Consider the following 232,699-nt stretch of genomic DNA (forward strand, 5'->3'; position numbering starts at 1 on the left):
AGTGACTCGCCCCCACCATGCCCCACACACAAAAGAGCTGAAAAGGCAACAGCTAGCCAGCACTTTTGCGGTGGAGAGGGGGTGGCGGGTGTGGCAAAGTGGCCGAGAGCAGGGGCCGTTGAGGGAGTATAAAGAGCAAGACATTTGCTGAAATAAAATTTCAATTTGCTTGAATTTCATTTGTGTGTAGGTGTGCCTGTGTGTCTGTGTGTGCCTGTGTGCCTGAGTGTGTGTGGGGGTGTATAGGTGTGTCTCTGTGTGTGCGCCTGCTTTATCGCCTTGGCAGTTAACGTCAGCTTGGTTTACCGTTATGCTTGGCTGCGTGCGCCGCCAGCAGCAGCAACTCGAAGTAACCGGAACGACAACAAGGAGGCAGCAGGACGATCGAGGGCAAGCTGGAGCACAAGTTGGAGGACAAAGCAACTTTAGCTCGCAGGACAACGCCAAATATTTGTTGTGCGTGCGTCTGTCTCTGTAGGTGTGTGTGTATATATATACATGTGTGTCTATATTTGTTTGTTTGTCTGTGTGCCGATTCTCACGGGCTTCCCACTGTCTGCGTGTCCTGCATTCTGGCCATTCACGCTGCTCGCTGCTCGCTGCCGGCTGCTGGCTCTGCGTATTCCCGCTGGTGACGTTTGTTGATGGTTTCCAGGTGAATGCACGAATTGCGTTTTCGTATTGAATAATAAATGAATGTCGGATTGTTTTTTGCCGCTGCTTGGCCTCAAGTCTCTCAACTACCTCAGCTTACTTTACTCTCTCCCTCTCACTCTCTCACTCTGGCTCACGCTGTCTCTATCTACTGCTTTACTGCAATAATTCCAGCTGTTCGCTGATTGCCTGGCCGTTGGACATTAAATGTGTATTGCTTATTTCTTAAGTGCCAATGGTTTGTTTATTAAAGCACCTCCCAGGCAGCTCCCCTCCTCGCAATCTTCGCAATCCTCGCACTCCGCTGGGCCAATGTCGCCACAGGGAATTGTTTGTGCCCGGTTTTTGCCGCACGGCCAAGTAATTAAAGCGAATGATATGTGCAGGAGGCAAATGGGGCAGTAGTTGCCGCTGCTGTGAGGAGACATTGGAGGAGGCGTTGGCACTCGGCGCTGTGCGTTGATAGATTAACTCAATGAATTTGCTGGCAGCGACGCTTGGTGACTTAATTACCCGCCCCATCATCATCAGCAGCTCCGCCAGCTGCTGTGGCTGCTGCTTCTTGATGATTCAACAACACATTTTGATAGCACTCGCGGTAGCTCATTACGCAACACTCCCCGCTATTATGTCTCTGTTTGCGCGTGTCTATGTATGTATGTATGTGTGTGTGTGTGTGTGTGAGGTCGATAACTCTTTGAGTTTGCTTTTCAGCTGCTGCTTAATTAATATATTTTAGATACTATACAAATCTATTAAGCAGCTTAAATGCCACTTACTGCTTTGGTTGCGCAACAATTTGGTTAATTGCTGTGGTATGCGGCCCTAGGTATGAAATGAGAAATTGACTTTGTGGCTTATGAATAGTTTAAAGGTTTATTGGCAAATAGAATTACAGTGCTTACTTCTCATTACTTTGATGTAATTGAGGTAAGAATCAACTATCATTGCATGGCTTATATAAAATAGATTCCCTACAAATTTAACTTTAAAATGTAATATCTAATTCTATATATCCTTAAATCTATGATCTATTCATATTTATACATCCTTATTTATATGTAGTCTATTCCATGTGCTAAACATAGTTTTGGCAAATCCTTGCAGCTTAAGCCATCTTATTAACATTAAATAACTATTTATTAACATTTACATGTTAACTCCATGTTAAGATGCTTACCAAAAACACACAAAACTTATTTTGCTAGATAGCTTATTTATTTTTCAGAAATTTAATATAAATAATTTACATTTTTGTGAATAATAACAATTAAATAGTTAACTAAAATTACATAAATGTAAATATGCTATAAATATGTAAATATTTGGCAGATTTATGAATCAGTTTTTAATTATGTTGCCGGTAATAATATGTTAATATATATGTGTATGTGTATATGTATATATTCAGTGTATATTAATTTATTTAAGCGCATTTATTAATATATGCGCTGCACCTGCGGTATTTTTTAATTATAAATTACATAAATACTTGCGTCGAGTGTTGCAATTGCTGTTGTCGTCGGTGTTGCTGTTGTTGTTGTCCCTTTCCCTTGTTGTTGCTGCAAAGCAATTAATTAAATTTTTGGTAAATGCATTTAATGCAAATGTTTCAACTGCTCAGCACGTTAAATACTAAATTCATTCCAGACATTCCATATATATGGGATATATACATACTTATATGTATGTTTGTGTGTGTGTGTTTTGTGTTTCTATATGTTCAATTTGTAATTCACACTGCTTCACACACACACACACACACACACTTACACAGTTTGCATTTGCTTTTCACAATTTTCACATTTTGCATTGTGTGCATTGGCCTGCAGCTAATTTGTAAATGTTTTTCAGCATTTTCCTTTTTATTTTTTTATTTTGTGCCCTTAGGGCCTGCAATGTTGTTTGTATTTGAACATTAACAAATTTTTTTATTGATTTTTTTCATAGATGATTTTTATGCCAAGTCAGTTTTATTCACGCCTGTCTGCATTGTCACGAATATATTCATTTACAGTTTATTTATTGATAGCATCTGCAGCGCACTGGGTTGATCGTTGTCGTTGTCGCATGTATTTAGTTGACTTGGTGATACGAGCCCTTATCAGTTCTCCGTCCAGTTGTATAGATATGCACACGGGGCGCGAGAATGATAAGGGTACGAATGCACCGGCCAATGCCCAACGGCAGATTGGCCATTTATACACACACACACATGCACACGCACATGTGCTGTAACTGATACTCACCATTATTTGGCTTTTAGCTGCCAATCAATCATATCGCAGCTGCACAGTGAGAAAACTACAAAGGCTACAAAACAAATAAAACTTTGTCAAATGTTGAATGTTAAACTGTGAACTGTATTTGGCGCTGTGAGCCGGTGTGACATAACGACAGCTGGACAATGCAAATAAGTTGTACAAAAAACCAAATGGAAAAAAGAATGAAAACGAAAACAAAAGCAGCTAGAAGAAGCAGCGCTAGTGGACATAAAAATATTCAGCAGGCAAACAGTAATTTGCAAATGAAAGCCGCAACAGTGAAATAAAGAAAGAAACAATAGCAAGCAACAGCAGCAGCAGCAGTAGCACTCAGCTCATATGCATACTGCATTTGCATACATACATATACATATGCTCGTATGTGGATATGTACATACATATACATACATACATATTAAACAAAAGCACATGCACTCACGCACGCACACACATAAATAATTCAGCAATCAAACATGAGACAGCGTCTAGCTCGAGTTGCTCTCGCTCCAAAATAAAATGAATTTATTAAAATAAAAATATACAACCAAAATTGTTGCCTACTTTTGTGCGCTGCTTTTAAATGCCCAACAAACGAATTAGAAAACAATAAAAAGTGGACGAAACTCGTTTAGCGATTGCCAAACAAATTAAAACGAGAAAGGAGCGCATTTTTGTTGAAGTGTATTTGCTGCATAGCCGCACTAATTGATTTTTGGTCATATGCAGTTTATAGCCAACGAGCCCTCAAGTTTAGGCGCTTTACAAATAGCTTTTCAAATAGCCAAACGAGTCGAGAGGCGAACGCTGAGCTGAAGTGGCGGCTTTTGGTTCAGTTTCCAATTGAATTCGAGAACTGTTTTGATTGAAATAACTAGCGAGTGGCTAGAGATGAGTGCGTGAGAGCTGCGAATGGAATGGAAAGGAAGCAAAAGCGTGCGTGATAAATGAGTTTTAGAGATGAGATGCTAAAGGAGAAAATTAAGGTAGGTATATTGTGTATTATGCAAAAGTGAGAAATATTTTTAATCAATGAAATTTAATTTATATGTTAAATAAAAATTATATTTATTATTTAATCATATATATTTAAAAAAAAAAATAATATAAATATATAAATTTATCATAATCATGCAGCTGTTTTCTAAGATTGCGTTTGTATTATTTTGTATTAATTATTATTTGTATGATGATTTTTGGAAAATTTAGTCTCAGATTTGCGGGCTACTTTTATATTATCTCTTTGTCAATAGGTCATTGATATGCAGTTGATTAGCTATATAACATTTTTATTTATTTATTATTATTTTACTTTTTTCAAAATGTATTTTTTTTTTTTTATTTTATTTTATTTTGTTATTATATTTATATTAAGCTATTTTATTTTGAAAAATCGAGTAAGCATTCATTTCTTTATCCATTTTCATTTTAGAAAGCTATATATTCAAATTTTATTTTTTTTTTTTTAATAAAATCTCTCTGATCAAAAACCTCTCAAACCTCTATGCTTCTATTCAAATTCATAGCTCATACTAGCTCTCCCACACTCGTGTCACGCACGCACTCATCTCTAGTTGCTGCCAGTTAGGATTAGTTGGTTTAGACAACAAAAAATAGCTGCCCTTTGGCTTTGCCCAAAAAGTTTACCCAAAAAAAAAACTGCTCAACTCTGTGTGTCTGATTATGTGCTGGCCATTTTCGCAAATCGGCGAAGAATTCATGCGAAAATCAAATGCAGAATGCGTAAATCTGCAAAACGGAAGCCGAATGCAATTCACGAATTTAGCAGACAGCAGTGTGCTTAGTCTTAAATGGAGCAGCAGCAGCAGCAGCGGCAGGAGAAATTAGCTGGGCAGTATCGTGCATAGAGGCCAGGGGTAAACAGTTGCCAGTGTTGCCACCTAGCCAGAAAATGTAGCTGCGTTATGAATTTTTGAAATGAATTTCGCTGCTGTTAGTGCTGCTGCTGCCGGCGCTGTTGTTGTTGTTATCGTTCTCGTTGTCGTCGTTGTCGTTGTCGTTGCTGTTGTTGTGTAATAAATCAAAACTATGCAACAAAACGCGCCACAAGGCATGCCAAAGGACTTATCTGTGGACCGTATATAAAACGTTAAAAACGTTGGCCAAGCCAAAAGCTCTGGCCAGGCCAGCTGGTACACCTAGCCACAAAACCGACCAACAACGAGCTGCCCAGTCGCTGCCCTTTTGGCTGATGCTGCCGCTGTTGCTGCTGCTGCTGCTGCTACTTTAGCTGCTTCTTCTTTATATGTCTCATTTTTTTTTTTTTTACTGTTGCACTTTTACGGTTATAAATTTTAACACACAAGAGCCAGCAGCAGCAGCACAGGGCGAGGTGGAGCGGTAGCAGAAGCGTGAGCTGGAGATTGGGGGCACATAAAACCGGACACATGCTTTTAATCTTCGGCACAAACATGCTCACTGCTCGCTGATGCATGGCAACTCTGGCAGCAGCAGCAGCAGCCCGCTCCCCTTCCCCACTCCACTAAAGTGCAGATCTCCACACAGTGTCTCCACACGGTTGTTGATGGCGAATGGCTTATGGGGCTGCCTCGACTGTTGCCATGCATAAAATCTTCCGCCGGAAGTTAAAGAGCTCACTCAAATCTCTGTGGCGAGCGCGTTGCTTTAAATGCCGACACCCTAAAAGTATGCACCATTATTTTCGTGCCACTTTTATTTTTCAATTAGATTTTGCTAGTTTCGTCTCGCTTATCGGGGCTGGCCTTTATGCGCCTTTTTATGTGGCAATGACATTTAGCAGTACCACGACTTGCTTTTTATTTCCCCTCTCTCTCTCTCTCTCTCTTTTTGGCTATTGTTGTTTGCATTTGTTGGCCAAGCGGCGCTCTTTCGGCTAACCAATAATGGCTATGGCAATTGGCCATGCCACAGGCCGTAGGCCGTTTCATGTTGGCCTGTCGCGCGCTATCGCCAACAGCCACGCATTTCACTGTATGTGTGTGTGTGTTTGGTCTTTGCAGCGTCTGGGCCACGTTATCAGCGAGGCAGCTGGCGCAGGTGCTTTAAATTTACCAGCATGTTGACCCAACTCACACACACACATACTCACATACACACATACACAGCGACAAATGGGCGTGCCTGCGGGGCGTGTGACAAAAAGGCACAGTTATGCAGTGGCAGTGGCAGTGGCAGGAGCAAGGAGCGGGCGGCGGCGGGGATAGTGGTATCCTGTGGGTAACTGTGGCTTAGTTTGCATATTAGTTGAGAGAGTGAGTGAGAGAGAGAGCAAATCGATGCGTTGTTGTTGGTCTTTGTGAAAAACGAGGCATTTAGCGCCGAGCGTTATGAATATTGAAACAATTTTGCGCTTGCCATTTTGAATTTTGAATAGATTTTTGTGGCATGCCCTGGGCGGTGACAGCAGCAGCACCATCATCATCATCATCATCGTCATCTTCATAATGCTCATCAACTTTAGCTCTTGCTTTGTTGCTGCACAAGTTGCGCAAAGCCTCTGCCACAACTTGCCGCAGGCTGTGGCAAGCCAAATGAAGCGCACCGCCAAGATGTTGACTGTGGCAAGTTGACAAAGTACTGACTGCCTCATTCTTCGACCCCATACACCCCTCTCTCTCACTCTATCTATCCCTCTCTTTCGCCCTCTGTCTGTCTTTGCTTTACTTTTTAATAGCACACTTTGCAGCACTCGCTTTAAATATGTTCGAAAAGTTGATGAAATGCGCGCGTAATAAATAAAGCGCAAAATATGCTCGCAAATCATGTGGCAGGCATCCGGGCAGGCAATCCAGACCAAACTGCTTAAATTGTTGTTATGAGCGCGCTCAAGTTAATACAAAAATGTATTTTTGTTTACATTAATTATGTGCATATTTCTTTGATTAATTTCATTTAATTTGTGTTTTTGATGTAAACTAAGAGAGAGAGAGAGAGAGTGAGAGAGGGAAAGTGAGAAGAGAGAAAGAGAGATTGAGAAAGCGAGAGAGGGAGAGAGAGCAAGCGAGAGAGGGAGAGAGAGAAAACCTGGAATACTTGAGATTGTTCATTAAAAGGCAACAACATGATTTCATTAAGTCAGCGAATACTTAGACTGGAATTATTTCTAGTTAATGCATTATAATTAAAATACCTCAAGAGCCAGAGCTTTAAGGATTCTCTCTTGCAATATGCCAGCTGCTATATCAAGTCAAGTCTTCCATATATGTATGATATCTTAAAGGCTAAAGATTAAATGTGACATTTATTCACATCTGCCCTCAGCCTATATATAGGCGTAGCAAGTCGAAAAAAACAAAATAAATAAAAATTTCAAAGTTATTGAGAAAGGCTTTTCCCGCAGATAATTCTATAAAGTTGTATACGGATATTTTGATCTCTAAATACACTCTTTTTCTTAGATTGAACGAGCATAAGACAGTCAGTAACACCTGCCAGCAGTATTCACATTTATTTCACATCATTAGCACAAATAAGAGAACACATTTAAAAAAAAAAAAAAAAAAAACAACAAATAATTGAAAACAATATTTCCGTTCAGGCCAAACCTAAGAGCAAAAAGTTAGAATAATATACAAACTTTGTTGATGCACACACTTTGTCTCTCTCTCTCTCTCTCTATCTCGCTCTTGCTATATTTTGGCAAATGTTCAAAATGGTGCGTCAGTCAGTCAGGCTGGCGAATCTATTAATGAATCTATAAGCAACTGGGTGAAATATGCACACAGGAACAAGAGAATATATATATATATAAATAAAAGCAAAGAAATTGTAAAATTGCAAAGCAACAGCTGATTGGCTGTGTCCTTTCTAGTCTTCTTCTTCTCGCATTTTATTTCTGTGTAAATTTGTTTGACAAGCGCTCAGGCATTAGGCAAAAAAAAAAAAAAAAAAAGGAAAAAAAAATAAAATATGACAAAATCAATTTAGCAAGCCAAAGCTTAGCCGTTGTTGGTTTTATTGCTATTGACAACGTTGCCAAGTGCTGAGGCCAAATGGACACGGCCTGTTGACATCTGTCTGCAGCTTCATTTGCATATGATAGCGTGTGTGTGCGTGTGTGTGTGCGTGCGTGTGTGTGTATTGCTTAGCAAAATGTAAATGCAAGGCTGCAATTCAAATGAATTTCGCATGTAAAATGTGCCAAAGAGTGAAAATCAAAACAATCAAGTGAAACATTTGACAGAGGGCAAGCGAACCGAGTACACACACACACACACACACACAGTGAGAGAGACAAACCCACACACACACACTCGCACGCACACAGAATAGAAAGAAAGAAACGCAATGTTAAATGTCATAAATATAAAATCGAATTCAAATTGAAAGCAGATCGAGCATTAGATGTGAGTCGTGTATGTGTGTGTGTTTGAGTGTGTTTGTGTGTGTGAATGTATGTTTGGTTAGTATTTGCATTTAATTAGCAAAAAACCAATGCAGAGATTGGCATTGTTGATTTGGCCAAAATACACACACACACGCACACACCTACTCGCATTTGTTTGGCTATAACTGTTTGCAATTTTGCAATTACGCAAAACGTTTATAAATTATGCAATTGCCATGACCACGCCCACTTGAGCCCATCAACAATTTGTTTAATGAAGCTCAACACAAAACCACAAAATCAAATCAGCGGAAGTTGTTGCACAGTTGTTCAGTTGTTTGGTTGTTCAGTTGTTGTTTGGCCAACAATTTCTGAAATATTCATGTAATTAACATTAAAATCATAATTCATAAATGTGACTAACGGAAATTCACAATTGTTTGATGCCAAATGCAAACGTTAAGCTGTCCAAAAAACACAAACACACACACACAAAATTATGCATAAATATCGAAATGCAATACTATTTGCGGTTAAATTGAGTGAAGAAGTGCAAGGAGTAGAGGGGCAGCAGGGTTGGGGGAAGCGTGGTATTGCTCTTTGTATAATTAGCTAAGCTAAGCGAATTCTCTATGAAGTGTCATCCAACTGTTGCCTGCAACAATTTGTGTTTGTTTATTCGAACAACTTTGTGTGTTGTTTGTGTATTTTGAAACTGATTTAGCAGTGTTTGCATTTTTAGGTTTTTTTTTTTTTTTTTTTTGACTCAACGAGGATCAGTTGACAGCAATTGGAGCCGGAAAACGGGCAGCAAATGAGTTAGAGCTAAAGAATGTGGCCTAGATATTATTTAATGCATTATAAACTCTATTGAACTGCAGTTGCTGTAGGAAATTGTCTGTTAAGCAAAATCTTGGATAAACTAATGCAAAAAAATATATATATAAACCAAATCTTCTACTAGCATTGAGTGTAAATGATATTATACCATAATTACACCATTAAATCATTTTTATGCCAGATTAACTAACTTTGTGAATATATTCGAAGGAATATTTGAAGAAATTGCAGCAAGATCTGTCTACAGCAAGCCCAGTTCATTTCGGGATCTATGTATAACTGAGCTCAACATATTTCTGCTGAAATATTTCATAAATAAACATTAAAGGGCATGCCAAAGATTAAAAAGTAACGGTTCATTGGTATTTCCCTTGAGCGCTGATAAAACGGAATAATATATACGTAAATCCAAATGCACATGGCCGCACAGTTTGACAATCACTGGGAGTTATCTTAAGAGCAAAGCAATTACAACTGCATTTGCCGCCAGATAAGCAAATTCTGTTGGGTAACTGTATGTGAGTGTGTGAGTGAGTGAGTGTGTGTGTGTGTGTGTGTGTGTGTGCGCGCGTGTGTATAAGTGATTTGTGTGCTGAGTGTATTTTAGGCTGCTTATCTTTGTTGAGAATACACCCACACCAACACACACTCACACACACACACACACACACTGGCATATGCAAATAGCAATTGTGAGTGGAACATAAATAGAACTCGGTTCATAGAACTTATTGAAGGGAAGTCGTGCGCGCAGCTAAGCAAAGATTACAGCCGACTCTGATAAGTGGGGCTGGAGCTGGAACTGGGGCTGGGGCTGGGGCTGGGGCGGCGGCGAGACGAGAGAGCCACTGCGCTCCTAGGACCAGACAATTCACATGCATAATTGATATCGAAGCGAGAGATGAGACTGCCAGACTGTAGACAGAACGAATGGGATATACAGAGGATAGTATATGTGTATACATATATATAGCATTGCATAGGCAGCAGCCAATCAATTGGAAATGTTTTAATGGCCGCAATTGAGTTGCTGTTGTTGGGCAAAAACGTCAGACTAAGACGCTAATTAATCATAGAGACTGTGACAGAGCCGCAACAACAACAACAGCAACGACAACAACTGCGCCCAGGCAAAGTCAACTTAATTGATGGGCCAATGCCAATGCCTGCGAAATGGCCAAGAAAATCCACCACCGAACAGCAGCCTAAGCTTGGCCAGGACGCAAGCAACCGCAGGCACAATTACATGTGTGCCATGCCACCACAACAACAACAACTACAACTACAACTAGCTAGCTGACCCGCCCTTGGCAAGGGGATTGCGGGTTTCGTTTCGATTGCAGCCAAAATTTGCCGTGTGATTTGCATGAGTAATTTGACAGATTACCTCGCCTACTACACACAGAGATTGAGGACACATGCCACATGAAGTGGCAAGCGAACAATCAGACAAAAAAAAAAAAAAAAATAAAAATACAAATTGCTGTATTGCAACCCTAGAAAATAGATTTAATGAGTTGGACAATTCCATGTAAAGCGAGCATTGATTAAGTGCAACTGAAAAGAATTGTTGAAATTAAAGATATGCTTGAACTATTTGATGTATATACATATGTATATAATATAATATATATCATTGAGTTGAAATTATGAAGAGAATATAAAATATATTTTATGTAAAAATGATTTTTTAATTTCAAGTTGCTGTTCTCTTTTAATATTGAAAATATTATTTAATTTGTATATATTATCTTAATTTTCACATATTTTAATTATTTAAAAAAAAATTTTTTTTTATTTATTTAAGCTAAATGTTTCCCATAACTTTTCATCTTTAAACATTTATTTATTTATAAATTTTAAAAAATTTTAATTTACATACTTTTTTTGTTATTTTTCTATTTTTTATTTATTTATATTTTTTTATTCTTTTTCTCAGTGAATTTATTTGTATTATTATTTTCTTTATTTATTTTTTATTATTTTTCTTTTTGTTTATTTTTTTATTTATTTATTTATTTCTTTTTTTATTTATTAATTTTTTTACATAAAGCTGATTGTTTATTTCTGAGTTCTTTTTCTCCGTTTCCCAATTTATTCTTCTTTTTGTAACGGTCTTTTAATCCATCAACATTATAGTAGATTTATATTTTCCGTTTCCCTTCGACTAAAAGACAAATCAATAGGTCCACACGCTTGATCGATTCATATTGATTCAATGTGATTTCTCCTTTTGTGTTTGTTTTATGTTTGGCCTAACTGAAAAACCTCTTGGACAAGCGCCAAGGCAAACGCAGCAACACCAACACCAACAACAACAACAACAATAGCGTTAGTAGAAAAATAAACTGTTTTGGGGCGCCTCGTTTGCAGGCAATTGCAGCAGTGATAGCTAAAAGTTGTTGCTGGCTGCCGGCCCTCCCCTCCGGCAACTCCTCTAGACTCTATGTGGAAGCTATTTACCATATGCCATATAGGGCAGAGGGCAGAGGGCAGGGGCATATGCAAAGAGAAACGGACTGTGCTTAACTGTCCACTTCCTGAGGCCCGCATGACGGAAGCCGTTGAAGTGGGCACTGAGTAGAGGGCTGGACGGAAGGGCGACAGGGGGCGGCATGTGGGGCAAATGTGATGACAGCGACGGCGCGACGTCGTCGCCAACAATTTTGAGCGATAAGCGACAACAAACAGCAACAAAAACGCGACGCACATTTGAATTTCAATTAGAATTTTAATAATCGAAGCTGACTGAGTGTGTAAGTGTGTATGTGTGTGAGTGTGTGTATATACATTTCGCTTCCGTTTAAATTTTTTATTTATTTGAAACGCTTTCTGTGGGCATTTATCAAAAATGTTGATGGACACGCCGCATGCCACATGCCACATGCCTCAAACCACATGCGTTCAGCTGGAGCTTCAAAATGCAAGCATACATAAATACAATTAGACAATGCGCGCAGCGGGCCAAATGGGGCATAGCGGGGGGCTGGGAGGCGTGGCTCGCCAGGTAGCTGACACAAAATTAGCACAAGGACAAAAGCATAAATGGAGGAATTCCAGGCAACTCGCCTCGACTCTACCATGCGGCGCAAATCCCGCAAGGATTAAGTAAGCAGGACCAGAAAAAAACGAATATATATATATATATATATATGAATATATATATGTGCATATTCCAGGAGAAGGAAGGACAACAGCAGCGAAATGTTGCTAATTTTTTTTCCGCCATTCTAATATAATGAAAAAATCATATGCATGTATGAGAGTGTGTGTGTGTAAATTTAGCGACAAGGCTGCTGACAACAGCAGCAACAACAAACAGACAACAAAAATCCCAAAAGGCAAACAATTCAACAAAAGAGCGCGAGCTAGAGGGGGCGTTGCCACAGCGAGCTGAGAGGTAGGCGGCAGCCAGCTGGACAATTTCATTTGGCAAGGTAGCTGTCAAAGCTGTAGAGAGAGAGAGAGGGGAATGGGTTTGGTGTTGGGGATGGGGGCAGGGCAGCTGCACAGCGAATTGAGCTTGCAAATGTCAAGGGGTCTGCAGCTGAGGGGTTTGTCAGAGTAGGCAGCAGCAAAAGAGGGGGCGCACTGCGTATGTATATATATATATATATATATATATATATATATATATGTATATATATATATGTGTGTGTGTGCGTGTGTGGAGGCACACATTGCGAAAGAGTCGCATATTCAACAGGAAAATCCCTTAATTGGAATAAATTAACTGTTATTGCTACGGCATGCCACGCCGACAAGCGCAACAACAGTCGCACGCACACACACACACATATACACACACACAATCCCACGGCGGGCATTATATAGACATATAAATATAAATGTATCTACATATATGTACATATGCAGCTGCAGATACAGATACAGATTGTACACATGTATTTGCTTACTCTCTCTCCCTCTCTCTTTCTCTCACTGTATATTTGTATGTGTGTGTACAAGTCGCTATCATTTCCCACTGGAGCAGTGTTTATTCTATATAGCGAACACACAAACCCATATACATACAAACATATATACATATGTATATTTATGTATATATTTACATATACATATCATATGTATACACATGCATATATATTTATATACATGCACATGTATTTGTGTTCCGTTAATTTTTGCGCGCCGCACAACACGAAATTTAATAATATGATAAAAGTGAAATTTATGACACATACGAGAGAACAGCACGATTCACAAATAAATATAAAAAAAAAAAAAGCTAATAATATAATTTTTTTCTTTTTTGAACTACATCTAGCGAAAGGACAACTGACATAAAAAACCCTTTAATAGTGCGAGAGCCTCACTGAAAACTCACTTTAGCCTAGTCAAAAATATTCACAAAAATCATCTTCTGTTCACCTTCTCAACTCAAGCCTACCCCACAGCTTATTTGCTTAAAGGGTATTCAGTACTTGCTGCCTGTGGTATCTGTGGCAAGGGGCAGTTCAAAGTTGATGCAACGCAATTTGCAGCTCGCTGCCCTGGCCTAATGAACACGACCCGAATATCCTGTTTGGCCAGCGACTCCTGTGCTGCTCCTGTGCAAAGGATGCCTTTTTTTCCACATTTCGTTTAATTTTAGTTTTCTCTTTTTTTTTAAGCTTCCTTCTTTTTTTCAAACAACAAAGTTTCCACAGAAAATCGCCTGGAGGTGTGTGGCAGCTAAAGCAAAGAGTTCACATTATGCAACATAGTTTTCCTAGCATAATATTTTGTCCTAATTAGAACAAGTAATAAAGAAAGGACTACTAGAGAAGAGCTCCTAACCACGAATAGTGCTTTTATGTTTTTTTTTCTTCTTTTCTGTATTTCTATTGTATTCCGTTTTCCAGGAAATGATTTATGTGGGCTTCAGGGTTGGGGTTGGGTACTTGGAGGGCTTCTATGACAGACCGTTTTGATTTGGTTTTTAGCTATCTTTTACTTCTATTGCTAGAGGACTTTGCTTATAGCTGAAAGACAATGCTCAATGAAGCACTTATGAATAGATCGGAATGAGTTTCTAATAAAACTGTTCTCTAATCTACATAAAATTGAGTGAAACATACAAGCGTGTGTCTTTGTGTGTGTGTGCGTATATGTACATATTTAAATGTGTTTGTAGCATTCTTCTTATCAGCTCATGGTAGCGGAGTGCGATAAGCATATGTATTTATGGTATTACTCGACCAAATAAGTGGGTATATATACGTGTGTGTGTAAATGTATGCATAATGAGTAGGGGCTCCATATGTCATATACACACACATACATTACGTGTACTTTAATGATGGCCATGTGGCATAGGCGTAATGCCAAAAAGGAGCATAGACCATCTAAATGAGAATGAGCTATGGATACACTTAAAGACATATATCATAGCTATACAGTTATGGAAAGCCGAAAACTTACCCGCCAATGAAATTCCAATTTGCGTGCCACAATTTGTTGTTGTTTGGGGCTTCACTCGGCGTCTCTTCCGGCGCTGTTGATTTGTTTGCCTTGGAAGCATTTCAATTAAGAGTCTCGGGGCGCTTAATTGTTATGTGCGGATACTTATAGATGATAGTTTATTATATCATTTTTTTTTTTTTTTGTCGTTTTTTTTCGTGTTTTTTTGTGGGGCGGCAACGAGTTGTTTTTCATTTAGCCCGATTGAGGGCAATTATGTGTCCAATGATAACGCGTGTCGCACGGCCATAGCTGTTAAATGAATAGAGCACAGAATTCTCGTTCTAAGACACTTGATAAAGCATACAAGCTGTTATATATGTATTGAAATATACATATATGTATATACATATGTACATGTGTATATGAATTCGTAAAGTTTATCAGCACAGCCAGCACACAGACACACATACAGATCCTTGAGCAGCCGCGAGCAACACCGTCGCTCCGTACGCCAACGCTGACGCACAACAACTGAACAGGAAAGAAAGAACGAAAAAAAAAACACAGCAACACAGTTGAAGAGCTCAATTGAAATTGAATTCAGCTTTGAAACGAACGAAATGCTACGAAATGAAGTGAAACGCAAACAAATTGACTTTGACACGCCGCACTTTGTATACTCTGCCAGCTAGCAGCGAGCATTATGACAGCTAAATTATTTAATTGCGTAAATGTGTGTCAAACGGCCGCCCGCTGGGCTTGGCGCACTGTTAGTGTATTAGAACAAAGAGAAATAACGAAGGAGAGCGAGAGAGTAAGTGAGAGTGCCAGAACGCGTTTCGTTTCCATGCTGTGCCTATGCGCTCTCCGTCTTATCAGTGAGCGGCGCTGACGCTGACGCCGATCGCTTGTTGCTTTGTGTGCGTGTGGAAAAGAGATGGCACTGCCAAGCAACGCAAACCCAAGACCAAACACATTTAATCAACATTTAATTTTATCGCGCATTAGAGAGCATGTACACATTTCTGCAGCCTTTGTGGCTGTGTCTGTGTGGGTATTTTTTTAGTTGAGCATAAAAAACGTTTGTGTTTTAAAGCAAACACACCAAATTGAAGACAAGAGGCAGCAGCGCAACATTTGCAAAACACATGTCAACGGCAGTGTTGCCGAAACTTTTTCAGCAAAAGTAGCAAAACCGAAGGCTGAAAGTAGCTAAAAGTAGCCAACTTTCTTCTAAAATAGCTGAAAAAGTAGCAAAAAAGAAAACAGTGCCGTATTTTTTCATAAAAAGTCAACTTTATTAATTTAATTATTATAATATCTCATCTATGACCACCAACTTGTCATTTTCACCATTGTCGCTTTTATAATTTGCCTTTTTAAGGTAGTTGGGTGGAACGCTATACTCATAGTAAAAAAAAAAATAATTCTAGATAAAAAAAGTTATCGGATGAGTTATCGAAAAAATATGATGCATGCCAAATTTCAGCTGCGATGATTCCTTCTGCCCGTTACATACTTTTTCACAAAACCATTCCCATTTTCAATGGGTTCAGGGTATAAAAACTGATAAGAAATGAATTTCGCATAACATTTTAGAAAGCTTACCTATTATATATATATATATTTGAAAATAGCCAGATTTGTAGCTAATAGCTGTTTGAAAATTTGTGTAGCAATCGGACTCAAGAAGTAGCCAGATCTAGCTACAAAATAGCTGATTCGGCAACACCGGTCAACGGCATGTTTCCTTTGACGCTGGCCATGGACAAATTTGCCCAGCCAAGCAAAAGAGAGCGCACGCAAGTGGGAGCGAGATAGGTAGCACCGAAGAGAGCGCCGTGTCCTTGATCTGCATTGCAGTGAGCAGCGAGTGACGAGCACTGATTGGCCATCGATGCAGCCAAATTAGAAAATAGAAACAGAAAACAAACAAAATCGAGCAACTCTTTAGCTAAATGCACAAACGCATGAGCAAAAGGCAAGAGAACGCTGAATATTTTCCTGCATGTAAATAAACATATGCAAATCTGAATGTGTGACGTATGAATTTTGATGTCACACACATGCACACCCGTCTCCTACAGCCACAATACAAAGTATGTGTATTTTCTTTTAAGGCACAGACAGCCAGATAAACACACACAAGCACACACACTCACACACTTAGAGATTGCCCATTGCCATATGCAAAGTCTTGGAATATTTTTTGCTCTTTGAGCTCTTGTCATCGTCGTTCTCCTTTTCGTTCTCGGTATTTGTTGTTGTTGCTGCTTTAAACGCGCCAGCGTCATCAAGTTTTATGAGCAATTACAACATCTGTTGAATATCGCAAAAGAGACGCACACACACACAGAGAATCACACACACGCACACACACACACACCCTCTCGTACACAGACGACAGAAAAATGAGAGCATCTTCATAGAAATCGCACATTTTTCTGTCTTTCGCTTGTCTTCCTCTTCTCGGCGTTTTTTTTTTGTTCATTCACTAGGCAACACAAAGCGCCAAACAGATAAAATAGAAGACAAGCAGTGGAAAGAGGCTAGGGGGGATGGCGGCACACGGCATGTTAGGGCAGATGAGGGTACAATGTGAAATGCGAAATGCTCAAGTCTAAGGGCAGTCGAACAGCAACAACAACAACAACAACAACAATGACAATAACAATAGGCACTTGGCATTGAACTTAGGCGCAGCTCTTTTGTATGTCCTCTCTCTCTCTCTCTCTATCACTCTCATTGCTGATATACCCTTTCACTCTTACCCACTGGGGCTACTCCTGATTCTTGATTGAGCTATTGAATTAACATTTGCAATGATTTACCAAACAACATTTGATAATGATGCCAAAAAAAAAGGAAGGCGAAATAAGAAGAAGCAGAGCAAGTAGATGGAAAAAAGTACACACAAGAATGTGGGCGTGACATTAAATCATTGGGGCTGGCTGACACACAGCAGCGTGTCGAATTTAAGCATACAGATATAGATATAGATATATATATGCATGTGTATGTATGTATCTTGATTTCAATGGGGAATATCAATTTCAATATAAATGTCTTGATTGAAGATGGTTTTCCATGTTGAAATATATCTATCAAAGCAGCCAAACTGTTTGCGGTGACGATATACATATAATATAATAAAAAGTGAAGCTTAAAATGAATCGGAGCATATTTAAGACTTTTGATGGAGCCTTTTCTATCAATCATAAATTATTTGCAGCTCTAAGCAGTCTCAATTTCTCTGGCTGCATTTCATCGTTAAGAAAGAAAGAAACAGCTTCATTGTCTATATTTGGGCAGGCTTAAATTTTGGCTAGACATATAATTTGGCTAGACATACATATATATTTTATGTAAATATTTCGAAGATGAATTTAATTTAAACATTTTAAGGAAACTGTTGAAAGAAAACGAATCAAACTTAAGACTTACTTGATAAAAGTAAATTCTTTCAAATTTTAAACATAGACAGAACACATAATATTTTAATTTGTTTAGACTAAAGACTAAAATATATGATAAAAAAAATTCCAAAAAATTTAAAGAAATTTATACTACATGAAGAAAAGTTTAAATATGTATATATAAGAAAAGAAAAATAAATATTTTTATATAAAAATATAAAAATTTAGGTAAATTAAATTGAAACTAAGAGTAAACATGGATAAATTTATCTATAAGCTGCAGTAGCTTGCAGATATTTAATAGAGCTGGATCTATATGCCATATCGTAATATGCTATATAGTATTTTTACAATTTTTCAGTATTCTCTCAAAAACTCTCGGCAACCATTGCCAGCTTTTACTGTACTTTATGCACATGGTTAGCCAGCTGTGGCTCATGCCATAATGTTAATGAATTTTAATTTTAAAATACCAATCTTTCACAATGCTCAACGGTCGACACCTGGACGCATATTTCAGAGCTCCGCCCCTTATTTGATTACACTTAAGCTGAATCAAGCTCACAATCAATCAGAAATACAAATACGAAATGCGAATTCTCGAAATGCGTGTACAATGAGGGCGAAAATCTGTCAAAAAGTGGTAAATGAAACTCTTCAGATGTCACTGAGCCATAAAATTATGCGATAATTAATTCCTCATAAAAAAAAAAAAAAAACGAACAGGAGAGCAACAGCAAATAGCGAAAGAGTGAGCCAGAGAGAGAGTGTGTGTGAGAGAGAGACAGACAAAAGGTAGATATAAGAAGAGCGGGTAGCGAGGCGTAAATTCTCAGTCGAGTGCATTGTTTGTGCGAGTCCTTAGCGCAGTTCGAACCCCGGTATGCTTCCGCAATTATGATTGTCCTTCGCCAGTCGCCTGGCCTGGATTCCTTATTTCGGGGCTCATTTGGCTGGGCATTTGAGCACATTTTTTCACATTTTTTCCACAATTTTTGTGTTTTTTTTGTTTTTTAATGCCTTTCTGTGGTCTTGTCTTTGGCTGGTCTTAATTAAAATGCTGTACAAATTGCAAGGGGTAAGGACTGGCGGAAGGGTAGGGCTAGTGGATATTTAAAGCATTGCTGACTACGAGTGCGAGTGCGACTGCGACAACCCCTAGCTAAAGGTTTTCATTTTTTTTTCTTCTTCCTCCTCATCTTCCTTTCTGTGCCTGGCTAAAACAAAGAGCACACAGATTTCAATTGTTTGTCGGGCATTGTTGAGCGTGTTTCGAGTATATCTGGAAGCATGCGACGAGTATAAGTTCCATTGTCCTGACAAAAATGAAAAGCGCATTGAATGCATGCAAAAGCTGACGGCGAAGCCGAAGCTGAAGCTGAAGCCGAGGCTGATGCTGCTGAAGTTGTAGCTGGGGCCGCAGGCATAGCAAAAGCCAAAGTGCTGAACCCAAAAGCTGAAGCACATGTGCTCTCTTTTAGCCAAGTACTTTGCCACCGACTTTTATGCGGGGGGCGGCTAATTTGCCGGCTATGGGGGCGCACTTCAGCTGACAAGCAGTTACTTTAACTTGAGCCAGCTTAAGACGAGCCGACCGGGTAGCAGGGCGGGGGAAGATAGCCTCAGGTGGCAGCACTTTGTCGCGCACTTTACTGTAAAACTTCCGTTAATTAACGTTAATTTACATGCAGGCCCGGAAGAGAATCTGAAGGCAAAAACAACTAAAAAATATACAAATTCAATGAAAATGCATCCAAAAAAAACTTTTGCCGGACAAATGCAGTTGCACAACTCTGGTTGCCTGACTTGACTGCAAGTTGCTAGACTTGCCAGATCTATGGCTCTATTGTTGCCCCACACAAAGGGTGTACGTGCATTCATATATGGCATAACGACGCCATTTTGAAATTTCTTTCTTATTTTTTATTTTTTTAAATTTTATTTTGAGTTCAGTTTTTGCTTGTTTATTTTGTGTGGCTGTGGGTTTTTTTTTAAGAGAACTTTTAACGCTGACTTTGGTACTGGCAAATTGTTGTAACAATGTGAATGGCTAAAAGTATGCAAAGACCGACTACGAAATACTCTAACATTAAGTTTGATATATGAAATTCAGGAATGCATATTAATTTATTATGATTTTTTGAGAGAAATTTTATGTATTTTTAATACACATATATTTTTTCATTATATATTATATAAGTTTGAAATTTGTTGGGAATTTATTTATTTATTTTAAATTATTTATTTATTTTATTAATTTTTTTATTTTTATTTTTTTTTTAAGTTGTTTTATATATTTTTCACTATATTATATTATTATTTTCTGTCTTTAGTTTTTGTATATATTTATACTTATATTTTCTCAATATACAGCTTGCCCTGATCATGCACACATCAGGATATATTTCTACTTTAGTATATAAATAAATCATAAGTACTCTTTTAATTCACCCATAAGCCAAAGAGTATTTCAATTTCAACACGCTTTGTTAGGGTATCCGGCAAAGCTGTCAAGTCATGTGCAGCTTGTGTGCTTTAAGCTGCATTCAAAGCCGGAGATTAAAAAATTACCCAATGTTGACAAAAGCCAAGGGAATACAAACGTGTGTGTGTGAGAGAGAGAGAGAAAAGAGTATTGCTATATATATGTATGTATGTATGCGTGTGTGGGTGTGTATGCTCACTTTTATGTTTGTTTGGCTGCTGCTGATGCTGCTGCTACGGCTGATGCTGTTCAATATGCGCAGCATGTTTCTGATGGAAATATGATTAAAGTCAAGGCGAAAACAAGCAGCAGCAGGAGCAGGAGCAGCCGCAGCAGCAGAAGCGACCAGGACCTGAACGCAGAACGTGCTGCTGCTGCTGACCAAATATAGCGCAGCAGCGACGGACCAATGTGCAGACATTATGCAAAGGCACGTGAAAAGTTGTTTGATGATTGTGCAGAGAGCGAGAAATCAACTGGAAAAAATACAAAAAAGCAAAAAGAAAGTCACAGATGAGAAATAACAGGCTAAGCATCTGGAGCTGCAGCTCCAGCTGCAGCACCAATTTCATGGACGTGCACTGTAACTGAGTGTTGGTAAACGCCATAAAGAAAATCAAACTAAAGCAGAGCAGGAAGAATAGTTGAGCTAAAGTTGTAAAAAGTCTTTGCTTTCTTTTTTTTTTTGCTCGTGCTCGAATTTATTTTAGATTATGAATTTTGTTTAATATGCCAATAGTTGGCTGTACAAAAGGATACATTACAGGGCATGCTCTCTCTCCTCTCTCTCTCTCTCTCTGTCTTCTATTCTTTCCTTCACATACGTGCATTGCGGGGCGTGCAACTTTGTGGTCTTTTAAAAGATTGTTTGCATTATTTGTGGCTGCTTGCCAGAGCCACCAACAAGGTGCTTCACCCTTTCCCCGCCATCCCACCACCCTTCTCCCTCGTCAATTTCCCCACCCCGTTGGCCAAAAACATTTTCTGAGCTGTTAACAAAGTGAAACCGCACAGTTTGTTTCGCTAAAGTTTTGCAGAGCGAGAGAGAGCGCGCAGAAAACGATAACGGTATTTAGTTTGCATGAGCATCGGTTTTTAGGGTTTTTCGGTTTTCGGTTTCAGTTGGGTTTTTGTGGGCGCTTTGCCTATTGTTGCTCTTGTTGTTGCTCTAAAGGATTAGCAACAGCAACAGGAGCAATAGCAGTAGCCGCACCAGCAGCAGAGGAAGCCAAAGCAGCGGCAGCCCTGTGATTATGCGTATGCCTGTTAAGCCTGAAGCTTAGAAAAGTTTTCCATATTTTTGATGGGTTTATAAAACAACAAGTACCAAAAACAAAATACGAAAAATATATATACTATATATTAGTTGGAGCAAAATACATATATAGAGACACTCAAGCCATGCACAGCTTCAAGAAGAAATATGTGCAAATTGATATGTATGTATATGCAATTTAATTGCAACGAGAAACAGAATTTTCTTTTGATTTTATTTGAGCCAATTTGAAGATTGAGTGTGGAATTAGTTTTATGCACAGCGGTGGAGCTAGGGAAACTTTCTATTTTATATAAACTGTAAATATAGGAAACTTCTTGCAAATATTTTACCAAGTGCTGTAGCTAAGGTCGGCTTTACATCATATATGATGTAAGCTGGTAATTGTAGTAGTAGTAGGTAACAGTAGTAGGTAGTAGTAGTAGTAATAGTAGTAGGTAGTAGTAGTAGTAATAGTAGTAGTAGTAATAGTAGTAGTAGTAATAGTAGTAGGTAGTAGTAGTAGTAATAGTAGTAGGTAGTAGTAGTAGTAATAGTAGTAGGTAGTAATAGTAGTAATAGTAGTAGGTAGTAGTAGTAGTAATAGTAGTAGGTAGCAGTAGTAGTAGTAGTAAATAATAGTAGTAGTAGTAATAGTTGTAGGTAGTAGTAGTAGTAGTAGTAAATAATAGTACTAGTTATAATAGTAGGTAGGTAGGTAATAGTAGTAGTAGTAATAATAGTAGTAATAGTAGTAGTAGTAATAATAGTAGTAATAGTAGTAGTAGTAATAATAGTAGTAATAGTAGTAGTAGTAATAATAGTAGTAATAGTAGTAGTAGTAATAGTAGTAGTTACTAATATTAGTAACGTAGTTCAAGTTGTTTACATCTGCAACTAGTTTAATGAATTCTTCTACACATTTAGCTTATCAAAAAACTCTCTAAATTCTCTACGTATTTCTTTGTATTTTTTCCTACAATATTTATTGAATTTCCATTAAATCCTATCCAAATATCAGACCCAAGACGCACTTATGCTAGGTCTTAAGAACTGTTCGCAATTTATGTTTAGTGCAGTCAACAATTACAGTTAGTCACAGTTACATTAACTGTGACTGAAGGTATTAGGGTCGAAAAAAAAAAACAACACTCAACTACACACTTACACACACACACACACTTTGAGGCACAACTAGAAGTCAAGTCAATTTTGTTGATGCGTGAAGCGATTTATGTTTAGTTCACGCATTTGCAGTGTTCATTTGCTGTTGTTGTTGTTGCGTCAGGATGTTGTTGTTGTTGTTGCTGTCGTTTTTGGCGGCTGCTGTAACGAGCAGCTAAATCGATTGTAACTAATTTGCGGCAGTCACGAGGCAAGCACTGATTTAGAAAATGCCAACGACTTGCCAAGGACGAGAACAAGGAGTTGCCCTGATAGCAGCCGAGGCAATCGAGTCGGGCATGGACCCAGACCCGGACCCGGGTAGAGCAATTCAAGCAGCGCAGGCAATGAAACGCGACACATTCCGTATTATTAAAATATTAAAGACAATTCAATAGGAAAATTGGCAGGCGAATAGACAGGCAGACAGACAGAAACAGCAAAAGCGGGAGCGAGCGAGCGAGAGAGTGAGAGGGCGAGTGAACTAGCTATGCTGTCAATGCATATATGTATGTGTATATATAGTAATTGAAATAAATGAGAACAGTTATATGTATGCATGCGCTCACAGCGAGTGAGTGAGAGCGTAAGAGTTGGCCAGAGTGAGATGGCGTAAGCGAGTGAGTTGAGGGGCTTGTTTAATAAATGATTTCCGCTGTATTTTCCAAGCCTCCCCCTGCCCAGCTACTGCTGCTGCTACTCTATAACAAATGCAGCGTGGGCCTGCCTCCATAGAGCTCTAGAGCTATGCGTCTCTATGTGTATCTAAGGGCTTCTGTATCTGTATCTGTATCTGCATGCGTCATGCGTTCAGATTAGACTCGTTGTTCGTGACTGCCAACAATTGGCAAACGCACACACAAACACACGCATGCACACACACATAGAATCACTCACACACTCGTTCGCTAACCAAATCAGTGCGTGTAGTATCTTTGTATCTGTAGCTATGCACAGATGTATCTATATAGCTGCGACAATGAGCACACATTGTTGCTGGTTTGGGTAGCATATTTCTCTCTTCTTCTTCTCCTTTTTTTTTGTGTGTGTTGTTTGTGCGGGTGCATGTCTTCTCATTTCATTATCGAAAATATGCAAAGCGACGCCAAATGCCTGCAAATGATAATGAGGGCTTATCGCAGAGCCCACCCTTCGCAGCGGAAGTGAGGCCTGAAACGCAGTCCACATTATCTCTAAACTAAAAAAAAAAAAACAGAAAAAACACTAAAAAGTGAAGAGAAGCTAAGTAGACGGAGAAGCAGAAGGAAGGAAAGGCAGGCCAAAAAGTAAATAAAAATAAAAATCAATCAACAAGTGGCCCAACAGTGGGACCCAACGCACCCAAGGGCAGGGCACGGCAGGCGGGCAGCCAGACCAACACAGAGGGAGAGCGGACAGAGGGGGCGTGGCTGGTTTTGTTGCCAGCTGCCAATTCGCAAGTGTCGTCTATTTGTTGCGCAAATAACAAACATTGACGTTGTGTAGGAGCAGCCAATTGGCTCAGGGCCTTTGGCTAGAAGAAGCACAGGGCACGCAGGACACGCAGGACACACAGGCTATACAGAATGCTTGCAGTAACTGTGCTTAAATAATTGATTTAATTAACATTAATGCTAATCATATACACACATCTATGTATATGGCACATAGTAGCAATATAATAATATATATATATATATATACAAAAGATATGATATGAACATAAGCAGCCATAAGCAGCCGTTAGGCACGCACACACACACGCACATGTAATAAAATAATCATAAATATATAATGATGATTTACCCAGGCAGCAGCCTGGCTGAGTGGATCTGCTGCTGTTTGCCAGGGCCATGCAAATACGCATGCTTTAAGTGCACGAACGGCATTTTAGCCTGGCTAAATTGTAATGAAGCAAACGCAACCACGCCCACTAGCTCCCACTCCCCACACACACACACACAGAGAGATATGCAAAAGATAGCATCGAAGCTGAGAGCAAATAAATTGCTATACAATTTTACCCAAAAGTCGCATCCAAAAACCAAACAGCACGCCAGAGGGTAGTCAGTGGGGGCTGGAGGGGGTGGGCCATGTATGGCTACGCCTACAGCACAGTTACGTTAGCTGCAGGGGTTGCGGTGTTGGAATGTGTGTCTGCTGGGGAATAGGTAGCCAGGCAGAGGCGGGGCGGGGAGCTGCAAACAGACTGTCGTCATGTCAAGCAATTCAATTCAATTTGGTTTCTCACGCGTTTGTTTGCCAGTTCATGGCAACGTCTTCCACTGCGTCCCCCTTGGCCTACGTCATTGACTGCCCTGATTTGTGTCTGTGTGTATGAGTATGCATGTATGTGTGGGTGTCTGTGTTTATTTTTATTTTTATTTAATTCATTGGCTTTCAAAGTTTTGTAGCTGAACCGTTTTTTTTTTTTTTTTTGCTTTTATTCTGGCTGTAAATAACAATTTACGATTTACAATTTACCATTTTACAATTTTACAATTTACAACTTGGCAACAATTTACAGTGGCTGCTGCAAAAGTTCGCACAACTCGCATACATAACAATTTGCAGGCGCATTAAAAAGTTGCCAGATTAATATTTAAACGGGCGAAAACTTATGCACACATATGGCAGCACGAGCACACACACACAGCCACACACAGTGAAAGACACAGACGCAAATACGCACAGCGAAAATTAAGCATAAAAGTATGCAACACAAAACTGCACACAAGAGCATCACACGCATACACACGCACACACATGCACACTCACTCACACACACGCACTGTCATTTCGTTTCATTTTCCACTCATTCCTATAAAGAAATCTTGACACTTCTACTTACTTGCGTAGTCATCTCGCATGTTAGCCGCTGCAGTCGCTGGCTGTCGCCGCGCCGTTCTGGTTGTGGGCTGGCGCTGTCAGCGCATTTGAAAATTTCCGCCGTCTGCTTCGGTGGCCGCTGGTTAGCGGCTTTAAAAGTGGCGACATCAACTGTCCATACGTCATCAACATCAACATCAACGTCAACTTTAAACAGCGCTCTACCGGGCCGCACAAAATGCCGACGGCTGTTGCTCGCTTCTGCTGTTCCTTTATTCATCCACACTCACACACATATTTCTTGCACTCAACTCCCTCTCTCTCTCTCTCTCTCTTTCTAGCTCGTATTGATTGCTTGTCGGCGGCACTCACGCATACACAGGCACAGGCACACTCACATACTCTTCTGACACGCATAAGTAACTGCTAACACAATTTGTAGTCTATGGGTTAACTGTATAACTGTATAACTGTTAAAGCCAACAGCCTTTGTTGCCATCTATTTGCCGCGCCAAAGAACTGGACACGAGCGAGGTCTGCAGCCAAATGAATCTGAAATAATGAAACTGAGTGAATTTCGCTCGAAAGATGCTGCGAACACGAGCCAACAAAGCACGACACGACCCGAAACGACACGAGCGCCCAGACCCGAACCAAAACCCCACCAAGCGAACACGACAAAGCTGCTGTCCAAAAGCTTCGACTCGACTCGGCTTTTGTCGCACTTGCAGCAGGAGAGAGCGCAACGAGTGGCTTGCGCAAGCCGAGGGGAAATGGGCAACGGCCAAAGAGCATCAGCATCGCTGTGAGAGGGGCAATGTAAACAAGGCAACATTGGGATGCTGTGGCTTTTAATTAGCCACCGTTTGCATATTTCAGCAGCTAAGAGAGCTTGCATTAAGAGAACAGCAGGCAGACAGACAGATAGAACGGGAGAGAGAGCGAAAGAAAGAGAGAGCTTTGCCAAAACCAACTATGTGTGGGTGAGTGTAATAACAAATGCTGCTGATAAGGCTACTGACCTCTGTGCCAGTGTGTGCAGTGGCGTCGTTTGCGCAAGGGGTTGCTGCTGCAGCTGGCTTAGCTTAGCCTGCCACACACACACACACACACACACACACACACATACACTGAGGCAGACACTCACAAATCAGGTTGGCAGCTCGGCTGGCATAACTAAATGCCAATTAAATGCTTTCGAGTGTTTTCTAAACAAGTTGAATTTACACAAATTTCAAATTTACCGCAACTTGCGCTGCTTTTAATTAAATTAATGCATTGCCTACTACAATCCAACTCTCGTCCTTCCCTCACCCTCTCTCACCGTCTCCTCTCACAGTGCTGGCCGTGCTGCCCACTTAATTGTTGGCATTTTTCTTGTGCTGTCTGGACAAACAGCTGTGCCATCAAGCGCATAGATTACACAACAAACAAAAGCCGCTCAGAGACAAAAGGCAGCAGCAAAGCAAGCTGAGCGAGCGTCCAGCGAAGGACTCTAGCAACGCCGCAGACCCTTGTCCGACTTCGCCTGGTGAAATCCGAGCAGCTTTAATTTGGCCACGTCAAACGCTGAATGAAGGCAAATTTGTCCAGCAGCAACAACAACACATCTACAGATTTGAACATCCTACATTTAGGCGCACATATTAATAACATAAAAAAAGGAAGACAAATGCAGAGAAGACAACAAAACAAAAATAATAATATAGAGTAAGCATAAAGCAAGTCAAAGTTGACTTTCGGACCTCGTTTGGCTCTCGGAAGCACCAACTAATTGCCGCATGGCCTTGATGGCCCAAAGTCTTGCCAACATTGCGTGCCATGAAACGTGTGTATTGTGCTTCAGAGAAATGCTTATTTATTTTTTATTATTTTTTTATTAAAAAAAAAAAAAATAAATAAAAAAATGTTAATTTTTGTATAATGTAATTTTTTAAATTTTTTTAAATTTTGTTTAAATTTTTTTTTTTTTTTTTTTTTTTTTAGTCTTTCTATAAGTTATATTTCAACAAGAAAATTTAATGTCCATATAAAAAAAAAATAAAAAATAAAAATAAATTATAACCCACAATTTAGACGCTTTGTCGAAATTGCAGCGAAAGTGAATTTGGGAACATATTTTCAATGCGTTTTTTGATTCATGTTGTTGAACAGCTTGTTGTCCATTTAAAGCATTAAAGTCTTTCACGCAATTTATAAAACGCTTAGCAGCTGTTTATCCAAACTAGGAAAATGCGATTTTGCGTTTAAGATTAAGGACTTAAGAGACAAAGAGATAATTGCATTTAGGTGAATCTGAACTATGTTTAGGGCATATATTAATCAAATTATCAGCACTTTAGTAAAGCCGATTTTGAGGATTAGACTTCAGACTTAGCTAACAAAAAGTTTCGGAATCAAACAGAAGTAGTTGTTTAGTAGCCAGAAACTTTGGCCAGAAAGAAAATCAAGGCAGAAGGAAAAGGTAAACTGTGTTAAGAGCACATCAAATGTTGCGCAAGAAAGAACAATAATTCAAACGCATAATTTAATCAATTACCAAGCAGAAAAAGAATGTATACATCCATATATATGTATGTATATATTTTTCTTGGTTTTTCCTCAGCACCAAAAAAAAAGTGTAGAAGAGGAAGAAAATGAAGCGCCAGTTCAATCTCAGTTCGACAGCATCAAGTTTCGCACAGTTTCTCAGCTTTGCAGTGCACGTAGTTTATGTTTTTTCGCTCGCTTTCCCTCGCTTTCATATGCGACACAGACACACACAGTCACACACACATACACCGATGGAAATAGAGCTTCGGAATGATTAATGACCATTTTGCGTTACGTTTTTCCATTGTTGTTGTTGATGGGAACTTGGCTTGTCAACAGAGCGTCGCACAGTTGTCGATGGCAGAGCGCTACGTAGATGAGAAATCGTCAGCAGAAGATGAGACGAAGATGATGAAGAAGACGAAGAAGAAGATGTAGAAGTAGTAGTGGAAGCGGCAGTAGTCGAAGAGGTAGAGCACAAAGTAAAACTAAGTAAAAGCCAAAAGTTTGCCTGCAAATGAAATTTGATTTCAGCGCCAAGGGCTCGGCACGAGCAACAACTCGAGTTACACGAATTCCTGCATCCTGCATCCTGCATCCCTTCAGACATCCTGCAGCCTGTTCGACAGCAGGCGCCGCAAGTTGATTGACTAACCTTCGCATTGGCAACTCATCGGCAGTCAGGCTGCACAAAGAGCATGCGACAACAGGCAGCGCAATTTCCCTCACGGATTATCCAGTGTGGAAAAGCGAATCGAGAACAAAAATAAAAAGTAAAGCGATGAAATAAAAGCTGAAACAGCAAAACTGCAAAAAATTGACTGGCAAAGTGTTGATGATGTTTGATACTGATTGCTTTAGCAGATCTCTATGATAAGGCAGAAGCTGAGGCCATTACCGATGCTGTGCAACACTGCAGCCGTGTGGGACGCTTGGCAACACTGCCAGCCACACGAGAAAGTCAGAGGTTTGTCGACCAAAACTTTGTTGGGGCAATTTTGATGTGGTTTGCCCACATGTTTTCTCTCGCTCTCCTCTCTCTCTCCCGCTCTCACTGTAAAGTGGCCTGATCCTTTCTAGTCCTGGGGTCCTTTACAGTTAAACGAGCCGTCGCAGCGACCAAATGACAAATGAAAAATGAAAATGCTTTTCAGGCATATTAAAAAGGATTTGCCGTACGCCAGATAAATGTGCCTAGGCGCAACGCATTACTTAAATTAATTTTCACACAGAAACAGAGAAAGAGACAGAGAGTGAGTGTGAGGGAGACAGAAAAGGGACAACTGCTAGAGGAAAGCGGCAACTTTTTAAATATTTAAATGAGTCGAGCAGCAATACAAAAGATGAAAACAAATAGATGGCCAACACGTCGAACGACGCATTAAACATGCGCAAATATTTGCGCTGAGCTGTGCCAAAAAGGATATGCAGTGTACACCTGGCGCAGCAAGGATAACGCGCATATTATGTCAAAAGCTGTGCAAATATAAACAAACAAAAGCAAAAGTGTAAAAAAAAAATAAGAGAAACAACAAACGAACTTACCCAGTTACTTCTTTTATTTTCGCTTCTCTCTTCTTCCATTTTTTTTTTTTTTGTATTATTATTTTTATTTTAATTAGCAAGGACCTCGACGCTAGCCAGTTGCGCATTTGCTGTAATGTACATGGAAAAGGATAAAATATTTGCGATTAGCTTTTGACAACGTTTGTTTGAGTGTGTGCATAAAGAGGTGTTTATGTGTGTCGGTGTGTGAGTGTGCTTTAAAGTGTGCCAAACAGGTTGCGCCTGGCTGCGCTTTAAAGTGGGCATAGAAGCTGAGTTGGGGTTGAGTGAGGTGTGGGCGTGGCTGCTCTGCCGTTGACAAAAATCTTTTGTGGTTGCCTCTAATTAAAAAGCGACGCGCTTTGGTGAGTAAGCAAGAGAGAGAGAGAGAGAGAGAGAGAGAGAGGGAGAGAGAGAGAGGGAGCGAGAAAGGCAGATTGTGTGGGCTGCAGCAGCAGGCGCAGCAGTCTTTGCCTTGCCTCAATGAAGCGTACTATAGAAAAAAGCAACAGCAAAAACTATTGCATACTTTTGCGCGCAGCGCATATTTCGCCACGGCATAATTAATTAAAAATATCTGACATGCAATAATAAATTTTCGCCCAGTCCACGTGTATGTGTGTGTGTGTGTGCCTCTGTGTCTATGTATTTCTGCATCTACCTTGCAACCAATCTGTGCCACTCGCTCACTTAGTCTCTCCGTCGCTTCTAGTTCGTGTTAAATGCCCCAAAGTGCAAAAGTTTTAAATAAATGAATATGGGTGTATGTGTCTTTGTGTGTGTGTGTGTGTGAAAGCCAAGGCAAAAACATAACTGACATCATTAGCAAACTTTAATACACTTTGCGCCCAGCGGCAGGCACTCAGGCAAAAATAAATAAACCAAACGAAATGAAACCGAACTAAAACCAAATGAAATGAAATAAAAGGAAAAATGTGTGCTTAAACAATATACAATGAAACAATATATACATGTACATATATATATATATATAAATATATGCATATGTATATATATGCTCTCTAGATGCAGGCGAATGTTTGCCATACAGCAAACTTCTGGCTAAACAGCATTTTGCAACACTGCTCATTCACAAGTTTCTATTAACAAAGTTTGCAAAATTCTATTAAAATTTTGTTCGTCTTGTTAAAAAGTACGAATGTATTGGCTTTAATATTTGACATTGTATTTGAGCATTTGTCAACACTAATAAAGCTAACTTCAAGCTGCTCATCTAAATTAAATTTTTAGCAAATTAGTAGCTAGGTAACTTTTAACTATATATAGTCTCTTACAGTTTGTTAAACTTTATTCGAGCTCCTTACTCAGTTCATTTAAATTATATATTTAATGACATTAACCAACACTAAATTAAGCTAAATTATTTACATAGTGCATATAAAGTTCATATAAAATTAGCTAGCAATTACTTTTATCAAAATGTTTACCCAACACTCACATTTTTCTTAGCTCTATAGAGTCTTTTGCAACACTAACAACACACTTGATAGTCACTTTTTTGCCCATATTAATTTAATTTAATTTTTATTTTCATGTGCAAAAATTGATGTGGAAAACAATTTAAACTTTGCACATTTGTTTCAAATATGCAGTCCGCTCTGCGCCCAACTCAAAAGTGGGCTTATGCAAAAGCAAAGCCGGAGCATTGGCCAAGTGGCTTAGATTTGAATGCCACAAGCAGAGATAGATAGAGAGAAAGAGAGAGAGAGAGAGAGAGCGAGCCACAAACAAGTCGAGTTCGAGCTGGAGTCGAGTCCATGACAAAGTTTGTGCGCCAGTTGAAGGTGGCAAGAACTATGTGGGATTAGACAATTTGTATGCCAAGCGCTGTGGGTCGCGGCATGTGGTTGTGTGGTTATAACTCCAAGCGAACCACCACCAACACCAACAGCCAGTCAGCTATCCAGCCATCCAGCCAACCAACCAACAGCACCACCGTCCGCATTAAGCCACAACTGATGTTTACATTTTTAACTAAGGCAAGGCAAGCCAAGGCAAAAGTTTGTCCTGACGCAGAGACAAGGTCCTGTGCCTGTGCCTTTTTCACGTTTCGGCATAAAATTTAATGCATATAATATTGGCTAATGATGTTTACAATGCGCGCGGGCTTAGGCGGGCATTAAAATTGTCGAGCCAGTGCCACTCGTGCCACCTGCTGCTGGTGCTGCTGCTGTTGCTGCTGCTGCGCCCAGACTTTTCTACCTCAGCCACAAAAAAAAGCTCACTGAGTCATTTCTCGATTTCCCTGGGCTGATGCTGATGTAACCGAGTTGGCAATTAAGACAACTGTATGCTCAATATGCCAGAGCCCAGTTGTTAGTTAATTGAAAGCGACGACCAGCCGAGGGCAAACAATTTATAAAAACAGTGCTGTGTAACATTAAACTGCTGAGCAGTGTTGTGTAACTGCTTGGCATGTTTAGTTTTATACACTTGATGACTGCAGAGACTCAATTTGCGAACTAATGCGATGAGAATTCTGTGTAGTGTTGTATAACTACACATTTTTTCATTAAATTGGTTCATACCAATGTTGTTTAACGTCTGACAATATTCGTGTAGGCTTATCAATTCAACTACTTGTGCTTGAGGAGCCTTTTACAAGTTAGTTCAGTTGCTACAGCTCACAAAAGTGTCATTAGCATGATTTTTGGGCACTTGCAGTGTTGGCAAACGCGTAAATTAGCTTTTTGCCGTTCACTGCGTTGCACTGGGCAAACAAGCGAAACAATTTCAAACTCATTAAAAATTGATTGACATACACACGCACCCACACACACACACACACACACACACACCGTGGGAGTGAGAGAGAGTTGTTTGAGCTGCAGTTACAACACCTAGGCAATGAAATCTGTTGTGGGCGAAATTCTAATTGGATATTTTATGGCCAACACTTTTGACGACTCGGCAGGCAACAAAACTGTGTGTCCCAATGGGAGCAATTCCGCTGCATGTTGAATGACGTTCCAGGTTGATTTTGTAACAACATCAACAGCAACAACAACAACACCAACCATCACAAACAACAGCTCACATATGTCAACATCAACATGGTAACTCCCTTCGAAAAGGACAACGGCACATAATTAAATGACACCAAGGACCTTTCTGCTGCAACCCCTTCACACACACGCACACACACACACACATAGTTGATGAGCCGTTGTCAGCTAATGAGCCTGAATGAATACTCACCGTATGTGTGTGTGTGTATATGTAACTGGGTTAATGTGCAACTACAATGCCCAGGCACAATTTTCATAAATACATAAATACACAATGCCCTTGATATGCTGCTATTTTGTCAACATATTGTTGGCTCACAAATTGCAATTAATAAACCAATCAGCTGCGCTGAAGAATTTGCCACTGATGAGGCACCAAATTTGGATTTCCCAGACAACATCTGGCTGACCCTAATGACAGGAAATTGTGCGGTCACAAAACTCAACCAGATGCAATTGCAGCCGCAAAAACAAATCATGATAACCACAAAAGCCATCAAGCAATCGCACACACGGAGTGTGAGAGAGAGAGAGAGAGAGAGAGAGAGAGAGAGAGAGAGAGAGAGAGAGAGAGAGAGAGAGAGAGAGAGAGAGACAGATAGTGAGCAAGTCCCGTTTAATTTGGGCTAAAATCACAAGCTGTTGGCTACACAATTTGCATAATTGAATATTAAAATAAAGTGCAATAAACAAACATTTATGTAGGCAACTTCAGCTAACTGAAGTTTTGTGCTAAACAAAATAAAATTATATCAAAAGCTTCTCTCTGATATGTGTTGATGTCCAAGTTGGCAGTTCAATTAAATGAAGCACAAAATCATAAAGACAAACTTGATAGAATTTAGTTTTGGCAATCGCAAAAGCCAATTAACTTGATACAACTTTATTGCATACCACGATTGGCTTATTTTTAGACATTTGCCAACACTGATCCTAAAATAATAGAATTATTATTATTTGCATGCAATAAACATTTTGAACCATAAAATTTAGAAATATTTATGGCCAGTTATTGCCAATTGTTTGGATTGTTGCCAAGTCAGCTAAGACTTTTATTTGTTTTGCAGCACTAGAAGATGAGCCAGATAGTACTAAATCTCGTAAATGCATGATTTATATATTTTAGTAAATAATATTCTATAAGAAGAGTGATTATATTGATCTTATAGTATTTTTTAGTTCTTATAAAATGTGGTCATAATTAATATTCATATTTTGCAACACTAGATTGATAGTATTGTACAGCACTACTCAAATTTGCTAATATTTCCACATTATGTAAGCAATAATTATTAAATTAGGCTTTCCCTACTTTTATTTTATAAATATTTAAAAAAAAAATAATGTTATGTAAGCAATAATTATTAAATCAGGCTTTCTCTACTTTTATTTCATAAATATTAAAAAAAATTAATTTTCAATTTGATCATTTACCAACACTGATAAGCAATGCCCTCATCTGCAGATATATCACAATACTTAACGTCCATATCTCAACTAGGTTTTTTTTTTTCAACATATCCCATGCTTTTTCCCTTCTCTGTTCTTTTTTTCTCCCCTTCTTTCAGTCCGTCACGCTGGCCACAACTCGTCAAGATTAATCTGATGCCCAAGTGGCACTTGCAGCCAGTGTCATTTGGGTGCTTTATCGAATGTGCAGCAATTAATGCATGCTTCAAGTGAAAGAGATTCATCTCGCAAGTGAAGCCATGTTGAAGCCAGACAATTGCAACATCCATCTTCTGCAGGCATTTGTCTCTTTCACGCACACACACACACACACATGCGACAAGGATATAGGATATGGGTCGATGGAGAGATGGGGAGATGGACACGGTCAGGACATGGACATGCATATGGCGGTTGGCCTTTTGTCACTGCGTGAAAGACAACAAACACATTTACTAAATTAAAATTGAATTTATAGCGCACTAAATGCAGCGCCTGCATATATATCCTGCGCACAAATTGCCCTTTGTGTGTCTGTTTGTGTGTGAGTGTGTGTGTGTCCTGGCTGCCAGCCACGCCCCCTTGGCCCGGTTTGTTTGTGCGCGTTTGGTTAGTTTGCTTAATCTTTGACAAGCAGCCCAAAGGTCGTCGCCTCGCATCCAGCCCAGGCAATCAGTGCGACTGCAGCAAGGACACAATCACACACACTCCCACTCACACATATATCACGCCCGTGTGTGGGTGTATGCGTGTGCATTTGCAGTTGGGCGTCTGTTTGACTAATTAATTATATCATTAAAATGCGCACAGCACAATTTTGCACCTTTTTTGTTGTGTACGAGGGCGGGGGGAGAGGCTTTGTGGCGCGCTACTTGCATAAAAAATGCAAAAGAATTTATCAGCCGCATGTTTCGTATCTTGGCCAAAAGCGTTGCCAAAAACGAGCGCCAGCCAAGAAAATAAATTGGTAATTTGATGCGGCAGCAGGCGACGGCTGAGGCTCGTTTAATGAAAGCAGCCTGGTGCCACGCCCCCCCTGCTTAGGCGGGGCACATGTAAACTGGCAATTGGGCAAATCTCTTGGCTGGCAAAACAACGGGGCCACAAAAGTTGTTGCCGTAACGGTGACATAATGAATAGGATTTTGCCTCTTTGCGGGCACAATAACAACAAGGAGGGGGCGGCGGCGGGGGCGCACTGCAATTTGAGGGCAAGGATATGCAAAGGATATGCAAGCCATGAAACAGATGTTGCAGCTCTGTTGAAAAGCAGCCAATTTGGTGCACACACAGCAAAACGACGACGACGACGACGACGATGGCAACGGCGGCGACGATAGACATGGCAAAGTGACAAAAATTTAATATGGAACCGCACAGCCACCACCACACACACACAGACACACTCACATGCACACTGAGTCGCACACGAGCAAAAGAAATGCGCGCAAAATAAACGGCAAAATAATCGCGCACAATGCATTGGCAATGAGCCAAGGCAAGGGGCTATACGAGTGTGTATGTATGTGTGTGTGTGTGTGTGTGTGCATACATCAGTGTATGTGTGTATGTGTGTATGTGTGGGGACAAAGTTTGTGCTTGCTATCGATGAAATTGTGGACACTGAACAGTGGACGATGGCAGAGCTAAAGTGAGCGACTCGCAATAGTTGGAGAAGGCGAAGGCAGCGCGATAAAGCGAACGTGGCAGGTGGGCAGCTCTGTGGGCGTGTCTGGTGGCTGGCAGGTGCCACGTTGCACTTGTAAAAATTAATCAGCCATGCGACCGAGCAAACAAAATGCATTTATTGCCAATATTGTGCTGCAATTGCAGAACAATTTTAAAGTCCTTTAAAAGGACACACATACCTACTCACACTCACACACTCGGAAGGTAAAAAAAACACTTTCAATTACAGGGTGTCAAAGATCGAGAGCAAACACAAATAAAAGGGGGCGTGCAGCTAGTTGCAAGCCCTGCAAACATTTCAATTTGCCTGGCGACAGGCGCCGCACAAAAGCCAAACAACAAACCCCGAAAAGCGCATGAAAGCCCCGCTCCGGAAAAAAGTGCGAGCAGAGCAACGCAATGGAGCGTGGGGCAGAGGGGTGGCGGGGAATGTCGAAAAAGCTGCAACGAAAATGCTCCACAAATCGGACAAATGGCGCACACAAAAACGCCGTTTCATATCCGGTGCGAGGCGGAAGTGGGCATGGTCACGGGGCACCAGGCAACGAGCACCGGGCCCAGCTACTTCTCTTTGCCATCGAAAGCCTGACTCTGTCATGGCCAATGGGATTAGAAACATCCCAGTGTCCCAGCTGTCGCAGCTTCTCAGCTTCACAATGCTCTGCAGCTCTCGGCTCTCCACATACTCTCAGTGTCCGCTTCGAAGGACTTGGCGCAACTCTCACGCGACGCTCAACTATCGCATATGACATAAATATTTAATAAATATTTATGTGTATACATACACATATACAGAAATATTTATATGTGACATTTATGAACAATACAATTGCAGTTTTATTTGTATTAAATATAGATTTAATTTTGCCTCTCTTTTTTTTACAATCATATAAACGGATTTTTTAAAGGTAATATTTATTTATCACATAATGCGAAATATCTGCTTATTTTAATATTAAACTGAGCAATTTATAAACTTTAGCAGGTCATAAAAAATGTATCAAATGCTGAAATATCAAATTTAATAAATTCAATTTTCATTTTAAATTGCAAATAAAAATTCACATTTAATTAAATGTAAAACAAACATTTTGCCTGTGATAAAAAATGTATTAAATTTGCCACATTTGAGGATTATTATACTATGAAATAACTATAATTGATATGTAATTGACCATAAAAATATGGCAATACAATCAATATACTACTATTCATTTATTGACGTTTGTAATTATAAACTAATTGATTTTATCTTTCTATATCTCTCTCATATTATGTTCCTTCTTTTTTCTATTTCTGTCTCTCAAGCTTCTTAATGTTTTCTTTATCTCTCGGTTTCCCTCGCTAACACTCATTTGAACCTTTTGTCTCGCTCCCTCTCTTTTCTTTTCTCTCTCTCTCTCTTTCTGTCTCTAAGCGGTTTTATCTTTGCCCTTATTTCTGATAGTCTATCAACATTTCATTCTGCTTTCATCTCTGTCTCTCTCTCTCTCTCTCTCTCTCTCTCTCTCTGTCTTTCTTTCAAACAGCTTTAATTTAGCATACAATTTCTTCTTTTGTGTTAACCAAATCACGCGCTCATCTTTATGGCAGTTGATTTGACTTTTGTTGAGTTTTGGCTAGCTGCTTGGCATGCTAAGCGCCAATATTTGGTTATATGCTCAGGTGTTCGTATCGTGCTATCAAAATCTATGCAACCAGCACAAATACTGCACACACAGTCGAGCAATAACAACACTAAAAGAAAACAACAATAACAACAAAACTGAAACAATAGCAACAACAATGCGGGCTGCCACAGCCCAGAGACTGAGCAAAGCTATCAAAATAACAAAATCGAAAAGCGTTCACCGCACTTTTGCTATATTGTTTTGTTTTGGGCCATGTGGTTGTGGCTTGTGTAGCTGTAGCACTAACTGCAGCACCAACTGTGTGACGAGGCCGATATTATGGCCACATAGTCAACAAACAACAGCCTGCAAACATGGCACAACAAATAGTATGACTACAACAACAACAACAACAGCAGCAGCAGCAACATGCATATGAAGAACGCGGCTCAAAATCAAATACATTTTGCGGCTTCGATGGGGATTTCGACTGTTCGCCCGTTCGCCTGTTCGCCTTTACCAACACTCATTTAATTGCAAATGTTGTGCCGTTTAAAGCTGTGCGCAGTCAGCTTTTTTTGCTCCGTCCGTTTCTGGCTGGTCGAGTTTTTTGATTTACTACCGAAAATAAATATATGAATAACGGCCGAGTGCGATATGTGTTTTCATGTTATATACCCTGTTACCCTGTAATTGATAGCGCGATGAGAACGAAAGGGAGAGAGAGATAGAGGGCATATGAGTGACGAGCAATGTGGAATATAATTTGGTATTCTATTAATATATAACATATTGGAGTGCGTATATTTCTGGCGGTCCATCTGTCTGCAGTAATTTTAAATATATACTACTATTTCTAACGGACGCATCATATCGGGAAATACTAGAACTTTCTCAATTAAAAAAAAATACAAAAAAAAACTAGACTCTTCTAGTTTTGCTCAACTTGAACTCTTTTATAAGTGGAACAGCAAAACATGAAGACTCTAATTATAAACTAAGCATTGGATAAACCATGTGTTCTTCTATAGACTCCATAGACACTCCCACCCGTTCAGCTAAATCGAATAACATTAATTTCATAATGAAAATATTTTTACCTAAAATATATATATAAAAATAATTTTTATTAATTCCCTCTAATTTAGTAAAATTTTGGTCTAATTATCAAACCAAGAACAAAGTTAAATATTATTAACTAAAAACTCAAAGGAATACAAAATTTCCAACTAAAGTCTATCATGGGAAAAAGAGCAAACATATTATCTTCCATTCTCTCTCCCCACTCTTCAATAATAGTTATCTAAAAAAAGTTCATGAGCTCCCACTCACTACACAGAGCTCATTCTTATCTCAGAACCAATTCAAGTTCCCCTTTCCCTCCCCCCCCTTTGACTTACTACTCACTTCCAATTCAACAACAACAGGGCATCTGTTGGCTTAACATCATGCTCAATGCCATCTGAGCTTCTTGTTCTGTCGATTATTGTTTAGTTTTGTTTCGTTTTATTTGGCATATTGAAACAATATTTTATAAAAATTTCTTGCGCAGCTGGCGTATCGCAATTTTGATGGATTTATTCATGCAGAAAATTGCATTAAAATTCACGTTTGCGTATCGGCCAATGCGTTTTTGGCGTTTATGGCCAACATAACATAACAATGGCTATAAAAACCCACAAAAACGATGCAATTAAACAAGACCAAAAAAAATATATATATGTGAAAAGGGTACGAAATGCAGCTGAGGCGTTAATTCGATTGTGGTCATGCATATATGTGGATAAAATATACATGAAATTCATATAAAATATAAATGCAGGCAGCACACACACACACACACAGGCACCCAAAGTAAGCTGGCGCCCTCTGTGGGCAGGTGCCAGAGGCTTGTGCAAACATTTTAATTAGCAACTAGAAGAAGTTTTAATTGAATCGAGATGCAGCCAAAGATATATGCTTGTTACGATTATACGGGTTTATTGGACATAGCCCAAACACATTGAGAAAAAAAAGGAAACAAAGGGCACAAAATTTCAGCAGACAAATTATTGGCGACAAAGAGAACACGTGCACATATATACGTATATATATATATCTAACTGTATATATATATATAATTATAAATGTAGTTATTGGTTGACTTGCATGCCACAAACGGCTACCAGTAGATCAGCAGCAAATAGAATGGCCCCAAGCTGAACAGCATTAGAGCCAGCAGCAGGACAAAGGTCAAACGCCAGCTCTGCAGAGTATTACGTGGTTGGTAATCATTGAGCTAGACAACAACATGAATGACTTTAACTTACGCCCTTGCTGACCGTGCTGTGCTGCAACGCATTGGGGCATGCCTCGAGACTGCGACGACAGAGCGGACAACGTTTCGCCTGCCAGTTGCGTGCCTCACGATAGAGCGACAAGCAGCTGCGACAAAAATAATGTTTACAATGCAGCTGTACAGGATCGTGAATGGGATCGAGGCAAAAGGCGCACAGATCATCCAAGTCCATGTTGTTGTTGTTGTGGCTGTTGCTGTAGTCCGTTCGCTGTTTCATGTTAATTTATAATTTTATGTAAATTTCGAGTGTGTTGAAAAAATGGATGTATAAATATATTATGTCTGTGTGACAAATAAATACTAAATATGAGACATTAAAAAAAAATAATAATAATAACAAATTCAAACTATATATATTCCCGTCTCATTCTCTAGTTTATGCTTGGCCCCTTAACAATTTTAATTAAAAATAAAATCCTAATGCCATAAATTGTGCACACCCACACACCCGCACACACACATACACCTTGTCGCTAAACGATGTCGTTGTCCTCGAGAAACTTGCAATAAAATTTAATTATATCAACGCCGGCTTAACTCAAGCGGCAAGCATCGAATGCAATTAGTAGTAGCCTTGTACAACTCAATTAGACAGTTCCCGAGGTGGTCGGGGCGCTGAGTCTTTCGCTTAGCCTGGGCTAAGACTAAGGCGAGACGGCGCTGTGTAAAAAGACAGCGCTTTGCACTTTGGGAGACAGCGAACCGCAGTGCAGACGCGTTATAAATCGAACTTAACAACTACTTGTGTTTTTTTCTTCTTCTTCTTCTTCTTTTTTTCGTGTTTTGGGACGTAGGCGTGGACGTGGGTGGGGGCGGGGGCGGGGCAGTGACAGTAAAGGACAAGCATTTTAATTAAGTTCAAATTGTGTAAGTCTGTCTGGCAGGCGCTAAAAGTCGCATCATTTCTTACACACACACACATAGTGAGAGAGAGAGACGCACACACACATACGCCTCGTTAACAAGGCTGACAAATTGAATCTGTGACGTCAGCTGTCTGCTGCTTTGTAATTTTCACAGGATACTCTCTCGCTCTATCCACTTATTATTAGCGCCTCAAACTGGCCAATTAGGTTGGGCCATGCACCACTTGATTTGCATTCGCAACTTGATTATAAAAGTTGCAACAGCAAACCACCCAAGCCACCCAAACCACCCACTCAATTCAACTTGATTGTTTATTGTTTGGCTTGAGTAAACATTTCTTTTTCATTGGATTTTCCATTTATTTTTTCTATTTTTGTAATTGTTGATTGGCTGCAAAAGTTTTGCGCCTTTTGTTGTTGCTGAAAAATGTTCAAGTTAAATTAATTTTGAGCCGAGTTGCTTTAATTATGCTGCTAAATGGCCAAGCAAATTGTTCAAAAACACATTTCACGCGCTCTTAGCGCTCGTTTTCCACTTCTCACGATTTACAAGCAGCAGCTCTCTCGAATTCTCAATTCTCAATTCGCAGTTGTCAGTTTTGGCTTCTGCTTGGTTCAACTTTGCACACAGCTCAAAAGATAAACAACATCAATCTGTAAGTTTGCCGCTGCCAAAAAGTTAAGCCTGCACAAACTTTGTATAGATAGATATGTATACTATGTATATATATATATATGTATATATATATAATCGAGTTCAGGTTAACTATGCCCAAAGTGTTTTTCAATTATTTACTTTTGGAATTAGCCCAGTCAACAAAGTCTAACAGTCTATCAAAAATCTTTCAAGCTGACTGCAATGTAGATTGTTAAAATTTGCTAATTGGGATTATTTTTTTTGTAAGACATGACGTATACTTAATATAATAGAGTTGTTAGTTTACTATATTCATTTTGAATGCTGGCTTGTCTACATTACAATAATCTTTATATACTGTGAGTCTAATGACTTTGTAATCTCTTTTGAGCCGCATTCTAAGCCCACTCTCCAATTGAATTTTCAGTACTTTAGCTCGCAATAATCGTCATTATTTACTTAATATCAATTTGCCTAATAACTCATTAACCCACACAGCTTTAGTTGTTTGCATAAAAATAAGCTCTTGATTTCATTTTATATAGGATTAAAACATTTAAGCAGCTGCTTATAGCCTGATACCCAATTTATGTTATTTAGTTGTGCATAAATTAAATATTTAATAGACATTTGAGAGCTAATAAGTGGAAAAACATTATTTAATGCAGATGCTAACTGATTAAAATATGGTCAATCATTAGCTTTTTGTTTAAATATTTATATTTATATGTTTTGCTAACTAACTAAATTAATACCGATTAATATATATATAATATATAAGACTTTAGAACTATTTATATATAAAAATAGCTTTCCTTTTATCTATCTATTTAAATCTTCTCCATCTACTTGAACAAACACTGATTTGTCTGATTATTAGCAATTCATCTACTTATATTATCTACCTCTATTATCAATATAATAACAACAAACTCAATTCCATATAAATTTTCAACTTTTTCAATAATATTTTACGTTAATCTGCCAGCTTAAAGATCCGCTCTTAAGGCTATAGTAAATGTCATGTAGTACGTTACATTCCGACATTTCCGGCTGCGCTGCGGGCACGCTAGATGGCGCTGCTGTGCCGCTAATGAGCTTTGTAACCGGACACGCTGGCGTTGTCCTCATTTATGCTAAGCTTTTGGTGCATTTATACCAAACAGTAGCAGCTAGGATAACAAGGATGCCAAGAACAACAACAACAATAGAGGCAACAACATCTAGAGTCGACCGCAACTGTATCGTGTGCTTAATGGGTTAACGTGACGCTAAATGAATCATGCCCAGCAGCTAGCGGCATTAGTGGGTTAATATTTCAAAGCGGAACGAATGCGGGGAGCAGGTGGGGTGGCGCCGAGGCCGGAAGTGGAAATGGAAACAGCAACGGAAGGGGAAAAGGGAGCTACAGCAGCAGTAACAGCAACAGCGGCAGCAGCAGCAGGCAAAGGAAACTGCCAGCGGATGCGCCTGGCCAGATTTTGTAGCGCACAAATTCTATGCAAAAGACAATGTTATCATTTACAGGGTGTCTAATTAAATGAGTGAAGCTGACTGTGGCCGAGCAGGAGGCGGGCGCCGTTAACAAGCTCTAGCTGTAGTTGTAGCTGTAATACTTCATTTCTATTTCCATTTAAGTTTATTTAGTAATTAGCCTAAACCCAGTTACTGTGCAGCTGATTTGCTGATGCTAAATGCATAACTAATTAGCAAAAGCAAAATTCGTGCAAATTATGTGCAAATTATATGAGAAATGTTGTTAATGTTCACTCTGATGCCTGAAGGCCTTTCACTGCCAGTACGTACTGTACGAGTATGCGGAATGGCCCTAGAAAGTCCACTTTATGCTGGCATTGAGTGGGTTGCTCTGACGGCCCGCACAGCGGCTCACAAGCATCGCATCACATGAAAGATGAAGAACGAGAAGAAGAAGAAGCAAAGCAGAAGCAGAAGCAGAAGCTTTTGCTAAATGCAGACAATGGCATAAAAGGCGCCCGTCTTTCGACATGTGCGGAGCAGGGCCTTCACCCACTTTCCACTTTCCACAGCTGCAGTTCACTTGAATGCACTCTCAAAACAGAACAGGGTGTGGGTGCGAGTGTGTATGTGGGTGTGTGTATGGGCGTGGCAGCTGTGGCACGTGTGCTCAAGGTGTATGTGCGCGCGAGTGCAGTTGTAATTCAGCTAAATGCACTCAGCCAGGGCAACGGGGTCCATTGTGCTGCTGCCTGCTGGCTTCTCTATGTTGCATGTTGAGCGTTGCACGTTGCGGTTGCACCTTGTAATTGAAAAGTAGGTTGTACATTTGGCAGCATTGTCTAGCAATGTCTGCCTGTGCACATCGACCCACATTTCGTTGTCGTTGTTGTTGCTGTTGTTGTTGTTGGCCATAAATCAGGACTGTGCAGCACTTCTTTGCAACTAATTTGTCAGCTGATTCGCCGGTGTGGCAAGCACACACACTCAAGCACATCTGCATTAATAGCCTAAGCAATTTGTTTAGACCATAATAAATTAAACCAACATTTTTGCTTGGCTGCCGTTGCCTACAACAAGTTTGCATTGCGCACTCGAGCGTAAAGCCTGTGATATCCTTAGAGTTTGACAATTGAATTTCAACATTTCACTGCCTCTCTCCCCTCTCCCTCACGCTTTCTCTCTGTCTCAAATACATTTTGCCAATAGGCACATAAAAGATTTGTTGACAACGGCAACAGCATCCGGCAGCAGCCAGCCCAAAAAGGATGCGCCAGGCGAAACTATGCAAATGACATGGCTGGGCCAAAAACTTTGAGCTGTCCCCGCAAGGACAACGCAACAGCAGCAGCAGCAGCAGCACCGTTCGTTGCCTGAAACTTTACATTAGATTTTTTGTCTCTCTTACTCCGATTTATTTATTTTTTTATTCAAACAATATCTGAATAATTTCATCCCAATGTCCTATTATGCAAAGTAAAACGATTTGCGATTGCTTTAAATGATAAGCAATATGTTCGATGCTCTGGCGGCAAATTTGCCGAAATTTTCCCATACACAAACGGGAAAATCACGAATGTCAAAGCAAAAGGCATTGAACTGTGTGAGCAGAGTTTGTAAGCTATTAAATTAGCTATGAATAAATAGCTTGTTTACATTCTGATAAATTGTTTGGCATCCTAACAGTTCATTTAAACAATTTCGACAATCTGGCAACGCCCACAAATATATACTTTGCACACTTCAGTTAACTAACTGAACGTCTAACATCTAAATTTAGATTTAAATGCCTGAAGGGAGATTCTTACTACATTTACAAATATCTTCCTGTTTCTTGTTTAGTCAGCTGGAGACTCAATTTGTTTAACTTTATGTTAAATTTTACAATGAATTTTGCATCCTTATCTTATATATATGAATAGCTCAAGGTGTATATAAATACACTTGATATTTATTATAAAATTAAAATTTATATTAAAATTAAAAAAAAATTAAATACTTGACAAGTTTTACTTTCAAAGCCTATTTATTCTCTCGCTAAATTTTCCGTTAAAAAAAAAAACTGTTGTTAACCACTATTCTTCCTAGTTTATGTAAATATATTTCAAATTATTTGCAAACAAAGAGAAATTATATAATTTCTGTTTTACATTTTCAATTTCAAGCAATTCTTTTTCCTGATTGTTTTCTAAAATTATGAATTTCCAGTTGTATTTTCGTTTTGTTTTTCAATTTCATAAAGCTTTTCGAGTTGACGACGCCTCACTTAAAACTCAAAACTTAAATCATAAAACAAAAAGTCCGAAACTGACTGAAAACACTTTTGTAGCAACAGCAGCGGCAGCCGCCGCATTCAAGGCGCCAGGATAGTCGCGACGAAAGGACACGAAATTCTCTCCGTCTTCTCCATTTGCCGTTTGCCCTTGCTGAGGCAAGCTATTCAGCCAGAGTTCTATGCATTAATTCCTACCTTTTATAATGCAAAAATGAAAGAAATAAGGTGCACTTACGAATATACCCGAAAAAAAAACACAAAAACAACAAAAAATTTTTAGTAAAAAGCTGACAAGGACCCCAAGCTAAAGGAGACACAGATGAAAGACAGAGAGAGCAGGCGAGCTACAGCATAAAGCAAAGCAAATTCCAAGCATGCCGCAACAACTACGTTGAGTACTCGCACTCAACAAGCTCCACGACGTCAACGACGACGACGACGCCGTCAAGAGCAGCAAACCCGAAAAAAAAAAACAAAAATTATACGAAAATGTAGTATAGTGTAGTGTATAGTGTACAGCGCTTTTGAGGCTCGTCTCGGCACAAGAAACAACAACGACAACAGCAACAACAAAAACAAAAGCTGCAACATTTTGTTAAAGTTGCGCAACAACATTTTTTGGGCGTTTTTGCAGCTTCGACTAATTGTGGCAAATGTGGGCGTGGCAGCTCTATATAAGTTGAAGCGCATGCAGCGTGAATTACTTAACTTTGCTTACAGTTGCTTATAAAATGGAGTGGCGCTCGCTTGCTAGCTGCCACTGTCGAGGCTGCCACTGGCCAAGTAGCAGTTGCGAATACAATTGCCATTGCACTTGAGCGGTAAGCCAAGTTTACTTTATTATGGTGCGCTGCCAGGGAGAAGGATATTTAAGAGGGAATGTTAGCTACTCCTGCTACCGCTGCTGCTACACCTGCTGCTGCTGCTACTTGGCTTGCATATAAAACCTTTGCAACGGCAGCTGGCAGCCCAACGTTCTTCTGCTGGCTTATTCGCTTTGATAATGCCAAAGTTCTGCAGCTCTTCCTGTTGCCTGCGTGCACAAAATAAAGTAAATTGAAAATAAATAAAGGTAAATGATGTGCTAATAAGTAAGCTTTGTTACTTAGCTTTAAGACGCTGCTCTGCTGTTTTGATAAAGCGTGAAGTGTCTGCCTTGGATATGCTGCACTATGTTCACACGTTCCACTACACCCCACCGACTCAATTGTGAACTGCATTCCGAGTCGTATATTTGCAATCATAACACACACTGACAGCCAGCTCCATCATCGTGGCCTTAAGAGCGCTGCAGTGAAATGCAATTTATATTGCCAACATGGCAGGACACTCCACGACTGAGTGCCATAAGCAAAGCAAACAACTCAACGGCATACAAAGAGAGAGAGGAAGAGGGAGAGAGAGAGAGAGGCAAATAGACTGAGTGTGAGGCAATGGGATTGCCTTGAGCTATACTCCACATAAATGCAAAATTAGTTTAATCTCTTATCAGGCAAAAGCTCAATTTATGGCCGCACTTTGCATTTTGATGCCATTTAAATTATTGTGCATCAATATCTAATATATTAATGCCTATATATTAGGCATGTGCAAAGCACATCACATAACTGCCAATTGATTTACCGCCATCAATGACATTTATATGTATGTATATGTGCAAGCATTTCCAAAGGCTCTAATTGAATTGAATTTGGCATCCTTTGACTACTGTGGGCTATACAGATAAATATATGTATATGCATGTAATAGCATATAATACAAATATATATTTAGAAACAGCTGTAGAGCTTAAGAGTAGAAATGATATCAGATTATTATCTTTCTATCTATCTATCATCTATACTATCTTACAGTTAGAGTAGCTAGCAGTGCTATACATAATTTCTTATAAAATATTTAAAGCTAATAAACTTTTTAACATTAATACAAATATTCATTTTAAATGTCATTATTAGTCAAGCCTTAACCAGGATTTATTTAATCTTGATTGTGTTTGCTTGAACATAAATCAAAGCCTAATCAACCCTATAAAAACGCCGCCCAGACACATCTGGCTGGCTATGAAGGCTTGCCCAAAAGGTATATCAGCAGATTAAAAACTCAATGTAAATTACGCAATTACAACAGGACAATGAAGGGCTTGAAGCCCATTGGAATAAGTACACATTATTCTACAATTTGTAAAAGCGCAAGTATTAATAAAATGCCACAAAAATCTTAAGCAAAGCTAAGCAAAAAATTGTATTTATAAGTTAGTTAAATAAATATAAATTATTTGTATAGGATAAGCTTTATTTATTATTATTATACATACAATATACATAATATATAATATATTAATATATAATTAAGTTAAGATTTAGCTCACCTTGCAAGACTATAAAGAAAATACTAACAACTAAGGAAGATCACATGATTTCTAACTAAAATTGGAATTACCTTAAAACTAGAGGCACATAAGAGTCATGCAAATTTCACCTTTAACAAAACTCTAATAAAGCATTCGCTGCACAAATGGCTAAGAGCCCTGAGCAACATCTGGTACAGTTTCTGGCCTGTCCCGCGATATGTGGCATGCTGCATATATTGTGCCCCTTTTATTTTCTGCCTAGACACACAGATGACGCACCTTTGCGCATTCAATTTCTGCTGACGTATGCTAAATTAATATATATTGTAGACCTTTTTTGTGGCTTATTGTATGCATAATTCTTACTTCCTCTTCACACACACGCATATATTGATATATAAATATTGATGTAACTTTTCATGGTCCAGTCAAATTTGATCGTTTACTTATGTCGATTGCCGTTTCATGCAATTTAAGCGGACCAACAGCTGATGCGTTGCCAAAGCTTTCAATTCTATAGCTTTGTTAGGCTATAATAACCTCAATTTAGCGTGAATTCGTCTGGCTTCAATCCAATATATATATACAAATATATATATTTGTATATATGTTACAACCTTATCGCTCAAGTCAACTCGAGTCTCATCTCATTTCTGCTTCGCCTCGTATACAAATTGCCAAACTTTGTGTGTTGGCCCAAGAAATGTCAAATGCAAAGCCAAAAGCCAAGCCAAAAACCACTTTATGCTAAGTCGCTTATTCCGCTGACTCCCTCTATATCTATGTGTGAGTGTGTGTGAGATTGTATGTGTGTTTGCGCCTGCAAGTATGCTATGCAAAGCCAGCGACTGACTAACGAAATAAATTGCTGTATCAGCTCAGAAAAGTAGTTGCTATACACACAAGCATACACTCACACATACGCACACGTGTGGAACGGTAAGGGTAATATAAACAAGAAAAAAACATATGTCTGGCGGCATAAAAAATGCTCTATACCCTGTATAATCCCATCTCAGAGAGATCAAGCAGACATCTAAAATTCCAGAAACTGAGAGAAATTATTGTATGGCAATGCAAAATCGGATTGTCAAGCCACACTTGGCACTAAAATATTGATAAAGCACTGTTATTAAAAATATGTTAAAACAAAGATTACTTCAGGCAACAATAGAAAGCCTTGCTGAAAGAGCTATTAACTGTAATTATAGGTAATATGAATATTTTCATGAGAATTTTAAAAAATATTTGGCTATAATTAACATAGTCTTGTCCGGGTAATGTAAATTAAGATATGCAGAGTAGACTCCTGTTAGCAATTGTAAGCCTAGTAACTAACAAAGCTTCGATTAACATTAACATTATTTCATTAACATTTAAGCAAATTGGCTCTTAGATCATATTTAGGTAGCACTGTTGAAATAGTTAACATAACATAGATAACGTAGACAAAGCTAATGCACAAAATAATATACTAGAAATTACTGAAAATACATATATTAGAATAGAGAGCGGCTTAACAGTAGTCATTAATATTAACAGGAATGAGAACCAAAATGTTAACAATATTACCAAAATAAACATTTAGAGTAACATATTCCAATAAGAGCCACCCAATAGATGGCAATAGATTAACAGTTCAATTTACTCTTCTCCACTATAAAGTATTCCCAGAACAACCAAAACTAGCTCCAATAGAGCTCAAATTGTTACCAATTTTGTTATCATTTACTCAAGCTAATTTAACATTTTTATTATACTTGCCGATCTCTGTTAAGTATCTCTGTTACCGATCGCATTCCGATAATAGCTGGCTTTTGCCAAAGAGCTTGAGATAGTGGAAATTTTCTGTGGCAGGGCATTTAAGCGATGTTGGCAGCAACCGCAGAGGTTGCCACATGGTGTGCGGTTTGTTTGGCTGCCACCTGGTCACGAACATGAAGAAGAAGAGAGGCATGCAGCAGAGGCAGCAGAGACAGCAGCAGGCAGCAGGAATCAGGCAGCTAGCTCGGGCTGTGGCTGGCTGCCACGTTACGTTGCAGTTAATATTTTCTGCTACTCTGCGCTGCACTGCATAATTTATGCAGACCTGCGTTGCTTGAGTATGTGTGCCTGCATGTGTGCATGCATGTGTGTGCAGTTGTGGCATGCTTAAAGAGAATGAAGCAGCAAATGAATTTACAAAGCGCAAATCTCAGCGGATAGCCATGTCAGCTCTGGTTGACATGGACTCTCTCTAACAGCAAATTCTCCAAATTCCACATACACATGACCAAGCACACATTCACACACAGGGTGCACTTTTTGCATGTTCCATTTGCCACTTGTTTCAGCAGTGCAAATTTGCGCTGAGTTGGCATGTTTGGTCAGTGCAAAGTGTTTGCTGAGGACGCGCATTTTAAATACTTCTAATTCGCAATTGCATTAAGTCTAATTGCTGTAGCAAATACGCACACACACACACACACACATACACTCACACACACTCGCACATCCTTGCACGCACGTACACCTCTGATTTACCTGACATTTTCAACTGCCAAGTCAAACAATTCTTTGTGGCTTTCGCTTCAAGTGAATATGCGCCCATTGATGGCAAAACCAAAGAGGCTAAAGGACTCGCTTGCAGACATATCCTTGCAGAAATTGTGGCAATTATGCCAAAAAGTTTGCGCACTCGTTTCAAGTCTCGCTCTATCTGTGTGTGAGTCTGTGTGAGCCTCTGTGTGTGTGTGTGTGTGCGAGCACTGAAGGCAACACACGAATAATTAACAAAATTTGCACTTTATCGCTGCCCGTGCAGGACCAGCCAAGCGCCCAGGACGAAGGCAAACTTTAACGAGCGCCAGCAGCTAACACCACAGGCTGCTCCTTTTGCTCGAGTTTCGCATGGTGCTATTTTTTTCTCTCATATTTTTTTTTTTTTGTTTTTGCTAGGTAGTTGAATGCTCTAAAATAGGATGCATGAGGTATATGATTGTTTGTGTATGTAGTGTAGAAAAATAGGGCGGGTCATTATATAGGAAATACTCTTAATTATAATGATAAGAATAACAAACGAACAAATATTAAATCAATAAAATTTAAAAAAATATATATTATACTAACAAATAAGTATTTCTAGTATTAATCCCATAAAAGTGATCTTAATTTACCCTATTCTTCTTATTTTTACAAATTCGTAAGGCTAAAATCTAATATCAATATGATTCATATACATATTTTTCCATGTTTCTCTATAGAAACTACTCCATTTTCTGTTTAAAAATCTTTTTCCTCTTACTTTAAACAATCAAACCTAAAATTACTAGCGAGTAGAACCCCTATATCTCATAACTACTATAAACTATACACAGCAAACCAAGAACTATATGCTTTTAACGTATTTATTCTTCAGCAACTGAACGCCTTTCATGACAATTCTAATCAAGATCGGCTTAAGTCTCATATCTCTTACAGAGAAGTAAGTGTATTTAAGTTTCGTTTGCTCCTGTTTTTTTTTTTTTTTTTTTTTTTTTTTCTGTGTTCAGCATTGCTGTGCTGTTTATTTTTGCCGCTTGGCATGTGACGGAAGCTGATTTGAGACCAAACACAGTAACACATTTAGCCAGTGGGAGTGGCATATATACAGCTATACACCCACACACACATACATACATGTGTGGGTGTTTGTGTGCATGTGTGGCATATGCGGAAGCAGTGCAACGGCATTTGGCATAAAGGGAAATCGGAAAATAAACGAAAATGTCAGCGGAAAATGCAGCCGGCGAAGAAGACTTTACAGTTGAGGCTGAGTTGGCCAAAAGGCGCCAAATCAACATCCACAGAGCGCGCGTTGAGGCTTATGGCAGTCAAGTGTGGATGGCTGCCTCTATGTGTGTGTGTGTGTGTGTGTAGATGTGTATGTATGTGTGTGTGAGTCAGTGAGGGGTTTAGAGCAGCAGTACTTAGAAGCAGTGCTTGCTGTTTTTGTTAGCAATGCTGCTGGCTGCTGCTGGCATTTCGCTCTGTGAGTGAGTGCTATATATGCGTGTGTGTGTGTGTGTGTGGTATGTATTTCATGCAAGTGTGTGCGTGTGTATTTGTGTGGCATTAGTTCGACCGCTGCGCAGCTTGGCAACTAAAATGCAATTAAGCCAAGCTGAAACAAGGCTTTTTGCTGCAGCTGCGTTAAAGCCTCGACTTTGAGCTTTGTAATGTACACTCGCACATATGCACACACATACAGAGACACACATACATATGCATGTATATTGGTAGCACGCGAGACGTTACATTACTAAGCGCTTTTTGCAATTATTCACATTTTCCTTTTAATTGGAATTTAAAGCGCTGCAATGGAATTTTTAACGGATTTTACTTGCCTGTCTCCTGTCCCTCTGTCTTTATAGTTCGTTACGATTTTGGGGTATATTAGCGTATTGCACAGCTAAATGAAGCTAAACTTGAAGAATCCTTATATAGTAGATATTGTATTATACAGAATAGGGAAACCTCTTTGCTTGGCCGAGAATTAGACAGTAAATCATATTCACAAAATTTCGTTAGGGTTTTTGTTAGTCTACCACTTACTAGCGGTAGTTTACTTTTGATCTATAGGTATTATGTGTAGCTCCAGCAGAAATCTAGGTTTAGTTGCAGATCTTCCAAAACATTCCATTGAAATCCTTGCGAATTTTTCTCATCTTATCTAACTACTCTATTTCTCACTTTAGGATATATACACCTCTTTATTACTCATTCTGTGCTCTCTCTCTCTCTCTCTCCCATTTCTCTGCTTTCTGATCAACTCTTTAATTACATTTTGCTGTTGCACATTTGCCGCTCAACGCAGACTAGCAAATAAAATTTAAATGGCCTCATTTTGGTTGTTCTGCTTTTATTTAATTAAACGCACAAGCCATATAAGTTACATACACAAACTGGCACTCGCCCACACACACTAACAGTGTGTGAATATTCATGAATATACGGTTGAATGTGATGCCTGGCACTCTCGCTCGTTCAAGCCAATGCCAACAAATGAGCCGTCAACATTTGAAATATACAAAGTATTGTTAATTTGCTTTCGATTGCATTGTTTATATTGACACGCCCACTGCCCACTCACCTTTGCCCGTTCAATTTGATGGACGTTTTTGTTTGTTTTTGCTGCTGCTGCAGCTGCTGTTAAGTTTTTAATGCAATTATCAACTTGCATTGAAAGCGCTTTCTTTAATTGAATGTGAGCTTACAAAAGTTTTGCGACACTTTTTCATTCGAATTTAATTTAGTTGTTCAACATATTTTAGTGCTTGCTTGCAGAAAAATATTGTAAATATACATTAATATATATGTATATATTATAAACATTTAAGCAATTATATTTGAGAATTTTGAGTTAAGATCTTTAGTATTTTTCTAGCTAGGGTATCAAAATATCTAATACAAGATGAAATATTATCTGAGATTGAAATTTTTTATTCAAACCTGAGGTTGAATCTTATATTTTATTCGACAATATTTTTTTTATTTATATATATATTTTTTTAGCTATGATTTTCTTACTAGAAAATTTTTTAAAATTGCCTTATATATTCAGAAGATCCAACATATTTCAGTGAATATAAATTTGTACACATTTTTTACCTTGCTTGTTTTAAAAATCAAGACCAAATGCTAGCGATCTGTGACTTAATCCCGTTTATATATTCAGTTTGCTTAAAAGTAGATATGAATAAAATAGATTTAAAGCAGGAATAAATAGTTGTCAAATTATTTTTCCCCGGGCTTCATTTATTTTGCTACATTCATTTGTTAAGAGTTTCGTGATGATCAATTTTTTGACTATCCTATATCCTGCTAAAAATAATTTATAATAAATTGTGTTATACGATTTATGACCTCGAGCCTGTCAGCTTGAATTCAGCTGATCAAATGAAAACATGACAAGGATGCAATGCAAATACTGAAATTCCAGTCATATTGTTAGTTGCTTTTAACGCTTTGCTAAATAAAGCTGAAATGTAATGTGCATGTGTGTGAGTGCGTGTGTGTGACTGTGTCTGTGTGCGTATTTGTAATTGCAATTTGCATGGAAATATATAATTAATGCCATGTTTTACGAGCTGATGATATTATGTAATGAATTTCAACAAAATTTATTTGCTTACCTCCTGCTCTTCAGAAATGGGCTTCGTCCTCGGCCGATGGGCGGTAATTTCAATAACAAAAATTTCATATAATTTAACGAGAATTTACATGTATTCTTTTTTTAATGATTAAATGATTTTCAATTGAATTTTTTTCCCATAGTTTTCATATGTTGTTTTCAGTTTTCATTTTTTTTTTTTTATTTGCTTTTGCTCGCGCATAATTAACAAAGCTGTTCAATTGCATTCAAATGTCATTTTAATTATATTTTTGTTGCTCTTTTATTGTTTTATAAATATTTGTTTATGCTGTCGCTGCTGCTGCTGTTGCTGCTGTTGCTGCGTGTAGGTGGTTCAGGTTACATTTTACCTGTTAATTGCCCGTGTTAAAGGTGTGCAAATAAATTAAGTGTATTTACAACAGAAAAGGGAAACCCGTGTAAAACACACGTCCAAATAAATAATAAATAATTGTTAACCCATAAATTATGTTAATTACTTTAGTTTGTGTTTAAAAAAATATTACCAAATGAAAAACACTATTTAGAATTTATGCAAAATTTATCAATTTCTCACATACTGGATTTTACTTTAATGCGTTTTTTTATTATCTTTCTTTATTTCAAATATGCTTTAAAAATTGTTTATAAATTCAACAGTTTTGTTTTTTCTCACTTTGATAGTTTTTTAAGTAAATTTTCGCACTTGTGTTTCAAAATTCTTCGTCTCGTGAACAGCAACAAATTGTGTTAGTGTCTGTGCGTGTCGCTCTGTGTGCGTATGAGTGTGCGTGTACGTGTGTGTGTGTTTCTTAACGAACTTTGCATTTGCTTCACTGAATGCGCTCCACACACATACACATACACTTAGAGTTAGACAGTGTTAGAGAGTGACAGAAAGAGAGACAGTGAGATAGAGTTAGATAGTTAGAGTTAGACTAAGTTGACAGTGGAGACAGCGCACACAGGACACAGGACACACACTGGACGCAATGATTTCAACTTATGAGCAACGAAATGCGTTGCGGGCGTTTTTATACCGACGTCGTCGCATCCAGCACGATGAATTTTCCGGGTGGGGATATGCAAAAGGAAAAAGCGGCGAAAACGCAAGACGCACGCAAAAAGGAAAACTCCGCAAATGAAAAGAGTGCGCGAAAGCTGAAGAGCACAAAGACGACAGCGCGCCATCCACCCACCCAACAGCCCCCTCACAAACAAACAAACACACACACACACACAAACAGTCACACACTTACGCGCGCATACACAGATGCAGAGATAAGCCCGGCAGCGCAGCTGGCAGCAACATCAAGGGGAAATATATTTTTGACTGCCTTTGCAGCTGCAGCATCAGCAGTCGCAACAGCAACAGCAGCAGCGCAGCCTGCGCACGCATCGCAGTCGCTGAGTCGCAAGAGTAAAGACATTTTCGAGCTTTACTCCTGTCCCAAAAAGCTTCACTTGCCGTTGCCGTTATTGTGCACTCGTTTCGTTTCGTACTTCGGCTGCGCTCGTGTGCGCTTCGTTAGCGCTCGGGTGCCTGACGCACTTCGTGTGCCGTTCATTCGCTTCAATTCGCCGCGCGTTCATTTCTATGCCGGATGCGGCGACATTTCTCCTGCGCTGCTTCTAGTAATGATGCTGCTGCTGCTGCCTCTGCGCTGCCGCTGCGCTTCTACTATTGCTGCTGCTGCTGCTGCTACCGCTTTTAGGTGCCGCTTTGCTGATATTTTCGCTTCGTTTCTTTTTCTCGCTTTACTTTGCTGCCTCGCTTTTCGTATGCAGTTATTATTATGCGCTGACTTGGCTACTGCTAGCCCCCCCTCTCCCATTTACAATGCCTCTGCTATCGCTCTGCCTTCACTCGTCGCTAATTTACAGTTTCATTTAGCTAGGGTCAGACTATAAATAGTCGCCGGCAGACATTGGCTGCCATTTGGCTTTCCATTTCGCAGACACGTGCGCCGCACACACAGTGAGTTAGCCCACCTCAACCCGTCCCCCGCTCTACACCCTCTTTGCCATTTTTTCACGCTCCAGCAGCAAATCAAACACGAAAATCAAATTTGTAAACAGCGCTCAAAAGTGGCGCCATTTGACGAAAACATACACCGAAAATAGAAGCAGAAAAAAAAGAACGTAAATGCAAATTTGTACCTGATGTGCATTTGGCTGTTGTTGATGTTGTTGATATTGTTGCTGTGGCTGCTGCTGCTGTTGTTGTTGTTACTGCTGCTGTTGTTGTTGCTGTGGTTGTTGCCATTAATATAAACCGCTAAGCGGGCAATTTTTGTATTCTTTTTTTCTGTCATCGCGGCACGCCCCAAAGTCGCGCCTCAAGTGGCGTCAACTCAAGTGCGCGTCTGCCGCGTCATCATTTTACAAGTCAACCAATGAACATTGCCAAAGACTCCCCACCCATCCAACCACGCCTCCTCCCATACGGCCTGCTTTGCATATGAAAGGCAAACTGCTGAAATCAAAATCACTTAAAGTCTGCCACCGCGCACATTGTCGATAAGCGAGGCGTATAGCGCCAACTGTGCTCCTCTGCATCTCCCCCACCCTCACCAGCTGCCTCTCCTTCTACTTTTCCCTCCACTCCCCCTACCCGTTTCAATCCTCCACTTCCATTGGCTGGCTGAGCAGCCCACAACAAAAGCAGTTTGATACAATTTTGTCGTTGTGCAGTTTTTTCTTTACAGCTGCGCCTAACAGCATGCAGCAAATTATTTGCCAGCCATTCAATTAGCTATTAAAAAAGCACACAACACACACACCCATACACCCATACACCCACACACTCGCCTGCACTGTAATCATTCTGTTGTTGTTGATTTCTAATTTTGATCTGTCAAACGCAAGGCCAAAGATCGATGGCCCCGATAAAAAAGCCACCAAAACAGCCAAATATAAGAAATGCATGTAACTTGCTGGCTCTCTCTACTACAACTCTCTCTCTCTCTGTCTCACTCGCTCGCTTTTTGGCATTTGCCATTCATGTGGAAAATTTCGTCTAGTGCTTTGTGCACGAATTTTATGTTTTTATAAACTGGCCCCAGTCCGAAATTCACTTGCAGGCCATAACTTGGCTCTCTATTAACTTGCAACACGTGAAAATCGCAGCAGCCGCAGCGGCAGCAACTGACCACCTACACAACACAAACACACACACACACAGATACATATACACATTCACATAACTGCTGTTCGCTGTTGATGATGACGTTGAAAGCCCGAACAAATGAGGCGCACATCGCATGTCGAATGATGCTCAACGGCAAGTAAGAATACACACACACACACACACACTCACACTTATACAATATACATAAATAAATATAATATGTATTTTATAAATATATATCTCGGTGTGTGTGTATTTATCTGCTCAAGGCAGCTGATATGAGAGCTTGTTAAGCGCAAACCACGCGCTGGACTTACATTTGACTTAACAAAGTAAAGCTATTTAACAAGTAAGAAAGCTCCAGTCGAGACTGCTCGACTACGAGATACCCTGAACCCTCCAAGCTGATATTCTAATCATTCTGCACTTCTTTTATGCACACATACATACACATGCATCCACACGCACGCATAAGCCTGCGCTCTGCTAACTGCGCAGTAAGCAGCGACTGCGCTTGGGCTGCGCTGCAGTGTGGGCAATATTATGAGAATTTATTTGTTAAATAATTTCTTTTGTAGACATACGATCTTAATGAAACTTTTAGAGCGTAATCATATGGTGAATATGTGTGTATATTCCAAAGCCCAAGTCTCTAGTATTTAAAATACGCTTTTTACAAAAGTGAGGGTGAGGGGGTGAATTTAAGAGTGGGGGGTAAATTTTAACAAAAACCGAAATTGTATAAATTGCATATAAGCATACATTAAAAATTTGGAGACTCTAGCAATAAAGGTGTAGAAGATATAATTTTATAACTGGTTTTCGATAAGGTTTTTTATCGATTAAAAAAGATCGGGATGAGTTAGCGATTTTTAATGATAAACTTGATATGCGCGCTGTAATTACGGACATTTTAAAAAAAATTTGAAGTCTCTAGCTCTTATATCTTCTGAAATCGACGCGTTCATACATACGGACGGACGGACGGACGGACGGACGGACGGACGGACGGACGGACGGACAGACAGACGGACAGGGCCAAATCGACTCAGCTCGTCGCCCTGATCAAGAATATATATACTTTGTGGGGTCTGCCACGCCTCCTTCTGCCTGTTACATACTTTTAACAAAACCATTATACCCTGATTTCCCATTTTCAATGGGTTCAGGGTATAAAAAGATGGATATCAGATATGAGGGATTGGAGAAATGGGAGCAGAGAGTGAGAAAGTAACGGTAGAAGAGAGTGAAAAAATATTATATACAAAGAATGAAAATGATAGGGATAGAGAGAGAAAAAAAATAAACATTTGTTTGTGATTGAAAAATATTATAAACAGAGAGAGCGTGAGATAAAGAAAGGGAGAGAGAGAGTAAAAAACAACTTTTGTTGTAATTGAAAACATTAATATGCAATTAAATCTTAATTGAATTAAAGACACCTCAACCTAATCAATTTATTAAACTATGATTACAAGAAATGAATAATTAACGTTGACAAGCTTAATTGCTTAATGCTATGCAAATAGAATAGAATAGTAATCTAAAGCCACAAATCATTCATTAGAGTCAACAAATGTAATGAAATAATGCAATAAAATTAGACATATTTCAATAATTATTTATCAATGAAATATGAAAATAATAGATTTTCAGAATAACAGTTTAGAGTAATATAGAAGCCAAAATACAAGCAGCAAGTCTGAGGGATATTTGATTTACCCTTTGTAGGCATTAAATGAATTAGTCAAATAATTAACCACCTATAATTTATGCATACAATCTCACAGGTTCAATATTTATATACACCTCCCACTCAATGCTCATTTTACATTAAAATATTTTATCCAAAACCTTTCTCAAAATTCCATTTGTAAGTGATGCACGAGTTGCTCCATTCCAAATAGACAAAACAGATTGAAAATCATTGTTAATGGTTGGCCTAAAAGCCGAACAAAAAGAATCCGACCAAAACAAAAACAAAAAAGCAGATCATCATCATCCTTCAACAGATGCCAATGCACAAGGAAATTAATTTATTTCGGCACTCTTCTCCTCCGTTCTCTCTCTCTCGCTCTCTCTCTCTCTCTCTCTCCGTGTGTAAAAGACGCCAATGGCTACATTTTGGGATGCATCAAAAAATCGCAAATTCAATTTGTTTGACACAATCTAAACCAATATTTTAGCAGCATTCGGACTGCAGCAGCAGCAGCAGCAGCAGCAACAGCAGCAGCAGCAAAGCGAAGCGTGACTCGTTGCGGCAGTGGAATGCAGCTGGCGTAGCAGATTTGGCGGCATCGGCAAATTATGACCACCAAAATAAACGAGTTACGCAACAGTCGAGACAGCAGCTGTGGCAACATCAAGGAGAGCAGCTCTGAGTGAAGCTCTTACTGCTTGCGGTGCAAGAGGATGGGCGGTTCGGGAGACGGAGCGAGCGAAGCTCATGGCCATTGCCAGTGGCTGACAGCAGAAACCAAAAATTTTGATTTATGGCTGGGGCATAAACTGCATTTGACGCGAATGCTGGCTGCTGCACTAGCACTGGCCACACTGCGACTGGCTGCGGCAGTCGAGTGTGCCAGCGTGTGGCAAGGTGGCGCGCAACGTGCGCCATGCCACATGATATGGCTACATATATAATCAAATAGCGGTAGCAACAAATACGGATGCGAGTGCAAGCGCGACTGCGAGTGCGAGTGCGAGTTAAGCTTGCCAGCCAGCCATGTGAACGGTGACATGGCAGCTCGACACACAAAAAAAAAAAAAAAAAAAAACCAAGAACAACAACAACAATAATAACACAAACACACACATACACATACACAACAAACAACACGCAACAAAATTGCAGTGCAAATGCCATTTTTGGGCTGCGATTTTTATTTCGGAAGTGCGAACGCAATATTGTGAATGTGTTACACACACACACCCGCTCACACACCCTCTAACACTCACACACACACAGCCTTATAGACACACGCACTTTATAGCTGTACTAAAGGGGGCGTCTATGGGCTGTTGGCAAGTAATGATGATTAAGCATTGTAATGAAATTGCAAATTGGCGCCGCGCAATGCCAAACTTGGCATGAATTAAGTGTGTGTGTGTGTGTGTGTGCGAGTAACTGTGTGTGAGTGTATGTGGGGCTGTGTGGCTTTGATTTTGCCCGGATTTCATTACCAAAGGCGTCAAGTGTGCATGTGTGTGTGTGTGTGTGTGTTAGCGTAATTGTATTGTAGTTGAGTGCCAACAGCGAAATAAACCTCTAATAAGCCAAATGACGTGCATTTGTCATGATGTGTGTGAGTACACACACACACTCCCACAATATGTGTATATCTGCGTGTGTGTGCACATTATTTTGAGCGCCTGTTAATTAAATTGTAGTTTCATCGATTTCTACAAATCGTTCAAAAAAACAACAACAAATATGCTTAAAATGCCATTCGAGATATACACAAAAATAAATTATAAAATTTGTAAATTTAAAGGAATTTATCAGCAGCAAATTGTTTTACATTACTTCTGAATAAAATTAATTTATATTTCATTTATGTAGATATTTAACAATTTTACTATTTTATTAATTATTGCTTTAAAAATATTTTTAAAATATTTTGAATTATGATATATAAGATTTAATTTTAATAAAACAAATTTCAAGATATTTTTTCACCAAAAAAACATATTCAATTTTGATCAATCGTTATAGAAATAAAAAAGAGTTAAAGCCTGTAATGGTATTTATTTTAAGTTTAAAACGAGAATTTTAATCCAGTTCTAATTAAAAGAATTTTTAGCTATTTCAAGTATATAATCAAAATTATATATCTATTTTTTCTTTAAAAATTAGCAAAGTTTTCAGCAAATAAATAAAGCTAAAAACTAATCTGATTAAGTTCAGCATAACATGAATTTCTTTCCCAAATCTATGTTGCATTTTTTATTAATATTGAACAGAGCTCATACCATTCACATATGCAAAATGAATTTAGAGACCCAAAAATGAGGAAATTATAATGAAAATGTAAATTCTATTTAACTGTGTGCTTTAAGCCAGCTGCACATTAGCTCTAGAGTTAGAATGCCACCCTAATACTTCCCTTTGCTACACTCTTCTATTCATCCCTGCCTCCTCACTCGGCATATCGTGCTCTCCAATGTCATCTAGAAATTGCTGCCCCATTTCGGTGCAGCCAAACGCAAACAATGGGCGCGCGCCTAATGGCCGTCATTTAATTTGGCTAAAAATTTTTACTAATTCCGACTGCTGCCTGCCTGTTGACGTTTCTTCTTCTTCTGCAGAATTTTATTTTATATTTTACTTTTTTTTTTTTTTTGCACAATGAATTTATACGACATTAGAGTAGATTTATAAAAAAAAAAAAAAAAAAAAAAAAAACGAATGAAAAAGCGAACAACAAAAGCCAAACAATGCAAAGCAGTAAGGAGAGGTGAAGCTTGCATCGTAATAAAAAAAATATGATTTGAAATGGAAGCTGAGCTCAGGCAGCTGCAGCGGAAGGGCAAAGGCAAACAAACTGTCAAAAAATACAAAAAATAAAAATAAAACACCAACACAAAAAAGTTACATAATCAAAGTAATGACGGCTAGAAGGAGATGGGAATAGCATGAGAGGGCGGGGGAGCTGCTGGCAGTTCTCTACTAAGCCCAAGATATAGACAATAACAATAAAAATAACAAAAATAAATAAAGGCAATGACAAAGGTAAATTTCGTGGCGGAATGGTCGCTGCTTGCAGGCTAATCTCTCAAGTGGCAAGTGCATTCAAATGCGAAAGTCCTCACATATATAGATGGTAAGGGGGCAAGGTGGAGGGCTTACTAATAGCGGGGCAACAGATATGTCTACTTTTGCCTTGATTTTTATTTTATTTTTATTTTTTTCTGCTGCTGCAGCAAAATTTTCAATGGCAAGCGACTGTGGCACAAATAGTGGGGCATCCACGACGACGGCTTAACACATGCACTTGAAATTTAATATCGCAGGCCCAGCCGAACTGTCTGACTGTCTGTCTGGCTGTTTCTCTGTCTGTCGACTCTCGACTTAGCTGCATTTTATTATAGCATACTTTCCAGCCTGATATATCCCGCTAGCCCCGCCCTCCCTTCCACTCGTTCTCAGCCCACTGTCTCCCTCATTCGACCCGGCCTGCGCCTGCAGCATAATCCCTCATATTTATTTTTGCAAAATTATTTGCTTTGTCTGATTGCGGATTTGCAGCTGCAACGTTTGCACAGTTACTTTGCCAGTAGCTGAGCATAGGGGCAGCCACGCCCAGTTCTTGTGTGGCAGCAGAATGAATGAATGAATGAATCTGCTCTGCCCCTCATCCCACAGCTGCCTTTAAGTTTCAGCTCCAGCTACTCATTTAATATGAAAGCAAATTGCATAAAATCACACCTGCAAGCCAACTTAGCAGCAATCAGTCCATCTCTCTCTCTCTCTCTCTCTCTCTCTTAGTAGTTGTTGCCTGGCAGCCAATCCTTGACGCTTAGTCCTGGCCAAACAACTGTTGGCAACAGACCAAAGCAAAGCTTTTGCGACACACTCGCAGGGCAGGACATTGGACAACACAGCATCGCGTGCAAATATCGACTGCACACACACACACACACACTAACACATATGCATGCGCACAAACAACATGCTGCCCATCTGCAGTTGCCATGGCGGCCATAAAAACACCTTTACGGCTAGTCTCCCATCTCGGCTGCTGGCGCGTGTTTGGAACCTCATCTTCGACTGCAGCATGCTGAAAATCCACTGCAACTCGTAGCAATTGGCACTGCGCTGCCACATGCCACATGCCACACTCGACTCATGCCAGACGCCATGTGCCGACTGTCGACTTCGACTGGGATCAGCGTTGCATGTTTATGTTGTCATCTTCTATTTTATGCCGCACACAAATAAAGTCGCGTAATGCTCCACTCACTAATTTAGTTCGACGGCCATGCAAAATCGCATAAAAACTAACAACAAATTGCAAATGAAGGGATAAAAGCCTTAAAGGTCATGCAGACAAAATATATGTATGTATGGATATACTTATCTATGGATGTACATATATAATATGACTATATGAAAGACTATATTGTAAGAAAGCAAGAGAGCAAGACTTTCAGCTAAGCCTTTCGTCAAACTCATTTCTAGCATTTTTTTCCCAGTATATCTAGCAGAATTTTTAAGTCTATGTTGAGCTTAATTTCTAGCATCATTTCTAACTTTAATCTAGCGTTAATTGTTTAATCGCGCTGCGCCTCGTAAATAGCGGCAAATGTTCAATTAAAAAGGCACAAAAACCAGCACAATTTAGATGGTGCAGCACCACAGCAACCACAGAGGCGCAGCCAGCATGCACTTTAATATCAAGTGCGGCGTGTTGCAGTTGCAAATGCAACACAGCCTCGCACTGAACGTATGTGTGTGTTCGTGTGTGTGTGGCAATGCGTGTGTAGCTGTCAGAGCCACGCCTTGTCGCAGTTGGCACCATGCAAAACGCCCACGCTGCATTTGCAGTTGCTGCTGCTGCTACTGCTGCAATTGCAGTTACATCTACAGCTGCTGTTGCTGTTGCTGCTGCTGCTGCTCCTGCTGCTGCTGTTGTTGTTGTCAACGCTTCGATTTTGCAGTTGTAGACAATAAATTTGTGCCCGCTTATTGTCAACTAAAATCAAAAACATAATTCAGAGACGCACAGAGACCACAATAAGTCTGCCTCAGTATGCGTGCGCGTGTGTGTGTGTGTGTGTGTGTGTGTGTGTGTGTGAGTGTGCTTGTGTGTTTGTGTGTGTTGCATAACAACGTCCTCGCCGCTTGGCATGAAATTAACACAAAATGCCAAAACAACGGCAACAGCAGCACACACACACATACGCACTTTGGGGGCGTGGCATAGAGACGGCTGTCTGGCTGCTGCTGCTATGCAGGATTACCAAGTTTCAGTGTTTACGCTGGCATTTAATGCATTTGCAGTCCGGCCACAAATCGACAAATCCATCTAAACATGCACATGCACATGCCCAGGCGACACACACACACACACACACACTCGCAGTCATAGCAGCAGCAGCGCTGTGCATGCAAATGACTTCCGGCATTTGTCAGTTGTTTGTTTAAAGCAAATAACTACAGCCAGCAATGGGTAGAGAGACGGGATATAAAAGGCATGTAGCTAAGCACTTAGGCTTAGCTATGGTTGCGTGCCGTGCTTTCTTTCGTGACACGAACAATTACGAGTATTAAATCATTTTGCAGAAATTATGCAACAGCTGTTTGGAAAATTGTTAGAAAAAGCAATACTAGAATCAAATTTTCCTAATTGAAATAAAAGCCATAAAAAAAAACACAATAAATAAATGTCATTGAAAAAATAAAATCGATTAAAATATAAAAAATTTTAAACAAATATTTATCATTTAAAATTTTTTTTTTTGTATATATTATATAATACATTATTTTATTTTATATTATTTTATTTTTTATTAAAAATTTTGTTATATATTATATAATTTGATATTATATTATTTTATATTATATGTATTATAAATGAAAAACACATTAAGTAAAAAATACTTTTTTTTCAGTTAGCAAATATATAAGGTACAAAATGGTTTCTTTTTTTTTTTTAAGAAAAAGATAATTATTTAACAGTATATTACCTGCTAGCATAAGAATAACATTATGAAAATATGAACTATGAGCGTGCATTACACAGTCGAGTTGGACGCGATACACATGTTCCTTCTTCATTTCTCTTACATTGGATATGGGATACAAAATGTAAACTATCTAACATGCCCATCCCTAGGCCTACACGCTGACAATTCGAGTCTTAAATTTTAACACAATTGCCAAAATCATTTGGTGACACGCCTACGCCTACAACAACACAACAGCCGACCCCTTTCCGAGTCAAAATGAGCCACATGACAGCCACTAATCTGCACTTGTATTGACATTATATGGACATTTGTAATTTCCGGTGTTGCCATTTTTATGCGCCCATAAAACCCAAAACTTGCAACAATGCCGCACACAATGAGCCAAACGGCAGCGGCCAGGCCAGGCCAGCCCAGAACTTGACCATATTTTCATATACATATCTATACGTTTTTTTCTTGTCAAGAATCCTTTTTTGCTCCATCTTTGTCTCTCTTTCGTAGATTGACAGGATATGCGCCGAAAAGAAAACACAAAGGCCTGACAAAAAGTTTGCCAAAGGCGAGCCAGCCTCGTTAACTATTAAAAAGGCAACCAAATGTATGACACACACACACACACGCACATTCACATACAATAGCTGCCACACACACACACACACAAAGCAATTCAATTGTGTTTACGAGCGCGCATAAAAAAAAACTTTGAATTTTTATTCGCAACATGAATACGTAAATATTGTTGTTGTCGTCGTCTTCTAATGAGGCAGCAGCAAGCAGCAGCAGCCCTTTCAGCCAAAGGGTTGACAGCTCACACATACACACACACACGTGCACACCCACACACACGTCTAGGCTTATTGACTATTAAGTTCATAAAATACGCTTTCGACTAATTTTGAGCCAGCTGCAAATACTTTGACACATATGAATTTATAGAAGTCACACACAACACCTACACACACACACACACGTACACATATGCATATGTGTATAGAGTCATAAAGCAATTAACCAAATTGCTGTTTATTGGCTAGCAGGCAACAGCTGGCGGCAGGTGGCAAGTCGCAAGTTGCAAATCTAATTGCCAATTGCAGCAAACACTCATACATACACACACACATAGACACTCACACACTCATACTCAGCTCGTTTATGCTTAATCAAATGCGGCCTTAATTAAAGCACCTGAATATTGCCCAACTTCGATATTCGGCTAATACGTTGCCTTTTCTACAGAGGTTAGGGCAGAGTGTGCGACCCGCATTTGCCTCTGGCAGACAAATAGCACACACACACACACATATGCAGAGAGAAACATTTTTAGTAAAGTGAAAAGTCAATATTGTGGCTGGAGCTGTAAAATATTAAATGTCTCTGGCAAAAACCTAAAATCGAAGACCGAAATTGAAACGTGAACCGGCCGCAGCTATTTGCATGCAATTTGTTGCAAAATACAAAATAATCAAAGCAATGTGCATGCAAGCATGCAACCAAGCAGTTGCAGAAGCAGAGCCAGAAGCTGCAGCAGCTGAAGCAGCAACAACAACTAAGGGTGGCACCTAGCCGGCCACTTAGCAAACATCAACACCTGTTTAGGGCAGCAAACAGTTGGAGAGAGAGAGAGAGACATACACAGAGAAATGGGGAGAGAGCTGCAAATTGGCTTGTGGCAAGTTGTACTGCAAGCAGCTAGAACCAGCAACAACCCGTAACAACATCTAATCAATTTTCCACAATTGGTTGTAGCAAATGGAGCAAAGGCTGACCGCAGGGCCAATTGTAGCTACCAACCGGCCCCTCCGTCGCCTCCCTTTCCACTCCTTTACAGCTTCTTCTTCCCTTACATTCTTTTACCACATTTAGCTAAACAAATTTCTGTTCTGTTCTTAACTTCATTATGAGATTTGCCAAGGATTTGTTTGCATACAGGCAGCCATGCATTGTGCAGCTGAAATATCTGCAACTTTTCCTCTTTCTCTTACTATCCCTAGGTTTACCTCCATCTGTCTCTCCCTCTCTTTATCTGCCTCTGATTCTCTGTCTCCTCCGTATATCTCATTCTATAATTGCAATACCGGAAATATTATTAATTCAAAATGTCACTCAATTTATGCGCTTATTATCTTTGCTATAATTATCCTTGTTGCTGTTGCTGTTGTCTGTTGCATTTTCCGCTCTGTTTCCATATGCATATTGCCTAATTTGGCATTTCCAGCAAAATTGTTGTAGCCATTAACCTGAATTGGGCATGAATATATGTGTATATATGTATGTACGTGCATATATCTATTATATTCATTCGAGCCTAAGCACTCAAAAGTATGCCACGCTAAATTGTGCATTGGTAATTGTGAACGAATGAGAAATACTCTTCAAATATGTAATGTATGTATATATTCCGTTTGATATATTTTATTGAAGTATTAAATAAATTGTTTCCTAACTTTTAAGACATTTTGAATACATTTTTAAAGTTATATAATAGAAAATAATTTCATTATGTTAGTTTTTTTTTTTTTTTTTTTTAATTTAAAAATATTTAATTTTTAAATAATTCAGCAGCCCAAAAAATAATTTTTGATTTTTCAATCAGACAGATTTAATTTAATATAAAATAAAAATATTAGAATATTGATTTTATTTATTTCATTGCATTTAAATATTTCATCAATCAATACAAAAAAAAAAAAAAAGGTTTCATATTTTTTCTTTAATTAGTGCAAGAGCAAAAAAATAAATAAAAAATAAAATAAAACACTATCAATTATAATAATTATTTCATTTAAATAATTAACAATATTATTTAAATGATAATTTCATAAGCTATTACTGTTGCTTTTTTGTTCATATATAATAAAAGTTAATTAATTACAAAAAACCACAAAGACACAATATTTAAATCAATTTTTCAAAAAAAAAAAAAAAAAGATTAAATGGAAATCAAGTAGAGGGAAAAACAGTGAAATATGAAATATGAAAATCATTGAAATGCACTTTTAAAAAATAATATATTAACCTAGTTGTATTTGACAGCAGCATAAATAATTTTGTGGCATGAAAACTCGAATTTCATTTTTTATATAGCTTATGGAGTACATATGCATCAATATTATTTGCACATATGTTGCATCAATTTGTGGAGAGTACAGCATAAGACAGGCAACAGCAGTAGCAGCTGCTGCATTTGCGTTTAGCCTAATTAAAATTGTACGCCACGTGTGGCACGTATTTGCTTTGTTATATGTTTTTTATGTCAGCTAATGACAAATATTAAAAAAAAATTACTTGACGATAAAAATGATAGGCGCACAGCCTCTTTGAGCTTGGTTGACCTTTAATTATTTGATGGTACATACACATGCACACACACACAGACACATGCACACACACGCATGCTGAACTTGCAACAGTCGTTATACTTTTGGGGCCAGGCACTTTCGCTTATTGAAAAACATTGAAAACTGCAAGTCGAGACATGGCAGACATGAATGTTTATTGATCGCCCAGGTAGATGCTTTTAAGGCCATCATAAAAATAATAATGATGCCAAGGCATGGCATGCGATGGTGGTTGAGGTGGTGCTGATGGTGTTAGTGGTGTTTTGGTGGTGCTTGGTGGCGCCACAGCCAAGTGTAGGCAGCTGCACATGGAAATAAATATTTATATGCGCGCCATCTATAAATTGAAAGACCAGAAGAAGAAAAAACCTATACAAGGTAAAGGGTTGTGCGCTAATGCCAATTCCAGGCGACAGGTGAAACGACACAAGAAAAACAGCAAGCAGCAAGCTGTAGTGGTGGCAGGAGTTGGCAGCTCTGTGGCTGGGGCAGGGGCAGGGGCAGCACCAGCAGGACTTATGAGCTTTGGTGCACAGCATTTGGACTTGGACATTTTTACGATGTGATTTCACATAACCACAGCAGACGTGCAGACAACAGCGAGACAGAGACAGAGAGAGTGGGAGAGAGAGAGAGCGCGAGAGTTGCAGACGCTTTGGTGATAAACATCGAAATTGCTGCTTGACTCTATGTGTGTGTGTGTGAGAGAGGGAGAATATAGCTCACGTGTGTGTGTGTGTGCGTGCGTATGCTATGTGGCAGCCTGTGTGGCAGCAGCAAGAGCTTCCCAAATTTATTACACTCCAGCGGCACAAGCGAATTCTAATAAGCGAAATGCGAGGTTGAGCGAGGTTGAGCCCGCGCTAATGTCCTGCAGCGAAATCAAACGGAATTACAGGCCGCATTACGCATACGCCCACTCACAAATATACATGTAACATATACAAATATATATACATATGCATGGGTATGTGTGCTTGTGTTAGTGTGTGTGTGTGTGTGTGTAGCATCGTTGTACAAAAGGGTTGACTATCATTTGTATGATATGATTTGATACATACACTCTATATACTTATTTTAGTTTGATTTCAATGTCTACGCGTGCATGACACGAAACCATTCATTTGCAGGAGAAAGGACATGAAATCAGATAGGGATAGACGCACAGTTGAGCGAATATCAAATACACTAACAAGTTGGATTGAGAAAAAAATGAGCAAAATATGCGAATATTAATGGAATATAATGCATGAAAAATACTAAATACTAAAATATGTTTATAATATTTAATATAATTTTTCTTGGGGATTACTTTGAAGAGGTCACAATTAAAAGTGATTTAAAAAAAAATAAATAAATAAAAATAAAAATAAATAAAACATCCACACATCAAATTATAGATAATGTTTTATAAAATTATATAAAGTTGTTGCTTATGCAAATAATAATAAATTATAGTCCGCTGTAGCCAGTATTTAATTTTTATGTTAAGTCTCAGTCTTAGATTATTCAAGATTAGATTCTTCTAATAAAAGCTAAATATATTTATACATTTGCCTTCAAGCATTACACAAGTAATGACAATTTCATTGAACTCGTTTAGCTAGCGTATATAAAAAGTCCAAATTGGGCATAGAGTGAACGTTATCCATATGTCTTGAAGGATGGTTGCTGCCAGCACTTGGGGATGAGTCGCTGTGGATTGTCGCACTTGAGTTGATTTAATTCAATTCATGGACAGACAATGATTGCGTCAATTGCCGCATGTTTATCATTGTGACAGTTTTGCAACGAAAGAAGAAAAAAGACGTTGGTAAACCAAAAGTTGGCACAAGCAAAAACTGGGCCATAGCCAAAACCCCTTTATCTAGCTCTCTCTCTCCCTCTCTCTCTCTGTCTCTCTGTCTGAGTGTGTGTGTGTGTAATGAGGGGGCGGTTAGCGGAAATTGTATATAAGCATTTTAGTTTGGCGATTGTCTGCCCTGTCTGCCGTCTGCCGAAAGTGTCTACAAATTGAGCGCATTATTTGCAGCCCAGTTGCTCCTTTGGCCAAAGGGTTGGCAATTCGGTCTGGCTCTTGGCCTTGTTTACATAATGGCCAGCGGTGTCAGTGTCACAGCATATAAACCTCTATCTATCTCTATGCTTCTCGCTCTTTTTTTTTTCTTTTTTCTTCTTCTTTTTGGCTGGCCACAACTGTGCCAATTAGTTTTTAGAGGGCAGATCGCATACACACATTGACAGTGGAGTGGGCCCCGGGAGTGCAATAGTTGAGCGCAGGGTTTTCAATTACACATTATGGCCGTGGTAGCCGTAAAAGACTTGGCCCAAACCACAAACAGAAATTGGATTTGCGACTCTTCTCTTATTTTTACTTCGCTTTTATGTGCAACAGACCAAGCCTCAAACCCTCTCAAAGCTCAGCTCGTTCAGTTTTATGAACTTATAAACAAGCGACAGGTTGGATGGGAGGTAGGTTGGGCGTGGCTGCAACCCTTTTTTGCTGTCAGCTGTTACTGTTGCTGCTGCTGCTTCAGCGGACTCTCTAGCTGCTTATTATGTGGATTATTAGAGGGATTTACTTGGCTGGCAAGTATTGCACTGCTACCAAAATAACATGCCGTAGATGTGTGTTTCTCATGTGTCTGCCTGGGTGTTTGAGTGTGTGTGTGTGTGTGTGTGTGTGTAGCATCAATGACATAAATAAAAAGATTTGCCAAGGATTTGCCACTGGGTAACCACACCAAACACACAAAAAAAAAACGAAGCAAACCCAACAAGCAACAGCTTCCGCCTCTTCCAAAAGGTGCCGTCAAAATGTGCCGTAAAAATACAGAGTGTCCCGCCCACTTCAGCCCTCTGTCCGCACTTAGCTTGTTGCTTGTTTTAAAGGGTTCAGCACACTCTCACTCACCCGCACACACACCAGCACAGTTGTGTGATTTACGCTGACACTAAAAGCTCAGCCAGGTCAATGCTTGTCTCTGGCTCTGGCCATAAATTGATAAACAGCTAATCGCGTATGCCAAAGTATAACAGAACAGAAATCATACAGACAAACGGCATAAACATTCATTCATTTTTACTGATAACAGCACTTCAAATTACCGCCAGTCATCTACAGTTTTTGAGCTGCGCGTAAACAATGACGTGTCGTAGACTTTCACTTCAAATCATGTGTTCCCTAGTTAATCATCGAATTAATATACAACATTCGCTATATGTACTTGTAGATGCCCTGTAATTTATTTTTATAACTAACTTTGAATATTTTAAAAAATATTCATATGACGAAATCATAATAGCCTCATTATAGGAAATTACTTAAAGAGGAAATACAAATACGCGTTAGAGGATATTTACATACCTTCTTATACTTCCACTGGAAGTGGATTTCAACTCATTTATTAGATTCGTGTCTTTGCTAAACTAACACGCTCACCCAAACCACAGAAACAAAGAGCACGCAACGATTTAGCATTCTCACGCTCTATTCCACTTCCCATGTACGCTTCTTGCAATGGGATCAAACGCATATTACCCTTCCTACTCTCACTCACATCCTACCAAATAGGCGCTTTATGCTGTGCCTACAACCAGCAACGGTATCTATACGAATGAGCTGTCAAAAGAGAGATATTCCATTCGCCTTTACATTGGCACTCATAAAAAAATGTGAAGTCTGCCAATGCAAATTTGCGAAGTAGAATTTGAGGTGTGGGAAAAAAAAAGAACTACATAAAAGAAAGAAGAAAAAAGTCAAAGCTTATTGCGTACTATAATAGCAACTGCAAATAGATAATTAAATATGCAAATATGTAGATAACATATACACACATACATATGTATGTATGTACATATGTACATAAATATTTCTAGAAACGTAAAGAAAAGTAGTACTCTTACCTTTCCAAGCATGTTGAAATTAGATTATTATATTTATGTATGTATGTTGTATGCACAATTTTTATTAATTCACAGAAAAAAAAAGAAAAAAAATAATTCTATATATACACAAAAAATTCTATTAATACAAAAAAAAAAAATAATAATGATAATAATGATGATTATTAAAATATTTGCAATAGACAACTAACTATTAAATCAGTAACGAAGAATAAAAACGAATAGCGAACACGTGTGAATTACACGGCCGACCAACAGAACTGACGTTCACTGACTAATTGTTCTTTCTGTATTTGAGCTAGCTCTTCCTTTCCAATAAAACTCTTTTCCTTCATACCATTTCCAATATGCGAAAAGTAAATGAGAACCTTATTAGCGCTCTCCCTCGAACTCACACCATACACGATGCTCCCTCTCTGTTGCGACAGCCTGCTAGCGACACATTGTAACGGAATCATCAAGAATTCCACACTCACACTAACAACAAGCATTGCAGGCAAACGACAAATTGTAACGGGATCAGTTAGAATGAGTAAATTATCTTCCACACGGACAATATCCACAATCCACGCTCTGGTTTGTTGACTTACCAATCCCCTACTCTCATGCATTGCATTAATTAACGAACGGGTTTTTATTATGTTATTTGTTATCAGCAAAAAAAAAATAAATAAATGATTTAATTAATAAATAATCACTGCATTCGATTAAATGTGTAATTATATATATATTATAATCTTTATTCCCATGTCATTTGAATACAATGTTTCAAGCTGATTAAACCAGTTGCTGGGCAGTGTCAGAGGTGTGGGGCGTAGGGGTCCGAGTCAGGCACAGAGAGGGTAACTATGTACATATGTACATATGCATATTGTTAATTATTCACATGCTTACTGATAAGGCGACAAATAACGGCTATTTATTGTAATGACCCAAATCATTCTTGAGCACACGCCAACGCGAATAGGCAATGTCCCAGTCTAGAAATGCGCCCACAATATGCCGAATATTTTGCTCGGTATCATCGTAGCCCGTCCGGCCGTGCACCATGCGCACATTATCAAAGGTAAGAACATCACCTGGCGTTGTCTTAAACGTGCATGCCTGCTCGTTGGCCAGCCGCATAAACAATGCCATGGCCTCGTACCAGGGACGCACCTGCTCGGCGGGCACACTGAAATGGCTGTCCCGCTGCGGAATGCTCAGGTTGATGCGCACGTAACGGCCATTGGCATCCAAGCTGGCAAAGAGAGAGAGAGAGAGAGAGAGAAAGAGAGAGTGATTAAAATAAGAGACTTATCAAAGCTTTGGCTCACTCACTTGATAACTGGCGCCCGCCAGATGTTGTGGAATCTCAGGTTCTTCTCGCTGCCAATGTCCGCCCAGTCGACGGGCGTCTCGCTGAGCACCTTGAAGGCGCCCGGATATCGCTGACGCAGCAGATCCGCCACATGGAAAGCATCGCTCAGCAGATTCCAGCCGCCAGGTGAGTCTGACTGCTGCAGCGTGTGGAGCAGAGTGATGCTCGGCTTGTACTCAAAGTACGGCATGTCTGTGTGCAGCGGCAGCGGTGCGGCCAGGTAAGCATAGTTGCTGGCACCTGGCTGCGCCTTCACGCTCCACTCATCGCCGTAGGTGGTGCTGCGCATGAAGCCCACGCGATTGCACAGATTGCGCAGCACATTCGAGTCCAGCGGCGCCTGCTTGACCAGCGCCAGTCCGTAGACGGCCAGCTGGTGCAGCCACTGCAGCAGCGCCTCATCATTGTGCAGCAGCTCGTCGTAGAGAAACTCACGCTGTATGCGCTGGAACTCCGTGCCGCTCCAGAGCCGCTGTTCCGGCCGATAGCAATCGCGCAAATAACGCGCGCGATTCGCAGGCGAGAAATCGCGCTCCTTCAGCCAGCTCAAGGCGAAGCTGGACTTGTGGCCATCGCTCCAACTGATCTGCAGGCTCTGGCGCTCCGCACACCAGCTGAGCTGCTGCAGCCGCACCGAGGGATCCAAATAGTTCCAGCCCTGCGGCAGGCGACTGCGCGTCTGTTGCATGTAGCACGTGCTGCACTGACAATTGTCGCGCAGCCAAATCTCCGGAAACTGCAAACCGGACGAGTCCGGCTGGAGGCGCAGCAGCACCAGCTGCTGTTGCACATCTCGGCTGACCTGGACACAGGAGGAGCTGAAGCCTGAACTGGAGCTGGTGCTGGAACAGTTGCTGTTTCTGTTGCTGTAGCTTGAGCTGTTGCTGGTCAACATCTTTAGTGATCGGGCAGCGCGCTGCGAATGAGCTGAGTTACGGCGGGAGCAGCAGCAGCAGCAGCCGAAGCAGAGGCAGAGGCCGAGGCAGCGGCAGCATCAGCTCATCGCCCATGGTTGGCTACAATGGACACGTGGCCCTCTGGCAGCATTGAGAGCACTATTGAGAGATTATTGGTCGAGCCGGCTCGCCTGATGCCAGCTCGAAGTCGAGCACTTATCAATCCTTTGTGATAGCAGCCGGCCGGGCCTTGTTTGCTGGCTCAGCAATTAATCAGAGGGGTAACGCTCTTTTTTTTTTTGTTTAAAGACTCGCTGTGAATCTTTAAGCTCTCGCACACAGCCAAGCACTCACTCACACACACACACACACACACACACACTCACACATGCAAGTCGAGCAATCTATGCAAAATTAAAAATGCAAAATTAATTTTTTGCACAAAATTGCGCACGCCTGCAAAATTCTGCATAATTGTTTGTCATCAGCAGCCCCCGTCTCCCTCTCTCCCTCTCTATATCGCAGAGCAGGCTGACTGACTCTCAGCCTACCTCTCTCCCACTCTCTCTCCCCCTTTCCAGCTCTTGCTGCCTTGCACTTCATTGAAATGCCGTCAATCATTGTTAGGCACATTGATCACTTCATGCATGTTGCCACATCCATCTTGCCCCATGTTGCCTGATTGCAATATCCCACTTCAGATACAACACAATAACCAGGCAACACACACACACATACATACATACATACATACATACATATATAAATTTATATATATAGAACAACAACTGCAAGTCTATAGCGCGATTTTTAATTATCACTTTCCCATTTCACATACACACACATATACACACATACACACACATATACAACTGCATTTGTATCTGCATCTATCTATCGCTTGGGTATCAAGCGCCTTTTTCCATTTCCATTTTCATTCAGCTCGCTTTCACGCCTGGAACAAAGAAACACAATCCGTGAATGCTCAGCTTTTAGCTTTGCCAAGTGTATTTACACTCACCAACAAAATTAAAGTCGAGTACTTCAATTAAGTCAACTCATTCGACTATTCGAATATAATATATAGAATATCGAATATAGAATATCGAATATCGAATATCGAATATCGAATATAGAATATAGAATATAGAATATAGAATATAGAATATAGAATATAGAATATAGAATATAGAATATAGAATATAGAATATAGAATATAGAATATAGAATATAGAATATAGAATATAGAATATAGAATATAGAATAAAGAATATAGAATATAGAATATAGAATATAGAATATAGAATATAGAATATAATATGGAGAGGTGTAATAATACTCATTATAATTATAATATGAATTCTCAATTCCATAGCATAATTTCTGGAGCAAACAAAATTTCACTCTGATTGAAAAGAAAGTGTATTCAGCAGTCGTTATGCCTGGCATGCTCTACTACTAGGAAAAGCTGTTCATTTCGCTGGGCCATTTCATAATTCTATGGAATATTTTATGCATTATATATATCTGAAGAGATGAGAGTGGGACGGGAGACGGATAGGCAGCCAGCAAGATGGAGATGGAGGCGCCATGCCGCTGGCAATGCGCAGCAACCCAAAGCCAGAAACTTTATTGTTTTCAATTAAAAACATTTTACATGCAAAAACATGCGCATCTATGTAAACGAGTGCCTCGATCCATTCATAGGACTTGACAAACAAACAGCAACAATAACAGCAACAACAACAGCAACAACAACAACAACAGAAACAAACAACAAACAAATAACGAAAAATCATCAAGAACAACGCACAATTGCAATGAAGTGAAATGTAATGAGGTGTAATGAAAATGCATTCAAGTGTTGCGCCTGACAGTTTTCCACCTGCACTTAACAATAATCGTAATCAACAGCAACAATTACAACAGCAACAACAACAACAACAACTGCAGCTTACATCTGCTGTCATATAACAAGTTATCCATGGAGATATCAATTTCATTCAGCTTCTACTTCAATGCAATCTCTGCTAATGAATTTGCAAGCTGTTTATATAACGCAAACTCAAAGTATATGAATATATATATATAAATATTAATATAAATATATCTATGTATGTTTAGTATATTCACTTCCATTAAATGCCTTTGCTAATTGGGTTATATTAGGCTTAAAACAACTCAGCTTTGCTTGTGATGGTGAAACACTTACTCAAATTGCATTACGTGTCCAGGTGTAGTCGAAGTTCTGCAAAAATAACATCTTGTTTAGAGCTTTAGCTTGTTAGACCTTTAATATACTTCTATTCTCCACCTGCATACATATATCTATAAAATTCTATATCTATAAGTTCCATATCTTTAAAGTTCTATACATACTATATATACATTATGGAAAGGCCAAGAATTTCATGTTTCCATAATCTTCTTAAATCTAGCAACTTCGAGTTCCACTGGAGTTTATCGAGCTCTAATAGACTAGCAACTCAAGCTTTCACTCTGAGTGATTCATGACCAATTTTTTTTGTATGACTAGGATATTATACAGAAAATATTTTATATAGAAAAAGTCATTTTGTGATCATAGTTTTCATTCGTTAGTTCTGTACCTCTTCACCTCCTGAGCTATTTAAATCCTTGGTTTTTTGCTTCTTTCTTTTTAATAAACCCTTCATAATCATACTAAAGCCTGAAGGATTTTTTTGTATATTTCATTAAATTATATTGTTAATATGCTTAAAAAAAAAAAAAAAAAATAAAAATAAAAAATAAAAAATAAAGTCTTATACACCCACTCATTCCCAGCTACCACTTACAGGGTATATATTTAATGCATATATATGGTAATAGCCACAACATTTGCCAGTAAATTGTTTGACATTTATGTTTACCAAATCGCACTCGAGTGGCAAATAATTCTCGACTCAAATAAATGCAAATCCAATCAAATCAAAGTAAATCAAACCCAACCAAATCAAATCGAAACGCATCGAAACGCTCTAACTGTAAAGCAACCTCAGCTGTTGACATTTTGTGAACGCACCAGGTTTTTTTCAGGGGGTGGGGGGCGGTAGCGGGGGGTCCTTTTATATACAAAATTATTAATGAACTCCAAAGCGCAGCTAAGCGGAAATGCGGTCCATCAGCCAAGCAGAAAGTGTCCAAGTATGAGTCGGTGTGTGTGTGTGCGGGTGTATGTGTGTGTGTGTGTGCTCCTTGGTGTTGGGTATAACAATGTTGGCTAACGGTGTGCACAATGGGCGTGCTTTAGGCCTAATTAGCCTCGTGGGCAGCATCAAAACGGGCCCAAAATCCAACAAACAGGCAAACAGGCGTCATGAGAAGCGCAGAGAAAGGCCGAATGCTTCGGCCTCTATAAATAACAAAGGCAGAACGCATAATTAGGCAAATGCTGCTGCTCCAGCTTCAGCTGCTGTTGTTGTTGTTGTTGTTGTTTGGCACACTTGAAATAGCGCAAATTGGCGGCTTTTGTGGTCCCGTGAACCACGCCCACACTTGAGCCACAGCCGCTGCGACTGCACTTCCGCTGCGACCGGAAGGCAAGAGCCAGCGGCAAAAAAAAAAAAAAAAAAATGAAAAAAAAAGCAAAAGTGCCCGCTGTCAAAATCCTTAAGTGGCAAACGGTCCGGCGCCAAGATGCGGCTGCACACACACACACACACATACATACACACCCACAGTGGGACACATAAATAAATGCGCCAAACAAATCCGTAAATATGATTAAGTGTCAAATTTATTTACTGCTCCCAGGTTGACTTTAAAAAAGAAATACGTACAAATGCAAAACTCCTTTTTGGGCAAAGCCCAGCGGGCCAGCGGCTTATGCCACCAGCTGCCACCAGCGCCACGCCCCATGCCCCTTAGCATCCGTCCGCCGCCTTGAGGCTTAATATGTGGCACTGTTGTCGCTGGCAGGGCAACTCGATTACAATTACGTGCGCTAATTGCACTTTAAACGCGTCCAAGCTTGTCAACGGGCAACGCTTCACATCCGTCGTGCCGCTCGCTTCTCGCACTTGCGGCGCCCGCACAATTTTGCAGGCACTTTTCACAGTTTTGCCTCTTATTTTCCATTCGCCTTCGCCTGCTTTTTTATGGCATTTCCTGCAGCAGCGACTTACAACTACATAAATTTGCAAACATCATGTTCCACATACATATATATACATATATATGTATATATATAATTTGTTAGGTTTGCAGCCAGGTGGCTCGTGGCAGGTGGCAGGTGGCAGGTGGCTGGTGGCAACACTACTTGTATTATAATAGCCTGCCACACGGCTTTCCACTAGACGTCGCCGCCCGGCCGTAATTCAAAGTGACGCTAAATTTAGTTTAATACACATGAAAACCCACTGTGGAATAGAACATTTTCAGACTTCAGCTTGCGGCGAAATGAAATGAAAGCTCATTTTTGTATAATTTAGCAGTTTTTTTTTAGCGTTTGTTGTGCTGTGATTCGCAGCTAGTTTAAGGCCAAAATAGCCAGATAATAAGCTTATTAAATACGAAGTGTTTGAAATAACAAAGGAATGTTGTATTAGGAGGCTTAGATCAGGTTATAGTAATTCAAAAATGAAAGAAGAACAATGGTAAATAATAATAAATTAATAATTATAATTTAAAGTAAATAATAAACTACAAGAAATAATACTGTATAATAATTAGTTATTTATAATATATTTCAAAAATTTAGTTCACCCATTTAATAAATTTGGTCATTACGAACACAGCGTAGTATTTGAAATAATTAATTCTTTTATTATTTTTTATTTGATGGTATTTTTTTTAAGTAAGTAAAATAATATATATAAAAAATAAATAAATAAATAAAATATATATTTTTTTAATTTATATAAAATATAAATTACAATTATAATAAATGATTAATGAAATAATTTAGCAGGACAACTTTAAAATAATTATAAAATAATAAAAATAATTATAATATTACACAAATATTACGAGTAATTATAATAAAACAAATATTTAAAATATCACGAATACAAAATTTGTATACACATATATATATATATTTACATATAAACATATATTTTTGTATACAAATAAATAATTAAAAATAAATCCAATAAAAATTAGTAAATTATAATAAAATATTAATGATAGTTATTATTACTAAAAATAACAATAATAAAATTAAAATAATATGTTTTCCCCATTTTTGCAAATATATATAGTGTGTATTTTCCGTATGAATTATAATAAATAAATTTTTGTACCTCTATTGAATAATACATAAATGTAATATGATCGCTGACAGAAAATGAAATATAATTTAAATGAAATATAACATAACATTAACATACAGAAAATATCAAATAAAAAATATATCAAATGATTAAATTTTTGTTTTATTTACAAACGGTTTCATTCCCATCTAAATAAAAATATTTCACTCAAACATCGCCTGAGCTGCTCACACGAACTCCAATCTAGTTATTGTCCAACTTAGTTATCCAACTCTGCTCAGATTACCCTCTAGTAGCTCTACAAATTTCCGCTCTTGGCCACTTCAAACAAAACTAAAAAAAAAAAAAAAAAATTAAAGTGCCAACTTTACACAATAGATCTTGCACCACTGTGCATGTGCAATATAAATACCTCAACTGCCACGCCTCGCATGTGGCCCCAGCAAGTGGCCCCTATAATGGCTCAAGGCGTAAGTCCATAGCCCTACGCTCTATGTTCACCTGTCCGCGTGTGCCTATACGCCTGACTGCCAACCCCAGGCGGTGCTCTAGCTCTTCACCTCTTCAGCTGCCCCGCCCGTCCACCCGTCCACCTGTCCCCATGTCCTCGTCCACACATTTTGCTCTTTTGCTCATTTACACCTTTTATTACGTATGCGTGCGTCGTTGGCGGCAGCAAAAGTTTGCAGTTTAGTTTGCCATTAACGTGGCCATAAGCGTTGGCCACACGCCCGGCCAACTCGAGCCAAGCTGAGCTGCCTGCCAGCTATTCATATGCAAAACAGTGCCATGCGAGGGTGGTCACAAGGCTTTGCCCTGTCTAGATAACAATTTGTTGGCAAAGTTTTCAAACAGCTCAACTTGAATCAGAGTCATGCATTTATGGCTCAATGCATTGCATTGTGTGTGCATGTGTGTGTGTGTGTGTGTGTGTTTGTGTGTGTGCGTGCTGTCAAAACCGAGCTGTGTTTCTTAGCTAGCTAGCTTGCGGGCAAAACTTTTTAATGCGAAAAGTGCAAAGAAAGTGCAGACACACACACACACACACATACACACGCACACACACATACTTATGTCATTTGGCTGGCTCGCTGAAATGTCAGTGCATTTTAATTTACTGCATACCTTGAGGCGACTCGAGCTGGGGCTTGCCCGCTATGGCAGCAAGTGGCAAAGTCCAATGCACGCTGACTTGTTGCCTCGCAGACACACACACACACACACACACACACACACACACACACATAAATAGACATTTTGCATTTTACTGCAAATTAAAGGATTTCTTGTGCCTTCTGCCAAGCTGACAACTTAAGATACTTAGGCATAAAAAGCCTGTCATACCATGTCTGCCAGCCCAGCGCGACATATGTGTGCGTGTGCCTGTGTGTGTGTGTGCGTAAAGAGAATTAAGTGCGCTGCGCTTTGTTGAGAATCAGTCGAAACAAAGCCAAGAGCTGCTGCGGGCACAGCGACTGCTCCCCCTCTTACCCCCCTGCCACCCACGAGCTGCCACAGCGGGGTCGTTTGTCGTGCGTCGTCGTCAATGCCACGCCCACACTCCAAAGCCAAGTATATATACATATTTGTTAGACAGTGCCAACACCTTTTTCGCCTGCGTCCATTTTATTATTATTTGTCTTGATTATTATTTTCCATTTGAGGCAAAATTAAAATACAACAAAAATTCTGTTTTATATGTATATAAAAATTACAAAAAAAAAAAGCAAAGAAAATAAAAGCAACAACAAATGCAAGCTCCATTCAGCCGCAAAGCTGCCACAAACAACAACAAAAGTTGGAGGGGGGCGGGCGGTCGGCTGGCGCCTTAGTGCGCTTGAATAATGTGAAACTGAAAACTTTTCATCAAAAATCAGCCAAGGGCTAAACTGGACGTGAAAACAGGCAGTCAGCTCAGCTAAGCCAGCCAGCCAGCCAGCCAGCCAGCCAGTCGGACATTCAGCTGGCCCCCACAACCTCATAGTCTACTCCTTCCCCTCAACGTCTTGGCAGCTAGAAAAAAAAATGCAAATAGAAGAAGCAGAAACTCTGACAGGCTGCTATGAAAAGCTACGCTTTGGTGTGACAAATCAAAGACTAAAACAGGCGCTTTGGTTAGAGAGCACAAAACAACGCACGGTTCGTCGACGTCGACTCCTGCCCGACTCGTAAATCTGCCCAAGTCCAATAAGAAATGCCATTGCAGTAATATGAGCTGTGGCTGCATGCATCCCAGACTGGGCAACTGGGCAGGCAGTCGAAAATATAAAAGGCCTCTTGACAACGGAAACGGCTGGCATTTCACTCTGCCAGCATGAGGCAGTCTAATCTGACTGACTTAAATGGACTGATTGAGTGAATGAGTAATTAAGTGACTAACTGCATTTTTGTTTAATTTAAAAAAAAAAAATTTTTTTTTTATTCTGACTTGAAGAATTTTTTGTTTAATTTTTAAAAAACATTATTATTATGAATTGAAGAATCTATACGTCAATATTATACTGTCAAAGCATATTTAGTTTAATTTAAAGCCAATCCCCTTTATTTAGAGATAATTTTGGGTTGACATAGCGATTAATGATTAATAACAGAAATCGATTGAATTGGCAAGCTGGAAGAAACAACGTACAACATATGTGCATATGTATATAACATACTTACATACATATAAAACATAGATAATTACTATATAAAGACATAAAGATACTATTTAATTACTTCACAATTAAATCAATTTTTTTTGTTTCATTTATTTATTAATTTTCGGCATACAACAGTGTTAAATCAAAACTTTGTAAAAAAAAAAAGATTCTCAATTAGCAAATTATAAATAAGTCTTAGTTGAAAAACTGCAGCTAACCTCTGTTAAAAATTTGTAGTATAATTATATCTATAGAATTGTTGCAAAATGTGCAAGGGTACTAAAGCAAAAAAAAAAAAAAAAAAAAAAAAAAAAAAAAAAAAAAAAAAAATAAATAAATAAATAAAATAAAATAAATAATAATAATAATAATAATATATTTATTTATATTTATATATAATAATAATAAATAAATAAAAAAATAAATAGTAATAAAAATAAATCAAAATAATTATCTACCACATGACTAGGAAAATAAAGTAAGCTCAGTTAAAAAATATATATCAGTTTTTATAATAGAGTATAGTATAGCAGAGTAGATTATATATAGTAGTCTTTCTCTATGTATGTATATCTCTCTCAACTTTCTGTATGAATGATCAATTCGTATTATGTATATCATAGAATTAAGTATAGTAAATATAGTAGGCTTTCTCTATGTAGATCCCTCTATACTTTATACATCATAGCATAACATAGAGTATAGTAGAGTACATACATAGTAATCATTCTCTTCATATATCTCTCTCAACTTTCATTCGACATCGTCAATTCGCACTCACCTGATCTTAAGTGCAAGCAAGTTTAAATATATGAAATACTTGTTCACAATTTACATATAAAATTATTAAATATACCTAAATTTTATTAAATTCCATTTGGTCTAAAATCTCCATAAAATCATGCATTTGTTATCCATATAAAAAATATATTCAAAATAATGTTTAGCTAACACACGAATTGTTTTCATGGATTCTCTTAATAGCTTATACAATTTAAATGCAAATTAAATATATTTCTCTCTCTCTCTCTCTCTCTCTCTCTCCCCCTCATTCATGGTTGACTGCCTCTACTCCAGTCTGAAAAAAATTTCCATTAATAACACGTAATTATTACAGATTTGATGTTTATTTATGTAACTTTTTCTAGCTTATGAATATGAATAGTAATTTTTTGAGGTCTTTAAAAAAATATCTCTCACTTTATGCATTTGCAGTTACAAGTAGCAAAAAAAAAAAAAAAAAAAAAAAAAAAAAAAAATTAGAAAAAACAAACAAACAACAACAACATGATGCTGCATACCTTTTTGAATGGGACTCGTCTCTAATCAGAGCGCGCGCCTGCAAACAATGGGAAGCAGCAGCAATCCACCCGCACCGCCCGCACCTCCCGTTGCACCACTCAACCACCGCAGCCCACACTCTTCAGCAGTGCGAGCTGCCACCACTGTGCCGTTGCTTTTAGGGTTGTGCGGGCGGCATTGTAATGAAAAAGGGGGACAACAGTGGCAGGAGTCGAATGCTGTTGCAGGGTGCAGATTGCGGGCTCCTGCTCCTGTTCCTGCTCCTGCTGCTGCTCCTGCTGCTGCTGCTCCTGCTTGTTGCTTTTGGCATTGTTCCTGCAGTTGCACATGCGATGCTTTATATATATACATATATATTTTTGCCATATATTTTACTCAGCACAAATTTATTTGCGGCTGCAATTCCAATGCCTGCCACCCCCCAGCCCCCTGCCGGCAGCACCCTTAGCTGCATTTGTTATTGTTGCGGCTGTAGCTTTGGTTAATGCTTTGCATTTTGTGGCCACAGCGTGGCAAAAATAAAAACAAAACGCAAAATAAAAAAAAAGGATGCACCTCGCTATTGTTGTTGTTGCCTAGTGCTCGGCCTTTAAGTGAATCCTTGAGCAATTTGTCAGCGGCTTTAAAGAGCTGGCACGCCCACTTGCCAGCCGCCTGCTGCCTGCTGCCAGCATGTTAATTGTTTTTGTAAAGTTTTTAATAACTGCAGGCAGGCAGGCAGGCAGGCAGTCAGGCAGGCTCCAGGACGAGCTGCCAGTCAACAGTTTGGCCTGCCATCAGTCTCATTATTTATTTGTAATTTAATAAACCAAACGACGCTCAGTGGTGCGAGTGGTGTCAAGCGTGCGCCGTGACAACCCCTTTCCGTAGCTGCCCTCCAGCCAGAGCACTTCAAAACCTTAACCCGCCCCCCCTCCTTGGCACGACCCAATGATTACATTTGCTTGGCAGCAATTGATTTTATGTGAAAACTTTAGATTTTTATGACTTTTTTGGCTGCCCCAGGAGCAAAAGCTGATTTCTAAATATATATACATATATATATATATATATGCATATAAGTATATATGTATATATTCAGTAGTCAGCTGGAATTTATTTGCCCTTGCGCATATTTTAATGAGGCATTAAAGCGTGATGCTGATTCCAACCAGCCAACACACACACACTGGTGTAATTTATGAGCAACTAAATATTTGCACAGGCTGCGAGTGGGGTGTTGGTTGCTCTGTGGGCGTGGCAGCACCCTGCCCCCAACCCTTGGCTGGCCAAATGTTTGCCTGCGTTTGCCGTTTTTAACACTCGATTACTTTAAATGCTTTTGCTGCTTGCTCCGCATTTGACTTTGCCTGTCAATATTTGCCTTTGGCTTAACTAGAACACACACACACACACACACTCGCACTCGCACTCGCTCTCCTTGCTCTAGCTCTACATATAAAATTTGCTTGGCTAGCATCAGCATATTTTAGCTGGCACTTTGTTTGCCCAGCTACCCCATTGGACTTATGTAATGAGTATTTGGTTACACAAATCTACCGTCATCCCCCACACCCCCTTCGCCACTTCCCCCGTACATCACTCTATCTACCAGCTAGCAGCTGACAGCTGACCCCGCACACAGCTTATTGAAATTCTGCTTAAATTACTGAGCAAATGGCTCATTTATCAAGTGGCATTCGCTGCTGTTCAATCCATTGACAACTTGGCCAACAACCCAATTATGCGCTTACAGCGCGACCTGTCACACGCTGACAACAACAATGGCACACACACACAGAGAGAGAGAGAGAGATTCGGTTGTGTCTCGTGTGGCATCACATGCAGATTAGCCGCATGTTGTCCCGTCTCGTCCATTGGAAATTGAATTAAAAATGATTTAAGGCAATTTACGTTTGAAAGTTAACCAAGCCCCAACAAGCGTTGCCTGTCGCACACTCTCTCTTCCCCGCCCTCTCTCTCTCTCTCTCTCTCTCTCCCACGCTCCTCTGCTCTGCATTTTGGACACGTCACTTTCAACGCCGGCGGGCGCATAAATTAAAATGTTTGCGTCATGAGGCAGCGAGTGTTGATTGCGTTGCTGCAACATGAGCCACTGCATCATGCATCAGCCAAACTCTGCACCGCACTCTCTTTCCCTCTCTCTCCCTTCCTCTCTGTCTCACTCGTGCGCACTCTTTCGCTCTTTTGCTGTTCTGTTTGGAATTTCGGTATTTTCGCTTATTATGCGCATATTTTTGATTCGATTAACTCGCTAACTGTTTGCAGCACTGAATTCCTTCTTTTTTTTTGGATTGGCAACTATCAGCTTGATTTCAGTTTAATGAATAATAATTATTATTTGAAATTGTGAAATATTTTAATAATTTTATAATATTTATTTAGAGCAAATCAGACAATGTTGAGATTTGAATTTTCAATTAAACTTTTTGACATAAGCCAAAAAAAAAAAAAATAATAAAATAAAATAAATAAAATAAAATAAAATAAATAAATACACTGAGAAAATAAACTAGTGCTGATATATATATTTTGTATTCTTCTTATTATTATTATTAATATTATGTATTTTTATTAATATATGTAATTCAAGATATATTTATTTAATTTTTATTTATATGGGACGGATATTTTATATATTCATATTATATTAGATTAGATACGGTGTATTAAATATATTGTTCAAAATGCATTATGCAGATGCTAAAAAAATATATTTTAATTGAAAACAAATTTAAAACATTTCCAACTATTTAGACATAATCTAATTTACTTTTAAATAATTTTTTAACTGCATTTAATTAATTAACTTACTTATAAACAATTTCAAAACACTTAGAACTATCGACACTACACATAGTATATAATAGAACTTGAATCAACAAGTTGTGCATCCCGCTTGCACTTATCTAGCTAATCCGATTCACTATTTTGCATGCAACACACGCGCCTGCCTCAAGACCAAGTTTCGAGTCTAGACTAAGTTCAATTGGTGATGCGCAGCTGCAATGGCCACAAATATTAATTCGGATGATAAACGTATAGTAATTGTGCCCCAACTCCAACTCTGATTCCATCTCAGTATTTATCTCTGCCTTAATCGCAGTCTGTTTGTTAAAAATAAATCGCAGCCTCTTGCTCCTCTGCGCTGATCCTAGGTGGGATGTCATATATTTACTGTTGTATGCATTGTGCGTTTAATGTCACTTGATTTACATTGGTCTGAGCAGCACAAACAACAAACATATAAAAACAAAAACAAACACCTATGAAAACAAAAGAAAAGCGCAAAATAGCAAATTGAAAAGCGCAAAATAGCAAATTGAATTTGCGCCACTTTGCGTTAAAATTATAAAAAGCGGTAAAAGGGAAAAAGGCGAGAAAATGTACAAGGAAATCAGGTGGAAGGAATTGGTTGTAACTGCTAGATACTCTGTTATTGACGGGTAAGAATATATTTGAATGATAAAAAGATAATGAATAAGAAGTAGATGATGGTAGATAAAAGCTCAACTATTCCTTAGATATAAAAATATATCTAATTATTATCATTAGATCTGAATGTTAAACAAATTTTTTAATAAATTTAATGCTGCTTGGAAATATTTGAGCTATATCTTAATTTATATATTTTTAAGAAGCATTAAAATTATCTGCATATTTTTTTCTAGACTCTTGCTTCCATTTTGTGTCATTTGAGTTTTATTATAAAATTTGTTTAAAATTCCCTGATAATTCGCTTAATTATAATATATATTTATTCTGTCTGATAAAATATTAATTTATTCTTTAGTACTTTATTTTATTGTGCTATATTTCCCTTGATTTTTGTTTGTTTTTGTTTTTTTTTTTACATTTATAAAAATTAGCAAAAAGTTTGAATTTTAATTTATTTTTAAACATTACATTATATAAGAGAAAATTTTCTGAGAAGAAATTTTTTATAAGGACTGCGGATACTAAGAAAAGGGGAATTCTATATTCTATATTATTATACAATACACAACTATACACAACTCTCTACAGACTGAACATAGAACCTTTATCCAAACAGCATTAGCAAAGGCAACCGGCGTAACTAATATACTCCTTCAAACAGCCAAAGACAGCGCATTTTAAATGAGTCGCACCAAGTGCTCGACACAATATGCAAATAATCTAAAAATTTATAGGCTTTTGTTGGACTCCCACAGCGATTGCTGCGGCTGCTGCGGCTGCTGCTGCGATTGTTGCTGATGGTGCTGGTAGAGCTACCTCTACTCTAGTCTCTGGCTGGGCATCAGCTGTTGTGGCCTTAAGTTTGAGTGGCATGCGGGTAAGCTTAAGGCTTATTATCATTTTATGAACTGAACTTCGTTTCGGATTGGCCAAGGTTTTGCATCTTCTTCTTCTTATATTTCCCTGGCTTAAGGCTATATACGCGATTGTCGGGCTGTGTCGGGTGTCTTACGCATGATTGATGCGTTGCATGTGTAGATATCAGAGCGGCGAGCCCAGAGACAAAGGCAAATTTGACATTTCTTCAAATCGAATTGTGGGCTAAAGTTCAAGGCGTGGCATTTTGATAGAGGGTAGCAGCCAGTAGCAAAGAGGGTTGCCTGGCTAAATGAACAGCTTCTATGCATGTGGCTAAAAATCCATTAAAACACTTGAGATATGCTGGCAGACGCGACGCGAACGCGACTGCAAATGCTCTCCAAAAAGAACAACAACGAAATGCATTTCCGTTTAAAGTAAAGGCTGCTGTTGCTGCTGTTGCTGCTCTTGCTGTAGCTGCTGCTGCTTTGAAGGCTGCCAACACTCAGACACAACAGCACTTTCCACCCATACCCGAAAAATAAGGAGAGGAAGAATAAACCTCCATAAAGAGGGGCACATTAAATGTTATTGATATTGCAATTTTTTAGCATTTTTTGTAATTACAGCAACAAGAGAAAAAAGGACGGTAAAAAGAATCTGCTTGCCGGCTATATCAAACAGCCATCAATTGTCTGGCCCAAAACCTTGAGGCTGCAGAGCAGCAACTGGCTACGGCTGCCAGGCGGATAACTGTCTAAATGACACTTAAGCATGTGTTTAAACATGCCAAGCACTTGCCTCACTCAAACTATGCAACAAGCATGTGTGTGTGTGTGTGTGTGTGTATGCGGCAGCAACAGGGTTGACAGCATCACCAAAGTTCAGGGCTTGATGCTGCTGTCGATGCGCTGATAAGTCTTTACTCTCTAGCCCCTACAAACACACACACACACACACACACAAGCCATCGTACATACATGTGTTTGCCGCATCTTGCATCGTCTCGAGTTCAGTGCGAAGACAAGTGCCAATGTTGCCAATGTTGTTGGGTAAACTCATAATTGGAATTAATTATGCATTCGCACTTTGCGGACAACTTTTCGAGTGGTTTGAGTGGTTACTAGGCTAAGTGTCTCTCTCTCTCTCTCTCTCTCTCTCTCTCTCTCTCTCTCTCTCTCTCTCTCTGTGTGTGTGTGCTCCGCTTTAATTGTCCTGGTGTGGGTCGCTCCATGCCCAACTAGAGATAGCAGCCACAAGCAGTTTTAGCCAGCAAGGGTTAAGTGCAAATTGCAGTTATCGTAAGTATTGCCCAACACTGGCTACAGCCAGGCAACGCCTCACAGATCAGCTACCCAAATGATATGGCTGAACATCAAAGTGGAACGAAGATTATCAGCAAAAGTTTAATCGCAATCTAAGCTTCAAGCTTAAGTCTTTTTTCCATGAGTTTTGCACAATTGTCGAGCTGTTAAAAACATCTGCAAATTAAAGTTTTTACTTTGATTGACTGAATATTTTTTATATTTATTACCAATAAGAGTTTTAATAGATTTTCATAATGATACGATACGATTTTTCTATGCAATTTTAGATTCATTCGGGGCTTGTCCAGACGGCGAATTTTTCAAAGGCGTTAAAAATATAATAATAAACATGATTAAAAAGAAAATACATTTTTTTCCGAGCTGGAAGTCTATGTTAATAGGTATATTATTACAATTAGTAGCAAGGTATTATTACATTTAATATTTTTGTATAATATATATTTTATTTTTGTATTTATTATTTTGTAATTAATTTATGTAATTATTTATTATGTAATTAAACAAAAATAAATAAATATTTTTGATGTTTGTATTTATTATTATATTTTATGTATTTATTTATTTTTTTCTTTGTAACTTTCTATGGTAAAAATAAATAATTTTAATTCAAGTTCTTTTCAAATTAAATTCTATTTAATTCCAATAAATTCCTTTCTTTAAGCAATTTTAAAGTTTTCTCATTCTCTATTAAATTTTAATAAATGCCAATATGAAAATGTTTTTTTTTTTTTATTCTTTAAGAAGTTCAAAAGCTTTCTCACAATCCTATTTAATGAAAAACCAATTAAATAATCCAATTAAAAATATTAAAAAAATACCATTTCCACATAGATTCAATGCGTATAATAAACAAATCAAATATTAAAAAAATATACATATATTACATTTAAATGAAATATATGCATATACTCAACTGTAACTGATATTTAGCACGAATTTTCTCTTATATTTAAATGAAAAGCGTTTCAAAAGCCAACTTATTCAATTAGTTGGCAGCATTTTGTGAGCTCAACCAGCACATTTATCTTGCGCTTTTATTTTCCCAGATTTTTCTTACTTTTTTTTGCGTTTGTTTGTGCCATTTGGCATATTCTAAGCTGTGTAATTTGTAGCTGCTTTATGGCCAGGTACTTGGACTTGAGCACTGCCCACACCTGAGTCCAATAAGAATAGAGGAAGTCCCACTCTCTTCCCATTCAATGTGAATATATGAGTGTGGGAGTAGCCCTATTGTTTGGCTGCTTTGTTCTGGATTCTTGTAAAATGTTTGAGGCTTTATTAAGCAGCCGCTTACATATGTTGCACAATATGACAAGCTACATAGAGACAGAGTGAAAGAGAGAGAGAGAGGTACATAGAAGTAAAGACAGTTTACAGTGAATAGAAATTAATTAAATTTCGACTACAACATGACAATGCGCAATGACAATGACAATGGCAGTTGGCGATAAGAGTGATAAGCGCTAATAAAATGCAATTACCCCAATTGCAAATGCAATGCCAAGAATATCGCAATGCCTGCCGGCAGTTTTAGCTATCTCAGCTTCTGCTTCTCTCTCTCCCTCACATCGTTTCCCCCATTCTCCTCATCTATTATAGTTGTAGCTGAATGCCCCCAATGGGCATTGCGTGCTGTCAGTTATTTCAACGCTCCATTTCATTTGTTTTGACAAGCCAAAGACTTAAATCACAAATGACTTATGGAACGGAAAGAAGAGTGGAGCCGGGGGGAAAAAAGCAAGAAAATGAAAATGGAATTGGAAAAGCGCGAAGAAAAATGACAAAAGCCGCAGCCGCGAAATGAGTGAAATGCCAAAAGCTGGACAATGCCAAACTCTCGCTTCAAACATGCTCCAACGCCAATCCGCAGTCCAAGTCGCCGTCTGAGTCTGAGTCCGAGTTGCCCTGTCGTGGGTGGCGGCGCGTGTCATGAGCAAACAAGATAATATTACAGTCAGTCAACGCAAATTGAGCAGCTTGACGCTGGGCATGAGAAACGCATTCCCTATATATAACCGTGTATACCCAGTTGAGGGAATGACAGTCAGAAATAGTTGCTTAAAAAGCAGTTTCTAGTCAAGTGAAACAAGTGAAGTGGAAACTTTAATATTTGTCGAAAATATTCAACTAGAACACCTGAGTATATTTTAGATATTAAATATTTTGTATTATTTATTATTATTTATAATAGACTATATATTATTATCATTTATAATATTATTAATTCATTTATTTTATTAATGCAGTAGAATCCGATTATAACGATGCTCAAGGAACGTCGTAATATCCGGAAGACGCTTTAATCATCCAAATTTGCTCATATAACATTGCTTTGGGACCTTGAGTCGAGTAAAAACCGGTTTCTACTATATTGTAAGAAATCCAATATATATTTATATATTATTATTATTTTTTTTTTTAATATATTTTTTTACAGTCTGAAGATTCTGTACAATAGTTTGATTACTAGAACGAGAATTGGAATTAATATTTAGTATAAGCAGCAGTCTCTAAGTTATTCTGTAGTCTATATATGTAGCATATACAAGCTTATATAGCGATAAGATGTCTATAACATCTAGATATAAGCTGCCTGAAATTTGATACATTATTTTTTATTTTTATTATTTATTTTTCTTTGAATTTTACTTATTCTTAGCTTATTTGTTAGTATTATCTAATTTAGTATTATTTATTTTTATAAAATTTTACATTTCCAATAACCACAAAATTATTATTAATTTCTAGGATATCTTGCAGTCAACCGCCCGCATTCGAATCACTCAATTTAGTGTTGCCTTTGTGGCACTAAATGCAAATGAAAGCGTCTCAACTTACGCGTTGACTGGGCGCCGTCGCCAAATGTGCTGGCCAAAAGGCAGGAACGGGAACGGGAACGGGAACAGGAGGCGGCTGCAGGGATAGCTGCAGAGACGGCTGCTTCCTGGAAGGAAAGCGGCTCTCCAACTGTCCAACTAGCTAGCTGGCCCAAAATGGAAAAGTGCTGCCGCATTCACAACGAACCAAATGATTGATCGCTGGCATCAATTTACAAGCTTATTGCGTTAGCTTGCGGCTTCGACAAGTTTCACTTAAGGCAAAAACTTAAAGACAAATCTTAACTTGGCTTAAGATTCGCTCCGACTATTTTCATTTCCTCGTCTCGGCGGCGCGCGCTTTTGCATTTGGTTAGGAACGTTTATGAAAATGTCTGGTACATGTTTCGCCTGCGCAAACAGAATGCGAGTGCTGCAATAAAATTCCATTACAGCCGCTTGACTTAAAAACTTGGCCCAAAAAAAAAAAAAAAAAAAAAAAAAAAAAAAAAAACAAGAAACGAACGTGGAGTGAAGCAAAATATTCGCCAAAGGAGAGTGTATTAAAAGCCAGCCAGCTTCGCGCAATGTGAATGCACAGATACACATGCATAAGTATGTGTGTGTGTGTGTGTGTGTGTGTGTGTGTGTGTTGGCTTTTTGCATATTTTATGAAACTTGGCGAACATTTAACACCCCCCGGCCAACGCTGCGTATGTGCAACGTACTCACCATAAACGCTGCAAACTCATTACTTGAATTTATTTTGCACTTAAACAAAATGTTTCATTTGCCACGAGCTGTGGCAGCCAGCCAGCCAGCCAGCTGCCCGTTTGGGGCTGCAGCCACATAAACTGTAACCGGTTGCAACACTTTAGGCGCTGCATCGGCCATGTCGGGCAGCCGGCTGGCAGCAGCAGCAGCAGCAGCTGCATCCTTCCAAATGCTGGCGATTGCTGCTGGCATGGTGCTTGATAAGATGCAGCTGCTGCTGCAGCCTGGTGGCGCCATCGCCCGCAGCCTTGAAGCTGGGGCACAACACGTTCGGCTTGTGCACAAAGCTGCAGCGCTCGCAAATATTTGCGGTGGCCCGCAACACCTCAGGATTGTGCATGCAGGCAGCCAGGACATCGTCCGGCAAGCCGAGATCAGCCCGACTCGATGATGGCTCGCTCTCCGGCAGCGGCGTCAATTCGGCGCCGCACTTAATGCACACATCCAGCTTGGCCTCCGACGGGCACTCGCATGGCGTGCACTCCTCGTCCGCCTGGCGCTGCCGGCAGGTGCGACGCGGCTCGTAGAACAAGCGCGTGATGCACGACGATGGACGCTTCTTCTCCGGCTTCGCGGTTGCTGCCTGGACGGCCCTGGCCTTCTTCGGCTCTTGCATCTGCTGCTGCACCTGCTGAATGGCATCCGACGCTTGCTCCATGGCTGCCAGGTGCTCAAAGTACTTGGAGTGTGCGCTCAAGATGCTCTGGATAACAAGTACCGAATAGCGATCATCCATGCGCTTCAGGTCCCGATATATATTTGATTCCGCCGAGACTCGATCGTTTTCCATCGATGAATAGGACATGGCGCTCTTCCGTTCGTTGGGTGCCTGCGAATAGGACGTGCGCTCCAGCTCATCCTGCGAATCGCTGTCCCTCCTCTCGCGCATATCCAATTTGTATGCCTTGGACTTCCCTTTGGTCTTTGCTCCATTTTGTATCGCTTCGTTGACAATTTCGCTAATGAATTTCAAATACTGAGAGCGCATCATTTGATAAATCACCGGCTGGGGTATTTGAACGTTTTTCAAATTCTCATACAGATCGTATAGGGTTTTCCACATATCATGATTTCGCACCGCATGGATGATCGCATTGCGATCGACCATTGCATCTAGTAAACTGGGCGCTGTGATTGTGTCCTTGAGAATATTTTGCACTTCAACTATCTTTCCATTATTATGCAGGGCCATTTTGGCCATTAGCTCGTGGCCAACAGTTGGCCGCTTGGACGATACGTGGAATGAAACGCCACGAGTCAGCTCGTCATTGTATGATTCGGACTTGTGCATATCGGACACTGATTTGTTGCGCAACAACACGGCAACATCTTTCGGCTGACCCTCCTCTTTGAGGCCCTCGAATATTATTTTCAGTGCACTCTTCTCCTTCTCCAATTGATCTGCAAACTTCTTCTCTGCCACCAAATCGACTGGCTGACTGCTTGTCTTTGGGGGCAACTGTGGTGCCTCTGCCTCCAGCAATTCATTGAGCTCCTCATCGGATTGCTCTCCGGGCTTCCCATCGCGCATTTTCTGCTGCAGTTTTCGTAGCTGCTGCAGATGGTGTATGTACTGATTCTGTGGCAGTTGCTGTTTGACTTGTTCCTGTAGCTGTCGCAGCTGGCGTTGTTGATGGCTGGACAGGTGCTTCAGTTTTTGTAGCGCTTTTATATGCTGCACTTGTTGCAGATATGTTTGCTGTTTTCTCAGCTGTAGCTCGGATTCTGTTAACTCTGCCACCTGTTGATCTTCGTTAGGTTGACGGCTCTTTCGTTTATTGATATATTCGATTAGCGATTTGTTTTCCCTTTGACTTTGACGGGATTGAGATGATTTGTTGCTTGAACTGTCTTCATTTCGCTTCGTTTTCAGCTTTCCATTCACATATTCGATACCCTGATATAAGTCCTTAAATTCATCAAGACGCAATTGTTGTGCACTTAGTGCGATCGACTCGGTTTCATTTTCATTTTCAAGCTCCCCAGATAGTTTTCTCTCCTTTATCGAATACTTCCTCTTTGTCGATTTTCTTAAGGTTGCAGAAGAAAGTGTTTTTCTTGCTTTTATATTTTCCCCTACACCCGGGGTTAACTTTGGGAACTCTTCCTGAATGGGAACTCGATTGTGTCGCCGATAGCTTGGTCGCTTATATATAACCTTCGGTAAAAATCTTCTATCTATCACATCGTCTTCTTTATATCTGGGTTCCAGTTGCTTTCCTTTTTTACCTCTATTGAATTCACTGACATCTTTCGGAATTTCACTTTCGTTTTCGATTGCATTGTCTTGCTCCATTTTGAGATTCTGTTCATTGGCTTTTATTAACATGTCCATCATTTCCTTCGTCTTTTGATCTTTGTTGACCTTTATTTTTTTTTGCATTCCGATAATACTATTTACACTCGATTCAATTTTCTGGAGTGTTTTGTATGCCAATTCTTTACCAAATTTAGATTGCATTTTCTTTGAATTTAACGCATTTTCTTGCTCATCTGTTAACTGAATATCGTCGACTATGTTTTGCTTTTTCAGCTGATGACGTTTCTTTTTCTTCACATGCTTCCGCAAGAGCTCTGACGTCAGAAATGCAGATACATTACTTAAATTATCATCGTCTTGGCGTATTTGCTTTTGCTTACGATCCTTTAGATACCTTTCAATGCAACTCAATTCCGACAGCAATCCCTTAAAAAGTTCTGGATCAATCTCTACATCAGCATCCCCATTTATATGGCGCATATTGCTCTGCTTGCGAAGTCTGCGCAGACTATTGGCAATAATCCACTTGCGTCTTGGATGCATTCTCAATCGATTGCGCAGAATTCGCAAACTCTCATTTACTCCATCGTCCTGAGCGCGCAATTCTCTGATTTTCTTCTGCTGAAATTTGTTCTTCTTTTTCCACTTGTTCAGCGAACTTTGGTAAATGAACAACAGCCGGGCGACCTGTGCCTTCGCCTGTGCCCTGGATGACAATTTCCGCCTCTTCGAATAGTCGGCTAAGAGTTGATTGACAGCTCCGGCCATCTGCTTACGTATTTGACGTAACGCCTTCAAGCGCTTACGTGCCAGCAATTTGTACTTCTGAAGCTCCTTGTCCTTGTGATGAATCTGCTTCTTGATGTGCATCAGCTGCACCCAGCGTTTCGCCAGCAGAGACATTTTCGAATGCTTTGAGTGACTTCGCTTACAATTAATGTTTACCAAATTTTATTTCAGTTCCAGCTTAATAATTTCGTGCTTATGCATTAATTTAAATACAATTCAGAGTTTGTTTGAAATAAATTTATGTAATTAAAAGAAAATGTGTATAAAATTTGATTAAAATATCACAAGTAAATTGGGCTATATAATAAATAACTTAACTATGTTTATTCTTATAGCTAACAGTATTTTAGTTCTTCATTTTGAACTCATTCTTAGGTATTCAACATAATTAATTATCGAGTTTGATCGACGTTTGAGTCATTGGGTCAAGCTGATAGCGGTACTTTTGCTATACTCTTCTGGCTAGGTAAATCACCGACTCAAGCAAACGGGTATTCCGGGTAACAGTGAAAGGCAGCTACGCTTATCGCCTTATCAGCAAAGGCGACACTCGAAAAGTTCACACAATGTAAATCACATGCGAGAGGGAAGCACAATTGCAGCATCAATCATCGCATCTCATCTCATCTCGCTACGCCAGCTAACTATATAACGTATATAAAAGCCAGGTGAGGTCCACAATCAACAGCAGCAGCTTGAAGCAATCAAGACACAGGCAATCGCAACCACAACAATTAAACATGAGCCAAATGTTCGGAATCTGTCTCATTCTCAGCCTGGGACTGTTGGGCGTTTATGCCGCTGCTTTGCCACAGCAGCCGCATGTCCAGCGTCTGGTCTACTATCCCCCACCGCCGACTCCTGCTCCGATTTTGCGTGCACGTCGACAGGTGCTGGGCGGTTCGCTGGCTTCAAATCCCTCTGGCGGCGCCGATGCACGCCTGGATCTGAGCAAGGCCATAGGCACGCCGGAACACAATGTAATCGGACAGGTATTTGCCGCGGGCAACACACAAACCGGCGGACCCGTCACCAAGCCCGTGACAAGCGGCGCCTCCTTGGCCTACAACAAGTATGTTCATCAATTAACCACGGGCTGCCGCCCAAGTCTAATCCTTGCACAATCTCTGTCACAGCAACGGCCTCGGCTTGGACCTGACCAAGACCCACACTCCCGGCGTACGTGACAGCTTCCAGCAAACGGCCACGGCGAATCTATTCAACAATGGCGTTCACAATTTGGACGCGAAGGCTTTTGCCTCCCAGAACCAATTGGCCAACGGCCTTAAGTTCGATCGCAATGGCGCTGGCCTGGACTACTCTCACATCAGTGGACATGGCGCCAGTCTGACGCACAGCAACATTCCCGGCTTGGGCAAGCAGCTGGAGTTGGGCGGACGCGCGAATCTCTGGCAGTCGCAGGACCGCAACACACGCCTCGATCTCAGCAGCACAGCCTCCAAGTGGATGAGCGGACCGCTGAGTGGCCAAAGAGACTTTGGAGCCAACTTGGGTCTCTCGCATTACTTTGGCTAGGCAGAACTGATAGGGAATTTATCATATAATTATATGAAATCTCACTATATTTATTTTACCTTTGATTTTCTTGTATATAATTTGATTGTATATAATTTGATTGGAAAAACCATTTTTATTTTATTTTTATAAATAAAAATTTTATATTAAAAATATTTAATAATAATATATATGAAAACTTGTTTTGCATATATTTTAATTTAATTTTTCTTTTAATTTTTTTAAATTAATTTTTTTAATATTTAAAAAATTGTATTTTTTAAGTAAAATTCAGTTTATTCAATTTCCTTAAACATAATTTAATTTAATTTAAAAACAAAATCTAATAATGTCACAATAAAGGAAAAGCAACATATATTTCATTTCAGCTCCCTCTCAAAGACCTATAAAATCCCTTGCCTGCTGCTCGCCCACCTCCTTGAAGATCTCTGCTGTCTTGAACAGCTTGATGAAGCGCGGCGTGAACTCTTGGTGTATTGTCTCCGCCCCCTCGGTAACGATGGCCTTGTGCAGCAGTCCGTCCAGCTGTGCATCGCGCTGCTTCCGCTCCAGCGCATCGGACATTTTGCGCAGATAGATGAGATCCAGGAGCAGCTCATCCCGCACATCGGCCGCCTGCCTCTGCTGCTCGAGAGGCAGTTCCTCGAACTCTCGCAGCAGCTTCTTGACAATACGTGACTTTTGCTCAATGTTAGCCGGCTCCAAAATTTGGTCCGCCTGCTCGTTGCTTTGGGCAAGCAATCGCAGATTCGCCTCACGTTTATCGCGCGTCTTTTGCTGCTCGGCCATATTTTTCATGATCAGATTGTAGAACTCCACCAGATCGGGTCGCAATGGCATACAATTCTTCATTTGCATTTGCTTATCAATCAGATCGCTAATCGTCTCCATAGTGCGACGCACCATATACTCCGTCTCCTGCAGCTGCTTCTCATTCTGATTGTTGCGTATCTGATAGAAATTCTTGGCTGCCTTCCCAGCGCATTTACGATTCTTGGCCAGCACTGCGACCAATGCATCCATGCTCGGATCATTGCTCACCATATTGAAAACAGTATGAACTATATCATCGGATAGCTTGCCAGAGACGAGCTTGCCATAGTGCTCATTATGCGGCTCATTCATATCTACGTGTATGTCCGAAGAGTTGCTCGAAGAGCTCAAAGTGGAGTTCGAATTGCTGAAGATGGTGTGAAAACGTTACTCCCTCCATCTATGCATCTGTATCTATTTATCGGTATCTATGTACCTGTATATATGTATCTGCATCTATGTATATGAGTATATGTATCTGTAGCTATGTATCTATATCTATTTATCTGTATCTATGTATCTAACTATGTACCTGTATCTATGTATCCGTATCTATGTATCCGTATCTATGTATCCGTATCTATGTATCCGTATCTATGTATCCGTATCTATGAATCTGTATCTATGTATCTGTATCTATGTATCTGTATCTATTTATCTGTATCTATGTATCTGTATCTGAGTATCTGTATCTGAGTATCTATATCTGAGTATCTGTATCTGAGTATCTGTATCTGTATCTGAGTATGTATCTGTATCTGTATCTGTATCTGTATCTGTATCTGTATCTGTATCTGTATCTGTATCTGTATCTGTATCTGTATCTGTATCTGTATCTGTATCTGTATCTGTATCTGTATCTGCATCTGTATCTGTATCTGTATCTGTATCTGTATCTGTATCTGTATCTGTATCTGTATGTATATCTGTATTTCTATCTATATATCTACCTGTATCTGTATCTGTATCTATATCTGTATGTGTATCTGTATATGTCTGTAACTCTCGATATCTCTCTCTCTCCCTCTCTCTCTTTCTCTCTGCTTCTATCTCTCTATTTCTCTCTCTCTATTTCCTCCTCTTCTTTTCTACTTACTTCTTAGCATTATCATCTTTTGCATCTCCTTTTTTTGCCTTTTTGCCCTTCTTCTTTGCTTTCTTTTTGTGTCGATCCTGACGTCGCTGCTTGGCGTCTTCGTTCCGATCCATGGCCTCGCGTGAATAACGCTCGTCTCTATCCAAGTTCCCGTAGTCCTCGTCCACAAGTGAGGATGAAATAATACGCGAACCGCTCGGCTGCACACTGATCGTACCATTGCTAATGAATTGATTCGTCTTCGGATCTGTGCACACATTCGCATTCAGCGACACATTCAGCTTAACGGCATCAGGTCTATTGCAAATATTATTATTATCGACTGCGACATCGGGTGCTGCAGTGCTTGACTGAGTGCGCGAAGTTGTGCTCTCTGTTGGAATAGGAACACAATCGGGATTCATGGTGCTGCCAGCAGCAGCAGAAGCAGGAGGAGCTGCTGTTGTTGTTGCCGCGGTTGTCGCCGCTGCTGCCGCAGCTGCTGCAGCTGTTGTTGTTGTTGTTGCCGCCGTTGTAGCTGTCGTTGTTGTTGTTGTTGACTCTGTTGTTGTTGTTGTCTCTGCTGTTGGTTCGGTTGTTACTTTGCTGGTTGGCACACACGGATCATTCATAATATTCAGCTTGTTGGCCCTATTAGCGGACATTCCAAAGTGACGATGCGCACCATACAAAGGCTTCAAATGATTAGATTCTAAATTTGTCTGATGCGATTGCTGCTGCTGCTGATGCAACTGCGACTGTTGCTGCTGCAACTGTGATATCTGCTGCTGTTGCAGTTGCTGTTGCTGCTGTTGCGGTTTCTGCAGCTTCGCCAGCTCATGGAACAGATGCGTAAAATTCAGATTCGACTTCAAGTTGTTAGTCAGCAGCTGATTATGGAATTGTTGGGGCTGCTGCGGCTGTTGTCGCTGCACCACTTGCGGCTGGCACTGCTGCAACTGTTGCAGCTGCTGTGGATACAAGTGCTGCGGCTGCTGAGGCGGCATATATGATTGGAAGGGTTGCATATACTGGTAGGGCTGTGGATTGTTACGCTGACTCATCATGGGCACCTGGTAGCGCGAATTGGTGAAAATATTGGTGTCAACTGCGCCCGAATCCTGCGTCAGGTCATCGCCTTTGAAACTGGACAGTCGGGATCTATCATAGGACAGATCATCATCATCATTGTCCTCCGCAATTTTAGCTGAATCCAGATACAGATCGTTGCCCAAGTTCCCATAATGCAAACGATTGCCATTGTGGTCCTCGAAGGCATCTAATGCTTTCGATGGACTATCCATTATATTTAGCAATGGCTGTAATTCCAGTTTCGGTTGGATTAGCGGAGAATACTCCGAATCTGATTGGGATTGGGATTGTGAGTCCGACTCCGACTGCGATGGCGACCTGAAGAGCTCTGAACGAGAATCGAACATATTTCGTGCATCTGCATGGGAAGTCTCTTCTAATTGTATATCGGAATCTCGCTCTGATTTTTGATATCTCTTGGAAATCGTATGGGGCTCTAGCTGTGAATCCGACTGAATCTCTGATAAGCCCTCCGACTGTGCTTCGGATTCTAGCTCTAGCGTTGAATCATGATTTCTTTTAGCTCTCAACTGGCTGTCTAGCTGTGAGTCCGACTGTGCCTCCATTTCGGAGTAGCGCTGGGATCTTTTCTCTCTTTCCGATAGAGTCTTCACCTCTGGATCAGATTGTGAATAAGCCTCGGCAGAATCCATTTCGGAGTAGCGCTTGGATCTTTGCTCTCTTTCTAACTTAGCCTCTGACAGAGTCTTCAACTCTGAATCGGATTGTGAATCCGATTCCACTGCCTCTGATTGAAGCTCCAGCTTGAATCCTAGCCGATCATCTGAGTCATCGGACTTTGCTTGTGTCTCTGTCTGATCTTTTGACTGTACCTCCGATTGCAGAACGGATTGTGATTGCTCTTCACCTTGTGCACTTGCCTCTGGCATTGCCTGTGGCTCCGTCTCCACTGAGCGCTTGCAGCGTCGCTTGCTACCGTTGCGATTGGGCTTTTGACGTAGCCCACGTTGCCTATTCCTCCGCTTAGTATTGCGTTTATCTCGCTCCTTCTCATGCTGCGAGATCTTGTTGGCCAGCAGCTTGATCACAGCATCTGGATGAGTCTTGCACATGCCATGCAGCTCAGACAACTCTTCACGCTTGGTCTTTGTCTTCAGAGAGTTCTCTTCATTCCGCATGATTTCTTTGTCCTTCTCATCCACAGACTTCACCTTGGACAGCATCTGTGAGTGCGCCTCGTTGATTTCAGTCTGTTTGGCATTCTCATTGACAGCTTGCGACGGTTGAGCATCCACTGAGGCATCGACCTGCTCCTGATGCGTGGACTGCCTATTGGTTTGAACAGCTTCGGCCTGGAGTGCTGCGGCTTGAGCTTCTTGATTTGGTTTGAGCTGAGCTGCGCCTTGGCTCTCCACTTTTGCCTCAGTTGCCTTCAGCTTGGCCTCCACTTTATCAGCTATGGCAGGCTCCGGTGCCGAGAGTCTGGCCATTATGGCCTCTGCCTCTGGCAGCTTATCGTTGCCTTTGCCTTTGGCCCCGCCCAAGGCCGCTTCCGTTTGCTCCATGCTCGACTCGCTCTCAGCTTCTGCGAACTTGAGCTCGCCTTTTTCTTGCGTCTCCGGCTGCCGCTTGTAGCGTTCGCCCTCCCGTCCCAAATTCAGTTTGGTATTCGCATGCGCATAGTCCCGCAGATTGGGCAAGACGCGCTGCCTTGACGCCATAAACTGATCAAAGTGGGGCATGCGATAGTCGTAGCTCTGCGGCGTGTCCAACAGGTGCATACTGGAGACATCCAAATTGGAGCTCGCTCTGCTATCAGCACCAAGGCCGCGAATGGAACTCTCCTCGATGGAGCTGAGCGATTCATATGGCAAGTGCATGACACCCGCTTGCTCCTCGTTCTCCTGCTGCTCCTGCTTGCGTTCCTTCTCCCGTTCGCGCTCCATCCTCAGCTCACGCTGCATGATTATATCGTTCACATAGTTGGCACGCAGCGTATCAGAGAGCGAATTGCTGGGCAGCGATGGTCCCATGCCCTTTAGCATCAGCCTGTTGCTCGTCTTCAGTTTGATCTCGTTCATGGGATTGAAACCGTTATTGGAGCTGCGCTTCTTCAGCCCAGGGGGATAGCGCATCTTGTTGGCTTGCTCGGCCGCCTCCTGCTCGATTTTGGACAGCTTATAGTTCGCCTCGTGTGACAGATTATTGGGATTGAGGCGTGGAAATTGTAGGCGAGCCAGCGTCTGCTCATAGACTCCATTTGGCACAATATCATTGCCATAGTCTCTGAGGCCCTGCTCTAGGTCCGGCTTGGGATCCTTTTTAATGTCCCGACTTTGCTGGAGCTCATGATTGTTCAGTTGCTGTTGCATGTGGCGCAGCTTGATGTCCAGCTCGGTGGCGCCACCGCTAAGAAAATCGAATTGTGGCTTATTCGGCAAATGGCTGACGGGCAGATTCTCATCCGTTAGCTCCTTGTACTTCTTCTTCACCTTGCCCACTTCGGTTTGATCGAAGCCCTTGCTATACGAGCTAATATGATCAATGGACTTGGCCTTGCCTGTGGCGCGCTGGTATTTGTCAGCAGGCTCTGCTTTCACCTCTGCAGCATCATCTGCTGCTGCTGCACCTTTGTCAGCTGCTGCTGCTGCTGTTGCACCTTCTGCTGCTGCTGCGCCTTTATCCGCTGCTGCTGCACTTAGTGGAGCTGCTGGCTGCTCCTGCGCCAAGCTTGCCTCAAAGTCACTAAGCCAATCATCCGCCGTCTCTGGCTGCGCCTTACTACTATCCTTCTGCTCAGCTGCGTCCTTATTGCCTGCCTGAGCAAAGCTCGCCAGCAATTCATCGATGCTATTGCGCCGATGTCGATACAGGTCAGCGTTCTGCACCTGTCCATAGCTCGAGTGTATTTCTTGCAGCTGATCGCGTGCCTCATTTACGGCATCATGAAAATTGCTCAGCTCCTCGCTGCCTGAGTCCGCCGCAAACTGCTTCGGTGGCTCCGTATGGGAGCTGCCTGTCAGCACCATCAGCGTCCACCAGAGCTGCAGAAAGATCATCGTGTTGTGCTGTGCCAGTCGAGCTATAATTAACTTACAAAATATACATATATATAAAGGAATATGTATATATATATATTTAGATATACATGAATACTATTCAATTGAAAAGTTTTGCGCCAACTGCCTGCGATTGAGTTTTCATTAACTTGGCAACAGGTTGTCTGTCGTGTGTGGAGCGGTCAGGGGGTGTGGCGGCTGCGGGGGGAGGCATAACTTTTTGACAGCCGCTGATAAGAGCCCAAAGAGTCGTGCATCGTGTGTCGAGAGAGTGGAGCAGGATTCATGCCGCATTGTGGCAAGTTTTTTGCACGGCGGCAGCTTCCGACAGCCGCTGCCAGCTGTTTAACATGAAATGCTCTTTGTTGCCAATATACAGCACACACACATACAGGCACACACATGGCCACGCCCACATACATGGCAGGCGCATTGTTAACTGCGTTTCCCCATGTAAATCACATTTTTGTTTTATGCCAAAACTTTTGCAAATCAGCAAAAAGGGTGCGGGGGGGGGGGGTGGGAGAGGGCGAGGTGGGTTGCGGGCGGGCAACGTGGCGTATGCGCAACGACAATAACATTTCCTATTTCCGCCTGGGCTGTCTGTCTCTCTGTCTGTCTGTCTGAGTGTGTGTGGCTGCACTCCCACACACACACACACACACTCGCACACACATGCTCTGTCAATGCCAAAGTCAGCACAATGCGCGCCTCGAAATAATTGAATATTATCAAATGTGCTGGCAACAGCAGCAGCAGCAGCAGCAACAACAACAATGAGTGAGTGAACCACAGTTAAAACTAATATAATTAGCGGGGCGCACGTTTGATTAAAAGTTTTTGCGGCCTGACTGAAGCACCAATCCATAAAACAAAGCTAACCCAAATTAAATAGATTGTTCGCACTTACAGTAAATATACCCTAAAGAGAAACTCAATTAAATAGTGCTTCATGCATACAAAAAGCCAAAAAAGTTTTGAGTAATATATGAGAGATGTTAATTTTGATGGACGATTTATGATATAGCATCGGGGGAGCATTAAGGGAGTAGCTAATCCCAATGTAAGTTGCTAAGGGTGGATGTAGTTGCCTAAACAGCATCTGTCATACAAAGCCTCAGATCATAATAACAATGCAAGATCAGCAATGCTACAGATAAGCCAATAATTATTTAATTTGATTTAATTTTTTAGCATTTATCGAGCTTTATTATAATTTAAATAAATTAAAATTTATCAATTTAATCTATAACAAACAAATAATCTAATATTGACCTAATCTAATATTTTTTTTTATCGACATAATATTTACAGTAATACTATGTTCGTAATTTTTGTGGACATTTACGATTTAATTTTTTCATTATTGATTTATTTATTTTTCTTATTTATTTATTTTTTATATTACATTGTAATATTTTTTTTTTTTTTTTTTTATACATGCTGATTAAGTTAAAAATAGTTATAAGCAACTATTCAGAATAATTACTATTAATAAATTCAAATTAAGTTTTAATCATTTCACAACTTCCATTATATTCCCGCTTTACAACCTTGGCTTTTGTTTCAGTCTCTTCAAATTAAGCGCTTCATTAATAATATGCTAACTGCAATGCATTCATCAGGCAGCTCTCTCTCTCCCCCTCTCTTTCTCTCTCTCGCCCTCTCTCTGACTTCTAAGCAAATTCTTTAATTTACACGTGCCACAACGTGGCATGCCTCAAACACATTCTCTTCTTTCTTTTTGCTTTGTGTTTTTTATTCATTTCATTTCGTTGCATTATTTGTTTGCCCATTGTCTTGGCTTAAAGCTGGAAGTGTTCATTTGTGGAGCTGGTCTGCCGTTTCCACATCAACGACTCGGCCAACAATTTTTTGAGCAAATGGTACAGCAATTTTTACTTATGCCTCAATACTTTTGCCTTGTCCACGAGGCGTCGGCGGTGCGGCGTGGCGTTGGTTGGTTGGCCGGGCGACATGACAAAATGAAAAAGGATACTTGGATACAGGATACTTCATGCCGGACTGCTGGCAGCAGTGGCAACGGCAGCGTGGCAGCGTGGCAGCGTGCATCAAAAAACATGACATGGCACGAGCCATTTCGTTTGTTTTTCTATTCTTACTTCAGCAGCGAACTCACTCTGCTATCTATCTCTATCTCACTCTCATTCTGCTATCTGTGGCAGGTTTTTCTTTTTTTTTTTTTTGGGGCTGCGTCCAAAACATATTTTTTCTATATTCTTGCAAGCTTTGAGTAAAATATTATGTTACAGCAAAACAAAACTTTTGTGTTGCATTTTCAGCTGCGGGCGTTGAGAAAAATCCCAAAAAAAAAAAAATATCGAGGAAAAAAAATGTGTAAAAAATTGTAAACTTAGTTAAATGCATTGGCAAAGTGTTGTGCTTATGCATATTCAAAATGCTTTGGGGCCCACTGCGAACCGCACACAAGCAATTCATTAAGCGCAATAGAAAATGGAAAATGGAAAATTTTACACTGGCTGCGGCGACTGGAGCAGCAGAGGATGGGGTCAGCGCTTCGGACAGTTTACGAGCCGCAGACGCAGACAAAAACGGTCCAAAATGTCGATGGGTTGCATATTTACTACTTAGAAATGTTTCATTTTATTGGTCTCGAAATGAACAAATGGAGCACACCACACAAGCCAGCACACACACACACAGCCACACACACACACTTGCATATGTGCTGTTGACTCCAAAAAATTTTGCATAATTTATGAGCGCAGCGCAAACGGCGGCAACACACGAAAGGACCTCAGCCATACACACACACATCTACTCTTTCAGTGTCTCTCTTTCTCTGCCTCGCTGTCCCTTTCACTCCCTCACCAACTGATTTAAATGCAATTGCATTGAAGTATGTTGTCAGTTGAAGGCTGCCATGTGGATGCGGCTCACGTGCTGCACAACAGGGAAATTGTTGCATATAGCAAAAGAAAAAATATATCAAAAAGAAAAGCTGAAAAATAAATATAAAGAAAAGCTGCTTCTGCTGCTGCTGCTGCTGCTGCTTCTACTATTGTAGCTGCCCATTTCGGCCATACAATACCTATCGACGTCTTTGGCAATTTCTTTTCATTTGCCAAGGTGTTGAGACGTATGTGCTACGTGGGCAGGTCAAGCAACTGCCCCACCCGCCGCCCACTCCTGTTCGCAGGTGTCGTCCACGATTTGCCACCGAGGCAGACCAGTTTTGTCTGCCTGCCAACCTGCCTGCCTTTGTCGACAAACAACCGACAAATTTAGTGTCTTTTGTGCATTCTTAAAATTGAACAAATTTATGTGACACGCTGCGCCAATTGATCAAATTAAATAAACATGAGAACTAGCAAGAAGTATCTGCATTCGGTCGAGAATTGAGAATTGAGCAGAGAGCATGGAACAGTTGAGAATTCAGAGCTGAGAGCTGCAGTGCTACAAAGACACAAAGAAAAACTAAATTTGAATTTACATTCATGTTTCAAGAAATTGTTGAATAAAATATTGAAATAATTTTTAGTAAAATATATTTAACCTCTTTTTATTTTATTTTTTTTTTATATCTTTTACATTATTTATTTTGAATTTTTTTCTTGCGTCTGATATAAGTATTTCTTCATTTATGTTCACAATATTCTCTCACAATATATTGCTTTCTTCCCAATTGTCGCCTGGCAAACGCTTACGACTATTTAAAGTGCTTGGGAATTAATGTGTTTTCGCTCCAATTAGGAATACTTAAGCAGGTCGGCAATCAATTTGTGCCGCAATGGCTGGCTAATTTGCGATAATTAACTAAATGCCAAGCAGCACGTGCCGCCAAGTTCATCCAAATCCCATAAAGCAATCACATGCACTTGCACAACTATTAAAACTCCCAAGCCAAATGTGAGCTGAATTTCCGTCTATATATATATTTTTTTCGCCTGAATTCTTATGCCTGTGTTTTTACTTCTTCTTCTTTTTTATTTGGACTGCTGTCCGGGCCATTACGACTTGCTACATTTCCTTTTGCGACTTCTTTTGGATCCCCATCGCTCCCTCTGTCTCTCCTCTCTCTTTCTCTCCTCAGCTCTCTTGTCGCGTTTTCTGGCAATTTTCCATATGCAACACGCAACAGACGTTTTTATGTTTTCTCTGTGCGGCATCGTACACATAAAAAATAAACGAGCCAAAAGGACCAGAACGGAACGACAAGCCCAGCTTTAGTTAGAGTAGAAAATAATAAAAAAAAAGAAGAAAAACAGAAAAAAATTGGAGAAGCAGTGGAAGTCAAAAGAGTGGAAGTCAATTATCGAATTAATTTAGTTGCCACTGACCTGGCCAAAAGTGGGAGCCATCATAAATGTAAATGGGTTTAGAGCAATGTCAGCTGCCCCAAATGGAATTCAAATTGTTTTAATTTTTTTTTTTTTTCAATTTTGGCTCTGCGAACAGCAGGCAGGCAGCCAGCCTGATTGCACAATTTGCAATTAATTAAATTATTGCGCAAATGACATTTTTGCCGGCTGACGCGCCACTCATGCAACAGTCTGTGCACACACACACACACACACTCATACAGCAATTTAATAAACACGATATCCTGCACGGCGTCTGCAACGACGGACCCGGCCTGGTCATGTAATTGATGCGTTAATCCGCATATTGACAGCGGTTATTGCGGTGGCTTTGCCAGCAAATATGCCCAGCGTTCTCCCAGGGGAAGAAGGGCCACAGATAATACCCTCTCTCTACCCACCTCTCCCTGCCTCCTCTCTTTCTCACTCTCTCGGGCTGCCCCTTTCGGGACTGCTCACTGATATGCCGCATTTATGGCCTTTTAAAAGGATTTGCACACTGCATTTTGTACTCGCCCGTGCACGGAAGCTAAGTAATTTAATTACATTGCGGCGATAAAATTGATATCAATATATGGCTTATACCATGCTACGCTGTGCAAGTGATTTTATTGACATTGCATTTTACATGCTGTGTGGCAGGAGATGCATTTTGCAGCTAGATAATTGCATAAGCTGAGAATTTATTTAATTATATTTAGTCAAATATATTTCTATTTGCATTTCAATAAACTTCCTTTTAGATCTTCAATAAAATCAAAACAACAAACTGTGAATATAACTAGATTGAAATATATTACAAACATACAAACATACATGTGGGCATATGTATGTATATATATCTACATACATATATTCATAAGAGAGCACATACCTTGAACAAGCAGCAACTTTATTTCTGTCTCATTCACTCTCACTCCAACACTTTTCCATTGGAAGTGGATTGCATTTGCAGTTTCGGCTCCCACAAAAGACAAATAAATAAATGGAACAATATGAAAAAATGTACACTCAACTTTTTATTTACAAATGAAGTATATACTAATTGTACATAAGACACTGGATAAACACGCACATTAGAAATTAATTGCTTAAACTTAAACTTTTGACGATCTGCAGCGCAGCAGCTCACTGAGTAATTATTCCTACATGTGTTGCTTCTGCTCTAAGCACTTACTCACACCAATACAACAAAGAGAACTTGGACTCCTTCGCTACATACCATTTCCAAATGCGCCATTTGCCTAAGCGCTCTCATTTGGCTACTCAACTCAACGTAATAGCTCTATCTCACTTCTACGTATGCCATTTGCAATGCTCGCTCACTGTTGTGCCTGCAGCCTACAAAAGAAGGGCAGCAAATCAACGGGATCAATGAGAGTAAGCAGTCAACAGTGATGGCATAAATAATTGACCGCTCTTCAGCTACGTAATTAACCGCTACCAGTGTTATCTCTTATAAAAGTCTTTGTGTGGATTGTTACTTTATTTATAGTACCTTTTTAATGCATTTTCGTGTAAGTAAATATAGTTATTCGAATTCAATTGCCTCTACATACTTTTAGGCAGCAGCTAAAAAGGCTTGCTTATAGCTATATTTGGCTAAATTTGCATTCAGCTTGGGTAAAGCTGTGCCAGCAAACGCGCAACAGTTGAGTGCACAAGTGGAAGAATGTGTGAGAGTGTATGTGTGAATGTGAGTAGCTGTGCAGTTGCGCGCACTATTTTTCAATTTATTACGCTCACATAACAAAACTTTATTGCTAAGCTTTCGCAGTGACTGCTATAGCTACAGCTGCTTTTCCAGTACCGCCAGCTCCCCTCCCAGTTCCAGCTGCCTTTCTTGGCCCCGTATCAGTGCCTGCCAACTAACTGTTCAATACTCATGGGGAATTTACCAATGTGACGTGCCAATGTGTGCGTGCTGAAGGAAAATTAGTCCAAACACGAGCAGGCAACAGTCCCGCCCCGCCTGCATCCCTCACTACTCACCACTCATTGCTGCTGCTACTGCTGCACCACAGGTGGGTATCAGGTGCTTTGGGCTTTGTTAACGGATTTATGCGGCAATCATAAAACTTGCCAACTAACCAGCAAGAAATGTCGCGCAAACCAAATTGATTTATGTGTGCAGGAGCAACAACAACAAGCGCAACAATCGAACGGATATAATACACGCCCACAGGCCCATGCCTAGTCAGCCACATCTTAGCCAAGCTAACAGGCAGGCGAAACTTTTAATTTACCAAATGTACTTTGTCTAACTTGATGATTTCAATACGCACATAAAGAACGCCCAAGCCAGCAAGTGCTAAAGAGTCAGAGCTGACTGGAAAGGAGTAGAAGAGTGAGTGAAAAAGAGATGAAGAGAGGCTGGTTGGCTGGCTGGCAGTGTTGGAAAAGTTGCAATTTAATGGCAGGGCAAACGTAAAAACGGCAAAATTATGACCAAAATGAGAATTTAATCGAAATACGTGAGCGGAAAAATGAAAATTTGACTGCAACTGGGGAACGTCTGAGGCAAACGGTGAACGTCGGGCCAAGTTGCAACCGGCATAAAATGCCAAGTGCAAGCTCATGCAATTTTTATCATGGCCACAAAAGCAAACACAGACGCAACACGGCAGCAGCACTCTTCTACCTGGTCACACCGCCTCGCCTCAGCTCACCTCCGCAGCTTCGCACCTCACTTCACTTCATCCTCATCCTCATCGAGTTCTACCTTTATGCGTTACCTTGACGCTCGCGTGCGCGTTGAGCAGCTGAGGCAATTGCACAAATTAATGCCACTGGGCGCTGACTGTTGCTTTCTGCTGCTCGCATTTGCCAGCTATCCAGCTACAGCTTGCATCTTCCATCTTCTCATCTGCCATCCAGCCATGCTCGACCATCTTCATCTCACGTCTCCCAGACAGACAGACAATTCTCAAATGAGTCAACAAGCACTAAAATTGTTTATTTTATTATCCAAGTAATATTTTGAGCACGGCAAGTGGTTCCGACTTATCTAGGGGACTGTTGGGAAAAAACTCTGGGTAGAGTCATGATTATTTACTACGGGTGTCAGTAAAGTTCTGTCTAAGAATTTTATTAATTTTATGTCTTAAGTGAAGATGATTTATCATTATTAATTATTTATATAAATTATTTATACATTTTTTATATTTATATTATAAAAATGCACAAATAAATTATCTTAAATATAATAGAATTGCCAAAATATTATTTATAAATTTAAAAAATATATATTACATTTATAAAATAAATACATATTTTTATTGCCTAAAGTTGAATAGTTATGTAATAAAATAAATTCTAAAAAATAACATATAGGAAAAAAAATTATTTTTTTTTAGCTTACAAATTTTTCCTTGTGGTTTCAATAATTTGAATTTTTAATGATAAAAAAAATCAAACCAATAAAAAATAAAGTTCACATAAATATTTGTAATCGTTTTATTCGACCGAATTTCCGTTGATGTGGCAACACCAGTCACTCGTATGACCAACTTTTAAGAGCTTGGCTAAAAGAGCATAAGCCGCGCTATGCGAATTTATGCGAAAAGCAACTCGATTACTGCTGATCGAGCGTCACCGTCTGCGTCGGCGTCTGCGTCTGCGTCTACGTCTGCGAGCCACGAGTCACGTCACGTTCCCGGTATAAAACCAAATGCGGCGCGCTTAATGCAATCAGTCGCAAGCCGCAAGTCATCAAGTGAAGAGCCCCAACAACAAGTGAACGAAAGCTGCACAACAAGTGCTCAGAGTGCCACTACAACGACTATATAAAGACATCCATCAAGCTATCCATCTACGCGTGTGCAAAGTGCAAAAGTGTTGCAAGTCCAAGCAGAATGCATCGTACCTCAACTCAAATGAAGTTCGCCGGAGGAGCTCTGTCGCTGCTCCTGCTCCTGCTGGTATTCGCTGCCTGCTGCCAGGCACGGCCCATGGATCTGTACGATGATGTTAGCGATTTCTTTGATGCCATCTCGTTGGACGATGTCGCCAATACGGGCCGCAATACGCATCCGGAACAGTTCTGCATGATGCCCGCTCGCAAGGGTGTTTGCCGTGCTCTGATACCACGCTGGCGCTACGATCCGGAGCAGAAGAAGTGTGTGGAGTTCAAGTTCGGTGGCTGCGATGGCAACGAGAACAACTTCCCCAGCTACAAGACCTGCATGGCCACCTGTGAGGGCATGTAGACCGAGACTGGAGGAGCAAGTGAAGAAGTACGGCTGATCGGTATTTCAGTATCCGGTTGGCAGGCGTTGCCAAAGGCGCTTCCCTTTGCTTTTCGTTCTCGAATCAAAGGCAGCATTTAATTTAATACACACGCACACACATAAACATCCCATTAAGCAACTTTCCTTCAATATTTCTCTTTTATATTTATACATTTTCTTCAACTTTTTTTTTGTTGCTTTAAAATATGTTTGTATTGTAAGTCACTTCATTCATCATTTCGAAATTTCAGTTTTAAGCCAAAATTAATTGTAAACCACAGCGAGTGTTCAACACTTTGCTCTAGCTCTTAAGATATTGTGATAAATATTCATGATGAAATAAAGAATAAAACCAAACCTTAGATTTCAACTGTCATTTCTTTTTTTTTTTTGATATCTTTCTTCTATCTGAGATAAAGCTGATCTTTAACTGTTATATTTACTGGCTATGATCTGCATTGGGACTCGGTTGCATTTCTAGATAAAATATGCAGCTTTGCATTGTGCTATACAGATCTATCATTTGTTATACTTTGTAAATTTTATCTGTATTAGTGAGTTATAGGCATGTTCATGAACTGTTCTACATTCGTTGATAGCATGATCAGTCGAATATACTCATCTGTTATAATTGCCAGCTTTGACATGTAGTAATGTGTTATATGCAGATATCGATTTGTTATACATTCAAGGGCTTATGTATACATTTCTTGTGTTATACAAATCGTTCACATATATCGCTATTTTTCACCTGTATTATTGTCTTATATGTATGTATAGAGCTTTCTAAAAGTGCTCTACAAATCATTCATCTGTTATAATTGCTTTCTTTCGTCTGTATCATAATGTATGCAGGTAATGATCTGTTATACATTTGTTGATAATATATAAAGTCTTCAAATGTGTTATACATATAATTCAATCAATCCATTCCATCTGATCTGATGTATTATCGTTAAAGGCATTTGCAATCCCTTTAAAGTGCTAAATATACATAGATTTTGTTGCTGACATAAGATCTCACCATAAAACTGTATTTAATCTTTTTTATGTGTAATATGTATGTTATATGACTGATATGTGAACTCCTTTATATTACTATTATAATATTGATTAAATATGCTTTAAATCTGTTATATTTGCTATAGACCTATATTTCTATTAAAAGTAAATCCCATAATCTTAAAGCAACTACAACAATTATTTGTAAAAAATCCATAAATTAACAGATCAAGCAGAGATTGCTTAATTTTTTGCAGAATTTTCCAGCAACAGAAGTTTCGAGTACAAAAATTGAATGCAGACAGAGATTAAGCAATTGAGGCCGAGTAAATGGCTTAAACTAGATACGTTCTCAGTTTACGTGTTAGACATCAAGTATATGATTTCCCTTCAAACTTGTTTACTTAGGGATTTTACAATCAATTCTATTCGAAATGATTTTTGATAAGCTCTTTGTAAGCCAAAGATAATTAACAAAGGCAAATGCCAAACAATTGTCATTGATTCATTTCTAGCTTAGCCTAAGGCTATCTCTGTAGATATAAATTCGCATTGCAACTTTCATAGATTTCACTTGGAAGTGGCCCAACTGAGCTGGCTTCGAGTAATTTCTCATAACGCGACCCATTCATGCGAATATTGTTGTTGAACCAAAAAACAAGAAAAATGAAGATAAATAAACAATAATAATAAATGAGCAGAAATGACATGTAGAAGATTAGATACCCTAAGAGATAGTGGGATTGCGCAGACTAACATATATAAAAAACATACTTTTATGATATAATTTTTCTCAATTAGAGTCAGATAAGGAAAATATTAAAGACATAAATATAACTGCCTAAAAACTATCTGCAGCTATATGAATTATATATAGATATAAGATATATTGGTCGAAACTCTAAAACTTCAGCCTATCCAATATTAGGCACAGCCAGTGCAAAGTTTCAACACAAAAGTTTTAATTATTCAGAGATCTGTTTGTATGGAAAACGGATAGACAAACAGAGTTGGCTTTCAAGACTTGGCTATGAAGACAGATTACTAATTTAAGCATATATCTATGAAGTCAGGTCTCTAATATAAACATGTATACAGTCTAAGGTCAATGACGTCATCTTTATATGCATTCCACAATTCGCAATGAAATTAACATACTCCAAACAAGAGTATTTAACAAACAAACAAACAACAAATGAGAGTAAACAAACCAGATCAGTATATGCAAAGGTCATGCTACTGATGATGAAAATAATGATCACGACGATGATGACTGGATCAAATCAATGGATGTCTAGTTGGGTCTAGGCAAACCACTACGTAGAAACGCCAGAGAGTGGAGACATCATAATAGAGTAAGCCGTGGGCAGGTGAACAAACAATAAACAATTGAAAGGTGCGAATTTATGTTAAATCGATTGCCAATAAACCTAATTAATCCATGTCAACGTAGCCACAGTCTTTGAAGCGAATCCGAAAGCGAGGGCAACAACGAGAGCCGCGATTTGTAAGACCTGGCTGCGGGCCTTACTGTCACATATATCTATATATATATGTATATATACATATATACATATATATCAATGTATCATTATATGTATTAATGTTGATATTTATAGTTTTTTTACAACTGCTGGATCATTGACCCGTTGATGACTGCCGCAGAGCTAGTAACAGCTAAAAGCAAGTCAAGATAGGAAGCCAAGCTATAAAAACTATATTTAGCTCTCTTTTGTGAGTGCTGCGCCTTTCTTTGAATGAATCGAATAGGTTGAGACAGGTTAATTGAATGTTAAATCTCAGATTTGCCATATAACAGCTCCATTAAGCTCTATAAATTGTAAAGTCTGACTAAAATGCTGCCCACTTCAAAACTGATCAGGCCAATTAGTCCAAATTATAGGTAATTTTATATTTTATATTTACTTATAAATTTCCAACATTTACTGAAGACATTCTCATATAACAATATTGAAGAGAACCCAGTTTAATATGTTCCTAGCGTAGAGCTTAAATCAAACGATCTAGCAAATTCTATAGCGCGGAAATTTAAATTTCCGCAAATCGCGGATAATGAATATCAAATTAAATCTACAAGAATGTATGCTAAATATACAAAAATGTTATTTGACATTCGTTATCAATTTAGAAAATATTTCAATATACTGTCAATTTAGAGGGCTGCTAATATGCGTTGTATAACAGGTTTAAATAGCTATTAGCTCTTTGCTAACTAATGTTACTACTAGTCTGCGCATACGTATATGTATACATTCCCTAAGTATACAAAGATTAGTTATAATTTTTGTAAAGCTGTCAATGTAGAAATCATTCAACAGGATAACTATTTGCTTGATAAAATTCCCACTAGCTTACGCATAAAAATCCCAATTGTTGAGTGTGCCACATAAAATTCCCACTTAAGTGCGCATAAAAAGGCCAAAAATGACGTAGGTAGCGTACTTGAGCAGCCATAACTATGACACAGGGCTGGCATATTTAAAAAGAGTAACTCTATATATACTATGAATATCCCTTTCTATTCTGCTCTACCCTATACATATATCTTATGCCCAAAGTGAATTTTCTCATTAATAAAACATAAAAATAATCTCTTCTCTTAAATCCAAAGTCAATTTCCCATTATTATGCTTAAGAAGAAAGTCTAAACTGCTCAAAATGCGAGCCTATGCATATTCATTATGCTAACACACACCCACAGGCATATTCGCATTCATTTTCGAACACATCAACACTCACACTCTTGCAGCTATTATGCTCTTGTTTTCTTGTATTTGTTTTGCCAATATTTATGTCATAATATTGTTGTTGGTTTTATTAATTCACAATGCTGCGGATTTTGCACAATAATTTGTAATTTAGTGCCGCCAAAAAGCAAAGCGGGAATGAGTGATGGAGCGAGGGGCGTGACGAGGGGGCATACCTCTGTTGGAGTAAAACATATTTGGCGTGCTCACGTTTAATACTCAGTTCAGTTCAGTCGCGCCAGCTCGTATTCAATCAAGCTCAACTCAGACTCAATAAACGGATTTTTGTTTTGTTTTGTTTGTTTCCATTTCGTTTTTCGTTGATTTTTTTGTTGGTTGCGCAGGCGCAACGATTTTCGCAATTTTTGTTTTTGGGTTGCGAACTTTGCTAAGCTTCTAGAAACTTCTGATGAGGCAAGAATTGCCCATTAAAATTGGCTCAAACTAAACTCAATGCGTCGGCGAATGCGGGCGAAGTCAATAAACTGTTTTAACCTGCATAAAAGCAACTAATAAACAACTAACAATTGCGGCACGCAAGGAAATTTGAAAAATTTAGCAAAAAATTCATTAAAATGCACTAAGCGCGCCGCCAGCCTATGAAAATGCACAATAACAAATTTTCCGCCTTGCATGAATGGCAAATAAATAGTGTTTAATGTTGTTTTTTTTTTTTTTTGCTTTTCTTTTTATGTTGTTGCTGTTGAAATTTATTTATTAAAGGCACGTAGCGCATACAAAAAAATTGCAAATAAAATTAAAAATAAACAAATACAGCTAAAGTCAACGGAATACAATGCGCCCCGCCTCCGATGCGGGTTTGTGTCCAGGTTAAAGCGATGCAAAGTCAACGAACTTTATGCGCAGCCAGCAAAAGTACCTTATAAAAATACCCTAGTTTCGATTGCTGATAACGGCCGTTGAATGAGCTGCTTGTGAGAGGGGGAAATTATTGTCAAAGGGGAATATTTTGTGCAGCGTTGTATTGAGTTAAATTTTTACTTAAATTTGCAAATGCCTGTGTTTTTATATCTATATTTTAAATACTACATTTGACTTCATTAGCAACTTAATAGAGTATTTACGCAGCAGTTGCAATGTAAGAAAAAGGTACATGAAAATAAACATGACGAATGCATTACTATTGCTCATGTCGTTACAGCTGATAATGCAAATAGGCATAATGAAAAGCGTAAATGGATATAGACATTATTGGAAGTAATTTCCTGTCTACTTAAGTAGTCATAAAGTACATAATTAGATAAGCCTCCAACGTACTTTTGCCGTGATAAAAAAACCCAGCAGGGGAATTCATTTTGAAACGTCGGGAATTTATCATCTAGAAAGGGTCAATAAAAACTTATCTTAAAGCTCGTGCAACTCATCAACTTTAGTAAGTGTTTAATTTATCGTTTTTTACCAATTGCTAAATACATATATTTATTATAACTAACATACACAATGTAAATATATATATATGTATTTATATATATTTTTATATATACTTTTGTTTTTATAGTTCTGTTTATATCTTTGATTATTAGAAGAATCGATTGATAGGCATTCGGAGCTTAACTTTTCAACTATGATTCTTAGCAGTAGCAAAAAATATGTTTTATATTCTCTCATACATTTTCATCTTAATCAACTTGAAATTTTTACTCTGCTGCCTAGTTCTAGAATTTAACATTAGGTTCTTGATTTTAATCAGTGTTTAGTTCAACGTCAACGTTTCGTTATAATTTGTTTGGCTTCAATTCTAAATGGATCAGGCAAATATACTCCATTTTCCATATAAATATTTATATATATAGTAGGATCAAAAGTCTAAGGAAGCAAAGAAATTGTGCTTGAGCTAAGCAAATTAAAGCGAAACACTGTTAATATTGTAGGGCAGCTAAAAGTGTTCAGAGGGCAGAGAAGGGGTTATGTGGTTAATATTAGCAGGCTATATCCGTGGTGACGCTCTTAATGCTCTCGGAGCTAAAGTGAACGCAGCCGTATTTGCAGACCAACGTCCAGACATATGGAATGAAGAACTCCTCGGGCGCATCCTCCTCAACATATTTAAATTTAAGGTCCGGGAATTTCTAAAAGTGAATATATACACATATAATATAGAGCTGGGTATAGATTGAATTGAACCTACCCTCAGGCGATCGCTGGACCATTGGCTAGCGCCTTTCGATATGACCTCAAGCACCTCATTGACGCCCAGCTCGCCGCGCTGCTCCTGCACGCGCTGCAAACGTGATGAAAAGAAGCCAACGACCTAGAAGAGGCAAAGGCATCAATAATATAGAATACAATTCTATACTAATATAACTATATTGGACATATACCATATCGATGTTCTGTATGACATCCTGGAACGCATGATGACTGCGGAAGCCCTCAAAGACGCTGCGCTTGTAGAGCAGCGTATAGACCAAGTTGGGACAGTAGACCAGCTGATTAGTAAGGCAGGAGTTTAAGATTTCCAGCACCATGCGCAACACCTCCTCCAGCACACTCAAATCCTGCATCATGTCCTCGGGCGTTGTCGATACATTCACAAAGACCGCACTATCCGCCGGCTCCTTGAGCTGGGCATCCAGGCGCGAATGCTTGCGAGCGAGCGTCTCGAACAGCGATACCAAACGCTGCGCCACATACGGATGCAGAGCACGAAAATGTCCCGACATGTTGGCCAGAGCAGCCAGGCAATTGGTGTGCAAATACTTGTCCCGCATCTTCAGCATATTGTACTGAATGGTCCGGATGACGATCAGGATGAGAATACCGCCCAACGATATTTCCGATATCGTGCGCTCCGTATACCAACTGATGTTCTTCAGCATCTACAGAGCAGAGGGGGGATTAGTGAGAGCCGTGGATAGAGAGAGATGATCTCAGAGACACTTACAATTGTGTGCACATTCTTGTTGAAGCTCTCGTCCTCGCTGAGAATGAGCAGCACGATGAGCGACATGTAGATGTGGTGTGAGTTGCTGTCGGGCGCATTGTATAGCGTTTGCAGTATGGGTATGACCAATAGTTCCAGATCCTGCTGTTGCATGACGAAGCGATAGAAGCGTTCGTTGCGATGCAGCAGCAAATAGAGCAACAACGTCGCCTGGTCAATGGTCACAATGCGGCACAGGGTCTCATAGACGGCCGAGAAGTCAATTTGAAAGGATACGGTGCCCTGTTTTGGGGAGTCCTTGGAGTCCGCACAGCCAAAGAGGCTCGTGCGATAGGCATTATCCTGCGCCGTGCAATGATTCGTCAATATCAATATGAGCAGGAGACTCTGATTGGCCAGCGGATAATGCGTGCGAAATTGCTGCGACAGCTCCTCGCCGGTGGCATTGCTCGTCTTGAGGACATCCTGTTGCTTGCGAAACGTGAAGATGGAGAGCAGCGACTCGGCGATGCCAAGGACGAATGAGCCCGCCGACGTGGAGCCAAACATGGTGTGCGGCACCTCGATCATTCGTGCCACAAAATGCAGCAACGCCGACATCAGGACATTCGCATGCTGGCACTTGTAGATGGTGCGAAAGACAATGGATTTATCTGTGGGCTGGGCAAACAGATGGACGGCGAGCAGCGTGATCAACGTATTGACCGCCTCCAGGTGCAAATGGTAGGTGAACTCCTTGACGGGTATGACCACGATCAGATTGACCAGCGCATCGATAAACGTCTCGAACTTCGCACCATCCACAATGACAGCTGCGAGCGGCGCCTGTTCCGTGGCCTCGATGGCAATGCTGGCCACCTGCTGCTGCTGCTGTTGCTGTTGCTCCTCGGCCGCCTTAACCAACTCAGCATTTGGCAGTGCCTCAAAGTGCTGCAACAGCTGAAACTCCGAGCCCGTCTCATTGATGTACTTGATCAGAGTGCGGATGATGAAGAGCGCATTGAACGTCTGCCACACATGCATGTTGCTCTCCTGGTCGGAGAGGGAGAGCAGCTCGGTGGCCTTCTCCAAGAAGACGGTGATCAGCGAGCCGAAGTTGCCCGTCTTCAGATTATTGCCTATAAACGATTGACATAGCGTCTCCAGGCGCGAGTCCAGGCTCAATTGATCCTGGCTGCAAGGCAACAAAATTGAGCATCATAAATTGAAGTCGCTGACGTGTTGATCCGCTCACCTGTTCTCTGGTATTACGATATTATAATTGAGCAGTCCGTTCCAGAAGGCCTCATCGTCGTGCGCTATATGCTGCCGTCCCACAAATCGCTGAAGCCATTCATTTGCGGCCAAGTCGGCATTTCTGCTGACGTTTATGCCCATCTTTTTGGTTGTTGCTGCTGCTGCTGCTGCCGCTGCTGCGATTGCTACTGCTGCTGCTGCTGCTCTCCTGTTAGCTAGTTATTGTTTAGCACATTTGTTGCCACACGCCGGGGCTAAGAGCCGTTTTTACAATTTTACAAATAACAACAATTCTGCGTGTTGGCACTGAGGCACGTCACCCATTTATTTGTATGTGTTTTTTTTTTCTCATATGTTTTTGATGTGCTAGAAATCGCGTGCTTTGCAACACTGCGCGTAGCAAGTGCTGGCTGGTTCCGGAGCAATTTGAAATAAACGTTAAGCGAAATTTATTGAATTAAAATCTTAATCATTTGGAAGGAAAATAAAGACTCATAATATTAAATTTAATTTTACCTAATCCATGTTATAGTCTCTTGCATACAAAATAAAATATATTTATCAACAAGTAGCGGTGGTTCATTATCACAAAAACCGAACTAGTTGCACACGGTACTCACTTTGGCATTTGACGTTGCACAACACTTTTCCTTCTGCGTGACGTATATTTTGCTCAGTTTGAGTTCATTTTCAAATTTTTTGAAAACTTCATTTCGCTGACTGATGTTTGTGCGATTCAATGACTGAACATTGTGCGATTCTAAAGAGGAAAACCCGTTACTTTTCATTTCCAAAGGATGCAAGCCTCTGTGAGAAATGGATAAAATTCTGACGGCGTACAAATAAAATAAATGTCAAGCGGGAAATGATTTGTCTGGAAGCCAGGACGAACGACAGCCTGGAAAGCGAAGAATGTGGCGCAACATAAACAAATTGTTAATGCACTCATAACGGAATACGATAAGCAGCAAGCAGAGCAAGGCGAACAGCTGAAGCTGAATGAGGCGGGCGATGGATAATGGAAGTGGTCCAGTGGTGGTCGATGCAGATGCATATCTCACAGCTTGCCGCTGCGAAGGATGCGACAACAATTGAGAGGCTGCAGAAGCAGCTGACCAATCGCAATGAAAGGTACAACGAATTGTACGCTAACCTAAGCAGAATCTTCTCGAAGGTGCAGCTACAGAAGTTGCAAAGCGGCAAACGTGTGGTGTGGCAGCAGCGGGATCTGCGCGACTTCTGTGGGCTGTATGTCACCAGTCCAAGTGTCTACAATATGCTGCTCAAGAGAGCCTATCCACTGCCATCTGAGAGAAAGTTGCAGCTGGGGGAGGCAACAAAGCGCTGCCAGGAAGTCGACGATGATTCAGAGAGCTGCAGCAATCGGTTTCAAATTGAAGGCGAACAGGACGAAGCGCAACAGGTCACAAAGCAGCAGCAGGAGCAGGAGCGTTGCAGGTTACTAGAAGCTATATAAATAACGCATGTAGATCATAGTTATATTAACTACTTTTTAGACTGTGTTTACAACATCGAAGAGCTTTAATTATTTAACACCTAGGCTGCAAAATCAATATAAATTAGTTTCATATAAGTATAGCTATTATAAGAGAATTTTTGTTGAGTATTGCAATTTATTGCCTATGATGTAATAATAATAATATAATATACATAGACAAGTATACATTATAAATTAGGAATGTAACGGATTTAAGAAAATTTTCTGATAGTTTAGATTAGCCATAATTCTAGGGAAATTGTTGATTATATTGGGAACTTGTTAAATTCCCAGTGATTGATTATATTGGGAATTTGTGACCAATGATAGCTTTATATAGTATATAGAACAGGAAGCATTATCGCTTGGCAATATTTATAAGAGAATTCTTACTGCAAATGCTGAGCAATCAAAGTACGACATTTCAAACCTGATGATATGTAAATGCAAATTTTGTAAGATAATGCAATAACATGGATTATATTATAGATCATATTGTAGAACGCATATTAGCTTAGCTAAGCTGATAAGAAATTTGTTAAATATAAGGAACAGTTAGTGGACTTTACTATATACTATATAGCATGGGAAGTAGATGAGATTAGCTATATCTTTAGAGAAATGTTGATAAAACATGATGAAAATATGAAACTTCGTAATATTATAGGACAAATGAGAGAATATTGCTGTTATATGATATAATTGTTTGGAAATAATAAAAACATTGAATTTTGATAATAATGCATTTATTTGAAATATTAAATTGAACTAAAGCTAAAATAATAGTTGTATACTGCGCCGCGCTCCAGCAGCCCATATAATTTGGCAATTGAATTTCCCGCCGCATCAATTGTTATTTTGTTTCTCTTTGTTTCCGTTATCTTTTTTCACTTAGTCGTTTTCATAGTTGTTACAATTTAGATAATGCATAACTAAAAGATTATGTATATATATATATATATAAATATAGGTTCATATTGCGACTTGTTAACACATACTTTTATACAGACTATAGGTAATCAAAAAATAAACAGTTAAAATGACTGTCGATGATGAGACGGGCTCAGCTATTGAACTGCAACACTCACAAGCATCAACATCGTGATCATTATGATCATCATTATTAGTAGACAATTAACTATCACAAATTTTATTAAATTTTTGTCTCTCAGTGAGTGTGTACGCTTCTCTCTGTCTGTCTGTGTGTGGTGTGTGTGTGTGTGCGAACAAGAAAATATATACATATACTAATCGCTGCATTTCAAAATATATCATTTGTACATATACATGTATATGGATGCACATATATATAACTGCCTAGTTTTTAACACACAAAATGTTTGCTTCTGCTCTTTTTAACTAAACACTCGAGCAGATTAGCCATGTCGCTGTGTGAATGTGTGTGCGTGTGTGTGAACGTGAATGTGTTTATGGCTGATGACTTAAACTTAAGAAATATACACTATGGATAAGCATGAGAACTTAGCATGGTTTTCTGGATGATGATTTGCTGAACATGGCTGAAGGACTCCAACTCCGACTCTGGCTCGCATCCAAAATTAACGTTCGCTTGCAGCAGTTGGCTCCATTTCTGGGCTTAGAGTTTGCGCATAGCATTGGACTTGTTGTGCTTCTTGGCCAACAACTGCTTCAGGCTGAACGAGGACAGCGCAATGCCAAACAGGGCCAACATCGTGGCTGATCGGGTCACCACACGATTGGGCGCCGACGAGCTGGTGGTGAACGCATGGCTGCTATGCGTCGAGGCCTGTGCGGAGAGCGGCGGTGCCTGAAACGAGATAGATAAAACGTAATCACAAATTAGAGGAAATCCAACTTGAAACCGGTACGATAAACAGGTATGTGCATAGCTTATCAGTTTTATTTTGTTTGCTTGGCTTCGCTATATTTAGATACGTCAAACGTTAGCCAAATTGGCCAAATGCCCAAAGAGAAAGAATTCCGTTGACGGTTTCTACTACGCAGCATTTTTGTATTTCAATTGCAGTTGGCAACAGAAAGAGGCGTTGTCTGGGTGGGCGTGCCAGACAAGTTCAAATGCCCCAAAAAAAAAAATCCACGGCACTGGCGAATTCCCACGTTCATTGAACTGATTAACGAATTATCGTGTAATCGCAATGTGGTTGAACTTGTAACACCTGCCCGACTTATTCTACGTGTACAGTTATCTGTATAATTTATGTATATTTATACGTATAGAACAGCCCCCAGCAACGTCTCTGATGTAATTGTCGCTTTATGGCTGTTGCTATTGTAACAATTAGTTGGGTGTTTGCATTCTCAATGTTAGTTTCAAAGACGCAAAAAGCTGGAGACTCGTGGCAGGTGACGTCAGCAAGCGGCACAGTGGTCAAAGGCTGAATGAATAGGAGTTGAATTTAAAATTGGTTTAGATTAGTTAGCTAAATTGATGAGTTTTTTTTTAGGACAAATGCCAGGAGATATAAAATTTTCTATTTGTAATAATACTGAAATTTATTTGCTTGTTCTTAATGTTTTTTCATATTATATTTTTCAGATATATTTTAAAATATATTTCTTATTTTTTTTTTTTATATTCAAAATTTTTTTTTAATTTTTCAAAATATAATCCATTTTTAAAGTTATTAAAAATATTTCGATTTTTTCATTTATAATTGGACGAATTTAAATATTTATTTTTTTTTTTTTAATTGAAATTATATTTTATATAAGGAAACATTTTTTCTTGTTTGTTTTTTTTCGTTTTTTTTTATATATATATTTGAAAAATATATATTTTGTTTCGATATTTTTATTTTTAATTTAAAACATACTTTTAGTATTTAAAAACTATTTTTATTGTAGTTTTTTTATATTTGTTCATGTTTCCTTTTTTATGGGAAATTTTATTATTATTTGATTTATTTATTTATTATTATCACATTTCTTTAAATTATCTCAGATTTTTGCTTATCCGATTATTTAAAGTTTTACTCATTCAATAGCCTTTGTACCACTGTTCATTTCATTCATCTGTTAGCGGCTGCGCTTCGCATCGAATTGCATCTCGTGGCGCACTTGCTCTGACCCGCTTGCCTCCTTTCTCTGCTTCTTTCTTAATCTGTAATTTCTCGCGGCGCTATCGCCCGATTTGGCGACCATTGCTCAACATGCGGTGGACGCGTGCCGAGCATAAATAAAACGGTGACCGTCAATAGTCTTGAATGTTTATATATAAATGGGAATTGTTTGCATACACTCACACACACACTCTCTCATATTATTGTAAATTCAGTTTGCGAATATTTCCAAAAATCATTTTGGTTTGTTTATGTTATTCGCTTCCTTCTGCTGTCCATTTGCATAGATATTCGCTTCCTGCTCCAGTTCCGGTTCCGGTTCACTTTAAGCTTTGCCCTACTTTTGCTTGCTGATGCGTTCCAGCGTCTGCTTGATATCTTGAGTGCTGAATCGGGGGCTGCCTCCACCGCTTGAACTTTCGGGGCGGGGGAGTTGTCTGGTGCGTTTAGTCCGTGCACCTTGCACTGGTTGCGCTTTTAGGGCATTCAGGAACTGGCTAGCGGCTGTACTTGATGATGCATTTGTTGTGGGTGCGGTCGGTGGCATTGGCTTCGAATGCAACTCTGAGCGCGGCAGTGTGGATGCTTTTCTAGGCGGTGTCTGAAAGGTACTCGCCTTGGGCAACTCCTTTTCGAGTGGGATCATAGGTGTTGGCAACTCCTTTTCGAGTGGGATCATAGGTGTGGGCAACTCCTTTTCCAGTGGGATCTTGGGTGTGGGCAACTCCTGCGAAATGGAAGTGGCAAAATTTCCAGCCTTGGTACTCAATTGGAATGGAGGAGCATTCACAGGCTCGAGATTAAATGCAGTTTGCTCAGGTTGCTGCTCAAATTCACCAAATATATTCGGCATAGATATTACTGGGGCAGTTGTTGTTGCAGGCGGATGAGATTCTTCCAAAAGATCCATAATAGCATTGCTGCTCGATGGGACATTTGGTGTTAAGCTGGAGTCGCACTTGGAATTATTTGCCTTCGTCGAAGCCTCGGCTATCTCTGTACTTGGGGTCAGATTTTCCAGCAGCTGCTTAATAAATTCATCGTCATCCAAATTTAGCGAGTGCTTCGGTGACCGGATGGTCTCCTGCTCATCATCGGAAGAGGAAGAGGAGGAAACGGCATCGGTATGCGGCCAAAGGCAGCGACGCGATTCGCACTTGAGCAACTGCTCATTAAGATTTATATAAAAATAGCGCAACTTGTGGTTTACGCCTCTGCTGGAGCATTCCACACATGCATCACCCGGTTGCAGTCTCTCCATAGTGCATGTACGTGTGCGTGTATGTGTGTATGGGACTTTAGAGACCGTGTTTTGGGAAATTTTATTTACGCGTCATTTCCCTAAGAATTTGCATATATTTTTGTTTGCACTTGCCAATACTTTGCGTTCACATTAATTCGCTATTTTGCGTATGCTCACCTGTCCGAAGGTTAAACGAAATGCATATAATCCGATACTAGTTGTTTTCATGGTCCGTACAATCAATTATTATCTGCAACATAAATAAAAATTTCAGTTTTGAGCAGAGGCCTGCTTACATAATACAAAATTGATTTTTCACTCTTTTTTTTTTATTTCCCTGCTTCATTGTGTTGGAAAATGTCAGTGTGAAAGTTGTCGACACTTGCTAATCGCTTACATGATGTGTGTGTGTGTGAGTTCAGTGAAGGCGCGCTGCTTTTTTCGACGTCTCCTCTATTATGCAGTTCCGAGCGTTCTGCGTTGCGTTTATTATTTAATTGTATTAATAAATAAAAAGCAAACAAAATTCTCTAGCGAGCACGCCACACCATCTGACAGGGCTGCTAATGAAAAGAACTAGGGCTGGGCTCGTGCCCATGTGAGTTAAAAACTTATGCACGAGTAAGCACGAGTCGGCACGACTTGACACATTGTTCTCCCAAACATCCTAAAAAACGATTTTTCTAGAATTATTTGAAATATAAATAACACAAATTTATTTAATTTAAACGTATTGCAATATATTTGTCAACACGATAATATTATTTATCACGCTACCATCGCTAACAAGAACCTGCTGCACACGCGTTTTCATTTCAAGATCAGGTAGCCCGGTAACTTTGTTTACATTTTGTATCGAATCCTTATGCGATATGGCAGCCCTATGATTTAATTTCATTTCTACAGTTTTCTCAGATTAGAGTAGTCTTCGCACGTAGGAAAAACAGATTATATAAATTATTTAAAATCTATGTTTCGTTCTCAGTATTTCACTTATCCAATTGCGTTGTAAGCGGCACTTATATCACATCAAAATTATGAAGAAAATTCAGAACTTTACCAACACTGTCTTATTTTTTTACAGTCGGTAACTCGTTGCAAATCCATTTCATAATACGAGCGTGTGTGTGTTCTTCAAGTCTTGCATTGTTCAACAATTACAAATCAAGATGGTTCTTTCCGATGGAGCTAAGGAGCGTCTTGGAGTCGTTGTCGATATCATTCAAACCACATTCCACTGGGGATTTGTCCCAATGGTCCTGTATTTAGGTAAATAGTGCTGAGAGCACGTGCACCAGCGGCGGCAGCATGTTTATTGATTTTATCGTACTGACAACAATGTTTTCTTTTCTATATTGTGCATATAAAGGATTTTCGAAGGGTGCGGAGCCTGGAATGCCACCTTTATCCCTCCTAAGCCTTTTGTGGCAATAAATATTTTCATCAATCGTTTGCAATGACAACGGCAGTGTTCTCATCGTTAAATTGACAACATGTTTTCGTTAATTAATTGGCAGTTCAACAGTTATAGGACCTGTAAGAAACGCAGGAGGAAATAAATTTCTGTTAAACACTTTTAACAAATGCTATATATAAATATATATATTTATTCACACATATGTATGTGCATATTTAAATAAATTTAATCAGATCAAAATATGTTAATTTTTCGTTATTTGTGGTGACACTGGTTGTGCTGCAGATGGCAACGCTATGTTGTTATGGGGACTGGTATTTTTTTCCATTCAAAGAAAGTATTTTTCCAATTCAAGCAGTTGGTCACACTGTCCACATCGTTCGCAAAAGCACTCGCACACAGACGAGTTTTCCGCTGATTTCGTTCAACCAAATTGCATATATAACAAATAAATAATACAATTTAAGGCAAACAAAAACCTCCACAATACAATTCCAAGTGCTGGCCACAAGTGTAAATAGGTTGTAATTAAAAACTAAGCGGCTACCGTGCCAAACTCACGTGATGAAAATACGGCTGAAAACTTCAACGTAAAAAGTGGGAGGGGATATGTGAATTTTTCTAATTGGGATTTGCAAGAAGTGAACGAATTGTGTCAGATTAATCGCAACGCATTTAACTGTGTGTGTTTTAACCAAATATGCTAAATTTGGCAAAAGTAAATACGAATAGGTGCTCTACAAACAAAATAGTGGCAACTCACTGAAACGAATGCACAAACAAAATGTAAGCTCGCTGCGGGCGCAAGCAGAGCGCGAGGCCGACTTCGAGTCCCCCTCCAAAAAAACGTCCCACGCCCACCGCCCCCAACCGTGTCCTATGCAATAAATGCGCAATACAAAGCAAATTAGTTGTCGGCGTTGCCGTATCCTTTGCATAGTTTTGTTTGTGTCGTCAAGGAGTGAAAAATAAGTTTCGTTGCCTCTTTTGCTCCCCACACAGACTTTGAGCCGTGTGCTTGTGTGCGTGTGTGTGTCTGTTTGTGTGCGCGCGCGGAAAACAAAAGAAAAGCACAAACAAGAAAACAATAACAAGCGCATTTATCATAAAGCAAATACAAAACAAATATGTGGCCAAAACTGCTTTGCCTATTGGCGCTGCTCAACGCCAGCTGCGGTAAGTTGCAGGATATTCTTCTTTGGCCCTTTCAGACATACATAACGTTTTCTTATTGGAGTTGCGAAACTAACCTAAATTCATACTCTCTCTTTCGCTCTGCAGCTTCGCCCATTGAGATCGTTATAAATACCACAAATGAAGCTGGCGGTGGCAAAGCTGACCACAAATTGTTGCCAGCAGCAGCAGCGACAACAACAACAACAACGACGGCGAGAACAACAACAGCAACAACAAGAAATGAAACAGCTGGCGCTTATCTAACCAAATCGTCGCTGCCTTACGCTGATAACAGCGGCCATGGCAACAACAACAACAACAATAACAACAGCAGCTTAGTGCCCCTACAATTGCACGCAACAGACGCTGCCGTCGCGGCTTCCCCTCAGCTGCGCCAGTCGGCGCCCACATTCCCGCCGTTGCAGAACAAGAAACACGAGAGTAAGTCCAATAAGAAGCAGCCAACGGCCCTCGCGTGACTTTAACACCTCAAAAAGCAGCTCGAGCGAGTTGAAAGCCCGCCAAGCGTTTGTCTGTCCGTTCGTCTGTCTGTCTCTATGTCTGTCGCTGTCTCTGACGTGTCTCGCCTTGTGACGTCAGCGTCAGCGTCGATGTCAATGCGCCGACTGCTGCAGACAAAGCGCTCAAGTGCCCTCCTTCCACTCTCCCTCTCCCTCTCCTACTCTGTGTCTGCTGCTCTGCCTCCCCCACACGAGCCGACTGCAGTCTCCCACCCCCGCAACTTGAACTGCAGCAATGCAACTGCAACTGCAGCACCAGCAGTTAAACAAAACTGGCGCGCAACGCCGGCAGCGACGTCGACTTCGTCTGGGTTCTTTATGCTTTCCGCTTTGCACTTGTCTTCTCGGCGCGTCGCGGCTTGTCGTTGTTTTTGTTGTTGTTTTTCTTTTTTTTTATGCTAAATGCCTTTTGTTTTTCTTTTCATTTTGTAATCTGAGTGCGCCTACTCCGACGGCGGCACTTCAGGCCCTGTTTGGCCAGAGCAACGAGCGTGCAATGGGTAGCGGGTAGCGGGGAATGCTAAGCCATGTCTGCGATCGCTTAAGAAAATCAATACGAGACCGAATTATGATTAATGAATCTTTAAACGGGCAGCTAGCAGCGGGCTGCTAATTGGACAGAAAGCGACGTTTGGCTCACGAGTTGATGGCTAAGAGCTGTTGTTGCCGATTGGAATTATATGTTTATGGGAGGGAAATTAAGGGGAATTTGGTTGACCGAGTTTGGGAATAATGAATGGAAGGATCAACAGAGAGAAGGGATTTATAATTTAATGAAGGAAATTAAGGGGAATTTAATTTACCGAGTTTGGGATCTATAATCGAGAGAGTGTTGATGACTAATCGGATTATAATTTATGCGCATAAAATAAAGGGAAATTTAAATAAGAGTTTGTAATAGAGAATGTTCGATTGCTTGTAAACTGGAATATTTATTAATTTGTATATATATATATATATATATATATATATATATATATATATATATATATATATATATATATATATATATATATATATATTTTTTTTTTTTTTTTGCGTTGCAAAATAAATTGATATAGGTACATTTATAAAATATGTTGGTCTTAATTCTATGCGATGTTTGTATAAATATAGAAATTTAAGCATAGTCAAACTGAAAAGAAATATGTAGTGGGATTCTTTGATTTGTTGAATTTCTATTACCCTAATATGGGAAGTTTTTAGCTAAGTAGCTGATAGAGACATGCAAATTAATTTTGAATGAATTCTCATTGGAATCTTCCATTGTAGTCAATTTATATTAAATTTCCCTTTATTTATGTAACGTTACAGAGGCGATCAAATGCCATTGCGATATCTGCAAAGAGACCAATCATATCTGCGAAACGGATGGCTATTGTTTTACGTCTGTGGAGAAGGACACCGACAGCAAGATAATCTTCAGTTTTCGGTAAGTTTTTCTTTTGCTGCCATTGCTCAAAGGCAACAACAACAACAACAGCACAGGAGAAATTCTGAATGTCTGTGTGTGTTGCATAAATTCGTTGTGTAGCTGCCTCAACATGTCGCAGAGCTTCCCGCCGGGCCGTTTCATTTGGTGCAACGAGGGCCGACGAGGCGGGCCAACGGCTCGGCCAGCCGCACGTCGGGGCGGCCATGCGTGCTGCAATGATCGTGACTTTTGCAATCTGAAACTGCGACCGATTATCAAGCAGCAAAGTGCCACACCTGGTGGACGCCAGGAGTCGGTGGCGGCGTCGGTTAGCCCATCGGTTAGCTACGAAGGTGCGCTATGCTGTGTGCACGTGTTCTAACTCCCTACCACCTGCCACTTGCCTCCGTTTCATATCCTCTCTAACAGTCAAAAAAAAAAAAAAAAAAAAAAAAAAACCGCACGTCGTTCAAGTTGCTTTGTTCCAGTTGGTTCGTTTCTTTGAACTAGCTCGTTACTCTACTATATATATAATGCTCGTGTTGAGTTTGACTTGTTAGTGAATCATAACCGAAAAATATTAATGCAGCGCACACTACTAAAAAAAAAAAAAAAAAACAAACAAACAAGCAGCAAGAGGAACATCAGCAAGCTCAAAGACGGATTTAATATAAGAGCGAATGAGCTGTACCCAAGAGCGGAACCAAGAATTGAACTTGTGGTTCTGGTCTTGGCTAAATGTACAAGGGCTTTCGCTTAATTAAATCCTTTACTAATTAATACATTTTTTTGTTGTTTTTGTTGTGTCTCTTTTTTTTTGCTACTAACCAGACTGATTTTTAATTAGCAACTGGGCTCAAAGACATGAGTAGCAACAAAAGAAAGCAAAAACAAAAAGAACAACAAAAATTGAGTATTACTAATTCATTTGCTGTCTCTTTCTCTCTCTCTCCCTCTGTTGCTCTGTTCACCTGCTCGCTCGTGTACACCGAACAACAAAAACCAATATCATGAAGAAGCGCCAAATAAAATCACTTAAAAAATGCCAAAAATGAAATGATATCAAAACAAAACACGCCACGCGCGCGTTCTCTGCTCTCTGCGCTCTACTCTCTCTCACTCTCTCTCTCTCTTACTTTCTCTCTGTTTGTTTCGTCACGTTCGTTTTGCTCGCTCGCCTGGCGCTCTCTTTCTCTCTTACTCTTGCTCTTTAATACAACTAAAAAATACAAAACATATTTACCAAATAACTGTATATTGGTCTACTATTGCTGTACAGTTGCATCGATAAGCGTTACGAGCTGAATCGCGAGCCGTTGGAATGCCTTTCCAGTCGCACAAAATACAATTCGTATAGAATTAAATGTTGTAATATGGATTTCTGCAATAAAGATGAGCTTATGAAGAGGATATTTGAAACAGGTACAGCAAACAGAAACGAAAATAAACAAAAAAGCAAAACAAACAATAAATATACATATATAAATAACCAGAAACAAAAGCAAACAAAATACACACAAAAATAAACACTATTTTTCTACCTCTCTCTCTTTCTCTCTCTCTGTTTATGAAAAGCTTTTTGGTTTGCACTTCTTTTGTACTTTGCGTTAATTATGCACAAAAACAACAACACTATAATTTCTGTATGCACTCAAATAATCGAATAAATAATAATAGTTTTTATATTAATAATTTTATTTCGATTTGCACAGCAATTTAGTAGGCGGCTTATAATTGATTATAAATAGTTTGTTTTTCTATTTCTTCTATATTTTTAAGCAAATATTTAAATTTTCTATTTGCACTTTGTTCGCTTTTTGGTCGTCCCCAGATTAGTAAATTTTTTTTGTCTTTTTTTGCACGGCTTTTCTACTATTATCTATTGTACCTCTCGCTCTTTCTCTCTATTTCTGACTATCTTAACGGCACACCAAACACTACAACAGCAACAAGAACTACACGTATATATATATACATACATAAGCCAAACAAATATAAAGAGATTTAGTTTTTTCAATCAACTTTGCATGCTAAATAATTTCGCATACTTTTCGATTGTAGTTGCTTTTAAGAAGAAATATGTAGCTATTTTAGTGCGTAGCGTTTATTTTCGTATATATGGTGGATTATTTTCAGTGTTGGTCAACAGGTGGAATTGCCATGGAATTGTTCCTCTAGATTCGACTCGGATATAAATATTGTTTTCCCCTAGTTTTTGTATATAATCAATATTTGTCGGGTACCCTTAGACTGCTTCAACGGTATTCCTTGTACTTTTGGTCTCTTGCGCTCTCTCTCTCTCTCTCTCTCTCTCTCTCTCTCTCTCTGCACACACAGCTAAACCTATTAAGCCGCTGCTGTAAGCCCACTGCCCTAGCCCCGCCTCTCCTAGTTAATGCTGCCTGTGCTCGCCGCCCCCTTTAGACCACGCCTCTGCTGCACGCTCGCTGCGCTACTACAGCAATTGCAACCTTAACAGCTGCTTATCAACTGCACAAACAACAACAGCAATCAATGCAACAGCAACAACAACAACTACTACAACAACAACAACAGCAACAAAAAACCCTAAACAAAAACCTTTTATTTGCCTAACTTAGTAGTAACTAAAATATTAGTATTTAGTATTAAAACAAACAACTTGAGTCTAATACTCTAAAACAACAACAAGAACAACAGCAAAAGTACTACTCTGTATATGTATATGTATGTATGTAGATGCCTGCCCCTAGCAAACCACTTACCACCCGAAGATCCCGCCTGGTGTCATGATAAAACACCCACCTCCTCCACACAATGTTGCCAAGATGATTTTTGCAATACGCGTGAAAATTACAATGGTGTTATACCAGGTGAGAGTTGCTTGAAAACCATCAAAAAAGCGCAAAACAAAAACACGTCCAAATTTCCCCATATCCATTTGTTCGCCATTCCACGATCCACCAACAACCCAGCCTCCATCTGCTATACCCAAACATTCATCCATCCATCTATCCATCCATCCATCAAACAAGTTCGGCGGACTCGAAAAAAGAAAATGTTTTTATTTTGTTATTCTCACCACACGAGAGACCCCCTCTTGTCGTTTAAAGCCACGCCCATGTCATTGCACCGTCACATTTGCGTTTTCCTTTAGACAGACCTTTTTGTAGCACACGCAACATATCACACAAACACCCATACACACACACACGCATACCTGTCACACTCTAGTCAGAGCCCCTTTTACTCAGCCTCTGCTCCACATTTACATGCGTCTGTGCCGTCTAAAAATACATACAACAACAAAAAAGAACTGTTTTGGTTTGCTTGGATTTTTGCCTTCCTTTTCCATGTCACAGACACACACACACACGCTCACTGGTACACACACCCTTTTCGTGTTGTTGTTGTGTATTTCACCTTGTCTCACTCAGTTTGTTTTGCGGCCTCGTCGTTCCTCCTTATCCTCCATCCACTTGTCGCTCTCGCCATGTACTCGAGTTGTCTGCTGACCTTTCGCATCATTCATATTGACTTGTTAAAAACACGACGCACACACACAAAAGCCAAACAACTGTAAAAATAAAAGGAAGTATGCAAAAACAGCAGCAGAAACAATAACAATAACAACAACAACTGTCTCAAGGGTCCCGCCAGCAACAACAAGAACAACAGCAACTGCCCAAGGAGTAGAAGCAGCAACAGCAGACAGTGCGCTCTCTCCCGCTCACTCGTGCGCAGCCAGCTTGTCTGCGTTAATTCTGTCTGCCTCTTCTGTTTCTGCTTCTGTTTCTGTTTATGCGAAAGTCGTGTGCATTCATATTCATTCATGTGTGGCTGCGGCTGTGGCTGTGGCTGTAGCTGCATTGCGATGCTAGCGTCGCTGTTGGCGTCGCTGCCTAACGGCTTCATTCCATTCATTAATGGCCGCATTTTTGTGTGTTTTGCCGTCTGCAGCCTATTTTTTCGCTCATCTAAATATTATGGTAGTTGTGTGTTTGCTCATTTGTCTGTATGTATGTATGAATATGCGTGTATATTTGGGTTTGTTTAAGTATGTATGTGCGCGTATTTGTGTGTTTTTATAGTTTATTGCTCTGTAGTTTTTAAGTTTGCGCCGTCAAGTATGCAAAGGTTTGTAAATATGTAACTACCAAATGTTAACGGCAGGTTAGTGCCAATTACTACTATTACTTACACATACATACATACATATATGTATATAACACATACACACACACACACACACACATATACTCGCACATACACTCTCGCACACACACAATGTATAACAACTAACGTTTATTGATTTTAAGTGCACCTTAGTTTATTTGGTTTGTTTTATTTTACTATGTTTGGGTTTCGTTATAAGTTTTTTTTTGATAGCTTGTTCTAATGCATGTTGCCCTTGCACTTATATACTCTAACTTTCTGGCATTTAATTTTCCATTAATTCTCACGCTCAGCTTTTTTGCAGCTTTCGCTGTGCCGTTCTGAGATTATTAATACCTATTCGTTTTCCAACTAGAATACCGATCTAATGAGACGCTGTCCAGCTGGCAACTGGTGGCCATCATCGTGGGCGCCACCTTGAGCATTTGCTTTTCGGGAACTGTTGCCTGGTATTGGTGTCAGCGTCGCAAGCGTTTGGCCAACGGACGACCGTTCGCCAAGGAGGATTCAGTCTATGACCCCATACTAAATGGTAATACTACGCTTCATGATATTATCGAGATGACCACCTCGGGCTCTGGATCGGGTGAGTGATATAAATAGATGTATTTCGGTATTAAGAGAGGAGGCAATAGCTATAGCTTTCTCTAACTGAAATTAGAGATCTAACAAGAATGATTAATCGTATACACTCTCATCACACACGTAAAAATACACTCTAATCTTGAATCATCCGCTATTCTCTTCCCAGCTGGACTGCCGCTGCTGGTGCAGCGCTCCATTGCACGCCAAGTGCAGCTGTGCCATGTGATTGGCAAGGGACGCTTCGGCGAGGTGTGGCGCGGACGTTGGCGTGGCGAGAACGTGGCCGTCAAAATCTTCTCTAGTCGCGAGGAATGCTCCTGGTTTCGTGAGGCGGAGATCTATCAAACTGTAATGTTGCGCCACGAGAATATATTGGGATTCATAGCAGCCGACAATAAGGGTGAGCTGTTGTGCCTTCATAGCTATACTTCCTCTAATACTAATGGATTCGTTTTCTCTAGATAACGGCACTTGGACACAGCTGTGGCTGGTTACAGACTATCATGAGAACGGGTCGCTTTTCGATTACTTGACCACGCACACTGTGGACACCAATACCATGTTGAACATGGCGCTGAGCATTGCCACGGGTCTGGCACATCTCCACATGGACATTGTGGGCACACGCGGCAAGCCCGCCATAGCGCATCGAGATCTCAAGTCGAAGAATATACTGGTCAAGTCGAATTTGAGCTGTGCCATTGGAGATCTGGGTCTGGCGGTGCGGCATGTGGAAAAGGATGATTCAGTGGATATACCATCCACACATCGTGTGGGCACCAAACGCTACATGGCGCCCGAGGTGCTCGACGAGAGCATGAATGCCCAGCATTTCGATTCGTATAAGCGCGCGGATGTCTATGCCTTTGGCCTGATACTGTGGGAGATAGCGCGTCGCTGCAACATGGGCATGATCTTTGAGGAATATCAATTGCCGTACTGGGATGTTGTGCAGCCCGATCCCAGCATTGAGGAGATGAAAAAGGTGTGCTAAAATCATATATCAATTGTTATATTCTCTATATTGCCGTTGTGTTGTGCCCCGTTGCAGGTCGTTTGCATTGAGAAGAGTCGACCGAACATACCCAATCGCTGGCATGCCTCCGATGTGCTCCACAACATGGCCAAGGTCATGAAGGAGTGCTGGTATCCCAATCCAGTGGCGCGTCTCACAGCGCTGCGCATCAAAAAGACTCTGGCAGCCATACGTGTCGAGGACAAGGTCAAGAACTGATTGTGGCTCTAATGCGCCTGTGTAGTAGCCCTCACCTGTTCCACAAGATTTGGAGTGCGTCTAATCTGAATGGAGTTGCGTATGCAATGGCATCGCAACCGTGCAACCTGTAACCTGGCCCCGTGTTACCTTCAAGCAGCAAACAAAAGAAACAAAAAACAAAATGAAAGTGAAAATTAAGAGAAAACTAAGCTAAACTATAACTAAACTAACAAATACGCTGTAAATAGTTAGATCTTATATGCCCTATTCCCCACACACACATGCTATGAACTGTGCTCGTTTTATATTATATTATCTTTTGCATTTTGCATCTACTTTTACTTTTGTACATATATATATACCTATATATATACACCTATATAAATATTTCGTTGACATTTTCCGCTGAGATTCGCTTAGTTTTTCATATGAAGTCATAAAGGCAGCGGCGCGCCACAAGAAAAAGAAAACAAAAACAAAAACAATATAAACAAAGAACCGCCGCACTGCCAATTTGTGCTAACAAAAAGAAAAAAGAGATAAACAATTAGGGCCTAAATATGTATACCTAACATATATTTTTTATAGCCACTGTTCACAAACAAACAAACAAGAAATATATATATAGATGAGAAACAAAACAAAAAATACATACAGTTAAAAGACTTTGCCAAGACTGAGCAGCAGTGAGAACAGCAGAAAAACAGAAAATACAAAAATGCCCCAAAAAAGTGAAAGCAAAAACCCCAAGTTACAAATTACGAATTCCAGTTATATATCAATATAATAATCGTATATAGGAAACCGTAGCAATATCTAGTAATTAAACACTTTTTAGGCGTTTATCGTTGACAAAAAATAAATAAATAAATAAAGAGAATAAAAAAATGTATAAAAACTCAGGAATTCACGAATTACAAAAGAAAACAAACAATTTTGAAAAGCAAACAAAAGTAAAATATCAAATTTATATGGCGCGCCGACTGCTGCATGCCACGCCCCACAATCATGCCCGCCCCCTGCACCTGCCCCATTTAAGCTGTTGCTGCTGTGTGTGCGTGTCCTAAGCTAATGATACAATCACACACACATATATACGTATACATCTATATTCATAAATCGCTTTTAAGTTTTTTTCTATATATATATATATAAATATGTAGAATCTTCAATTTAAAAACTTCATTTTATTTGTTTTTCATCAACATCATTTTTGTTTTTGTTTTTAATATTTTTATTTTTATTTAGTTCTGTTATAACCAAAGCTTGTTCTTCCTATTTTTACTGTAGTCATAGAAACAAATGCTAAACAAGTTGAGATAAAGAACGAAATATGTATATGTGAAATAAATATATATATATATATATATATATATATATATATATATATATATATATATATTATATATATATATATATATATATATATATATATATATATATATATATATATTTATTTAAATGTATATGTGCTTGATGTTTCATGAACAAAACATATTGAAGGAGTTTAGATTAAAAACAATTGTAATTTTTAAGTCATTTTGTCAAACTGTAAAACCTATATTAGCTGTGTTGTCATTTAATAATTTCACTTGTATGTTGAATGTTTTCAATATCTGCAACACACACACACACTCACACTCACCTACACACTCACACAACAAACCAGCCATAGCCAAGCAAACTAAAGATTCCCAAATAAATCAAAGCTGCAATAGTAGTTTCTATACAAACATCAAATGTTTCCCCACACAGCCAAGAGATTAAAGAAATGGAAATATTATCAAAATAAAAACGAAAACACATTAATTTTACATTTCATCAAGCTACGACTAAGCAACATATTATAATTATTATGTATAACAGTTCTATTTGATATGCGTATAACGAGAAATGATAAGAGATAAAAGTAAAACTATATATATATATATATAAATCTAAACTAGTTTGTTAAAACTTTCGGCCTGCGAAATTTAATTTCCTATTAATTTAGGCAACTGAAGAAACACAAAACAAAATCAAGAATTATTAAATACGTTTACACCTAAGTTTAAAACTAATTTCCTGTAATTTTTAATTTTGCTGAATGCCCAAAAAAAGAAACCCAAAATTCAGTAAAGAAAAAACGAAATAAATGTAACCTAAGTTTTTACAACAAGAATATTCCTGTAATTGTAAAATGTGTAAATATTAAAAAAAAAAAAATCAACAAACAAAAACAATCTGTAACATTGTTAAAAATGTTAAATGTTTAATCCGCCAGTTTCCCAGAAGAGTAAGCGAAAATTGTTTCGTTTTCGAATGCTTAAAAAAAAATTAATATTAACAGTAATCAAAGATTCTATTTAAACACTATATCGCTCTATAGAGGCATCTTAAACCGTACTGAGTTAAAAACAAAAAACCAACCGAAGAAATGAAAAAAAAGAAGAAATATAAAAGACTTGAACAACTAATGCGCAAAAGAAAACTTTTTAGAGAAAATCATCCTATTTTCCAGCTAACAAAATTATTTAAAAAAACAAAAAAGGAAGAAAACGAAAAAAAAAACTTGTTAGGCTCAAGTTTATCGAAAACATATATTTTTTGGCAGCATCTGTGTTTTGTAATGTGTATTGGAAGAGAGAGAAAGAGATAGCGAGAGTTCGTATGGAAATCAGGATGTGAATTGGAATTTTGGATATGTATGTAGTGTGTGAAGCATTTACGGTGTACTGTTAAAAACAAAACCAAAAAAAAAAAAAAAAAAAAAAAATGGAAAAAAGCGTTGAAAGTGTAAACAGAGTCTAATTTTTAGCTTTAAGCTGCGTTTTTACTGGCACTTTAAATAAAAACAAAACCCAAAAAAATATTTGTAAAAACAAAACAAACCAAATTTTAATTTCTACAAAGCGAACAGCTGCACAACTGTTGCGCAGCAGTTGGCACGCCTTTGCGGCTTCTTTACATTTACTTAGGCATAGCCGTTGAAAGGTTAAGAGTTCAAAAATATGGCCCTAGGACTTTTGAGTTTACGTATTCATTTGGCCTTAGGTGTATTTTAATTAAAATCGTTTGCCGCCAAGTACAGGGGATGTGGTTGTTGTCCCTGATTTATGGGTTTACTTTTGGAATTTTAACATGTTTTTTTTTCAACATTTTCCATTTTGTTATTGTCGATTTTCTAAGCTAATTTGAAGGCCTAGCTTATATGAATGTCATTCAATTTATATATATTATATACATAGGTATGCAATGTGGGAAAGACTAACAAATATCGTCAGTTCCTCAAGGATATAAGTTGAATCTATAAATACTCGTATATTCAGCCATGAAATCTACAAGCTTGACGGTCGAGCCACTAGAGCTAGATTAGTTCAGCTCTTCATCGTTATCAGGAATGTATATAGTCTTTATTAGTATATTTATTATTTTACACTTTCTGATACTTTCCATATATTTTCACCACAAAATTATACCTTGAGCTTCCACGCGTAAAGGATAAGATAATTTTACTTGTTTTATTTAAATCAACAGCAAACTGAAGAGAATATGGGAATTCCTTTTAACATAATTAAAAAAAAAAAAATTAAAAATTTTTGAAAACTTAAATTACTATTTTTACGTTTCGAATTTGTTTAAAAATAAATAATTAATACATAAATTGTTTTCTGAATTTTTTGTAACACAGCCTCTCAACCTTTTCACTTACCTAAACGATTCAGGCACCTTCTTTACAGCTCCTAAATTATTAGTAACAACCTTTTCACTCATCCAAATTCAATTCAGGCAGCAGTAAAATTCTGTCAAACTTCCAGCTCAAATATAGCTAAAATTTGCTATTAACAAACGCTCCCAAAATATCCCCCGACTATATTTAAATATAAATAATTAAAATTAATTTTCCACATTTTCTTTTTTTTTTTTTTTGGTTTTGTGGGCTTCGCGCCCTTTGCACTTTTTTTGCGTGCCTTAAATTTGGTTGCTGTTTATTTAATTTGTTGATTTTGTTGTGTTTCCTCATTAACATTTTGCATTTGGTTGCTTGTTATGTGAAATACATTTACATAGGTTTAATTTTAAATACAGATATATATATATTTATGGGCTTACATATGTATGTATATCTCGTTAGACTTGACTTGATGCGAATAAAAATAACGCAAAGTGCGAGCAAAAATAAAACACACACAAGGTACAGTTCCCATTGCGGTCATGGCTACGTATTTGTTGTTATTATTATTAAAATTAGTATATTTATTATTTTAATAATCGATTTCATTTATTTAAATTTCTTTCGATATGCACACTAAGAGTTTGGAATAAACTTTTATTGGTTGATTTAATACTTGCTGTAATAACATTGAATGCCTCAGTCAGTATTATATTAATATGTTGTATATTATATATATTATGATTCAAAATTTTGTTGTTGGGAATAAATATTAAATTTCTACGTAAAACACATTCAAAATATTAATTGATTATTATAAGTGTGTTAATTATTTTCAGATATTTGTTTTAAACAACGAGAGTGATATGCATTTGTTAAACATTTGATATGTATTTTTCATAATTTTTTTTTTCTTTTTTTTTTTATTATTATAGAATTTGTTTTTGTTTAATATATATTCTTTAAACGTTGCCTTTATGTTGTCTTCAGTTAAATATATATATTTGTTAGATAATTTTGAATGTCTGTCTGCTGCTCAAGTGCGACGTTGGTGAAAAACGCTAGCCATGTGCTGTTGGGTATAAGGTATATGTAATTACAGGGTATTCTGGGGTCCTGATTGACCGCTTACCTCTTGGCCCACATCGACGCAGTCGAAGGCATCGCGAAAGTAGCCGCAGCTCAGCTTAGTGGCTCCACGATGATGCAAGCGCTGATGCTGGCAACACATGCCGCTAAACGAAAGAGGGAATGCAACAGCCATAAATTATTTACTAGCAAATACCCTGTATACATGCTTAATATTTAATGATTTTTGGGCTAGTGTGTTCAATTGAGGAATCTTTGTTGATTAAGCAGGTAAATTTAGAACAGACAAGATGGATATTCTGAAAATATGTTTGATGAACATAATTGACAGCAAATTGACAATCAGCTAACAGCTTTATAGACAAATGTATTCACAGAGGCAGAACGAGGGAGAGAGGGAGAGAGAGAGAGAGAGAGAGAGAGAGAGAGAGGGAGAGATTGGGTGAGAGATATATTGAGAATAGGGATGAGGGCTCTCAGGAACGTGAGACATTGACAATGAAGAAGATCGTCGGACAAAGGGGGCCAAGAGAGAAGGAAAAAGAAATTTGAGTAGGACCAAGGAGACTGGGAAATTCTGAGGGGCTTTGAGTTGATACACGCAAGGCAGAAAGTTGGATAAGATAAGAGAGGAGAACTAAATGGCTATATTAGTTAAAGCAATGCCTACATTAGTAATGAATTTAATGCTCTCAATCCATCTGTCTAATAATTTGATATGTATATTAACAAGTCCCTAATTAGACTTCTGATAGATTAACATGAGGATGGCTTATATAAGCTGTGCAATTTTAGTGCGGCTTCGTGTAAAGCTAAAATATTATAGATTAAGATTGAAGAGCACAATGTATACGTTTTTTTATGAGCCCAGACAGTTAAGCTGAAACACAAATTTGAAGATTAATAAAGGGTTTGAGCTAACTAGATGTGGTAGCTGTAGAAAACTACCTAGACTAATTGAAGGACTTCAGAGGAGATTTCAGGCGAAGAAAAAGATTGAAGAACAAATTGTGGGTAAATTTGAAAAAAAAAATAAGGCTAATGGAAAAGCTCAAAGACCAACTGGCAAACAGATTGACAAGCAGTTCGTCAAACCGAGAAATTATTTGAAATCAGAAAGAAATGAGAGATGAAAGAGATATTATACTAGGTCTGTCTTCTTGATTTTATGATTTCATTTAATATTTCAACATATTTCCACATATTTGCTCTTCAAGCTGAGGCACTTTGATTACAGGGTATAGAGAGCTGTCAACACTTACTTGACCACTTGACAATCGCTGGTGCTGGTGCAGTCGCTGCCCAGCGGCTGTTTGGGTCGCACATGGAACACATCCGTGAGGAGTGGCGCCTCCGTTTCGCAGCGCCAGATGCCCTCCTGGGGTGCCAGCATGCAGGCACTGCCTGGCTGACAGTCGGCGTGCCGCTGGCAGAGATCACGCTGTCGTCCAAACACATAAACGCATTTGCCCTCTGCCACAACAGATTTGCAATTATTGTAGATGGGTTGGAAATGGCTGGAAATGCGTAGGCTCAACTTACCGCCGTATGTGTGAACGCAGACCCCGGTGGGGCAGCAATCGTCGTTTATCAGGCAGGCGCGATTGGCGCAGGGCGTGTCCTCAATCAGTGGCTCCACAATGCCATAGACCTCCGTTTGCGGCTGACGCAGTGCGGCTGACAGTGGCTTCAATTATAGGAAATATTTTCGCCCCGCACAATGGGGCGTATGCGTGTTTTATTAGATTATTAACTGCGCTCGTGCCACATTTCTATACATATTTTATGGCTCGCTGCAGATTACTGATTAACTGTATTCTATAAGCACAATTTGATTATAGTTCTGCATTGCATTTGAACTTTGCACTTTCAAATGCAGCCACAAAGCCAAACAACAACTACCAAATGCCACATGCCACATGCCACATGCCAGCATACCACGTGCCTCACAGCTGTAGGCAGCTTTAATTAATTAACAACCACTGCAAGTCGTTTCAATTTATGTGCTATCCATGCTGTTGCTGCCTGCTTCAATTTTTATTGTGTGGGCGCGCACACGCTGCGTATGAGTGATGCAGCTGGTTTTTGCGGTTTTGCTCGTGTCTGGCTTATGAGCTCAGTTTTTCAATTTATATAATAATTTCATAAAGCAATTTCCATGCCTTACATTGCATATTGAATATTAGAGGAGCGTATGGAGCGAGCTTAGACTTTCAATTATAATTGGATTTTGTGCAGTCGCTCGATTGAGTTTTTCGAAATAATTGGATTGACATAAAATTTGCAAATCAAGTGAAATTTATATGTGAGGGGAGAGAGTTGAACTTTGCATGTATATAGAAAATATTTGCAATAATAAACTAACTTTAATTGAGATCAATTATACAAGAATTATGCAGCCTAGATTTTTTTCTAAACAAATTTTCTCCTTTCTAGTTTAACTTATCTTCTTTTTTCAATTCTTTTCTTTTTCTTTTCAGTGTACTTTTCAGTGTAAATTATCTATGCAAATTCATTCACAAATTCCCTATTTCTCACTAAGCGCTGCTCATTAAGCAAAAATATTACCTTTTCAAATGTATTCAATTAAATTTTAGATCTCCTCAATGTCGTAAACAAATTCCCTGTTCATCCTCTCTTAAATTTTGCAACTCACTAAAATGCAAAAACTAGTTAAGTTTCCGTTATAGTTTAGCTGCACTGTGCGTGAGCGTCAACTTCACTCATTTTAATTAGCCAGTCGCCGTTGGGACTACCGTCTGTATATTGCCTATAAAACTTTGCGCTCACCTGTTGTTCCGCTTGCTTTTGCTCCTGCTGCTGCTGCTGCTGCTCCTGTTCTTGCTGCTGTTGTTGTTGCTGCCGCTGCTGTTGTTGTTGTTCCATGGCAATTAGCTGAGCATATTCGTTATTGTAGCCCGCATTGTTGGCAAACATATCCAGGTTGCCGCCCACATCGACTGGCGGCGGTGCTGCATGGCGATGCAGCAAATTGCGTGAGTTTCGTTCAAACGGCGACGCACGCAGCCAGGCGTTGCTCGGCATTGAGGTTGCATGGGCGCCCAGCTGCATGGCCAGCAGGCCGAGCAGCAACAGCTGCATCGGTATGCGTCTCATGTCGCTCTCTCGCTCTCTCACACTGTGTCTGCTCTTCACTCTAGTACCACATTGCCAGAGGCTGGAAAATGCTGTCTGAAAATTGTGCAAATGTTGAAAGCCCAAGCCAAATTGTGGCCTTAATTAAAATAGAACTAAACAAGATTTGGCTAACAGGCACTTGCCAACGCTTTTAGCCGGAATTTAAGCGTTTGGGCCCGGGGCAAGAGCAAAAAAGTCAGCAGCAGGCTGTTTGCCGGCCCAGCTCATTAAAATGTGTTATGCGTGTGTGTAAAGCGGCGTGTGTGTGTGTGTGTGTGTGTGAGTGTATGTGTGTATTCGTGTGTGCATGAATGAGGTTTGCTTTTAGTGTTATTACCGGCACTGACTTAATTTATGCATCTCATACTCACTTAGCGCTCTTTATTGCGCCGGATGGCAGTTAGACATATACATATACATATATATACGTATATTCACATTTAGCCTGGCTCATATGAAGATGTATGTGCTGTGTAAATGTTTGCCCACTATTCATTGGCGTTGAGCCTTTTAGCTTGAGTTGTATTTTATTTATAGAAAATATAATAATAAATCAGGTAATTGGATAGAAAGGCCTGGATAAATATATGATTACATGTGTATAAATATATATATATATATATATATATATATATATATATATATATATATATACGTCTCACGTTTATTGGCCAAGGGTTAATTAGTCATTGTTGTTAGCTGTGCTATTAATAAGGTTAACTCGAATATGAAGCTGTATACCCTGTTATATTATATTTAGTTTGGCAGGCGAGTGTTTGCAGCTGTTCTTCAACTGACCTTCAAAGTGATGTTTTTTATTGGCCAACGATAAGGGCAATTTGCTTGACATCTTATGATTCATAAAATGATTCATAAAAAACTTTCAATGAGCTTGCACAGCTAGAGGGCATAGAAAGAGAGGAGTATATAAGAGACATTATCAGTGAGCATATTTTTCTGTCGCAACAAGTAAAGCTGCTGTTAATTGGCAATTCAGAACTAGCAGATGCCCTTGGGTCTATGTAAGCATAAATTTAGAAGATATATTTTAAATTTCTGAATATTTTGTAGTACAGAATTTGTTTGTACTGAAGGCGCGCCCAATTGGGCAGAATAAGTAGACAGTAAGCCCACAAAGGGGTTACTGAAGTACCTCGTATGGCTTCAATAAACGTTATTATATATACAAAGTATATATATATACCCTTTAAGTATGCATATATTATTATTTTGTAATTATTATTTTTTATTTTTAAACTTTAAACACATATGTATAATTGCAATTTCATTTAGCATTTTTCACTTCAAGGCAGATGCTAATAAGAGTTCCCAATTGAGCAGAACGAAATGTACTTTGTACTCTATAGATACTCCCCCTTCTCTCTCTGTCTCTCTCTCTCTCTCTCCTACACCCTATTACACACACACCTTTACCTTCAACTCGTGTAACTAGCTAGCGAAATTAGTCAAGTTTTTCTGCATAAAAAGTGTTGCATACTTCGTGGGGCACAGATGTTGTTGGCTTGCATGCAACTATTAAATACAATATATCGCATCCATGACGTGTTCTCTCTTATACATGCTGCACTAATATGGATCCCCAGGCACTCGCTTAGGCAAATGATTATAGTTGTGCGCACTTTCCTTCCATTTTGCTTGGCTATCATCAGCGGAGGCAGCTCTCAAGGACTGTGGGTGTGGCCGGCAGAGTCTTAGTTACTTTATAAATATAGCTACGTCAAGGTACGTCATGAGCTGCCCACGACACAAGTCAAATACATTTAACATCGGGTCGGCTGCACATGTTGACCCGGGTAACGCCTCAAATCAATTTCATTAATAGAGCTGTCCCAAAGACCCCACAGAAGCCAAAAGAAAAACAAACCTTTTCTTTTTTCGAGCTAATTACCTTTCTTTTTTCTTACCTTTTGTTGCTTTTAGCAACCAAAAAAAAAAAAAAAAAAACGAAGAGAGAAAACTTTTGAGCAACAACTTTTTGGCAGCTGCAGAATTGTATAATAATTCAACAAAGGCAGAGAGAGAGAGAGGGAGAGAGGAAGAGAAAGCTGCGGCACTCATTAAAATACAATTTGTTAAACATTTCATAATTAAATCTGTACGAAATTCTATTCTATTTTCAACATCAAAGCCAAGTCTGTTACTTGGCTATTAGAGCAGACTGTCCTTTAGTTACGAAATTCCAGTATAAATGTAATTTTGAATGTTTCATATTTATGAGCGAGTTAAGTAGGGTTACTTAGGATGGGCATTTCACTTCTGTTGAAATTCAGGTAAGAAGTGCTTATATAACTCAATTTTTTTATTTTAGGAATATTGAAGACAAGAACTAAAAAATTTATAATTCTTTTAACATGAATAAAATCAATTCAGTTTACAGACAGACAAAGATAGAGAGAGGTAATAATTTATGCTTTAAAAGAGAAATAATATTAATTATAGTAATTTCGTATTTCCATTTTATGCTCACTCTCTAACAGTTTATAAAGATTTGATGTATCTCTTAGAATATGATTTCAATTTGTAAAATTTGCCAATTTATCATTAATTAAGCATATTCTATTTCATAAAGCTTCAACTTTTCTAATTAGTAAATGTTTTGTATCTGAGTTTCATCTGTGCTCAAATCACAAATATTTCCAGCAAATCTTTTAATTAAATCTAACTGTGACATTCTCTTTCATTCAGAACTTAGTCCAAGCTTAACTCAGCTTTAACTTATCTCTCATAGCCCAACTATTCCCATTCCCTTGCAGATATAGAAACAAATATCCAGGAGTTGTGACAACTAAAACTTGCATTCTCTATTTACATACTGTCAGGAGTTGGGCGAGAAATTCCAACTTTTGACAGCCGGTTGACAACAAGTTATTTTATTTGACAACAAAAAGGCAGCGAGAGAGAGAGAGAGAGAGAGAGAGAGAGAGAGGGAGGGAATGAGGAGAGATATATGGCTATTTACAGCCAAAGTGAAATGGACAATTTTGATGATTTACTTAACTTAACGTAAGCAAAATAAACGGCAAATGCTCATTAGGGCTTAACACAGGTGTTTGTGCGTGTGTGTGTGTGTGTGTGTGTGTGTGTTTGACACGCCTACACATGTCGTCAAGAAATATGCTGTCAAGTTGATTATGGTTAGGCGAGTTTTGATGAAGTTGACAAAGTTAATTATGTCAGCGCATTAATAGCACGCACCTGCACACAAACACACATATATACATGTATATGTAAAGATACTTGATTACACACACTTTCATAAATGATAATTATTTATGCAGCTGCTAATTGCAACGGGCCACAATTTCTTACACTTCGCACTTAACTTCAAAAAGCAAACACAACAAACACACTCACACCCATAGACATACAACACACACACACACACATTCAGCCGCCCACACACATGCTCACTTAACTTACTAGCTAAATGTACCTGCTGCTTGTGTGTCCTTTCAGCGACTGTCGGCCAACACCTGTCGGCTGGCTGCTACAAGGCGGAGAAAAGCTTTTGCCGCAAGCTTTTTCGCCAGCTCTGCGAACATTTTTATGAATTAAAAGCACAAAGCAAGCTTTCGCTGTGTGTGCGTGTGTGTGTGTGTGTGTGTGTGTGTGTGTGATGCCTATGGAATCAATGAAAGGCTACATTCATTTATGTACCTAGCCTTTCTGCCTTGCCCCAATGACGTCACAGCCAGCAGCTGGAGCGAGCTCATCCTCTGGCTGCCTCTAGCTTGTTGCCTGCCCAAATATTTGATAAGCCTGCCAAATATTGTTGTCAACTGACAAGAAATCACTGCAGGCTGTCATTTCGACTATGCTTAAATACGGCTAAGGTAAAATATTCGATACTCTAGAAAGACTTGAGCTGGTCTGGCAGAAGGAAATTCGATTATAGAGGGAACTTGATGTTGCTTGAAAGCGGAAATGCTAATAAATGTTTTCCTCTTCTATGTGCTTGCTAAACTCTCAGTGCTGTATATTATCTCTTTAATACTCTACTTTCGCTCAAGAGTTTTTTTTTTTTTAACTATTTATCAATTAATTACTTCTTATAGAGCATTGAGAATGCGCTCTGAAGCTAAGAAATTCTATTGGATTTGAAAGCAAAGCCAAGCTCTCGTTTATTTTGTGTATGCAAAGCAGAATAATTCATTTGTAATTAGAGTAACCATGCAATTACTTGATTACATTACAAAATAGAATACTTAGACATTCGGCGCGGCAACAGAAGCGAAATTCAATAGATTTTATTCACAATTTTTTGCTGCTTGTGCATAATTAAATTTTGTTTTTTGTTTTTTAGAGAATTAAGTTTGACTACATACAAATAAAATATTTATGAATTATAGAATTTTTTATTTAAGTTGAAAGTAATTCACACTGAGGATAATTGAAGCTGCTAAAGATAATTCATACTGAGGATGGTTTAGTGGAGAGTCCATATGAGTCCATATAGCTCGCATACGATTTAAGGTTCTTTTTTTCTGGCATTGCAAAAAAAAAAAAAAAAAGTTCTATTCTTCAATAATAAATAAGTTATAGGCTTTCAAGGTATATTTGACTAGGAAATAGCGAACTTTTCTCAACAGATCCGAGCTTAGAAGATGGACTCATTTGCCTACAAATAACTGATCTCTGGAGTTATGGTATCTTATGTGTGTATATGTACCTGTTCCGCTACCAATTTTATAACAAATCTGAAGCTAAATAATATGTATATATACAACCTTAAATACCCACATTATTATTTATATAACCACGCCTGAAGCACCCTGTAGGCATCTGAGTGTATGCTTTGACAAGCGCTCAACCGTGATAACAATTTTTATTTTTATTTTATTTTTTCATGCCGAACCCATTTGAAATTTAACTGAAAATCAACATAAAAGAAGAAAATGAGAAAACAAGCCAAAAATAAGTTGAAATGCCGATCGATTAGGGCGCAAAAGCTTTGAAGTATTATCCGCATGACGTATACGCCATGTTGTACAAGCACGTATGTAGCCATGTATGTGTGTATGTAGAACTGTTGGCTGTTCGGCCTTGCTCTTGGCCTTATCCTTTTAACCTTCGACAGCTGCGCCAATGCCAATGACAGCCGTGTGCCACCGAGAGTTGCCGGCTAGCAGAGTAGATTGCACAAAGCACTCGGTAAGCATCTAGATGCCTCGCCTGGTCTGGCCTGGCCTGGCCTCGTTGCTTGCCGCATGGCATATGCTCTGCTGCAGCTGCGGGGGAGTCAAGCTGCCAATTGCAGTTGCAAATACTTATTTTCAAGCGGAAATTGCTTCAACTAGCTGCTGCTTAAAGCGGCAGCACAACTTGCATCCTGTTCGTTCGCATCACTCACCTTTGCACTTTGATTGCGCCCGCTTTGGATTTTATTTTAATATAATTTTTTTATTTTATTTTTTTTTCATGTTTTGTGAAATCCAATTTTACTTAACATGATTTGATTCTCAGCGGAATATTGCCATTGCTGTTATTTATTAATATGTGCGCTTCTACAAATGGATTTGCCGTGTTTCCGTGTTTCCATGTTTCCGTGCGGCACTGGGAATTATTGCAGCTGGGTTAACTGGCTCCTGAGCTGGGGTTTCATTAAGATATTTCGTGGCATATGAAATTGATTGTAGCTATGGGAGCTAACTGTAATATGCAGGAGCTATATGAATTAAATATGTTATTGAACACAGACTCGATGAATTGAAGAGTTTGAGAAGCAGCATAGGGAATGGGTTTTCGAACAGATTATAATATAATACAGATAGGGATATAATAATATTACAACTCGATTCAATATAATGCTCATATTTTCTACTGACAATTTCTACAGAATTTTCACTTCCACAATAATAAATGCAATATTTTATTATAATTTACTATTTTAGATTACTCTCGTTTATTTCGTCATATTTTTGTTTATGGATTTCGCTTTGTTCGTTTTTGTACGCTTAAATTTGCATAAAAGTATATATATAAATATAAATAAATATGTTATATATCAATATCAATCAGATATAGCATATATCAATTGGGTTTTAGCATAAATTAAATTAATTAATAAATTCAATTGAACTAAAAACATATGCGCCATCTCTCTCTCTCTCGCGCTCCCGCACTCGCATATTTGCATTTTAACATAACAACAATTTGCCTATGAAAATTAACAATTTTTTTTTAGCTGAATCAAAGATAAGTAAAGGCTTCATTAAAAAAAACGGCAATAATAAATATAAATTAAATAAATAAATAAATAAGCTTAGCGATTACAATAAATATGCCTTAATCTTAGTATTGCGTATGAGGAATGGAGTTGGAGTGTGTGAGGGAGAGGGCAGATAAGCTCGAGCTCTGAAAGATTTTCAGTGGCCGCCTGAAAGTAGGCAACGGAAATTTTGCACAGTTTGACAGTCGCTGCAATTTCTCATATTAAACTAGGGGAAGGAAGAGTTTTATGGGTGACATTTTATGAGTTTTGTGAAAGCGACGCTGCTGCCTATAAATATACAAATACACATATTTATATTAAATATCCAATATAAATATCTATAAATATATGTACATATATCTATAGGTCATTTCGCCACGGCAAAGTCCTCTAAAAACTATTTGTTCTATTTACAGTTTCAATGTGTGTGTGTGTGTTTATGTGGCTTATTTAACACCCGTTATGCTGCGCAGCCACGGCTTATAGAATGTGGTCCGCATATAGACACCCGGCAGATAAGGCGCCGCACACTTGATGCCATGCGATACAGTGCCAGCCAGCTCATAACGTCCATCGGGACGCTGCAGAACCAAAGGACCGCCGCTGTCACCCTGCCAAAAGAGTTGATTAAAAAAGTTTCGAAATTGCTAATGGCGGCATTTACCTCGCACGAGTCCTTCTGCCCGTTGGCATAGCCCGCACAGAGGAACGAGTTAAGTATCTTCTTATTGTGCCCGGCCGTGTGGAACATCTCCTGGCAGACGCTGTTCTCAATTATTGGCACCTGTTGCGTGCGAAAAGCCAATTAAAAGTTGTTCGTAAAGCGGTTAATCAATCAGCATGGGCTAATAGCTCACACACAGAGAGAGAGAGAGAGAGAGAGAGAGAGACACTCACCTGCACCTCCTGCAGCACCGAAGGCACTCCGCCGCCGTACTTGAGTCGACCCCAACCCGTCACGGTTGCCATGCGACCTGTGAAGTCTGCCTGATCGTTGGGCATGCAAATCGGCACTGTGAGGGAGATGAGCATGATTAGCATGATAAGTGGAAATTCTTGTAAATATTATTAAATGGAGTGAAGGCATTCTCCCTTTGAACTGTTTATTGCTTTTGATGAGGCATAAGTAAGATCTAAAGCCTAAAGTCTTATCTATTTTTTTTGAATGAAATGCCAAGTCCAACAAGCCCATAGAAAAGGTCAGATTCAAGCTTTTCTTGACCTATAGGCAATATTTTCAGTTATTAATTCTGGCTATAAATATAGTGCTGAGACACAAGATAAGTTATTCAGTGGACTTGCCTCTGCCAAAGCAAATAGGTGTGCTCTAGTCGGAAGTATCCGACTAGTAGATATAATTAACTAAATTTATTAAATGGCAGAAACACCTAAGATATATTTTGCGTTTAATATAAAATTGATCACATAGAAGAAAAACATAATGTAGAATGTAAAATTACATAATGTTGACTACATAATGTGGAATGTAGTCAACATAATGTAATGTTTCTGCAACATTATGTAATACATTTTCTTTGCATTCTGGATCCCTAAACTTTTTTTTTTTAGTACAACACCATCCCATAGTTATACCCATAAATCCCTCCCCTTACTTACCTATATGCGTATCAAATTGCACGGGACTGTCCATTTCGAGCAGCGCCAGATCGTTTTCAAACGTGGCCGGATCGTATTGACGATGCACAATGACGCGTTTCACATTCTTCGTAACGGGACGTTTGCTCTCCAGATCCCCAGAGATATCAAACTCGCCCATGACAGCAACCAAAGAGGCCAGAAAACTAAAGTAGAGCAAAAATTAGGTAAATAAGAAAACTCAGTTCAGCTTAGCAACTTACCCGGGCTGGCAATGGGCAGCGGTGATGACGTAGCGACTAGTGATTAGAACGCCGCCGCATTTGTTTTTGGTGAAGAGTCCCAGCCAGGTGGATTCGCGTACTAGAACCTGCCAGGGAAAGGCGCCAAATGTGGAGCCTTTGCCGCCGACAATGCGACCCGATTTAACATGTGGACGAACGCCGCATTCTGTTGATGGGGAGTGAAATGTGAGGTTAGGAGTAGGGAGTGTTCACAAAGCGAGCGAGCGAGTGAGTGAGTGAGAGCGAACGAACGATTGTATCAAATGTGAGCGAGCGAGCGAGCGAGCGACTGACGAACAGCCAGAAAAATAGTTACACAGAGAGAAACAGGGGGACAAATCATTGCGGGACGAGGCAAGAAACGGATCAGGGAAAGGGAATGGAGTCTAACTATGCTACTTTACGTGGATCGGGGACTAGGAAAATTGGGTTTCATTAGGCTACTAAGAACTAGCTATGTGACTATGTGGATAGCGTTTGGATGGTTTCAATGATGGCGATGCCTGTGGACAGGCCGTTTGAGCCGACGACGTGCTATAGTTTTATTATTTTTATTTTTTATTTTTTTATGAAATGATTGAAAATGCAGGGATGGATATTTATTGGATGGTATTAATCGATTTAGTTGGCAAGGGTTAACGAACGTTATGTGTGCATGAATTATTAGAGACAAGAGAGAAAACAAAGAATAGAGATAGATAGACAGTTTGTTTTCGGGGTCCAGGCTACAAACACTCAACACTTACGTATTTTGCGTCCGTTGGCACCACCGTAAGAGCTCAGCGTTCCCTGCTCGATCTCGTTCTCGTGCGGACTCGGATTGACATCCTCCTCGTCCTCCTCATCGGTGAACTCGTCGTTGATGGGTCGTGCCGTGGTCTTTGTGGTCGTGACACGTTTTGTTGGCCTCTTGGAGCTGGGACGTCGCGTTGTGGTGTTGGGGCGACGCGTGGCCGGTTTCCGTGTGGTGGTAGTCGGAACTTTCCTGTTGGGCGCCTTGGTGGAGACTCGAGTCACAGGCTTCTTGGTGGTTGCCTTCGGCTTTGAGGTGGTGGCGACGCGCACAGGTTTGCGTGTGGTTTTCTTGTTGACATTGGTGGTGCTCACCAAGCCGGAGGAGTACGTGGATGCTGTGTTGTTCGTCTCGTCGATCATGTCGGCCAGCGCTTCGAAGTTGCCCTGCAATGAGGCCACCAGCTTGTGGACGAGCGTGTGCATCTTGTCCTTCAGCACCGTGTCCTCGACAAAGGAGGGCGTGGATAGCTCCAGATCGCTGGTCACGGCGCTCGAGGCGGCGGACATATTAAGATTCGGATTGCGCACCGGCGGGAAGTTGACGAAATCATTGGGAGAGGTGTACGTCTCCTCGACCACCTGGCCCACCTTCTCGCCGGGCACCGAGAATGCCGGATATGTGGGCGTCGGTCCATAGTAACCCGGAAAGGCGGGCTTGTCATCCGAGGGCACACCGTACATCGCCTCAGTGGTCGACTGTGTGTAGGTCAGGTGCACGGGACTGCTGCTAGCAGCGGGCATGCCGAAGTAGCCCGGATCCTCAAAGTCATTCGAGCTTACCGCAGACGGCGTATTGCCGGGACGTCGCGTTCCCACTGGCCCATAGATGTACGAGTTGGAGGTGGTCGAGCCGAGCTTCGTGTCATCCCAGCTGTTGGCTGGCACCACATTGATGGTGGTGGGCTTGGGCGTGATCAACACCGTCGGCTTGGAGGGCTTGGGCGTTATATTGATCTGCACAAAGCCGGGCTTCTTGTGGCTATTATAGTTGCTCGTGGGCTGCTGTATGTGGATTGGTGTCGAGGCGGTGGCGTAGAGCGGCGCCTGGTAGTTGCCCGGCGTGGAGCCCAAGATATTCTCGGCGGTGCTCTGTATGAATGCATCGAGCTTGTCATCGGCCATGAACAGCGGCGGCACCTTGTCGTAGTGATAGTCCACAGTGGCTGGGGGACGCGGAGTGGTCGGACCTGTAACGTAGCTCGTGGAGATGGGCTTCGAGGAGACGGGCTTGCGCGTTGGTGAGCTGGCCGCCGGCTCGTGATAGTTGAGCTCCGACGGAGCGGACTCGGCATATGTAGCTGGCGCAGGTGCAGGAGCTGGAGCCGGAGCTGGAGCTGGCTGATCGTAGCTAGCTGCTGGAGAGGCTGGCTCATCGTAGCTGATTGCAGGCGTGACAGATTGATCGTAGCCTGGCGCAGAAGCCGATGAGGACTGATCGTAGCTGACAGTGGGCGTAGCAAGCTGCTCCTGACCATAGCCGGAGCTAGAGACTGCTGCAGACTGGTCATAGCTCTGAATCGGAGCCTGTCCATAGCCGGAGTCCATCTGCTGCTGCTGCTGTTGCTGTTGCTGCTGGTTGTAATTGCCCGCAGGCTGTTTGATCTGGATGTGGGTAACGGGTGACTCCTCGGTGTTGTAGCTGCTGCTGGGCTGAGCCGGTCTGCGCGTGTTCTGCTCGCTCTGCACCGGCTTCTTCTTGATGATCGTTGCAGGCGTTGCCGGTTTCTTGGGCGGCGGCGGACGCTTTGTTGTGGGCTTGGGGCGTGGCTTGGGGCTGGCTGTTATCAAAACGGGACGTAATGAGGAGCTCTCCTGGTGGCTATCGTATTGAGGACGCTGGGCCTGCGTTGTTGTCGTGGCAGCCAGGTAGCTGGCCGTGGGCATTGGGCTGGCTGTGACCAGTTTCTCGGTTTGCTGATAGCCGGAGGAGGTCTCATCGTATTGCTCCTGCACTTTGGTGGTGTGTGAGGAGACTGAGACCTCGGGGGGCAGCTCATCATTGTAGTGCTGCATGGTGACCATGCCGATGTAGGATGCCACCGGACGATTGCCGTTTGAGGGACGCACGTAAGCGGGCGAAGGCTGAGGCGCTTCGGTATAACTGTTCGTAATCTTCTCAAAGTTCATCTCAGTATTTCCCTCGAGCGATGCACTGCTCAGCTGTCCATAGCCGGACGGCTCACTGTCCGCTTGATTCGAGTCGCCTTCCATGTAGGACATATCCACGGGATAGGCGATGCCCATGACGGGCATTTTGTTGAACTCCGAGGTGTGGGGAGCCTGCGGCGACATGGCATCGTTGTAGCTCGTAGCGGGCATTGTGTGCTCCTCGAGTACGGCGGACTGATCATCGCTGTAGGTGGGACGTGGCGTGGGCAGCTCGGCGGACTGACTATTCGTGGAAACGTCTTGCTCGCCGGATAGCTTGTCATAGCTGAACTCGGTCGTATAGCCGTACTCCTGCTGCTGCTCCACCTCCTGCGACTTGGTCAGATCATTCTGCTGCTCGTTCTCGTTCTGCTGATAGTAGCTGGACGGCTGAGCCGTAGCCGCTGGCTCACTGTGCTCGGCCTGCGGTGCAAAGTTGTACGACGGCGTCTGCTGGCTAACCACATTGTAGCTGGGACCATGGCTGCTGTGGTTCAGCTGCAGTATGATCGACTCAATGGAGTCCACGTGCGTGGTGATCGACGAGACCGTGGTGGGATTGCTCTGCATCACGGCAGCGGGTCGCTTCTCATTGTTGTAGGTGGGCACCAGAATATATTTATCATCCGCTGCGGCGGTGGGCTGCGTGCTGCTGGACGAGATGTAGGACTGAGAGGCAGGCTGCGATTGCTGCTGCTGCTGCTGCTGCTGCTGCTGCTGCTGCTCCTTTGGTGGCTGCACATAGACTGGCTGTGGTCCATAGCCCGTGGAGAATTGCAGATCTTCGACCAAATCCGCATCAGCACCGGGATGCGTTATATCGCTGTGCGTGAACTCGCCGCCATCCAGTATCAAATGATTGTGATTATGCAGATTGGCCGGCTTTGGCTTGGGCTTCACCTGCTGCACAGGTCGCTTCATGGCCTCGGCCAGCTGTGGCACAGGCTTCGATTGGGGCTTGGATTGGGGTTTGGTTTGGGGCTTCGCTTGAGGCTTAGGCTGTGGCTTCGGCTGTGGCTTGGGCTGCGGCCTCGGCCTGGGCGTGCTAACTGGCGCCTTGGTGGCTGCAATCTCCTCAAAGCTGTTCGACTCGGAGCTGCTGTGCTCCACATGGCCATTGGATATCTTATTGGGCACCTCCGTGGTAAAGGTCACAATGTCATCCACATGCTCCGGCGGCAGCGTGGCCAGCACCTGCATGACGAAATCATCATTGTTTGGCGGCGATGAGAACGTGTTGATCTTCACGGAATGCTTGTGCACATGTATGGACGGTGGTTGATCCGTGGGCTTCACCTCATTGGAGTTGACCGCATCGTTGTTCGTCTGCAGCTCCGCCTCCTGCTCGAACTCCACGCTGGCTGACTGTGAATTGGTTGCCTCTGTGGAGCTGCTGGCATAGCTCAGCTCGTCCTGTGCGGCAGGCTGCACGCTCTGACCCAGACTCACAGTGCTGCCCAGCTGCTGATAGACCTTATCCAGATTCTGTTGATTCTGTGCGGGCTGCTCATCACTGAGATGTTGGTACTGTTGCTCCTGCTGCTGCTGTTGTTGCTGCTGTTGCTGCTGCTGTTGGTACTGTTGCTCCTGCTGCTGCTGCTGTTGCTGCTGCTGTTGGTACTGTTGCTCCTGCTGCTGTTGTTGTTGCTGCTGCTGTTGATACTGTTGCTCCTGCTGCTGCTGCTGCTGTTGTTGCTCCTGTTGTTGCTGCTGTTGTTGCTGCTGCTGCTCTCCATAGTTCTCATAGGAGGACTGCGCTGCTGCCTGTTGTTGTTGTTGCTGCTGCTGTTGTTGCTTTTGCTGCTGCTGCTGGAAGTACGCATTCTGTGCATCATTGATCAGCGTGCTGGCCAGCTCATGGGTATGCGGTATCTGACAGCAGGCACCAAATAGAAAGCCATCCATGCAAGCGCCTACCACCTCGCCGCCTCGTTGCGCGCACTCGTGATTGAACATGCAAATGGTGGGGCCATTGGAGCGTGGATCCGAGCTGGGCAGCGTCTTGGTAGCGCGACAATGTTTGGGCGTAATGCGATAGCCGCCAAACAGCTTGCGACCAGCTGCAAAGAGATGGAGAAAGGAGAATTAGAAATGATATCGAGGGAAAATTATGTTAAAGGCCAAATTTGAGATATGTCTATAGAAGCGATTAAAGAGAGTCCTTAACTTTTATCTTAGCTTCAAATTTGAGTTAGATTTTAGTTGTTCTAGTGTTTACATAGGTATATATTTAGTTAGAGTATTATGTGTTGGTATTTTTGTTAAAGATCTACTTGAATCCAATAAGATGACTATTATCGTCAATATAATTTTTTTCTGTTTGGAAAAATAAACATGATTCCGTCGAATATGGGCAGCCTTGTTTGGTTGCTAGATAGATTCGTCGTATATGGACAACATTTTATAATCAGGTTTAAAAGGAACTCTTATCTTCTTATGCCTTTATGATCATAAGTAACTTTTATCTGCCTATATAATCAGGGTAACAAGGGACTTGTATCTTTTTAGTCATTCAGCGACTTTGATGTCCTATCTCTTCATGGTAATAAGGGACTTCTATCTTGTTATATCTTCGTAAAAAAGGCTCTTCTGTCTCTCAACATATTCATATTGAGAGAAACTACTATATCACCATAGTAAAAACCGATTTTTCTCTATCTTCACATATTGCCGAATCAATCAATCTAGCAGCGCTTCCTATTCACCTTCAACCTTAACCCTCACCACTCTAGTCTTAGGCATTCATTCTCTCCACTCATCCAACCCATTAGATAGTTAGTCATGGCCATTCGATTCGTTCATTCAATCAGGACAAGCTCTCTTCTATCAATAGAGTTGTTTACTGGCTTTGGTTGCCTAGCGTTTTATGGTCTAGCTGTAAATGTAATTGTGCTTGTTTTTCATTTAATTAGCAACTTAATTGTTAATTGATTGCGACCACACAAAAAAACGATTTTGGTTGGCCAAAGAATCTAGCACTCGCAGCTGCTCCAATTTCTCAACAAAAAAAAAAAACCCGAAAACCGAAAAAACCAAACTTTGACAAGCTTCTTTGGAAATGGGAGCACGCAGCCGGCAAGTGGAGCATCGAGCCGACGCTTGAGGTGTTAATTGCCAAAATCAAGTGAGACCCGGTGCCAGTGCTCAGAGCAGGCAATCAAATCAATAAACGGCCAAATGTCAAGTGAGTTGCAACTCGCTTTCAATTTGCTAATGAGCTGAGTGGGTTGAATGCAGCCTCGCGCGACATCATTTGCCAAATGAGCTGGAAAGCAGACACCAAAGAGTGCAACAGCCGCACCACCAGCCGCACCACTAGCAGCAACAGCAGCTTAAAGTTGGCTTTGAACTTTGACATTGCAACGGCAAAGGCAGCGGCAGCGGCAACGGCAACGACTTGCGCACTTTCACTTGGCAACTGCCTTTCGTCTGGCCCCAATTGCCAATGCTGCTTGCTTCTCATGTTAATTGAGTTTCTGGCTTTAGATTTTTTTTTTTTTTTTTGTATTATTTTATGAACCGCTTTTAGCGACTTTTAGCCGTTTTGGAGCTGCTGCGGCTACTTCATAACGCAATTAAATGCTCGGTTTATAGTTTCCCAAAAAAAAAAAAAAATGTCACTTTCATTTCAAGAATTCCACTCTCAACTATCTAATTTTCGCTAGCTAAACCAATTATTTACAGTTGTCTGACTCCGATTGCCATTTCTCGACTGTCGATTGTCGATTGAAGCGCCCCAAGCCTTTGGGTATGGAAACGGAAACCGTCTGAAAGCCAATTAGAATGCAGAGGCAATAATCATTTTTAAAGAATTATAAACAAATTAATTGACAATCAGTGAGAAGAACTGAAAGTGTTTAGAATTGAACGAGCAAAACTCTTGTGTTTGTTTAAATTTTTAATTATTTGGTGAAAGAACGGTAATCATGAGCATAAGAAAGTTCTCTATTGGGCATTGCTTATATAGCCTATAGCAGGGGCACCGTGGACTATCAAGAATTTGTTGCTTTGTATGTAAAACTTAAAAGTAATTTTGGAATAACTCTTGAGATGATAAAGCTAACATTGTTCTTATATTTTTTTTTTATAAAAATATATAATTTCTTTTTAAGTTTATTCTTCTTATAACTAATATTTGACTCTTTTTGTATACCTTGAATTTAAGCTATTTACATCTCCTAACTTTTATCATCATAATAATAAAGCATACTTCGGTTTGGTGGCATAACCTCATTTTCTTTGAGGTTCTTAAGAGTTCTTAATAGGCAAGGAACTCAAGGAAAGACAGAGTGAGAAAGAGAGAGAGAGAGAGAGAGAGAGATAGATCGATATATTCCACATAAAAATTCCTGAGAATCATTCTAAGGCTTGTTTCTAACCAGAGACTTCTGCTAACTCTCGACTCACTCTGAACTCGAAACTTCTCTGTACTTAGCATATCCAAAGCTGTCCATGATTCATCCCCCTGCCTTTATCATATTATAAACTCGTAACCCTTCTTAGCTCTTCATATTTTCCTTCTAAGTATACTTTATACTAAGTATAGATTTATTTAGAAGTACTGCCCATAAGTAAGATAAGAAAATATAAACTCCCATTATTAAATTCACCATTGTTTCAAAGTTCAATCGAAGTTCATTGACAATTATTGATTTTTTTTCAGCCCATCAACGCGGGGCAACTTTAAAGCAAACCTGTTGCTGCAGCTCCTGCTTCAAAACGCTTTAATAAAGTCAAGAGTAAAAGAAGTTCAAGTGAAAGTAAACACGTAAAGCGAATAAGTTATCAGAGGCCCAACAGCAAAAACTCCAATTAGAATGTCCAGTACGTAGCGCCCGTAGCTTCAACTTCAACACCAACCGCACGAAATAAACACAAGACAAAAAAAGCCATAATTGCGAAAAGTGATAGTGTTTCATTTCATTTCATTTATTTATTTAATTTTTTTTTCTTCAGATTTATATTTCTTCATTTCGTCCGCAAGTTTATAAACGATTTCGTTTTTCTACTCTGTGGTTGTATTTTTTTTCTAATTTTTTTTGTCTTCTTTATTTTTGTTATTAATTTACTTGCTCTTTGTGGCTCTATTATTTGCAGACGTTTCGCATTTTTATGATTAGACACTCAAGTGCGCTGAAGTGTTCTTCCGACAATCGTTAAAAGTTAGTAAGCCCACAAACGATGTGAAATTGCCGCGAGCAACAACAGCGCTGTTAACTGTTGCCGAGTTAACAGAGTGAGTCTGTTGCTGTTAACATAACTGCGGAGAGCGAGCTGCTGCCTGTTGTGTTTTCTCTGCTCGTCTGACTGACTGTCTCTTAATTATGGAGTTTGGCATAATCTGCTTTGCTCTAAGCTGGGTAATTTATTAGGGCTAACATTTGCTTTGTTAATGGCCAAGATAGTCGATCAGTTAGTAGCTCAGATGATGTCGAGTGTGTAGAAGCTGTTATTAGTAGCAGAACAGAAGCAGCAATAAAGCAATGAACTTAAGCAGTGGACAGTGTTAAAATAAGAAAATTTAAAAAAATCAGAGTAGATATTTCAAGAGATGTTTTATGTATCTCAGTCCGATCAATCGAATGCTCGTTCACGGAGTGTTTGGAGTGTATTAGTTTTTAGGTCATTGTCCGATTTGCTATCCTTTTGTTTGCTCGCATAGGAACATGAAATTTAGAATATAAAGTCAGTTGGCCAAGAATAAATGCATATGAGTGGATAAATCTATACCAATTGAGGAGCTAGGAAGACGAAATATTTCAGCAAAAATCATCTTCCCAATACAGGGATCTATTAATTATAAAAAATATATATTATGATATTGTGAGCTATTCATAGAAATTATAATAAAATAAAATAAAATAAAATAAATATATAACATACAATATTTAACTAAGTTAAGTCTATACCTCATATCAATATCAATATATTTCTTTAAGTATTTAGATTTAAATCCATTATTATATAATTTATGAATTGCCTAAATAAGCAAAAACTCTTCTTAGTTTCCCGCTCTCAATTTCCTATTCTCTGTTAATAATAAATATGTTAACTAGGTAGAGTTATGCCATTGAAACTGAACAATGCTTGACAAATATTCTTCATTCTCACACCAGACAACAGCTCTAAGAAGTATCGTTCGTTATGCTCCGCAATCTAGTAAATTGTGACCTTTACGCAACTCCATGGCTCAGTGGAGTCACATAAAAAGAGAGCGAGAGCGTGTGAGAGAGAGTGAGAGAGATGGGGAGAGGGAGAGATTTAGCTATTCATAAAATATGCAAAGAATGCTTCAACGTGTTTGCTGCATGAGCATTAAATATTTTTATCTATTTTTTCCTTTTTTTTTTTTATTTATTTCTTGGGGCGCACCTGCTACAAAGAGAATGAGTCGAGAGCGAACGTAACTGAACGCGCGTGACTCTTAAAGTTGATTTGTGATTTGGTTTTTGGGTCTGGGTCTGGGTTTGGGTTTGGGTTCTCGTTTTGGTTTGGATTTCAATACAATTTGGCATGCTATGCGGTGCTGTGGTGTGTTGACTTATCAGACAGACTGTGACCCTAATTGGCGCAACAAGAAATTCAAGTCAATGTAGCGTCATAATCGAAACGTTTTTGCATGCAAAATGGGTTACAGCATCGCAGCAGCAACAGCAATTGTGACAACTGAGAGCGAACAAAAAGCCGGCTCACACACACATAGATATATAAGCACATGCACATTCACATATAGCAGCTCGTACTGCGACGCTCTCTGGACTTGCTGTTCAGCGTAAGTGTGTCAAATGCCTGAGACATATATATGTATGTATATGTATATATTTATATGTCTTTATTTCTTTTTAAATATTTTAAATCTTTATCAGCTTCATAAAGGAAAAGACGCAGCTGAGAATGAGCTAACAGGTTGCGCAGCCTCATTAATTATGAATTTATAGCGCAAAAAAAAATATAGATGAAAAATATGAGCAACATTTGTCTGCTACAAAAGAGTCATTGACTAAACTACTTGACTCCAATTTAAAAGCCAATTGGAGCTCGGTTCGAGCATCATCAATGATAAACTCTTGCTGTGCGACAAACTCTAAATGCTCTAGTCAGACTCAACTGAGAGTTGAGCTCAACGTCCAATTAGATTTCCGAGTTCCAACTGGAATGGCTATGGCTATGTGTTAGTATGTCATTATGGCTGATAAAAGTGAAGAGAGACAACATTGGAGTATGAAACACTAATTCTTAGCTTTGATCCAATTGAAATTCAGCTCAATAATCAATGGCTAAGAGCTACTGCATCTAATGGGAAGTCGGCTGCATCTTAATTTTATAAAAAAATAATAAACTTTATATTAAGTCCCCTTATTAAATTTAAATTATTAACTATTGCTAGTAAAATATGCAGGCTAGTAATTCCTGTCTCATACCTGATAATATAGCGAAACTAAACCAATTCGATTTCCAATTGGAATGTAATTCGAATTTCAATATTTAATTAAGATATTAAAAAATAGCTACCGCTGTGTACCACTCGACTCTAGCTTAGATTAGCTTCCAGTTCCAATTGGTAAAAACGAAATTCAATTCGAAATTGGGAATGGGAAATGGCTTTGGCTGTAAACAGTTAGCGGCTGCATTTAAAACGCATTCAGTGAAATTTTACATACACACACGCAGAGCGACGAAAATTAATTAAATCATGAAATATGCTGCACGCCGGGCCGCGGCAGAGCAGCGCTGATCAGAGCAGAGCAAGGCAGAGCTGAGCAGCTTCCCAACTGTGTGGCTGAGAGTTCGAATTTCGAAGAACTTGTTTTCGAGCCAAAAGAATGTAAACAAACGAGGCGCTTTAACGGTAAAATGGAAAATTATTATCGATCAATTAGCTCAGCGTTGCAAAAAATAAGAAATAAAAAAAAAAAAGTTTATAGAATTTCTTTGAAAGAAATCTAAATTAGGAGTTTTATGGAATTATATGTTAACATGCAATCGCACGTGTTGGATCGAGTTTCTATATATTATTCCTAACTGGTTTTGCATACATTTTTATTTGCTCTGATTGCAATGTGAAAGTGTTGAAAAATTCTTGTTCTACATTTATGTAAATTATAGAGTTGCATTTACTAGAAAAAAAAATTTTTAGAGATTAAAAAAAGCTGAAAAATTGTATATGAATTTATAAAATATAGTATTATAAATGTACAGTAAAAATTTCCCCCGAATTGACTGCAAAAAAAAAAAAAGATGATAAAGCCCCCACTTTTGTCCCCTACATCCAACAGCTTCAGCTTAATTTCACTTTTCTTAGACAAAAGGAAAACTGTTTACAGTTGGCTTATCTTTTTCATATTTTTTCTTTTGATTTTTTTTTATGAACCTCTAACGCATGATTTGGGTCTACAACTAATTATGACAACAAATTCAACAATAATCATTCGACGAGCTAAAGCGAGAGTTTTTTCCCTACCTCTTCGTCTTCTTCTTCTTCGTCGAGTTGTTTAAATTGAATTTGTTTTGTGATTTGTAGCTGTTGTTTTATAGTTTGGTCTTTCATCTTCAACTTCTTTTTTATTAATTTTAATGGGCTTTACGTGCGACTCGTTGCTACTATTACCAGTAGCTAGCTATCTCTCTCTCTCTCTCTCTCTCTCTCTCTCTCTCTCTCTCTCTGGCATCTCGTTCTGCAATGTCACGCAAGAAGTTTTCCGTTTTGCGTGTTGAAAAATGAAAGTTAATTTGTTTCTTTATGTTTATTTTGTTGTAGTCTTTATTTTGGTTTCCCTCGTATTTGTGTAATAAAGTATTTGACCCCGTATATCGCGGATCTCTCAGGGTCACAGTGACTGCAAATAGTCAGTGGCAGCGCCATGAAGCCAGCTGCCAGCTGAGCTGGAACAGAATGTTTCCCAATTATTAATCGCAATTTAATTGAATTGTTTAAGAACAGCAATGAGTGCAGCTGGAGCAAACAACATATTAAGCATAACTTGTTGCATGCTCTGATTGGAATATTTGTGAATTGGACTGTGCCATGCAACATCTATATGCATCTAAACGATTTGCACGCAAAGCAAAGCACGCCAAACGGGAAGACAGCGGCGCTGCCTCTTGAATTACATAAAATTGCATTTGAAAGTTGAATACACACACACAAACACACACACACACACATGCTCATGCCCATGCTATGCAGATGCTCGCATTTGATCCCGACTGCGCGTCGGCGTCGCTGCTGAAATTGGCACAGCCTTCGCATTGGCAGCAGCTTCGTCGCCTTCACCAGCCACGCCTCCCCCGTCGCCCTCACCCCTCGCACAACCTGTGTAAATTGTAACAGTGACCCAAATAATATTGCGGCGACCGAAAAGACCGGTAATGTAACAGTGAATGTGCAAGTGCCTACCACTGCTGACAGTTGCTTTATACACACACACACACACACACACACACACTCACTCACACACACACATACGCACTCACATATTTCTTTGCCTCATACAAAGTTGTACGTATTTTACGCATGCAATTCTAATGGGAAATTGCCTGTTTGTTGTTGTTTTCTTATTTTTGCGAAACCTGTATGATAAAACAGGCGAACGCAAAACAGTGATGCGCCAAATGCACAGTGCGGCACGACTATCGACAATAAATAACTCAATTAAATATGCACTGCAGCAGATTGCAACTTGCAACTGGTATTTTGCCAACAAAATAAATACTAAATTCTGAATATCAAATTTAGTACATAGCTCGTTGCACAGCAATTAAGCATATGCGTTTGAACTAGTTCACTTGCGTGTGAGCGTCATACCAGCCGCTCGTGCGTGCAAGCAAATGCAATTATCGCGGTGAGATCGCCTATCGATAAGCTTAAGCCGGCCATCGAAAATTAAAAAAGTTGCCAAAAATTTTGACGTGAATAGAAAAGTGCGTGTCAATTTAGTTTCTAGTGCGTAAATGGCATAAAAATGTGTAAATCTGTAAAGTTGTCGTGATTGCCTAATGTTAAAGTGTGAAAGTGTGATATTTTTTTGTTGTTTTTTGAGTGAATTAAGTGCTGTCCAGGGTCAAGCAGAAAGTGCGTGACTTACGTGTGTGTGCGTGTATGTGTGCCTTGCAATACATATTTCTCTTTGCAATCTCATTGAAGCTTGAGTGCGTTGTTTCTCTTTTCTCTCTCACGCAGGCATCACTTTGTAAGGTAATCGCAGTGTCAACCGCGCACCGTCTGTGTTCTGCGACTCCAACAGGTTGCGCAGCGACACCAAAAACGGGCCGAGCCGAGCCGAGCTGAGCTGGGCCGGGCCGGGCCTTTGGTCAAGCAGCACCACACACACACACACACACACACATGCGCACGCACACACACAGCTGTAGTTATGAAAAGATATCATGGAAGTTGTTGTTGTTGGTGTTGGTTGCTCTTTGAGCCAGTTTCGTTTAGCTGCCCTGCTTTATTGTTCAGTGCACAGTGGGTAAGTACATGAATTCCGTTTTGTTTTCATTACGACTTTTATTTTGATGATTATTCCTATAGCCACTATTATATGTATGTATGTGCATTTTTTGCCTGGTCATTCGAATGATAAGAACTTTGTAAATGATAATTATTTTTACTTGTATTGTTTTGCTGAACAATGAATATTTTGTTTATTTTTTTTTGGTTAAGTGAAAAGTTTGACGTGGAGCGCAGTAGGTAGAGGATTGCTGTGCAAAAGGTTTTCTCTCATTCCCATCTCTCTTGCACTCCTTTCTCTCTTAGCTGCAATGACTGAATGCAATTGATGGGGGGGATCTTGGGAAAACGATCCTAAGCTTTTATGTCAATAGTGCAAAACGCTGAGCTTGAACATCAAATCAAATATGAAGAGAGCTAAACTAAAGTGAAGAAGATCGTTGTGCGTCGCGCGCAGTGAAAGTTGTCGGCCGCAATAAATGACATCATTTTTGGCAATAGCCTCATTTCCAATCGATAACCAAATAGCAATCGATAGGCAGTGCATACAGGGAGAGAGAGAGAGAGAGAGAGGTAGCGACAGAGACAAACAAAAGATCTTTATTTTATTTTTACTTTTTTTTTATGGATGCACACACGGAAAAAGGTTTATAACGACAAACATTTAATGTCTATGCAAATATCATGCGAAAAAAAGTCAAAAGAATATGTGATAGACTCAAACAACAACGGAAGTAACTACCAACAACAACAGAGCAACAGCAACAACAACAACAGCAGTAATGGAGAGAAGTAGCGTAGCCAGCCAATCGTTAGTTAAGAGCATTTCACTTTCACCGCCAAACATGTCAAAACACAAATACACATTCGACATTTTGCTATGTATTTCCTGTTAGATGCAGCCACAACAAAAGCTCTGCTGACAAGTCGATAAATTTGTCAATTACAAAAAGGAAAACTCTAGGCCAACAATGAGAGCTTGATGAGCTTAAAAGATAAACTAAGTAGCCAGCCAAATGGTGACGAATGGGTACAAATGTGAGTGGAGTGGAGTGGAGTGAGTCAAGTGAATGAGCGCCAATGAGTACGTATGAGTAGATATGAGCAGGTATAAGCAGGTATGTGTATTTAGACACTCTTCTGTTTGGCATGCACTAATAGTTTGCCAGCTCCGCTCTCGGGCTGAGGAAGTGCAACTGAATTGCCATGTGATAAACGAGTGTGAGCTTCTTTTTTTTTTCTTTCTTTGTTGTTTTATGTGACTTTGGTGAAATGCTTCTTGGACACGGGCCTGGGCACTTGATGTTGATGATGTGTCACAGTTTTGCTGTTGTTTTTGTTTTTTAATGCGATTGAGTTAAGTTTTATGATGTGGTAAACGTTTGTGGGAAAAATGTTTGAAAGAAAGTCAAAAACAAAAACCGAAAAAAATGTCGCTTTCACATTAATTGCAAAATGAAATGAAATATGAAATGAAATTAAACAACCTTGCGTATGCGCAATTTAAATAACTTACAGAAAAAATAATGTAGATAAAATCAAATTAGGTTCAAAAAGTCTTTAAGCTTTAAGCCTAAAAGGTAATATGAATTGATTTTTAAGCACAACAATTTGCCACAAGCAAGACAGTCAGGCAGACAGGGCGCGAAAAAGAGCAAGCAATAGAGACTGAAAGAGATGGCATTTTGCTTATGTAGAGCATTTGACCGTGCAGCGGTAAAAACGTGATCTCGAAAATTATATCGATGCCAACAAAGCGACGAGCAGCTGAGGCAACTGACTAACTGACTGATTGACGGCTGCTGCTGCTGCTGCCAACAACAACAACAACAAGAAGAACAACAACAACTGCAACTTGTGCTGCCTTTTAGACTGCAGTCTGCAAAATCTTGGCAAAGTCTTGCAGCTTCCTGCCTCCAGGCAGTAGCTCTCTGTATGTCTGTGTGTGTGCATGTGTGTGTCTGTGTGAAGCGTGGAGTGAGCCGCAAATTACCGCAAGCTCAACGTCAACTGCGGGCCGACAAGTGCACAGACGCTAACTGGCACACGTTGCGATCAGAACCTGTACAAAATTTGCCATTGTTGTTGTTGCCAGAGCTGTTGTTGCTGTTGTTGTTGTGGCTACTGGCCAAGACATTTTCATTTCGCACGCGCAATCAGCTCGGACAGTGAGCCGCGGGTTTTTCTTCTTTTTCTGTACAAATAAAAATTGAATAGAAATTGAAAATTGTTTTATGCAGCAACAATTGCAGCACACACACACACACAAACGCATGCACACACACATCTGTTGTTAATGATAGATTGTGTGAATGATTGGCATTCGCTGTCTCTGACCTGACGCAGCAAAGTTTGTCCCGCAAAACGGAAGCATTGCGTTTTCTTTTCTAGCTATGGCAACCTACAAAAGTGTTTGTTCAATGATTTGATCATTTGATCATAGCAGCTGCATCTGTGTGTGTGTGTATGTGTGTATGTATATGTATATTTCTGTTTGTGTTTGGCTAGAAGTTTTCACAACGTTAGCTGCATAAACAAACTTCAGCTGTGTGTAAACCTTGCTTAGGGCTCAGAGTTTAATAACCTAAGCGTCGCTTGCTGTGCTTGAAGCAGATTCTAATTGAAATGCTAAACTAAATCTTATATAATATTTTATTTATGATAATGGGTGCTTGTGGTTTTGAAAATTATATTGCTTGAATTGAGCTTTATTTATTATTATTATTATTATTTTTTTTTGTAATTCATTTTCTAATGGAAATTTTCAATTAATATTTATACAATATATTTATTTATGATAATGGTTTCTTGTGAATTAAAAAATCACTTTGCTTAAATATAGTTTTATTTATTATTATTATAATCATTTTTATTTTATTTTATTTATTTTTATTTTTTTTAAAATTAATTTTTAGCCAAATGAATTGATAACAAAGGTTAGTTCTACTTTCCATTGTTTTTTTACATTCTTTTACACAAAATTTGAGTAGAATATCTTGCTTCATATATGGTTTATATCTCGTCGTATTATATACTTTATGAACTTGTTTAATATCAATTGTTATTGTCGATTATGGGATAATCTTTATATTATAAAATTAATTGCTATACTTCCATAAAGTTAATAAAAAGTAAAAAAAAATTTTTTTAATAATGAGCTTCTCTTTAAATAATCAGCTCTCAATTATCTATCAATCAGCCTGCTTTTATCTCAATTCTAACTCAACACTCATAACTTTATTAACATTTCTACAGCTTCCACTCAGGAAGTCTTTCGCCATATTAACATAATTTTCACTCAGGAAGTCTTTTGCTAGATCAACATAATTTGGTGTAATTGTGCCACATGATTAACAGCTAATTGTGTCACATACTCTAATTGTAGGCACATCTCTGCAAGTCAAGTCAAGTCAAGTCGAGTCAAGTCAATTGTTTGCTGCCGCTCAAGTTTGTCGCCCAAGTCTTTTGTTTGTTTACGTCGCTTTCAGCGAATTCAGCACAGCTTGAGATATTTTTGTGCTATGCAGCTTAAATGTCTCAAACTCAATAGCTTGTGCCAGTGCCTTCGATTCCAGCTAATAACCTGACACATTAGAAATTTGTTTCACTTTTTAAATCGGCAACAATTAACACGAAAGCGACTCGCTAAAAAACTGCCATAAGAAAGTGTGTGTGACACATAGAGAGATGCGCTCAGGCCACAGCTAGTGCTTGTTTGAATAGTTCAAACTGGCAAATATATATATATATATATATAAAAAAAAAAAAAAACATTGTCTTCGTAATGTAGCATAAAATGAACCAAATAAATGCCAAGTGCGTTGCGCTTCTTCAAGCATGTGTGTGTGTCAGAGTGTGCGTGTGTGTGTTTATGTGTGTTCATATATGGAAAGCCACATTTTCTGTGCCAAAAGTTTTTCATCTGGAATTGACACAAAGGCACAGTTTAGCTGCTTTTTTTTTGCGCTTTTCGTTTTTGGCCATTGTCAAGACCAGCAGCAGCTGCTGTGGTTGTTGTTGTTATTGTTGCCTGCCAGCTTGTGCTTTCACTCGCCTTCAAAGTGTCGAAGTGACACGCTTCGATTTGTCTCATCGAGAATTGTATGCCATGAGCTAGCAATTTGCCAAATGGATTTTCATTCAATTGTTTAGTTCAAAGAGAGAGAGAAAAAAAAAATGAAAATAAAACAAAATTCTTGCCAACTTTTCTATTGTCAACTTTCTATATAAATTGATGTACCATATATGTACCATATATGTATGTGCAGATATTTGTTTTCTAGATCTATATAAATGCTTACCGCCGTTCGTTTCAATTGTTGATCTAAATCCACTTGTTGTCTGCACAAATAATGCGCCTATTATTATTAAAGTTGTTAAAGCGTTGGAAAGTAGTTGCCGTTTTGTTATCGTTGTTGTTGTTGCTGTAGTTCTTGTTGTTCTTGCTGCCGCTGCCGCTGCTTTTGTTGTCGCGTTTGTGCGCGACGCTAACGCCGGCATAACCCACTTAAACATGTCTGCTTTGGTCCGTCGCTGGACACTATTCCGGCTAGACGCTTCGTCTGCCAGCTGAATTTCCACTTAGTTAAAGGTTTTGTTTTTTCTCTTCTTTTATTTTTTTTAATGTGGTCGAGTGCGAAAATCTAACAGCGTATTGTCGTATGTTGTAATTGGAAACATACACGCGGACACACACAGTTACACGCATGCAAATGTACCGCTACGGCCAAACAAAAGACTTAGGCAACGAACGCGTTTCATGCACGAGCTTTACAATAAATTTCGTACTAATATTATTATTATTATTATTTTTGATAAATTTATTTTCTTGAGCTTTAGCACTTTTCGTTGCAGCGCACTGTTGCTTATGCAAATAGATATATAGTTTAATTGATTGGCGAATTGTTACAGTTGCTAACAACGAGGCTCTGATCGAAGCGCCATGCGTCCGGTCAACTGAACGTTCCGCGTGTATCTGATTGTCAGCGTTGCCCGTTTGCCAGCGCTGGCCGAACAGATAACGGACCTTTGCCACTTTTGTGTGGCACAACTTTCACTTTAACGCAAGAGAGCCAACAGCGAGCGAACGATCGACCGAGTGAGAGAAAGAGGGAGAGAGAGAGCGAGAGAGTTTTGTTTGAGAGCGCGTGTACGTGCGAGTATTTTGTTTGAGACGCGAGTCGCTTAAATGGTAAACATTTCTATTTTGGTTTCTACTGGGGCTACTGATTCGGCTGCTATATATACTACTGTTAGCGTGCTTTCTCTGTATGAGTGTGTGTGTGTGTGTCTATGTCTATACGCTGGCAACGTCCGCACGCGTGCGCGTTTCAAACTCAACTGAAACGGTTTACAGCGAACGCTTGCGGTTAAGAGCAGCTCAGTTGACTGTTCCGTTAGCAGCTTAACATATGCTACTGCTGCTGCTGCTGTTGCTGCTGCTGCGATTGCTGCTGCTGCTGTTAGCTGTTAACTCACTGTTGCAGACGGCGTCACATAATTGCAATTTGACAGCCGTGTTGACAGCAATAGATTTTCTTTTGGGCTTTGCAGCTTTCGCTGTGGCTTGGACACACGATTTACATGCTGCGATATTTCGCAGGCGCTGCTATGTTAAGCAAGGTTGTTGGCCCACTGCTAGATCCGTTCATGGCTAATAACAAAAGACTCAGGAGACAAACTTGGCAATTAGTGCATTCAAAATTGCTAACAAGCATGGCAATAACTGTCATCGACTATGCGTATGTATCTGTGTGAGTTTGTGTGTGTGAGTGTGCGTGTGTGTGTGTGTGGGCCTCTAACCTGTCGTTTGGCATTTCCTTGACCCAAATTTCACTGAGCTTAGTTTGTCAACGTCTTTGAACACATCGCTGCAGTTGCTGCTGAGGCTTGGCGTAGCGAAAAAAAAAATAATAAGAAATGAGAAAAAAAGTAGGCATTAGCATAGTCAAGCTGAGCCGGTGCCAGGGCCGGGCACTTGGCTGGTCAAGCGTGGTGGAGCTACGCCACGATCTTTGTGTAGAATTTCACTTTCGTTATTGCCGTTGCTGTTGTTGTTGTTGTTGTTGTTGTTGCTTTGTGATTGTTTTCTTTTTGTGTGTTTGGCTTTTTGGCTCTGGCTCGGGCTCTGGCTCTCTGTGGTCAGCGGCAGGCAGCGGCTCGTTAGCCATTGAAATGGAAAACATTGCGGCTTTTGACTTTGCCATTTTGGGCATGCCGGGCACGTGGGCGTCCCATAGCCGCACATTATCTTGATTCGCTCGGTCAGAACGTTTTGTCTGGCTCTGTGAGTACTTTCACACCTCTCAGCGCGAGCTCGAAACACTTTTTCCCAGGCGTATCTATTACGACACACAATCTACTTGCACCCTAGATCAGTGATTATAATTTAAATGATGTTTTAGCGTACCATGCGTATTGATCGACAATAAAGGTAATAAAAAACCGAGTCAGCTTTCTCTAAGGGGCGAGACAAGGCAAGTCGAGAAGGTGCCAAAATACAAAAATTGAAAAACAAACGAATCGAGTCACAATTTAGCCAAAGCCGTCACTGATTTAGTTAGTTGCGGCGATTCTGCGCTTTGTAGTGGCCGCTGGCCACATGGGTTATATAATCGAAAGCAGTTCGGAGACACAAATAAATAACATTTTGATAAGCATTCGAAAAGCCATTCGATTCAATGAATGAGCCCCAAATTTTGATTTAATACAAATCGTAGACATTAATTTGGGTATTTGAGTTTTAATTATGCTCGAAAACTTTTCAAACGTGTTTATGTTGCTAATGAAAGCAGCTGGATGAATTTTCAAATTGATTTTGTATTTTATTTTATTTTATTTTTTGCTTTTTTTTTTGTTTAAGGCATAAAATATAATGCAGCTATAGCTGTAGCTAATCAATGTATGGTAGGAGAAATATGTTGAAATAAGCGATATAGGAGTGCTTGAAGAGAGTTAATTGATATGTTTTAGGAAATATTTACTGAGGCTGACATCTGATATGGTATTAAGATTTAGTATATGTTCGTCGCTGAAAAACAAAAATTTTCTATATAGATGTTATAACATACTCTAGCATTTATTATCTAACTGATGTTTGAACATAGCGGTTTGCCATTGGGTAGAGATAAACAGGTGGATGGGGCTGGCATGTCTCATCTATTTAATTTATTTATCAGTATCAAGTCTCTAGCTTTCATATGCTCTGGTAAAGCAACTTAACTCCGGATTAAGAATATAAGCGACGGTTTCATTCTGTTACCAACTTTTAATTAAGCTAAATTAAGTCTTCAATCTCAAAATTTATATATGCTATACTTAACCTCAGCCATAAAGTTGAGTTTTCCGTTGACATTCACCACATTTTGCTCAAGTGGTAAAAAACGTTTAAAATAATTTCATTGAAAGGTTTTAATGCCGATCTTATTGTTTGCGACATTTGGCGGAATAACAATAGAGACATTTATCTATGCAAAAGTTTTATGATAAAAGCTTTCAAACTGTGTGATATCTTGGAATTTAAGCAGGCAGATTGATGGAGAAAACGGCGGATATAGGTTTATGATTATTCATTAAATTTTGATTCTAAACAATACTTTGTCTTTTACTATCAAGTATGCTCTCAAGACTCAGAGAGCATAAATTTTCAAGTAATCAGGGTAAATAATATATAGAATAGAACAATTAAATAGAAAAAGAAAAGTAGTACTGCAAGCTTCGTCTATAATATTTATTTATTTAATTTTATATATTTAGTATAATAAACGTTACAATATTCGTGTCAAAATTCCAATTAAATACAGAATAAAACAAAAAGTTCTCATCGAAATTATTTTCTTATCAACCTCAAAGCAACTCCCAATGCTTAATTACCGCAAGTTTACATGGTCTGCTCGATCGTTTGAACCTTAATAAATATATTAAATTGCATTTTTCATGCTTTCTTCTGCTTAATTTATTTTGCTTTAAAAATAGATAATGGAAAATTCCCATGATTAAAATTTTATTTTGGCATCTGAAGTTCACATAGCATCGCCATGATCAATCCATCATCATTGATGAAATTTCATTAATTTTTGTATTTTTATTTTTTAATTTTTTGTTTATTTTCTTTTGTGCAAACATTTTTGCGGGTAGCTAAGACACGACAGATCGATAATAACATGGACATAATTAGCGACAAGTGTGTGAAATTGAGTTTCTCAGTTAATGCCAATCATTGCGTGAAAGGCGATGCTAAGCGAGTGGGCGTGGCTTCTGAAAAAAAAAAAACACACAAAAATTTGCCTTTGAGGGCGTTGAGATAATCAATTGCAAGGCAGAAAAAATAGAGAAGTTTTTTTTTTTTTTTTTTGCAGGTGTAAAACGTGAGATATTAGAGATTAGATATATATACATATATAGCATAGAGTCTACCCAGAGGCCAAATCGAACAAGTTGTTAACAGCCAACAACAACGCCTGCTGTTTTTTGCTCACAGGTATTCCTGATCAGCTCCGTCAAATTAATGTGTTGAAAACGAAAGTTCAAGCGGTTGAATGAATGCTTTAAATATTTTTTGTTTTTTATTTTTATTTTCCCATTTTTGTTGTGAATCTTTTGCGAATGTCTTGGCTAATTAATCACTTTTTTGGAGCTGGTGACGCCCTTGTGATTAATTGCCAACTTAATTGAGCCAACATATATTTTGCCAAACCGATTCGAATGATCTGACAGCCAAATCATCGCTATCTATCTTTGAACTCTACTTTCCATTTTTGAAGTCAGCCAGTAGCTGGATCTGCTGTAAAAGTTCAGCACTGTAACGGGGGCGAGCGTTACAATACGCTGTTCCATTGACTCAGTCAGCGATATGTATATAAATATGTGTGTGATATGTGTGCTCTGTGATATATAAATAAAACAACACTAATTTCACTTTTAGCAAGTGACAGCGGTAAATGTTTATTTTAAGCACAAGTGTTAAACAAACAAAATACTAGAAGCTAAAAATGTTGTGAGAAGAACGAAGGCTGTAATACTCTAATGTTGGTAGAGGAAATATGGCTGATTGTATTGATGATATTTAGATATTTATATTTTTTGGGAGCCTTAGTAAAATGATTAAAAGTAAAAATTATAATTTTTATATATTTCTGGGGTAAAAAATTACATAAACTTAATATTAAAGTCTTGTCTCGAAAAGTCGAAAATCGCGATAAATTGATGAAATTCTATCCCCTTGAAAAATATTCGTTATCGATAATTTGAACTTTTGTGTAAATCGAAAAAAAAGATCTCATTGCCATTAGGAATTATCGAAATTCGACTGTATATTATAATATTATTCCAAGCGTCGGCAGAGAATCAATGTATATAGCTATGAGCCAACTATATAAGAACGAGCTTAGCTAAAAGTTATTGTAGTCAGCATCTAAGAGTTCTACATTTACTTAAACAAATTTATATATATCATGCAGAATGGTTATTCTGCGCAAGGAATTCACCACAAATAAGAAGCAGATTTTTATTTTGACTTATTTTCTCTCAGTTTTCCATCTCCAGTTCAATTCTTTAAAGCGCAGGCTTATCAAACAAGTCTGCAAAGAAATGATGATGAAAACTTAATAAAAGAAACGTTTGCAAATTCTTTAGCCGGCGAGTCCGTTGCAAACATCATGTGAAAGTTGTAATAACTTGAGCTAGGGCATAACAAGAAAAGAAACTACAGCGCATTAGAAATGAAAGTGAGCAGCAACAGCAGCAAGTACAAATATCACACACACACACACTCTGAAAATAATCGTTAACTAACTAATGTATGGCACGTTAACAAAATGCAAACATAACGAGCTTCGAATTGAGCCGCAGCCAACAATCCCGTTTGGCCGTTTTAGCAAAAGACGTCGACAATTTGTGTTTGCCTTTTTGATTAGCATCGATGTCAATGGCCCGGAAAGGGTGCGACTATATGTAGATATCCCCTTCGCTTTACACATATGATTTAATTTGGCTTTCAGCGCACTTACAAATTTAATTACGCAAATGTTATTCAATCGCACGAATGGGCGAAACTTTTGCCTAGGGCCCATGGCAGTCGCTGCTGCTGCTGCTGTTGGCTCTAACTAATTGCACTATTATTTCACTTGTAATTTTGGCATTTTATTATAATTTGATTTGCGCAACAACTTTCGTCTTCATTGCCTTTTCTAATGTTATTTGCACGGATTTGAATTTTTTTTTACATTTCATTTCATTTCATATTTTGCCCTCACATATTTTTGCACCTTTCACAGAATTTTTTTTTTTATATCTTTGCTTTTTTTACTTCCGTCTTGGCTCTTTTCTTCGGCCTTTACAATGTAATCATCTTTTTTTTTCATATATAATATTTTTGTGCGGCCATTTAATTGGCGAAAATTAAAAAGGGAAAATATTTTTATAGACTCGCCGACACTTTTGTGTAGGCGTCGCAGCTAAGGCAATTAATTAGAAAGCGAAACTTTAAATTTATTTAACAACAAACACAAAATATTAACAAAACAAAAAAGTGCACAAAACACTCGTTAGTGACCAAAAGAAAATGCCTAAATGAAGTTTTTTTTTTTTTAGCATTTGATTACGTTTATTTCTAGCCGTTAAATGATGGCTGTGACCGTAGTTGTCTTCTTTTATTAAGATTTAGATAAAGAAGTTGGCGTGTTTGCATCGTTTGAGATGCTGATAATTTGAGCTAAGAAGTAAACAGAAGTGAAGTGAAGTTGATTTGGGAAAGGAAGGAAGGAGGAAGTTATAATAGATCTATTTGGATAAGAAGCAAAAGGGAGTCAATTGGCAACCAAGTTGTAAGTGAGAAATTTAAGGTGAAGAACTCTACTAGGAGATATCTCTATAGAACAGCTATAGCTATTCATGATGTATGAGATAGAATAACAGCTAAATCAAAGCGGTATAGAGCTGTGTCTAAATAATTATGAATGCATTACTATCTGTTAGTCTAAATCAGCTTTGATAGCGTAGCCTAGAAAACCTAAGGGCTAGGCGCTCAATATAACCCATTCAAGAACTACTAACTTCGATTTGGAGACTCTGCTCCTTATCTGAAAATAATCCGAGGTTCAGTATAAATTCATTGGACACAATATGACCACGTTTTTCTTTGACTAAGGTCTTCAGACGGTTAAGAAACTATTCTTAAGCAGCCCTGGCCTACTCAAAGGCATTCAGGTTTTCATCATTACTCTCCAAAATAGTCCAGAGATCATAATCCATCAGCTTTATGTCTGCTGAACTTAAATATATAAGATTCTGAATCTGTCCAATTTTCGAAAAACCACAAATAAAAAACCTCTATCAATGCTCATAGAGCAAACACCCAATTATGGTTTTGTTAGCTTGATTGATTGGAAAGCTTCCTTCTGTGCATTTGTTATTATCAAGAAATTTGGACTTCCTTTCAAACTGAAGTGATAGAGTCATTTGTTATTGTTGCTAACTTCTTGTTGGCTTTCTAAAGCTGCTGTCATTTGGTAATGTCTCAACACTTGATCATCTTAACTAAATTACAATTATGACGCCCATATTGTAACATGAAAGGGAAACATTAGATACACCTGTAGACAAGCTCTACGCAGCGAATTCATTTGAGCTGCCGGCGCTGAGACGATGTGGGCAACGATTGTGTCTCAGTGTGTTTGTGTGCGTGTGTGTTCGTGTGTGTAGACTTAAGTACTTACAAATGTCGAAGATCTATCTATCAAGATTTAAGGGCCAGGCAAACCAATAATTACCGGATGAGCCGTAATTTCCTATGGGCTGCATTTTTCAAAATGATGCGATCAAATTAATGAACAGTTGCCCTAAAAAAAAAGCGTTAAAGAAGTTTTCAAGCATGTTGTTGGCTCTACTGTTTCTGCGATTGCATTGCCTGATATAGACATGGACCCATTGTCTTGGCTGTGCTCAGAACAGCAGCAATTGAGACGACTTGCAGCAGCAGCAGCAGCTTGTAGGCGCTGTTTACCTTGCCAAGTACCTTTCAATTGTTTTGTGGAGAAAGAAAATTCAGTTGCTTTTCGAACACTTGCAGAGTGGAACTTTCGTTTTTTTTTTTTTTTTATTCGGCTTACTTCTCGAGTGGCTGGCTGCTTCCTATAAATCTTTGCGGGCAGCAATAAAATTAAACAAAAAAAATATATATATATACAAAAATATTACAAGAGCAAGAGCATTTCCATTGTAAAGCTTGTCCAGAAGTTTGGGAAAGTTTAAAAACGTCGCTTGAAGACATTGTGCATGCGGGACACACAGCGACTGGAACTTGGTCATCTCTGTTTTTTGTCTCAGCCAAAATGAGAAAAAACGGCTCTTACCCACTCTTGACTGACATACACTCGCCCACTCGGCTGCACAGCATTTAATGATTCTGCTGTGATGTGCTTCAAGCTGCTTAATTGTGCAACTTTTCTATGGAAATTAAGTGCAAGATCTGCGCCGCAAGACTCAAATTCAGTTTCAGTTTCAGTTACTTCATCGCTTTCGTTTTTCTTCTTCTTCTTCTTCTCCTTTATATATTGTCTAGCGACTTTGGATCTGGTGGGAACTTTTCGTGTTACCCTCTCGATTTCAATGGCTAAATGAGGCTAACGTATAATACCCTTTAGTTATTTAAAAATGGCTTTGTTATTAATTTATATTAGACGCCGTTGAATGCAAATTTATGTTCGTTTTGTGATTTAACAGAATTATAATTATAATTATATGAAACTTGTATTTTTGAATGATTTGATATGGTTTACCTGATTTAATGTGTGTGGGTGATGAGAGAAATATTTTAATATAGATTTGTTTGGACTTTCTAATAAATTTTAAAGAATTTGAGAATCGCTTAGAAAGGCATACAGATTGTATTTATTTTTATTAGAATTTTTTTATATTAAAAATTCAAACCATATCGAATATAATTATATTTGCTCTCTGGAATTCGAAAAATGTCAGTTTCTAGAGCTCTTAGGTCTTAAAAGGCATTCTATACCTATTAATCTATCTAATCTAGTTAATAATCTATAATTCGTTTAAGGTCAATTAAAAACTTGAGCTATAAGCAAATGATTTAAAAACAATAATTTAATGTAACAATTTTTGAAAATCGCATAGAACGGCTTTTAGTCTTTTAATTATTTTTTAAATCTCTTCAAGAGCAGCAATTGCTTTATCTACTCTCAAATTTTGGTTGACGGCTTGATTTATTTTTGATTAAACAGTCTAAATAACAAACTATATATGTTGCAAAAATAAATCTGTGAATGATACAAAAAACTTATGCAAGCGAATTATAGCTATACAAAATTTCACTCGCTTACATTTTACATAAAAAGGCGACACCGCATATCTCACGTCACAATAAATGTAAACAAACTCATCAAGGTCCCGTAAAATATCAATCGAACTCACATGTTATACATCGGGTAAGATTCGTTTAACATCTGTATATATATACATTTGATTATAGTCTGAAAAGTGAATGCCAAACTCTGCACTTTCGCCAAAAATTATAAAGGTCTAGAGCTTAGTTTTGGCCATAGTTAGCTAATCCGCGATCGCCGGCGTCGGATCAATGTCCGCCAAAAATTTCTGGGCACGTTTCAATATTGTTGGGCAAATCGCATAATCAAAACACGCCCCAATCATTTACTAAAGAGCGTTTATTAGTTGCACGAATGTTGAGATCAGGCACTGTAATGCCTTGCACTGCACAATTGCATGTGAAAGTTCAGCCGGGCGACGTTGGTCAAGGAGCAGCATTACCTGGAAGAGTCGAGAGAGTCGTGATTGTAGCCGTTGATAATCGGAACACATGAGAGCACTGAGATCTCTGATGCCTGTACAAATTATGATATATGTTTGGCTGGCTGTTGGCCCTGCTGCTGGATCACTTGAGATTATCTCGAGTTGTTGCAGGTGATTCAAGTGGCCCGAAATGTGGCTCCCACACGCCATTAACCAAATGCAGCTGCCTGACCCGCGATCTAGCTGGCCCTCCTCCCCCCCTCGGCGTGAATCTCTCTGTCATATGCAAATGACCGAGTTTGGCCGAAAGCGAAAGTTCCATGACGAACGGGCTCATCGCAATGACGTCCACAACAGTAATTGCGGGGCGTTTATCATCGTGCTGACCAAAAACGATTTTTATTTTATTTTATTTTACTTTTGTTGTTGTGTTTGACCCTTGATGAGATATAACAAAAAGATAACTTTCCTAACTATGAGTTGGCGGGCAACTAAGAGGCTTTTAAATCTAATGATATTTTTTTTGTATATATGTAGATTATATTTATTTATTTCAGGCTTTATTTATATATGATTTTAAAACTGTTTAATCGAAAAGCAAAAGTTTTAAGTTTTAAGATTTATATTAATAAAACTTGATAATTATATTTACTTTCTTATTTATATATATATATATATATATATATATATATATATATATATATATTATATTTATTTTTTGATTTCAGATTTATACATAAAACTTAATAATTATATATATTTTATTACATATATTTCTTAACCTAATGAAATTTCCTTTTTTTAACTTCGTGCGTTTCCTATTCAAAAATCAATTTAATGTAATTTTCATGCGAATTATACAAGAAGTTTCATGTTTTTTCCAATTTCAACGACCCTCTATAGCCCACTAAAAGTAGCTGCAAGTTAAAACACTCAATATAAAACACGCCGATTGTTCGGGAGTTTTGTTTCTGCTACCTTGACTCGAGGTTGAGGTATCTGCCTGCTCGTTAACTGCCTGCTGCGCATATCAAATAATTTTTCTGTTCGTTTTCTCACTTAACGTATTCAAAATACATTTGGAAATTTGTCACTTGCCCAGCACTGCAAAGAAAGTTTTTTGTAAAATATTGAGCAATGTTGTTTCGTTTTTGTATTTTCGTATTTTTTTTTTTTTATACTCATTCACGAAAGTGAATCAGTATATTGGTTTTGTGCAATGTCCGTCTTGCTGTCCGTCCGTCTGTCCGTCTGTCCGTCCGTCCGTCTGTCCGTCTGTCCGTCTGTCCGTATGAACGCAATCTATTTCGGCGCTATTGAAGCTAGAGACTTGAAATTTGGAACACATACTCGTGTATATCTCCGATTTATAAAGTGTTAAAATTTTCCCGATCCGCCCACTAGGGGCGTGGCAAATCGGAAAATGCATTTTCCCATATACCAGAAATCATGTTTGTTGAAGAGCTAGAAAGCTGAAACTTGGTATGTAGGTCCGCGTTGACCACCCAAGATCACGAGCTATGGCGGATATATCTACGCCCATTGGGGGCGTGGCAAATCGGATAAAACTATATCTCCTAAAGTTGTAAACCTAGAATGCTGAAATTTTGCACGTCAGCTAATGGTATGATTCTATAAAGTCTGAAGATAAATTATAAGTCTACGCCCGTTAGGGGCGTGGCAAATCGGACCTGAAGATATAGTGATTTTTAAAATTCTCCTATATTTTGGACACTATTGATGGCAGAGACCTCAAATTTTGTATATATACTCGGACTGATCACCCAAGACCAAAAAGTTTTGTCGGATATATGTCCGCCCACAGGGGGCGTGGCAAACCGCAAAAGTTTATATCTCCTAAAGTATAATAGCTAGAAGCTTCAAATTTGGATAGTTGAGTTACTGGTAGCCTCCTCTATCGATTCCCCAAAAATAATTTTTACGCCTCTTTAGGGGCGTGGCATATAGAAAAATACCCTGTAATTTTCACATTTTTTTAGGGTAAGCATTCAAACTTTGCAGTTAGGGTAACGTTATCTCTTTCTAAAAACTGACCAAAAATGAGGTGTCTACGCCCAGTTGGGGCGTGGCAAATCGGAAAAACCTGTATATTCTACAGTATTAAAACGAAACTTAACTACTAAATTGTTGATGGGATGTGAATGAGTATTCCGCAGTCGGTAACGCCCGACTGCAACGTTCTTACTTGTTTTTCGTTAGTTTTGTTTTTATTATTATTCCTTTGCGGCCGATCATATGCGGCGCCTGCCAAATAATGCTGACTCGTTGCCAAGCTTATGGGGTATGCGGTTTGAATTTAAATCGTGCACTTAATGAATAATGTGTGAAGTTCGGCAGTTTTATAGCTTTTGTTTTATGGAGAGAAATGTAAATCTGTAAAATAAAATGATGGAACTTAATATGATAATAGGAAATTGCGATACATGTAGAATGTTTTGAATGATAATTTAAGAAAAATTAGTCTTTTTTTTTATCATTTCTTTAATGCTGTTCTTCCGTGTATCATAATTAATGCCTTTGCATAATAACAATACAGCTCATAAACTTCCAGCTGTTTTAATGCTGGTTGAATGAAAACAGTAGCTGGCCAATAAAACAAACAGTAGGTGGCGCTAATAGAACTTCATTAGAAATTTTCAATTATGGGCTTTATGATGAAAATCATAAAAAGACTATGCAAAATGAAATTCAATTTAAAAATAATTCGAAATTTATTAAAATATATTTGCCAATATTTTTTTTTATATAAGTAATACTGAAGCATAAAATAACATAAAAAATAATCTGTAAAATATTATATTGACTTTTAATTCAATTCAATATAATTTTTCCAATTTTTTGTTATATACTATTATAAAAATACTTAAGTATAAAAAAATAAACATCTGCTCTTGCTTTGGAATGAATGCACTTTGTATAAAATTGAACAATAGATGGCGCCAATCCATTTTTATTGAAAAGCCTAAAAGTAGGCAATATTTTTTACGTTTATCGTTGTCGCTGTTATGAATGAAAATTAATTTTTGAGACTTAAATTTTAACTGAAACTTTGCTTTATACTAAAATAAATTTTTTAATAAATTAAATTTAAAATACATGTTTCCAAAAATAATTATTTGTTTTTGAGAATGGAAATAAATAAATTATTAAAGATTGTACAAAAAAAAAAAAAACATTTTTTGGTCTTAATGTTTAGCTCAAAAAAAAAAAAAAAAAAAAAGTATTTCCTTTTTTATTATTCAACTTTTATTGTTAAAAAAATAAAAACTGTAAATTTTTTTTGCCAGTTAGAAAATGAAACAATGTAGAGCTTGTTTTAAACATTTTAATTGAATTAATTTGTTGTGCTTTTAAATAAATAATTACAATACGCATATTAAATTAAATTACAATAGCTTCTTTTCTAAATTGTTTTTTTGTTGTGTGTTTTTTTTTTATTATTATTATTTATTTTTTGTTAAAAAACTTCGTGAAAAAGAAGCGCCTAATCAAATGCACTACATCGAGTAGAGCGATTTGTCAAATTTCTATTAAATAAACTTACAAGCTAAATAATGGTTATGCAATAATTTAGAAAATTATATACAGAGCAAAAGGGAGGGAAAATAAATTAAAATGTTCAAATGAGTCGTCAACTCTGGGTTTTTTTTTTTTGTTAAATATAAAATCATTTTCAGAAATGAATAGTGTAACAAATGGACCTAATTTAAGCTTTAGTTTCTGCTATTGTGTCTGTTGCTTGAATTGTTGCAAATGTGGTGCAGTGTGGTGCAGAAAATGATAATTAATTTGAACTGAAATCGTTGCTTGGGTTATGCGCTAGACTCGATGTGGATGATAGGAGTGCGTGCCCATAACCAAAGAACGAGTTCGAGTTTGAGTTTGAGTTGGGTTGAGTTGAGGACTCAGTTCACGATTTGGATATCGTGTGCGGATTTGCTGGGCATTCGCTAAGGATTTAGGCATAATACAGCGATCAAGACTACGATGCGACTAAAATTGTAGAATCTGATTGATCCAGTCTCGGAATTCAGAGATGCGCGTGTAAACGCCTGGCTGATTAGCCTCCGCACAGCCGATGCCCCACGAGATGACGCCGCCCAGATGAAAGCGTTTATCCGACTCGCGCTGCAGCACCATGGGGCCACCAGAGTCACCTGAAAAGTGAGTGAAATCCAATTAGTTGCTGCCATAAATCACATATGCATTCATATGTAGGTATGTGTGTATGCGTGTGGGTGTGTTTGTGTATATATGCTCAAGTTTACCTTCACATGAATCGTATCCGCCCTTCTTCCAGCCGGCACAGATGAATATGTGCGGTATGTGCTCAATGTAACCCGCTGAGCGGTACATCGACTCACAGATGGTATTGTTGATGACAGGCACAGCCACCTCCTGCAGCACGCTCGGCAGTGGGCCATCCTCGTAGAGGCGACCCCAGCCGGTGACAAAGGCCGTCTGTCCAATAAAGTTCTCATCGCTGTCGGGCACACAGACGGGTATGATATTCGGCTGGAACACTACGGGCTCGTAGAATCTTAAAGAAAATTGAGAAAAATATGATCAAAATAAATAGTAAATTTTGTTAAAGAATTTGCATTGTTTTTCGCACTCACCTGAGCAGCGCCAAGTCGTATTCGAAGGTGCGCGGATCGAACTGTGGATGGGAGGCAACAATTTGCACACGTCGCTCCTGGAAGCCATAGGGCTCCTCTTCCTCAGCCAAATCGTATTCGCCCAGACGTAACAGCAAATCAGAGGGTGGCACACTGAAAGAGCAGGGGGCGAACGGGCCGCGTTGGTGTGTTCGTATAAAAACCGTCTTTATCAGTCGAGTTTGAGAGGCACTTACTTGTCAACGCAATGCGCGGCGGTGATTGCCCAGTTCTCGTTGAGCAGCGCTGCGCCACACTTGTGCAGATAGGTTGAGGTGCGCCATTGGCGCAGGGATATCTGCCATGGCCAGCGGCCGAAGGCAGAGTTTGCGCCGCCAACGATGCGCGGCTCGGGGAACATGCGACGGCCGCAGACTGCAAAGGAAAAAACGAAACAAAATAATAATGAAGAGATGGCAGGGGATTTTTAATAGGCGAGCAGGTCACAATTAAAGTAATGGCCAGAACAACAACAATAACAACAACAGCAACAACAATAGCAACAACGGCAAAAAAGTGAAGCCTTTAAAACATTTTAATCACTACAACAGGCACTCAGTCATCCAGACGCATGCAATGTAATATGCTTTGGCCAACTCTTTTGGCGTTGCTCTTGTCTTGGCCAGGCCTTGACTTTGGCCAACAGTCAACGGCCTACTTTATGAGCTGCAGCCGACTCGTTTCGTGCATCAAGATATTGCCAAGCTGCTCTCGCAAATCGGTCAACGGGCTTCAAACCAACCAAGCAACGAGCCATGCAGAGAACCACTCCTGACTCATTTTATGCTCACAGGCTCCAGGAGTGGCGAGTGGCAAGTGGCGAGTGACGAGGGGCGTGGCGTGGGGCATGGAATGGGTTAGCAATCGGACAATCGACTAAGCAGGCACGATAAGCGCAGACAACGTGACCCAGGCGGCACAATGACCGCAACGCCAGTCATTATTGTAAATTATTGCTGTAAAAATTGCCATGGACATGAGTTGTTCTTCTTGGGGCAGTAAAAGCCGCGCTTTGCTTTCTAGACACGCTGATGCTCCTGTGCAGCAGCATCCCTGCAACACACACACACACACACACACACACATACGGCCGAGTTGAGTATCATTCAGTCAGACATAAAGTTCTTACTCAAGGCCAATGTTCAGCCTTCAAATTGAATTTAATGGCCACGCATCTTTGTCTTATGGCCAAAGTCTGGTGTATTAATAGAACTCTTCGCTCTGCAGCAAACTAGTTTCTTTTTGTTCTTCATATTTGTTCACAAGCTATACGCTTCAAAATGGGGTTTATTGGCTAGTATAGAAGGCTGGAGCATCTCATTTGCATGATAAGGATGCGAGTTGAAGCGAGCTCTAATCTTTCTTTTATTCTACAAGATTTTACTTATTTTTTTTTTATCAAAATATATCTACGCTTATTATGTGCATTATTTATGTATTCTACAAGAAAGATCCTAGTCAACTATATATTTTTATATGTTTATTATAAATTTATTTATTTTTTTTAAGATTTTAGTTGTATACATTTTATATACAATAATAAATTTCTAAACAAAAATCTTAAAAAAAAAAAATGTAAACAAATTTATAAAAAACATTTAATTTTATGTAGTTGACTATGATTTTTTTTTATAAATTTCTAAGCAACATATAAATTTATATATTAAATTTTATTTTTTTTTTTTAATATTTTTGAAACTTTTTTTTTTTTTTGTATATATATTTATATATTTATAATAAAAACCCCAAACAAATTATTATAATATAATAAATGAACTCAATTGAGGTGTCCAGGAATTTTTATGCAAGAACTATGGAATATTGATTTAAACCTGACTATATGTGAAAAGTCTGTTCAATTCCATATTTCTATATATCATCTAAAGCCAACTTTCTCTACAATATCATTATTTGAAATTTATTTCTCGTTTATATAAATCTGAAAATAAAATATAAATATTATAGCCATATAGAAAACCTAGGGCCTATAGTCTTCGCCTAGCCAGCTTCAATTTTTTTTCTCATTTTTCCTATTTTTATTCTTTGCTCTGGCTGTGCATCAATGAAGAAGCAATGCCTGTTGGACTCACCTTCGCGGTAATCGACGCCCTCCAAGCCAGTGGCAGGCGCTACAGTCGTGTTGCCAGCTGCATCGATTGTCGTTGTATTCGGCTCCTCACCGCTGTAATCCGTTGTGGTGGTGCTGCTGCTGCTTGACTCGCTGCTTGAATCTGTGTAAGACGACGTTGAGGATACTAATTCCAAGCGTTCAGTTGTTGTTGTTGTTCTTGTTGTGGTTGTTGTTGTTGGTGTTCTCGTAGTCGTTGTTGTTGTTGTTGGGGCTGCTGTTGTTCTTGTTGGTGGTGCATCTGTGGTTTTGCTTGTTACAGTTGTTCTTGTTGTGGTTGTTGCTGTTGGTGTTGTTGTCGCCGTTGCTGGCGTTGTTGCCGCTGGCCTGGGCGGCTTTGTGGTTCTATGCGGCTTGCTAGTAACCATTGTCTCCATCTCCTCCTGACTCTGACCCGACTCGGAGTTGCTGCCGCTGCCACCGCTGCTGGTGCTGACGCTGGTGGCCACCGAGATAACCACCTTGTCTGTGGCGCTGGGCGTTGCTGCAATTAGAGTTCGATTCATGTTTTATCTTGCATTTGCCACGTTCTACCTGCACCACTTACCTGTGCCAGCGCCCGTCGTCTTGTTGTTGTACAACTCGGGCAACAAAGTGGGCAACGGCACCCAATCTCCGGCCGATTGTCCTGGCTGCCAATCGCTGCTAATGGTTGCATTCGTAATGGGTTCCGCTTCAACATCTGTCCAGGTGATCAGACCTGGTTTTTTGGTGGTGCTAACACCACTTGTTGCTGTTGATGTTGCTGTTGTGCCAATTGTTGTTGTTGGCTTTGCTGGCAATTTGGGCGCTTCGGTTGTGAGCAGCGGTGCAGCGGTTGTTGTTGTTGTTCTTCTTGTTGTGGTGGTTGGCGCTTCTGTGGTGCTGGTGGCTTTTGTTGTATGTCGGCGCGTGGGCTTGGGCGTGGTTGTTGTTGTTGTTGTAGGTGTTGCTGTTGTTGTTGTGCTGCTGCTGCTCGCTGGTTTTTTGGGCCCCGTTGTTGTTGTTGTTGCTGTTGTGTGGCTGCTGCTGCTGCTGGTTGTTATTGGTCTGCGCGTAACTTTAGGGCCTGTTGTTCCGGTGGTTGTTGTTGGTATCACGTCAGCCAGCACCACGGGCACCTTGACTATCTCGCCCGTTGGCTTTGGCTTCGGCCTGGGCGCCAATGGCAGCTTGGTGGTTGTTGTTGATGCAGGTGTGCCCGATGTGGTTGCTGTCGAGGTGGTGCCAATAGTGCCGGTGGTGCTGTTAGCTGGCTTGCGAACGGGCAATGTTGTTGCTGTGCTGCTGGTGGTGGTGGTGCTGCTGCTGCTGTCGATTGGCTTGCGCGTTGCTGTTGTTGTTGTGTTTGCGGCGACTGTTGTTGTTGTTACCGGCTTCTTGGTTGGCGCTGGGCGTCTGCTAGACTGCGGCTTGTGAGGTTTTGGCGTTGTGGTGCGCAGCGGTGGTGTTGGACGCGCTGTTGTTGTTGTTGTCGTCGTCGTTGTCGTCGTTGTTGATGCAGCTGTGGTTGTTGGTGCTCTGGTGGTTGTTGTCCGGCTTGTTGTCTTGGCAGCGGTGCTGCTGCTACTGCTACTACTGCTGCTAATGCCAGCGGTGGGCCTGCTGTATCGCCGAGTGGTTGTCTCGGGTAAGCGATTGGTGGGTTCGGTGGCAGATGGCGTGGTTGTCTCCACAATCTGGAAGGTGACAAACTTGCTCGGCACTGTGGTGGTCTCAATGCGCTGCTCCAAAGCTGGCCCAGTGGTTAGCATTGGTCGCGTGGTGGTGGTGCGACGACGATGCGGTTTCACAGTGGTTGTTAGCTTAGCTTCTTGATTGGGCTTTACTGTGGTGCGCACCACAAAGTGCGAGTTCTTGTGGGTGGTGTGCGCAGTGCTGGGGCGACGCGTCGAGCTGAACGAGTGGGTCGTACTGCTGTCCGAAGTACTGCCACTGCTGGTAGTGCTGCTGCTGGCACTGGTGCTGGTGGTGCGCACTGGCTTCAGGCTGCTCAAATAACTCTGAGTGACATTCTTGAGCAGTTCGCTGGCTGTGTTTTGCTGCTGCTGATAGTTGTGGTGGTGCGTGGTGCTGCTCTCAGTGGTAAGCTTGAAGAGAGTGCTCGTGGGCAACGTCGTGGATTCGTGAGAGAAATGCGAAATTGTATTCTGATCGATGCTATTGTCGCTTATCTCCGGTGCAAACAGCGAAGCCTCCTCCTGTGAGGGAAGAGAGAGTGAGAGAGAGAAAAGGAGGGCGAGAGAGAGAGATAGTTTGTTGTGTGGTTAGTCGATTATGCTAATTATAGTGCTTGCAGCTGCGCACTTACCTTCATGGCGCAACACGAGCCAAAGTAGAAGCGATCGATGCAGGTGCCCAAGTGCGTGCCATTCTGCTTGATGCAATCGATGGCAAACATGCAGACGCCCGAGCGTCCCGATTTGCGCACTATGCACGGCAGATGGCGTATATTGCGACCGGATTGAACTGCAAGGCAAAAGGGAAATGTTTATTAATAATGAGCTGAATGATAATCAGAAGAAGTATGAAGAAGGAGAATATAAAGATTAAGAATTCATATATTTTGTGCAGTCTCTTCTTTGGAAGAGAGTTAAATGACTGAAAAATTGAGACCTATATACGTACATATGTTTGATTTATTGGACTGAGATTTTTTTTTTGGTAGTATAGTATCGCTATTTTTATGAACACAGGTGTGTAACGATCTCTATTTATACTAACTAATACTAACTAAAGCTGACGCATAAACGAAATTCTATCTTTCTCTCTCATTTTCTCTATCTCTCTTTCTCACCCTCTCTCTCTCTCCCTCTAGAAAAAATCTAACGTAAACATTTCCCATACACCTTAACTACTTTGAAGTACAGTCTCTAATATACTCCAACCGACTCTAGCAATATCTTGTTTAATTTTTCTTTGTTTTTTTAAGTAATTATAAATTTCGCTCAGTGCATGATTCAGAGTACGACAATTGCATGACAAAATTAAATTAAATGCGAGTTTTGCGTTTTGCTCTGTATTCCTATTTGCTATTCTGATGCTCCAAGTCGTTTCCGTTTGTTTGGGGCGATTAACGCCAATTTAAGGCAAACATTTACCGTTAGGCAAGCCGTTATAGCAAGTGAAAATGAAGTGGCAACAACAAGGCAAATAGAGAGAGAGAGAGAGGGAGAGGAAGATCGGTTTAGCTGAAGGGCGGCAGCTAGGCACGTTGAGACAACAACAGAACAGAACACTAACAACATGTACAACAGTAGCGTTATTATTATAATTATTATTATTATTATTATTATTATTATTGTGCTTTTTATTTATTTATGAATTGCCACTTTAAGAATGAACAGCGAGTCGCAAGTATTTTGTAATGGAGCCAGCATTCTTTGAACTTATGTAATTGCAGACGACACTTCAAAGAGGAAGACGCACGCAGAGACAGTGTGTGTGTGTGTGAGAGAGAGAGAGGGCGAAACGAAAGACTTGAGCAACGAACTCGGCGCCCCATGTGAAGAACCTTTTGTTTGCAGTACGCACACGGTCATAAATAAAGCGACGCAGCTTGCGAGCTGCCGCCGCAGCTACCATGTCAGGCATCGCGTTAAGCTCAAGTTAGTTGGCATATAAATTTTCGCGCGATTTACTCGTGTTTCAATGTTAAAGCCAGAAGCACTGCAGCAGCCTGAGCAGCCTGAGCAGCGCTGAGCTCTGCTGTGCCTGGCGTTTATTGAACTTTAACTGTAAAGCTGATGTATACAAAAGTTTATTGGTTATGCAATTAACACGAAATGCTGATATATTGTATGAGGCAGCGCAAAACAAATGACTTAAGACACGAACTGGCCAAGAACTCGACAAAAAGCCAAAAACCGAAAAAAAACAAATGCCGGCCCAACACACACACACACATACGCATACATATTTCAGATTATATATTTTGTAGTCAAAACTTTGTCACGTTTCATAGACAACGCATGGCAGCGCAGTCAGCGTCGTCGTCGCCGTCAGCGTTGGCGTTGCCGTTGGCGTTGGCTCAGCTTTTTCTTTAGCTTCTTCGCCTGGTTCTGCTGCTGCTGCTGTTTGCATTTCGTTTTGTGGCTTTTTGGGTCAACAGCTTAGCATATGTTTTGCTAGCCACTCGCGAAGCGACACGAACAGCCTACCAAGCAGCCGATCAGGCAGCCAAAACCAACGGGCCAGCTAAACCTCTCGAGCTGGGGGCCCAGACCCGCATTGCAATGTCGAAAATTCGTTTTTGGCATGCGAATGACGACGAGCCACATTTTCTTTGGGGGCAACTCGATCGTGGCGGCTATTGAAATTGGGTCAGGCGCTGACCTCAGCGTAGGCGTGGTACGAAGTGTTAGAGGCGCTGAGAATGAGTTCATGGCTGACATTGTTTTTCTTCTTCTTCTTCTTATATATATATATTTTTATTTATTTCCCTTTCACTTGGCGTCGATTTACTTTCCGCTTTCTGCGCCGCATCTTGCCAGATACAAGATAAACATATATACATATACATATACATTTATATACTTCTTTTTTTTATTATTATTGTGTTCGTTGTTGTTATTGTCTTTTGGTCCATTGCGAGTCATAAAAATGAAATGCCTGCCACCTTGACGCAGCCACTGGCAATGGCTTGTTGTTGTTGGTGTTGTTGTTGTTGTCTGGCACACGCTTTCTTGCGGCTGCGCTGCTGGCTTATTTTTATGGCAACATTCTTTGATGGTTGACCTCAATTGCTTTTGCTCGCTGACGTTTGCCCGTTTGCCGGCATTGCCAGTTTTGGCTCACTGTTTGCTTTTGCTCAGCCAAGAAAGTTGTCTGTGTGTGTGTTGTTTGGTAGTTTTATTTTCAAAGCTCTCGCGATCTGTGAACTGTGATGCTGCTGTAATTGCCTCAAGCTCTGCTTACTGCCCATTGCCCATTGTTGGCGGCAAATTGGCAGCTGTCGCTGGCTAACACACATCTTATGAAGAGGAAGTGCTAATAGCATCTGAGTTTGATTCTTAATGGCTATGACCCAATTAAACTACGCTCAATACGCAACGCTTGTCGCCGCTCTGCATCATTAATTTTGATTACTTTCATTTGAGACGCCACAAGAGACCAGCGAACACATGAGAGCAGCCCGAAACTATTGGCCATTTGCTCAGAGAGAAAAAAAAAAAACAAGTTTGTGTCTTCAGTCATTCGTTTTTTTTATTATTTTGGCAATCAAATCTGATGGCGCTCAGTTGCTACCAATTCTGGTTCTAGCACAGAAATGAACATGACCAATGGCCATTAACAGCCTTCTGCTCGCTGCTGAGCTTAAGTTTTATGCCAGAGTTTAGTTTTCCCAAAGTGCCGAAGTCGTGAATTTTGATGGCATAGAAGCAAAAATTTGGATTACACTACTTAAGCTGCTTTCTAGATGGCAAGCATTGGCTAATGTAGCTCTTCACATTTATTTATATGGAGTAATATTTGATGGGTTAAAATAGTTGCAAAATATTCCTTAAAAATCTTTCTAGCTGTTTGAACTAAAAAATATAGTAAAAATATAAAATAAATCAATGAAAAAAAAATTCCTTTAAGAAATTTATAAGTTGCCTAGATCGGTTCACTATATTACATAGAGAAACCCCTTGAATTAAAATCTCTCTTTTATCTATGCATCTTCTTGTTCAAGTAAAATTCATTTTATATGCTCTACCTCCTGCTGTAGAATTTTCACAAAATTGCATATGCTTTTGTTTCATTTCATTGTTTCGAAGAAGCGCGTCCCATAAATATGAAAAGAGAGTATTCCAGCAAAGAGATTTTTTATTTAATAGCCTACGTGAGAGAAAGTGCTTGAGTTCTGGGGAAAACCTGTCAACAGGCGCTGCTGACAGAGTGGCTCAGCCCCAGCCTCAGCCTCAGCGTCAGCTAACGTGATGTCTTTATACGCCACGTCTCTTGAGTGATTCCAGTGAAATGCTGCCAAAGCTGGCCACTTGGCTGGCTGCTGCTCAATTTGACAGCTTCATAATTATCTGGCTACTTACACTGCGCTAAGCTGGGATTATCCACAAAAACGGGGCTGGCCTCTAGCGCCGGCAGCAGCAGCATCAGCAGCAGACTGCCCAGCGCCAGGATGACGATGATGCTGCTGTTCGTAGTGCTGCTGTTGATCAATGCGGGCTGGGCTGAGCTGCTGCTGCTGCTTTTGCTGCTGTTGCTGTTGTCGTCTGCTCCACTTTTGCTTGCCATTGTCGTGGTATCTCTAGCTCGGTATCTGTATTTGTTAGTCAGCTGCTGCTGCTGCTGCTGCAACGCACCCATCTGCAAATGGAAAATAAACATATATATATGAATCATTGCGGCAAATGAATGTGAAACGTTTTACGGCCCTGATCCGTATTCAAATTAAAACTAAACACGGAATTTCTACCGCTCAGTCATGGGCACGGCAAATATAACAAGAAAAACAACAAAAGCAACCACAACAACAAAAACATTCAGGCAAGTGCGTAGAAGTTTCTGTGGATGACTCAAACTCTTCATGTAGGTGAAAGTCGTTCGTTTCGAGTGACTTGCATATGCAAAAACCAAAAAAAAAGGAAGGAAAAAATTTTGAAATAAAAAAAAAAATGAGTAAATAATAACAAACGTCTAGAAGCAAAGAAAGTCTTTCTACAGCTTAAAGCACTTAAGTTACGCTTCAGAAGTTATCTAACAATTGTGAGAAAATATATGCAGAGAAGTGTGAAAGAACTTTGCTTAGGAGAATGAAGAGTTTTTAGATTTTAGATTTGAGTGGAGATGGTGGAGTGATTTAGTAGAGAAATTGGTGTGGTCATTTTTGCCTAAGGTTTCCATATATAAACTATGTTGAGAAACTTTGATTAGAGTGATGCATATATATTATTTATAGAGATGAATGTATGCTTGATATGTGAAAAAGGAAAAAGAATGCAGACTTATTTGGTGAATGTATATCTGCATATGTGCCCAATCTTCACTTTTTCAATTATTATAATATTTTATACGCATGAAAAAGATCTTAATATCTGACTATCATTGTATTTTTATGGGATCTTGAGGGATATCATATGCAAAGAATGATGTCAACAAATGCATTTAAAAAGATTAAATTTCCACTAAACTCTCTTCCTTCCAACACATGTTTACTTGAGTAAAACTAAACTATTCTAATATATAATAAATCTAATTATTTAACAATATAAATACATTTCAATTAACAGTCCTTAGATCTAAACTAACAATACAAATGCCAATCTATATCAACTTGAGTTTCACCAAAAAACAAATACAAAGAAAACGCAACAATAGTGCAGCATGACTAACTAAAAATGCCCTTGGCTAAAACAAGAGAAAAAAAAAAAAAAACTGTATAGCAACGCAGCGAAAAGAAATTTGAAATGAAGCTTGCAAATAAAAAGGTTAGGGACAGGTATGCGTATGTGTAATTTAACCACCTGGGCAGGTAACATTGTTTCAGCGGCTGCTGTTATCGAGTGTTTAGTCATGCCCAAAGCAGCCGATGGAAAGCAAAAGTGTGTGTGTGCGTAGAAAGCGCACAACAACGTGCTAATGGGCAGCTCGATATACTATATAGGTATACCCACATATATGCCCAGCATAAGCGGGAACTACAAGTTGTATAAGCGTTTATATAACTGTACAAAGTGCAAACGAGTGTGTGCTCACAAATGCTGCAACTGGTTCTCAGTGCGTTAAAGTTCAAGATACGACTAATTGATGAACGGGTGATGCTGCTGCTGCTGCTGCTGTTGCTGCTGCTGCTGCTGTTGCTGCTGAAGAAAGTTTCAGGCATGACAAATGTACAGATATGATGACATAAACTGTAACAATCAAAGAAAGCGCAACAAAAGAAGAAATGTAAACGGCGGGGAGGTAACTCAATATAGACTCGCTGATGATGAGTTGACTGAATCTAACTGGAATTGGTAACGAACCGAAGGCGGCCCAACCTGCTGATGAGCAGCATTTGGCTCACACGCTGTGTGTGTTTGTTGCCTTTGGCGACGTTGTTTTCATTGATCCGTAAGCAGCAGCAGCAGCAGCATTAGAAGTTAGCTGTATGTGCGTCCCTCGCTATCTCTCTCTCTCTCCCACTCTATCCTGCTCTCTTTTTGTTACTCATCTGCTCACACGCTCGTCACGATCTGCAGCGCTGAGCAATTCGCTGTCGCGCTGCGTTTGTTTGGAGCGTTTTCTTTAACCAACAAGAACAACAATAACAACAACAAGAACAACAACTACTGCTGCTGCGACGGCTGCTGCTGTTGCTCGTGTTCTTAGGAGCTGCGTTGCGTAATACGGTCATTGACATTGGGCCAGAACCGTTGCCCGCAGCTTAAAGGCATTTTATATATTTTTTAACCGCATGCGGCTTGTGCAAAAAAGGTGTATATAATGCCATAAAATGTTGTTTAGCTTAAATATAAAAGTCTAAAACAACAAACATAAAAAAATACATTTCATATGTTTCAATACCTGTTTATATACCCTGTAGAAAGGGAATAGTATAGAAATTTTAAAATTTTTTTCTAAATTGATTTTCAAGAAATGTAAATTATTTGTAATAATTAAAATTTCGGTCTAGAGAACTTCCTACGTTTAATATTTGTTCATAGGTATATATAAAAATTTTCTATGAATATACGTATATAAAAATTTAATTAATCTAGAGAGCAAGCGTACAAAATTGATTTAAATCTATAAAAAAAATTACAAATTTAATATAAACTTCTAAATGCTTTCAAATCTATTAATTTAATTAATTAATTTCCAAAATTTACTGATACATTATTTGTTGTTAATGGCAATTAAATGATTCTTCATAAATTTAATGAGAATATCTTAAAATTGTAGGATGCGCAAAATAGAAAATGTATTTGCACTAGATATATTGTAGTAGATCTTTGATATCTAATAGAATATTTGTCTGATTTGTGATATAGTTCTACTCAAGAAATAGATTTAGTTTACCATGGAATAATATAAAATCATGATGTTTGCCTAAGCATAATTTCTAATTACTTTCAGAACGTTTTAGGAACTCATCAGTTGTCCATGCAAACGATGCCGCTAGGCTGGCCCAAAGCGCTCTTGTTCTTTATGCTGGCATTTGGTTCGCTAATGGGCGTTGTCTTATGAGCAATTAAATATAATTTAAGCGATCTCCCATGAGAAGCAGAAAGAGATGCAAAGAGAGCGAAAAAACCAGAACGGAAGCTATAAAATATATCCGCATGAACGCAATGCTGATTGCTTTTAATTAGGTGTCAGAATCGGCAGATAATTGCAGTTGAGCTCGCCAGATCAAAATAAAATTGGTGGGATTTGAGATGAGAGATTTGAGTTATCACCGAGCAAACATCTCTCTCACATACACACACACACACACTCACAGGCAAATGGCTTTTGTTTAGTCGCTATGCGAACGAACGGCTTTTTGTGTATTTGGGTCACGTTCTTGGCTTGGCCATATAGATATCAGATGCGTGTAATTGTATTCGCGTTCCATTTCGAGAAATGTGCAAATTAACATGAATTTTGCGGCTACTGTCGATAAACCAGTCGTCGGAATGGCAGACAGGCGGACAGCCGGCGAGCGGACACGTGAGTAGCTGAGAATATTGTTAAAGTGGGTCACACACAGATGATTTGCATGATTGTGGGTTCTTTTTTTTTTTTATTATTATTATTGAATTGAGCTGGAGAGCTGCTGAGCGGCTGAGCAGCTGAGTAGGCGTTGCCTGAAAACAATTAAGTAATTTCCACCTGGGCAAATAAAAATTTGATGTTTATTTCCACTCGACATGTTAAAAGTGAAATTACAAGCTGATTTTATTTATTTTTTCTTCTTTCTTGGGAACTTTTATTTTGTGTGTTTGGACTTTTATTAAAAAGTCATTTGTATGTATTTTAGTGCTTGTGTGTGTGTATAACACTTGCCTTAAATAAAAGCGAAAGCCACACAAATTGTACTTTTTTATAAGGCAGCTCTTCTTTCCCTCTCTCTCTCTCTCTCTGTCTCTGCTAGCATATGAATATATATGCATATACACATATACATATATTTATATATAGACAACTTTATTTGTTTAAAAGAAAAGTGAAATGCATGCAGAAAGCACAATATTGTCACATCAAATTAGCCAAAAAGCGTAGAAGAAGAAGAAAAATGAAAGAGTGAAAGAAGAGGAAGCAGGTGAACAATAGAATTATGCCATATGATGTTTGGTAGAGCGCACATAATCAGAAACCAGAAGTGCGTCCACTTTTGCTGCTGCGACGCTGCCTTCAACTTGGCTTTCATTTCTGTGGCTGGTTACCAAAAACGGCTTTGGAGAAATTTTGAATGGGTTTGTCAGTCTTTGTGCGACTATGTGTGTGTGTGTATGTGCGTCTATATAATGTATGCTGTCTATTGCTAGCTGCGGGATGCGGGAGTTCATTAGTTCAGTTAGCTCTAGAAAGCCAAGTCGAAAGAAGCACAAAATGGAAAAAACACTTGTTGAATGCCTTGGCCAAAACAAAAGACTTAAGGCACAAACTTGCAAACGACAAAATTTCTCAATTGCAGCGCAATTTATTGTAATTAAGATGGGCGGGCGTGCAGGAGGCAGCGTGCTCTTCTGCAGCTGTAACTGGAGCTTGAGCAGCACAAGATGCTGCTGCTGCTGCTGCTGCAACAGCATCTGCTACAAGAGGCAGCCACTTCTTGTCTCATGCTGGCAAAACCAGAATAAGCTGAAATGCAAATAATGCTCAAGGCGCTGCTGTGGCTGCCACAAATGGGGGGAGTTCGCTCAGTGGCCACAGCAGTTGAAGCCTCTGCATTTTAGACCAAAGTCAAAGTCAAGCGACAGCAACAACAGATGCAACAATAACAACAAGACGAACAGCTAGCAGACCAGTTCCAAAAAGAAGTTTTTGCTCTTGTGTCTTGTTGGCTCCTGCTGATGCTGTTGCGGCTGCTGCTGCGGCTGCTGTGGCAATTGAAACACTTGCCGCTGTTGTTGTTGTTCTTGGTGGTGCTGCTGCTTTGATTGTTGTTGCTGTTATTCTGGTTGTTGTTGCTTTTAAGAGGAATTTCAATAAAAATTTGCAGCGCAAGGCAACTTTTGCTTTGGACTCGTTTGGCTTTGGCCGTTGATCAAAATCAAGGCGCTTGAACTTGTTGTTGCGCCTCTGCTCTTGTTTTGCAGCAAGTTGATGGTGCTGCTGCTGCTCCTGCTGCTGCTGCTGTTGCAGTTAGTTGCAGTTATGCGCAACTATTGTGTGTGAGTGTGTGTGTGTGGGTCTAATTGACTTGTACGTGGTAGAAAGTGCGGCGCAGCTACTTAACACACGCACACACACTCACATACAGCAAAGGGGCGCGCGTATCTGACGGATGCGTATCTAAAGATTTGTTTTTCCCTGGTTGTTGTTGTTGTTACTGCTTTATCTTTTGCATTTACTTGCGTGTATTTTCGGCTGTTTCTTTGTTGTTGTTGGGTTTTTTTCTTTGTTTTTACTGTAGTTTAAACTTCACTGGCAACTATTTTGGGGTCATTTCTTTTAATTTGATGCCGCACTGTTATTATTCTATGTTTTTGTTGGCATTATGTTTCTCTTAGCTCTTAAATCTTCGTACGGCTTTTTGTTTTGTTAGTTTCTTAAATATGATTTTTTATTTTTTTTATGAGTTTCTTCACTTTTGGCTTTTGTTTGACACTCACGCTGCTTGTATTCTGAGCTTTCGTTGATTGCTCTCTCCGTCGCTCGCTCGCACAGGCTGCCTTTTGTTTTGAGCACACGAAAAAATATATATATCAAGTTAATATATATATTTATATGATATAAAAAAGGAAGGAAAAAAAACTGTTGGAAATTTGTATACGCGATGCCGGGCTTTGTGTTGGGAAAGGATTGTGACTTTTGTTTACTTTGCCTTTTTCGCTATGCAGCTACGCACTGGCCAAGCCAATTTGAGGCCAATAACTGAAGTTCTATAGGCTCTCTGATGGACACTCACGCGCACTCACACATACACACACGCGCGCGCGATATGAACACAGGCACGCACTCACACACACACACGCTCACACACACGAAATCGACGTAACCGAAGGCGAAGCAAGTCGATGCCGAAGAGGAGCCAAAGACCGCGTTGAGTTGCGCACGTCTGGAGAGAAGCGCGCATACAAAAGATCCACACGCCAGTCGAAGTCAGCCAAAGCCAAAGACACAAACTCCGACGGCAGCGTTGGCGTCGCAGTCGCAGTCGCTGCGCTGCTGTTGCTGTTGCTGTTGCTGTTGCTGCTGCTGCTGCTGAGATTTTGCGACTGCGCTGCGAACGGCGCTGAAGAACGACAAAGCAAAATTGGTAGTAGCTATAGAAGCAACACACACGCACACACATATATATAGAGGGGGGCACTTGCGCATATAGAGAGCCACAACATGTGCGCATGCGTAGCCGGGCGATGCCGGCGTCGACTGCGGCGGCGACTGCGACGCTAGTTAGAGCTTCGCGCATAACGGTTTCCATTAAGGCCAGTTCACAAAATGGTGAGAACAACAAACGCTAGGTGGCTGTGGTGGTTGTTGTTGCTGTTGCTGCTGTAGCTGTTGCTTATTCAAATGAACAGTCACACACATGCACACACACACACGCTGGCGCACTCTCTCGCTGCTCTCTTGTTGTCACAGCCACAGCCACAGCTGATTGGCGGCATTTGTATGCGACGACTGCGGCTGCGGCAGGGCGGCGGGGCCATACAGCCTGAAGTTTGGGGTTAACAGCGCTTTCACATTAAAATAGCAAGAAGCAGCGACAACAACAACAAAAACAACACAGCGCAGTTGTTAACTTGGGAGTCGCTCGCTGGCTTTTTCTTTAATATATATATGTATGTATATATATCTTTTTTGGTGTGTGGTGCAAATGAGTGGTGCTCACACAGCCTGTCGCCATTCTTTGTTCAGCTAACTGACGCGCTGTGTGTGTGTGTGTGCGTGTATTGTTTGTGTTATAATTTATGCACGTCTTCAGGTTAAGAAAGTCAAACTTTATTAACGCTGCTGTTAGTTATCTCTCTCTGTATGTGTTTGTGTGTGTGTGTGTGTGTGTGTGTGTGTGTGTGCATACCTGTTTATGCTGGCGGCTGATAAGAGTTGTTAGCAATTTGGCTGCACTTGTTGCTAATTATGTACCTGACTATAAAAAACACGCACGCACACACACACACACACATATAGAGAGTTATGCTAATGCATTTTGAAGCAGCTTTAAAGCAGTTTGTTTATGTTTATACTTAGCCAACTTGCAGCTTAATGAACCGCAACAACAACAACAACAGTAACATGCATAATCAATCACTTAAATCAATTTCGTTTAATAGCACATCATTTGGCATAGGTTTATCTAATTAAAGCGCGGCTCATATCATTTTATGAATATTATATTTCTTGATCGTTTTGTATTCTTAGTTTTGTTTATAAATTAAGCAATCGACGCACAACAAACGCTTTGAACTTGAGAGACCTTGACACTGGCGCTGCTTCACAGCGACTGAGCGCAGGCCCAGCCAGCCGCAAGCAGGCAACAAGTTGCGCCCAGTTGTCCAGCGCTTTGGACAAGAGGAGCAACAAACAACGGCAGAAGTCGAAGCCAGGCAGAGGCAGGCAAACAAGCAACAAAGAAGTGGAATTCATTTGTTGTGGATGCCAAGAGCACAAGAAGCGAAAGAGAGTGTGTGTGTGAGAGAGAGAAAGAGAGAGAGAGAGAGAGTGGCAGAGAAGCTGTGCCTGATAAGCCACGCTGAGTCAAGCGCTTAATTAGCCAAACTTGTGTTGATTATGTTATTTGATTTGATTTTCTATAAAACTGTTTACCGAAACACACACACACAAACACAATGCACGCTGCTGACTGCTGCCTCATGCCGTTCGGCTGCCACAACGGAAGTTGCATCATTAGAAATTCTGAGCATGCCTCATTGTGGCTCACCTGTTTGTCGCCCGCTTGCCACATTTTGTGTTGCACTTGCGCTTCTGGGAAGATGTGATTGCTGCCTGCCGCGTGTTTGCTTTCATTTAGCTGCGGCTGCTGCTCCTATTTCTATTTATCTTTTCTCCCTTTCGTTCTTATCATGATTCCGTGTTATTTGTTTTTCTTAATATTTGATTTTGAATCTGCCGCACAAGCTGTTTAAACTGTGTAAATATTTCGTAGAGCTGCCAACTTGTTGTGCAGGCTGTTGAGAGTAGAGCAGCGAGATTTTTATGACCGCTCAAAAGTATGCAAAGGTTTTTAGTATTGCAAGCAAGTTTGTGTCTTAAGTCTTTTGTTTACTCAGCTGAATTTTGAAAGAGAAAACGTTGAAACGATTTTCTTTCAATCAATTTAATGATATTTTAATGTTTTTAAAATTCACTTTTGTTTGCCTAGCTGATATAAAAATTAAAATGGGAAATGTTAAGACATTTATATACATACATATATGTTGCATTTATGTGTTACTGAAAGAGCACCAAAATGTGCATTTTTTTTTTATTTACTGGAATTTAAAATAATAAATTAAGAAAAATAAAATTTAGTATTTTAATATTTACTTTTTTTGGTTATTTATTTTATTTTATTATTATTATTATTTTTTTGCAAAGTTCACAGAATTTTAAAAATATTTTTGTGTATTTATTATTTAGTTTTTATTTTTATTTTTTAAATATTAATTTAAATTATAAATAAAGTTATATATAAATTCATAAAAATCTATGCAGATGAATGTAATAAATATTTTAATGATTAGCAGTTAACCTCCAAGGTTCGAGCAGCATTCAATAGAATATCGCCAGTGGGTTTGAGTTAGGGGTAGAGTATACAAAAAATAAATAGCAGCTGCTGTGAGATTGAGAGCTTCGACTTAAACACTAGCAACCCCGAGTCGTAGAGGAATCACATGGCCAGGCAAACGGGTGTTGCAGTTGCAGTTGCAACAGCTGCAGGCGGTGGCTGCAGTCTTCCAAATTGATCAAATGACAGTCTAGCTATGGAAACTGTATTCACGCATTGTTGTCGTTGGCCATAACCTTGTTGATCCACGGTACAAAGTGCTGTATGTTGGTATAGACGCCCGGCAGATGCTCCCGTCCGCAGCCAATGCCCCAGGAGACGAGTCCGATTAGCGTTTTGCGGCCGTCCATTGTAAGCGTGAGCGGCCCGCCGCTGTCGCCCTGGCAGGAGTCACGACCGCCCTCCTTATAGCCGGCACAGAGGAAGACCTGGTTTAGGTGAGAGAGAGAGAGAGAGGGCAGATATGTTATTCATTTGATATATGTCTATCAAGTTGCTTGACTCACATCATGTATGGCCTCACGTCTGCCGGCGGCGCGGAACCAGCGCTGACAGCGATCATTTGAGATGACCTCCACATCCACCTCCTGCAGCACTGAGGGCACAGTGCTCTGGCCGTGCCGCGTACGCCCCCAGCCCGCAACGGTGGCCATTTTGCCCGTCAGCTTGGTGGTGGGCGGTGGCAGGCAGACGGGTATGATGTGCTGCTTGTAAACCACATTGCGATCGAGTCGTATGAGTGCGACGTCGTTCTTGAAATCGGCTGGATTATAATGCGGATGCACTTCCTTGCGCTCAATACCATATTCCTCGTGATTGAGACGTTCCTCCTGTCCGCGCACGTCCCACTCGCCCAGCCGAATTTTCATGTTCGAATTGGTGGTGCTGGCGGTAAATAAGAAAAATGATTGAGTGGTTGAATGATGTTGAGCGCTCAAAGCAGCGCTACTTACGTGGCCACACAGTGAGCGGCTGTCACCACCCAGCGATTGGAGATCAATGCACCACCGCAGCTCAGTTTGCGTGAGAGAAACCCGCTCTTGATGAGCGCCACCTGCCAGGGATGCGAGCCAAAGCCCGTCGAGTGGCCGCCCACAATGCGATTGGTGCGCGAAAAAACCTCGCCGCAGCCTGTATGAGATAAATTTAAATGGAATTAGTTAAAAAACATCAGAATATTCGAGAGATCAGAGAGAGAGAGAGACAGAGAGAGCGGTGCATAACTACATAAATATTGTGATTCAGAGTGTTGTTGTTGCTGTGTGGTGCATACTAAGGAAAATTTGCAGTGGTGCGAGAAACGAAAACCAACGTGTATAAAAGAAAGAGAGAGAGAGAGTGATAATAGTGATAACAGTTAGATTTTTGGTACAGCTCAATTGATTTTTAGTACCCGGCACTGGACGATAGCTGCCGTCGTTGTAGCCACCACTTTGGTACTCATCCACCGCCTCGCCGGCATTCAGATCGAGCACATTGCCCACGGCGAAGGGCTGTGCCTGGGGTGCGTGTAATGCTGGTGGTCGGGTTGCAACAGCGCCATCTGGCGGTGCATCCGCATCAAAGAAACTGTCCAGATGATTGGTGATGCCCAAGTGATTCGAGTCATGCTCCCAGCTGTTTAAGCTCGAGACGCTGGGCCGGTGTACAGACGAGCTAGAGCTGGAGCCGGAGCCGGAGCTGGAGCTGGGTTTATAGGGATTGCCGTTGTAGAGCGCTGGGCGCTTTGTGCTATAATAGGCGTGGCTGGGATAGGCCGGCCGTGCTGACGAGGCCGCTGGCAGGCCGTTGCTGTTGCTATTGTGGTTGTTGTGTTGCGTCTGGTGGTGTGCTGGATGATGCGCCGGCTTGCTAACAGCAGGCGACAAGTCGGGATAAATGTCGTGCAAGTGTATTATGTCACCTGTGTGTAAGAATCATGATGATGTTGCAATTTTCCTCTATGCACAAACGGACGGTTAAGTATGTTTGTTTGTTTGTGTGTGTTTGCTGTGTGTGTTTGGGGCAGCTTTTCAGTTGGAGTTCAACTTTCGCCTGTGATTCGCTTTAAGTAGTGAAAGACTTGAGCAAAAGTAATAATAATAAAAAAAAAAAAAAACACTGAGCCCGCAATTACGGCTAGCGCCCTGCACGACTTTATTATGTCACCGCAGCCAATGAAGTCGAAATTTAATTCACAACTAGCAAACACACACACACACACACACACATACACACTCAATTGACCGGAGTCCATGACAGAAACAAAAGACAAATGTATGGGATAATTTTTTCGCACGTAATTCAAAAAACGAAAATAAAAGAAGGTGAAAGAAAAGCGAAATAAAACAGAACGCCGCTAGTTGATTAACACTGTTTTTTTTTTTTCGTTTTTTTCTACCAGTTTCTGTCCGAGTTTCTCGTCTTGGACTTGAAACTCTAAAGCCAAATGCCGTAACTGTGGGCGCTGGGATTTTTCCCACAAAAAAAGAAGAAGAAGCAGAAAACAAACAAATAAATAAATAAAAAAATAAGCTTGATGCAGGCTCTGGGCAAAAGGCGCAGCCAACGTGAAATTTCACTTTTAAAATGCAAAAACGTTCACCTTCGCTTATTTCCGCAACCGATTTTGTTTTTGGGTCTTTTCATTGTCGCATTCGAGGTCTGAAAAATGTTACACTTGAGCGACACGCAGACAGAAGTAAAAACAACAACAGCAAAAAACTGAAAATTCCCAAAAGACCTTTTCCCCCTAAAGAAAGTGACTACGCAAAACAGAACTTGTTACTTAAAGAGCTTTAAGAAAATTACCAAAAAAAAAAATAAAAAGAGAAAAATATATGAAAAATACATATAAAATTGGGGCTAAAATTGGGCTGCTTAAAAAATTTCCACTTAGAATTATTTACAACATGTTGTAATGTGTTTTTTTTTTTTTTTTAGTTTTTTGTTTTTGTTGCACATTTTTATGGCCAGCCTAGAAAACTAAACAGAGCACAACCAGCTGCTAGACGAACGTGCCTCAACGTGCGTGCTCATGTGTCAGTGTGTGTGTGTGGCATAATGTTTTGGTTGCTGGCGTTGGCTAAGATTACGATACAGCGAATGCACTTGATGGTAATTGAATTTGTATAAAATCAATTTTATAGCCAAAAATGTGAAGTGCGAAAAAATGATGAAGTAAAGCAGAGAAGGCATTAACAGCATGGGGTTGTGGAGGCTATGAAATTGTATTTAATTTGTAGCAATATATATATAATATATATTTCAGGCATTTGCTGTTGAAGCTTTTGAATGTAAAATTTGGATTATTATTTAATAACTATATAAAGCTGGCTTTAAACATAAATTTTGTCGAGTACAGTGTCGATAATTCGTAATATAGTTCGCTCGTAATGTAGTTCGATAGTTCGCCGAAAATAAATAAAAATCCATTGAAAGAAATTCCTCCACAATAATTCTCAATGGTTTAAATTTGCGTGTAAATAAAAAAAAATAAAAAAAAAAAAAAAAAAAAAACTGATTCCCTTGCCATTTCGAACCATCGGGATCTACTCTATCTAACAGTTTTCTAGGCACAAGAATTTCCTTTATCTAGGTACCTACCCTATAACCAAATATATCTGTTTTTTGGCAGATTCCATAAGATCGGAGATTTCAATTCATATATAAAGAATAATCTGGTTAATTATTATTAATTAAATTATCATCAATTTTCGTTTTGTAATTGAATTTCCCATTGACTTCAGACAGCCTCAATATGCAGTTCGTAGCCTGAACGACCTCTTTAATGTGCCACCATTGACACCTTCCAGTTCAGCGCCCACTACTTGAAAGTGCAGCAAATGGAGTTTAGTAATGCATTTGCAGCACATCTGCCCCTGCAGACATATGTTAGCTGGTGTGCATGTATGTGTGTGTGCAAATATGCAGGCAAAGTCGAGCAATTTGTTGTCATTTTCGAAATGCGAACTAATTTATTGCGCTATTATACAGGGCATTGCATAAGTCGAAGCGCAGCAATTTGCAATTTGTGTGCTCGCCGTCAAGCAAAAGAGCAGCAGCAGCAAATGCTCTAACATCCAACTAAGCATGGCAAATCCAATTGGGAAGCGGGAATGGGGGTTGTCTTTTAAATGGGTAGCGGATCGCTGGGAAAGCAGTCTGCTGCGCCTGTTAGAACTTTGTTACTGTTACTCACTTGTATTGTTGATCGGCGCTGCATGGGGACTCTCCTCGGCGTCGAGGTCTTTGTCCACGCAGCATGACCAGATCATGCCGCCGGAGCAGAGATCGAGAGGTTTGCCGCCGCCCAAGACGCACGAGATGGACAGGCCGCACTCGAATTTGTGGCCACGGAAGCGGCACGACTGCGGTATCACTGCAAAGACACCAAAATAATGGGCATTAGTTGGAATCGAACGCACTCACACACACGCCCAGACACAAGAACACTGTGTGTGTGTCTGGGCGTGTGTTGGGGAAAGAGACAAAGTCAATAGTCAAATTGTTGCAGTTTAAGTGAGCTTGTGTACTTCGGGATAGCATCTCCATGACGCTGTTCTCGCCGTAATAGCCGGTGCCGCTGCGCCGTGACAGCGCATCCAGTATGAGCATGTCGTGCTCCTGCTGTGCTGTCGGATAGCCCACGGCGCAGACGCTGTTGGGCGTGAGCACACAGATGAGCAGCAGGCTGAGCCACTTATCCTTTATGCGATAATAGGTATATGTTCGTGCCCGCGACATGGCTGGGGCCGACTCCTGCCGAGGAGCGCGACAGGCGAACGGGTACTTTCACTTTCGCACAGCACTTGTTGGCGTTCACTTTCTTTTTGATTTGGATTTGGATTTTTGTATGCGTAGCTATCCTGTGCTACACTTTTAATTGTAATTTATATTATTATTATTATTAATATTACAAAAAACACGAGCAGGATTTCACTTTTATTTATAATATCAGCAGCTACGCATGCGCAACGACGCACGAAAAGAAAATTGTTGTTGCTGCTGTTGTTGTTGTCTGTTATATATAGCGTATATATAGCTTATGAGCGCAGCGCGTCGCGTATGTCGACCGCACGTCGGGAAATTCAGCTCAGAACTAAGCCAAAGTTTTGTGTTTGCGCTGCGTTAAAGCAGCCGAAGACATTTGCTCGCATTTCGCCATTTCACCAGCCGAGCCGAAGACGTGTGAGACCACCGAGAGAAGCTTGAAAGAAAAAGCAGCGGCAACATGTTGCCAACGACGCTCAGCAACATGTTGCCGAGCGACCAAGTTTTGACTTTGATTTCGATGTTTTCTTTCTTTTTTCGTTTTTTTTCGTTATTGTTTTTTTTTTTTTTCTGGTCAAGGTTTTTGGTAGCTGCTCTATTATGAGTGCTCTCTGCACAAATAATCTATAATCTATGGCATATAACATGTTGTTGTTTAACACTTTCGAATGTCGGCAAGCGCTGCAATTGTCGTTAATTGCAGTTGATTTTCCTGCTCTTGACTTGCAATGGTATATATGTGTGTGTACAGATAAGCGACAAAAAAAAAAAAAAAAAAAAGACTTTTGCTTTTTCTATATTACATGGCGAATGCCATTGAACTTGTGCGGCAATTTGCGCATGATTTGATATTTGCCTCCATATCTTTTCTTTATCATATGCAGCTCTTACTTTTTGTTTGACCATTTTTGTTTTTCTCTTCTTCTTCTACAAATATTTGCTTTTAATTGTTTTAATGGAGCATAATGCGCTTTCATTGGGGCGCAGAATGGGCCATATGTTAATGTCGGCTGTGGCTGTGTGTGAATAATTACCGCACAAATTTTAGCTCTGGCTCTTAGCTGTGGACGTGCGTTTCTCAAACTAATTGGATGCCTTGTCTTGTTTTTAGTTTTTGGAAAGTCCAATTAAAGTTGTGCGCGCTTGCAAGATGAATGAAGTCGGCTCACAGCTTGGGCAGGCCAAGAACACGATATATGTACATTATACATGCGTAAGGGCGTTTACTAACTCACTTTCGCCTGGCTTAAGTCCGATTTGGTTTCGTAGAAATCGTGTCGTGAGTCATGTGAACTTGACATCGTATCGATGTGTGATTTCTATGTTCAAGGTTAACTAATATGTTAATTATGTAATTGAACCGCATGCTCATGCTTTCGCAGTTTGCCAAAAACGAAAGACTTAGGCAACGAACTTGCTCTTGTTTTGGCAAACGCGAATCTGTATTAACCAATTTGCAAGGCGAAATATTAGATAACGAAATTGCATGTGCGCAATTTGTGTGAAGGGCGTGATGAGCGGAAGAGTAATTTAGTGTAGTTTTTAATAAAGATTTGGGTGACACACTTTTACCTTGTCTGCTGACAGGTTTAATCACGCTCTTATATACAAAAGAAATATCTGGCATATTCTGCCAAAGCAATCCAAACAAAAGACTTAGGCAACAAACTTGCATACTTACAATCGAGCTCATCGAAGAACTTTGCCTGCTTGGGCAAGTTCTTATCAATGGCCTCCTTGAGCTCCGGCGTAATCACATCATTGTAGACGGAGTTGTAGCTGCTGTGGGCAGCGTCCAGGCCGAGCAGTAGAGTTGGCAGCAGCAGCAGCAGCGACGTTGGCAGCGGCAGCAGCCATGCAACTGCGCGCATTTTGCAATACTTTCGTTGTAGTTGTTGTAATTGTTGTCGTTGTTGTTGGTGTTGCTGGTGTTGCTGTTGCTGCCGTTGTTGTTGTTGTTGTTGTTGGTTTGTCTGCGATTTTGTGCAATTGTGTGTTTCACTTAATTCACGTAGCGGCGCGAGTTTTTGATTGAATAATCGCTCGTTTGCATAGCAGACGGCAGGCAGGGCAGTTCAGATTGAATTAAATACAAAATTCGCGCAGCCCACTTAGCTTAATATTTGGCAATAAGACCCAATGCATTTATTTCGCGGCCATTTTAATATTTTAACATATTTTGTACGCGTCACGCACTTTTTCTTGAAAAAGACTTTTGTTGGAAATTTTCGTTGAGGTTTCGGCTGTGTTACTGTTACTGTTGCCGTATATTTCTGTGAGCTGTTTTTATTTTCTTATTTTGTTCGTGTTCGACTGCCTTGCGGTGGGCTTTGCGTTTGCGAACAGTTTGCGGTAACGTCAAAACACTTAATAAACAGTTGGCTGACAAATTCAAAATCAAAAAGGCCATCAACACGCTCACCAACACGCACGCAGCAGCGTCGAGCGGCGTGGAGCAGCCGCAGAGACGTTCGCTATTGAGTAATATGCGCCAAAGAGTGTGAAACGGAGACTCTCAAGCGTGCGCGTTTGTCTATGTGTGTGTGTGTGTGTGTGTGTGTGTGTGTGTGTGTGTGTGTGTGTGCGGAGAGTTACACTCGCATCGAAATCGAAAGTGAAAAGAAACAGACAAAACAAGACGTGGCCTCCGAGCAGAGACAGCAGCAACTTTTGTCGCTCACTTGGCAATTGCATGTCGCATGTCGCTTAGCTGTTACTGTTGCTGTTGTTATTGTTATTGTTATTGTCGTTGCTGCTGTTGCTGCTGCTGCCATGACTAATGTCAAATTTAGAGCTCACAGAGGCAGTGGCTCTACTATATGAAACAAGAGGAAGTTAAATTGTCTTACTCGCACCTCACATGCTGCCAGCAATTTAGTGGGCTGCCAAATGTAATTGTAGTCGAAAAGAAAAATCAACAAATTGTACAAATTGCAACAGGAAAAACCAGCAGCAGACGCGACTCTGCTGACTCTGCTGGCTCTCTGGCAGCCCAAGGCAGCCAAGCGAAAGCCAAAAGCGACGCGCGCACAGCACATCTTATTTCGAGTTCATCTCTCAAGCGTGAAAAATTCGCTGCAACAGCTCCACTCCACATGTCTTGTGGAAAAATTGAAAAGTGCCATCAAAACGAATAACGCCTAAATAATTGATGGGGTTGGGAACCAAAGTCGGCTTGATGAGTTCATGGATAACTATTGAATAATAATTGGCCACAAAATTGATGACACACTTGAGAGACAATCAATTTGTGAGACAATGAAACAATCCTATTAAAAATTATTGATCATTGATGCATGACTAAGCAAATACCCTGATATTTGGTATGAACTGCAACTAAATAAAGTGAGAGTGCAGTAGTTTAGGGCATTTATGTGAAAAGAAAATGAAAAGCAATTATAGTAAGCCAATCATAATAATTGATGGGAAAAATTATATAATTTAGTTAATGAAAAAAGTTGATAAAAAAAATTGAAAAAAAAAAATTGATAATGAAATATGAATTATATAATTTTATTTAAATTATAAAAAAAAAATGATAAAAATGAATTATATAATTTTATTTAAATTATACAAAAAAATTAAAAATATTTAATTAAAAAAAAACTTGTATAATTTAAATGATAAAAGAAATTTAACAGAAAATAAAAGAATAATAAAAAAAAACAAAACATATTTAATAATTAAAAAAAAATTTTTTTTTTTAATAAATAAAATTAAATAATAAAAATAGATTTTATAAAATTATACAGCAAATACTTATTAGCTAATTGTCATATAAATAACTAAGTAAAATTAAAATCAAAATATATAATTATTTATAAATATAAATTTCTAAATTTATAATCTGATAAAATTCTAAAACAAGAATTTAATTTTATACTATGGCCAAACATGGTTTTATGCTTCTATAATTATAAACATTGCAAATTCTACAATATATTAAAATGAAAATACCCAAATAAATGAATTTATAGCTCCTTTCGCCTCTATAGGCTCTAAATGAAAAGCAAGCATAAACATTTACTTATAGATATATATTTCACTCATAAACCTTATCAGCTTGTCAACACATTCACTTTCACACGCTTAGCATAGCCTTGTAACCCTTTTCTGACAAGTCTAGGGTATGCAAAGCAAACGTAACACAATTTAAGTACTAGCATTGGGCAATTGGCAGATGACACTCGACTGGAGACTCTGACTCTGGCCCAGTCTTAATGTGTTTAATGTACAAATTATGATTATTTTCTGTTTGTTGTTGTTGTTGCTGCTGTTGTTGTTGTAGCTGGTTGTTTGTTGAGTTGAAAGCAGTTGATTGTGCCATTTATGGCAGCAGCGAACACTAAATGGGAAATGGGCCAGCACAGCGAATGCCAAATGACATAACAAAGCAAATTTGTATTGTTATTGTTATTGTTGCTTTACGTGCTGTAAAGTGCGTAATTCCAATTGAAAATTCCCAATGCACAGTTGCAACCATCGTTCAAGGTCGTCGGTTGTGCCACCTAAACACCCACACAAATAAGGCAACTAGACCCACTTACATTAGCTACATAATAATATTTAATATATCTAATAAATTGTAATTTGTAATATCATATGATGTTAATATTATTGCTGTAGTTGTTGTCATTGTCGTTGTTGTTGTTGTTGTTGCTATTTTCATTGCACAGGCCATTGCTTAATGTTAGACGCCATAAACTAATGAGATTGCGCTGCCACATCCACGGGGAGTCAGGAGTCGGGCGCCCATTTCAGTCTGCCACATGATTTGTCGTAGCTGCTGGGCCCTATGGCTCATTGCGCGCCACCACGTCCTCCACCCAGCGCAGACTCTTCTGCAGATTGTGATAGATGCCGGGCTGGTGATCCACGCCACAGCCAAAGCCGGCGCTCGTAATGCCCACCAGCACGAAGCGACCATGTTCTTTGATGACCAGCGGACCGCCCGAGTCACCTGTGAAGAAGGCAATTAATTTGATTTATATGCGGTATATTTTTGTTGCCTAAATGAGTGAGAGTAGTTTTAGTTGGGGCTGGCATAGTTGAAAGCAAACTTGAAACACTTTGCTCGCATTATGTACTTTTACTTTGCTTTTCATATTCTAAATTGTTATTCTAGAACTTGCTAGAGGTAAGGAAGTTACCAAATAGTTTTGATAAACAATAATGGCTTTTGACTGTGTTAACGTTTCGATAATCTGCTTTATAAATTATCCTTTGTGTTAATTTATCATATATCAAACTATAAACAATGAGATGTGTAAAATTTCTTATATACGATATATATGTAGATCATTAACTGTCAAATCTATAAAAAATTGAATACTTATTCTCTTGCAAAATCTTCTAAATGAGACAAATCCGTTTCGCAACGAACGTCTGTTAATCGACTCGCACCTCTGCTAAGCCATTAACAGCGCTCTGTTAACGTTTCGCCTAAAAGTATGCCACATCGAATTTCGCTCTCCTTATCTGTCTCTCTCGCTCACCTAAACACGCATCCATGTGTCCATCGGAATGACCGGCACAAAACATTTCCGATTTGATCTCCACACTGATCTGTTTGCTCTCATGCCAGCGCACGCAATCCAGGGTGGCTGTGCGTAGAATAAAGTAGAAATAGAGTGGGGTGTCTCTCAAATGGTGTGCACACTGTACTCACATATGATTGGCACGCTGGCCACCTGCAGCATGTTGGTGCCCGCATGACCCATATGCGCTTCCGTCTTGCCCCAGCCGGCTATCAGTCCCTTGCGTCCCACCAGCCTTATGGGATATTGCGGCAGGCATATGGGCAAGATGTGCTCGCTGAAACCCGTCGGCCGGGCCAGCTTAAGCAGCGCCAGATCATAGCGGTCCGGCTGTGTGATGCGAAAGTTGAAGCGCGGATGGATTATCTTCTGGAGCACGCTGTGCTTCTCCACGGGCAGCGGCTCTTGTATATGCCCCAAATTCTGTGTATCCAGCTCGCCCAGATACACTGTTATATCGGGCAGCTGTGCCTGCTGTATGCAATGCGCCGCCGTTGCCACCATATTCGCCGATATCAGCACACCGCCGCATTGATACTCCGCGATGCGTATGTGCGCCAGCCACGGATACTCGGCAAACTGTGCCGGTCTTCCGCCAATGATGCGCTTCTGCAGCGTGTTCTGCGGTATGCGCGGCAGTCCACATTCCGGCTGGAAATGGGAATAATAGAAGAAAACTGATTAGTCAATAATGTATAACTGTGCAGCTGCATAATTGATGATGGCATTGGGCACACTGAATTCACAGACACAGAAAACAAAACAAAAACAACAGCAGAAAAACTAGTTTTTCCATAAAAAATATTTTCAATTGTCTTATTGTTGGCCTGGCTCACACGCTGTGCACTTGATGAGTTTTGAAATGAACTCTTGAAAAATACATCAGGATAGCTATGCTGCCTCAAAGAACTCTTGCACAATCTGTTGTAACAGACTCGAGGCACTTTTCCACAATCTTTCATAATAGACTCTACTATAATATGGTAAGGAATACTATTATATATTAGACTTAAGGGCATATGCATCCACAAATATAATTACAGTTGCATGTCTATGGGCTCTTTTACTGAATTTAATGTGAGGTTATTCACCCTACTAAACTTAAAGAAACGGTTTTATTAATTAATATTAGCTTATATGTTCTTTTCATAAATTATAAAAACTATTCTATAATTTTCTTTAAATTCATTATATTAAAGAGTGCACCTTTTTATGTGTTTCTCATAAATTCTTAAAACTGTTTTGTAAATTTCCTTTGAGTTTATTATATTAAAGAGCGCACTCTTCTCTGTGCTTCTCATAAATTTTAAAAACTTCTAGAGGTCTCTCCCTATCACACAATCTTTCTATTCCTATTTCTCGCTTTCATTTCACATTATAATCTTTCCTTAGCCATAATTTATTTCCGATTCTCGTTTAGATATATTTTTAACGCCAAGTATCTTAACGATAGCAACTTTCTATATAAACTCTCATTAATTAAAATATGTTTTCGAGCATCTCGCACTCAATTCATTGATTTTGCTACATGGTTTTATAGCTTTGCGACTCTTATCTCTCTATCTGAACTCACATTCACTTATAAGCAATATATTCTACACAACTTGCCCTTGTTGTGTAGTGTAATCGCTGCTTTGGAGCCACTCAAAGCATTTACCTTTAGATTGAGCAGGTCGTTATCATCGCGCCGCCGCAACATAATGCGCTTGGGCAGACTAGTCAGGCCCATCTTCAGCTTGCCATAGTCCACCAGATTCTCCAGCGGCGATTGATGCAGATGCTGAGGCGGCTCGGCAATGCAGCAGCTGAATAGCCATTTGTTGCTGCCGCAGCCCTTGGCATGTTTGCCGCCCTGCAGCCAGCAGGAGAAGCTCAGCTTGCAGGGCCAAACGCCGGTCTGATGCACACACTCGGCGGGCACGCCCAGCAGTGTGTTTAGAATGCCTAATTGGGAGTATATGGATCACTATCGCTGGCAAGGATTAGCTGAGGATTGCGAATTACTTACTCGCCTGCAGCAGCGTAAATTGACAGAGGAGCAGGCACAGCCACAGCAGCAATAAATACCCAAATGAACGTCGCATTTCGAGTCACGATTTAAGCGTGTACGCTTCACAGGCACACACAGACACACTAACAGTACAGTCACTGTTTTCGGTGGGCGTTTAACACAATTTGCTGACAGCTAAATTTGTGTTTTGATTTGTTGCTGTTGTCGCCGCTATTGTTGCTGTTAATGAAAGCATGACAATTTCTTATTCACTTTTATGTCGTCGTTGTTGTTGTTGTTGCTACTGTTGTTGTGGCTGTTGCTGCTGCTGTTGTTGTTGTTATCTTCTGCTTTACCATTTGGAGCTAGCAGCTCGCTGCTGTTATTTCTACTTAGATGTCTTATTATTGCTGCTCCACTTTTACTACTCTTTGTGGTTGTTGTTGCTGGGTTGAATGATTCACCCAGCTAGCGGCTAGATGCAAAGCCGCTTGCGTCCTTGTCGCAACGTGTTCTCTGGCTAAATGGGTCGCCTCTATATATATTTTGGTTTTTCTTCTTTTAAATAATAACTGTGTCAATGCATCACGCGCTGGCACAATTTTCAATTGCAGCCACACAGAGTTTCACACATGCTGCCAATTGTGGCATGGCTCAACACACACACACACAAAGCGCGACGCGAGAATTGGCTAAAACGGCGGCGGCAGCAGCGACAACCGCACGCAATGCTGGCCAGAATCAAACTGGGTGCCAAGCTGTAGCCAAAGTGTTTTAGCTTTGGCTGTGAGAGCTTCTTCTCAGCAACTGGTTGGCATCTTGAGCACACACACACACACGTACACACATGCTTTCATATCTTGATCTTGGGCTCTAGTTCTCAAATGCAATGTCTGGCTAATTATTACGAAACGCAGGAAATGTTTGAATAATAATTATTTTATGCGACATAATTGCAAAATATGCATGCAACATATTTACCTATTTTCATGCAGGAAATGAGAGCAATTCTGGCTAATACAACTTTTTTTGGGTTAACTGCGTGTCGGTTGAGGCAGGGGCAGGGGCAGGGGCGCAGCATTCTTTTATGTAACTTTCTAAAACGCAAAGTCTTATTGATGATGCTCTGCAGCATTTGCATATGAAATATGTTTACCTTGTTTGATTTTGTTGATCAGCAGGCGTATCGCTTAGTTGTCAAATAGTCACACAATCGAGAGGAGCACACAATACAAATCACACATCAAATACTCAAATACTTCAGAAACTCACAAACTTCTCGACAAACACCTTTTTGCTTCAGTTAGAAGTAGTTCCCCACATAAATAGAAATATTTCTTTCTAGTTTCGATTCATAGTTGTAGAAAATATATATATACATAGAAGATATACTGTATATATATATTATAGAAATTTTTTTTAGTTTTTTTTTTTTTTTTAGAATATATTAATATAGATAGAAATCGAAATTTTAAATTGATTGTTGTTGCACCATGGCCCGCAACCCACAAGCAGCCAAAGCTGCCACCCAGGGACTTGTTGCCGCACATGCCAGCAGCGTTGCGTATGTGCAGTGCCAGAATCTCAAGTACAACGCCATTATCATAGGCTGGCTGGGCGTCATCATATCGAGCGTGATGATCTTCAGCTCCATGATGATCATCAATATGCAGGCCGATGTCGAAGTGTTGGTCAAGCAAATCCTGCTGCAGCAGGCAACAGATAAGGAAATACAGCTGTTAATGAATCGTATGTATTGGTGTGGCTTGATGTGCTTTAATATGTCCATATCATCAACATTCCTGATCCCTAGTACTGGCTGCTTTCAGTACAGTCGCCTACGGCATGTCCTTGATTAACCTGGGCGTCAGCCTCCTCCTGTTGATTGGTGTGGCTCGGGTAAGTGTGGGATGGGGGTAGAGGCATAGGAATCGACAGGAATTCTCTTCTGTTTAAGTTTTCTTTTATCTAACTCCTCCTTTGCTCCCCACAGGACTCGAGCGGCCCGCTGTACCCTTGGTTGATTTTCCATGGCGTTGCATTTGGCTTTGGCCTCTACATCGGCATATTCTACGCCCTGGCTGGCCTATTTATAGACCTGTCTAGTTTCTTAATGTGCCTGTTGGTCTTTACGCTTGTGTTGGGTAAGTCTTCTTTATATATATTAATAATCCCTATATATATTAATAATCCGGTGCAGTGCTCTATTATAAAATCTATCATGAGGTCTTTACTCTCTTCCGCGTCATGCAAGAGCAGAATTCACGCAATGCAAAGTTCTGTCAGGATGCTGAGCATGTCTTTGCCTCTGGCGTTCCCTATTCGCCCTTATATATGCCTCCGTTTCCATTCAAGCCATAAATACATACAACAATTAGGGAGTAGCTGCAGCCTCAATTTGTCGTTTTACATGTTAACTAAATGTCTGGTCTAAAATAATAAACATCGATTGGATTTTGTTTTATTTGCTTTGTTCAACATTTACATAATTTATTTACACACAATTAGTTCATAAATAGTTTAAAATTACGTAACAGCGCATATGACTAAGTCAATTAATTAATAATTAATTTAAAATGTATTTTGAAAATCGCTTAACCAGAATATCCCATATCGAATATCCCATAGATATATATCCCAGCTAGAGATATATGCGTTGTCATTCCTAGGCTCTAATATACGCAGTTTCCGTCTCCTTCTAATCATTCTTTGCGCTGCGCAAAAGTTTTTTTTTTTTTTTTTTTTTTTGAAAATTATTAAATATATAAATAAGAATTAAAAACAAAGTATGCGAAAAGTCGATAGATGCGGAAGCTGGGAAAGTGAATTATGTACAAAACGTTTGCACTCCACTTGATGGAGAGCATTCTGCAAGCTGGAGCTCTGAAGCGTTGGGTTTCAAATAAATAAGAGACGCGTGGCATAGCTTAGATGTTGACTGTCAGGCCAACCACATAGGATACCCAGTCCACCGTATAGGCCAGGCGATGGTAGATGCCCTGCAAGGATGGAATTTGACAAGGTTAGCTCAAGTTGAGTTGAGGTTGAGGATAGACTTGGAGCATAGTCCAGTGATCTATGACAAAAACTCACCGGCTGTCCACGCGATGCACAGGAATAGCCCGCCGAGACAACGCCTGGAATATAGCAAATATTCAAGTTATTAGTTTTTCTACTAAGATTACCCACTCGACACTCACCTATCAAATACCAACGGCCGTTCTTCTCATGCATCAGCGGGCCGCCGGAATCGCCCTGGCAGGAATCCTTGCCGCCATTGCGATAGCCGGCGCACAGCATCTCCTGGTAGATGACGACATTGATGCCATTCTGTCGATGCCAGCGCTCGCAGATGCGATTCTCAATCACGGGCACATCGACAGCTTGCAGAGTTTTGGGGCGCAAGCGGGAGCCCGGATTCAAGGCGCCCCAGCCGGCGGCCCAGCCATACTTGCCCAGAAAGTCCTCATTCTTCTCCGGCAGGCAAATGGGCGCTGTGGCAGATGTGAAGTGATGATGGTCAAGAGATGCAGTGGATGATAAAAATGAGTATATTATATATACCTATATGTGGCATGAAGTGCACTGTGCGCTCCAGGGTCAGCACGGAGACATCGAAGCGATCCGCTTGTGGCGTGAACTTGAAGTAGGGATGCACATCAATGCGGCGCACGCCGAAGGTATACGCGGGCAGCGGTTCAACGGCCGAGTTGATTACATAATCGCCCAGCGTGACGTGCACCTGACGGGGCGTGGCACGTGCCACACAATGCCCGGCGGTGACCACATGACGACGTGAGATCAGCGAGCCGCCGCATCTGCAACAGCACAGCGAATGTGAATTTGTGGAGGCAAGGAGAAGAAGAGGTGGTGGGTGGTGGTGCGCTTACCTGGATGAGCCAATGCGTATGTAGGCCTGCCAGGGAAAGGAGCCAAAGCCGGCATCGTCGCCGCCCACAATGCGGCGCTGGGCGGTCTGCTTGGCCAGTGAAATGCCGCAGCCTGCAAACCAAGACGAGACAGACAGACAGTTAGAGTGTGACGGGTTAGAGAGTTCAAAGGTTAACGCTAATAAAACAGCACAGAGAGTTAGTAGCAACTGGCAAACGGGGTGAGAGAAACAAATAGAGAGAAAGAGAGAGAGAGAATGAGAGAGAGAGCGAGCGAGTTCAGCGTTAGCGGCAGGTGGAACTTGCAACCAAAAATGAAGCCAAAAATATGAACGCCGCTTGGAACTGCCCGCAATTCGTTGTTGCTGGTTCGTTTGCTGTGTGTGTGTGTGTGAGATGGGAAGGAGGCGGGGGTGATACGTGCGGGAGATGAAGCATTAACTTTCTAGTCGCTGTGGTGTGGTTTGCTTATTTTTTTTTTTTTTTTGGTTTTTCTTTTTTTTTTCTGGGTGGCACTTGAAGCTCACTTTCGGGGCATGCCGTTAAATGATGTTTTAAAACTGGCTTAGTTGTCATTAACTCTCCTAATTAACACATGCACATGCTGGGCAGTTGTAAAGTTCCTCAGTTTCCTCCTCTCTTTCCCCATTGCACGCGGCGGCATTTTCATATCCCGCTTCAAGCTTTTGGTGCAAGGCGTTTTAGTGATTTTGCTTTTTCTTAGTCTTTTTCCGCAATAATTAAGCACTCGACTTTTAACAAACATAACTACGAATACGGTGCACAATGTGCAAGACACAAATAGATACAATACAACAAAAAATTAAACCAAAATTTAAAACATCAACGAAAATAAATAAAGCAAGCAAACGCAATCACTACAGCTAAATATTTTTTGTTAGACATGCAAATTGAAATATTCATTAATATTCTAACAATATACTTGCAGAGTATTTAAAAAACTAATATATTTACTAATTAAAATTATATATATATTTTTAAAAATTGTTTCACAAGTTTTAAAGCAAGTTTTAAAGGTTGAAAAGTAAAAGTATATTTGACAAAATGTAAAAAAGCTATTAATTAATAGAAATAATTAATTAAATTTGTGACAGTTAACTCCATTGTCTGAATATATGTGTATAAATATTTCTCTATATTTTATTTAATTTATGTTTGACACATTTAACTTCTTATTTTATTTATACATCTTATATTCTGTATGAAATATAAATTTTATATATATCAAGCATATACATATATCTGTAAGTTCTTTTAATTATATCACTGGTAAGCATCAATAAGACTTTCCAGACAAATCTATTTAGTTTAGCCATACATTTTACAAATATTTCTTTAAAACTTTCCTCGATATTGCTTAGCCTAATATTAGCCTAATATCAATAACTATGTCTATAGCTCTTCCAACACTTTCCTCTGCAAGTATATTTCATCTTCGGCAAGCCGAAGTTGCTTCTCAAAGTTTTTATACATTTCATTATTTTATATAATTTTTGCCATTTGGTCCAAAAGGCAAGCTGAACCGTAGTGTAATCAAAATTGTTGTTTGTTTTTTAGTGTGCACGTGCATGGACTTTGTAGTTGGTTTTTTTTAATTTGTTGGTTTTGTTTTTGTTGAGGCAGCCACACTCACTGGGTTCGTTGTTGACCGGTCCAAAGTTCTTTTGCGGTAGATCGGTCAGATCGACCGTATTGCCCACATAGTCCGAGCTGCGTAAATTGGCCGATTTGGCCGTGCGATGGCAACAGCCGCGCAGCAATCCATTGCAGGTGCCCTGTATTAGGCCGCCAGATAGCCAGCAGCCTAAAAAGAACTCGCAAGTACCGCCACGGTGCTGACACTCCATGTCCGTTGTGATGTCGACTGTCAAATGGTTGGGGGGATATCATGTATGTATAGATGAGCAACATGTGTGATGTGTTTATGTGTGTGTGTGTATATATATGTGTATGTATATAACTGGTTATGTGTGTGTGTGTGTGTGTGTTGGGTAGTGTTCGTATTGGGACAATTAGGCCTAGTGCAAGCAGTTCCCAGCAGCGACACTAACTGAAGCTTAACCTAATAGAGTAGCAAATGGCCGTACAGCTACAGACCCTGACACTTACCCTTCTCCTTGAATGTGCTGGCTGACTGTGGACTGCTCGTTGACTCGGCAGCGTTATCCAAATCCTGTAGACTATAATCGTTACGCACATCCTGCACGGCGGCCAGTTCGTTGATGCCAAAGTTCTGATCTCTGTGTGGAACGAGAGGAGATATCAGTTGAATGCAGAGTAGAAAGAAAATTTCAAAGTGAAGAAATCGAATTTATCTTATTTATGATTTCCTCACTTTGATGATTATTCACATTCCGCTTCGTTTAACAAGTTCGACAGCCTCTCTAGCGCACACACACGATTCTCACACTATCGCAGCCCAGCTCTTTTGCTTTTTTTCCCACACTGACTAATTGCTTTTGCCAACTCACCTGAAAGCAATATTATCGCTAAAGTAGACACCCGTGCCGGATGGTGCGCTGGAGCCGCTGGGTCCGGTGGTGCCCACATTGTCGTTGCTGGGGAAGACCACGCGGGGACTGCGCGACGACTTGTAGGGGAAGTAGCGACTCTTGCGCGAGCTCTGATAGTCGCCGGGCGCCACGTACTCATTGAAGGCCTTCTGCGGTCCAAACTGACGCATGGGACTGGGTCCGGTGCGGAACTCCGTGTCGCCAAAGTAGAGGCCGCGCTGCAAGCGACCTGGCAGTGCAGTAATGGGTCCATTGATGTCTCCAAACTTGGTCACATCATCTCGATAAAGTTTGCCAGCTGCGACGGCGGCGTTCAGTGTGTGAGGCTTCGAGTTGGCCACCAGGCCGGGAAACTCAAAGCTGGACGGCGAGCCATCCGAGTCGAAGTATAGCTGACGCGTATGCCGCGACTCGTGCTCATATTGTGTGGGCGCGGCATCCTCGGTGAAGGGCAAGCCACCGACGCCACCGGCGCTGCTCTCCTCGAAAATGGGACTGTCCTCACGATAGCCCTGTGGATAGAAGGGATTGGCCGGCTTCAGGCTGTAGCTGGGAAACTGAAAGCCCACGCGACGGCTCGTGTGCTCCGGCTCGGCATACTCCAGCTTGTCCGTGGTGCTGGCCGCAGCTACCAGGTCACTGCGCTCCGTGCGCACCGACTGCTGCTGCTGCTGGTGCTGGTGCTGGTGCTCTGCTGCATGAGCCGCCAGCTCAGCGCTGAATTCATGAGCGACTGCAGCAATGCCCTCGGCTGGGGGACCCAGCGCGGATAGCGTGGCATTGCGACTGGGCCGCAGCTGCAGCAGCGAGGCTGAGCTACTCGCATCGCTCTCCGTTTGCAATGGGATGTACATGTAGTTGCGTCGGCGTCCCTGTCGCGTCACATTCTCCGGCAGCGTGGGCACCAGCTGCTTGGGTATGGTGATCAGGTCACTCTGGGGCAGCTCCACACTGGGCGCCGGTATGATCTCGACATCGGAGCGACGCTGGGCGGGGGCAGCTGCAGTGGCAGTTGCAGTGGATTGTCGCGCCGTGCGATAGGAGCCAAAGGATTGCACTACACTGCCATCGTTGCGCTGTCGCACATCCTTGAAGCTGATGTCGTCCTGCTTGCTGAAGGTCTGATAGGGCGCATAGAGATTCCTGGCGGGGGGCGCCGCAGTTGCTGCCGCTGTTGCTGTGTGGGTGGCAAAGGCGGCGGTGGTCTGCCACGGCGCCAGCTGATGGCCCGTTAGCAGCGCCGCCGTCGATGCCGTTGAGCTCTGCGCACCGCCGCCGATCGCCTGAACTTGACCGGCATAGAGCAGACAGCTAATGAGCAGGCTGAGCTGCCAACTGCACGGGCAACTGTTGCTGTTGCTGCGATTGCTGTTGCTGTTGGTTTTGGTTTTGGTATTGTGTTGGTGTTTGGCCACTAACATCTTACATTGAGCGGGGATGAGCGCGTGTGGTGGTGGTGGTGGTGGTGTTGGTGGTGGTGGTAATGACACTGCGCCCAATTAAGGTGCAGCTGCGCAACTTCCTGCTTGTTGCTGTTGGAGTTGCAACTATTGCTGCTTCTGCTGCTGCTGTTACTCCTGCTGCTGCTGCTTCTGCTGCTGCTGCTGCTTCTGTTGTTATGGCGATTTTGAACTTGAAGCCAATTGCTGGCCCGTTTCGCTTTTCTTCTTCTGCTGTTGTTGTTGTTGTTGCTCGCAGCTGCTGCGTGCCGCGTTCATTGATCCCCGCTCCACTGGTTTCTTTGCCTCTTGTTGTTGTTGTTATTGTGTTTTTTTGGCTTTGGGGATTTTCCGGCGCCCGATGCTCCACGCTTTTTTTTTTTTTGACGCTGTGTTACAATTCAGTTGAAGGAGCTGCTGCCACTACCGCTGGCAATTGGTTTTCGATTTTGTGCCTGCCGCGAATATCTCGTGTGGCGAGTTTCAGCAGTTGGTGAGGTTATTGGACTCCTGCTTGCCTGCCGCGTTGCTGGCAACAATATACGTATGTGTGTGTACGTGTGTGTGTGTGTTTTGCTGCTCCAATGGCAATTATGGCAATTGCTGTTGACGCTTCAACAGCCGACGTTTCATGTGGCTGCATTCATGACGGCTGCTGGCTCTGGCTGATGATCTTGCAACAAGGGAGATAGAGATAGAGAAGAAGAGAGAGGGAGATGGAGAAGGAGACGGCAACACCAACAACTACCAACAGCAACAACAGCGTTGGCCACAAATTACTTCCTTAATTGCCTGCAAGAAGAAGAAGAGAGAGAGAGAGAAAAAACGTAAATAAATATATATAAAGAAAACGGGCTGGCATTTTGGCCATTAAATTGCCTTGAGCATGACATTAAATTGTGGGTGTGTTATAAGCAACATATTGATGGACACATGGTCGACGGGGGGCATATTATAGTGGGCGTGTCAGACCATTAGCCACAGCCTAAGCGCTCAGCATTAGCTTTCATCTGGCGGTTTTAATCAACGATTTGCGCATTAAACCGCCAACAAATTAATTGCAAATTACCAATTTACGCTGGTGCTGCTGCTGCTGCTGCTGTTGGTCCTCCCGCTGCTGCAGCTGATTGCAGCAGCAGTAGCATCACGCGTTTCCTCGGTCAGAAACCGCAGCAGCAGCAGGCGCAGCAGCAGCTGACTTTTGGCAACAACTTTGCGAAACCAGTTAACAAAATAAAAGTCGCTGCACAACTGGAAAGCGGCAAAATTGTTGCTTTTATATTTTGTTTTTCATTTTCGTGTTTTCTGAAAAGTTATTTTTACGTTTAACGATAGAAGGAAATGAATGACTGCAATGAAAAGCGCAATAAAAGCAAAGCCAAACGGCAATCGCTTGGCCAATGCGCTTTAGTGGAAAGTCCAAGGCATTTACATTAATTTGAGCAGCTTAACCACATGATCCCATGCATAAATAATTTGCCAAATTTTCAATTGTGCTTCCACATGAAATTCGCCTCACAATGGTTGTTAAACTCAAATCGAAACAAATGCGATTTGTATGCGTCATAAACTAAATTAATTAATGAAGACAATTAAAGTAACTAAATGCCAATTAACGAAGTTTGCAATTGTTTATTGTTATGGGCTTGTAATTTCGTTGTAAGTTGTTTTCCTGCTTTAGGAAAAATAAAATATTTCAGTCAGGCTATTTCCCATATATATATTTATATTTAATAGGTTGCAATTAAAAAAAAAATTTTTATTTATTTATTTAATCTTTTCTATTTATTTATTTATTTATGTTTGTTTTGCTCTAATTTAGTTTGAAGAATTTTAATCGGATTTATAAAAATTAAAAATAATTTTTAAGATCATATATAACATCGTTAAAAAATAAAATATTAAAAAATTAAAATTTCAATTACCCTTAGTATAGATTTACGATATATTTCTAATCAGAAAATACCTAATATGTTCTTTTTCTTATAAATAGGTTATTAATAATAAATATGGATATATTTAATATATTTTTTTCAATTAATTTTTTAAAAGAAAACAAAAACCAACTGTTTTGTTAAATATGGCATTAGGATATTGTTTCTCACTTCTCATAATAAACAATATAATATAATATCTATATTTTTCAGTTATCACAATATAATAATCCCTTTAAAGCATTCACATATTCATTTTATAAGAAACCTTCCAGTCAAATATAATAAACAGTAAAATAATATTTAGAATGTGAAAAGCTTTTATAAATAAAACAGTTTAAGTCTTTATCTTACTTAGCCTTCATATTTTTTAACATGCTTATCATCTTCGTAGTAAATACTTTATCTAAAGTAAAAAGTCAGAGCATCATGCAGTCGCCTTGCCTTAACTGCAGCGTTCTTCGTTGTTGCTGTTGTTGTTGTTGTTGTTGGTGTGGTCAGTGAAGCAGCAAAGACAAAGCAGCAACAACAACAACAGCTATGAAAGTAAGAGTTTGCAACTTTTTGCGCTCAACTGCGCTGCGCTGCGCAGCGCTGCTGCAGTCGTCGCTGCCAGCGGATTTTCACTTTCATTTCGAGTTCAAGCACCACGCGAGCAGCTGCCGTGGTTGTTGTTGTTGCTGTTATTGTCGCTGCAGTTGTTGCATGTGCTGCTGTTAAGCTAAAGGCTTCCTCTGGTGGGGGCGTTGCGCGGCAACCACACAAACTTGACATTTTGAACTTGATTTCTAGCGTAGCCAAGTCAAGAGATTTTTCATAGAGTCGTCGTGTCTGTCTGTGTCAGAGGGTAGAGTCTGCAGGCACGAAGACGCCAGGCTCAGGCAGGCAGACTGCGAGTCAGCTAATGCCAACAGGAAGCGTTGTACGAAACGTGACCAGACGTTTGCTATTTACTTCCCCATAAAGATGGTTTTGCATAATATTTTAACACATTGGGCTGCTGCGGGCTGCCGGACGACTTGAGGCATGCTGCTAATAGATTTTGTGCGATTATGAAATCTGCAAGGCCTGATAACTGGTTTGTCAGCATGTAAGCCATGTAAACAGATGTATATAGGAATATACTATATGTATATAGACATAGATAAACCGATATATATATATAGAGTTGCGAAATTGACAATATGAGCTACACGATTTAATGCGCATTTCGTGTGATGCAATCGGGCTAATAAATAACATCAACTAACAACTTTTCAGTGTTGAAAAACCATATGCAAAAATCGAAGAAGAAGAAGCTGAAACAGCTACTGAAATACCATGCTTCAGCCATGCTTGAGCAATGCCACTGGCCAAAATTGATAAACACAAAGAAAAAAAATGTTATGTAAAAAAAAAATAAAATAAAATGCGTTCGAAATGCGAACAGCACCTGCGGCTGTTGCTGCTGTTGCTGCTTCGCAATGCTAATAATGATGATCATCATCTTGTGATGCCTCATTATGAGCAAGACGCTGCTGCCGCATCAGCAATTATTGCAACGGCCTTGTGAAGGACGCCGGAAACTGGCTTTACTTCTTTTTGCCTCACTCTCTTCCCCCCTTTCTCTCTGCTTTATTTCTATATATATATCTTTTATTTGTTGTTTGCCTTTCGCTGTGCTCTTTCTTTTGCCGTTTTCTTTCACACTTCTGCTGCACGCATAATTCACATTCATTTTGGTGTTGCCTCTTCTGCTTTGGTTTTTAATGTCTGGCAGTTTATTTGTTTTAATTAACAATTGTTGTGGCTGCTCCTCTTTTATTTGAGGTTGCTTTTTGGCTTTTTATTGCGCCCTTCTTTTGCTTTTGTTTTTTGGCCGTTTTATCTGCATGTGCACTTTGTTTTAGTTTTGCGCGTTGCCTAGTGAAAGTTGCTCTTGTTGCTGTTGCTATTGTTGTTGCTGTTGTTGTTGCAAACAATGCGTTGCTCGTTTGCTACGTTTGCTACGTTTCGTTTATTCGTTGCTGCAAACAAGCAATTTTTGTACATATTATTTTTATATTTTTCTTTTCGTAATTGAGATAAATGCATTTTAAATGCGCAGCAATCGCTGCGCAACATCAATAGCAACAGCAACAGTTGCTGGAGATGCGGATACAACGCATTGCGTATACGCAGCGTTGCGCATAGATTGCGTGCGTATGTTCAACTCTTCAACTTTTTAGTTGTTTTCCACGCATAATTTAAAAGCAAATGAATTTCGTTTGCATAAAACATGTATAAAAGTGAAGATAAAACAATGCCTAATGCACAAAATCACAAATTGATGACAACAATGGCAGCAGCAACAACAGCAACAACAACAACAACGACGACGACAATCAAAATAAACATAAAGTTGCCTCTCTCGTTGTCATTTGTCATTTGTTGCTGTTGCTGTTGTTGTTCGTTATCGCTGTTGTTGCATCTGCTCGTTTGTGACGCTGACGAGTTGCGCATAAATAAATGTCAGCCTATGCTTAATTTAATGCATGCATTCGCACAAATGCTTAAATTACAGCATTGCACAAATGAATTTCGAGATACAACTTTATACTATATGTAAAAAAATTGAAGCATAATTTTGAAGTTAATCATGAAAAGTTGCAAATTTAAACTGGTCAATTAAACAAATTGGATTTGTTGTGTGGATAACTGAAGACTATATGAAAATAGCTTTGACTTGTATGTGGATCTATTTAAGTATAAGATATGGGTTTTGAGTCGAGCTTAGGACTTGCCGTTTGCTTAAGCACTTGGGCTTAAGACAATCGGCTCTTCCTTATAAGCTCCAACCCACTAAATTTATCCATCTGCTATTCCTATATAGACAGAGAAGTATCCTAAAATTTACATAACTATTAATTAAGCTCAACTTAATCTAACATGATATCGATTTATATAGAAGGGCAATCAAAAAGAATATATAAAATATTTACATATATATATATATATATAATATATATAAATATATATATTCTACTATATCCTCAGCATGTGCCCACTTAACAAAAATCTTCTCAAAAGCATTTTCTTTTCAGCTTACAACTTGTTTGCCCACTTTTGTTTCCAGTGTACAGACTCGAAACAAACTCGCTTTTAAAATAAACAACAATTTGAACAAAGTTGTGCCAATTATTTGAATTGCTACCAATTGTTAAATTGCCGATTGTTTGGCCAGTGGCAAAAAGGTCAAAACGTTTGGCTCTAAGCACAAGTTAAAGCCGAAGTCAAGTGGGTCAGCTTGAGCCGCTGCTGCAAGCTGAACTCTAAACAAAGACGCCCATCGTATGAAAATTGGTGTCATGCCATTGGCACATATTTGGCCTGGCCAAAAAGCAAACACGGCGACATGGGCCTAAAAGCTTAGCTATTGGGTAAGGTAAGTGCTGTGGGCAAGGGAGTTCCAATTGGAAACGGGGCCCAAATCACGCTCGCTGGTTGCCACACGGCCCAGAGACGCATAATCAATAGCTATGCAGCTGAGACGGGGCCGGGGCCGGGGCTGGGGCTGGCAGGGGTAGGCGGGCGAAGTGAGTGGGTTTTCAAGCGTTAATTAATATTCAATACACGCGCTGCGCAATTGTTATGAATGTGTGAAGTCAACACCGGCAGCAAAAAAGCTTTAAGAAGCGCCAGCAACAAAAGCAGCAGCAGCAACAGGCAACAGCAGCAACAGGCAACAGCAGCAGCAGCAGCCTAAGCATTGCATGTTAATCAAAGCAACACACATATTGATAACGATTATATAATTAACTGTGGGCCACTTGGCGTATGCGCAATATTCAATTAAACGCTTGCACATTTGATATGATGTGGAGCCTCCCACTTTTGCAACTTTTTGGCACATTGGATAAGCGCCATTAAAATTTTATAACCTTATTTTCTTCTACATTGCTCAAGAGTGTGTTTGTTGTTATTGTTGTTATTGTTTACCTCACGCTAATGGTTCGTGTAAATCGAGGCTATCGACTTGCCGTACGGCAGCCGGTCAGCCACCGCAAAAAGCTGCTAAAAACTAGACAATAGCTGCACATGCTAAACACAATCTTCAGATTCTCAGAAAATCTAAAAAAAAAAAGGAAATAAATAAATTTGTAAACAAAAAATAAAACACAAAAATAACACACAGTAGCTCGTGTCCAATTAACAGTGGAAGCGAATGCATAATCGATGGCGCTGCCCGAGGTAGATGCACATTAAGAAATCATTTGCATTACCCGATTGCCTTACATAAGAGCCCCCTCCAAAAGAAAATGCGTCAAAGAAAGAGAGAAAGACTGTGGCGCCAATCAAAGGTTTATAATTTACATAAACAACAAAAATTAAAATAAAAGCAACGACTGGCAAGAAATCCATTGCCATGGTCACAATTTGGCGGAACTTGTTTCTCGTATGCACCGCAACAGCAACAACAACAACAATGATAATAATAATAATAAAAATAACAACATTAGCAGCGGCAACAATCACAATTTGGGTTTACTACCAGATGATAAATGGAAAAGGGTTTTGGCCTGAAAAAAAATGCTTTAACCGGATTTTCAATTTTTGGGCGCCAGCGAAAACCGAAAGCAGTTGGGTTTTAAGCTGATTTTTCGAGTGTCTGGACTAAGTAATACCCTGTTATGTGCTAGGCAGCTCTAGAAGAATTTTACATACATTTTTTTTTTTATTTATATGAATATTGGCCCTTAATTTCCATTTATTATTTTGTTTGACATTTTCATATTTTAATATTTAAAAGTAAAATATTTTAAGCAAATTTAGAAATGAACTAATATTAAATTTAAGAAATTACAATTTAATATTCTCATTCAATCCTCATTTGTTAAACATTTCAATCCAATCGAATTTTCAACTTCTGATACATGTTGGCAACAGATCTGTATACAACCTCTCAACTTATCAACAGGGTATTGAAATTCGTCTTAAAATTAAGTAATTTATGCCAGACAGTAGCTCGACTGCAAGGAAAGTTCTCAAGTTTGCGCCTTAAGTCTTTCGTAATCGGAGCAGCAGCTGACAACAGCAACAACAACAACAACAAGAGGAGCACAACAGCAGCATCATCAGCCGCCGCAACGCAGCAATTCAATATATAACATGCTCTAAAGAGCATGCAGAGCAATACGAGTTTCTCCGCTTATGCAATAAGCAAAGCCCTAAATAAAAAAAAAATGTATAAAGTAAAACCACTTCAGGAAAACAAAAAAAAAATCAACGCAAAAGAAAAGAAAGAAGAGATGTTACCAAAAAAAAAAACAAAAAAAAAAACAACAACCACAACGATTTCGATGGCGTTGGCGGCGCTGTGCTGTGCTGATAATGAAGTTCATGTCATATGTAACACAGACAAGCTACAGACACATACAAATACATTGATGCATGTATACTGATTTAAGTATATGTATTTAGTGTGCACAAAAGCTTTGAGTGGGCTATAAAAACGTTGCCAAATAATTTTTTGGGGCCGTCTTTTGGTTAAAGCAAAATTTGGGTTAACTTTTTATTTTCTTTTGGTTTTTGTCTTTTGTTGCTGCGTCTCGTTTGCCCTTTTTTCAACGCACTTTTATTTATGTTTTCCTGTTTTGTTTTTGTGTATTTCATTTTGATGTCGTTTCTTTTCCGATTTCGCATATCAGTTGTTTGTTTTGTAAAAGCCAACTTGACATGGTTTGTTTGTTTGTTCGTCGTCTGTTTTATTTATTATTCAATGCGCGCTCTTCTTGCAAATGTTTATTATATAACAATTAACAAGTTGAAGAGCTGTTGAAATATTATTTATTGAATAATATTTAACAAGTGTGCAGCCAGCAGCAAGTGGCTTGGCTATACTCTGATGAGGCTATATAAAACTGTATCCATATATATATTTGCTTGTATCTAATGTGTTAATGAGTTGAAGAAACAAAAACTGTTATATATGGAACTATTTGTTGAAGGTATGTATGCTAAAATGATTGGACATTTTTGGTTTGTCAGAGCTCGAAATTCGCTGAGGGGGCTTGAATTATAAATATGGTTAATCGGTTTGAAATTGGTTTATGAGTTTTGTTGAATATTTTAATAAAGTCTTACATTTTTGTTATGGTAGTTGCTAAATGAAGCGATAAGAGTTACTCAATTCTCTTACAACAAATTTTTTGGTGTTTACTTAACTGGATTGTTAAGAAATCTTGAAATCGGTGATCAGCAACAGCAAAGGAATATTATATTGACAAATATTTTGGTCATATTCTCTGCTAATCTCAATTTTAATATATTGTATAAATAGATATATGGGCAAGTACTTCATTGAAGTACATAAATACATATATACAAAAATATATATATTTATACGTATGTCTTATTGTGTATTACTGAGTATTTCTCTATATTCCTTGTACTCTACTGTCTACTATCAAATATATCTGTATATCTATATCTATCTATCTATACACATAATATACATATACATATGTATATATTATACTCCTTCCTCTATGCAAATTATTATTGCGATATTTAATATCTTCGTCAGCCATATAGTAAACACTTTTATATATTATATATTACTCTACCTTCTCTCCACACTACTATTCTGTCTTTTATCACTAAAGCGTCGCTTTCTTACTTCCCTATATTATTCTAGCAAAATCCAACTATCAACCTTGAATACTTCTCTGCTATTATACAATTCTCCTGCACAGCAGCTGTGTCCATCATTATCTATACGTAATATTACTCGTATCTTATCTGCCGTCATCAATCTTAATGCCAAACTCTGTCAATCATTAAAGCAAATTGCCTGGTCTTGTTTGTATTTGTCAACTCTTTGATAGACTTCTGTGCCACCTCGATGACTAGCACTAGCCTCTGTTTGACATCAATCGCAATTAATCATTCTGTCAGATTTGCAGCAGAAACCATTTCATTTTATAGTTTTGCTCTTTGGACTTCTTTTGCACATTTTAGAAATATTTTAAACAACTGGTATTATTGCCCAACCGCTGCCCAAATTGCTTTATTTTGCTCTAAATCCAAATTTACCTAGTCAACTTTTTTTTTCAAATGTATTTAGTTTATGCTAAAGTATTCGCAACACTTTCCACATGTGGCAACAGATCGGGCCAGGTTTAGGCGTTACATATAGCAGTTGGGAGCTAACTGTGTGTGTGTGTTTACATGCACTCGTCTTGTCTATGGTGTATGACTATGGCTATGGCTATGTATATACATATTGCAAGATTTATTAGATAATGACGCTTTAGTTATTTCTTTTCTTTAATTTCTTTTCATTTTGTTTGCTACGGTTCGTGCGTTGTTGCAATTTGAATGATTTAATCGTCGTCGTGGCGATTGCTAATAAATGTTGATTGAATGTGAAATTTATGAACACTCGATTAGTTAGTCCCCTCGAGTGTGGCAAGACTTTGTTATTCAAACTAATAAATGAGTCTTACCCAATGTTTATCTCTTTCTTTCGATCGAATTTTGTGTTTGAATTTTCTATTGCAGAAATAATCCAAATTGTTGGTTAGCCGCTTGTTGTTGACTTTAATTATTTTTGGCTACAAGAAATTAGAGCACACTATAGATATGGTTGATTTACAGGTAATTTGCAAATTGCATGCAAATTTATTTGTTTATATACCAAAATTATTTATTATTATTATAATTATTATTTATTTTTTATTTATTTTTTTTTTTTTATTTTGGATTAGCTTCACTGCATGCTGCGTTGCTCTTGCCATTGGCATTGCGTTGCAATTTACTGTACTGGCTATATATCTCTCGATATAATGCGGCTATAATCATAGCAAATGGCCACGAAATCGAGCGCTGCTGAGCTGAGCTGAGCTGAGCTACAAAATAGCAAACAGATTGCGATTGCGAGGCGCAGACTCCAATTGCAAAATCAAATCACTTTCACTGTCAGGCGCGCAGCCGCAACGAAAACGAAATTGCAGCTCACTAACAGCACAGCAGCGGCAACAGCAATATCAACAACAACAACAACAGCCACAACAACATCAGCTATAGCTAAAATCCAATACAATCCAATCCAATTCAGTTTCAATTTTAATTTCAATACGTAGCACTCGATTGCACTCGACTCTCCACTCTTATCGATAAACACACTCAATTTAGCAATTGTTATTTGGCTTTTCATTTAGCTTGATTTCGGCTTTCATATGCACTGTTTTGCATGTATGTCCTTTGATCCTACACACACACAAACAAACACACACACGCAGTAGTAGCCAAACACTTACGTTTTGCGCGCGTCTAACGAAACGTCGAACCGAACGAGCAAACGATACGAAACGAGCTTTTGCTAAGCTTTTTTTTGCTTTTTAATATATGTTTGATATACGCTTTAAGAGGCGAGCGCGCACACGACCTTCTTGAGCGAAGTCTCAAAGAAGTCTGAACGCAAGCGCAGGCACTAAAGCTGAGCGAAGCTGCAGCTAAAGTTTAACAACTGCGCAGTCGCAGCGGCTGCTGCTGCTGCTGCTGCGGCCTCTTCCTGCTCTGTCGAGCGTTGTGTTTCAGTTTTTTGTTGTTGTTGTTTTTTTTTTTTTTTTTTTGGCTAAAGCAAAGCAGTGAAAAACAGCTGTCGCTGTCGCTGGGGCTTTCGTTGAGGCTTTTGGCTGCGTTGGCGATGAGGCAACAATCAAAATGCACAGACACAGCGTAAAAGCTATGAAAGGGGACGACGCAGCTGAAGAGTAAATATGTATATATATACATATATACATTAAAAGTCAGTAACAGCCAGCGCTTTGTACAAATAATTATAAAAAAAAATATATATATATATATATATATAATAAAAATAAAAATATGTATATACTTATTGCTTAATGCCGGCTCAGACAGCCGGCAGCGCCCGCACCCTCCCATTGTACCCCACGCAGCTCAAGATACACAGGCGCCCATTTCGTAAGCTGTAATTATGTTATGAAGTAGTCGTAAGGCATCATTGGGCGCCATGGTCAATAGTAACTGCGCGAACGCCATGCAGTATTTAACTAGCTTTTATATCATTTTTCAACTGTCCAGCCCATGACAAGCGCCAATTAAACAGATTCGGCTAGCGCACAAAAAAGAAGCAGAACTACACAAGCATCGACATGTTTTAATGCCTTTTGACAGACTGTGACGTGTCTGTGACTTGACTTTGACAGCTAATTGCAGTTAGGCGCGTCAAAATGCGATTGAAATATAAACGGGCCTTGTCACAAAAAAAAAAAAAAAGTATAAAGAAAAAAACGTAATAATAAGAGACAAAATCGTAAACTCTTTGATTGTCGCCCAGTCGAGGTATTTGACCAGAGCGTGTAATCATAATAAAAGTTGGAGAATCATTGTTTACCAAATTGGAGCAGAGTCATGAAAATCAACAGCGATGCGACAGAGCAATTAGCATCATTTTGTTGTTTTTGATGGAGCGTACTGTTTGGGGTAAATATGAGATCTAGTTGTATTTTTATAAACAATTATCAGTTTGCCAATGAGCACACAAAACAAGCAGCTAGCTGCTATTTGAAGTATCAGCATGAAGAGTCTTGTGTGCTCCCCAAATCTTTCATCTTTTCAATTAAATCGTCTTAGCTAAAATTGAACTATTTTTCATTTAACCTTAAACTTTCGGCTGCATCGCAGCTAACCCTCACTTAAATCCATAAACACTTATCAGGTTAATATCAAAGTCGATTTCATATTTGGTAAAGCAAAGAAAAATAGAGTTCATCGATAAACACGAAACAGTGGAGCGCACAGTGTTAAAACGAAAGACTTAGGCAACGAACTTGCGCAACGTCAAGGCTACGTCGAAGGAGCCTTGATCTCAACAGTCAACGGGCCGAGGGAAACTCCCAAAAAAGCAGTTGACAAAAAATACGAAACGGACACAAAGAGAGAGACAGAGAGAGAGAGAGACAGAGACACATACACGCACACATTCACGCATGGCCTTTGGAAAATCAATGCGAATGTAGTCGAACGACGTTGGTGACAACGGCATTTCACATCAGCATCCGCTGCCAAGATATTCAGATGAATCATCGCAGCGATTTCTTCTATTTTGATTGTTGTTATGTTTGTGCAGCTGAAGAGTTGCTTAGTTGTTGTTGTTGTTGTTGCTGTTGACTCCCTTGTTATTGGCGCGCGTAAAGTCCGTTTTGCTCTCATTTCAGCGC

General features: G+C 39.8%; 19 protein-coding genes and 1 long non-coding RNA gene across 36 annotated transcripts; 7 read left to right on the forward strand and 13 right to left on the reverse strand.

The window, feature by feature from the left end:
- Nucleotides 1-14,665: 14,665 nt before the first annotated feature.
- Nucleotides 14,666-74,011, reverse strand: LOC108617584 (gamma-butyrobetaine dioxygenase). Of its 2 annotated transcripts, XM_089472141.1 has the most exons (5): nucleotides 72,930-74,011; nucleotides 71,801-72,849; nucleotides 71,610-71,707; nucleotides 29,696-29,805; nucleotides 14,666-14,799 (listed from the first exon to the last, which is right to left on the reverse strand). In XM_089472141.1, the coding sequence occupies exons 1-2, from the start codon at nucleotides 73,862-73,864 to the stop codon at nucleotides 72,525-72,527; spliced, it is 1,260 nt and encodes a 419-aa protein (XP_089328267.1). In that variant the 5' UTR covers nucleotides 73,865-74,011; the 3' UTR covers nucleotides 14,666-14,799; nucleotides 29,696-29,805; nucleotides 71,610-71,707; nucleotides 71,801-72,524. The 2 variants fall into 2 exon arrangements, with proteins under 2 accessions (XP_089328267.1, XP_017868896.1); XM_018013407.2 differs by having other exon boundaries at nucleotides 71,610-72,849.
- Nucleotides 25,550-27,679, forward strand: LOC149268398 (uncharacterized). Its single transcript, XR_016270637.1, has 3 exons — nucleotides 25,550-26,037; nucleotides 26,098-26,601; nucleotides 26,958-27,679. It is a non-coding gene; the product is annotated as an uncharacterized LOC149268398 (long non-coding RNA).
- LOC108614856 (E3 ubiquitin-protein ligase RNFT1) lies at nucleotides 39,427-41,969 on the reverse strand. The gene is made up of 2 exons (XM_018009077.2): nucleotides 39,781-41,969; nucleotides 39,427-39,716 (listed from the first exon to the last, which is right to left on the reverse strand). The coding sequence occupies exons 1-2, from the start codon at nucleotides 40,024-40,026 to the stop codon at nucleotides 39,633-39,635; spliced, it is 330 nt and encodes a 109-aa protein (XP_017864566.1). The 5' UTR covers nucleotides 40,027-41,969; the 3' UTR covers nucleotides 39,427-39,632.
- A 17,400-nt stretch (nucleotides 74,012-91,411) lies between the features above and the next one.
- LOC108617599 (uncharacterized) lies at nucleotides 91,412-95,618 on the reverse strand. Of its 2 annotated transcripts, XR_016270247.1 has the most exons (2): nucleotides 92,216-95,618; nucleotides 91,412-91,916 (listed from the first exon to the last, which is right to left on the reverse strand). XR_016270247.1 is itself a non-coding variant. In XM_089469879.1 (1 exon), exon 1 carries the CDS (start codon nucleotides 95,418-95,420, stop codon nucleotides 92,358-92,360), a length of 3,063 nt encoding a protein of 1,020 aa, XP_089326005.1. In that variant the 5' UTR covers nucleotides 95,421-95,618; the 3' UTR covers nucleotides 92,016-92,357. The 2 variants fall into 2 exon arrangements, 1 of the variants encoding a protein (XP_089326005.1); XM_089469879.1 differs by lacking the exon at nucleotides 91,412-91,916 and having other exon boundaries at nucleotides 92,016-95,618.
- A 353-nt stretch (nucleotides 95,619-95,971) lies between these two features.
- Nucleotides 95,972-96,952, forward strand: AttC (Attacin-C). Its single transcript, XM_018013436.2, has 2 exons — nucleotides 95,972-96,378; nucleotides 96,443-96,952. Exons 1-2 carry the CDS (start codon nucleotides 96,047-96,049, stop codon nucleotides 96,840-96,842), a joined length of 732 nt encoding a protein of 243 aa, XP_017868925.1. The 5' UTR covers nucleotides 95,972-96,046; the 3' UTR covers nucleotides 96,843-96,952.
- A 170-nt stretch (nucleotides 96,953-97,122) lies between these two features.
- LOC108614858 (uncharacterized) lies at nucleotides 97,123-102,960 on the reverse strand. The gene is made up of 2 exons (XM_089469878.1): nucleotides 98,752-102,960; nucleotides 97,123-98,022 (listed from the first exon to the last, which is right to left on the reverse strand). The coding sequence occupies exons 1-2, from the start codon at nucleotides 102,840-102,842 to the stop codon at nucleotides 97,218-97,220; spliced, it is 4,896 nt and encodes a 1,631-aa protein (XP_089326004.1). The 5' UTR covers nucleotides 102,843-102,960; the 3' UTR covers nucleotides 97,123-97,217.
- Nucleotides 102,961-110,858: 7,898 nt separating this feature from the next.
- LOC108616751 (kunitz-type serine protease inhibitor bitisilin-1) lies at nucleotides 110,859-111,776 on the forward strand. Its single transcript, XM_018012172.2, has one exon. The coding sequence runs from the start codon at nucleotides 111,040-111,042 to the stop codon at nucleotides 111,391-111,393; it is 354 nt and encodes a 117-aa protein (XP_017867661.1). The 5' UTR covers nucleotides 110,859-111,039; the 3' UTR covers nucleotides 111,394-111,776.
- Nucleotides 111,777-116,568: 4,792 nt separating this feature from the next.
- LOC108616747 (dymeclin) lies at nucleotides 116,569-120,082 on the reverse strand. Its single transcript, XM_018012163.2, has 6 exons — nucleotides 119,946-120,082; nucleotides 119,324-119,735; nucleotides 118,090-119,263; nucleotides 117,527-118,024; nucleotides 117,334-117,456; nucleotides 116,569-117,274 (listed from the first exon to the last, which is right to left on the reverse strand). The coding sequence occupies exons 2-6, from the start codon at nucleotides 119,464-119,466 to the stop codon at nucleotides 117,125-117,127; spliced, it is 2,088 nt and encodes a 695-aa protein (XP_017867652.1). The 5' UTR covers nucleotides 119,467-119,735; nucleotides 119,946-120,082; the 3' UTR covers nucleotides 116,569-117,124.
- A 261-nt stretch (nucleotides 120,083-120,343) lies between these two features.
- LOC108614859 (uncharacterized) lies at nucleotides 120,344-121,564 on the forward strand. Its single transcript, XM_089472096.1, has one exon. It carries the CDS (start codon nucleotides 120,344-120,346, stop codon nucleotides 120,800-120,802), a length of 459 nt encoding a protein of 152 aa, XP_089328222.1. The 3' UTR covers nucleotides 120,803-121,564.
- On the reverse strand, nucleotides 121,553-125,593 carry LOC108616749 (uncharacterized). Its single transcript, XM_018012170.2, has 3 exons — nucleotides 125,526-125,593; nucleotides 125,306-125,378; nucleotides 121,553-122,612 (listed from the first exon to the last, which is right to left on the reverse strand). The coding sequence occupies exons 2-3, from the start codon at nucleotides 125,354-125,356 to the stop codon at nucleotides 122,421-122,423; spliced, it is 243 nt and encodes an 80-aa protein (XP_017867659.1). The 5' UTR covers nucleotides 125,357-125,378; nucleotides 125,526-125,593; the 3' UTR covers nucleotides 121,553-122,420.
- LOC149268399 (uncharacterized) lies at nucleotides 122,473-125,593 on the reverse strand. Its single transcript, XM_089472092.1, has 4 exons — nucleotides 125,526-125,593; nucleotides 125,306-125,378; nucleotides 124,069-125,226; nucleotides 122,473-122,612 (listed from the first exon to the last, which is right to left on the reverse strand). Exon 3 carries the CDS (start codon nucleotides 125,144-125,146, stop codon nucleotides 124,223-124,225), a length of 924 nt encoding a protein of 307 aa, XP_089328218.1. The 5' UTR covers nucleotides 125,147-125,226; nucleotides 125,306-125,378; nucleotides 125,526-125,593; the 3' UTR covers nucleotides 122,473-122,612; nucleotides 124,069-124,222.
- A 669-nt stretch (nucleotides 125,594-126,262) lies between these two features.
- On the forward strand, nucleotides 126,263-126,785 carry Tom7 (Translocase of outer membrane 7). The gene is made up of 2 exons (XM_018012173.2): nucleotides 126,263-126,397; nucleotides 126,498-126,785. The coding sequence occupies exons 1-2, from the start codon at nucleotides 126,298-126,300 to the stop codon at nucleotides 126,560-126,562; spliced, it is 165 nt and encodes a 54-aa protein (XP_017867662.1). The 5' UTR covers nucleotides 126,263-126,297; the 3' UTR covers nucleotides 126,563-126,785.
- Nucleotides 126,786-126,890: 105 nt separating this feature from the next.
- babo (TGF-beta receptor type-1 babo) lies at nucleotides 126,891-137,773 on the forward strand. Of its 3 annotated transcripts, none has more exons than XM_018012164.2 (8): nucleotides 126,891-127,721; nucleotides 127,827-128,162; nucleotides 129,557-129,674; nucleotides 129,777-130,009; nucleotides 134,167-134,397; nucleotides 134,563-134,796; nucleotides 134,858-135,381; nucleotides 135,448-137,773. In XM_018012164.2, the coding sequence occupies exons 1-8, from the start codon at nucleotides 127,673-127,675 to the stop codon at nucleotides 135,628-135,630; spliced, it is 1,908 nt and encodes a 635-aa protein (XP_017867653.1). In that variant the 5' UTR covers nucleotides 126,891-127,672; the 3' UTR covers nucleotides 135,631-137,773. The 3 variants fall into 3 exon arrangements, with proteins under 3 accessions (XP_017867653.1, XP_017867655.1, XP_017867657.1); XM_018012166.2 differs by lacking the exon at nucleotides 129,777-130,009 and adding an exon at nucleotides 130,936-131,078 and having other exon boundaries at nucleotides 126,892-127,721; XM_018012168.2 differs by lacking the exon at nucleotides 129,777-130,009 and adding an exon at nucleotides 132,375-132,508 and having other exon boundaries at nucleotides 126,892-127,721.
- Nucleotides 137,774-138,310: 537 nt separating this feature from the next.
- spab (space blanket) lies at nucleotides 138,311-146,987 on the reverse strand. 3 transcript variants are annotated; one of them, XM_018012171.2, is made up of 6 exons: nucleotides 146,946-146,987; nucleotides 143,144-143,545; nucleotides 141,896-142,040; nucleotides 141,616-141,826; nucleotides 140,397-140,499; nucleotides 138,311-140,336 (listed from the first exon to the last, which is right to left on the reverse strand). In XM_018012171.2, exons 2-6 carry the CDS (start codon nucleotides 143,468-143,470, stop codon nucleotides 140,301-140,303), a joined length of 822 nt encoding a protein of 273 aa, XP_017867660.1. In that variant the 5' UTR covers nucleotides 143,471-143,545; nucleotides 146,946-146,987; the 3' UTR covers nucleotides 138,311-140,300. The 3 variants fall into 3 exon arrangements, with proteins under 3 accessions (XP_017867660.1, XP_089328219.1, XP_089328220.1); XM_089472093.1 differs by having other exon boundaries at nucleotides 146,933-146,975; XM_089472094.1 differs by lacking the exon at nucleotides 146,946-146,987 and adding an exon at nucleotides 143,863-143,999.
- Nucleotides 146,988-149,379: 2,392 nt separating this feature from the next.
- Nucleotides 149,380-170,341, reverse strand: flz (transmembrane serine protease filzig). Of its 2 annotated transcripts, XM_089469966.1 has the most exons (7): nucleotides 169,298-170,341; nucleotides 152,350-156,606; nucleotides 151,583-151,769; nucleotides 151,341-151,525; nucleotides 150,621-150,736; nucleotides 150,388-150,507; nucleotides 149,380-150,334 (listed from the first exon to the last, which is right to left on the reverse strand). In XM_089469966.1, the coding sequence occupies exons 1-7, from the start codon at nucleotides 169,509-169,511 to the stop codon at nucleotides 150,170-150,172; spliced, it is 5,244 nt and encodes a 1,747-aa protein (XP_089326092.1). In that variant the 5' UTR covers nucleotides 169,512-170,341; the 3' UTR covers nucleotides 149,380-150,169. The 2 variants fall into 2 exon arrangements, with proteins under 2 accessions (XP_089326092.1, XP_089326093.1); XM_089469967.1 differs by lacking the exons at nucleotides 149,380-150,334; nucleotides 150,388-150,507; nucleotides 150,621-150,736; nucleotides 151,341-151,525 and having other exon boundaries at nucleotides 151,666-152,137.
- An 11,754-nt stretch (nucleotides 170,342-182,095) lies between these two features.
- On the reverse strand, nucleotides 182,096-199,184 carry Np (serine protease notopleural). Of its 6 annotated transcripts, none has more exons than XM_089470194.1 (10): nucleotides 199,080-199,146; nucleotides 197,297-197,356; nucleotides 191,585-191,861; nucleotides 187,861-188,018; nucleotides 186,118-187,750; nucleotides 185,533-186,054; nucleotides 183,640-183,817; nucleotides 183,404-183,556; nucleotides 183,053-183,324; nucleotides 182,096-182,941 (listed from the first exon to the last, which is right to left on the reverse strand). In XM_089470194.1, the coding sequence occupies exons 3-10, from the start codon at nucleotides 191,859-191,861 to the stop codon at nucleotides 182,778-182,780; spliced, it is 3,357 nt and encodes a 1,118-aa protein (XP_089326320.1). In that variant the 5' UTR covers nucleotides 197,297-197,356; nucleotides 199,080-199,146; the 3' UTR covers nucleotides 182,096-182,777. The 6 variants fall into 6 exon arrangements, with proteins under 6 accessions (XP_089326320.1, XP_089326323.1, XP_089326322.1 ...); XM_089470197.1 differs by having other exon boundaries at nucleotides 197,036-197,356; nucleotides 199,080-199,111; XM_089470196.1 differs by lacking the exon at nucleotides 199,080-199,146 and adding an exon at nucleotides 197,509-197,902 and having other exon boundaries at nucleotides 197,036-197,356.
- A 1,007-nt stretch (nucleotides 199,185-200,191) lies between these two features.
- On the reverse strand, nucleotides 200,192-207,618 carry LOC108614860 (uncharacterized). 2 transcript variants are annotated; one of them, XM_089470534.1, is made up of 6 exons: nucleotides 206,849-207,618; nucleotides 204,596-204,775; nucleotides 201,809-202,318; nucleotides 201,369-201,546; nucleotides 200,922-201,300; nucleotides 200,192-200,843 (listed from the first exon to the last, which is right to left on the reverse strand). In XM_089470534.1, exons 1-6 carry the CDS (start codon nucleotides 207,036-207,038, stop codon nucleotides 200,625-200,627), a joined length of 1,656 nt encoding a protein of 551 aa, XP_089326660.1. In that variant the 5' UTR covers nucleotides 207,039-207,618; the 3' UTR covers nucleotides 200,192-200,624. The 2 variants fall into 2 exon arrangements, with proteins under 2 accessions (XP_089326660.1, XP_017864571.2); XM_018009082.2 differs by lacking the exon at nucleotides 206,849-207,618 and adding an exon at nucleotides 204,930-205,692.
- A 1,364-nt stretch (nucleotides 207,619-208,982) lies between these two features.
- On the reverse strand, nucleotides 208,983-213,445 carry LOC149268400 (renal glandular kallikrein). The gene is made up of 5 exons (XM_089469784.1): nucleotides 212,713-213,445; nucleotides 212,362-212,648; nucleotides 210,836-211,355; nucleotides 210,663-210,770; nucleotides 208,983-210,127 (listed from the first exon to the last, which is right to left on the reverse strand). The coding sequence occupies exons 1-5, from the start codon at nucleotides 212,786-212,788 to the stop codon at nucleotides 209,961-209,963; spliced, it is 1,158 nt and encodes a 385-aa protein (XP_089325910.1). The 5' UTR covers nucleotides 212,789-213,445; the 3' UTR covers nucleotides 208,983-209,960.
- A 742-nt stretch (nucleotides 213,446-214,187) lies between these two features.
- On the forward strand, nucleotides 214,188-215,158 carry LOC108617260 (uncharacterized). The gene is made up of 4 exons (XM_018012985.2): nucleotides 214,188-214,443; nucleotides 214,508-214,593; nucleotides 214,688-214,838; nucleotides 214,895-215,158. The coding sequence occupies exons 1-4, from the start codon at nucleotides 214,188-214,190 to the stop codon at nucleotides 215,053-215,055; spliced, it is 654 nt and encodes a 217-aa protein (XP_017868474.1). The 3' UTR covers nucleotides 215,056-215,158.
- Nucleotides 215,149-230,942, reverse strand: LOC108617259 (uncharacterized). 4 transcript variants are annotated; one of them, XM_089469781.1, is made up of 10 exons: nucleotides 230,771-230,942; nucleotides 229,958-230,065; nucleotides 219,077-221,349; nucleotides 218,715-218,845; nucleotides 218,239-218,469; nucleotides 216,585-216,696; nucleotides 216,259-216,512; nucleotides 215,895-216,188; nucleotides 215,788-215,831; nucleotides 215,149-215,693 (listed from the first exon to the last, which is right to left on the reverse strand). In XM_089469781.1, exons 3-10 carry the CDS (start codon nucleotides 220,537-220,539, stop codon nucleotides 215,622-215,624), a joined length of 2,601 nt encoding a protein of 866 aa, XP_089325907.1. In that variant the 5' UTR covers nucleotides 220,540-221,349; nucleotides 229,958-230,065; nucleotides 230,771-230,942; the 3' UTR covers nucleotides 215,149-215,621. The 4 variants fall into 4 exon arrangements, with proteins under 4 accessions (XP_089325907.1, XP_089325908.1, XP_017868471.1 ...); XM_089469782.1 differs by having other exon boundaries at nucleotides 229,958-230,085; XM_018012982.2 differs by lacking the exon at nucleotides 229,958-230,065.
- Between the last annotated feature and the right edge of the window lie 1,757 nt (nucleotides 230,943-232,699).

This window comes from Drosophila arizonae, chromosome 5, assembly GCF_054131065.1.
Source record: "Drosophila arizonae isolate 15081-1271.41 chromosome 5, UAZ_ARI_1.0, whole genome shotgun sequence".
NCBI lineage: Eukaryota > Metazoa > Arthropoda > Insecta > Diptera > Drosophilidae > Drosophila > Drosophila arizonae.

What these genes read in the sequence shown, in the direction of transcription:
- AttC (XM_018013436.2), top strand. Translation starts at nt 96,047, where the DNA reads ATGAGCCAAATGTTCGGAATCTGTCTCATTCTCAGCCTGGGACTGTTG. An exon ending in GCCTCCTTGGCCTACAACAA is followed by an intron (nt 96,379 to 96,442) that starts GTATGTTCATCA and finishes TCTCTGTCACAG; the next exon opens with CAACGGCCTCGGCTTGGACC.
- Tom7 (XM_018012173.2), top strand. Translation starts at nt 126,298, where the DNA reads ATGGTTCTTTCCGATGGAGCTAAGGAGCGTCTTGGAGTCGTTGTCGAT. An exon ending in CCCAATGGTCCTGTATTTAG is followed by an intron (nt 126,398 to 126,497) that starts GTAAATAGTGCT and finishes GTGCATATAAAG; the next exon opens with GATTTTCGAAGGGTGCGGAG.
- LOC108614860 (XM_018009082.2), bottom strand. Translation starts at nt 205,140, where the DNA reads ATGTCGCGGGCACGAACATATACCTATTATCGCATAAAGGATAAGTGG. An exon ending in CAGCTATCGTCCAGTGCCGG is followed by an intron (nt 201,547 to 201,808) that starts GTACTAAAAATC and finishes TATCTCATACAG; the next exon opens with GCTGCGGCGAGGTTTTTTCG. An exon ending in GACGTGAGGCCATACATGAT is followed by an intron (nt 200,844 to 200,921) that starts GTGAGTCAAGCA and finishes CACCTAAACCAG; the next exon opens with GTCTTCCTCTGTGCCGGCTA.
- spab (XM_018012171.2), bottom strand. Translation starts at nt 143,470, where the DNA reads ATGAGACGCATACCGATGCAGCTGTTGCTGCTCGGCCTGCTGGCCATG. An exon ending in AAAAGCAAGCGGAACAACAG is followed by an intron (nt 142,041 to 143,143) that starts GTGAGCGCAAAG and finishes CTATAATTGAAG; the next exon opens with CCACTGTCAGCCGCACTGCG. An exon ending in AGCGATTGTCAAGTGGTCAA is followed by an intron (nt 140,500 to 141,615) that starts GTAAGTGTTGAC and finishes TCTTTCGTTTAG; the next exon opens with CGGCATGTGTTGCCAGCATC.
- LOC108617260 (XM_018012985.2), top strand. Translation starts at nt 214,188, where the DNA reads ATGGCCCGCAACCCACAAGCAGCCAAAGCTGCCACCCAGGGACTTGTT. An exon ending in TGTTGATTGGTGTGGCTCGG is followed by an intron (nt 214,594 to 214,687) that starts GTAAGTGTGGGA and finishes TGCTCCCCACAG; the next exon opens with GACTCGAGCGGCCCGCTGTA. An exon ending in GGTCTTTACGCTTGTGTTGG is followed by an intron (nt 214,839 to 214,894) that starts GTAAGTCTTCTT and finishes AATCCGGTGCAG; the next exon opens with TGCTCTATTATAAAATCTAT.
- LOC108616751 (XM_018012172.2), top strand. Translation starts at nt 111,040, where the DNA reads ATGCATCGTACCTCAACTCAAATGAAGTTCGCCGGAGGAGCTCTGTCG.
- LOC108617584 (XM_089472141.1), bottom strand. Translation starts at nt 73,864, where the DNA reads ATGTTGACCAGCAACAGCTCAAGCTACAGCAACAGAAACAGCAACTGT. An exon ending in TGGCGGGCGCCAGTTATCAA is followed by an intron (nt 72,850 to 72,929) that starts GTGAGTGAGCCA and finishes TCTCTTTGCCAG; the next exon opens with CTTGGATGCCAATGGCCGTT.
- flz (XM_089469966.1), bottom strand. Translation starts at nt 169,511, where the DNA reads ATGTTTAAGTGGGTTATGCCGGCGTTAGCGTCGCGCACAAACGCGACA. An exon ending in CGGTGCTGCAGGAGGTGCAG is followed by an intron (nt 150,508 to 150,620) that starts GTGAGTGTCTCT and finishes CGCACGCAACAG; the next exon opens with GTGCCAATAATTGAGAACAG. An exon ending in GGCAGAAGGACTCGTGCGAG is followed by an intron (nt 150,335 to 150,387) that starts GTAAATGCCGCC and finishes CTCTTTTGGCAG; the next exon opens with GGTGACAGCGGCGGTCCTTT.
- LOC108616749 (XM_018012170.2), bottom strand. Translation starts at nt 125,356, where the DNA reads ATGAAAACAACTAGTATCGGATTATATGCATTTCGTTTAACCTTCGGA. An exon ending in TTCGTTTAACCTTCGGACAG is followed by an intron (nt 122,613 to 125,305) that starts GTGAGCATACGC and finishes ATCTCGTTTCAG; the next exon opens with GCACCGCCGCTCTCCGCACA.
- LOC108616747 (XM_018012163.2), bottom strand. Translation starts at nt 119,466, where the DNA reads ATGGGCATAAACGTCAGCAGAAATGCCGACTTGGCCGCAAATGAATGG. An exon ending in ATCGTAATACCAGAGAACAG is followed by an intron (nt 119,264 to 119,323) that starts GTGAGCGGATCA and finishes GTTGCCTTGCAG; the next exon opens with CCAGGATCAATTGAGCCTGG. An exon ending in TCATACAGAACATCGATATG is followed by an intron (nt 117,457 to 117,526) that starts GTATATGTCCAA and finishes TGCCTCTTCTAG; the next exon opens with GTCGTTGGCTTCTTTTCATC.
- Np (XM_089470198.1), bottom strand. Translation starts at nt 191,861, where the DNA reads ATGGGTGCGTTGCAGCAGCAGCAGCAGCAGCTGACTAACAAATACAGA. An exon ending in TAATCCCAGCTTAGCGCAGT is followed by an intron (nt 188,019 to 191,584) that starts GTAAGTAGCCAG and finishes TTTGCCTTGCAG; the next exon opens with TTCAATCCGGTCGCAATATA. An exon ending in GGGCGTCGATTACCGCGAAG is followed by an intron (nt 183,818 to 185,532) that starts GTGAGTCCAACA and finishes TTTCCTTTGCAG; the next exon opens with TCTGCGGCCGTCGCATGTTC.
- LOC108614859 (XM_089472096.1), top strand. Translation starts at nt 120,344, where the DNA reads ATGGAAGTGGTCCAGTGGTGGTCGATGCAGATGCATATCTCACAGCTT.
- LOC108617599 (XM_089469879.1), bottom strand. Translation starts at nt 95,420, where the DNA reads ATGTCTCTGCTGGCGAAACGCTGGGTGCAGCTGATGCACATCAAGAAG.
- LOC108617259 (XM_018012982.2), bottom strand. Translation starts at nt 220,539, where the DNA reads ATGTTAGTGGCCAAACACCAACACAATACCAAAACCAAAACCAACAGC. An exon ending in AGCGATAATATTGCTTTCAG is followed by an intron (nt 218,846 to 219,076) that starts GTGAGTTGGCAA and finishes CGTTCCACACAG; the next exon opens with AGATCAGAACTTTGGCATCA. An exon ending in CAGCACATTCAAGGAGAAGG is followed by an intron (nt 218,470 to 218,714) that starts GTAAGTGTCAGG and finishes ACCATTTGACAG; the next exon opens with TCGACATCACAACGGACATG.
- LOC108614856 (XM_018009077.2), bottom strand. Translation starts at nt 40,026, where the DNA reads ATGAAACAGCGAACGGACTACAGCAACAGCCACAACAACAACAACATG. An exon ending in ACAGCACGGTCAGCAAGGGC is followed by an intron (nt 39,717 to 39,780) that starts GTAAGTTAAAGT and finishes AATACTCTGCAG; the next exon opens with AGCTGGCGTTTGACCTTTGT.
- LOC149268400 (XM_089469784.1), bottom strand. Translation starts at nt 212,788, where the DNA reads ATGCGACGTTCATTTGGGTATTTATTGCTGCTGTGGCTGTGCCTGCTC. An exon ending in ACGACCTGCTCAATCTAAAG is followed by an intron (nt 211,356 to 212,361) that starts GTAAATGCTTTG and finishes TCCCATTTCCAG; the next exon opens with CCGGAATGTGGACTGCCGCG. An exon ending in ACACATGGATGCGTGTTTAG is followed by an intron (nt 210,128 to 210,662) that starts GTGAGCGAGAGA and finishes CCTTCTTCACAG; the next exon opens with GTGACTCGGGCGGTCCGCTG.
- LOC108614858 (XM_089469878.1), bottom strand. Translation starts at nt 102,842, where the DNA reads ATGATCTTTCTGCAGCTCTGGTGGACGCTGATGGTGCTGACAGGCAGC. An exon ending in AAAGATGATAATGCTAAGAA is followed by an intron (nt 98,023 to 98,751) that starts GTAAGTAGAAAA and finishes CACCATCTTCAG; the next exon opens with CAATTCGAACTCCACTTTGA.
- babo (XM_018012164.2), top strand. Translation starts at nt 127,673, where the DNA reads ATGTGGCCAAAACTGCTTTGCCTATTGGCGCTGCTCAACGCCAGCTGC. An exon ending in CCCATCGGTTAGCTACGAAG is followed by an intron (nt 130,010 to 134,166) that starts GTGCGCTATGCT and finishes TTTTCCAACTAG; the next exon opens with AATACCGATCTAATGAGACG. An exon ending in CACCTCGGGCTCTGGATCGG is followed by an intron (nt 134,398 to 134,562) that starts GTGAGTGATATA and finishes TTCTCTTCCCAG; the next exon opens with CTGGACTGCCGCTGCTGGTG.
- LOC149268399 (XM_089472092.1), bottom strand. Translation starts at nt 125,146, where the DNA reads ATGGAGAGACTGCAACCGGGTGATGCATGTGTGGAATGCTCCAGCAGA.